Source organism: Chaetodon auriga, chromosome 18, assembly GCF_051107435.1.
Source record: "Chaetodon auriga isolate fChaAug3 chromosome 18, fChaAug3.hap1, whole genome shotgun sequence".
Lineage (NCBI taxonomy): Eukaryota > Metazoa > Chordata > Actinopteri > Chaetodontiformes > Chaetodontidae > Chaetodon > Chaetodon auriga.
The window spans coordinates 4,783,666-5,040,824 of record NC_135091.1 but is presented as its reverse complement, the minus strand read 5'-3'; the positions used below and the strand labels follow the sequence as shown (position 1 = coordinate 5,040,824).

Here is a 257,159-nt window from a genome sequence, read left to right as displayed (position 1 = left end):
TTAATAGAAACCTACACAATGGTTTAGATACAGTTGCCACATTATATTTTAATATATACATACTATTGTTTCTGTATCTGTATTGCTTGGCCAGATCTCTGTCAATATATGTCCCTTTTTATTTAAAAAATGACAAGTTGTTTGAATGAGGTGTGATAGAAATGGAAGACTACAGGCACCAGTGCTCCATCATGCAACAAGTCAGGAATAAAATGTTTAGTAATGAGTTTATTGTACCTCAGGGTTGATAATAATGGCTTTCTCCTGAGCACTGAGCAAATATTTGTACCAGATATTTGGGTAAGACATTAACCTTTTGAATGTGCAGAAGCTCATCAGCCGAGTTTCATGCACAGTCGCATTTTAAAGAGCCGCAGCTCGATTGCAGTAAACCAATAAGCACTGCTGTAACTGTATTGACAGACTGCTAACACCTCCAGTCTGCTGTAACTCGCCTCCATTGTTCCTCCCTTCCTCTGGCCTTGGTGGCCATGTTTGTTCAAAGAACAGCTCGGCCACGTCTTATCGTAATTGTCTCACCGTGCTGCTGGAGTCCAGCTGCGACCTCTACGCTCATACAGTTAGAAATAAAGGCAGCGCAGTCTGAAAAACAAAGTGTTGGGTTTTACAGCAGGTCCAGAGGAAAGGCCTGTATTGAATCCAAAACACAATGGATTCATTCTCAAGGCATCGCTGTGCACTCACAGCACATAATACTTTCACTAAGTGTGGTCTGAGGATAAGGGTGAAACTGTCCAGTCCCATGGTTCACTGCAGGTGGTGGAGTGTGGAGGCCGACTGTTTATTCAATACTGTTTATTCAAGCAGCCGCCGCATAGCATAGACAACACGCCAGTTCATAAAGTGTGATCCTGCTAGATTTATTCTGTTTGGATGAAAACAAAGACTCCGACTTTAAGTGACTGTACAGAATAATAATAAAGTGACAACGCTGTAATTTAGGCACAAAAACCACTTGGTTAGGAAAAGACAGAAAACATGACATATTTTGGCTCAAAATATGTGGTTTTGTGAGCAAAAACACAGCTGTAAAATGTCCCAGTGTGTCCAGAGCCATCACCAGTTCTGTCACCACAATCACAGTTAGAGATTATCCTGATGTCTCGTTGAAAATAGCCCGTTTTGTGCTTGCGGTCGTCTTGTTCAGCTCCTTTTCTCAAAGAGGAACTCAGCTCACATACAGCACATGTACTGGTAATCTGAATTACGTCACTTTGATATGATACGTATGAAACATTTAATGCATCCATTGTTTGCAGAAACGTACAATGACAACATTTCATGGTGGCAAGAAAGGCCGGAACTAAATAATAAATCAACTTTAAAACTGCAGTCAAATGTAGCTGGAACAAAGCAGAGTTTTGCACAGCCCTGTTCATTTGAAACCGTTATTCATGGCAGAAGTACAGCTTTAGAAGAGCGAGAGCACATTCAAAACACCTAAGAAGGGACAGTAAGAGTTCAGTCCAGTAAAACTGTTTAACATGTTCTGAGTATATTTACAGGAAGTACAAAGACCCTCTGCAGTAATGATGTCTCCCATACTGATTACATGCTGTTTATGGGACACAGGGAGTCGCGTCTCTGCACAGTTGAAGTCAAGCGTCACTGTTCATGCCACCGTCCTGTACTTAGGTTCATCCTCTCTTCCCACTCACTGCACTGCTGTAAGCCCTCTGCAGATGATCCTGTTGGGGGCATTAGAGGCCGTCTTAATTAGTCCTTCCAGGCAGGTAATTAGCTCTGATGGCATGTACTCCCCATGGAGATGCGAATGACAGGGCCACAGCCACATCCCCTCACCCCACACACACACACACACACACACACACACACACACACACACACACACACAAGCAAAGACTATGTGACCCGAGGAGTTGCCACATTCTCTGGTCATTCTTGGAAAAAGACAATGGGTCTGGCTTGTTAAAATCGGCTCCCTCTCAGCAGGAGGACAGAGGAGCCGCGGCAGCTGTCCCACAGTATCAAGCTTCAGTGGTCCCAGCAGCCTCCTCAGACAGCATCTCGTCCGGTCCAGAGGTTTTTTTTTTTAAACTTCTGTGGGGACATATTTACATCTCATTAGCAGGGGAATACAAAAGAAGTATTAATTTAAATGTTCCCTTAATCCCTGTGCTGTCCCGCGGAGAGACTGTTACACAGCGTCCACAGACTGTTGAAAGCTCTTTGAAAAGTGAAGCGTGATACTATAAAATCTGCTTAATTAAAATGTGAGGAGCGTTTATTAATCAAACCACTGCAAAAAATGTCTTTTGCATCGCTTCAACTTGGCCACGATGTAAGACGACAATAATCACTTCTTTAAGATAAATGAATAAAGAAAATGTGAAGTTTTGTTTAGTTTTTTCATGAATTCTTAAAAAATTGTATTGAGTTTGGTTGGTGCCTTATCAAATGTGCTTTCTTGGTTCAATAGGGTCCTTCTGGGGGTCTTTGAACACCAAAATCTATGGGCTATGGCCCTATATGTTGGTCCTTTAGTATGAAATAAGTATGAATCAAAGCAGCTGTATGCTAATTGTATAGCTACCACCTACGGGAATCTGACATATTATTAGTAATATTATTGATTATTAAAGCATCATTGGTCCTTTAGAGACTTCAGGGATGAAATAAATTCTAGAAACATTCTTCTCACGTCCCGGTCCATCTATAGCAGATGACTTCAGTGTAACCTCCAGCTGGGTTAGACTGAATTCAAACTATTCTCTGCCACAATGGCTTCACTTCGCTTCGGCCGAATGCCATCTCAGGTCTATTTGTATCCATGGAAGACAAACAAGTCAAAACCAGGAACCCCAGCGAACAGAGAGCATTGTGGGTGAGTTGCCTATTCTCTGGCAGAATAATGACGACAAAACAGGAATCCTGACCTTGTTGGGGGGAACACATCCTGGGGCACGCAAGCGACAAGGGAGCCGAACAATAATAGCTTTTCCTAAAAATATAAGGGCCTGTCAGAGGAGAGTTTCCATTACAATGGCATTGAGCTTTGGATATGGGGGGGGGGGGGTCTCCGGACGAGAAAGGAGTTCAACATAGATCAGATCCATTTAAAGCTCTGCCTGGAAGAGGAGTACTGAAGAAGCTGACTCATCCAGCCACGTGACACACACCTGTCTAGGTTGTTTTACTCTATGTACTGTATTTTATGCAGTACTTCAATGAATTATTCTTAAATATCAGCCCCGTGTGGCCATTCAGGGTCTTCCTGTCGCAGTTTGTTTTATTGTTAGATTTTCTGCTTTCAGTCTCAAGTTGAGTAACTTCTTTAGGGAGTCAAGGTTTCCAGTAAGCCAATCTATACATGAGCCAAGTCCAAGTCAAGTTCTCATTTTTGTGGCATGAACATATTTTTGGGGTTATTTATGGGTAGCGCAGCAAGCTTTAAACACCACACTGATATATCATCACTTTACAAGGTTTAACTTTTTAATGTGCCACAACGTAAGAACCTGTCTGATCAGTTCAAATGGAACTTGATAACCGTGGTCCTGTCACCTTCATGTCTCACTGTCTTCACCAGAGTTCCTCACACACCTCAACCACACGCCATGCTGATGTCTGCGCTGCGTTATCGAGCGCCCTTTTGACACAAGGCGCTATTTTGAAATCCAAGCTTGCGTTGGAGGATGTAGGAGCGTCTCCTGGACAAAGCGAGTGGCGGCTGATCGTCCAGACTGCCAGACGGGTGGATGCCGGCCATCTTGACCCACACCCTGAGCCCGCTAACAGAGGTAGAGCAGCCACCTTGGCTAAGTGCATTCCCAGAGCCACTGGCCCAAATCCCCGCTTGACCCTGGCTGATAAACTATGCTATGGATAGACCACTGGAGAGTTTTTCCCTTTAAAATGAGGATAAGTCCAAAGTTTCCACAGTAACAAATAGCTCTTTGGGCTTCTACAGTTCACATTGTGGCCTATAAAGGTTTCTGGAGCCCCCATATACTTTCCAATTAACTGAGCACTATGAATTTTATATCAGTCTTTGTCATCATTATTTTATTACTATATTCAAATTACAATTACAATTGATGGGTTTCTGGTCAAGCTCCTCCACAAATGTGTTCTTCGTAATGGAAAACATGGACAGCATCCACAAAAAGGAACGCCACAATGCAAAAAACTTAAAACTTGCCTGAAACCAAGCTTCAAAATAAAAGTACTCATCATTAAAATGTTTCATTAGAGTTTATCTGCCTCACATAGAAACTAGGATACTGCAGATCATTTGATTTGATTGATAAATATTCATCAAACTGTGCCTTATTCATAATATTCAAGGTATTTAGAGATTGACTATTGATCGACCTTGTAAATATCAAGATAAAATGACTTATAAATAAGGGAGCATGCGGTATGTGATTGAAGTATTGAAATGTGGTAATATTACTCTAAAAGTCCTGATTTAATGGAATAAAAAAGCAGAAAAAAGAACATGAAGCAGTCATAATTTGACATAAGAAGACAGAGCAGGATGAAGTGCACAGACAGACAGGAAGAGGAGGTTCGGTGGCTTCAGGAGGCTCCAGGTTTGGCGTTGAGCTAAGCCCGGTGAAGCCTGGCCTGCATCAGCCGTCTGCAGACAGTAATTGGTCACGACTGCGGGGACCCTGGATCCGCTTGTTCGTGGAAGGACGGGATTAACACATTATGGGTGCCTCACGACCCGGCTGAGGAACTGATAAGACTTTCGGAGGCCTTTTTGTGGGTGATGCTTAAATGAGGCCTCGGAGATGCTGCAAGGAAAAGGAAACTCCAGCATGTAGAATAAAAAGGAGTGTAAGTTTCACATTTGTTGTGGTGATGTTGCACCGAGACAAGTTCAGATGCAAAGAAGTGACGGAGCACCCAAACAGAAGCTGCTTTCATACAATGTGTAAAAACAACAACAAACTCCAGCCCTCTTGCAGCCAATAAGAAACGTACTGTAAATGTGACTGGCTGCACCATATGCATCACGTGGAGGTGTCAGTGTAGACATGTTCAGCAGTCTTTATTAACAGGAACATGCAACCTTGTACGATTTCCCTTTGAAGGAGCGTTTTGTCAACCTATATTCCACCAGAGATGTATATAAACACAGTACGTTTCTTGGTAACACTTCACTTACACGCCCACCATTTAGCATGTATAGGCATACTAAAGATTGAATGCATGTTTAATAATACACTGTAATGTTTTGTCAGCAGATTTAAGTGTCTACGAATGTGTCTGTCAGCACCTATAAAAGGAGGCTGATAATGAATGAGGTAAACACACTTTCAATGATACAGGTCATACATGTTTATTAAATCTTTATACCCCTTATTGTAAGTAAAGGTTGGATTTATGACATGAAAGCTGCAAAAAGCCTGAATCTAAATGACCACGTATAGTCTCATGTAAATAAATATACAGCTAATGAAAGCAATGAACACCTCCTCTTCTTTTAAAAACACATGAACAACCACAACTAAAGATATCAGCAGAGTATGTTGGTCCAAAAAAAAAATCAGCCTTCAGAAACCCAAAAAACTGATTGGTGGCAAATACTGGTTTTTAAATGGTGAATACTCTTGTATTCTTATGTATTTTCGCTTCTTCATGTCTTAGTCTTATCACATCCCCTCGTTCTCCTGCCATAATGTCTCTATGCTCACTTTTCTGAGTGTGGCAGCAAATGAGAGCAGGCTGACTCCTGCACAATGCTTCAACTCGGCAGGCCCCTCCGTCTTATCGTGCCCTGCAGCTTGGCTGGATCGGTCAATATAAATTGGACGTGCCCAGAGGAGAGACGCCGGTTCCTCTTTTGGGTCCGCACATTGTTTGGTCTAGGCCTGTATTTATTTAGATGTAAATCAGCTCGCAAAAGAGTGTTACGTCCTGTCCTTGTGTAGTGGGCGGCAGACTGGGGCTCATTTGTTGGAGGAAGTCAGCCCCATCGAGATTGGAGCTCTGCAGATTGTTTTCCATTATAAGGCTGTTATTGATGTGAGGGGGTGACATCATGCAGCCTCACCCTTCAAGGCAGGGTTGGTGAGAAAGAGCCCCCACACCCATTTCTTATTCATTACTCAGCACGGTGAGGATGCTGGACAATGATTAAATTGTTGCATCTGATTTGTTAAGGGAATAGAATGACATTATGGGAAATAAGCTCGTTGGCGGCCCAGTCGCCAGTTAAATGTTGACATTTCTGCAAAGCACGGATGCATTGAATTAGTTCTTTTCATATGTGTCATAACATTTTTACAATAGGTATCAAAGTGATGTAGTTCAGATTATGGGTACATGTATAAGGATGAAGAGAGGATGAAGAGAGGATGGTGGTGGTGTGATAACTGCTAATTACATGCGTTCCATATATATTTATCTACTGTGCAATAGTACAAAACACTGTACTTAATTATCCATACCTTATCATGTGCAATTTTCTAAATTTACCAACCAGCAATATTATTTTTTATACTCCTGCTACTATTGCTGCTGTCTGTAACACCCTAAATTACCCGGCGGGGGATTGATAAACTTATCTTATCTTAACTTAGACGAGCCATGTTCGTGACAATAAAACCGGGTATTTTAAGCCAAAACATGATCTTTTCCTGACCCTTAAAGTTTCAACACATCCGTGGGTGCCATTGTTTTATCTGGCGAGTGAGTTGTTAGCATAGCTTAGCATAAAGATTGGAAGCTCCCTCTGAAGTTTGTTAATTAACACGTTCTCATTTGTTCAATCTGTGCAGAAACCGGTGTTATGGTTTTTACAGAGGGTTGTGGTGGACTATTTTTTGGCCAGGAACACTGACTTCCTGGAGTCTCCGCAGGGTTGCCAGGCAACCTGTCCCTGCCAGGAAATAGCCTGGCACACAAGCCCCTGTACAGCAACACATCTTCATCTTCTCCTCATATTAAAAGACAGATATAAAAGTGGTTTCAATCGTCTCATCTAAATCTGGGCAAGAAAGTAAGCAAGCGAATCTCCCAAAATGTCGACTTATGTCTAACTACTGATGGGAAAGTTCACTCTTGACCTTGGAAATGGTTGTCTGATGAAGACATCTTAGAAACTTTTTTTCTGGAGCTTTCAGCTGCATCTCAGTCTTAGAACTGCTGATGAAGATGGTGGCGACCAGTTAAAAGCTCCACAAACGACCAGTAAGTGGATCTTGTTTTTTTCTTTAGCTCTTTTAATGTGATCATCTGCTGAAGTTTTGTAGTAGTAGCAGTAAACAAAGCTATATTTTCATCTGTTAAAGGGCTACCATCATGTGGAAATATAATTATAATTTATAATTTAAATGGTCAGCAGCTTACACGCTGAAATCTTGTTGCATTGCATTGACTCGAAAGGTGCAGCTCGTTCTAACACAGAATAGCACACAACAACGCTAAACATGCTGTCCTTGATGAATAATGCAGTCCCCCTTTGGGCCAATTAGTAACAGTGACGTCACCTTTATTTGACCTGTGACTGGTGGTTCCCCTGAGCCAATCAGAGGAATGTTAAAAACACAGCAGTGAGATGCAGCATCAGTCCATTGTCTTTGTCTGTATTTCAGATCATCGGCTGTCGGCGTACATTCTGAACCTTTTTGTGATTGCAGACTTTATCTTTTTTAAGCCATGCCTATGCGACGCAGCGGCCAATGAGGATTCAGATGTGGAGTACAACTGCAGGTGTAGTCCACCAAACTAAACACTGTGCACACATAAAACTGTACAGGTGGTGCAGTGGTTAGCACCATCAGCAAGACAGCTCGAGGTGCAAAATCCACCTGCTGTCACTGTGCCTGTGTGGCTCTAAATCACCATCATCATCATCATAGGTGTGAGTGTGAGTGTGAATGGTTCTCTGTCTATATGTGCCTGCCGTCCAATAGACTGGAGACATGTCCACGGTGTACCCGACCTTTGGCTCAAGATGAGCAGGCGGAAATAATGGAAGGACGGGCCTTCCATACAAATCGACTGACAATGTGTGGTATTCCTTGGTGCATTTAGTTATGAGTTTTTTATCCTATGCTACGGAACTTTATTGCAACAAGAGGGACTTCAGTCAGCTTTAAAACAAAACAAATTATGCCTCACCTTTTTCATCTTGCTTTTAAGTAGTCTTTTCCTATCTACTAATTTTACTAAATCTTACTGCAAGTTTATTTTTATTTCATTTAATCTGAATTTTAGTATGATTATCCTTCCCTGTTTTATTGGATTTTCATGTTTTGTTTGGTACTCTTTGATTTATTTGTTGATATTTTTTTGTGTGTAAAGCATTTTGAGCTGCATTGTATGAACGGTGCTATGCAAATAAAGCTTATTATTATCATTATTCATGAAAAGGGGTTAGTTGGGGTAAATTATAATCAGTTCAGTTCATCATAGATGATGAAAGGTATTTTGTGGTTTGTTTTATTTTATTTTATGCTATTTCATTTATTTGGATGAAGTTGTCATGTGGACAACATGTGCCTCAGACAGATTGACTGCACAAATTAATCATTGTTATTTCAAAGGTATTTTCTTATCATACTATAAAAATCGAATTCTTCTAAACAGTACTTATTATCTGTACTGTGTACTGTACTTCTCTGAAAAGCTTGACTCAGTGTCCGAACAGTAAAATGAACTGCATTCCTTTCCTTTAATTGCTCCTTTCCACTCTCACGATTCAGTCCCATGTCCTCTCCCGGCTTCCGTAGACATTCCTTCGCTGTCAGTTAGTGAGCGGTGACAGACAACCAACGGCGAGCCACCAATCCAACTCTAATTGTAAACTATGGAAGAGATAAATAACATTGAAGTCGTTCCGTGCACAGATTCCGACTATCTGAAACCGTTCAGGGTGCACTATAACCAGGTGAGTAATTTCTGCCTAATAACCGGTGATAGAGGGTGCTGGATGCTGTAGGCTAGCCCAACCCCCCATTCATTTGGCAGCTAGAAGGCTAGCATAACATGAAGGCTAAACTGACCTTAAACACAAACGGTGACAGCAGCAATTGGTTTTACTTTCAACACAATGACAAACCCGCCGTACTCGCTATGTTTTCACATACGGTGCTTCAACAGTTGCCTCTGTCCTGGACACGAAACCAGAGACAGCTAAGAGACAGCTACAAGCTAGCATGCTAACGTTAGCTTGCTGAGGAGGTTTTTGGTGGAGCATCACGTTAACGTTAGCACATGCTTCACATTGGTCTAAGGACGTGTACATAACTTGGTTTAACAATGTTGCGTGACAAGGAAGGAACGGGTCAGGCGAGACTTGTTGATCTCAGCTGTCAGACTGACTCCCATGTGAGTGCAGTCTGTGTGCTGTAGTGTCTGCGGGTCAGGGGTCCTGACAGTTCAGGTTCACACTGAGCTACACTGCTCATTTGTATGCGGGACGTTGTAAAGCCTTTCCTGTTCACGTCCTATGGGAAGTCAGATTTAAAACTCCTCTAAATGTCTGTTTTACCACACTCCAGTCAAAGTACATGTCCAGGATACAACATGAAACACTGCAGGGCAGCACGCGTACAGGTCAGGACAGCTGCAGTCATTTACATAAATATGAATTTATTTAAAGGTGCAGATTTAGTCTCTTTGTCCTGCAGTTCTTATCAAACATGCTTATGCTGACAGGCCACAACATTTTGTTATTTTTACGTTACACTGATCACTTATTGCCAACTTTTGTTTGTTTGGTCTTTCCAATGCGATACAAATGAAAGTGTGAAAAAAGAGTTTCACCTTGATAACTGAAGTCATGGCATCATATAGTTAGAAATAATGAAGAGTTCAGCTCTGATAGCGACCATATTGAGCGGACTGGGTATCGGCCATTTGCATTTTTCCTCATGTACGTTTATGTAGATGTGTTGGTGGATGTTTTATATTCATAGATGCATATGCTTTTGAAGTGCTTCTCATATAGATTCAGTCATCCTGTGCATCTATTTTAACATATTCCTACCATCATATACTGTTGGTCTATTCTTCTGGCCTTGTGGGTGCAGGTATAGTCGCTATCCATCCATCCATCCATCCATCCATCCATTCATTAATTCATCTATCCAGTTTTAGCTGCCTATCCAGGTCATGGTAGCAGACAGCGCAGGCTGAGTGGATCATCTGTGACCGACATCTCGTTAACTGTACATTTTATCTCAGGAGTTCAAAAGCTGTCAAGTTGCCTTGTTAATTTGCAGTCTATATTGTTCACTGCATACAGGAGACTGAAAGGCATGAGACTGCAATCCTGAAGCACGACTATCATTTTTCATCATCATGTTTTGGTTTTTTTAACTAGGTCTTCCTGCTGAAAGAAAACGCAGTGTGATGACTGTATGTCCTGATGGTCTCCCGCAAAGTGAGAAATGCTTCCTCACCCAAACATAGGCTGCAGTCCAGGATTCATTTATTTTTAGGTTTCAAAATATTTCTGCGTCTCTGATCCTGCCTTTTGTTGTGTGAAATCTGGGTGGTGACAGTGGTGCAGAATAAGAATAATGGTAAAAGTCACTCTTGAAACCCAGGAAATGCATGGACTTCTGCTTTGCTTGCACTGCAGATGATAAGAAGGTGTTATTTTACTGTTGAAGTACGGTTTCATGTCATCAGCACATGTGAGATGAAGGCTATTTTGGTCAGTAGAAAATACTTTAAATTGTCCTTGTAGTTTATGTTGTAAAGTGACATACAACATAAAGGAACTGCAACTGGTGTAACGCTATGATTTGAAGGTGCTCTTTTATTGTGTTGCCTGTTTCATCAGAAAACTCAAGCACTGAGGCACTCATGTAGAGGGGAACTCAGCGAGGAGTTTTTTCCATTTGGGGTTCACACCTGTGACAGCAGAGGGGCAGGAGGGGGGTGCTAAGCTTGTCAAGAGAATGGCGGAACGGCTAAGACAGCAGATGGACAACAAAGGAGATGATGGTGGACTCCCTCTCCGTCATGTCCTCCCTTTCATCCTCTTCATCTCCCGTGCAGCTCGGGAGCGGCTGCTCAGGGACTCCCCACAAAGGCTTTTCAGTCACACTGAGGGAGCATCTCTTCCCCAAACCTTTTATGTTCATCAGTACATCTGCAGCTCAGGCACTGGTCACTAACCAGAAACCTATTCACACGCACAGGAACACACTCTAAAAGTAGATAATGTCATGCATAAGAGGCTCTCTTCGTCATTAGTGTTTAATGGTGTTTTGTCTCCTCTCCCTCGCCTCTTTCTACAAAGCAGGTGATTGTCCCTCGTTGACTCTGGGAAACCCCTCTTATCTCTGTTGCCTCTCGCTTACGTTGAATCACGAGTTGCTACTTAGAGCAGGATAATTACCTTCTATTTATTCATTATAATGATTTGAATTATTCATCTGGAATTATTTATCTTGTATAGTTTACAGTCCCCAGCACTCCTTCAATGGATATCACATCCATTATGATCTTAAAAAGCACATTTTCTCACATGAATAGTTATGCAGAAGCCTGAGCTTGAATAATGGCAGTAAAATTGTCCTAATGTGTGTCAGTATATGTTCTGTAGATGGAGAGAAGATTGCCTGCATGTTGATTTAAGGCACAGCGATAATTCAGTGTGAGTCTTTATATCCTGTGAGTGGAAAACTAACAAAATGAGTTATCGAAAGTCTTGTTTTACCCAGAGAACATTCCCATGTAAAGTAATGATGACTGATGACAGTGAAGTTGAATAGTTGACTACTGTTTTGTTAAACTCATGGTTCGAATCGTGGGGGAGATTGGGAGGGTCTGACCCCCCTAATAAAGATTAGCACCATGAGCTGGTGCAAAGCTTTGATCTATCATCGTGTACAGACTGCAGACATTAAATAAGGATAAGTGAAGTTACATAAGCAAGATACTGTACACACTGTAGGACTTCAGGTCATTGAAGCATGCGTCTGTGCTGCACTGGGTTCCCTTTACGCCCTGAAGGAGAAGTTGACCCCCCCATTGTTGTTGTATAAATCACACTCTGCTTACACTCGGTCAGAAATTGCTTTCCACCAACATTTTCTTATTTATTTATCTTATTATTATGTTGCATTAATGTAATGATTGTCATTATGAGCATGTTAGCTCAGTGACGTTAGCACGATGAGCGTTTAGCCCCAAGCACCGCTGCAGGCTCTTAGTCGTGTTTTGTGACAAATGACGCTTCAGTACTTTACCAGCCCGAATACGATGTGAGAAATTAAAGCCTGCATGGATTAAGGTAAAACAGAAATAGACTTCGGCCATTTCCTTCAAGTCGCCAGTTTGCTTCGGAGGGACACTAACATGTGAACTGACTTGATTTGATTTGAGGTTCACATGCTTGCTGTGGATTTCACTGGAGGACACAGTCACATGAGTGTGTACTTGAAGAGAGTGTGTCCTTGACACTGGATTTGGCACTCATGGCTGGGAAGCCCTTACCAGGTTGTTTTAATGCTGCAGATCTGTGACTTCCTCGTTACTGGTCTATCAGTCGGTGCAGGTGCAGGTTCTTTTGTCGTTGTGGGTTTTAAACTCTGCCGATCATTAGCTCACTGGTCGTGATGTGTGTGTGATAGCCCTGCCACCTTTGTTGAGGCTCGGGAGAAGACAGAGGCTGAAGCTAAAAACTGGAGAGCACGTGTTCAGATTCAAAGAGTGCTATTGTATTTGAGGATGGTCGTTGATTTTTTTTTCCTCTCCACCGCAGCTGCTGGCTTTACCGTGTAGTCTGCACAGGAGGTGTCGTACGTGCGTGTATGTGTGCGTGTGTGATGGTTGGTAGACTTTAAGCACCTAAAAGATCAAGACCGTACATCCCCCCCTACAATAGCCATTCACACAGGAGTCTGTCATTTCTGATGCCCAAAGCCAGAGGGACCACATTAATTTCAAGGTCCTGTATAGCCTGTTCCTGCTTCTCTCTCTCTCTCTCTCTCTCTCTCTCTCTCTCTCTCTCTCTCTCTCGTCTGTGTGTCTCTCTCTCTCTCTCCCCATGGGCTAATCTCTCTGTCGTAATCCATGTCGGCCATGATTCTCCATCTCCCCTGGGCCATTCAAGCTGTCCCCGCCCCCCTTCTCTCAGCAAGTGGCCCGAGTAATGAGGGGAACCCCACCATCTGTGAGTGGTGACAGGATACTAGAGAGAACGTGTGTGTGTGTGTGTGTGTGTGTGTGTGTGTGTGTGTGTGTGTTCATGCTGAGTACTTTTACAGTATGTGGTTGCTGGAAAAGGATCCTGCCATATTTTTAGTGTTTGATCAGTGTGATCAATCATTGCCAAATTAATTGTGATATTTCTATTTAATTATCGTAAACAAACTAGACCATAATTAAGATGGTTATTAATCTGTCTCTTAGTCTCTTGTTTTCCAAAATTAAGACCACATTTTTGTTAATCTTGCAGCTTCCCTTTGGAGAGACATTGTTCTGACTTGTTTCCCCTCCCTGGTATCACTTTGGAGTTTATTTTCTCTTCTGCTCTTCTCAACAGAAAGACCTTCTTCTCATCAGCTTTTCACACCTTTCACCATCTGCTATTACCAGAAATCTGAAAACTGTAGCTCCCATTTACACTGTGAAAGACAGTGCGCACTTCTTGTTTGTGCTGCGAAACAGTCTCATACTTCATCTAAAGTGGTTGAAATTGAAAATGCATCTTCTTCTCTCTGCTCCGATCGCACTAAAATTGACTCTAAAAACCAAGCTTTTTTCGTAAAGAGTGGATTGACCATCGACCACACACACACACACACACACACACACACACACACACACACACACACACACACAGAGCTACACACTACACACTTTACAGAGAATGTGTGTCAACTAAACACACATTTTACATGCCAATATACAGAGTGATGCAGCAGATTACAGCCAGTGTTTGGCAGTAACTCAGTACTTCATAAAGGAGCAGCATGAGGAGTTACCATGTGAAATTCAGTTATTACATTCCAGTTTCTAATCCCAGTGAGCCTCTGTAACTTGAAGGATTTGGTGGTTGGCTTTTTGCACCGTCTTACATGTAGTTTGACAGTAAATTAATATCAGTTAGGTCTCAGTTGACTGGTCCGGGATCTGTTAGCTTGAGGCTGCAGATTTGGTGGTTAGCCTCTACCAAAACGGAAGAACTGCCAGTAACTTCAAATTCGTTCAGTTCAGTACGTTCACCTTCTCAGGAATGATTCAGATTTTTGATAATGGTCAGCAATGGTGTACATGTTGTAACACTACTAATGAAATTAGATTTAATTACTGCTGTTAATTGTATATTATTTATAGCTGATGAGCTAACACATGCAAAAAACATTGGTGTTCTTTTAAAAAGATAGAACATATGCTTGTGAAAATAGTCTTCAGTCCATTTTCCGCACTGAGTGTCTCTCAGCAGCTTGCTGCCAAGGGAAAAGCTGTTCAGTGGAAGTGAATCCTGCTTTGTATTGGCCGTCAAAGCAGTCCGAGGTAAAATCAAACACACACACATATAGCTTCCATCGTTGTTGTTGTTGTTGTTGTTGTTATGGGGACATGTCCTTCACGTCCTCGGATGGTGGCAGTAGATGAAGGCCCGTGTTGGTTCTTACAGCCTACAAATTATCTTGTTGCTCATAATGTTATCTTCCACATCCTCGTGTTTCCGGAGTCAGAGTTCTAGCAAAGAAAGTGGTAGTTACTGGATGTAACTCCAGTTCTATGAGTACCACATTATTTTTAGTATGCTAAAACTTTTCTCACAGTAACGACAGTATGGCAGTATGGTATATCCATGTCATGCTAGAATGTAACACCGGTGATGAACCGGTATACTGCCCACCCCAAGTGTACCCTTAAGTTTCATTGTAGGGTGAGAGCCCCTGAAGTGCTGCTGCATAGCCACCGGAGCTAAGCTAGCTTTCAGTAGTCACTAAACACATCCATTTATTATGGTCAGGCAAGACTCAATAGGCTTTTGAGTGACTTATGAGAGCTGTCAGTGGATGCGTACCAATTTTTGCTGATGATTGCCTTAACTTTTAACCACAAACCGTATGCTTGTTTTCTAAATATTGCTGTCGTGTACTGTGTACTGAATCCTTCACAAAACACCTTTTATTTACTCAACATTTAGTAAAACAATTACATAAAGAATGTCAACAAAAGCGGGAAAAGAACATCCCAAAGCTTAAGGCATCTTGCTTCACTGTTACTCACGTGGCTATGTGATTATATGTTCCCAAAGTGTCCTGTTGTGCTACTGTGTAGCTGCCTTGTGGTTGTAGCTTCAATGCAAAGTATAATGCTGTGTAAGTGAAATAAAATATAGCCATCAGTTTGACATGTACTAGTGTTTAATAACTTGGATTTGGTTCGGAGGTAGGGCGGCCCTGGTGTGCATCAATGGTAATAAGCTACATTTATCCATTTAAATACCCCTCAATTTACCTGTAAAAGGTTCATTGACAGTAAAAATGCTTTGTCTCATGCATTATTCACTAAGCACTCTTTACAAAGCAACGAGCCACAAGAAGCGCGTCTCCCTCGAGTCACGACAGGTGATTTATCACACACACACGCCTTCACGCTAGTTTTGCTTTCACCAAGGAAAAGTGAGCAGGGCGCGGCTGGCTTGGCCTCAAGGAGGAATGATGGCGTGTAAGACACTCACACTCTGTTGACATGACAGGTTTTTGTCGGAGTAATTACACTTGGAGACTATCTGCAGGGCAGGCAGAGCATCTTTCATGACACAACTCCACAGTGAGGAGTTTGGATGATGTCAACACTTCACTAATGGATGACAGCAGGAGGAAAGATGAATGGTACCACTTTGGTTTTAGGTTTTTCTGCCGTAGTGTAGAAATCCCTGCAGTGAGCAGGCAGTGTTGGTTTGTGGACAATGTAAAAAAATATGGGCAGACTAAATGCAAACTGTTGTATCTTTCATACATCATACTGTACAGCGTTTCATATAAATGATAGAGGGAGCAGAAAGGGCGACACCAGTGAATATTTAGTCATTTTGCTTGATGAGTGACTTTAATGGTTAATCAATTATCAAACTTGTCAGTCTGCTAACTGTGTCAGCACGATCATGCACGATACTGTGCACTACCCGTGCACACTGTCGTGCAACGTGTTGAGAGGCATATTTCAGCTATGAGTAATGGTCAGTCATCCAAATCACAGCATGTGCACAGCTAAAGTGGAATTTTCAACATTGGCAAATGCTGAAGCGATAAATGATGCCAGTTTAGATTCAAGTCAGTTGTTTGCAGGCAAGATTGGGACGATCTCAGAGAGGATCTCTTCACCTCAGTATTGCGCACACAGTAGGCCCATACCATAGACCTGAACAGCTGTTATAGTCGATAAAGGTGATATTATAGCAATACCATAACCGAATGTACACAAACATTGGCTTCATGCTCTCATTTGACACCACAACGTGATCGTTAATGATGCATGAGCGGCATTATGCTAGCTTGGCTTCACACTGAGGCCCTGTGGCTGTGACCTGTTAGGTCATGCACCAGTCGTTTGACCGTTTGTTGAGACGATTTTGAGAACTTTTTACAAACTGAGTCATTTCTTTACCTTAACACTAACGGTAGAGCAGAGGCTGGGCTGAAAGTGTGATTTAGACCTGTTTTCATGGATGAACAGTAAATGTTTTGATGCTAAATTAGACGGCATTGTGGTACATTCTTTAGTATTATATATATTATTTAAAATAGAGATATTGGTTACAGCATCCAGTTGAAATCTTTTTCTATTTCAACTTCAACAACTTCTGCGGTTGCAGTGAAAAGCTGTATATGTGAGTTTGTTCCATTTAGGAATAAATCTTGGAGTTGCACATTGCAGCTCTGGCACAGTGGCACACCTGAACACGAATCCTGTTGCCACAACAGTAGTTTTATTATGTTTGATTCTATCACTGCAATTAGTTTGCCATTCCACCTCCTCCCATTTCTTGGGTGGCGCTGAAAGTGCACCACCACACTTTTACGCAAGAAGGCACATCCACTGTAGACGAAATAAGCCTGTTCTAGTAAAGCTGTCATCCCTGCATCTCAAAGAGCTTGTGGGTGGAGAGGAGGTGTAGCCTAAATTTGAATCAAGGCCATATTTCCTCAGGCGTAGAAAATGTAGGCCAACTTTACCATATTTATTCAGCATGTGATGTGGAGAGACGAGTGTATGCTGAGTTTATGTTGCAGTTTCCTTTGCACGTCTTTGCTGATTTGTAGTTTATAGCAAATGGCAGTTAAACTGCAGTAATTTGTTGAAGGCTATTTTCAGCCCCAAGACTTATCTTTTACCTCTGCTGTGTTATGTCGGTTAAATCTCTCCAGATAAACAAGGTTCAGGTGATTGACCGATTAGCTTCGCGAGGACTTCCACAAAATGACGTCAGCCAGCAGGTTGACCCAGAAGCTGATCCCCACGCACTTAATCTTAATTACCATTTCAGAAGGCTGCTTTCTGCTCATTTATCATTGTCACCATTTTGGGCTGATTGGTTGGTCAAGATCAAGTTGAAATACACCAGAATTTTCCTTTTACAATTAAATTGATCAAAATATTTTAACCAATGATGCAGCAGCTGCAATGATGTGCGTTACCTGCAGCATGCATGCCGTTACAATGTAAGTTTAGAGCCTGTTGAAAGTCTGGCACAGCAAGAGGCTTCTTCTGCTGTCTGCTTTGTGATCAGACTCTGCAGACTCACTCTGGCCATATGTGTAAGCCAGTGTTTTAAACTTCAGACCAGTAAGGCTGAAGTCAGTCCTCTGTGCAGACTGAGCTACAGCTGCGAGCTACACGTCAGTGAACTTCATACTATGGTTAAATAAAATGATGAATTCTGTATATTTCTGAGTTCCCTTAAATCAGCTTGGCACCCTGAGCTGCAGACACCTTTCCTCGCTTCACCTTGTTTGAATAAAAATAACCTGAAACTGACCTGGGCTATCGCGACGTTCAAGTGGTGAGACAACAGTCAGACGAAGCGTGTGTCCCGGCCCACATGCAGTATTTAAGATCTCCGTATGCCAGGGCATTTCTTGCCATCTCTTTTGTGCTGGTCACGCACCTGCCTCGCCAGCTTGATTGTAATTGTGCTGGTGGAAATTTACTGAAGGAGTGTTCAGCTGCACATCCTGTTGATGTGATGATGTGACCACAGGGCATATAAACAGTTGAAACAACTTCAGTCGCTTCAGTTCAATAGTTACAGAACATGTTTCAGGACTGAATCATCAGGAATCTCTTCCAGCAGCTCAATCTAGCCTCTAAAGGCCCTTTTTTTTTTCTTCTTATTTTATGACAGAGTGCCCTGTGCATCCTTTTTTGACTCAGGATGCATAAGAAACCATCCCTGTGTTAGACTTCCAATCACCCGCTGTAGTCTATGGGGGCTGGTAAATACAAATCAACAAGTATTGATGCAATAACAAGACAAAAATGCAGAAACTCCCAGTTTTGATTCACAAGGAGCTCCTGACATTTTGCCCAAAACTCTTAAATTTTGACTCACACAAAATGGAATATTACTACTGTAAGCTGTGTGTTGAATGTGGTGGGTTAGCCTATTAGCCACACTGATATCAGCTGTGTATTTCGCAGGGAAAACAACACACATGCGATAAAGTTCAACAAAGCCATGTTTGGTGCAGGCACAGTGGTCTTTGCTTTGCTTCTGCACATGTTTCTGTTGGGTGCGGTTTGCTGTATTATTTTAACAGGCCCAAGCAAGCGTCCGTTGTGGGGCAGCTGATTGCGTCTTCTGTAATCATATAATAAAATAAATCAGGTGGTTTGACGTCCTTCCATTGCACACAGCAAAGGGAGCGAGACGTTGTGGTGCACTGCTTGCACACTTATTGTTAATGCTTCTGTTCTACTCAGTCGTGAAACCACAGTGTTTGATTATTAAAATAATGTTGCTTTTATTGCATTTACTTATGCTGTTTATGTTTCTTTACTCCTTCACAGAATGGCACAAAGAAATCGTGGGACTTCATGCGAACCCATGACAGGTAGGACTTTTATTCTCTACTGTTGGACATACACGCAAAGAGATGCAGAACTGTCAAAAAACCTTCTTTTTTTTCCAGAATGGGCTAACACATAAAACCAGCTCAGAGTGGCTCAGAAACACTGATGTAAAATAGGCCTAAAACATGGTGGAGTTTGGTTTGCATAGCCAGGACTTCCCTCTAAAGAACGTCTGCCAGTGAAATAACTTCTCTCCATCCTTTGCTTTTTCATATTTTGACCTATAGCCATTATAAGCAGCTCTCCCGTGTATATGTATATATCCGTATTCTGTTTATCTTTATTCTCAGGCAGCTCTAAAAGCTGCCAGGTACTGGGCTAACGGTCACATCTGAACAGCCCTGTTATTCTGCTGGACTATAAATGTCTGAGCTTCACAGGGGGCACTGTGAGAGAAATATCACACATTTATGTCAAAACCCCCGTTCCTACTCCCTGTGTTGCCCAGGGTACCTTTATGCCCTGAGGTAAGTCTTGGCTCATTTAAGTCCTCTTTCCTCCTCTCTTGACCCCAAAAAGAGGTCCCTGTGAAAAATAGTACCGCTGAGACAAAAGCAGTAAACCTCAAACCTCCAGCAGAACATCCATCTCTCCCCCCGGGCGGAAATTCTGCCAAAGTGTTATCCCCCTTTAACGCGTACTGAATGGACCCAGGGTTGTTTTGCATTTTTGTTTAAGTGCGCATGACATTTTCTTCTCAGCAGGACAGTTGTTGTCACATTTCAGGTGCTGCAAAATGTGGAAGACACGTGTGGGCAGCATACTGTAAAACATCTAAACACAGAGATTCGTCCTTTGCTTGATGCTGAAATGCTTCTAAATGTCACTTTCATTTGGGAGCTGCCTCTTTCTAGGTTTTGAAACAGATTCCTTATGAAATGAAGACTCAGCCTTTTACTTAAATAGCCATGATTTGGTTGTTTGTCTCATGAACTTTCACCTTCATGAGGTGTGATTACAATTTTGTCTCTTGAATTTGTAACTGATAGAGCAAACTGATATGTAAATGTGGGTTTCCACACTTTCTACACTGTGACCAATCAGGTGGTTCCTTCTATTTTACTCCATCCATCCATCTCCCATCATTTTACTCTCTGGTTTTGGGTCCAGTGACTACATTGTAAGCAAGGTGTCCCAGACGTCCTTCTCCCCAACCATGTCCTCCAGCTCTCCAAGATGTTCAGTGTTTAATCTTTCCAGCATGTTCTGGGCTCCCACCTGGTTTAATCTGGCCAGAATACCTCAGCGGGGGTGGCTTATAGAGGCCCTGTACACACTGTAGTCCTGCTCGTGTCTTTGTTCGCTTTTTATGTGTTTAATGAAAAAAATGTGGACATGTTGAATACTTAGTTCCTCCAGTGCACATGTTGAAGGCGCACTTTTGGGGTTAGCTTGGGTCAGTTCGACACAGCAACACAGTCGGTGTAATTTCCGGTAGGCTCCAATGAAGTCTTCAAAGAATTTCAAACATGATTACAGGAAATAAGATGCACCTGTCTGTTAATATCTATCATTTCATTAAATTAAAGAAGGATTCTAAGAGCACATTTTGTTTGTACTTATTGGGGATTATGAGCAGAAAGAACAACTAAAAACTAAAGTTAAGCACTTTTTCATGTGTTCTTAATTGACATGAGAACTAGTGTATGTAAATTAGTGCAAAGAGTGCATCAAAGACATCTGAATGAGCAAAAGTTTAAAGAACTAAAAGGAAATCTCTGAAGTTCTTGGTGTTGTCCGCTGTCATCGGCTCATTACGACAGGGCCCTGACAATAATGTCTTGATGCTGTAATCTTTGCAGCCCAGCCAGTCGTCACCTCGGTCCTGCTCCTCATATGTCTGCCATAACCCAGTTTTCCCGCTGTCCAGCTAGAAGCCCCGCAGAGAAAGCTTAACGGTGCATGAAGAGTCCTGAGCGTCCGTTTAGCCTGCTTCTTGGTTTAACCATTAGAGGTTTTTTTTTTTTTCTTTTTTCGGCGGGAAGCTGTAGAACAGCAGTAATGGTGTGGAACACCACTACAAGACCCAGATCTGCCTCAGGGGACAGCTTTCATGCCTCAGGCCGGTGTGTCCCACTTTTGAACCACATTGTTTTATCCATACTTGTACACCTCAGTGGTGATATTCTACAACACTCACAGCTGTAGTACCAGCTTTCATTGCCCGGATGTTTATAATAAGACGCTCACTTTAAATATCTGTATTGAAAGGGGATGATAATAAGTATTAGCCGGAGCGCTAGAGCAAGAATCAAGTTGTAATACCAATGTCCTGGTGCCGTCTCTCCATGGGAAAGACAGGGCAGGGCTTCCTGCCGCCTCGGACACATCCGCTTTTCCCAACACAGACCCCAGGCCTCCAGTCTCCAGTGGCAGCGACAGTCACACTCGCACAGTGAACCACCTGAGTGCACACGTTTCACCGGGTGCCAGAGGTGAAGCGCATCACCGTGACCCGCTTCTTGATTTGTCACCTCATCCTGCGTGTTGAGAAGCATCTTTTACATTTTTTGTTTCATCTTAGTTTTTCACACATTTCAGACATCATGGCGTCATTTGCGCCTTTGACAGCTGTTGTCAAGGTACGGTAGCTGGGATGTGCCAAATATGGGAACAAATGTGATAAAATTGCTGCTACTCCTGAAATAGACTAGTGGTGTATTTTGATCCGGGATGCTGATGGCGTGTGAGTTAGCAGGAAATCAGCATACATCATACAACGCTGGAGTGTGTTGTCCTTCCTTTTTTTTTTGCTCTTGCTTTAATTTCAGTTCTTTTAAACATTTTTAAGCCACATCTTAAACCCACATTGCGCTGTGAAGGTTAGCGTGACGTCGATGAAGGTTTATGGACTGTATGTACAAACCGAGTGCACCCACAAAGGTGCTTGCAGACATCCAGTGAAGTATTAGTTGGGGTACACTTGACGATGTCTGCCCTTGTAGCTTCTGTCCAATAGGAGTTGCCCCATAGAAGGATAAAGGCGGGACAGGGTATTCTGATTGGATGAGAGCTTGGTTGGTCGGTGGTAAAATCCATAGTTTAGCTTGTCCATTTGTCCTAATGATTAATGCTTATCATCGTTTCAGTGGACTGTCCATGTTGTTTTTCCGGAGTGATTCTTGTGTTTTGGTATTTTGTGAAGTTGATCTTAAAAGAGATTCTGCTTCAACATTCACAAGCATAGAATACGTATGGACTCACCATCCCAGTGACCCTTGACTCCCACTCTTTTGATAACTGGTGGTTTTTAAAAGCTGATCCAGACCGGCTGCTGATGAGACTCCCAGACCAGTGATGTATCATGAAGGCAGTCTGAAAAAGTAGATTTTGTTTAAACCTGACCTTTTTTTTTTCATTCTCTTCTCCCTTCAGTGTATCAGTGCTGATCTTCAACACCACCTCACACTGTTTTGTCCTCGTCAAGCAGTTCCGTCCAGGTAAGTTTTCACCGTGCAAAGCAGGAGACTGATTGTGTCCTCCAGTTGATTCATCACAGAGCTTGATCTAGATTGTGATATATCCACTTTCACTAAGAAAGTCCATTGCAATCCCTGTTTATTCTGCTGGATCTTACTAACAATGCAGACTCATAAATAGACCGCAACAGGCCCCGTTACAAAGCAGCCTAGCCTCCTTTGTTAGAAGTCGCCGGGGACTGTTCCACACCGCAGTGCGCTAAATTCAAGGAAGTCTGGGCATTGATATATTTATTTCCTCTTCTCTCTCATTGCTGTTGGGAAAAAAAACTTCCCTTTATCTGAAAGAAATCAGTTTGTCCACAGCCTAGAATGACATTTGTTTTTAAACAGGGAGTGTACGATACGCTGGTCAGCTCGCTGGAATCAGACAATAAGTGTTTAGAAATATGTTCTCGGTACAAGGCCCATTAAAAAAATCACTGTACTCGTATTTGTCATCTGGATAATTATATGTGAATAATATATTGCCTGTGCTTGACATTTCATTTCCCAAATGATATTTACAACCGAAGCAACAGTTGAGCATTTTGCCCGTAGAGGGAAGCTTTCAAGGATTAACAGCTATTTTCACGATTGATTCATTTGTCTATTATTTTTCCATTTGACTAATTAATCACAGTGTATAAAATGTCCTAAAATAGTGAAAAATGGCCCATCACAGTTTTCCACAGTTGACATAAAAGGTTTGTTCTCTCGGATGACTAATCAATCAATGGATCGGTCATTTCGGACCTCAAAATTGGCTTAAAATGGCCAAAAAAAACAAGTTTTCTACATTTGAGTGGAAGTTGTTTCCACTGATCTCTCTTTATTCTCTCTGCTGTACACCAGCTGTATACATGTGTGAGTGGGAAAGGACCAAGATGCAGCCGCCGCAGTCCGCCGAAAAAACTGAGGAGGGCGCCGCCGAAGCCGCCGCCCCCGCCCCTGAGACTCAGGAGGGCCAGTCGGCCTCAGAGGGGGACAGCTCCTCTCAGTGGCCCCCGGCCTCGGCGGGGGTCACCTACGAGCTCTGTGCCGGGCTGGTGGACAAACCTGACCTCTCCCTGGAGGAGATCGCCCGGCAGGAGGTGCTGGAGGAGTGTGGCTACGATGTCCCTGCCTCTAAACTGAAGAGGATTACTACCTACAGGTCAGCTGATTGCACACTTAACTTTAAGCTAAGAAATAATACGTGTAAATACACTGAATCGAGGCCTTGACTGTGTTTCTTCAGTTCTGGAGCTGTCGATCCCCATCACAAGTTTTAGGATAAGACTTCTCACTGTCTCTTGAATATCTGCTTTAGTCACTCCCACCGGAGTTCTTGTCCCTTAACAATTAATTTTCTGTTGTCCTATTTTGTATCCTTTTCATTTATAATCTCTGAACCTCCTTGAGCTATGTTCGCTCAGAAATAACCTACATTTCCAGCTTTGTTTCTTTAGTTTGACTTCTCGTTCTAAAATTCAACTTCGGGTAGCGTTAAAACGTCTTTAAAAAGTCTCTGAGGGGAAATCTCCCTACATCCTTCACATTGGACCTTTAAAGGACGAAGAAAAGCCCGCCGCAGATAACCTGTGAAAGTTACTGGCTTTCATGGTGGAAAACAAGAATCTAAATGTCTACAGAAATGTATGAAGCCACTTGTGCTGCATAATCCACTTCTCCACTGTCCACCACTGCACTGGGGATGTAGGCTGGTTCCGGACCTCTGAGTCATCTCCAGCTTCTTTCCCTTCTTGGCTCAGAGCCAGAAAAATAGCATCATCCATGAGACAGCAGTAACAGAAAAACACCCACAAACATGGTGTCTGGTATGGATGAGACTGAGCTTTATATGTTGTTGTAGGCCGACTTACTGATCTGATGAAAATGATGTCGCCAAGACAGATCCGTCACTTGCCACTGCTCTGACGTAAGATGCAAATGTTAGCATGTCTGGCTAACTGGCTGGGATGTGTAGCTTTAGCCTCCGTCATTTAGCATTATATGATGCACGCAGCCATTAGGTACGTATTTAAGACACTTTTACGTCTTAACATTTAAATTTAGCTCTCTGAAGTTCTACACAATGTGCTGCATAAAGAGGAAAATTACTTTGGTGGAAGTAAGTCAAGATTCAGAGATGTAAAGTAAAGTCGGTGAATATTAGAGGAAGTCACATACTGATAAGAGATTGGACTGAAACAGAGAGACTACAAGTGCTGAGGTTATGTAAGTGAGCTGGAAAGAAGCATCAGGGGAACCATCTGTCTTTTTTTTTAGCTCACTATAACTTGACACAGACGTTGGAAGATCCAGGAAAAGAACAGTCCCACATGAAACAGCAGCACCTGGACAGCTGTGACTGGCAGCTCTCATAACTGTGCCTGAACGCCTCCTCTGGTTTTGTTGGTGTTGTCTATGACCATTGTTATGTGTGGGCTGCTTCCATTAAATACATAGGTATCGTCTTAACCCTCATGACCCCCATGAGGGCGTGTTTGACAGGAGCATCCCGTGTAGTCATGCTCTGTGCTAATAGTGAGCAAGCCGAGGTCAGTTTGGTTTAAGGACGCAGAAATTCCTCGTTTACACTGGTGTGTGTGTGTGTGTGTGTGTGTGTGTGTGTGTGTGTCGCTGATTAGCAGCATTCAAAATTTCTTCTTTCAGTTTTGATTTTAGTTTGTGTAAACAAGCGAGATAAGACGTGAGCTAAAGGTGAATTTTTGATGTTCAGACAGAACCAGGCTAGCTTTCCCCCCTGCTTCCACTCTTTATGCTAAGCTAAGCTAATCACCTCCATAACCTTGCATAATAGGGACTAAAAGGTGGCATATTTCAGTCTATGCTGCACCAATTTTGACCTTTTTTTTATATAATTAGTCTCTTGCAAGTGTCCGTCTTTCTGGCAGTGATAACTTCGAACACTGATACGTTTACATTTGGTGAATGAAGGGAAAAAGGAAATGTACATTCTGAAAATTAAGGTATTGTTTTAGCATCAGTGCTGGGATTTGGTTGTCGTATTGGACCCAGTGATGCAGAATAATTGCAAAATGCAGATGTAAATAGATTGATTCGTTCCCTTGTGCCCCCTCTACAGGTCAGGCGTAGGTGTAACAGGCGCCAAGCAGACCATGTTCTACGCCGAGGTGTCCGACGACAACTGCGTGAGCGCAGGCGGAGGTGAGCCACGGGAGGGAGAGCTCATCGAGGTGGTCAAAGTCCCGCTGCACGAGGCCATGACGTTTGCCTACGACGAGCGTATACCCAAAACCATGGGCGTCATTTTTAGTTTCATCTGGTTCCATAATAACATGTCTCCCAAGTACAAGATCTCCACCAATGTGTAACTAGTATTAACCAACCTTCTTTATACTGTTTGTTCCAAATTGAATCAAGCACTGGCCCAGCACACCCACTCTTCCCCTCATGGCTCTTCATCTTGTGTTGCCTTTTTGCTTATTGGTACATGATGAAAGGTGGGCCCCTTGTCTTGTTGCCAACAGGTATCTTTAAGTTTTGTCCTGTCTACCTTTTGAACTTTATGTAGTCTTAATCTTTTTCCTGAAAACAAATTTGCCATAGCTGGTTGTCACTGGCACGTTTGTCTCTTTTTTTTCTTTTTTTTCATTTACTGTGCCATCTGTTATCAATGGCTGCATATCGCTGATTTCATTTGCCTGCCCTTGATTAAAGGAATACTCCACTGCTTTTAGTAGAGGCTCTTGAATGTTAACTGCGTTTATAAACTCAAAAGAATACTTTAAATACACCTGATGTCGGCTGAGGAAAAAGCCATTTACCATTCAGCTGACAGGCAGCTTGTTTCAACCTCCTACGACACCCAGGATTCATTGCAAACTCTGTGCTTTTATGCCATGATGCTAACCGGTCATGGGTTAAATTTTAGCATGCTAACCTTTGCTTTGGAGTTCAGTGCGCAAAGAGAAATTTTGTATCTGATGACAGTATGAACACATGAACAAATGGCTGCCTCTTTCTACAACCATTAAAACATATAGAAATAAGGTAAAAACAACCAAAACAAAACAGTGGAGCATTCCTTTAAGCCATGATCCAGTAATGCAAAAACTATGCTAGTCAATGGTGGGGCCTTGTAACGATCGAGGTGTCAGATGTGTTTTAACCACCACTTGTTCAAGCATGCCTCAGTTAATTTCTCTGACCCACAGCCTTTAAGCAAGACTTATCGTAGTGCCCCGGGCTAAACAATCACTCAGTGTCACAGTCAAGTCAGCTCTCACTCTTCGGGAAAACCTGTCATAAAGTCGAACCAGTGGACCTATTAGCAGACGTTACATTCAACAAGCAAAGTGGCAAACGTGAGTTCGGTGTTGTGTCACTTCACAGAAAAAGCATACGCCTACTACTGCACCGCGTCGTCCTTCTCAAGCACAATCCTGCGCCGGGTTACCGTTTGTCAGTGAGTAACCTGAAATCCCTTTGACGTGGACACATGGAAATTCTTCTTTTCTCATATTTTGTCATAAGTCATATTTTTTTCTGTGATATTACAGACAGACTGCGTAAAGGCTGAACCCTCTGGAGAGGTCATTAAACCCGGCACGTTGAGGTTACATTTTGAACACATTGATGCCGATTTAGGAGCATATATAAAAGGATTTAAACCATCTAAAAGATTGCCTTGATCATAATCCACTTTGGAGGTTTGGTGTAGAAAATCTTGGTCGTCATAAACACAAAAACCTGATCACACAAAGTAAATCTCATCAGCAGTTTGCCAAAATCTCAGGTCCAAATAGTCAACCTGTTGGTCATATTTAGGGCGGATCTCTGGACGTGACGACGACCAGCGTGTTTTTACATTAAAGGCAGCAAAGTACTTATTACTCTTACTATGTTAGTATTTTCCTTCATTCAAAAAGGGCTGGTAGTTCATTCATTACTTAATATGTGAATAGAAAGAAATCCCCCCACCTCTAGTTTTGATAGAAATATGCAAGTTCTGAAGCAAAGACGATCCTGTTTTTAGAAAATTACCACTCATTGCAAACAGACGCCACTTCTCAATATTTATTCATCAAGAGAAACGCACTGCAGATGTTCAGCTACAGTAACGAGAGAGAGTTCAGCTCTTCTTGATGCACCTGCAGAGTTTGAAAGTTGAAAGAAAAGTCATGAAAAATGCTGTGTTATTATTATCAATAGTATTTTTAAGAGTTTGAAGTGCAGTGTAATATATTAGATGTAAAAATCATGATTCCTTCTTACTAAACAAGGAAATTCAAGTCACCACAATGCAGCTGACTGCAGACGCATTTGTCTGCATTCTGCTGTGAAAGTGAAGAAATACTGCAGGTGAGTTTGAGCATCAGACCAGGATTCGTTTTTGGTCTTTCAGGATTTTTTAGGCAGAGGAATAAATGACAATCAAATGTCAGCATTTATCTTCTTTTACCCACAAAACCTTGCATCTTTGGATCATTTTTGTCATTGGTTCATCAGGTTTTTGTCCTCATCCACTGAATCTCACAGCAGCTCTGACTGAGCATCATCTTCAGCCGTCTCGGTTTGGTTATCTGGTGCCGCTTGAGCTCTGAATGCATCCTTCTTATCTGCACAAACAAACAAATTCAGGCAAACTTGAATCAGCTAACTGTGTTTGGTTTCACACGCTGAATCAAATATTTGGGTCATTTCCGCCCAGACTGTGTGAGAATATATGCAGAACCTTGAAGCCATATTTATCTCCCTCTTCGCCCAATCGTTGAGCTTCTTCGCCCTCCTGTCCATCGAAGACCATTCCTTGATGGAGGATTGTATCGTTAGCTGGAACTGCTTGAATTATTTTTATTTTGTTGATTTTCTTGAAAAAAAGGATGACTCTCTCTTGCTAAATTGATTACGACCAAACCTGATTAACAGTAGATGTGCAACATTAAATCACATTCGAACACAGTCAAACTTCAGGATGTGTAGTGACACGGGAAAAATGTCACAAAATGACCCCAGAACGATTTGTTAGTGCTAACAGGATTTTAAAACAACTACACATCACTACAACCAGCGACCGTAATATCTTTAGAAGTCATTTATGTGGCACCTTGTCCTCATCAGATCATGGCCCTCGTTACTTTCTTCGCCTTCGTTCTTTAGTCTTCGGTTGAATTAAGTCAACACTTGCTGAGAGACGTTTAATGGAGAACCTCACGGAAAGATTCCCAATGGTGCTCGCAGTTTTCCATTGTCTCCTCCTTATCTAGCATGAGGTGAACCCATCGTTCAGAGTCATGAAGGTGGTCGCTTCTTGTCTTGGAATGACTCATTATAAAATGACATTTTAAAGGGGTCAGTCGTAATCATTCCAAAGTTCACAGAAAACAAAAAAAAAATAAACAAAAAATCTCTCTGTCTATTAAAAACAGATCTCAGTTTGCTGACATGAGGCCGACTGCTTCTGATTTGGCTTGATGTAAAACGTGACAAACAAAGCCATTTTAACTTTTGAGGCCAGTCTGGAACTTTATGTGCCTGTCAAACGTGGAGAGCTGTTTGCTGGAATTACTTTCCCTCCTGAGGAAAGTTAGTGCAGAAACGAGGCTTTTCTTTGCCTTTTCCGTAGGCTTGTCACTGTGGGCGGCATCAGCCAGCGAGCCAACCCCGGTACATACTTCTCCACACCTTCCCTCCAGCTATTATCTGAGAGTGGAGTGCATTTAGTGAGCATCAGCGAGGGCACGCTGCAGCCTTAATGACTGACACGCTGAAAACAAAAGTGACATTTACAAAAATAGATAGCAGCTGCAAGTGGGAGGGATCGAGTGTAACGTCTGACGATGTTGTGATTTCAGCTCGATTGTTGCAGAGAATTCGGTTGCCAAAAGAAACACGAGCACTTCAGGTTCAGCTGGTCCAGCCAGCGTGGTTCTATAGGCAGGTTATGGAAATATAATTTTATGTGAGGCCTGTATTTTATTTTTGTTCAGCCTGTGGAGTCAAAACTCCCAGCTTGATCAGACTTCTATTTTATATTTAGCGATTTTTTTATTAGTTTTATAAGCTATTCAGACGTAACAGATGTGTATTTATAATCTTATGTGTGTTTTTTCTGGGTTAATGCTAAATTGGAGTTGAAGCCAAGACTCTCTGTCTTCTGAAGGAAGCCATGTAAAAGTGATCTACCAGGGGATTGGCAGTGTTCTTGGAGGACTTAAAGGAAAAGACATTTTAGAATAAAATCTTATGAGCTTTTTTTGCCCAAAGTTAGCGGAGACGATTGGCACAGCTGTTATGTACAGGGTGAATTTAAAGCTACAGCCAGCAGCAGGCTAACTTAGCTTAGCATAAAGACTCAAAACAAGGGGATAGGGTTATAAAAAATCTACTACTGGTCACCAGCAACACCTCTAAAACTCAAGTTTCATCTTGTTTGTTATAACCAGTACAAAAACTTTAAAAAGATTGTTTTTTACAGTGGGTTTAAACCAGACTATTTCTTGGCTGGGACCAGTGTCTTCCTGGATTCTGCTCCGGTTGCAGTTTGCCAAATACTAATTAAACGAACGATATTGTGTGTTAATTAGTGAGTTTTAGCTATCATGTTTGGCTAGCTGTTTGTTTCCAGTCTTTGTGCTAAGCTAAGCTAACTGGCTGCCAGCTGTAGCTTCATATTTACAGAACAGCCTTGAGTGGTATCAATCCTCTCATCTAACTCTCAGCAGGAAAGCCAATAAGTGCATTCCCCAAAATGTTGAACTATTCCTCGAAGTCTCCTGCGGCGACAAGCCCGGCGTTCCCCTCTCCAACGAAAGCAAATGCACTTTTGACAGTCCAGAGTGAGGTTGCAGACTGTGCCACTGCTAAGCCATACGCTACTTCTACTAAATCTAACGCCAATATTTGAGGTAAGTAAATGGTTGTAAAATTCATTCTTGCCTATGCTGGATAGTAAACATTAGCCCAGCATTGGAAATTTCTACCTCCATCACTCAGGCGCATAACGAAAATGTTTCGTATCCGTTTGCTTGCTTCTGAGACGCTGACATATCAGATACTCAGCAACATGTCAGAAATGTGAAAACTCAGCGGTTCTCTGTGACAGAGTACTTAATTCATTAGTACCAGACTTTTATAGATGTTCCCCCATGGCTATGCTGTAGTTGCTTCTTCAACTGTGATCGTTTTTTTTTTTCTTTTCTTCTTTCATGGTTTGTGCACTGTTTGACAATTTCTTACTGTATTTTCAACGATCACGAACATGTTTTTAAAGGTGCTATGTGTAGTATTCTCTAATTAAAGGTGTTTTACTGTTAACTTGGACCATGGATGTGACCGTTCAGAGATTACCTCCGGTGATCGACTCAATATTCGTTTGTTGCATTAAATATTCAGTGATTCTTGATTTGCTCATGAGTCCTGGAAGAGGAACTTATGGTTTTGGTTGTTTGCTTCTTTATTGGCAGACTGATAGCAGAACATTCAGAAGCAAAAGGGGGAAGATAATCAGAGTTGCTGCTATTAAGCAGTTCATAGTGACTATAATGTGTAGCACATATGTTATTCTAGTAGATAGTGTAATATTTAGTGAAAATCCTACACATAATACCTTTAAGTGAAAGAAGTACTAGGATTTTTTTTCATGGTAAAGACATAAAGAAATTTGTCGAATTGTGATTTTTTTTTCTGGTGTCTTACACTGATTTTGTGTTTTTAAAAAAAATATTTTCTGAAGAAAAGTACAAACACGAACATTGCAATTTTCTGAAATTCTCATGTATTTTATGCTTTATTGAAAGTGTATACTCATTGTGGGCAGTGTTTTCAGTAATGTTTCAATTTTGTTAATTTATTACCTAAATGTTAAAATATTTAACTTTTAAAACATGACACTTGGTACAAACATACAGTATATATTTAAATATGATACTTTGCATGTGCACTAACTGTGTTGGATTAAACTACATTAAGTTGAAATAAAATGGGTTTCATTCCCAAAATGTCAATTTTTAGTCCTCTAATTATTAACTCACTTTTCGAGTTCATGTTTAGGAGAATGTCTCGATTTGAGCATGTCGACTCTGTCAGTGTCTTCTCGTTTTTTGGTGACGTCTCATAGCCACACTATGGGCTCCACGATGGTACAAGTTTAATGTCTAATGGTTCAAAGTATTTTAGAGAGTATTTTGTTCTCTTTCCTTATTCGTCACTCTTAAGAAATATTCAGCCAGAGTAAGGCTATAGATGCAGAGTGGGATCCAGGCAGCCTTTAAAAGCCTCAAATGCTGCTGACTATGTGCACTGATTTACAACAAGGTTAGTGGTACGATAAAGAAATTCACTTTTTATTATAGTACGTAAACATTTAATAACTGGTTTGCACATGTAGTCGTATAAGTGTGTAAGATATACTGTCAGTCAACAAAAAAATACTTGTACACTGCTTATAAATGTTAAAAAAATGCCTTTTATGTTGGCATGAAGTAGTGAAACGACTTCCAGAGGAAACTGAAAGAGCAGAGATCAGCAAGTACTCTGTGATTAACGTGAAATGCGCAGCACTTCCCCGCTGCTTGCATGAATCTGTCAGCAGCCTTTATGCAGCCCGTTGATATACATCATCTGTTTTGAACAAGCGCATCCTGATCAGGAAACAGGTCGACACTTTTACGCAAAGAATCCCTCTGTGGCGATAAGGCAGAGCAAATGTAAATTCTGCAGATCTGATCTCGACGGGCCCCTTGATAGGTTTCCCAGAAACCAAAGCAGGGCTCTCACATTCACTGTGGACGTGTTTTTATCGAAGGTGATTCTGCAGAGGTGTGTGTGCACGAGTGCAGGGAAACAGGAAGAACATTTTCTGTGTTGTAGAGTCATTGTTACTGGAGGAGTGCAGTTGGTAGAGGGCATCAGGTGTGTCAGGGGATGCATGAGAGCAGAGAAACGAGAAGGAGACATGCAGACATACACTAATATGAGTAGAGCAGACAGACTGTATGTAGACAAACCTATAGGATGAGTGAGATGTCTGCAGTACATAACAATACTTTAAAATAGAGCGGCCAATAAAATTGTTTTTTCCCCTCCAGGCTCAACATGAACCAATTTAAAAACTCTTCAAACGCTACACGTTACTATGACTCTTCCTGTCTTTCTTCAAATGCCAGTGCCGCTCGTCTGCAGCTCTCATGAAAGCATGTTGCTTGGGAACGAATTGACTTCAGGTCACGCTTATACTCCCTCTAACTTCAGTATCAAAACACGCTTCTCTGGTAATGTCACTGGTGCAGAGCAGCAGAAACATCAGACAAGTGCTTGACAGGTTTTTATTTCATTTTCCTGAAATGCTTTTGACCTTAATAACACAAAGACTGAAAGAGAAATGTTTGACCTCCACAGTTTGTGTCCTCAGCTTGCTTCTGCTTCTCTGCCGCGTGGTTATGAAACATGAGTCAGCTGGTGGCTTAGAAATGTTGTCAGCCAAGGTATGTTCAGCTTTACATGAACATTAGGGTCTTTTTACTGTTTGAGATTTGAGGTTTTAACCTTACAGTCATTTAGAAACGTCATCAAATGTAGATGGATGTAGATTATTCGAGGCAGTCTGAGTTAGACGAGATCAACACCACTCTCACATCTGTGTGTTAAATACAGTGCGAGAACAATGTAGAAATTAGCTTAGCTTAGCATAAAGACTGGAAGCAGGTGGAAACAGCTAGCATGGCTCCGTCCAAACTTCAAAACTACACCAAACAGAACCTCTAATGCTCAGATATTAACACGACATAGCATAGCATAGCATAGCATAGCATCTCGTTTAATTTGTGCATGTACAGAAATGTAAAAATGACTATTTCTAGTTTTAGCAGGATTTCCTTAGTGTGACGGACTCCAGACTCCAGGAAGTTGTTGTTTCTACATTTCTGTGTGTGTATGGATGGGACACTTCAGATATAACATGTTCATAAGTGAGCTTTAGATGTGATAGTGTGATGTGATGTGATAATAACCAAAACTGAGAGTAGTGTTGATTCTCTCATTTAACTCTCGGAAAAAAATGAGTCAAGCTAATGTTTTCAGTGGCACATCTTACAGAGACTGTGTATGAACAAAAGTTCTGTAAATACACCCCTCATTCACCCCCACCCATCCATCTGTAAAAGGGTGGTGGGGATGGGTGGATGGATGGGTACTTGAATTGCGTCCCTGTTGCTTTCATGTTGTAACTGGACACATGGGATGTCTGTGTTCTCCAGAGACCATCTGGATGTGTGTGTGTGTGTGTGTGTGTGTGTGTGTGTTACCACAGCAGATGGATTACCAACCCTCTCTCTGAATGCAGTCCATTCACAGGTGGGAGCTAAAAACCTGCCCTCTGAAGGAAAGACAAGATCCACCGCTGCAGCTAGACGACACACTGATGTGCACAATACCAGAATGATTCCAGCACTCTGACACACTCTCCATCTGTATGCAAATGAGATCTTAGCGTCTGAGAAGGAGGTGTGCGTTATTAACCTTTGTCAACCTGTCTTTCTTAACACATCTACTGTCTGTCTTTTGGAGCCATTGTTGTCTCGGCTAGTTAGAAGTTCACCTGAGCTTTTGTGCTTACTTTAACTGTGGCTTTAACTGTTTGTAGCTGGAGCAAGCTAAAGAAATCATTTTAATCAGTGGTCACCAACATTTTTTGGCTTTTTTGTCCTCCAAGTTAAATAAATTGTTAGTCCATGTCCTACAGAACAACACATGTAAGCGTTTTCTGATCTGACACCACTAATGACGGGATGACATCGACCTCTAAAGTTAAGGTTCGGTTAGGTTTAGGCACAGAAACAACTTGGCTTGTGGTGTCAATAATAACCACATAGTTAAGGTTGGGGAGCTTGGTCATGGGTAAAAGAATCCAGTGGCCTCCAATGGAAAAGTCCAACATTTTCTGGCTCATCCATCCACCCCAGCCTACTTCTTGTGTGGAATTTATGGCACCACAAGATCACACTACCTTCTCTTTTGCTCCTGATGGACAGGAGCCATAATTACTGCTGCCACAAGAGGACTTTGTCACTTTTTTGGCATGTGCTGAAATGTCCGACACTGATCAAAATCATTTTTCCTGGGAGCACAGTCTCCTTTAAAGTGAAGCTACCTGCAACTCCTCTTCCTTTTTATCACAGGCTGCATTTGTCGATGAGTCATGACACGTTCAACCAAAGAGTGAGGTTAAGTCTTTGATAATAGCACAGTGGGTTGTTTTCTTATTTCCAATCTTCTTGGCAATCACGATCCATCGGATTTATCCTGCTGCTTCCCCTTAGGTGGGTCCCGACTGCCAGTCTGGAAGCCGCTGCCATAAACATTAGCAAATACAATCGAATCTCCTGATCAGATCAAGCGATCCATCGTTTCTTATCACCAAAGTTACCCTTGAAATTCATACAAGATGTGCTGCTCTTCTGCCCTCAACTGTTGAGCAGTTAGGTTGTAACCTTGGATTAACATGGCATCATGCTTTGAGGAAGAACAGGAGGGGGGCGGCTTTAAACTGATAAGCAAGCCTGGATCGGAACCACGTGGATACCCACAACCTGTTTCTGTTTTAAAGGGCTCATTTCAAGGTCGTCATAGAGGTTTCGCTGCTCTTTTTTTTGCAGTGTTGTGAGTCTTCGTGCAGCTTCTGCTGGGCCTTATCAGTGACGTAATTTACGAGGTCCTGGGCTGTGCGTGCTGGGGTGGATCGGAGGGTTTAGGCAAGTCTCCCCTTACGTATCTCCATATGTGGAAGGAGTGAAATAGGAAAGTCCTCTCTGCCATGTTAACACTGGCAAGAAAAGAAATCTGAAAAACATACCACATATCCTCTTTAATCATACCTTTAAATCAGTGATTTATGGTCGGACAGGCAGCTTTAGGTAATCAGAGCATCATATCTCATCTCTTACAGGATAGCAGAGGAGAGGAAGCAAAAGAAACAATAATTTAGGTTCAAAGGGCTTCAGGACGCATCCCCTGCAGCGTTTTCCCAATCGTCATCTGTTGGAGAGGATCGCTGAGTTTTTAGCAACAGAATATAAACATCAAACAATATCTAGTGTTGCCATGCCTTCACGGAAAATACATCAAATTAAAGGGGGTTCTGCATGGGCAACCATTAATTTTGCTGTATCTACAAGGTTAAACGGGGACAAAATCAGCTCCAAAGCAAGAACAGGAAAAGCAAGACATGCAGTGTGAAGTGTCATTAACTTGCCCAACTGGTTAACATTGTAACTGTGGTTCTTCTATTGTAAATCATTCTCAAATGTGTGTGCTGGTGGTGGACTGCTTCCCTGTTCACCCCGTGTTATTGAAACCCAGCTATGCATTTCCAGTTAGTTTGGGAATGTCTGTCTCTTTGCCTGAACAGTAACACATCACACAGACTGGCATGTGCTGCATGAAATCTGAGCTGACAGCATGAGAAAACACAAATGCATACAATGCTATCAGCAGAGCAGAACATGAGGGTACGAGAGAGGTACACTTCAGTGTCAGTGGTGACTACATGTCTCGTGTTATCGCAGCGGAAATGCCCTTTCTGCACACTTCATAGCTCAGTCAACCATGGGAGGTGAGGGATAAAAACAGGTAACCGAAGACACTGAAACACTCGGGCCTCGTTTACGGACCAGCTTGACGACCTCAGTCTAATTCCAGCTGATAAACCTGGTATTCCTAATGTTTGTAATTAAGCCGTGATGTTCTCCATCTGTGTCGCAGAGCATCGGTAAAACAAGAATAAATTGTTGACAAGTCAAGTAGCCTCTGTGATAAGTTTGCTGTTCAAGTGATTTCGCTCATGAAAACACCTGCTAGGCGGCAGTGCTAGTTTGGACTGGCCATGAACTCCCTCGCCTTGGTTACGAATCCTGTGGCTGGTGATCATCAGACTTCCGGTAAACGCCTTAGGGAATACGAGGGGGGCTTCCATCCTCCTTGTTGACAAAATGACCAAAAAGCATCCCCTTTGTTAAGCTGCCACCCCCCTCTCTATCCCCTGCCTGGCTCATTGATCCTTTATCTGACTGAGGTTTATCAGCAGTCTAACCGTGCTGTGTATTGATAAATCCACGGTGCTGTCTGTGGTGCTGAAATAGCACACAGATTTGTAATTGTGCCTTTTTCTTTCAATCGCACCCTTTTCATATTGGATCTACGATATTCTCTAAACTATATACTACAAATACTAAATTCCGTTCTATATTTTGGCCTTCATAGAGTGGATTCACCTTCAGGATCAAAGTGAAAAGCAGCGATGTACAGTCGCAGAGTGAGAGAATCATAGAGACACACTGCTGCCTGTAGTATTCCTATAATATTCCTATGATCATTCAGTAGAGTCTGTGCTGCGGAAAATAAACCCAGCAACCAAACCACCTCTGGAACTAAATATTTCAGCGGTTAAGTGACTACAGATACAGTTTTTTAGTGTAGGGTTAGGCTAAGTATTAAGTATGGTTGGTTTTGGGCCATCCTCAAAGTTACAAATGAACAAATCACCGACTGGGCAGACGTCCAGCTCTTGAACTGGTTAGCTTGTCCCATATCTCAGTTCATTAGCTGACATCTTGGTCATGTAATGTTGCTGATTGAGGTTTCTTTTGGCGCTTTAAACTGCTGCTAACATATTGTGCCAACAATGTGACGAGGTATTTTAAGGCTTTACTCACCCGCATTTGCATAACTGCCATACAGTGTGAGTGGTTTGCCTGGCAATCTGCTGGTAAAGCTGCATTCCTCTGCTAGCCTTTGTGCAGAGCGTACTGTAGTTTCCCCATTCTTTCTACAGCAGATAAACACAAAGACATTTTTCTCACCTGAACAGTGAGGGATATCAGGTATGAAGGCATGATTCACGGGAGGGAATATATGCTTTTATCTGATACCTTGATTTGCTCAGAGTGCAGAAGACATGTGGCCTCCTTCATTCAGCTTCTCTGATTTCACTTTCTCTCCACATGATCACTTTCACTCTACACTGTCAACAATCAAATAAAGACAGAAAATGCAAAATACGTGTTTCTCACCTGTCCAACACCATGCCAACAATGACTTCAATGCACAGATTTATTCAATCAATCCAAACTGAGATCTGGGGAAATCAGCTGTTTCTCTGTTGTTTTAGCTTTTATTGATTTCAAAAATGGTCTGAAAACACTTACAGTGATCATTTTCACAGCTGTACTAGCAGTTCCAGATGTATCCGCCTTAGCCTGGATACAGCCAATAAAGGATTAAAAGACTTCAAATTTCAACACCAAAAAATGCAAATGTTATTATCATCATTAGATCAGCTGGCGCTTTCTCTACTATGGAAATATTGACAGTCAAAGGCTTCTGCAGCTCAAAGGGAAGGATGGAGGCCTGGAAACAAGTTTGGCCAATGGTGATGAACCCTAGAGGTCAAAAAACAGAGGTCATCAATTATTCAAAGCTCCTTTTAAAAGACAAATGTGTTTGAATTAATTCACAAGGGAAATAAACTGCTATTAAACACTACTGTTTATGTATGGTCCATCTGGACTGACCTCCATAATATTCCTACGAGATCTTGCATCACATCCTTGCATCCATTTGCACTGTAGAGAACATGCACATCGTCTTCACTAAGTATTTAGAATTCAGAGATTCAAACATTAGAGAAAGATACTGAAGCCGCCCACAATTAAAACCCAGAATACATCAGCAAATGAGCGTCCTCTTAGCAGGCAGTGTGGGGAGGCAGTCATTAGGGCTTGATGAAAACCAGCATGTCTCAACCTTGACCCATGCCGCCACCATCAAACCCTCCCCAAACGCCACCAGACACACACACACTGAGGCCCCAAAAGATGCTTAAAGATAAAAGAGAATCGACCCGTCAGCCGTATGTACAGAGACTGGAGATCTGAAAGGAGAAAAGCCATGAAAAATGGATGAGAGAAGAAATCCACTTCACCTCCCCCCTGGAGACTGGCAAACCCCCCACAGCGCTCCCACTCATAATCCCTTCTCCTCCTGCACACACACTCCTCTCTCTGTGCCTCACACACATGTATGTGGTGTATGCAAACAGGAAGACAAGGTAGGCACACACCACCCGAGGCCCTTTGGTAGGTGTTAGTATTCACGCCATACTAGAGTTTGGTGCTATGTTGAACTAATATTAGTCTTTTAGCACATATTAGATGTTATTCATGAAACATAAAACTGTGTAAAATCCTGATCTTTTGTCATTATTTTGCATATTTCCTTTTGTCACTTAGACTTCCAGGTAGTTTTTTATAGATCAGTTTTGTACGTACAGGCAAAATGTACCCAGGTTCCTCTGGTGAATCACTCAGGCTTGAAGAGATGCTTAACAAATGTCATTAGTCACGGTTTCAATGGCGAGGCACATATTAGTGAATCATTAAGGTCTAAAGGCTTTTACGGAGGCATTTCCACCTTGACATGAAAACAGTTCTGGGGTAAACACTGAATGCTTTTAATTTTATGGGCATGAAAATGAAAAATGTTCTTAAAAAGTATGCGTTCAGCACAAGATAGCGCTATTAAACAGCCTGTATGCAAGACAGCTTAAGAGTCTACAGCTGCACTCGCATCTTTGTGAGCTGGACTGGTGCTAAATGCTAACATCAGCATGCTAACATACTGGTGTTTTAACAGGTTTATTGTTTACATGTTCAACATCTTATTTAGTGGGTCGGCATGTTAACATTTGCTAAATGGCACAGCTAATACTGTCGGGAATATCATTAGTTTTGCAGGTATTTGGCCATAAACCAATGTACTGGAAGATGACAACAGTGCCAGCTGTAGTGTCTGTGAAATGATCCTTTCAAGCGAGGCTGGAAACAGCAGCAATTGACACTACGCACGCATGCCACTGCCTCCCAGCCGAGCGGCATTACAACATTACAATTAGCGCCACACAGGCAGGCTTATCAGATTTTTAAAATGACAGCAAGTACTGGGCGAATATTCTCGAATTTCATCCACTTTAGATGATGACCGGCTGTTACTACAATTAGCTCTCAGGCTACAGACAGGAATCAATAAGGGAATCAATAATGAATTGGACCAATAAGCAGAATCAATACTGGCATCGGTGCCAATAAAATTTTATCCATCCCTCGTGTGGACCCAAGTGGTGGACAAGCCAACCGACTGACACTTCCACCTCTAGAGCCGCTAGCATGGCTAAAAACCCATACTAGTCAAGCACAACAGAACACACACACGCACGCACACACACACACACACACACACACATACACACACACACACACAGTTCCTTCACCACCTGAGGCCCTTCACTAGGTGTGAGGCAACTTAAGGCACTCGCATGCACTTGTGACAGCGTGTGAAATGTTCCAGTCCAAGCGGCTCGGCTGCTCAGGCTATCGACAGCCTCCTTTAAGGCCTATCTGATGGGCTGGCAGTCGCCTGATGAGAAGGAGACAGAGACATGGGGGGCAGGGGGGGCGCTGCTGTCACATACACTTTGATTGGCAGCTTCTCTCCCTTAGAGTGGGGTGAATTCAGTGGTCGCATGGTGCACGCCACTTACACCTGAGCTGCAATACTTGTTGTGTCTATTGATGATAAAAGCTTTATTCACATCGGAAAAATGGATAAACAGCTTAAAGTCACATTATTTAAGTAAATACATTTCACTTCAGTCTGCACTTGTTGCATTATCATAAATGCGAGCTTGAGAAGAAGAAAAGTAAACCAAACTTAAACTGTCTACACACAGATGAAAGGAATCCAGTTTAATTTCAGAAGGTGGGAAAGAAAGAAAAATCAAAAGCATGAGGAGGTGCTGTCAGGTGATGCAGATGTCCTAAAGTAAGACAAGCGTCTGTCTCAGCAGGTCGCACAAGAAGAGTGTGAGATATTAGACTGATGCAGCAGCACATGGTAACAGGATACCGCAGAGAAAAATGGTGGTGGATTACAACTAAGTGCATTTACTCATGTACTGTAGTCAAGTGCAATTTTGAGGCACTTGTACTTCACTTGAGTATTTTCTACTGTACAAAATATAAATCAACTAATAAATTATGATGCATTATCATGGATGAACCCACCTGGAGGTACATAAAGTAACTGAAATTAAGTCCACCTTTACCTGCTGCAATATTAGCGATGCTAACACATTAATGCATCACTGATGGTTATGATCCAGTGATAATGAGTTCAAGATCTGAGTACGTCTTCCACCATTGATGAGAAGAAGAATACCCAAAAATTGCACCAAAAGAAGAGGAAAAATGTTAATATCAACATTTATTCAATACCAGAATATAAAAAGCAGAAAAGTGTGACATCATATATTCTTACTATATATCTATTTTTGCACATCCTATGTCCTCATATCACCGGGCTTTAGAGAATCAGGTTAAACGGTGTCTGTACAGACAGTAGAGGGCGCTCTACACTGCTGAAATGAATGGGACTGATGCACTTAGAGCTCCTTGGTGAGTCTGGTCTGGTTCCTGAAAAAGTGATGTGTTTAAGGGCAGTTTTACTTTCAGCAGCCAGTAATTCTGCAGAAACACATGAGCGGTAACAAGATTTCGGCAAGAAGATTTAAAAAATTATATTAATCACAAAAGAGCCAAAAATAAATGTTTGCAAGCATCAGTAGAAAGAAGGGAAATCAATTTGAGGGCGAAATTTTAAATCAAACAAACCAGGCTGCATTCAGGACAGATGATCCACGCAAACTGTTCATTTAATAAAAATCATAATCACACTGTCATCAGCGATCAGCCCACTTTCAGTCTACTTGTGCGACTATTTTTAGGAACTCCCGGTGACAAATTATACTTAAACGCTTCGTGTGGGGGTGATTAGAAATGATAGAAGGCAAACAATTAATTAAAATGAAGACAAGTTGAAGTAATAACCCTGCTCATCGTCACATCTTTGCGTTTAATCAAAGTCGACCTCTGCTTTGTCCAAATGAAGCTCAGGACAAACCCCAGCAGAATTCAAGTTTTGGGAGGAGGAGGAGGAGGTGGTGGAGGAGGAGGGCTGGTGGGGTTATTATACTATTGTCCGCCCCTTAATCCGGTTGGCTCAGAGACTGCCCGCAGGCCAATTTGTAAGTGGTTTGCGGAGCTGCCAATCAAAGCCGACATCCTCTCCTCAGGCTGTGGCTGCGGAGCCTCTCAGTTGCTGTGTGGAGAGATTTGACGGAGGGACACTCCTGTGCGGGGACCATCATCAATGCGCTGCAATCCGCCGCCTGCTCGCACACACGCATGTAACGCCTCGCTGCAATCTGGACGCACACGGCGGAGAAAACGCGCATGTGAATATTTCATCCTTGCATGTCAGGAGAGGAGGAACTGGTCGCCGGGTCCGCGGCTGTTTGTCTTTTCTTATCGCCTCTCTCCCCCCCACCCCCCACCCCCCCCAACCTCTATGTCACTCTAATTAATCGGAGGCATGTGGAATCGCACCAGGATTAGGAATTGCTTCCCAATAGTGTGCCTGCTGTTGACGTTATGGACGGAGGTAAGGAGGCTTTTATTTCATCCCTTCCTCCTTAAAGAATATTTAATTGTTCTCCACGCAAATGAAATAAATGTTCAAAATGACCAATGTCAAAAGTTGGTGGGCGTGGGCAGATGCGTTTGCTCTCCGGCATTGCATATTCTGCATCACATTAATCGATAATTGAATTACGTAGCCGTCAGTTGTGGAGCATGTGATCATGTTACCATGACAAGATTGAAGTCTGAGGAATTGATTCAGGCTTCTCCCCATTTTGGCTACAATGCTGAGAGCCCTTCTGTTTTTTGTTTTTTTAATTGTTTTTTTTTTCTGAGGGGGGCTCAAAATGAGGCCTGAACCAAGAAGTTGGAAGTTGCATTGCATCAATTGGCTGCTGCAGCGGTTAATTCGCTCCCAGTCTGAGAGTACCCTGATTGTCAAAAAAAAAAAAAAAAAAAAAAAACACCCTACCCTGCAAACTGTGGGCTGTTCACGCGCTCCGTTCATCATGCAAGAAATAATTTTGGGATAACTCACCCAACCGATCTGCATAAGCTCCATAATGATTTGCCCTGAGCCAGGCGCCGCTTGCTCCCCTTTTACGCACCAATTTGAGCGACCATCGCCGCGCTGCAGCCTCTTCACAAAGGCCTGTATGTGTAATTTTGGTCTTTTAAAATGTTGCTTCCAGGTGTCCCAGTCAACCGGCTATTTCGAGCTGCAGCTGATCTCCGTGGAGAATGTAAACGGCGAGTTAGCGGACGGGGAGTGCTGCGACGGCTCCAGGAGCTCCCAGGACCTGCGCTGCACCCGAGACGAGTGCGACACTTACTTCAAAATCTGCCTGAAGGAGTACCAGATGGAGGTCACCACCGGCGGCACCTGCACGTTCGGAGCTGGATCTACGCAAGTTCTCGGTGGAAATATGTTTTCTTTTAAGAGCGCCAAGAATAACGCGAATAAAGTCGACGATGCTGGCAAGATATTGATCCCCTTTCAGTTCGCCTGGCCGGTGAGTGTGGTTTCTCGCTCCAGTTCAGTCTATGAAAGTGTTTCCTGACAGCTTCTTCTATCGAGACAGCACAGCACCAAACCCCATTCAAAATTTTGCCAATTTAATGTTAAGGTTTAATGTATGAACACATGCCTGAGGGAAGACATCACACAACCATGTCTGATAGGTTTGGAGCTACTTTTCTGTTCTGCATACATCAGCTACATGACAGCAGAGTTTATTTGGATAAAAGTTCAGACTAAGTTTTCTTTCTGTCATTGCAAACAAGAGCTGCAACTAACTGTTACTGTCAGTTAACCTGCCGAATATTTGGTCCATAAAACATGAGAAAACAGTGGAACGTACCCATCACAATAATCCTAGTCGTTAAATTTCTGGTTTTATTCAACCCAACTGTCCAAAATCCACTAAATAATTAGATTTACGACCACGTAAGATAAAGAAAAGCAGCAAATTCTCTCAACCAGCCCATTTCTCGAAGGATTAATCGATTATCAAGTAGTCACTGATTAGTTTTCTTTTGAGCCACTTATGGATTAATTGACTAATCATTGCTGTTCTAATTACAACCAGCTTCCTGAGCAGAAAACTCGACAGCTCTGCACTTGAAAGAAGTTGAAATTTTATCCAAATAAGCTGCAGCTCAGTGGCTCACGCTGATGGCATGTTTACCATAAATCATCGAGGATTTGGTCAAGTTTTTGGGTCACATGTGTCTGCCTTTGCAGAGGAGGTGGACCTCGTTAAACACGTCTTCTTAGCGGCATCCTGTCCTTATGAGAATTGGCACACATCACGGCCAAACGATTACATGCTTCACAAGGATCCGATTGCAGCTACAGTGGTTCGCGGTGTCATCTGGGTCATCTTTTAAAGTTGCCCTGATATATGAGGGTTGGCTTTGTTCCAGTCTGCCGGCTTGCACCTGCCAAGGCCAAGATAGAGTAATTAGCCTGGGTGCAATGCTTTGATATGTAGACCCTGGAGGGGGAACTCTGTTACTGATCGTATGGAGAACAGTTATAGCAAAGCTGTTTACTTCAGAACATGATGTTTCACTGATTCATGAGGGTGTTAAGGGCAATTTCATCGTAACACAGTCCATCAAGTGGAATTTGATTGATGGAGCTTTTTGGATTGGTCTACATTGCTTGCTGCTGCCAGTTTTGTTGAATGATTTGGGAAATACCAGGCAAAGTGAAAGTGTAGAAAAAAGTGGTTTGTGTTTTGATGAGAAACAGTTTCTACATCCGTGAGGTGTCTAACTCGTACTTTTTATGCAAAGTGACTTTAAACTGCCATATTTTCAAGGGAGTCTGGTGTGATGTGCGAGGATGGCACGTACTGTATTTGCAGGTGCAGCCTACTTTGCATGTGTCGGATGGATGCTCCAATTAACTCTCTATTATAATGATGAACGAGTGACATTACGCTCTGAGAGTGAAATATGTGCTCAGCTGAAGTGAGCGATGCCTCCGGGCGGTGGTAACGCTGCCTCGTTTTGACACCTCTCTTCCCCCCTCTGCACCCCACAGCTTCTTCCTCTCCTGCTGTGGGTGCCAGGTGGCCCCTGGTGGCCCCTCCAGGGCAATTAAGCTCGTCTGACTGCAGATGAGTGATAGCTAATGGATTAGGCATGCGAATAAGGTGTGCATGAAGTTAATGGAATCCTAAGAACTAGTCCTGTCGCACTGAACAGTTTGGCACTATCGAGTTTCAGTGAACCTGTTGTTCTTTGAAGAACGTCATGGAGTGTTTTTAGAAATGAAGCCATTGTTCTGTTGCTTCATGATCTAATTCAGATTTTTAATGTAGTGGTGGTGCTGTAGCAGAGCAAAGGAACTAATCTGTCAATGCTGTTTACTTTGTGCTTTGAAGTGGAGACATCTGAAAACATCATGTTGGGTTTTAGGAAGTTGATTGTGAGAAATTGATATATTCTTTTAGCCCAAATGATCAATTAACAAAGAAATTAAGCAACAGAATAATGGATAGTGAAATAATTGCTAGTTGCAGCCCCTAGATTAGGTCTTCTTCACCAGAAGATCAATGAAATCATCGAACCAAAATGGTTCCGTTCTCATGAAAATGTGAAATGTTTTGTAGTCTTTTCTCTTGAATGCATCACACGTGTCTTCATCTGTCGTCTTTGTGTATTTTGAAGATTTCGGGTTTCCCGCAGCAGTTCACAGCACAGGCGGTCCACCTTTAGTGAAGTAGCAGCTGCTTTTTTTTTTTTTTTTTTTTTAACATTTTTAAGCTTCAGGGGAAAATGGCAAAGGTGTGATTTCACACTGTAAAGGTCATATATTTAATGAGGGAGGCTCTTGTTTAGACCATCAGGTGGGAAGGTGGGTCAGGGGCGACATTTACCACCTGGATGAACCCCGAAGCTACATAAAACATCACACGTCTCACATTCATCATCACACAGAATATGAGCCACTCGTAGCCTCTTATTCGTCTCTTTGACTGACACCTCGAGGCGGAGGTGAAGAGGGCTTTTCTGGTGTGTTGTCTTTCTGTTAAGTGGCCCGGGCTGATAACGGTGCACTATTCCAGTGCCAGATGTCACAACAAGCCTGCGGGGTCACTTGCTGTGGCGTTGTCGCTTTCCTCCCTGAAGAAACAAAGATGCAGTGTACTATTGGCTGTGTCATCTGGCCAACTGCCCATTTTAAGCCCCATGGAAACCAGTGTGGGCTGGACTCTTCTGTCATCCTGAAGCCAGCATCTGAAACGATCTGAAAGTGAAAGAATGCAGCAAAGTTCTGGAATATTACATCTTTTTGGCTCCGTAAATGTCAGTGTGAACACGGTTAAGCTGCCTTTTTCCTGATCTGCGCTACATGAATACAGGTTGTGGTCCACAATCACATATTTAGACAATCTGCCTGTATCATGGCACAACCCTGGCTGTGCAAGTATGGGCAGCCTTCTGAGCTGTAGCTGCTGAAGTGTGTAAGGTCTTTTATCACTCCGATGTGTTTGATGCAGTTATATTGAATATTTTTTCCCTCAAATCAGTGACTGTCAAATTGACCTTGAAATCCCGAGTTATAACCATACCCTGTGGTGCCTTTTAATTTTCTGAATTGGCACTTAAGCCAGTTCTCAGAGAGCACTTTTCATCTTCCAGTGCAGTGTGGTGCAGTCGGGCTCTAACAGTGAAACTCATCCTGCGTTTCTGGGAAAGGCTTCGTCTTCTGTGAAGACACTGAGACATCGTAGCCTCCTCTCCTCTCGGCCCATTTATCATCACACCAGTGTGATGCAGTCGCTAATGGCTGATTTTACTCAGATTGCATGATGCTTATCATTTCTTAGGAAGTCTTCCAGTGATTCTCCAGCTCTGGCTTGTCTTGCCGGCATGCTGGTAAAGAGGCTGACTATTGATGCTGCTGCCACCTCTGAGCTCAGCCTACACTCAGTGTTCCCCAAAGGCTTGAATTTACAGTAAATGCACGCTGCCTCTGCTTTCTCCTCTTGCGGGTTTTTAGTCTTTTGTTAGGATGTCATTGTAGTTGTAATAAATTTCTGAAGCTGTGGAGAATTTGCCTTACAGTGAAAGCAGTTTGGAGAATGTACCTAATTGAGTATTTAAGGTTGACTAATGAAGCAAACATGGTTACTGCTTTGCATGTTTGATTTTTAAAGTTTCCTCTTGTTTATATACTTATTATCCTGGGTTTCCTTGGGTGTGTATATCTGTCTGCAGCTGATCTGGCACGCTAATGGACCCAGCGGGCTAATACTTTTTGCACACATTTATGACTGTATGCTGAAGGACCTCTCGTGACTGTGGTGATTCACATTTTTTGGGAAAACCTGTTTTTTTGGGGTTTTTTTTGACTTCTCTGTTTTATAAAACCATTGACTGCTGGCTCCTCTAATCTGTCCAGGAGAGGTTTAGAGTCTTGTTTCTGCAAGGGACAACGTAGCACAAGGCATTTCCAGTAGTTGGCTAGGAAAAGCTAGGCTAACCTAGCCTGTTGCAGGCCACAATTTGACCTTTGTCATGGCTCAAAAACTGTCATCCTTAGAAAAGGAAATAAAGCTGTTTGAGTGGGCATGAAACAATGAATACCACTCTCATGTGAGTCCTGGAGCCAGGATCTGATAAGCCTAGTTTATCAGTAAAATAAAACAGGACTAAGAGTCTACAGCCATGCTGGCTGGTCTGCATGGCTAGCGTTAGCATGCTAACATGTGCATAAAGACTGTGCTAACATGTGGATATTTAGCAGGTATGTTCACCATCTTAGTTTAGCATGTTAGTATGCTAACATTTGCTAACTAGCACGATACGTAAAAGTACAGTTGTTTTTACCTCTAAAAAGAAGCCTACGAGCACCTATAGAGCTCATAATTTACTATGTATGGATTTCTTGTTTGCTCAATTGCTACATAAACAGAAATCTTAAAAGAACAAGTTGTGGTTTTAGGAGGTAAATATTGTAAATGTCAACAGTCTGCTGGTTGCCGGACAACGTTACGATCAACATGACATACACATAGTTTGTGGTTGCTCATCGAGAGAGTGACGGCACATAACCCCCCCCCCCCAAAACCACAAATTGTTGTTTTTACATTTCTCTTTGTGTTTCTATGGATTCAGCAAACAAGATAATGTGCTAATTAGCATTATCATAGCTAAATCTATACTTATCAGCATTATCATGGCTAAATCTATACTTATCAGCATTATCATAGCTAAGCCTACCCAATCTCATCTTGTTTGTTCAATCTGTACGTAAACAGAAATATAAAGCAGGTTGTGGTTTTAGAAGCGGGAAAGTGGTGTAACTGTTGACAACAGCTCCGCTGGTTGCCTGGCAACGCCACTGCGAGAACAAGGCTGCCAGCAGGTACTGTTTATGAAGAAATGGTGACAGCCCATAACTCTCCTCTAAAACCACAAATTGTTGTTTTTGCTTTTCAGTTTGTGCAGCTTTGGATCAAACAAACAAGATCTAACGTGCTAATGAGCAAATTTATGCTAAGCTAGGCTAATCACCTCCTGGCTCAGGCTCTGTAGCTGATGCACAAAAGATGAGACCAGTGTCTTCTTACCTAACTCCCTGAAAGAAAGAAAAAAAAACAGTGCTCAAAGGCAGTGTTCAGCTGTAAGTTATCAGACAGTGTCATTAGCATGTGGACCACATGGTACCTCTATAACATTAACATGGTCCAGCAGTCAGCTGACCACGTTAAGGCCTGATTGAGTTTCCATTTTGTTGTGCTGTGTGAGCACTTCAGGAGAGTGAGGGAGGGAGGGAGACACGTCTTACTTCCATTTGATCCCTAATGAAATTGCCGGTGAAATTTCTCTGCCTCTCTCTCCATCCCCGCCCCCCAGCTACATCAGCCGGACGTCCGTTTGATGTGAGCCTGCCTGTAACTGTATCTGCTCTGTGCTCGGATATGTATCAGACCTCCCTCAGCTAGTAAATAGATGCATGCAGTTAGTCAGACCTGTAGTTGGTCTGCAGCAGCCACCAACGTCATCCGGAGGCTTAATTCTGTCCTAAGAAACTTAAATTTTTTTAACAGTAAAGACATTGATTTGGCCGTCTGCTCATGCTGTTCATAGTAGTAATAGTAGTAAAGGTATTAGACGATCTCATTCACATTTAAACAACGCGTTTGTCTGCACCAACCTGCTGAAGTCTGTTTTTCTTGGAACAAATCCAAACTATCTGAATGGTTTTGTGGCTTGCTGCTTTGTCCATGTCAAATGCACACGGCTGTCGCTGTCATGCTTTATTGGTGCTGGAGTCACACGTTGTTCAGCATGTCTTCTTCCTTCTCGTAGACGCGAACAGTACAAATACTTGACTTACTTGTAAGTCAAGGTCAGATCTATTCCACTTCTGCAAAAGTCGTCAGAGTTGTTATTTTCTTGTCTTAACAGAAGAGATTGTAGCACAATACTCTTATGCATCAGCTTGAAACAAACTACTTCTATGAGGTGTTGTTGGGTGATGCCTGAAGGCCGTGGCGTTTATAGATGTTCTGAAAGTTCAGATCAGACCCTGATCTCTCTTTCTCAACATAATGAATCCTATAAATCGGGATGAAGGTGGGCACTTTCAAACAGTCTCTCCTCGAGACTGTCGTGATGTTGCACACCTGGCCAGTCGCTGCGTGTAGCGGCCATGATTGTTGGTTTCGGAAAGTGGCAAAACGTGCTAGCTAGCAAGGAAAAGTCATGTGGATAAAAGGTTCAGAAACTGAGCCCTTTGGATTATTGTCTTTGTATAGATTTACAAATACAAAAAACATCTTGGATTCTTTGGATGTCCAAAGGAAATTTCATCATTTTTAGCTCTTCTACCACTTAAATTTGATTGCACCCCAAAAAAATGCACTAGCGTCACCACCGTCATACGTGCTCATATTGTTGTTCATATTGTTTTTTCTGTTCTGGATTCCAGTTCATACGCAGTTTATTCCATTATCAAATCTGTATCCCGTGCCAACTTTGAAGAACTTGCAACTGCAACAAAAGACCGTCAACAGTACGTTTAAGCTCGTTTCCGTAGGTTTGATTTTACTCCGTGTTGGAATCTCTGCAAATATCAAGTCAGCTGTCTCTCGATTTCCTCTCATTGTTCTTTCTCGTTGTCTTCCACACTCACACTTGCACTTCAAGAGATGAGAAAACAAGATCTGAGCTACATGTGGGGGGGATCAGGACAAGAAGTAGGACAGAGGCTTTAACTCTGTACATGTACTGTGTATTTCCCACCGTCCCTCTCTCTGCTCTGACACCACACTTAGCTATATTTTGGATGCGCACACACTCGCAGAGCCAAAGGCTAACGCCGGCTGCCATGGTTAGCCACACCTGATGCGGAGCTCGTCAGAGCTGTTGCTAGGAGACGGCCACATAGGCCTCTAGTAAACAATTATCTTTCGTCTCTGTGGCTCCCTCCCCCATCCTTCCTCTTCTGGTCCCAGGGCTGCTGCGTGGACACACACACACACACACACACACACACACACGAGTCTCACCTGTGATTCAGCTCCGTATTAATTGTACAATTAGCAAGTCAGGCAGAAATGACAGCTTTTTTTTTTTTTTTGATAAGACCTCCCTTCTTCTTAAAAGTGGCGTTCAGGGTCTGTTTTGATGGTTGGATTTCAGGTTTGTAATTACAGACACACACAAAGATTTAACTGTACAGTTTCACCATGTTTTCTTTGTATGTGCTGGAAAGAAGGTTTGCTCTGTAATGAGTTTTCTTTATCATATTTTTAAGAGTCAGCAGTGCACTAGGGTTGGGCGATAATGTTAAAATCTTCTGAAAGGAAAGATTCTTACAGCTAGAAGTAAAAATGTCTTTTGTGAATGTGACATGTCGTGCAGCTTCTTTCTTGTAAAAGCTCTCCAGTAATGCCACCAAGGAGAAGGGTTTATGTCTTCTAGAGACTCTGGAAGCTGCAAAAGAAGCACTTGTTTGGTCCCTTTATGATGTGTTTAGTGTGAGAATTCATTTTCCTGTTTTATCACTGGCTGATTTTAATATCCAGTCCCCTTGTCCTGTTTGAATCCAAAAGCCCACCTCTCTCCCACCTAGGTCAATAAGTCATCAATCAATTATTAACTGTGTATAATTTGTGGTGATTTTTCAGCTTCTTAATCCCTTAAAAGATCCACATGGATTTTCTGCAGAAATGCAGGGTGTTGCTCACAGCATCATTTCAGGACTGAATGTGCTCAAAGTAATGCATTTTATTCATCTTAACACATTTCCAAAAAACATTTCATCCTGATGTTTTTGTTGCATTGTTCCTGTTGTGAAACTTGTAGACGGTCAGAGAATCAGCATGCAAAGTCAGATTTCTGCAAAGAGCACAGGATTCATTCAGAATGGTGTGCTATGCTCTTTCTTGCATGCATCAATAATTAAAAATGATTTAAAACCATGAGCTCGTTCCCTCTCATTGTTCATCAGTGTGTACAGTCTGTGGCTTTCTTCTCGCTCCTTCACATTCACCATCGCTTTAACCCCATGCTCTGATTTCTTCCCAGAAAGGCCTTCCCCCTCACACACTGCACATTCTGTGTCTTAGAAATCTTACGTACCGTTGCCTGTCGTCAGAGTTTACGAGTCTGACAGACATCTGTGTTGTTGCGTCGCTCATCAACAAAGATGCAGTGTAGTATTGACTGTGTGATCTGGACAGCTGCCCTGTGGAAGCCCGTGTGCACTGAACTCAATCTGACCATCTGACTCTGGCTACGTTCTTAATATTAAATGGAGCTGTGTTATGGTGTCGGGGAGGAGGCAGCGGGGATTTCCTCTGAGAACACTTTGTTTTGTTCGTTCTGTGATTTCACAGAAGGTACAGCTTGTGCAAGCGGGTACTTTTGAGATTCATAAATAAAAGGTAGTGTTCCTACTCTGTGCCTCACAGAAGATGTTTTAACCCATTGATGTTGAAGAGTCTCTTCGGAATCACCTGTTTTGTTTCTAATAATTTGTTTGATGCTTTTTTAACTGTCAACAATCACTAACGTTCGGCCTGATTATAATCCTTTTTAAAGTTTGACTTCATTCAGATGATTTGGGCTTTTTGTGATGCTGTATGCATTAGCTGTTTCAGTGACTTTCTACTAATTTTGGACATAATTCTGCCTGTGCCAAAATGCGACCAGTTTCCCTCCGGTACTGTCCTCCTTACCTAGTTAACTTGCAAAGCTGCCAGTCCAAACTTTATCCAGGAGTTCACTTATATCAACAGTTGTGAACAAAGTCAACCTTTGTAAAACCTAGATTTCTTCGTATCTTGTTAGCGTTCAGGTTACCAGTCCATCATAACGATAGGTGGCTGGAAGTTTAAGTGGGGCCATCATGAATTGTTAGCATTCAGAGAAATGCTTTGCACCTTCAACTGGATCATGAGGACTCTGTGGCGAGGTGATGCAAGGTCAGCAGACCTTTTTCCGTGATAAACATACAGTGTGTTCTAATTATCTTTCTAAATTGTTGGCTATAGTGATTTAGATTGTTGATGCTGTTGATTGAGGTCACTTTAAATGGCTCGAGCACCCATCTTGTGCAGACAGCATTCAGCATTTGAGTCCTCCTGGTGCTGCAGGTATTCTTGTAGCTGCATTCAGAAGCATGCTTAGCAGAGTAGTGTGAACTAGTGACACTTGAGGAAGCTGTACAAAAGGTTTATGTCTGCAGTATCTCTGGCCAAAGTGATACTGTCGTGTTTTTAAATCGATTACTGTACCTGTACAATGTACCAGCACAATGCATCTTTGCCTACAGTAAATGTACAAGGTGTTTGGCTGACCCTTCATCATCCAGCGGCCATAACATTTTCATATTTCAGTTTTCTTGCCTTCTATAATCGATATCACTTGTCCTAACAGTCAATAAGATGATCAGTGAATTGCAGACCAAAGCAGTGGTTGAAACTTTTGACCTGTTTGCCCTTTGATTCTGTTCAGGAGGTGACGTTGTCCTCGTTAATTCTGCAGAATCAACAACAGAATTGCTGTGTCTCATTGCATTGACGACTTCATCAGTGTCGCAGCTCAGCTGAATGACTGATGGTGGTGCATTGGGGTTCGGTGAAACTACAGTTGTAGATTGAGAAATGCAGTCTTCAAAGGCACTGCTGTAGATTTTAACTGCTTGTTAACATCAGTAAATCATCACTGCATTAATCGTTGCACAGGCTGAGAAGACTGGAAGCCTCTGCAACATAATTTCAAGTAGTGTTTTCACAACATAGTTTGAAGTTGAGATTATCTAACACAGTAAAAAAAAGTGCTGGGGAGGGTGGGAAGGTAGCCTGAGAAGTTTGTTTTTGTTTTCTTAATTCATGTGGATCCCCAACAGCTGCTGAATCACAACAGCTATTCACTTTCTGGTCTGAAAAAGGATTTGATACACCACCAGCACAATTACACAACAACAATGACAATGCAACACACCTACAATCATGTCCACTTTTGTCAAACTATTTCCTCACATCCCACTCAATCGTTGTTTTTGGTGTATGAGGGAAAAATGAGTTGAAACCTCAGTTCTAGCCTCCACTAAATGACTCAAAGTACTGCGTGAAGCAGCCTGCTCAGGTGCTGCTGTCAACACATGCTCTACAGCTATTATGTGCACAACACATGTGTAGTTTAGAGTGGTGTGTCTCTGCGTGTGGATTGATTCGTTTGTTTGAATACACTGTACGTGCGTGTTGCTGTGGCCCACCGCGTCCCCTGCCTCTTGTTAAATGAATGGTGTGCAGGTGCTAGAGGCTCCTTGTGGGGGTAATTAAAGCATGTCATTACATGGGCAGTTAAATTGTCACTGTACTGTTGAACCTGTTTGAAATGATAATGGAGCTTGGCTGGAGGCGGTGCTGTATTGCTCTCCAGTCAGGCGCCCTGTTGCTTTGGATCAGGAATTAGCCTGTTAATGTTTCTGAAGCATGTCTATTGCTTTAGTAGCTCTTAGAATACTTCAGGCAAATTAACACCTGAGGAAGTAACTGACAGATATGGCAAGAGTCCACTAGAATTGAGCTTTAACCTGATTGTTTGAAAGCTTTAAGTTGTTTGTCAAATGTTTTTTGGCACATGTGATGATGATATTGACCCAAGTCAAAAAGGTTGTGGCACAGCTGGATTGTGATTGCCAGCCTTGCCAGACTGGTATTATTCAGACAAAAATAAAAAGTTCAGCATTTGATACGAGAGCAATCTGTCCTTTTTAAGGCATGAAAAATGTTTCCATTTTGAAGAATGCAAGGAATTGAAGATGGAGGACTCAAACCCAAGATGACGTCCTCAAAGGTCTTGTTATGCCCACAACCCAAAGACTTTCAGTTTACTGTCATAGAGTAGTAAAGAAACCAGAAAATATTCACATTTAAGAAGCTGCAATCAGAGAAAATTGACTTTCTTTGCTTAGAAAATTACTCAAACCGCTAATCGATCATTAAAATAGTTCACAACTCAGTCATTAATTGTTGCAGCACTAATGAATCGACCCTGCTTCTATCTTGGCAGCATCTCTCTCCATCTCTAACCACTGTCTAGCCTCCTCTTTGTTTTGGAGTTAGTGTTTAACAGTAAGTCGCTCAGTGACAAATCTGACATATCTGTGGTTTGCATGTGAAGCCATTTAGCTTTTCTATGCAAATGTGCATGTGTTGCTGTTTGGTCTACGTGTTGCATATTCTCGGATCATGCTGGCTAATTAGCGCCAGGAGGGGAGGGGTTTGTTGTATTGGAAGTGCATGGGTAATGACCCTGTTGGCATAGTAGCAGCATGCTCAATGGGCCGTGCGTGTGTGTGCACAGCCGGTATACACCAGCCAGCCAAATGCCTTGCCTTCAGTGCGACATCTCTTGGCACATAACTCTGGCAAGCAATTTGTGTGCAGAACTCGCAGCCCCCCACCTCTCTACCCAGCAGAGATATGACTGTTATACAGCCTGTAACCTGCTCTCTCAACCACACATGTAGTGGTAGTAGTAGTAGTAGTAGTAGTAGGAGTAGTAGTAGTAATAGCAATAGTAGTGGCTTGTAACGCCAATCGCTCATTGGTCAGCAGTGCTTTTCTTGCCTGCAAGGTTTCATTCAAAATATAGGTTTGCTTACTTGTTCTCTTAGGCTGAAGATTTGCTTGCGTCCATGGTGTTTGATTGAGGATTGATGCTCTGACATGAGATGAAGACCAGTACTGCAAACGCAGACTGTCACTGAGTTTTATTTGGGGAAAGCAGACTGCTTGTAGTCCCACTGAAGAGTTAAAAAGATTGGTTGACCAGAAATTAATTGATGTCATTCAGTCAAGCAAAAAGTGCCAAATGTCCAGTGGTTCAAGCCTTCCAAATGTGATTTGTTGTCCTGTCTCATATGTTCAGATTTACTTTGTACCAGGATAAGCTCTTAGAGTATTTATAATTATTTGGGGTTTTGGACCCCAGAGGGGAAATAGAAAGTAATTGATTGCATTGTTCAATGCAGGGCCTGTCTCACTACAAGGACATCAAGGGTCACAGACAGTTGGTGTGAGGTATGTTAGTAAGGAAATACAGGTTATATCTGTGATAGGGTCCGAGGTGTTTGGATGGGTCTTCTTTATCTGTGGTTCTGTGGTGGAACTTAAGCTCAGGGATGCAGTATTATGTAAGAGTAAACAAACAACACAAGTGGAAGGGAGTTTTTGGTTGAAGAACCAAACATCCTTTTTATACGTAATGCATTTTCATGCTTTGATTTTGAACAAGTTGCGGATGTCCAGTATTGTCTCCGTGGAGTCCTGGGACAAGCCAAGCACAGGAAGGTTTAGCATGGATGTCAAAAAGGGTCAAAACCTTCCAACTTCTCTGCCTGCCAACATCACCATCACATTTGCAAGGATTTTGCCATCGGCGGTCTTTGATCCTTGCCTCTGAACAGATTGAGGAGCTTGACCAAGACAGATTTGCATCTGAGTCCACCCTCCAAGCAGAAGTGATAGAATGCTGGCTCAGCTCACATCTACTATTTCGGCTTTTTACTCCTGATTCCCCCTGCTCCCTCAACCAAACAAACCCCCTACAAATATTGGAAGGCTCTCTAGTTGAGGGTGTCTAGATGTTCAGCCCGTTGAGTGCATTTAATGACCCTTAATATCATTAGGAGCTAATGATACCATATTATCTCTCTTCCAGATCGCCTTAATGACTAATTAGAATAAAAGATGCAACTGAACATTTCAGAGTTGATTAACATAATTTATTTTGTTCTATTCCTCATATGTTGAGACAGCCATTATCCATTATTGGCTGTTAAGAATGAGAGTGCTGCTCTTATTCATGCATATTTTTACCAGTAATCCTAAAGATTGGTGTCTGAAGAAGGTAGAAGAAGCATCACATGCTGTTGTGTCCACTGCCCTTCCTCTGCAGCAGAGATGGCACAGCTCGATGCCCTTGCTGGAATAGTGTAGACTCAGCCCTAGTAAAACCAAAAGCTGGGATTGACATCACAGATTAATGAAGATTACATGCAGCTATTACTGGCCACGGGATGAATCGTGATGACCTCATGTCCCATCAGAAGGCAATAAATCAGGAGATGTCAGTGGAACTCCCTGTGGAGGAGTTGGGAACAGGGAGGTGGACATTCAGGTCACCTCTCAATGACATGGGAACAGAAATAGCTCAAGGTTACAGACAAGTTTTTTAGAGGGAGTACACATCAGTGAATTTTGTACTTACTGCATGAAAGGCATTAAAAACAAGCTCCTCGGAATAGCTCTCAAAGCTCAATCAGCATTTGCGGTCCCAACCTTCTCCAAGAGGCAGGAATGAGTCAATCAAACCTCACATCTACAATGCAGGCGCACCCCTCCATTGATGGTGGATTGTTGGCAGACTGGGATCTTGCATGGGATTACACACCAGGCCTGGATCTCACATTCTTAGTATTCTTCGAATGCAAACACGCACATCGCCCCACATGCAGAGGGCTGACCCCTCTTTTGAAAAAGAAGCGTGCAGATCCCATGCTTAGTGACCCCAACCTGCCCCAGCTTCCACTTCCCACTGCCACCTCTCTCTGTTCCCTGGCCCTTTTTATTTCAATGGCCACCGTCCACTCATCCATCCGCTCTTCATCTGGCGTGGGAACCTACACCTGTGGCTCTCCCCAGAAATCGCCACTACATCCTCCGCCTTCCCCAGAATGGCCTTTTGTGAATGCCCAGATCACTCTACCTGAATTCGATGAAATGATGAGGTTCATTTTGTGCCGTGCAATGCAAAGATGGCATTTCCAGCAAACACAGATTTATTTTTTTTTTTGGCTTTATTTGATGGTGCAGCTGGAGAGAGGCAGCTAAGGGGGAAGAGAGTCGGGGTCACATGCAGCAAAGGGCCGGTTTGGAATTAAACCCAGTAAGGACTCAGCCTTAGTATATGGGACACACTGTCCTCCAGGTGAGCTATCAGGGTGCCTTGCAAACAGAGATTCACTGAGGACATGACATCCAATTCTTTTTTTTCTTTTTTTTTAACCATGCCCCCCTTCTTGACTTGAAAACTAGGATTTCTCTGAGTAAATCCTCTAATCCATTAGGGGAAGGGCTGGGTAGGGTTTTGGAGATTTGACTGGCAGAGGGTTCTTCGTGGTCTCAGATGAAGTATTTCACACTGTCACAGTTGACGTGTGTGTTTTGAGTAGAGGGGAAAAGAGCAGGTTAATGAAATTAGGATATTTTCTGAGTTGTAGCACAGTTGGATATAAGATTAGGACTCATGCAAGGACTGCTGTCAGCTTTTTTTGACTTCGCCCATGCAACTGTCCTGCCCTGGCTCAGTAGCACACATGCTGACACTAATTGTCCTCGTGCTGACTGTGTCTCTTCATGGACAATGGTTTTGATTGGTATGGGGGTGAGTTATGGTGTTGGGACAAGGGTCTTTGTTCAGTAGCCTTTCCCCCTTCCCTCCCCCACTCCTCCCCTTTATCCCCCTGCCCATCCATCTATCTTGTTCCAACCATTTGGGCAGCTGTCACTTAATCCAGCTAATCACAGACTGGGATGGTCTGTGGGAAACCAGACTAGTCCATGGCTTTGCTCAACCCAAACATACACTGACTCAGGGAACTATTTACCCAACCGTTTACAGCATGCTGGCATGCAAGCATGTCTAGATTTTAGTAAACCCTAAAAAGTGGAGATCACAATGTGGCCACCTGTTCTTTCTTTGAGTTTTCCTCATATTAAGGTTTGTCTGCATCACAGTCTCATGCTACAGGCAGGCATCATCACAAATATCTCCTGCCACTAATGCATGCATTGCCAGTCATAGCTCCTCTTGTATGCACTGGCATATGCACACACCCACCCACATGCTTAGACTGGGGCAGCTAGCCCACCCTTTTGTGGTGGGGGGAGGGGGAACGGGTGGAAAGGTCAGAAGCCGAGCTACATGTCGTGGGATGATCCACGTTCATGTCAAATAATCCATCTTTGAGGCCGCATCTGTTGTGCGTCTGAGGTTGGACGGGTTGGCAGAGCTTCCGGCAACAGCAGCATGAGCTTCCCCCTTTGACAAAACCCCCAGACTCACTCCTTCCCTCAAACTGCAACCTTCCTTTTCACCTATCTCCCTTACCCCTTACCAGCCTCACACAGCTGTACCACCCGTGTCCAAACTCTGACCCAGACCCTTTAGCTCACCCCCATCCCTTCATCTTCCATCCCCTTCTCTTGTCACCCGTGGTCTTCCACAATAACACTCCCCTCCCCTTCCTCCCACCACCACCCACAGCCAGACAAGCCTACTTAATCCCACAGCCCAGCAGCAACCAGCCTACCAGCTTGTTGGTCCCCCAGATCAACAACACACACACATTTTCCAATCCCCCACCCTGTGATTTCTCTTTCCCGCTTCATTGAAGGAACCACAAGTCCCTCTAATTCTTGCCTTTGATTTTTTTTTTTTTTTTTTTTTTTTGTACCACCCCCCCAGGCTAACGTCCTATCAATGACATTACAGTAGAGGTCACAGCAGTCAAACTGTGGCTACTACAACTGTCACTGGTGGTGACGTAATGAGTGTTATTTAGGTCAGCTGGTTGCCTAGCAGTGTGCCCTGCAGCACACCAGCTAGATTACTCCTGTGATGCTGGTTAGCTTGGTTGGTTTCCATCTGTGTGTGTGTGTGTGTGTGTGTGTGTGTGTGTGTGTGTGTGTGAGTGTGTGTGTGTGTGTGTGTGCCCACTCATGTTTACTCAAACTAGTTTTAGCTGTGCAGAATGTGCACCTTTTTGCTGCATCATTGCAATACATGTTTACATGTTGCATGTTTTAAAGAATAAGTCCCAAATATCCACAAAGTATCTCTTAAAATGTGTACTTGAGTTGAGAACATGTAACAGTTATATATGTTATAATATAGCACAAGTGTTGTATATGGTGTCATGGTGATGATGATAATACAGGATCCCTAAGGCTGCAACTAATTCACATTTTTTATTAATCATTTAGTCCCTTGTAAAGCAAAAAAAATACAAGAGCACAAGGCAAATCCTCATACACTTGTTAAACTTGTTAGGATTTTCTGCTTGATAAATGCCTTAAAGCATTAGTAGATTATCAGACGTGTTGTTGATTCATTTTCTGCTGATGCACTAATTGAATAATCAGCTAATCATTTCAGCAAACACATTTATCAATGCACCACTGCTGTTATACTGTTCAACTGTAAAGCATCACTTGGTGTAAAACAAGATAATCCCCTTAGCTGCTGATTTACTTCGCTGTCTGACAACCAAGGACAAAGCCAGGCAGAGTTTGTCTCGCACAGCTAATATTGGCAAAGTGACCTTCTTAACGGACATCATACCTGCGGAGGCTTTATTTTTCCTGAAAACACGGTCGAACAACATCTGCCTCTCTTTACATTCATGATTTTGTTTTATATACTGATTGTCATACAGATATTGGAAGAGACACAGGGAAAAAAAAAATGGTTTCAGTGGTGGGCTTTAGGAAAAGGTCTAGTGAGAGGTTAAACATCACATCTGGTTCTAAATAAGACCATGATCTACTGTAGCCAACCACAGCATTTTGTCAGGTAGCTACCACATTGTTAATGCATCAGATTTACCCAGATGCTAATATTCAGAGGCTAACTGTGATGAGATGTTTGTCAAAACATGAATGTTCTTGCACTTTGGCACATAGTTACCATTTCAGTCACCTTCACCACAACTATCTTTGCGTATCTCTGACCTTTCCCTCAGCTGAACTCCATGACACATCTCAGTGTTGTGGCTTCCATGCCTTTTGTTGCCAGGATTTTTGCATCACAGCTGCCAAGCTTCACTGATGAGCCAGCTGGGGTACATGCAGGTTCATACAAACTCTTTGCGTGCTGAGCCAGAGGAAAGTTGGTACAGCACTTTGCTCTTTTCTTATGTCCCTCCCTCTCCACGTCTCAGTCCTACAGCACCTCTTGGCTTCTTCCCACTGTTGTACTTTAGGTCTCTTGCTCTTTTATCTCTGAATCATTGGGTTTCATTTGCAGCGTAACTCAAGCACACCTCCAGGCAACAGGGCCTGGTTGCATATGAGACTCTGTAGTAGCAATGAAATTGATTTTTGCATCATGTTTGTGTGTGTGTGCACGTAAGCTGATGCTTGTAGAAGAGTAGCATGACTATGGCTAAAATGCTCATCCACAGTAGATTGTCTATGTTATGAACTCATTGTGATTATTGGTCATGTTTACTTCTGTCTGGATATGAATTTGGGAACAAAATAACAAAGGCCTTCTGTTTAATCTTCCTTTTTTGTGGACAATTCATCATTTAGTCAGCAACAGTAATTGAGATATGGCAGATTTTGTCAGGTTTACGATAAAACATTGTTGACATTATCCTGACATGTTTGTGAGCATGGCTCTGTCTTGTAAATGGTATAGATTTTGTTTTACACTTTGGCCAGTGAAATACATCAATGAAAAGGCAAATTTCTGTAGCATTGACAAGCTCAAGTCATGTGAAATGGAAATGTTGGAATGTAAGTGAGCTCATTATCATACAGTGCTCATATCAGAACCTACCATGCATTCAGTCTATGGGTAACCTGAGACATCATTTACTGGAGTTGCATTGGTTTTTGATTCCTAAGGAGAGTGCTTGTTTCCTCATGTTGCTGGGAAGAGGTTCAGTGCTGCTAAGCTAAGTAGCAGCATTGCCCTGCAGCAGCATATGGACACAGCTGGTCATCCTACCTCACCTATGGCTGAAGTGATACTCATGTAGACTTACCTGCACAGAAATGAGCAAAATGTTGCACCTTGTGTTGGAGATAAAGTGCTTTTCTGTCCAAATTTCACCTGATTTACTTTTGTTTTTTCCTTTCCCTCCAGCGGACGTACACGTTGATTGTAGAAGCCTGGGACTGGGACAACGCCACACGCAACAGTAAGTCTGAACGTCGCACACATCTCAGTACTGACTTCTATGAACTGTAGGAGATAGAGGTTGGCGGTTTTAAAGGATTTTCAGGAAGATTTCTAAAAGTTCTGGCTTCAATCTTGTAAAGTGGCACAGACTGTATGATGGCTGTTTTCAGTTCTCTGAAAAGATCTTTCCATTCATCCATTAGTCAATCAGCAGAAAAGTAATCAGCAGCAATTTTGAATCTTTTTTTTGTCATCTTTCAAGCAAAAATGCCAAAAACTCACTGATGCCTGTTTCTAAAATGTAAACGTGGGCTGGTTTTCTTAGTTTTATATCATAGTAAACTGAGAATCTTTGGGTTTTTAATGTTTGTCAAACATAACAGTCGACCCTGTAGCCCCCCAAGACGCTTCATATAGAATATAAGTCCTCGGGTCTTCTCGGCTATGTTGGCTCTGGCGGTCAGTTCTGACCAGCTGTATCCTGTTTTCCTTCGGTTATGTCCGCCGGGTGGACTCCTGTACAACCCCCTTTTTCCCGTCTGAGCAGTAGCCCAGTCTGGGAGGAAGAGGACCCATTGAGGACTATAATGTCTGTGTGTGTGGATGTGGCTTTGATCTGTGGAGACGGTGGCATTTTTCACGAGTCTCTAATACGTTTCTGTGCATGCAAGCGTGTACATGAGCGCGTTTATACATCCATACTGTCCTCTCCAGTCTAAACTTGTTCCTTATTTATATGAGGTCACTACATCCTGTTTTGTCCATGACATCAAACACGCTTCCACTCATGAATGCAGACAATGGGGAAGAAATAGATTTTGACATCACGGTGCTTTGATTAGACGGTGTAGTCACTGTTTCTGCTTGTGGGCCTCCAGTAATTGTGTACATTTACAGTAATTAGCTCTGACATTTCTGATGGATGTAAGGCTTAAATGTTGCTTGAGAAACCGTGCAATTGATTTTCTGCCAGCTACTCGCACTTAAGTCTTAGCCAAACTGCTTTTAAAGTAGCAAAATAGATGCATTTCTGGTTTGAAGGATGCAAGAAGAAACACATTTTCAACACTTGTGAGACAAGAACAAGGGAAGTGTTTTTCATTTCATGCCAAAATGCAGACCTAATTTGAGAAAACAGAAGCTCGGGCAGGTTTGATTCAGGCTGAATTGTGTTTGAAAACCACACTGAGGCTACCGTGAGGTCGCAAACATCAGCTGACTTCAACCTTAATGTCATGGGTTGCAGAAACACAAACGTCTGGAACAAATGCTCCTTTCAACCTCTTCAGAAGATCACAAGGGAGTCTGCTCGTAGTGCTGACCGTCTGTAAGTTCACTGAGCTGCAGTGGTGATTGCAGCCTTTGCCTGGCAGGTGGGCCGGGCAGGTTGAAAACAAGGTTTTCAGTTTAAAGGCATATGCAACATTTCTGCATTGAAATGTGCATTGTGTGTTATTGTTTTGATTGAGAGACTCCTCGCGGCAGAAATTACAATACTGTGTGTTTCGAGTGAATTCACCCATATTCTTAAATACGGCACTGCCTCTTGGTTTAAAGAATTCAAAACTGTTCCTGAACACGGTGAAGACGTTATCATGTTCAGGAAGTGAACGAAACAACTTGACATCTGTTCTGTGGCTCTGCAAGCCATCTTTGCCACCACATTATGACCACAGGGCAGAGCCTGGAGCTGTCATCAAGTCATCACCATCGGGAGGCTACGATCCCATCCACCGGATCAGTATTAGGGAACGTACTGATCTTCTTAAGCGGATCTGGTATTAACGCGACAGATCCATATTAAATATAGTTACTTCATCAGTATCATTATAAAATTCAGAGTTTTAGTTTGTGTTACACTAGTCTCTGATTGGGAATCAGTATCAGAATTGGTATCTGGAGAGAAAAAGTCAGCTTTGAGCTATTTTAGGGAGGCACAGAGTGTGGTTTTTGGCAGTTTAGGTTTGTTTTGAGCTACTATTAGTGATCGAGCTGTTGCTGGATTGAGTGAGTAAACCTTGAGTCAAGGCTGCAGGATTGCCCCCTTTGCTCCTGTTTGCAGAGCTGCGTGTCATCGACAGGAACGGCATTTTATTTCATAGTAATGCAGACTACATCCTCATTGATGTGGTCTTTAGTTAGCTGTCCAGTAGCACTGCAGATTGGATGTCCGCCAGTTTCCTCCAGTCAAACTCAGACAAAACAGGAATCTGAATTCTGCCACATCTTCTTTTGTATGCAGCATAATGTAGCATATTGTAGCTATAATTCTTATATTTCCGTAGCTTTTTAGCTTAGCCTTTTGATTTTTAAAGGTCCTGTTTCACTGTGCTCTCTCACCAACTCTAAGTCCGGTCTACATTGTGCATTTTGCGAATGAAAGTGATTCTGATTTTGAGCCTATTTTTGATTCTTGCCAAGATTTTCAAAAGGTCAGAATCATTTAACAATAGGCGGCTTCTACAGCGGAGCCGGCAAACACTTTGACGGAAAACTGAACATCCGACTAAAGACAATATAGCTGTTTAACCATATCCTGAATGATCAGCGCTGCAGGACAGAAGGTGTAGGCAGACTCAGATTTGGATCCGATTGTTTCATGATCATTGATTTTCATTGTTGCTTCTGCACACAGTTTTGTTATTTGACTGCATTGAATTAGCAAGAATAATTGATATTAAGGAAAGAAAGTTAAGATTTGTTTAGAGACTTGTGAGATAAACTGTTGAGGTTCATGACTGTATATCTGTAGGACACTGAACTTGCTCTCCGGCCTGAGTCAGCACCGCGTCTGGTCCTACGTAAGACCCCACCAGTGTGCTGGTCCGTCAGTGAGATTCCTCTCCTCCAGCGTCACGTCCTCCGGTGTGCCTCTCTCCCCTTCCCCCTGTGTCCTCAGGAAAGGCAGCCGGCTGTTTTCCTTGTGTTTATCGAGCAGGAAGTGGAGTGGACTGGGCGGCCGGGCTCAGTGTTTAGACACTGAGGTAGCAGAGCCCGGCTTGGGCCCGGAGCCCATTGTTCTCTATCTGGCAACTACCGGGGGTTATTTCTGTTATTGTTGCTTAATTCTGTCTGACATTGTGTCAGTCCCCAGCAGAGGAAGGTGTGTGTGCATATGGATGTGTGTGTGTGTGTGTGTGTGTGTGTGTGTGTGTGTGTGTGTGTGTGTGTGTGTGTGTGTGTGTGTGTGTGTGTGTGTGTGTTCCCTGCTTGCTCACTTCAAAACGTCTATGGTGCATTGCAGCCGAAAGCCATGGAGCAAAGGAAATCACAGACCCCCCATTTCCATAGAGATTGTTTGCCAGCTTCGATCCCACTGTGATAAAGATTGCTTTCTTTCTGGATGCTGGCGCTGCAGCGAGCCAGACAGAGGCAAACTTATTTAACGCGAGTGTTGCCGTGCTAGAGGCTAAATGGTAGCAACCCCCCCGACATGACAGTACACATACAGAGAGCTCACAGGCACTGGTGATGTGTGCTGTCACCAGAAAATGGATCAATTTGCAGACAATGAATTTCAATTGCATACTTAAAATTCAGTGGGTACTTTCCACACACACACACACACACACACACACACACACACACACACACACACACAGAGAGAGTTCTAACAGTTTGTACAGCTATCCTTGTTAGGACATTGCATTGACTTCCATTCATTGTGGACAGCCTATCTCAAACCCTAACCTTTACCAGGACCTCATAAATGACGTTTGCCTCATTAGGACAGGGCTCTGGTCCCCGTTAGGACTGCTGGTCCCAACAGGGTTGGTGTTTATACCAGTACAGGTCCCCAGTAGGTAACAGAAACGAGCAGTGACGCACTGTGTGATATCAAAGTGTCTGTCTGCTGAAAAAGAATGTGCTGCTTTATCTTGAGAGGGAGTCACTTTACATGAGAATAAAGGAGCTTCCTTACCACCGTCTGATTTAAAATAACCTCTTTTTTAATCTCCTTTCTAAATGCACTGGTTCCGTTTGACTGTTTTCAGCCTTTGGGGAAACCACAGTTGTCTGGACTCGTTGCATTTAGCTAAATATTAACTTGTAGTGTCGTGTCCTTTCATAGGTTGTGATTTTCTGCTTAAAATGTTTGAGGCTATCCATCCACCAAGCTTCAGTTGAACTCGTGTTTTGGTCTCTACAAGCTCTACCATTTGACTCCTAGCCACTAAATGCTCCACTGTGTTAGCATTTAGTGACTAAAGCTTGTCTCTAACTGCCTTTTGGTGCAATTTGCATCCAAACCAATGAGAGCAGAGACAGTGAACCAAAGTAATGGAGTGGGATGAGGCGACATTTTAAAAGTTTGTCTATGTGTTTCTACGTTGAATGGGAACAGAATATTCACAACGTCTTCCTCCGGTTTTTGTTTCAGATGAGGAGGAGCTGCTGATCGAACGCAGCGCTCACACAGGTATGATCAACCCCGGTGACACCTGGCAGACCATCCTGCACGACGGGCCGGTGGCTCGCCTCATCTATCGTATCCGAGTGCGCTGTGACGAGAACTACTACAGCAACAAGTGCAACAAGCTGTGTGTTCCTCGGGACGACTACTTTGGCCACTACCGCTGTGAGCCTTCGGGGGCTCAGGTGTGCCTGGACGGCTGGATGGGCCCAGACTGCAGGACAGGTGAGCTGCCAGCGTCTGGGCAAACGTTCGAGACAGGGTGACACAATGCACCGAGCAGCCTCAGGAAAAAGACGTTGACCTTGACCCGGCTGAGACCTTCTCTCGAGAGCTGCAATGATTAACTGATCAGTCGATCTAGAGAAAATTAATCTGCAGCTATTTTTATGATCATGTTAGATTTCAAGCAGAGATGCCATGATTGGAACCCAATTTTTCAACTCTGTAGTGTGCAAAGGGCTCAAATTATTTGCTGTAAGTATAAAGTTGTGTAATTGAAACCTTTAAAGTGTTGAAATCACCTTGAGTTTGCACAGAAATGGCTGCGCGGTACCATTTGAACAGCGTGGTTGAAATGCACCGAGCGCTGCCAGCTCGTGTTAACACGTAGCAGCGTCGGGGTCGTGCTTGTGGGTGGTGTTGGAGAGAGTGGGGGGCCTCAATAAATCACCCAACTGACCTTAGAAGACGAAGGGTGAAAAGAGGAGGGGGAGAGGAGAGGTGCTGGGTTGTTTTTAAGAGGGGGTGGTGTTGTACATGCAGGCTATAAAGTCGTCCCCCCCCCAGCCATGAATTCTCACGTCTTGTTGCACTTGTTAGAAAGATGGCAAACAAACAAGCTTCTCCTCCTCCCACCTTTGCCTCCCTTCTCTCTGGCCCCTTTTCTTTAAGAATAATGTGTATTTATGGCAAGAAATATAGTGAGGCATGTCTCAGTGCAATTTAAACAACATCCCTTTAAACTGTTTCTTCTCAGCCATCTGCAAGCAAGGCTGCAACCTGTTACACGGCAGCTGCGCTGTCCCAGGGGAGTGCAGGTAAGATTGAATATCTTTCATATACAGAAATATCTTTGTCGCGCTGCTATTGTCTGGTTTACATCCTCATTGTTGCACATGCAGTTTTGTTTCGGGTGTGTTTGTAGTAGAAAGGCGGTTTCTATAACATCAGGTGTCCGGTGTCAGAATAAGTGTCAAAACAGTGGATCTAAATGTGTGAAAGAGTGATGGATTTCAGATGCCAAACAGAGGCACCTTCACTTGTCATAGCCTGTTGTTTTGTTTTTTTTTTTTTTTTTTGTGTAAGCCTTTTTCCTCCCTTGTGGGCATCTCCACCTCGGTTCAGAAGAAAAGGGCAACGCCGCGCCTGCCTTCTTGTATTTTTAGCCACCTGAAATCCTCCGCAGAATACCAAGCGTCTCATCAGCTCTCTGCGGCTCGGACCGAAGAAAGGGAGTTGCCGGAGTGTGAATTTGACCACTGTAAACGTGCTGGGAATTGTCATATCCCCTCCCCATCCGCATTGCAGTCCTCCTTGAAGGGCAGGGGGCAGGAGAGGAAATGAATATCCCGCTGTGTTATGTACGTTTCCCAAAGTGGAAATGACAGTTAGATAAAGTGACGTAGAATCACCCCATAGGTCCACATTTCCAGGATGTGGTCCATCCCGTCGTCATTTGTAAAATAAAAAGCCCCCCTCCCACCTGCCAGATGGAAAGAGACACTTGCCTGCTTTTATTAGGAAAAAAGGCTTTGGCTCGGAGCCGAGGAGTAACCGGGGATGACCAGTTTTAGGAAACTGCTTCCCTTTTTTTTTTTTTTTTATCTGCCTGGATGAGTAGGCTGCATCCTTCTTCCAGTTAGCAGACAGACAACAGGGGGAAGCACCTCATTCTTATGAAATGTCAAGTCGCAGTCAACAGGAAAGGTGGCACGAATAGAAGAGCAGCAGTGAAGAATCTTCCTGCAGCGGCGTGAATTCAGTGAAGCCTCAGGTCACAGAAAGCTGGCATTAAATCCCTCGCCGTCTCCTTTCATTGCCTTTATTTCATCACAGTTTTATGGGCTTTGCCTCGCTTGCCACGGGCTTTTAAGAAAACACAAAAGCCCGTACGTGCCTGTTGTTGCGCTGCTGCATTGAGGCTTTTTATGAGCACACATTAGGCTTGTTCTGACATATTTGTCAAAGGCTTGCCGTGTCCCGAGAATCACTTGGGTAAGCAATGTAACACACTTTCCACCACTCTGGAGGTTTTGCTTTGACATTCCAACATGTTGGAATCCAGCATCACGCCTACACCCGTAAGGGGTTTATGAGTAATTGTGATATCATTATGGCCAGGAATTAAGCCCCTGAATGCCTCTTTTGATACCTTTAAGCTCAAAAAGCAGTCAGCGAGTCCTCATGCCAGAGTTCTGTTAGTGTTATTGCTGCGTTGCTGTCAGACCCTCTGAAGCTAATCATATACAGTGGAAGAAGCATGCCAAGTATTCCCTGATGCCCCCTCGCCCCCTCCAGCCTGAGAATGGCAGAGATTTCCGAAGGCCTCGTCTCTCACAGAGACAGTGGTGCCGTCTGCAGGAGTCCCAAAATAGCATTCAATTGACAAGACAGCTGGCTCGACGACACCACAGCCTTGGAATAGCCGAGCGCTGTCATGAAGCTGCAGGCGTGTGCACACATACACTGTACACACACACACACACACACACACGGTGTCGTCTCCAGCCGCTCGCCCTCAGAACCGCCGTGCCACCCTGGTAGCCCTCAGCCCCAGACTCTAACCTGAGCACGGGAGCCGCTGGAAGTATTCTTAACCCCTCCTGCCCTGGAATGTCACCCTTCACTAAGATTAGTTGGCTGGAGGCCGTGGGATAGGTTGACGCAGGAGCCCATACGGTGTTCGGTGCGTTCCCACTGTTGGGGCGGGTTGCGTCCGCTTCAGCCTCTCGTAGAATCTCTGTATCTGTCTTCATATTTATCTCCTCAGTGGTTTGAATCCTGAATCGGGGCCTAATGGATGTCTTGGAAAGACTCCCACAGACGTCCGAATAAATGTTGTTGTATGATTCGTAATGGTGCATAAAATAACTTCAGTGATGGAGAAACTTGGCTTCTTGTGGCAGCTCTTCACTGGACTGGAAACCAGCACAATCAGCTCTCAGAAAACAGGAAACTTACAGGACTACTGGACACTTCTTCTAAACTGAGAGAGGCACAAATCATGTTTTAATCAGGCTTCATTGACTTAATTTGTCTTGGCTGCATCCACAGCAGAAGGAGGAAACACAACAAAATCAGCACAGCTTGACTTTTTTTTTTTCCCTTGTAAGACATAAAAAGAGAGCTTGATGTTTTAGAGCAAAGCTGAAGATGAATGTTAGGTTTCATAATTGAAGGTGTTGATGATGATGACGATGTGACCAGTTAAAATTTAGAAGCAGTGACACCTTTCAGTAAAATGTGACAGACATTTATTTCTAAGGCCCTTAATGGCAACATGCCATCATGCATCACTTCCTTTAAACTGGTCCCATAGTCATGATTAGACCTGTTCAAGTGATTGGCCAATGCTTAAAGTCCTGCATGCAAACACAGAATTTGAGAGAAGTGCTGCACACACTTGAAGCAACATGACTACAAACTACTCCCTGCTTGAACTGTGTTCTGCTGTATGTTTGCTCATCATTTATTTCTGTATTCATTCTCTTTTGACTGTACTGATGGGCTGAAAGTGAAGGCATGATTCTTCGAGATTTAAATAAAGGTTATACTAACGTTTCGGTGCCCGTGCTCGACAGGTGTAGCTACGGCTGGCAGGGCCATTTCTGTGACGAATGTGTGCTCTATCCCGGATGCGTCCACGGGACCTGCAACACCCCCTGGCAGTGCAACTGCGAGAGGAACTGGGGGGGCCTGCTGTGCGATAAAGGTTTGGAAAAGCTCTTATTTTTTGGTTTATTTCATCACCTCCCACTCAGGACGCTGGCAGACTCCTTTCCTCTCATCCTGCACGTCCCCTCGAGCTACAGTTGCAGCAAGCAGCAGAAATGACTTTTGAGGAAGCAACATATCATCCTGTAAAATAGTAATGCTGCTATGGTGAGCTTTTATGTGGCCTGAGAAACCGGCTCATCTGTCCTGGTCTCTGTTGTTAGAATAAAATACATCCTGGCCTCCTTAAAGTGCACAGAGGCACATTCAGCTAAAAGGTCCCGTCACCTAACGGCCATTCTCAGAGACGATTTGAGCTGAAGCGATCAGACCTTTTTATTTATTAACTGATTCATTGTCAAGAAAAGTAACAATCCAGAAAACAGAATAATCAATAATGAAGATAATGGTTAGCTGCAGCCGTACGGGTGATGCTAGCACATTTTAGGCAGTGTGTTTACAAAGTGAGCATATGATTAGAAGTATTTAAACTCAGTGAATGTGTGTATTTCAGTGACAAAATGTTCTAAAACCATTGGACACAGTAATGTAAGCGTTTCTGTCATTTCATCCGTTTCATGTCGTGTTCAGTTGTCTCAAGAATTGACCTCACATGAGGTCTGCGTCCTCTCCGCTCCTCGTCCTCTCTGACTGGAGACCAGCAGCTGGATAGTTTTACTGCCTGTGAGATCTGAGCAGCGGCAGGGACACTCGATCCCCTCGCATCCCTTCGTCACCGAAGGCTCTTCGGGGGATGAGAATGGGTCCTGAGTTCCCCTGTGGAGACAGATCCCTGCTCTTTTATTTACCAGCCTTTAGGGCGACCTGGCCTTTAGCCTAAGGATGGTGTGCAGGGATCAAATAGGGTTCAGTTTGTTCTGTATCTGGAAACGAGGAGTCCAAAACTGAATGACAGCTGCTCATCACAGGATGATGCTTGTTGCCATTATATTTTGCATGCACAGGTTTTCACAGGTTACGACTTAAACATCTGTGACACGATGGACTCAGTGAGGACAGATGGCCTTGCCTTGTCCTCGGAATCAATAAAGTTTATTAAGTTATGTTAATAATATTCATTGTTAAGCTTAGACCAGGGCAGTCGTAACCAGCAGAAAGGCCACATTTCACCATGTTTCCCTCATCACTGTCATTCGTTATCTCGTTGCGCCCTCTTCTTCTGCAGTAATTTAATGGCTCCCAACTGGAGAATCTGTGCTACCAGCTGATTATCTCAATGCATTTTCTTTAGCTGACAAACATAGCTAAAAACGTCACTAAATTTGAGTGGAAACCTGACGAGCGTCTATAGCTTAAATTCAGAGGCACAGTTCAGTGTGGAGACACACAAAGCTTCATGTTCAGGATCATGTGTTCAGAGTCAAAGTCTATCACAGATGGGAAAGTTTTTGCAGAGAATTCAGGCTGGATGGATGAATTCATTTGCTGCTCCTCAAATCTGATTGGAAATATGATCAAAAATGGGTGAAATACTCGTATTAATCGCTGACTAAATGTCTGTAATTGTGCATCTGCCTTCAGATCTGAATTACTGCGGCCGCCACCAGCCTTGTGTCAACGGAGGAACCTGCATGAACACCGAGCCAGACGAGTACTACTGCGCCTGTCCACAGGGATACTCCGGCAAGAACTGCCACATCGGTGAGAAGGACCCACACTTACTGTTTCTGTTCAGTTTCTCCTCTTCAGTTCATTCATTAAGGTTATGATTCCTGTGGGGAAAAGTCCTCCGTGAAGGCAGCACTGTGCTGTGTAACAAAGACGCAAACATTTCTTGGTTGCAGCTTCTGAAACGTGTTAGCATTTCGTGCTAGCATTGTGAGGATGCGTAGATAATAGCAACGAAAGATAATAAGTCAAGAGTCAATCAAAACATGCCTGACATGAAAACGTACACCTTCATGATAGATGTAGCATTGACAGAGGATGCCGTTTATAACATACGCCCCCCCCCCCCCCCCCCCCCTTCAGCCGAGCACGCCTGTGTTTCCAGTCCCTGCGCCAGCGGTGGTACATGCCACGAGGTTCCCACGGGCTTCGAGTGCCAGTGTCCGCCGGGCTGGGAGGGTCCGACCTGTGCCAACAGTGAGTTCCTTTGAATCATCTCCACGTCGCCGCTTCGTTTTCCTCTCGTCTGTCGGCATGACATAATTCTCCCTCTCTTCCCTGTTGGACACTCTTTTGTGATGTTTACCAATCGAGCGCGCTCTAGTTCAGCATCCACTAACATGGAGATGACCTTGATTCATTGAGAAGGAATCGTCCTTCTTAATCAGTCAACAAACCTCTCATCTCCTCCTCGTCCTCGTTCACCATCACCATTGAAGTGTGTGTTTTCTCAGATCTGGACGAGTGTGCCTCCGGCCCCTGTGCTCAGGGTGGAACCTGCATCGACCTGGAGGATGGCTTCGAGTGCGTGTGCCCTCCACAGTGGGAGGGAAAGACCTGCCAGATAGGTGAGACTCGCACACCTACACACACACACACAGCTTCATACTTTTTGTTTGCTTCTGTCAGGAGGTTGTTTAAAAACGGATTTCCCGTCTTCAGGATTCCTTCATCTCTGCAGGGAGATGTGTTTTCTTTCCTGTTTGTTCCATTTTCCAAAACAAATAAATGGCCTCTCAGGCACGCCATCGCTCAGGCTAACTGTGTTTTTAGATTAAAATTGGCAACCAGCAACCTGAGCCCCGTGGCCAGAGTACAAGCTGTCAATATCCTGGACGAGCTGGCAGCTGCATGGCCGCCCTTTTTTTTTTTTCCTCAATGACTTTATGAGCTACGAGTGTGTCTATATCAGGCTGTTTGTTTGTCGCTGGCATTGGTTTCTGTATCGCTCCCGTCTCGAGAAGCGGACGTGACCGGCGTGAAGCCAGGAAATGGATTACGACCGGTAAACAAAGTTGGGGTGCGTGTGCGAGCGTGGTGGAAGGGTTGAAGGTCGGAAAGAGATCCCAAGAGTTCAGTGTCATCTTACCGGCTCAGATCTCGGCTTACAGGCAGCCATTGGCCTCCTGTCTTACCTGGCGATTGTGTGTGTGGAGTTTAGGGTTTCACAGAAAAGACAGGTGTGTGTGTGTGTGTGTGTGTGTGTGTGTGTGTGTGTGAGCACAGCAGGACTCCCTGCAGACTGCCCCCCCCTTCCTTTAGTATCCGAGCAGCGGTGCTTTTCTTTGTGGGAACACTGTTGGTGGAGGTGGTGAATGTTTGTGGGTGAAGCTGTGCCGTTTGCGCTCATTTCATCCATCTCGAATGAAAACAGTGATGTGTCAGCGGTTGTTTCTCTCTCTGAAACTTCACAGGAGCCTCTGTGGTGGAGTTCTGGCCACAGGACCTGCAACACCAACATGTTTTTTGATTATATTTGGCCAGAAAGAAATGAATTTTCAACTTGATCTCATACTTCAGACATCGGGAAATGCTCAATTAATAGATTTTGTGATAGGCCGCAGGTTTTATGGGGGGTTTGAAGGGGGCATTTTAACCTTTATTGGCCAGCTGACAGTTCAGATGAAGGCAGTGAATATGGGGAAAGAGAGAGATGTCTTGCATGTCACGCCTCTGTTTCCCTGATAGTTCTGCATTACTGACATGAGCAATGATTAAAGTGCAGCTTTAAAATGCAAGCACACACAACTAAAGTTAAACAGATTTGATTTGTAGCCATGAACACGGTGCCAGTTCTGTCATTTCTGTGTTAGCTGGCCTTCAAAGGTTGGATTGCTGGTCTCTTTTCTTTCTCTTTGTCCTTTCCTTGGTTTGTTTCAACTTATGGACTCGGTCTCCTTCTTCATCCTGCCTTTACAGATGCAAATGAGTGTGCAGGAAATCCCTGTGTGAACGCTCACTCTTGCAAAAATTTGATTGGCGGATATCACTGCGACTGTTTTCGGGGATGGTCCGGACAAAACTGTGACATCAGTCAGTATTTCCTCTCCTTAAAAGTCTAAATCTCTGTCCTTCCACTGGCGTCGTCTTCTTCTTCTGGCCACTTACAAACGCCTCCTCTCACTTCCCGGACACTCGCCATACGTAGGCATAGTTCAGCTTCACTCACTTTCCCCACATGTGGTAACCCGTTTCTTTCTCGTCTTGGCAAACTGAAGCTCCAGCTCTGCCCTCATCATGACTGAACTTGCATGCCCAGTTCCTCTCTCTGGATCCAATGCATGCCCAGTTACAGTCTACACAAGGTCTATCTGACTCTCTTGGCTTCACTAGTTGTTTCTATTCCAAACTTTGGCTCAATCTGTGCACATCCCGCAGAGTAGATTGCACCCTGATGATGCATAATGTGATAAACTCCCATATGGAAATCATTTCATGTGCTTCATCATGTTTAATCACGTCTTCCTCCTCTTCAGACATCAGCGGCTGCCACGGTCAGTGCCAGAACGGAGCAACATGCAAGGTAATGGATGTTTTCATCTTAATCTGCCGTATGTTCCAACCTCCACTTTTGCTCTTGGCGCTGCTGCATACACACACACACACACACACACACACACACACACACACACACACACACACCAAACCAGCAGCTCTTCATTTGTGTTTTCTTTAGGAGGGCCCGAGGGGTTACCACTGCCAGTGTCCTCCAGGTTTTGTGGGCACTCACTGTGAAATCCAGAGGAATAAGTGCGACAGCCGTCCATGCCAGAACGGCGGCCGGTGTCACGCGGTGTTGGACGGCTTTGTGTGTCAGTGCCCACCAGAGTTTGCTGGACAGCTGTGTGAGGTGAGACTCAGACTTATTGTGGCCGCATTGACAGTTTGTACAAACTTTTTGATAACCTTGGTATTTAAGCAGTGACACATCACATGTTTGACCACCTTTAGACTGTTTTTATACTTTTCATACTAGCTTAGTATCTAAAGAACATGTCGGTCTTCATCCGTGGAGTCTGCCATGTTGCACCGCCATGTTTCTACAGTAGCCTAGAAGAGACAAACCAAACAGTGGCTCTAGAGGGGCCTTTTGCATTTTTAGATGCCACAAAATCCTACGTACTGAACCTGACAAATACCGCCTGTTCATGAGTCTGAGTGCATTCCTGAGATTGGATCATTAGCAAAGATTCAAAGTGAATATCTGAGGTGACCTTTTCTGCTCTGTTTGAGGGCAAATTTCCCACCATGGAGCTTCAGGCTACAGTCAGAAATCAGATGCAGCAGTGCCAGCAGTCAGATTAGGGGACGTGAACATTTTGAAAATATGAAAACAGCTGCCAAAGCTGGTCGGTGAGTGGTCCATGACTGGAAATGAGACCGTCACAGAGATGCATGTGTGACAGAGGTGGACATGTTGTCATGGCAAAACATGCCCGTAAAATCAACAATCGAAAGAAAACGAAACTCTGCAGGCCGTGATAATGATAGCGTGAACAGAATATTAATACTTACTTGGCAGCCAGTTGGATTGAGGAGAATATACACTGAGTGACTTGTAACGCTGTGCAAATACACAAACCGCAGCAGTCATTACAACACAGTGATCCAAGCCAACTGTCCACTGCAGTGTGCCAAATTATTGCTATGGCCTGTCTGTTTGGTGTGCTCCAATAAGCAAAGCCCAGGCTTCATTGCAGACCTGAGTGGTAATTGATCATTTTATTTATTTAATTATGACATATCAGTGTCCTTGCTGATGGCTTTTATATTTGAAGCGCACGTTTGAAGCTAATGTAGGTTAGCAGTGAGGAAACCGACACTTCGCTGCATCTCTTGGGCCCTGAATGGAGGACATTGCTGGTCAGGGCCCAGTCCTGTTTTAGCATCCCTACTATAAATATGAGCCTCACTGAATGAGGTGACGCTGGATTTCTGCCCACATACTACAGAGTTCTGATACCTGCTATGGCACGGTGTACATTCCTGCCCCGCAGTGCCAAAACTATAACGCCTCCAGCATCATATTTCTCTGATTAGTATCTCCTCTCAAGTCCAGGAAGGATTGATTGTGCAATGTTGTTTTTTTGCCCAGTCCTCATCTGACTGGTAGTCTTTAGAGGAAATAAGGACAACATGAATCCAAAGAGCCACATCTGCTCTCTTAGTTGGTGACATGCTTGTGTTGATCATGCAGTAGCAGTTTATGAAAGTCCTCTGTGTCCCATGTATAATTAACTTGGAAATTCAACCCGATAAAGATTTGATTTGTATATTTAGCCACATTAGCGGAATTGCTTTTGTGGAAAAGCAAAGCTCTGCTGTGCATGTCATTGTTTAAATCTATGTTCAGATCTGAGGACCTGCTCACTGATTCACACTTAATAATGCAGACAAACATCCTCTCGAACAATACGAGCAACCTTCAAAAGTCAGTTCATAGCAGAATGTTAATTTTCATGGTTGACCACATGTAAATTCTAACCTCGCCTTGTGGTTTAAATAAATTCTCAGCCCGTCTGCTGCAATGAAAAATGCCCCTCGTGCTGTGAACAGTGCAAACAGTTACGTTAATGTGCAGAAGATTTATAGCCACTCTTGCCCTCAGACACGATCTCCTGACCACACACATGCAAATGCTGAAGAAAAAAAATGTATCTGGCCCCGACACTTAGAGTAAAATAAACTGTGCGTGACCACAGTCTTCACCCACGCTGTTGCCCTATTCTAACTCTCTTGTTCAGCACCTTAAATGGCAAAGGGGTGCAACCCAGAGTTTATGCACAGTAAGCTTCTGTTTACATAAACTGAGAGATTTTCACTCCAACCTCTGAGTTGCGGCTTGTAGAAATGGCGAAAAGATGTCACCGTGGCCTCTCGTTGGGTTCTTTCTGTGTCACGGTGGTATGACAGATGATTTAGCTGTATTATGTCCGCTGTGGCTCTGCATGACGTGGGACCAGAGTCAACGTCTTCCTCTTGCCTGCTCAGTTTCTCGCTCTCTCTCTCTCTTCTGCCCGGCGTCTGTCTCAGAATAATCTTGCAAGATTAAGCCGGGCAGAGATGTAAAACCAAAAGCGTGGATTCCCTTGATGAGCTTAGGGAAAGTTTCTGAGGCTTACTTTGCTCGTACGCTTACTTTCGATTTGTGCGGAATGGCGGCGGCGGCGGCTTGAGCCGAGCTAAGCCGCTCACCTACACGGACTTTAGATCTTCTTTCTCCATTGCTCATTTAGCTTCACTTGTTTTAATTATCACCAAATAACCATTTTAGTGAGGCGCTGGTGTTTGGTAGGTCGAGTTAGTGTGACAGCAGTAGGCTACAACAGGCTCGTGGCCAAAGATCAGCTCAGATCGATTGACTGTCTGGAAACTCTCTCGCCTCCAACGGCAACTGTCAAAGTGGCCTTTAGCACGGCGCTGCACCCCCATCTGATATTGATTTTTGCAGCTTTAAGTGGCATTTTTAAATTTCAGTTCTTCAGTCTGACCTGTATGTGTCTTCTCTTTTGTAAAGGCAACACTTTCCTCTCTTTCCCATGCCCTCAGATCTCCAGCTGGTCCTCCTCAGACGCCTGCGATCCAAACCCTTGTGAGAATGAGGCCAGGTGCCACAGCATGGACCAGGACTTCTACTGCGCATGTCCCGAAGGCTACGAGGGAAAAACATGTGAGCAGCTCAAGGAGAGCTGCCAAACCAGCCCGTGTCAAGGTGACCGACGTCGACCGCAGCGATGAAACCGAGTGAACGAGCGAGTAGGTCAAAGAAAAGTGATGAATTTGAACTGTTTTTTTTTTTCTTTCTTGCAGTCATTGACAGCTGCACTGTTGCGATAGCGACCAACGACTCGACCGGAGTGCGGCATGTCTCCTCCAACGTCTGCGGTCCACGAGGACGCTGCATCAGCCAGCCCGCGGGAAACTTCACCTGCGTGTGTGATCCGGGCTTCAGCGGCATCTACTGCCATGAGAGTATGTGGAGACTTTAACCTTCAGATCCAACCGACGAGTTCAGATTCATTGAAGAATCCACAAAATAGTCCACGAAAAGCACAAATATCTCATTTTTCAAAACACATGTTTTTAACATACCAGTCTGGTAACATATGCACAGTATAACACAGCTGTAATCGTATCAAATTCAGTGTCATGAGTTATTGCTGTTGACAGATACATTAATGCACACTTAAAATGACCTTTTATAGGCCTTAACGCACATTTCTTTAGTGCATCTGAATGCTTAAAAAAGTGTTTGGTCTGTGTAACCTCACATTTTCAGATATAAACGACTGCATCAACAACCCCTGTGCAAAGGGAGGGACCTGCATTGATGGCGTGAACTCCTTTCAGTGCTTCTGTCCTGACGGCTGGGAGGGTCGACTGTGCGACCTCAGTGAGTTCCTCGCCTCTCACATAACTGTTTGTCTTTTCAGCCAGTCTGTGCATCATTTTAGAGAGGAAGTCGTGTCTCGGGTAGAGCTTCTGCTCGCCCTGCTCTGCATTTCTTTGCACTAAACGGGAGACAGTCGGGTAAAGATCGCCTCAACCTTTTTCAGATGTCAACGAGTGCAGACACAACCCGTGCAAGAATGGCGGACGCTGCGTCGACCTGGTGAACGACTTCTACTGCGAGTGTGCCGACAACTGGAAGGGCAAGACCTGCCATTCCCGTGAGTTATGCTGACCGTGTGTTAACGAGTGTGTTTATGTTCGGAGCTCGCCTTGGCCCCAACTCCACCGTGCTACACATCTTTGTATGTTTTGACAGCTAAAACATGTTTACACGATGTCGACACTGAGTGTGTATGATCCTTTCTTGCCGACGCTGTGGATAGTCACGTGAAGATGCTGTGTGACCGCAGTGTTTCTTTGTAATCCTGCCCAGGCGAGAGCCAGTGTGACGCAACCACCTGCAGTAACGGAGGCACCTGCTACGACCACGGGGACGCCTTCCGCTGTGCCTGCCCGCCCGGTTGGGGTGGAAACACGTGCAACACAGGTGAGGCCTCAGGATGGCCTCTGTCCACCAGCATTAAAATAAGTGTCAAACAATCCATCATGATCATCGGTCCGGAAAAAGAGCAAAGTTGTTGTTCACTCATATTTGATTTATTGTGTAACTATGCTGTCAACAATCTGGTGCTCGTCTATGATCTAACCAGTGCTTCCTCTCGTCCCGCAGCCAAGAACAGCACGTGCGCCTCCAGTCCTTGTTCCAACGGTGGAACCTGTGTGGGGGGAGGAGACACCTTCACTTGCATCTGCAAAGAGGGCTGGGAGGGCCCCACCTGTGGCCAAAGTTAGTTTCTCTCTGTAGCTTTGCATGTGACTGGCATGAAAGTCGCCGTGATCTGTAGCTTTGAGTGAGCTCAGACGCCATCACCTCCTGCTGCTCTAATCCAGCTCATGTGATGTGGCATTTCAGCATTAATTTGTCGTAAGAAAAGATAAATAGTGTTAGTTTTATCACAAGATGGCTTGAGTACATAAAGGATATGTGTTTTAGGGAGCTGTTTACTTTATCTTTTTGACTTACTGAAGAAATGCACTCAGAGTAGCTCGTTGCTGCTGTGCTAATGCTTGAGCATACGCTACAGGCATGAGGAGCCACATGCAGCTAGCATTAAAATGTGACAAATATTTGATGTTCAATGGTGACATTTTATGAGAGCAGTGGAAAAAATGACATGAAATGAACAAATACGTGACTCAGCACTAAATATCTTTTTCTCTCGCTCTCTTCAACAGATATAAACGACTGCAACCCTCATCCGTGGTACGTAGCGTTTCCTGCCTCACACACTCCTGTGGCGTAGCCAAACCCCCACCCCTCACCCCCCGCCTTTCATCCCCATCGTCTTGCCTCCCTCATCTCCACACTTCACACAGGCCGGAGGGGTGAAGGGCTGCTAAAAGCAGTGGAAGTTGTCCTTAAACCAAGCCTCAAAGGGGGCATCTCTCAGAACAGGGGGCTTGGCTGTTGAATAGGATAGAGAAAGGTGGAGAGAGAGGTTTTTAGATGTGGGGGGGGGGGGTCCCACCTACCCCGTGGTGAATGCAGGTGGGGGAGTGGCGGAGGGGGGCATACGTGTCCATTCTTCCCGTGCGACCTGGGGGGGAGCCGGGCTTTGAGGAGGAATGGAAGAGAGGCGTGATGAGAGGAGGGGAGGGAGGGACTGGACACGGCAATTAGCATCTGAAAGGTGGAGGCTTGTATTGATGAGTTGAATTGAGCCTTGTGACCCCCACCACCACCATCACCGCCATCTCACACACACACACACACACACACACAATGAGCTTTGTTGCAGCTGGAAAGGATGTGGCTCTTGTACGGCCTCATCTGATCTTTTTTTATGTCTTTCCTCTCTCAGTTACAACGGCGGTATCTGTGTGGACGGAGTCAACTGGTTCCGCTGCGAGTGCGCTCCTGGTTTCGCTGGACCAGACTGCCGAATCAGTGAGTGATGACTGTGCAACACACATTTTTTGGTGCAGTGCAAATATGCAAAACCCCCCCCAATGAAAACATTTTAAATTAAGATCCTTCAAGACCATAACTTAACTGAAGTATCATGATGAAGAGGATGGAGCAAGGAAAGAAAAAAGGGGGGACAAGGAGGAGATGGACACATTGACACCTAAATGTAAGACCGGGACGCCGCCCTCTCCCTTTTTCTCGGCACTTTAACGCCTCAGGGGTCAGAGGTCGTCCCTCCTCCATACTCTCACAGTCACACAAACACACACGGAAGACAAATTACCCAGTGACCCTGAAATTCTTCTTCTCTGCTCTTTTGTTTGGGCCGGATAGCGGTCACCTTTTCTGTCAGGCTTGAATTTGAGAGTCCTCATCCAGACTGTGTTCATGTGGAATCTGGGTGACAATGGCCCGGGGTTAGCAGTGATTTTGGTGGGAAGGCACAATGGATAGTGTCACTCAAAGATCAGCTCAGATCGGCGGCGGGCTGGTAGTTAAACATGTGCACCGTTCACTCAGCTTGATGTGCCAGTCTTTGATGTGACCAGGCCTTTACTGGCTTATAAAGGCTCATAAAATAGAAAATGCTGGTCTGGTGTGTGACTTAAATGTGATGCTCTTCTTCCCTCCACAGACATAAACGAGTGCCAGTCTTCACCCTGTGCCTACGGAGCCACCTGTGTGGACGAGATCAACGGTTTCCGCTGCATCTGTCCGCTGGGCAGAACAGGAGCCCGATGCCAAGAGTGTAAATACAACTCATTAATTCTCCTTCTCCTTCTTGGAGTTTATGTCATCAAACTCGGTGCTCATGTCTTGTTGATGCAGGATTTTGACTCCATCAGTGCAGACTTCTTGCTGCAGAAGTTCAGTCGTCTCTTTCTGTCTCTGTGTAGTCATAGGTATCGGGAAGTCTTGCCACTATGCTGGGCTGCAGTTTCCCCACAGCAGCCGCTGGGAGGAAGAGTGTAACAGCTGCCATTGCATCAATGGCAAAGTGGACTGTACAAAGGTAACACAGGCCTTCTAAAAGCAGTGCCAGCACATTGTGATAAATATCATAGAACAAAAACAAAAGCAATTTGAAGAAGTCTCTGTGGTGTTTGGGATATTGTGATGGACTTTTTTCCCACTATTTTACATTTTGTGGAGCAAACGATCAATGAGTTACTCGAGAAAATAGTCTGAAAGATTAATCGATAAAGAAAATGTTATTTGCAGCCCTAAATGAGATGATAGCTAACATTTTCTGGTTGCCAGAACAAAGCAGCATGCTGGGTTATATCAGTATAAGGAGTTCATGTAGTTCCTGTAGTTGAATATGTGGATCTGTGACACCAGGTGCTGTGTGGACGTCGTCCCTGCCGGCTCCGGTCATCAGACCAGGACCAGAGACCGCAGTCCTGCCCGGCTGGACAAGAGTGTCTGGAGCACAGTTACCTCACCTGCTTCTCTCCCCCTTGCCACGAGTGGGGGGTTTGCTCCATGGCTGGACCCTCACCTCCACAAGCAACCACCAAGTGCCAGCCGAACAGCGGGCATTTGGACAACAGCTGTGGCCGCATAACACTTGTTTTCAACAGAGACAAAGTGCCACCAGTGAGTCATCTCCTCGCATATAGTTTTTTTTTTTTTTTCTTTCCAGCCTTGAACCAAATGGTGGCTTTCGTGCTGTTGCTGATCAGACTGTGTTTGCACATATGCAGGGAACAACAGTGGAGAACATCTGCTACGAGCTGAGGTATCTTCCTGACACCCGAAGCTTGGCGAAGGACCACGCCCTTCTCCTGCTCTGTGACCTCTCTCATTCGAATCAGGATGCTGTAGACGTGGCTATAGTAAGTGAACGATCCACACTTGAATTTGAAGATCCTGTTCTTGGTTTACAGTGTCCACTATACTCTTGTTGTGCACAGTATTATTGAAACTGTAGCTGAGAAGCACAGTGTTGGAGGTCATTAGCTTTTATATCCAGGTTGGCTGGCACAACTGCCCACAGAACTTGTTGCATTAAATCAGAATTCATTAAACAGTTTGACTAAATTAAGGGTTAGGGCGATAAATTCTGTTATCAAAGGCTTTGCAATATCAAGTTAATGAAAAGGAATAGCTTGAAATCTTTGGAAATTAACTCAATCTTGCTGAGAGTTGGATGAGAAGATTGATATCACTCTCAGTTCAGCTTAGCATAAAGACTGGAAGCAGTGGGAAATGTCTAGCTTGTATTTTGTTTGTACACAAGCATAAACGTAAAAATTATAAATTGTTAACATGCTCTCTGGTTTGGTTCTCAGTCGTTCCAGCCAGAGGATCTACCAGACCACAGCCTGATCCAGGAGGCAGCCAGCGCCATAGTGGGCTCCTTGTCCAAGCGGCACAACAGCACCATCATGCTGGCAGTCATCGAGGTCAAAGTGGAAACACAGGTCATGCCCCCTTCAGTGGGTGAGTAATAATTAGCAAAGGTGTCCCACAAGGGTTTGTCATGGGCCCCATGTAGTTCCTCACTGGTGACTGATTTCCTCGTCCTTCATTTCCCGTCTCGTGCATCTTGATGTCCACAGATTACCTGGTGCCTCTCCTGTGTGTGGTCTTCTGCTTGCTCTGCCTCTTCTGCATCATCGTATGTGTTTGGTGGACACGCAAACGGAGAAAAGAGCGCGAGAGGAACGTACGATCAGCGGCTGACGGCAGCGTGAACAACCAGTGGGAGCCGCTCCGGCTTGTCGTGGGACGTCAGCAGCAGCAACAGCAGCAGCTGAAGGAAAGCAACAGGGAGGCCGAGCAGGAGCGCAAAAAGCTCATGGGCCCCTCCTATCGGACGTGTGAGGGGGAGGAGGAGGAGGATGAGGAGGAGGAGACGGAAGGCGAGCTTGAGCTCGAGGATGAGTGTGGTGGAGCAGAGGCGGGAAAGCAGCCAGTCAGTAAGTACTCTAAGACTGCAGTGCAGTCCAGTGGGGGAGTGATCTGTACCCTGCACAGCTCCAGTTCACCCCTCAAAGCGCCCCACCGGACCCCAAGCTACAGCCCCAAAGACAACCGCTGGAAAAATGTTAGCGCGGCCTTGACTGGTCAAAAAGACCTCAGAGACCATTGTGTATAAGAAATCTAAACAAAGGACTCGCAGTGTGAGTGCAAGAAGCTGCAAGGCAGCGATTATTCTTATTTTTTGGACTACTTTGGGAAGAAAAAAAAGGCTTTGTGTTTTCATAAGCCGTTCTTTGCTTTGTTTTCATGTTTTCGTCACTGTCACCTGACATGATTTTTGATTCAGGGGGCTAGAGCACAGTGAACATCCTTTTTTACTTCTGTTCACTTATTTTTCTTTAATTATGTACAAAAGGAGCTGAAATGTTGTGAAAGAGGCTCTCTTCAGTTTTGGTTTATGGAAATGTACCATTTAAAGAAACGATGAATCATCGAAAAGGAGAAAAAAAAAAAAAACAACCTGTATAAAGTTTTTTTGTTTGATTGTTTACAGATGATTATGATTTAGTTGTCAGCCGGCTCCTTTTCAGTGTCTGTGGGGGGCAGATACACATTAAAGGGACAGTAAAGGAAGACTTTTGAGGGAAATGGACTGTTGCAGCCACAGTAACAGAGGAAACCCTCCCTTTGCTCTGTCTCTTTCCGGCATTGCCCACCAATCCACCTGTGGCCGTCATGCGCCAGCCTTACCAAAACTCTTGGCCTGGAGGGGAGAGGGGACAGAAACCCCAGTGCCTACTATGTGGCCTTCCATTTTTTTCTCCTGTCTCTCAGTTGTCTTGGCTGAAAGCTCTGTTTGAGGATTTTTTGCAGTATTTGAGTTGGTAGCAAGTGCCTTTCTAAGAGCCACGTCGAGGCTCCAAGTCGCGCTGCCCAGTTTGACCTCCTTGTTCTCAAATCTCAAAGGGATATAAGTGTACATTTAAAGAGTTCAATTTCACAGCAACGCCATTCAAGGTATTTGATCAAAACAGAAATGAATACTCTGTACATATGTGTAAATACTAAAGGAGTCGCTGTGTATATTTGAAATAAGTAACTTAAAGACAAGTCACACATTTTTATTATTATTATTATTATTATTGTTATTACTATGATTAATATTATTTTTATTTTTTTTACAATGCCATTCCTTTTATTTATGCCAGTCAAAATAGGCGCATTTTATAACACTTCATATCCAGAGTCCCACAGTTAAGAGTCTTTACAATGAGGTACCACCAATGAAGGAATTTCTGAAGGGTTTATATATGGTTGTTTTGAGGACGCATCTTTTTTTTTTTTTTTCTTTTTTTTAATTACTAGTAATTAACGTCAAGTTCATACCCCGACCTGGTCCTGTCTCTTTCCTGGATGTATGTGGTCAGTTTTTTGGATGCAAACAAATCCCAATTCTTTCGCACTGAACTGTGTCGATTGAAGGAAACCTGGACTGGCATCGAGACGTTTTTAGTCAGAACAGCATTACAAAACAAATCCCAAACATTTTTAACATGGTCATATTAAAGAAATCTCCACAGGAAGTTGCCTGTTTGGCCACACCTCAATCAGTGATGTCACAGTAGGTGACGTCTACTGTGACATCACAAGCAGGGGTGTGGCCACAGTTGTAGCTTGCTCCTGATTTTCTGCCTGTAGGAAGCATTTGATCCAGTCGTTACCCACCGTTTGACTCTCATTTTTAACTTGCTTTCTATCAGAGGTGTCACTGATTTTGGTTATTTAATCAGAATTTGGTTAAAAAGAATTCACCCGCAGCTTTTTGGCCGGCAGCGTCACAAAGCTGCCAACATTACAGCCTTAAAAAGTCCTCAAACCATTTCTAAACCCATCACAAAGCCTTTTGTTTCAGGTGCCTTAATGTAATGAGTAATGCATTATTTGTGTAATCAATGGTCATCTTTTTTTATGTTGTTGGTTTGTTTTCACTATTACGGAAAGTAACTCTTTAAAACATTGTGTGGTGTATAGTGGCGTGTTTTATTCGCCTGAGTAAAGTGCTCTCCTTGTCTCACTTTGCTATCATGGAGATTTGTGGAATAAAACACTTGATGGAGGATTTAAAAAAAAAAAAGAGTCCACCACCAAGGTCAAATGTGGACATCATGCATTAGCGTCATGTTTGGTTTAAAGGCTTTAATGAAGGGAACAATATTTGCAGATATTTTTTTGTTACCATGCAGATGTGTTGTTTTTTTTTTTTTTAAGTTACCAACTCAGTTCAGAATTACCCCTTTTCATATCATGTTATTGTCTCAAAACGCCATCGTATTTTCTGTAAATGGGACACAGCAAAATAAAGAATTAAAGATGCATCACTGCTGGTGTTAAAAGCTGAATATGCATATTGTACACATTTTATTCTACAAAGGACGCAACTTAATTTTATACAAAGTGAAAAGGTTTCCATTATTTCAGTGGATGTTTCATTGTTATAAATACTCATCCAAGTTATTTATTAAAGCAGTTTTGAGACATCTTTATGACGCTTGTAATATTTGGTTTGCAGCACGCGACACTGGAAAAGCACTGCTGGAAATGTCACTGTCCAGTAAGCATCGAGCATCTGGGTGACGGTGACTTTGTGGGAGGAAATCTGAATTCACAAAACACTTCGAAGTAAAAGTGCTCTTAACCTGTTATGCGCCTTTGAGCTCATTGTTTTGGATTTAAGGCCCACAGCTTTACAGTTTTTATTCAGGCTGCATTCAGCTGCATCAGGTCGATGTTTTCAGGGTAAAGGCTCTGATAAACGTTCTGTACACTTCCTACCCAACACCAAACGTCTGGTTTGTGCCAACTTTGACGCTAACATAATTAACCACTAGCATTTAGCAAGCTAAAGAGCTAGAGATTTCCCTTAAGGCTTGGTGGAGACCAAAAACAGAGATAAAAGAAGAAAGAGTGTTGGGAATATTGGATTTACATTAATCAGAACACCAGAAACACGTGTACAAATGAATGCTAATGTTGCTCCAGGAGTTTCACTTGATATTCACTTTTTATTGTCGTTACTGTTTAAATTCTAAAACTCAGACAAATCTTGCATTGACTATACACATGCAGGTCATATCCCTCATCCACTTTTGTATCACACAGCCATGAAAAATTGGCTGCTGGAAGCTTTTCCCAACAGCACTGAGTAGAAGATCTGATCTGAAAATCTGAATTTCATCTGCAGTGTAAACATGGCCTTGCACAGCAATGCTTTCAGATGTCACCTGACCCCAATCACAAGAAGCATATCTTCTCACCTCATACTAGGAATATCTCCTCAGCAGTTCAGTTTTTGTGTTATTCACACCAAATTTGACATGAAGACTGAACTTTTCAAGTAAATTAAGCTCAACTTCATTGCTCAACTGGAAATGTGTTAATTATATTGATTCTTAATGGTCTTATATGTATTTACACATCAAACCGCCTCTAACTGTTGCCATTTGCACAAGAATCCTCTGAAACCCTGCAGTCCTTGCCCTTGTCTGTGTGGGCTGAGGGCGGGCTGGATCGATCGATCCAATAACCTCACCAGCCTCCTCGCCATCCTGCCATCACTCTCGCTCCCACCACACCAATCGAACCTCATCTCCTGTTCTGGGCCGATTCAGCCTCCGCCAATGGGAGGCTGGCGTGATCGTGCTCGCCACATAAAGATGTGAATGTTTCATGAGTAATGTTATGATGCTGGGTGGAGTGGTGGTGGGGTGGGACGGGACACTTTTCCTCCTCACTCCCATGGGTGCCCCTGGCTGGCGCTAATAGGACCTTCCCTTGTCGGAAAGGCCAGATCGACTTACGCAGGTTTGTGGAAGTGGTGGAGGAGAGGGGGAGGGAGGGATAATGTTTTACGGATGTATAAATCTAATGATGACTGTAAATTCACTTTAAGAAGGGTTTGGTCCTGTAGTCCAAGCATTGCGTGATCCTAAAAAGGGATATACAGTGGATATTAACCATGTGTGTATCAGAATATTGTGTTTGTTTTTCTGTACTTGTATAACATCATGTTGGGGCCAGCTCTCACATGGGACGTAGACCCAGTCCCTGACTATTAGCAGAGATAATATTGAATGTCCAGCATTTATAGGTCAGTTCTCAACACATGGCTTAACTGGTCAGATCATCACACCGCCGGACCAAGGTTACAGTGCTGAGAAATCTAGTTAAAATAAGTTCTTCTGCTCCTAATTCTGATGATTTATTCTAATATCAATTATTATGATGTGCTATATGGCCAAAGTTTTGTGTGCTTTTGGTCTGAGGCTCTTTTCATGACTGAAGCTGGGTCCCTTAGTTCAAATGAAGGGAATCTTAACAGAGAGATCCACCAATTAGCCAACAGATTCATGATGGACAACTAAAAAAAATCATCAGTGCAAATAAAATAAAATGTGATCATTTTTCTCACACATTCTTCCTCCTTGCCAAAACCTGCTGTTTATATTACCCACAAAACAACTCAAGCCAAGACACTTGGATCTGAGATTCAGCTGCCTTATGCTAGTAGTGGCTAATGTAGCCTCAAGCCACTAGCCTCAAACCAGTGGAGTGGAGGCTGTTGTAGCAGCAGATTAATACTCATGATTTTGGAATGAGATGTTCAACAATCACAAATGGGCATAATGTTCAGGTGTCCACATATTTTGGCCGTGTATTGCATCCTGGATCCACTGTTATAGGTATATCTGGTGACTTGTATAAGAGGAAACGTAAATGTGGTTTACAGCATGAGGACTGCTTGCTGAATTGTTTCTGATTTTTGGGCATTTCCAAAAACGCCTTTCAGAAGTCGACCTTTCTGTATTAATCCAAAAGAGAAAGCTTTGCCGTCTCTATTTGTACAGGGTACAGCAGACTTTATCCTTTATACTTTTTTTTGACTTGGCTTGACTTGAATTTAACCTATTTTTGTTGTTAATCGATCCATAGTGTAATGTCAGGTATTATTGTTTTGATTCCTCTTTTGTGTCTAATAACTGCTCAGTTTATTTATTGCCATTGCTGAGTTCAAAGTAGATGTGTGATGTGATGCCAAGTTGCCTTTGTGCCTGTCAGCATCAGTTATCCGGCCCCCCACCCCCCTGCCATCCCAGACTGCATCAGTAAACCGACACCAGATTCCAAAAGTGGCTCCTTACAGCAGCCAAGGACATCTCAGTACGCTGCATTTGTAAACACGTAGTACTACTACACTGAGCTCAAAATGGACGAAAGCATTCGCAGAGGAAACTGCCAAAACGTAGAGGGCATGACTTCTTACTTTACTGGATCAAAGCGGGAACGCTTGCAGTCTTTTGTATGCACACATGCGCCGTCTGTACACACAGGCAGGCTGCAGCAGACCGACCGACTGTGAGATGGTATTTTGTGTGTTTTCCCTGCTCCCTGTCGCAGCTCGGTACATCTGTTGATGTGGGTCTTTGGGACCATCTGACGGTGGAAGCAGCTGGGTGACAGGATTTTAGGCTAAGCCCTCCGTCCCTTTAAACACACACACACACACACACACACACACACACCCACACACACACACACACACACACACACAGAGTTGTGTTTCCATCGCTTTTGGGGACATTACATTGACTTGCATTAATTTCTTGGAGACTATCCCAAAACATTACCCTAACTGCTACACGCCTAACGCTAACCTTAACCAAAGTCTTCACCGCCCCCACAAGGTGACTGTGTAAACAGAATTATGTTCCCGCAACATGATTAATACACACATAAGTCACAAACCAAACATGGTGCTTATGGGACAACAAGCTGGCACGTGCTGGTGGACAGCGGGCTGCAGCTGGTGCCGTGGGCTGACTGAGGCAGGGAGACAAGCCACAGTGTACTGACTGTGTCTGTGTGTGTTTTGGCTGGCACTGCAGGTCTGACTTGCCACTGCAGTAACCCTCCAATGGACCCTTTGCACCAGGAGGTGGGGGAGCATCAAGTTGGCAGAGGGCGGAGGGAGTGCAACTGGGGGTCTTACAGTGTCGCAGCAGTTTTCTGGGACAACTGTTCAGTGTGTGTGTGTGTGTGTGTGTGTATGTGTGTGTGTGTGTGTGTGTGTGTGTGTGTGTGTGTGTGTGCATATGTCTACATAAACAAATAAAATGATTTTTGTGGATTACTAAATACAGAAAATTACTGTATACTTGGATTTTGAATTAAAATAAAGGGGTTGGGGGAGGTAGCCCCTTATGAGAATCAAAACTTTTAACTAGAAATGTATTTTAGTTAAAGCTGCATGTGGAAAATGTACAAGGAATAGCTATCATGTTAAATGGAAATAGATCAGCATCTAATGATTATCTCCATTAATGACCATTTCCTCAATTAAGTCAGCAATCATTTGCCTACTATCATGCAAACAGCATGAATAGTTACACTTTAAAACAATGCTGACTTTAATTTCTGTCTTAATGTCAGTGTTTAAATACCCTGTGTACTGAATGTAGGTCATTCTCCTTTACTTGTATGAGACCTTTGTGCTGTTCCATCAATGAATAGCCCAAAAAAAAGTTTTACAATACCAATAACAAAACAAATACAAAACAATAACCATACCAGTGGTGCATAGTAGAGATCATTGTGACCATGGTTTTATACTGAAGAATCAATAATAACCTGACAGCAACATACTGATGGTAGAAATGCTGTAGCTTGATGAGCTGGCCTGTTTTGCCTCCCTGCTGTAGCACATGCAGATCGCAGCCAAGGGAAGTCATCCAGAACACACATGTTGGATTCTGCAGGGCAGAAGGAAAAGCCAAAGGTCACAGGAGGGTAAACAAACTGTGAATTTGCATCTTGTTGCCTACCTCAGCTTGGAGGCCACACATACACACTCTTGCACACATATTCATGATGCCAGTGCATGCGCACTTGTTGGTCTTCTTGGATATCTCTGGTGAGAATCTGGCCTTTAGCAGCTGGTGGGGGAACCAAAGCATCCTGAACATATATATTCAGGATATGTACAGTAGCTGTTGTTTATATGAACGCACAGATGGAAAGATGGTGTGCTTGAGACTGGGCTTTTTTGAGATTTCACCATGCAGTTTTCCTTCTTGTGTTTGTCTTCACATATCCCATGCATGTCTGTTTGTACATGCTCAAGTGACAGTGTGCAGTGCAACTCAACACCGTGTACAGTGATATGCAAGGTCAATTTGAACCTCTCTGCCTGAGTAACATCAGGGAGTGTAAAACACCCTCAGGAGCTACCGTGAAGCATGCTACAGTATGTGCACGACAAGAATCAGTGAGGAACAACACTGCTCTCTGTGTTTTCACTCAATATCCGAGGACAGATCTGGCAACACTCGAGCACATATGGCGTCCATGAGACAGTATAGTGTGAATAATATTTATTAAATTAATTATTTTACAGTTTTACTTTTCAGATTGTTACGTAAAACAATACAGATTAATCACAGGCCAGTGGCTGCAAATCATTTTGTCTTGTGACCTTTTACAAAAGAGCTGGTAGGGTAGGTAGGTTCCTGCTAACATGTTTCTGATGTCTATGAGTTGTTTAACCTGTCGCGTCAGATGGTTTGTTACGCCATCTTGGAAGTCCTCCATGAAAACATATCGGAAAAGGGCGGGCACTTTAAAATGAAACACTTCACTGGATCACACCCTTTTAAATATGGCGGTCTTCGCGATACCAGCGCCCTCTGTAGTCGGTGTGCCCTATGCTGCTGCTAAAGTGCTGCTTTTCTGACTTTGCCGTAATGTTGCCGTAAACACTTGTTACTAATGTTTATACAACGTTAGCATCTTAATGTCAAGCTAGCCTGACCATGCTAGCCTACGTCAGGTCACTTCTGTGGAGTTAATAATCGTGTTTATGCTACACTCACTAGCTAGCTTACTTTACTCCGTCCCCTTCTTATTCTGCTGCTAAGTCTTCCCAAAGGATTTACCTTCTGCTGAGACGTGTGGGATCCCAGCTTCACTTCACCAAGTGTAAGTACCTGCCTTTTATGCTAATATTTGTATTTTAAGTCCGTGTTTTGTTTGCTCAGTCGCGTTTATGGACTCGGTAAAATCAGCTAATTTAACGTTAGCTATGTAAGCTAACAAAGCTGTGACGACTGTTAGCTTGTTCTCTGCTAGCTTTGCTTGTGTCTTGTTTGTCTCCAGGCTACTTATTCCAGCAGTTTTGTTGCTTGTGGGCAGTAGTTGCGTTTGCATTATTTGTGAAACAATCTCCTGTGGTGTTTGAGCTAATTTTTCTTGTGGTTGTGGTTTGGCAGGTGCATTATGATGCCTTCATGCTGTTGATCTGCATGATGTGTGGAAGAAAAGGTTTACAGATGGTGGTATTTTGTATGCATTTTGAATCTAGAGTAAAAGTATAAAGCAGCATAAAATTGAATTACTAAAGTAAAGTACAAGTACCTAAAAATTGTACTTAAAAACAGAGGAGTACTTGAGTAAAGTATTAAGTTACTTTCCACCATTGGTTGTGCAGCATATTTTCTTCTAATTGTCGCTCATCGTGTAAAGCTGTCATACTGGCCTCATTGAAAAGTTAAACATGACTTGTGTACAGTGGGATATGCAGTCATATTTTTTCTACTAACATTGGATTGCAACTATTACAGATGTAAACTAATGTCTTTACAGTCGATCCAATAACCTCACCAGCCTTACAAAAGTTATCAGAATACCAAAAAGTTGTCATGGAAAAAAACACAGATACACTGAAAATCTCTGGAAATGGGTTAAAGGTGTTGGAATCCTGTACCATCTTGTTTTGCGTTTGATATGTATGTAGGTGGACAGTTGACAGCAGCAGCATTGAGGGCATAAATAGTTGTAATTGGATTTCGAAAGACTGACAATGGAAGCCAGATGTTGGGTTTGGCACATCACAGAAAATATAGCCTTTTTGGCTCATGGCATCCCAAGTGCCTGCTGTCACATAAATACTTCAGAAAAGTGTTTAATATTGCTTTTTTAGTTTCAAAAACAGTTCGGCCCTACTGAAGAAAACAGTATCAGTTTTGTAGATTTTGTAGTAAAGCTGAGGTTCGTCTAAGGGCAGCTCAAGATCATTGTGCTCAATATTGAGATTACTTAACACGATAACTCATTGGTTTTGGAAACATCAGGTATTTATTGAGCTTGAAATCTTTCCAGTTTTGATGGATCAAAGTGAAATCATTGTCAATGTGATGAATTGTAAGACTGATGTAAGGCTCCATGGTGCAGCTTCATCACAGTGGTTTCCATATATTGACTTATTTGTGCCGACCCACCACAATATCAACGTTGACCTCCACATATTGATTTTCCTTTATTTTTAATTTAAAATGTGTAAAATCTTATTTCATCGTGGAGCTGTGCACAGTGCATTGATTCGCTCGACCCGTCCTTGCCCTGCTCTTGCTCTTTCTCTCCGTTTATCAGACCAGCTAGCTTTTTCACCCAGACCTTAAGTCAGCGATTGTAGAAACCCGAATTCAGCCAGTGTACTACATCCATAGTAGTGTGAATGTTAGCATGGCTTAGGTTTTAAAAGGTAATGGAAAATCACAAGTATGTTTTAAGGAGGAGAAACATCTATTGTGCGTTTAAGCCATTTAGCAACTATTGTCATACTGGCACGCCTACTGTGTGACTCATTCTTGACTCACTTGGTCCGTAATGAGTGAAGAAATAATGAATAAGTGATTTCATAATATCATACATTCCCTGGTTGGTTTGGGCATGTCACAGAAATATGTTGCCTTGAGCCATGAAAAGAATAGCAGAGCCAAAGTGTTGAAATAACACAGAAGAGAAAGTGATTTTACACATGAAACATACTGAAACTTTATCTGAGTTTTTATTTCACAGAATAGAGGGAATGAAAATAAGTGTTTTGTACTTTTCATTTAAACAGTTTACCACAGTCATTGAATAAGCAGCCCAACCACAGCATGTAAGGGCTTGATGCCTTGCTCAAGGGCATTTTATTGGAAGAAACAATTCTTGAACTTCCTGCATTCCCTTTACACAACCATACAGTGTCCTCTTTTAATGTTCAGTTAACCAGCGTGAGTAGATGTAGAGCTTAAACTAAGGATACATTTGATGACCATTCATTTTGTTTGATTAACTGGTGTGTTGTATAGAAAATGTCAGATAGTGTAAAATGTTTATTTCCAACTCAGAGCCCAAAGTAAATTCATTTAATGTCTTGTTTTCACCATCCAACAGCTCAAAAGCTACAAATATTCCAATTAAAATTGGACAAAATAAGATATTTGAGTATGTCCTTGGACTAAACATAAAATTATTACAGGCACTTTTTAATATTTTCTGACATTTTATCGACAAAACAATTAATCAAGAACATAATCAACACATTAGTCAAAAATGGAAATAAGCCCTGGGCAAGATGAAACTAGGGACTATTTGGCATTTTTGCTTAGTGAGGGTAAAACACAAACTTAACTAAGTATTAAATACACTGAATGCAAGCCAAACAAACTGGCAGTATTCTTAAAATAATCAAACGAAGGAGACCATTTTGGAGCATGTTCTGAACTGAAACCAGAAAAATCTTCCAGATCTCAAAAAGCAGTGCGATTACCAGCCGTGGAAGACTGATTAATGTTTCAGTGTTTCTCCTCTCTGGGTTGATGAAAGGTGGTGAAAGTGACACTCGCCAGAAGAAAAAAATCAATTAATCAGAAACCCATTCAATACTTTAATCAATTCTCTCAACTTGACACTTGACAGACGCGACCTTACATAGCTGATCAGAGGTCAACTCCATCTGTACTCAATCAATTCAATCACAATGCCTGAATGAAAGGATAATTAAAAGTTACGGGGAGAATCCCACCTAAAGATAATTGATTGCCTTCTTTAAGGCCAATGATCCTGTTCATCCATTAAATCTACATGGGATCGTGGATCCAAGTTACCTTTGGTTGCCAGTTCATATAAGGACCCACCAAAAAGGCATTTTTTGATTTGATTAGTCTAGACTTGCAGTGTTTGTATTTTGCAGGAATCCGATTATGGAGAATATCTCTAAATGGAGGTTGTGTGAGGTCATGCTAGGACTCGGCGTTGGCATTGAGTGATATGGCCACAGCTGGGAATAGCAAGTGAATGGATGTGCCGCTTGGCAAGGTGCCCGATGTGACAGCTGACTTAATAAGGAGGGCTTTTTATCCTGCAGACGAACATGTGGCCGATGCAGCAGCAGCCTTTTGAACAGACAGATTGTTTCTCTGCTGCTGGGACCAGGGGGGAGGGGAAAGTGACCCTGCTGTGGACCCACCTTCCCTTAAGGATCATTAAGGCTGATTGTGCCTTTCCATAGCTCATTATGTCAAATTTACTTGAATTTTGTGGTCTTGTGCTAAAATTCACCCAAATAACCTTTTATTTGTAAAATTCAACCACTTCTGCCAGTTCTGTTGGCTTTTACACCTGTCAATAACACACCTAAAGCTGGGCACAAGCTGTTTTTATTGAGCTCCTATGTTACGTTTTATCGGCCTTTCTGCAAGGCCAGAACATGTGACTTGTGACTTGAACATTTAGTTCAGTTTTTAGTGTTTTTGCTTGATAGATTACTTTAAAATGACTTAAACTGTTGACTGAAAATCCAAAATGTATTAATTTTGTCGACGTTATCCATTTTGCTAAATGTATTAATCGACTGATCACTAGCTAAAGATGTGGATGTAGAAATGTTTGGCAAAAGTAAGAAAAACACCAATAAAACTTGCTCAAGTTGAGCCAGATTTCCTTTGAGGAATAACTCTGTGTGAATTTAATTCAGATTTCATTCATAATCTTTATTAAAAACCCCAAAATCCTAAATCCTAATCAGAAACAAGCTAACTGAACAGGTGACTAAAAACATCCTTACTCAGAAGGATTTTCTGCATCTTTCTACCATTTTGAGGACGACACACATGTAAACATATGCCAGTCAAGAGAGGTATCCACTCACCCACTGCTCCCCCCTCCCTCCCCCATCTGTCTGACTGAGTTCCTGTTCCCATCTACCCTGAGAGCTCAGCCGCTGGAGATGGAGAAGAAAAACATACTTTGTTGTTTACAACATTAAAGACAGACGGCCTCGTCACAGTGCCGCTGTGTGTGCTACCTTGTTTGATAGGGAAATTGGATCTCGACTTGAGAAGGGAGTGTAATGCAGTTAAAAGCATCACGAAAAGCCAGCTGTAACAGGATTTCATCCTCTGTGGAGCTCCAACTGACTGCTGCCGTGAGGCAAGTCATTAGGGAAAACCCGCCTGTGTGTGTTTGTGTGTGAGTTCGTCTGCGTCTGGTCTGATACCGAGCGTAGGAAGTTATGCATTCTTCAGGGTCTGAGTTGGCGAATCTGTCGTGCGGTAATGCCACCTTGTACCTGGCAGAGGGTCAAACGTGTCATAACAAATGTTTAGACATGCCATACTGCAGAGAAACAGTGCCCTGAAGAAAGAAAGACAGATAGCTACGACTTGATATGGTTGCTGGATGGATAGACGTGATATGATCTATATATGATAGATATGATATGTTTAATAGATGGAGCGCTACAGTACAGTGAGATGCAATATACAGGGGTGCACATAACTGCTACGCAAGTACGAATGTGTGAATCAGAAAGCAACTGTCATTGTTCATCAAATAAGTTATGTGTATCTCTGGCAATATGATACAGCTGATAGGTAGATTGATGGATATGATACAGGACGTACAAAAATGGATATATTACAGTTCATATAGGTATGATACAATGTGGTCAATGGATGGATGGACGCCTGTCTGTATAGGAGATGGAATATAGCAGATGGATTCAATACCATAGATTTTTAATATATACATTAAAATGATAAACTACTCTGTACGGATGTACAGTATGATTTGGTACTGTACATCAAAGGTCGATGGATGTGATTTGACAGGATACATCCAGAATATAGAAACCTCCACCTTCAGTGCCCTAATTTGTCTTTCTACCAAACTCCCTTTGTTTTTAAGCTAGAAGCCCTCACCGAAACATGTTTTGCTGCATACAGGAGTGTGTTTTTGTGTACCAAGGTGACTGTACGTATGCGTGTTTGGTGGAGAACATTTTTAATAGCTTCTTGCCAAGGTCAGCGCCTTCGCTGTGCTATGTGTGGAATGAGTGAAGGCCTTCGCTTGCAGTGCCTTCAGCCGACTCCAGAGAGTCGCGCTCATTGTGTGGCAGCCGAGGGGGAACAAAGACATTTCCACTGGAGGAACTTTGGGTTCCTGTCGATAAGGAGGGCAGCGTTGTGAGCCCGGGCCGTGTTTATATGCTTGTGTACAGTGGGGCTCTATGGAGCAGCAGAGGCTTGCACTTTCCAGACAACAAGTGGTGACTGTATAAATAGTCACACTTGGAGAAACATCAAAGGGAGGGAGAAAATTCCACCCGATGATCAAGATTCCCGGCCTGGATGAAGTGTGCGTGTTTACTGGTTTATGGTTTCCAATTCAAACCTGACAAACCATTTGAAACCAGCCGGTATTCAGAAATGTCAGTGTGATGTCAGTTTGATGGACAAATGTCGGTCAGGTGTTTTTAAGGCAAGGTTCAAGTGTTTTTCCATTTCCCCACTACATGAAATTTACTTTCCATTTACTTTCTACCACTATGATGTATTGTGTATGTATTGAAGTTTTATTCACACTATGTTTAGTCGCGTTTGAGGACTCCCGTAGTCACTCCGCTGTATCGTCTGATGTTTCCTGTGTCCTCATTGACAGTCGACCTTCTGGACAATGTGACCACAAACCCCGTCATCCATGCACTGGCAGACATGTTGGCATTGGGTTGTGAAGCCTCGAGGGAAGTGATTCGGTGGTTATTCACAGATTTGCATTCCATTTGTCTTTCCCCGTCAGACATCATGCATTCAGCTGTGATCACAGTCCACTGATGAGAGAGAGAAAGTTGCTGTAGAGCCAAATAAATTTACTCACATTCTTCACAAAAATGCTTCAGCACCATGGGGGTATGGTCTGGGTTTCTGCTCGAGGCCATGTGGGCTCTGTTGCCCTCCACAGGCAGACTTCTGTGCAGTTTCACAACCACAGCTACATACTGTACTGTACATTACATTGATCTCTCCTAACTGTGTGTTTTATGATTGCGTGTCATCTTTTTGTAATCATCAGTCATGGTTGCGAGCCAGATAACGAGCAAGGGATGGGTTTAATGACGAATGGTTGTGGATGAAGATTAGTTTCAGAGGTGGTTGGCGCCAGCAGGAAACAACGCAAGGTGTAATTTATGAGGAAAGACTCAATTTTTATTGGAGCAATTCAGAGAATTGGTTTAATTATACCTTTTTGGTAACCGCTGCCCAAATGAACAAAGCCTTTGATAATGTTCATTTTCTCTGCCTCCTGCATCTACTGGTGATAGCGTGTGACAACATTAGCTCTGTTGAGACCGCTATGTTGTATCCAAGCTCTCTGGTGACATTCACACACTGTCTGCTGCCTTTCCTGCCCACTTATCAGCAGCTAATTGCCAGAAATGTTGAGGAGACAACGTTGCATCTGAACAGTTCATTCACTTATCCTTGTGCTGAGACACAAGCTTTCATGTCTCATATTCCCACGGTTGTGTTACGGGACTTTCCGAACTGTGCAGACGTTAGCATTGGCCTCAAAGCTACTGAAAATCATTTCCTTTTTTTTGAGATTTGGAACACTTCTGTTGAACCCAAACTAAATCACCTTTATGATGCACTAGGCACTGAACCTTGAACTGAAAACTGAACCTTTTATGAACCACGCTGATGTATTGTTGCACACATGGATGACACCTCTGACACCATCTGTGATTACCTATTCAGATTCACATGACTTTATTATCCATTACATTTACATAAAATGTAAATTCGTCTTTGGCACAAGCATATGTGTATGTTAATGTATTCTGTATGGCTTATAGTCCAGATGTTGGGATATTTATGTTCCTCCTGTCAGGTGACTGCAGGAGTTTTAAAGCAACTTCCTCCTCGGAAGTCTCTGTGACTAAGCCATGAATTTACTATTTGTCTTGATAAATAGGTCAAGTTCATGACCTCCTGCCAAATCACTGTTCTATGGTTGACTCATTCATTCATCTGACCACAGAAAGATGCATCAATGACACCAACTGCACTGTGTCATCGGATACGTTGACTCAGACAATAAGCAATCACAGAGCCACGCCTAAACAGGATGAGTAGATTTAACGGTTTTGGTACTTATGGTACATCCAAAACATTAAGTTTTAAAATTTTATCTATTTCAGTATGATCATGGCCTCAGACATGAACCAGATACATCACCACCAGACTTCAGACATCCTTCCTGTATATAATCTCTGTTGCTGGGGACAAAGTGGAGCAACGACTATTGACTGATGTGATATTTCATCTGTGTGATCATAGATTATAGATGTAATATTATATAGTATATGTGTTTTTGAATTTCTAAGTGAGTAAAATTAGTCCTGAATGTTTGCAACTTGATCCAAAAAAATGTTTGAACTAGTTTATGTTTATCTTTGCACTGCATTATGCTTGACTTTTTATTTGCACGTATGCACAGCAGCATGAAAGGAGATCTCAGAGAATACTACCAATGAATAAAGCGCGATTTAGCAAATATTACCAAAAACTGCTAGCAATAATTTGTATTTATCTAGATCTGAAGAGTGATGTGTGCCTTATGTTTGTTTTGTGTTTGGTCCATATAATACAGCTAAAAGTGAAGCGTGTGAGTGGAAATGGACGGGACATCACTGACACCAAAGCCACATCTGACACCTGATAAGGAGCTTGAGGGCGGCATGGACACCAGCAGGCACGGAGCCAAAGATACTCGGCGGCAGCGCATTGGTGACGAGGGCTGAGAGTGCTGAGAGGTGAGAGGCATGTGTGGAAAGGGGAAAGGCTGATGTCTTCACATTAGGCCTATCAGAAGTTTGCTGTGGGTGTCAAGCGTCTGTGAGAGAGCTTGTGTGTTCAGAGTCACTATAAACTGAATGTACGCTTACTGTTTGTGTAGCCTTCTTTCTCAATGTTTTGCTCTTGTAATAGCTGAGATAACAATCAGAACTTTCAGCATTTGATCAAGCTAACACTTGCAAAGAAGGCAGTACAGTGTGCATATAAACACACGTACATGTAAAGACTGATACTTTGTGTTGAGACCATGGTTGCATCCTCAATAAATCCTGTGCTGACGGTTTTATAGTGTTACCAATACTCCTTCCTTCAGTGGCTGTTTTGACCCTTGTTTATTGATTTTTTCCACACAAGGAGTCAATGCAGAGATGAGCACTACTGCTGCAGCAAAGAGGGTCAGTAAGTTTACAGCCAAAGGAGGGAGAGAAGGATTTCTACCACACACACACACACACACACACACACACACACACACACACACACACACACACACACACACACACACACACAGAGGAGAAAATAAAGAGAAGAATAGGCAAGAAGGAAGGTTTCTCTCTCATGGGGAACTGGTTTATTTTTAAACCGTGGCCTGAGATAACATTTTAGAATATGATAATATCTGTGATTTGGGATGCCGTGAAAAAATGAATGTGGAGCGCTTGGTGTGAGACTGAAGATGTGTGAGTTTGCTTTGTTATATCTAACAGAAGATGTGATATTTAACATGAAAATGCAACAGTACATGACACAAAACAAGACAGGATCATAGTAAAGAGGTAAAAGTGGATGGGAAGGAGGTGATGGAGCAGGTAAAAATGATCGTATAGTTGGTGTGCAGGGTGGTCTGTAATTCTAAGAAACTAGCTTTATCTTTGAAGTCAACAGATCCTGTTAGGAGTAAAAAATGTTATCATATGGTTTATTTGGCCTGCAGACAGGCTGGAAATGAACAAAGCGGTGTGTATGATACTGGCTGTCTTGTGTTTGGAAAAGCCTAAAAATGAAAGAACAACAGTGCTGTCTCACAGTTCCACCTCACAGCACCAACAACATCGTTCTTCTTTGCCTCAGCATGTTTACAGCTGAAGAGAGCTCTGTGCTCCTATTGGTCAGCATCATGGAACTGGTTGTAGAATTTGTTGCGGAAAGTAACGAAATTGTTAAGCACCAGTATTGCTGCAAATTTATGGAGAATTTCCTGTATTTGGAAAATTCTGCACAATTTCAATATCGAAATCGTCAGAGATGGAATATGACACCCGTGCCAGCATGTCCCATCAGCCACCTGGTGGAAGAGACTTTCTGATCTGATCTGAGGCACTTTCCGCTGTTGCCTCCATCATCCTCCAGATCCCACCAACATCAGCCGCCTCTGAGCTCAGCTGGTCCCTGAGAGCCAACCTTATTCCTGTTATTTCCCATTAATTATCAGCAGATTTGTAGAACCTGCCATGATGGCAGATGAAGGCAGGTAGATCAGTAATACTGCTGCTCACAGGAGGAAACTGCTGTGGCATTGTATTTCATCTACAGTACTACAGTTACAGGCACTTGTGCTTGAGTATGCTGTTAACTACACATGCTTATACTGACCTCTACTGTAGGAAAATGGTCCATGCAGCTCTCCTCTACACAGGTTTTTCTTTGCCAAGGACAACCCTGATGCTGGAAAACGTAAATAAAAACAGAATGCAGTCATCTGTGAACTGTGTTCCTGAGCTCATGTAGTAACATCCTTCATTCAGTCGTGTTCCCAAAGTGGTGAACCTCGCTCCATCCTCGCTCGTGAACGGCTGAGCCTTTCCAGGATGCCCCTTTCATACCCAATCATGATACTATCACCTGTTACCAATCAACCTGGTTACCTGTGGGATGTTCCAAACAGGTGTTTTTGGAGCGTTCCACATCTTTCCCAGTCTGTTGTTGCTCCTGTCCCAACTTGTTTGAAACGTGCTGATGCATCAGATTCAGAATAAGCAGATATTTACAAAAATCAATGAGCTGATGAGGTCGAACATTAAGTGTTCACTCCTGTGTGGGTGGTGGAAATTAACTAAGAATATTTACTCAAGTACTTGGATTTGCTTGAGTGTTTCCATTTAATGCTACTAATTCTTCACCTCCTCCACATCTCTATTGTACTTCTTACTCCACTACATTTATTTTACAGTTGTAGTTAATTTGCAGTTTAAGATTTTACACTCAAAATATTCCATCACTTACTAAAATATGACGTAATATTTCAAATTAACTGCCCTACTGTATATAAAGTATTTAAATTAATCTTAATTTTAACATTAAAAGACCGTTTACATGCAGCCTTATGACAGGGGCCATTCTGCTACATAATGTGTACTTTTACTTGTGATACTTTAAGTAAGTACCTCAGTATTCAAGGATTGAATGTAGGACTTTTACTTGTAATAAGTTATTTTTGCTCCATGGTATTTGGAAGCAGTCGATACAGTTTCATCCATTTCTATAAAAGTAATGCCATAGATAGAATTATTCCAACCATCACACAGTGTGTGTGTGTGTGTGTGTGTGTGTGTGTGTGTGTGTGTGTGTGTGTGGCTACATGGCTGCTTAATCATTACCAGCAAAGCACAACAAACCGCCTAATTAATGGAGCGTCCAGCATTCCTGGCTTTTGTCCTGAGACACAAAGGACGCCTGTTTGTGTCTCAGCAATAAATCAGTAAAGTGCAGTCAGTCATTGACACTTCAACACAATGTAACAGTGACGTTTCTGTTGCCGCCACAGCCGCATCGGCCACTCCACAATCACAAATTTCTGACCTCCTGACTGCTTTTTTTTTAGGTATTGTTGCACCAACCATGAAATCGAGCGCGAAGAGACGTTAACTGTTAACCAGCAGCGATGTTAGCCAATCAGTAAACAGCAGGAAAGTTTCCACATCTAACCGTCGTGTAGATGGCTGTACCAGAGTCTGTTGGCAGAAATGTGTTTTTTACAGAAGCTGTTTGCAGACATTGTGAGTCTCTTTAATCTTGTTTACTGAACGGAAGAGGAGTTAGGTTTCCCTTAACTTGCACCTGCAGTTTAAGCCTCAGAGGGACACACACACGTGCTCACATGCGCTCGCGGCAGGCCGAACTTTGTGCCAAACGCGTCGTCCCGCTGAGTGCGGGTTGTAATCGGGACGGGCAGGTGGTAAAAGCAGCCAATCAAACGGATCAGAGCAGCAGATTTATGTACCAGCTGGTCAAGTGCTGAAAGTGTGATCAAGGAAGGAATCTGGAGGATGTATTTCGGTGAATCCAGACCAGTTGGTGTGTTTACAGGAATGCACCATCAGAGGTCCAATCAGATCGATGCATTGATCGTAGAGGTTAAACCATGAATCGACGAGTCAGTCGCTATTTTCTTCTCACGTTTCCGACATTTATTCCACACAAAATGCAAAACTTTGAACTTTGGACTTTGAGAAACAGACATTTTTCACTACTTCTAGTTATTTTAGAGATAATGTGATTAATCAGCTAATGGAGAAAAGAATGAGCAGATGATGAAATCACTTGATCACTAAATCATTCATCATTAGTTATTTAAGTCCACTTCAAAAAGTTAAGTGTTTTCTTGGATTCTGCCTCTGAAATGTGAGCACTTACTGGTTTTCTGTGTTGCAGAGTAAAAGATTGAGGTTGAGATTTAGATGACTTATTTTTGATGATGAATCTGGAAAAGACAGATTTAGGCTGTGGAAGCTGGGATGTTTAACATTTTGATTATTAAATCCAACCTAAAAAATTAACAGATCATTTAAGGAGGCAGAGAGCAGCAGCAGCAGATGTGAGGAGAGAGCGTTTGGGGGGGGGGGCTCATTTAGGAGTGCGGGTGTCTGGTGACAGAGAGCAGTCATTTCCATCAGCCTCATTAGTTAATTATATTGTCAGGGATCCCATTAGTGTTTTTACACTTCACTGAACTCCTCCCTTTGTATCAGCATCTTGTGTGTGTGTGTGTGTGTGTGTGTGTGTGTGTATTCCCTGTTAGACAATACAGATGTCTGCTCACCACATGGGCACACAGAAAGCAGATTTATTTCTCTTTCCATCAGCTTTTTTTTTTTTTTAATGGTTCTTATCATAATAAACATGTTTTTTGCAGAAAAAATATTTCAAGCAGATGTTAGAAGTCAGATGAGAAATAGATGTGTATATTTTTTAATATGTGTCTTTTCAGAACCACTGATCCCTCTGACTGAACAGATTTTCCAGTTGTCTTATAATCAGACTCAATCAGACTCTGCCAATACACTCAAGTTTCCCTCTAATTATGTTTAAAAGACAAACAGTTCTTTATTATCAGGATGTAAACCACTTAGATGAGTTTCTCATCTTAGAAATATCATTTACCATCAGTGTAAATGCTGTGGATGAAGCTCTTCCTCTTTGATAAGAACACAGTGCAGTTTGTGAGTTATGATAACAGCTGTATTATAATGGTGGCTGCGCAATGATCACACAATGTCAAATACCTGGAGATTTGACTTCATCTGTAACAGTGGTCCAAATTTAGTGCAAGTGAGCAAACCGGCCACTAGGGTGCACTGTCATTCTACATTCAAACGTTTAGGTTTGAGGCAAGTATCCCAATAATTTACAAGCTACACTCAGTGAGTACACTCAGATTAAAAGGAGCTGCTCCTTCGTTACTGTAAAGTTTGAAGTTGTCATTTCCACGTGGGTGTAGAGACCTCATCTGCCACCAGACATCAGTTCTGTGTGTTCCAGCCACGACAAACAGTTGCTTCTTTACACATCCAGCAGACACATAGCGCCTTTATCATTATTTGTAGAGTCTGGCCACCTGACAAACATGATGTCTGTAAATCTCCCGTAATGAGGAGTAACACAAGTGGAGCGTAATGTGTACATATCCCTCCAGTAATACATGTTTAAACTAAGTGCTGAATTTTCAGAGTGCTGGAACATTTCCCCTATTTTCAGATCCCACTGTCAACAGGTGTGTGTCACAACTATACAGTCACTGCCCTCAGCAGTAAGAGCTGACCAGTCGCAGCAGACTGGGCTTTTCCAGAGACCAGCACTAAAACTGTGTGAGAATAGCTCTATGCAGCTTGTTTGTGGTGCCCCCAAGTGGCCAAGGAGGGAAGTCAAGAGGGATAATGCAATTCAGCAGCACTCCCTTATCTTGTCTGCTCTTTATTCTTTTTATGACTGTAATGAAAAGTTCTATGTATGTTTTGGACCAAGCAGCAGCCTTTAAAAGGAAGGTTAAATGTTTCATCCCACTTGAGACAATCTCAGCTGCACTTAAGAGATTCAGGCTCTACAAATCACCAGATTTTTTTTTTTTTTTGTCCTCAGCAGAGGCGTTTGTGACTGGCAATAGGTTATTCAAGTCCAGTCTTTAGTTTGCGTATGCCCCGGGCCTTCATCATGCAACGTGCACCGGTGACTAGATTTCGTAGTTTGTGTCATCAGGACATGAATAGCATAGATTGAAGTTTATAATGTGTGAAGCTGCTGAGCTGCTTGTGGCCGATAAATCAGTCCACTCCTGAAACAAAATAAAATCACATGAACTTGTCTTGAGTGTCTCTCTCCTGCTCGTTACTCAGGATTCATTTGCAAAGCGAGACTGGATCAAACCATTAAATGGCTTTTAACTGCGCTCAGAGGAAACACAATCGCTTGATTTTATGGATTCTCAGGACGGCCTCTGTGATGGAGAAATATAATCTCTGATTCAGCTGAATCTGATTTGAGTGGAAAAGACGCTGTTGGTTAAGTGCTTTGATTTTGTAACAAGATTTAATGTCTGACTTATATTGAAGTCTTTGAAATGGAATGAAGGGGATGAACAGATGTGGCTTCACCGGAGTTCAGATGAATAGGTTTTGTTCTGTGTGGCTATATTTTAAACAATTAAGGTAATAAATGTGCACAGTACGAACATAAAAGAACACTTTCATTCTTTGCTCATTGACCGTATATCTTAATTCAAAGTTCAATAATGGCGTGGGCTCTGCCTTTGCTATCTTACTCTTTTTTTTATCCCATATGGTTTTAATTGCTTTTCAGAAGAGCAGCATTACTCCCACATCACAACGTGTACCGGGAGAGAATGCCAGGCACGGCGCTCTCCAGCAATAAATAACCTCTTCAGCCTGTTACAGGAAACCAGCAGCAAAAAATCCAAGCGACCGACCGACACACACACACAAACACACACCTACAGCGTCTCACACACACTCTTCAACCTTTTCTCTTCATCCAGGATCTCACCTTCCATCCTCCTTCGTCATTTTCTTCTGTTAAATCACTACCTGAGTTCCTTGCGGTCCAGTCACGCGGTCGGCTCGACACGAGACGGTTCCTGCTGTAGATTTTGGGGATTGTTTGGTCTAGCTGTACTGACGCTGCAGAAGTCAACATTTTTTGAAATCTGACTTCGAAAGTCAGTCCACTCCAAAACTGAAGTGCGTGTAATGGGAGTAAGATGACAGAGACACATCGTAGGCATTGAAGTCGTTCATGTGTAGGACTTACTTGGGAGCAGTACAGTTTCATTTTATCTTATTTGATATCTCATGTGAAGCACTTTGAGTTGCTTTGTTGTTGAAAGATGTTATACAAATAGATGTAACAGTAAAAACTCTCTTCATGGCTGGGTGCCTTTTGGTGTACATTGGATACTACAGTTACTGTTGGTGTGTGATCGGGGTGCTGATGATACAAAAACACCTGTGATGTGTTTTCTCCTCTTCATTTGGCCACAGCGGCTCTGTACCATGTGGGTAAAAAGCAGCCAGGAGAGAAACTGCTTTTGTTTTGGACCTTTTCCTTGTTGCCACAGGTGTGAACAATCATCTTGAAAATAGGAGCTTGGAGGCTTTTTTAATGATAAAGAAATTTCTTTCTTTGGAATAGAACAGATTAGCCCAATATTACACATGAGATTCTCCAAAATGTTTGGCGGGAAAACAAATGTGTATGAAGAGGTTGTAGAACAGTGATTGTTAATTATTGTGTTTAAAACGTTCTTTTTTATCAGCAGGCAGTGCTTCATTATTTGTTATTATTATTATTAACCTCGTATAATCTATAAGGTGTTTTCTAATTTAATCAAAAAGTCAGTTAAATTAATCCAACTCGGAGTGATCCACAGGGTTTATTTGGAAACTGTTCTCCAGCTTTTGATCACATAACATGACCTTCATCAGCTGATGAGGCCAACATGGACAAAAAAGTCATGGAAGTGTGTAAATTCCCCCAGTTCATAAAGATCATGTTGATATGATAGAACTCTTCAGATCATCTGCGGTACGGACCGTGTGGTGAGGCTGTTTTCTCACCAGGTTTAGTTTGTTTTCATCAAGAGTTCTGGCTCAGAGTACAAATTCTTCACCTCTCTGCTTATTTTACGGAAAACACAAGCCACTTAGCATGTTTACCTTCGGTTATCAGCTCCACTCCTTCATCTCGCCTGCAGCATCTTTGTGCTGTTAACTTGCATGTGGACGAATAAGAAGCAAAAGATTCAGCCATGAACTAGCTGCAAGTCTGAGGACATAAATCTTCAGATTACAGTGTTGTCTGACCTCGACTCCTCTGATCCAAGTAATTCTTCCTGTCTCTTCCTTCCTCTTTTTCAGTTTTTATTTTCTAGTAATCCCCTCATCTGTTGTTATTCTCTTAGAATAGCTGATGCATGCTGACTGTCTCTCTGTCCTTCTATAATGTGCATAATATTTGCTTGACCATCACCTGGCATTGATGCCTTGTGCAGTGCAGATGATGGTGTAATCAACTATGCCTCCTAATTATACATCATAAAGCAGCAAACATTATGTGTTTATTAACTTCAGTAATAAACAAAACAATAGCTGGATAGATTGCAGCCAAGGTACAGAGTATAAATGAATAAAAAAGCCAAAAATAAGTAAGAATCCTCTAATAAAAGTTTTGAGAAGTGATTTAAAAGACGATTAAATGAATCATGAATCATCGACAGGCTGAACAGCCAGACGGGCCCTGGCTGAAGATCAAGGTTGCATGTAAGATAATCAGACCTGCACAAAATCCAGAGTTTAGGAAGGTAATTCAGGCCGAAAACTCCGGAGCAGATACTCAGCGGAGGTGGATAGGATGCCATAAATCTTAGATTTAGTATAAAGTATCAGTAATTGTGGCGAGAGTGGAAGTGTTCTGGTGCTTCTTGGTTAAAGAAGGCAAACAGAAGTAAACATCGCAGAGGTAAAGGTGAGACGAACAAACAGCATTTATAATCCCCCTAAACATCCTTGGATCTAGAAAACAGCTGAATCAATCTAGGCCCTGACTCATCCCAGCACATCAACGGTTCCCACAGTGGTCAGCGTACGAATCCAGCTACCCAAAATGCAAAGCAGCGCCCTCAGTGTCACCTCATGTGCCAGGTTGCCACAATAAGAGCCACAACTTCCCACTCTCACTTCTACAAAGCTGCCAGCATGTGACGCCTGCCCTGTGCCGTGCCTTTAGAGGTCAACGTGAACCTCTGTCCTTGACAAGACCCTTCCAGCCTGGAGGTCAGGCGGTTTTAATTCCTTGTTTTGATGGCCAGCGTTGGGTAAACAGCGATTGATGTATTTGTTTATAAACTGTTCGACGGATTGTTTGTAGAGATGCTTCTGACAGCTCATTCTGGAGAGTTTGGGATCTTGGATATTTGGGTCCATATGACCTGAAGTGTAATAGTGGATCAGTCCTTGGATGTCTGGCAGCGTTAATGTCATATATAAGCTAAAATGCAGCTTATGTAACTTCTTAGCCGTAAACAAATGAATGCAGCTCTTTGGGATTATGAACTTCTGTGTTCCTCTTACTGATGGATCCATCTCTCCTGAGGCACAGAGGACTTCTCCTTTCTCTGTGCCAGCTGTTTCCGCACTAAAATCACTATCTTACAAAAAAAAGTTGTCCTCCCACCATCATATGTTGCCATGCTCATCAGCACCAGCACATTCTATTATAGCTAATGCAACCATGCAAGTGTCCATCCAGCAGTGCACTACACTCTGTTTATAATGCACCCGATGCCAGCTAACGGAGCGCTCCCTGATCTTCATAACTCAAAACACAGCTTGAACCTGCTCACTTACCGAGTTATTTCAGGTGTTGTAATACACAGACTAATGATACAAGTTGCGGAACTCATCAGCTATGAACACCAGCGTCTGATGAGATACTGTCCTTGACACACTGCGATCTGACATTGCAGTTGTAGCTGAGAGAAAAAACCAGCAAGTCTTCATTTCAGTGGATAGACTGAGGGTACTTCTTGAGCCACTGACTCGCCAATTAAAGGACCTGAGATCCACTAAACCTCATCAGCGCCATCATTGGGGTGAAGGATTATCAAGACCAGTGTTGGGTAGGGGTGCTTTGACGTGCTACTCATCCTGGATTTATTTTCGTAAACATCACCTGCTACAACAGCCCCACAACGTGAAGCTCATGGAAATACACCCCACCAAAGATGAGCGCTCTGCGGCCGCAGAGGATGGCTGTAGCCCTACAGCGTCCAAACAACTAAAACTGGATGTAAACTGGACAGCAGAAAAAAAACAATGAAGCTTGTAGCTGGTCATGTGGTGGATGACTCTCCGACTGTTGGGCAGATCCTTGAGGAAAAATACCGGTCACAGGCAATTGAAGACCTCCAGGTAAAAAGTCATTCGATGTTTGTTTCATCTTGCCTGTAAGTTTTACGATTTCATAGCTTGCTGCTCTTAACCAGCGATTACCCTGACGTTCAAAGAGTTGAACACACAAAGTCTGAATTTTGAGGAGGATGGACGCAATTACCAATTTTCTAGGGTGTACTAACGGAAAAGTAGTATAACAAGTAGTGTAACGAATTGGTGTTGGCACAGAGTTATAATTAAACAACTAATACTAGTTTGAAAAGAGTAATGAGTAATAAACTTTTTTGAGTTACGCTGATCATGACTGATCCGAGTAGAAATAATACACCTTAGATACAAAAAAAAAACATCTTCTGCTGACAGTTATCTTTGTGCCACAGCAGTGAAGCAGCGAGGTTATGAAAGCACTGGGTCCAAATGTCAGTGATGTTCATTCGTTATGTGCCATCATTACAACTGAGGGTTAAAAGCCCAATTTTAAGGGCAAATTGCTCCTCAGGTCCCCATAACCAGGTGATGGTAAGGGAGAAACCCTATTCACATCTTCTTGCGCAATTTGCACCTTGCTCATATAGGTTTAGCCTGAATGTGAAGACTAGTCCATTACCTGGCAATGTCAAATAAGCTTCTGAAGCACCGATAGGCTGTGCAGACACAAAATGTAATCACCGAAATTGGATTTTAAGAGGTGAGAAATGAGCGCATCATAATTCTGAAAGATTATCTCTCCAGGTGTGGTGGTGGTCTGTGACTGGGAAGAGCTTTTTCTTTTTTTTCAAAGAAAATCACAAGGGTGAAAATGTTCTTTCAGACTCACGTACTCTGTCCTTCAGCCCCCGGGGAGAGCAGGTGTAGAGGGGGAATTGAATCTGGAGAAAGTATTCCAAGTACAAGGGCTAATAAATGGTGCATTATGTTCTATATTACGTCTCTAATTGCAACAGAGAGATTTCTTGCTTCTCTTACATCATCTTTCTTTCTCTAAGAACATTGGATCCGATCTGAAGTTCTGATGAACATGCTGATGTACATCGCTGTGGCTTCACGGCTTGCAGGGACCTGGGACATGAACAGTAGAAGCCCTGCAGTTAGCAGAGTGGCAAATCAGCCCAGCCAAACTGACGTGATGGTGACGTGGAGGCGAGATGGTACACTTTAAACGGCGAGACACCTGAACGGTGACATAAATCCACAGTAAAAATCCCAGCGAGTCAGGCAGGTCGTTTACTGAACAAGGAGTCACGCTGTGCTGTACTCTTGTTGCGATTGGTTAATTATTAGTTATTCAGTAACAGTCTTCATAATCGATTTCTTATCTAAGTTAAAGGTACAGTGTCATTATCAACATGATCAGCAGAATGTGAACACACATGGCTTGTTTTGCTGACATCTCCTGAAGCTAGCATGCTAACCAGCTAGCCCCGACCCGTCCTCTCTTGTTGTGTTTCACAAGCTCTCTTTGCTTTTTTTTAGTTTAATAAAGAAACAAAATAAACTCACAAAATGACAAACAAGTAAATATTCTTACTCCTGATTTCCTTATTAAACAGAAAAATACCATCGAACACCTTCAGAATTCAAGTTTCTCTCTTTTACCGAGTTAAAACAAGTTTAACTGCCAAACAAACACACTTCATTCAAGCTCGACAGAAACAAAATAAAACTCACCAAAACTGTCTTGTTTTACAGCAATCACCAGCTCTGCTTTGGTTAAAATAGTTAATTCACCGAGTTTGATATGAAAATGTAGTTATTAGTTATAGTTTTTACTTGACTTTAATGGTTGTATAACAATAAAGACAACAACTCCCCTGATCCCACACCACTTCATGATCAAACTACACTTTTGTTTTCAGTGATTTGATTGATTGAGGGCCCCCTAGTGGCAGAAATCATACTGTGCATTTAAAATATTCAAAAATCTAAAATAGAAAACGGCATTCAATGAATTTATTAGACTTCAAGAATGCACTTTGGAGGGAAACACTGAATCTGAACAACTTCTGTATGTTTGCAGGAAAACTCGTGCAGAGTTTAAATTATGGACATTTTCCATATTTTTCAGATATTTTAGTATAAATAAAATGATATAATTGAAAAAGTCAATATTAAGAGCTCTTGCATAACAACACCAGCTAATGTCTGAACTTAATGCAAAGTTTCCTTTGATGATGGTCTCCAGTTCCAGACAACCGCCAGTATTTCAAAATAAAAAGCTTTTTTTCTGTGAAACAGCCAGTAGTTCATTCAACCTTTATTGACACTCAGAAAGAATACACTGAAAACCATGTTGAGTGTGAGCAGTTAAGTTTTAAATCTAGCGAAGTCTTTGTATGTATTTGGCGTGTTTGCTTGATATAACTCATGATGCTGCAGGCAGTTCATCTGGATTGAGCCTCCAGTAGAGTCCTGATTATTAGAGCTTTCCTTTGCCTTTCTTGCTTTTTCATCCCTCTTGAAATAACAAAGTATTGGCTTTGTTAGTTTTTTCCACAACACTTTGCAGCCTGTTTGCTGTCTTGGCTCCAGAATCATAAGCAGTTTCTTCTCCGGACTCTTTGCTAACGAGCTCAGAGGAGAGCAGAGTTCAGACTTCTGCTGTGCTGCTTTTAACACAGCACTGTTTCAGAACTGCGTAAGATCCAACGTGCTGGTGAATAACGCACCGCTGCATGGACTGAAACATGCACACGATTTAGATTTTAATTAAAATCATAATACTACTTACATTGCACATTCCCACAAGTTATCAGCTGTTCATATATTTGCCTTATTTCTGTTCAGAACTGCTAAAAAGTAGACGTCAGCCAGTCGGTTTTTAAAGGGCTGACAGGCCTCTTAGTATTTCCTCTGGACTTCTGTTGCTTTCCTGAAATCGTATATGACTTGTGGTGCTGTAAAATACACATGTAAACATCAAAATTAGCTCAGATTAAGTCACAGAGTAGTACCTGTCCTGTCACACCTGGCTGATGTTCTCTCAGAAGGTTTTTTTTATGTCGGTTGTCTAAAGTGACAGAATCATAAAGTGTGCACCCTAAATTTTAGCCAAGTCAAATAATATAGAGGAAAAATAAATGATCATAACACTTAAACGAATGATGTGGTTTGTCCAGAATCACCCGAGCAGTCTGTGCTTGTGTCTGACCTTCAGTGAGTGCAAACACTTAAACACTTAAACTGACTAAAGAGCCCCAATTAGGATTTGATTGACAGGTGGTGGGCGGTGATAACACACCGAACAGCAAGGTGTGGTTCGCACTGACGTCTTTCGACGTTTTCCAGAACAACTTCAAATTGACATAATGATGTAAAAGACGGAATTGTGGCGTTGTTCTTTCACAATAAAAGCACAAAGGTGATACGTAAAAAGAAAATATCACACTGAACTTTGTTTTGTTCTTTATGCCATAAGAACAGCCGGTTTACAAACTAAAATAAGAGAGTAATTAAGTATATTTACCCAAGTACGAATTAATCTTCAGTACAATTTAGATTCAAACACTGTACAACTTAAAACAGTTGTTACTAGTTACTTCAGAGATTTGCATTGTTAACACAAAATGCACATTAACTGATAAGCGAGATATTTGTATAGATTTAGACACCCTGCAGTATAAAGTAAGTATCCCCACCTTTATCAGCTGCAGTATTAAAGTCACATTTTACATCACTAATTCTTATTAAGGAATAAAATATACATGATTCTGCATAATCAGTATTTTTACTCTTTATACAGTTAAGAATATTTTGATGCTAATTCTTTTTTACACTGTGCTACTACTCGTATTTAAATACAGCATCTGAGTACTTGTTCCAGTACTGGTGAAGATTCAATCCAGCCGGGACTCATAATGCTAGAGGGCTTTATTTTGAAGGTCTTGACCGGATCTTGTCGTTCGTCTTCTCTCTGCCTTCACAGCATTTCCCTGATCGCGGCCGCTGGTTTGGCTCCGGACTGGAGGCTGCGGTCGACTCTTATATGAACGCTGTTTGGCTGCGGCTGAACTTACTCGCTGCTCGGCCTCTCTGCACCTCTGAACGGCTCCTCGAACACTTTATTTTACTTTCCACCATCACGAGACACCGCAGGAGGACTTCTTACTGTCTGACAGGCAACTTTGTCCGCACCTGGCGTTTCTGGAACAAGAGGTATGGAAATCTCCACGTTTATTAGTGCAACTTATTGGTGTTTGTGATAAAAGAGGCGACGTGCAGCTCTGCAGGCAGGGTGTTGAACTAAAGTGCCGGCGGGGCCGCTGATTTATTGTTAAATATTAAGGCCACTTCGCAACAAGTAGGCCTGTAACTGCGTGCATCAAACATCAGATCAGACTTGAGCTGCGTCTTCGCCTGCGCTGGTTAACAGGTGACACAGTGAACACTGACCAGAAGTCTTCACGGAGGCGGTGAGATGTTCAAACCAGAGTTTATTACAGGAGACTTCGTGAAGGCTTTGATGCATGTTGAATGTGCTTGAAACGTGCAGATTATTAATGCGTCTTATGATAAGTGTGTCTCTCCACATTCATCTCATTTAACCTCTCCTAACATTTAAATGCATGCTCAGTCATACGTGGACATCCATATGCATCACCGGGACTCGAGGTCTGTTTGTGGGCCTCTAATGTGCTCTAAGAATCAGGCTCGTGGACCCACTGTAAATATGAGCCTACTTCAAAAAAGTACTTATCAGTGTGTAAACATGCGGCTGCTGTCGGCCAGCTGCTGTGATACAGACAGGCTCACAGGAAGAATCCCCTTTTCCCCTGTTGAACATGTTTCAGTTTTTTATTTGCAAAGTACTCATCTGATTTGGCCGCCACTGCAGTTATTGCATCTATACTACATACTCCAGTGCTCACAGCATCCACTTCTTTTGTCATTTTGATGCAGTCATGTCATTTGTTCAAAGACCGTTTTCACTGTGACTGTTCTTAAAATGTTCACAGAGTTGTAGTACAGCGTATATTAGAGCTCTGATAGTACTAAACATATGGGAATGGAAGGACATTAATATAACGGTGCTGGAAATTGATTTAGGAATGCTAAAACTTTGATCGTCAACATTTCGAGTTGCAGAAGTTGTTCTGGGTTTTCTCCTAAAATGTTTTTTTTTTTTTGTTCCGTGTGTTTTTGTGTGCAAAATTAAAGAATTCAAGATTTATAGATGAATTGCACAACCCTGATTCAGTTGAAGCAGTTGGGACTCTCAGTGAAATTAAAAGTAGAATGCAGTCATGTTCCTGAGTCCATGTGGTAAAATCCTATTAACGATCATGTGTAACGATCAGGTGAACCTCGCTCGTGAACCACTGAGCCTTTCCAGGATGCCCCTTTCATACCCAATCATGATCCTCTCACCTGTTACCAATCAGCCTGTTCACCTGTGGGATGATCCAAACAGGTGTTTTTGGAGCGTTCCACATCTTTCCCAGTCTTTAGTTGCTCCTGTCCAAACTTGTTTGAAACGTGTTGCTGCATCAAATTCAGAATAAGCAGATATTTACAAAAATCAATGAAGCTGATGAGGTCAAACATTCACTGCAGTGTCACACCTGACGCAGACGGTTTCTGCCACCAAAATGGTGTTTCAGACTCAGTGAACTCTGTAGTGTTCAGAGGCAAAATTTTTCAGGGAAATGAAAACACAATCATTTTTATCTTTGCTTACAAACAGAGGGGAGATTTTATTTCCAAGGTTGTGACCTTCAACATAGATGGAAAAAGCATATTTGTGGTCTGGTTTTTTAATTACCCTGACCTCCAGCTGCGTTCCAGGCCATCGGCTGAGCTCGGTTCACATTGTGTTGTGGCATATTTTATATTCAAGGCCTCCGCTGACGTTTCAGTGTCAGGGAGGTGCTGATTCAACCCGATGATGAAAATGAATCCAATGGATCCTTTCCAGGGAAAAAGGTGTGCGTACAGAGTTGTTGTGTTGGATTGCTGTAGCTTGCACAGGTGTACCTAATGAACAGGTAAACCAGCGTTTGGCAGCTCGTGTGTGACGCAGTCTTTGGTGCCTTACTGTCAAACTTTAATTTTCTTTAAAAAGTAACCGCACTCTGTAAATCTTAAATCAAGCACAGACATCTCTGTGTCAGCTTGAGGCTTTTCTGCAGCAGGACAAACGATTCGATGAGATTTTTCTCATTCTCCGGCTCTGACCGCGCTCACGCTCCCTGACTGTATATAGTAAGGTACGGCCGCTCAGGCAGAGCTGCTCCACATCCGTTTCCGCCCGACTTTAGGGAGGCGGTGAGATTTTAGGATGGGAAAACGACATGGCCTTGAGCTTTTGTGCAAAAGGCATGCACTTCTGGCTAATGACCAGGAACGGCTCCATCGACTCAGATTTGGCTTTATTTGGCTTTGACCTTTGTGCACGGTTTTTAGGGGGGTGCGTGCTTCGTGCGTGTGCGTGTTTGTGTAAATGTATAAGCTACATGAGCCAATCGAATGAATAAGGATGTTCCTCGGTGTCCAAAACACTCTAACTACTGCGGTGAAGACCAGAATCAAGATTGTTTTACCACATATGATGTTTCGATATAATAATGTCCAGTGCTGTGACTGTTGCTGCTAGCCGGTGACGTAGCCTCAGCTAAAGCTAATCCACCCACTTTTTCCTGTTTCCTGCAGTTGAAAAGTCTATTTTGAGTCTCAAACTTCTTTCCAGTTGTGTTTGTTTTCCCACAGAAATCAGGCAGCAGCTAAATGTGCGTATAAAGGAAAAGTCACACCTAGCTAACTAGCCTAGCTTTGCAGAGGCTAGTAATGTAGAGATGCCTTTTCAATCACACATTTTAATGCAACATATTTCAATTCAAAAAGACAAGAAAAGAGGACTTTTTTTGTTTTTGTTTTTTTTTATTATAATCAGCCTAAACAGAAATAAAACCATTTTTACAATTTATAAATCTGTAACAGTTTGGATGAGAACCTTAAAACTCTTTTGATGTTTTCAAGAGCAAATAGTTTATATGAGGTAGTGCTTAAAGTAAACTGCAGCCTTTACAGTAATCATACAAAGCAGTTAGCTGGGATGCTGTGGTCACAATATTAATCTGCCCTCACTGATATTTTCTTCCATGATTGAGATTTTGTAAGTCCCTGTAGCCTCTGTGGCATCACCGTGTGAATTCAGAGATGTGCAGAAAAGCTGCTGTATCCTTTGAAAGTGACTCCGTAAGGCGGTAATGGTTGGAGACCGGAGGGCCACCGAACTGCTTGTCCCTGAGTAACATTTCCCAACTATAGCGGTGCCCTTCAGCAAGGCGTTTAACACCCAGCACCTTCAAACCCAGCTCCATAGAGAAACCAGGCTCTCACTGTGTGCGTCTTAGCATTCGTTGTCTGTGCGATCTGGCTTTAGCGGCGGCAGGACGAGCAGCGTCGTGGAGGAGTTGGGAGGTTTTCTCTCACAACGAGCTGCCAGCTGCTGGAGACTGTGACAGTGAGGGGGTTTGAAAGCAAGGTCGAAGCTTCAAAGGAATCTCTTCCACATCTGCTTTTAGCCTCAAATGGTAATTAAAGAAGCAGAATCTTGCCACAATCGCTTTTCTTTTCTCTTAAAGTGACTCATTTGTTTTAGGAGTCAGTTCACTGGCTGCAGAGGGAGGTGAAACTTGGTGAAACTCAACTGTTGCTTTATGCTTTCAGCAAAAGTCTAAGCTGTAGATTATATATAATGTCCTCAAATTAAGTGTAATTAAATGCTCGTGTCTGTTTATGTTGCTGCATGTGTTACAATTGGAGCTTCTGTGAATCGTTCCTCATGAGTCATGTTTGAGCTGGCATGCACTGTCATCAAACTTCAGAGGATGGCTCAAACTCTTTCATTTCCTGGCTTGTCGTCAGCGTGGATGTCAGGTGAGAGCTGATAAACCCATAGAAGACAGAGGTAAAGCCACCCCCTGGCTGCCAAGACACACTCAGCGTTATCAGCCAAAAATGGATCGTTTGTCAAACCAAATGTCGCCAAAAAGCCCAAATATTCTGCAAACACTGCCTCAGAGCTGTCAGACAGCTGAGAGAAATGTGCCTCCAAACTGTTGGCTGTGTCTGAAACATCACTGAGGAAGAACGATCGTCGGCTGAATCACAGTCGCTTCAGAGCTGACAGTGAACACCTCGCCTCGCTCCATTCACAAAATGCATAGCGGCTAATCGCTTTTAGCATCTTAACATTTTCTGTTGAAATGTTAATAACATTTAAAATCCACTTACAGATGCGCATGAACAAATTTTAACTTGTTAGCAAGCAGATATGGAGTAACATCGGCCTTCATTTGGAGTCGTGGTTGAGTCCACCTGATGAACGTAAATCCAGTCTTCATCCTCCTTTAAGCCCTAATTTGTGCTAAGCGCTCCTCTGTCTGCACCAGCTCGCCTCATTCGTCGGGTTCATTGTGTGTTAAGACTGTGCCTGCACACCTTGGTGTGTCTTTAAAATGCAGCAGCTGAAATTTATGAAAGCTTTTTCGGACGTTGGGTTGAGTTCCCGGAGGCACACCCTGCTCATGGGTGAAGGCATGCTTTCCTCTCCGCCCCCTCCTCCAAGAACATGAATGGACTTTCTTCAGCCTCAAACACCGTTTCTCATAATTCTTGTCAAACAAATTGACATTTTTCAGAGGAGTTTTGCCTTGTTTGCCCCTGTTTTATGGCCAGTCTGTATTTAATTAGTCTGTAATTGCAGAGAAACACTGACTCACTGTTGCAGAAGCAGCGTCTGATGGGTTGATGGGCATGATGGCTCGAGCAATCATTCAAATTACAATTTACAGTTTAAAATATTGAAATCAGTGCATTTAATAATGAATAACAAACTAGGGCCAGCAGCAAAAAGCAGGCTTGAGTGCATCTTGCCTCTGGAAATCAAAGGAAAAGCTTATAAGGTCAAATAAAGCCAAATAAGACGGTGTTCAGCATCATTTTATAAACCCTGGGTTGATGTCAGAGGAGCCAGCGTGTGCACTCTGCTCCTGAGTCGCACCTCTTCACCGAAGCACAGGCTGCCGTCAAAAAAAGCATTTCTCTCTCCATTTGTTTGCATTAATACGAGTCTGTTTCTGCTTGAGATTTCTCCACTCGCATCTTGATTTGACGTCATGAAAGCAAAAATTCAGCCGGTGCTTTCCACCGTATCAAAGTAGTAAAAGGTCGCTCGTGCTCGTTGCAGCTTTGTGAGTTTAATTACTGCCAGTTTTCAGCACCGAACTCCAGCTCCTCCCCCCGGACTGTCGGGTGTAGTTGGCGAGCCAAACCGCAGTTTCTCTCGCCCATTTGGCGAGATTGATTCGCCCTTTTCCTCCAGGGTAAATAATGACTTCCAGAAGAGAGCTTCATGCCAGAAAGGTGGAGGCGATGTCCTGACACCCAGGAATGATTAACTCTGCTGGAGTTGCTGTATCTGATGTCGTGAGAGTAAACTAACATGACTGTAGTTCGTGCCGGTGTGTGTTGTATTTATTGATCCGCCAGCTGTGTCTGTCTGCTGGACATTATACACCCTGATTTCCTCTTTCTCCGCCGGTGGTTTTTCCAGACATGTACCCCTCTGAAAGAAGTGACGTTCCACCTTGCAGTGATAATATTTTAGTCCTTCTGAACGGCTGGATTTTCTTCTGTAGTTCTCATGAAGTCTTGAATATTAGAGGGAAAAAATAAAGATTTCTAAAGGTTTTTGACCATATATCACCCCCATTAAACCAGACACTGTGGAAAGAATCATTTGAGTTTAAGGATAAGGATTATTGGTGGTTTTACATGGAATTCTCTTAATACTCTAAAAATATAAAGAACTGACAGTAACACATATACAGTTACAGGTTAAAACACAACTTGAAGCATAAACGTGTTAAATATATATAAAAAAAAGTTAATTTAACAAAACGTAATCTTTGAAAAGCTGACCTAAATCAGATCAGTGTTGTCTAAAATCTGACCTGAGATCTGGGATTTAGAAAGAGCTAAACTCAGTATCAGGCTTCATCTCTGGCTTTTCTCTTCAGGTGGAAGCGATGTGAGACTTCATGGCTGGACGGAGACTGAGCGCCGAACACCTCCCTCCTCCGGGCCGGACGGGCTGCGGTCCTGTCGGTCCCGTGGTCTGTCGACTGTCCTCTGGGTAATTCTGCAGCATTGACTCTCTGCGTTTGTCAGGTCGATCATGAGATCTGTCCCAACAGCGTTAAATCAAAGTCGGCCACGGTTTTGACTGCAGTTCTGCATCATTCTGGGACTTTACAATGTGAGCTCATGAGAAACATCAAACGCGCTTGTAGATAATGCCATTACCAGAGTGAACCAAGGAGAAAAAAATGACTCTGTTCTAGCACCGTACTCTTCGTCGATGATGTGGAGAATCGAGTGATACCGACAGCGTCTGCAGTTGCGATGGCCGTCGCTGCCTCTCCAGAGAAGGATCAGCCCCTCCTCCAGCTCCAGAAGGTGGACTCCAGTCGAGTTGGCGGCCGAGTCCTCTCCCCGATCCTCAGCTCTACCATGGAAACGAGCCAGCCCATCTGCATCCCGTCCCCCTACACCGACCTCGGCCACGACCTGTCCGCCATACCTTTCTACGGTCCGACCATCTTCAGCTATGCCAGTCCCGGCGTCTCGGACTGCGCCTCTGTCCATCAGTCGCTGAGCCCGTCCTTATTCTGGCCCAGCCGTGGCCCCATGGGGACCTCCATACCCGTGCACCACTCCCAGGTTCGGCCTCAGCAGGGACAGCCGATCCAGAGTCCGTGGGTGGAGCTGTCGCCGCTGGACAATGTGTTAACAAGCAGGTATGTAAGCAGGATGCTGCGTCGCTGCAAGGCTGCAACTAATCCTTTTTATTATCACATCAGGTTATTTTTACCGTTAATTGATTAAATGTAAAGCATCTTTGGTTGATAAAGGACTTAACTGACTTCATATATATCTGTCGACCGATTTGTTGGTTATTTGACCAACTGTTAAAGCTCTAGTCAGCATTCAGTTGCTTTCATACTGGAATTGTTCAGTATGTGCATGAAATCTTCTCCGGCTTTGTTTAATTAACACCTGCATTAAATCAAAGCGATCTGTCATTATTCTGCTCATGTGCTAATCTTTTATTAGCATGCACCGTGCAGTACGCTTCATTACGCTGATTGTCACGCTGCTGCTTACTCCACGTGCTTTGTCTCGAGAAGAGATAATGACTCAAACTTGCCTGTTTAGTAAGAGTGCGAGGAGGCGCTCTCAGGAGAGCGAGGAGGGCGTGGTGTCGTCCGGCGGCAAGGCGGACCTCCACTACTGCGCCGTGTGCCACGACTACGCCTCGGGCTACCACTACGGCGTCTGGTCGTGTGAGGGGTGCAAGGCCTTCTTCAAGAGGAGCATCCAAAGTGAGACACAAGCACAAACAATATCTCTGCATGCATGGTGGAAACACGGGGTCGGGGTGGGGGTGGGGGTGGGGGGTACACATGTCTTCTTATCACATAGAGTTACATACAATATGTCAAAATCTACCAGATGGATTGGCACAAACTTTAGGCTGACATCGAGTTTGAATGATGTACGGTGATAAAATTGCTGTTTCTGTGAATGGAGTCTGGGGGCTTTGGCGTGAGTGACAGCGGCTGTTTCTGGTAAAACTAAAAGGATCTTACTCGTTAACCAACAGGTTCATCTAGAGATCCTTCCAGTAATGTTGTCAGACACTCAGAATAACAATCTGAAAACACTTTTCGTGGACATTTCGTGGCTGCCGGCTGCAGCGCTCTCACTCAATACTGGACCAGCTTTTAAAAACTGTTGGACACAAAAAACATGGGAAAATGGAGTCCATAATCAGATAATATACGACTGGAACTACTCCCGTTTGTCCGGGACTTTGAAATCTTGAAGGAAACTCTGACAGAACGTCACTTTCATTGATTGAAAATTAGATGTGGGTCAAGCTGATGTGAGGGAATAATTCAACAAGAAGGTTCAGGACGTTAATTTTATTTGTTTGTTAGGTGAAGATGTGTAGAGCTTTTACAAGACGGGTTTATGTTGTTAGGTGTTCGGTCGCTGAAAACTGAGCTTTAGGACTTTAGGAAGTTTCAGAAACTGTGTGCAGTGTCGACGGCTTGTGACGACACAGTCTGCACCGTTATCGGCGTTATCTGCTTTGTTTACATGAGCAGATTTTGTGCAGACATGGCAAAAATAGTGCATGTGCTAACCTTGCTAACAGGACTTTCAACATGTGTACACATAAATGTACAGTTACTCACACAGTATGTTGAGGCCCAGAGGCTTCAGGATGCACCGTGGAGGTCGCTGCACACGGCACAGACCCCACCACCACCACCACCACCGCCATCACCGGCTTTGAATGAGACCTGGCTGGGCCTCTAGCTGAAGGCAGCCCACCGATAAAAGCTTTTTTCAGGCTGCTGAGTGGCCATCATGGCTTCAGGGTTTGGGTTATATCGCCACCTGTTGGTTTGGGGCAGGATTTTTTTTTATTTTGAGGTCAAAAAAATGAGCAAACCCAGTTTTAAAGCATACCCATGTACATGTGGACTAGGCCTCAGCATGTTAAGAGTGTTACTGTGAGGATGTTAGCATTTAGCTTGTCTGTGCAGCCTCACAGAGCTGCTAGCATGTTGCTAAAATCCTGAACAGGGATACAAGATCTTCCATCATAAACACTTTTCGTGAGCTTTGGGTTTTTACATTTAATGCAGCTGAATCTCGAAGTTTGAAGTCTGAACTAGCATGTTCACAGTTCAGTAAACCCCAAAAGAAAAAGAAAAAAAAAAAACCAGGAGCTTTTCATCAGCATCCTGCAGCGGGTGCTCAGACGTCGTTAAGCTCGTGTGGAATTTGCAGGGCTGAGTCTTCAGCACCAGGATTCAGCCTTTCTTTATTTGGATTCTTCTCATTTTGTCTCTTTTCTCTGTGTGTCTGTCTCTCTCCGTCCATTCATCCATGTATTTTCATGTTCTGTCTTTCTTCTTCTCTTCGTTTCAGGACACAACGACTACATCTGCCCAGCAACCAATCAGTGCACTATAGACAAGAACCGGCGTAAGAGCTGCCAGGCCTGTCGCCTTCACAAGTGCTACGAAGTGGGCATGACCAAGTGCGGTTGGTGTCTTCGTTTTCTCTGATTTGTCTTAGTTTTGTCCTTGTCAAATAGATTTTACCCATGATAATCAACAAAACATCACCATATTTCTCGAACACGGTTTGTAAAATACGCCCGTTTCATTTCTTTGCTGCAGGTATGCGAAAGGAACGTGGAAGCTACAAGAACCCCCAGACGAGGCGAGTGACCCGCCTGTCCTCGCAGGGCCGGACTAACGGGCCGAGCGTGATAACTGGACCGGCGGTGGGTTCGTTAAGCGCGCCCCGCCCTCTCGCACTGACCCCAGAGCAGCTGATTGAGCGAATAATGGAGGCAGAGCCGCCCGAGATCTACCTGATGACGGACATGAGGAGGCCGCTGACGGAAGCAAACGTCATGATGTCGCTCACCAACCTGGCCGATAAGGAGCTGGTTCACATGATCAGCTGGGCCAAGAAGATTCCAGGTGTGTGCCTGGTGAATCTCTCAGTGACACCTTGTTTTAGCTCGTTTAGCATATTTACTGATCACTGCACTCGGCTGCAGGGCGCCAAGAAATAGTTAGCATTAATAAAACAAGATAGAGCATGTTAACTGCTGAACTTTAGAGGCTGTTCTTGACTTATGGACAGAGGCAGGTTAGCCATTTCCACCTGCTTCCACTTACAAGGCTCCGCTAGGCTAATCCGCCCTTAGCGCTAGCGCCATCAGTCTTCTCATCTGACTCTCAGTGAGCATGCAAGTAAGAGTATTTCCAAAATTCAGACTGTTGTTTTAAGAGTTTTGCATTGATGATTACATTCAAGTCACACTTCCAGACGTGTCTTGAGGTGTTTATAAGCTACTGCTAACACTTATGATTATACAAAAGGTTAACTACTTCACCGGAGATGTATTGCAGGTGACTGTAAAGCCATGCTCAGTGTTGGTGCACTGGAGGCTTTAAGTTTCCACATCAGACTTGTATCAGTTGATCGTTGAACCAGGATCGGCCTGCGATCTTTTTGTGATGTCACAAACTTGGGTTTCCAGTGAGCGCAGAGAAACTTTCCACTTTCAGCAGATGATTGTGAAAACACTCTGCACATACATCATTCTGCACAGGGAAGCTCAAACGTTCAACTGCAGGAACAAGAAGAAAAACAGACTTTTGATGGAGGAGGACTCGAAGGACCTCCTCTCCTCCAGCTGCTAACGTTTGTTTGTCGTAGTTATGCAGCAGTTATGCAGTTACGATTACGCAAAACATCTCCAACATCGAGATAAACCTGCTCCATTGATACCCAGAATGTCGTATGCAGATCATTTCATTCCTGCAGAGCCGCTCAGTCGGCTGAGTTAATGACTGGCCAGACACAGTAATTGTCTCTGCTTATTTAGCATGTGAGTCGAGTCCTGCAAAACTGAGTGGCAGCGTTATTGGAGCTGGAGGTGGACAATGAGCTGTGATGTAACGTTTATTAGAGAGCGCCTGTGTTTATCAGACACGCTGCTCGATTCAGGCTGCTTCTCTGCACAGTGTGAGAGCTCTGGACGAACAGAGCTGAAGTCCTCTCCTTGTGCTTCAGGCAGGCAGTTTTTACCTGACCCTAAAGTGACCTGAGCGTCCTTGACGGCCAGAGTCACTCATTGCCTGACTGAAATCAGATAACAGCACAGGCTGTACTTGACAGCGTGTACACAACCAAAAAATTAACCTGCTTGTAACCGAATTTGGGGCCTCATGCATGGCGTGAATGAACGTTTGAGTCAGGGCTGCAGTAATGTGTGTTTTCTTCTTATTATTAGTATTTTGTTATTTTTGGTCAATGGTTTAGGATAAACAATGTGTGAAAATACAGCCAGGATTTTGTGTTTTGCTGACAGTGCAGAGCAGCTCGCATCACTCAGTCTTTGGTCTTTCGCTCAGGGTTTGTGGAGCTCAGTCTCTTGGACCAGGTGCACCTGTTGGAGTGCTGCTGGCTGGAGGTGCTGATGATCGGCCTGATGTGGAGGTCAGTGGACCATCCAGGGAAACTTATCTTCTCCCCTGACCTCAGCCTGAGCAGGTACCACCGCCAGAAACTCACACTTCACAAGAGTCACAAGAAGTAGCAGTAGTCATTTTCATTGTTAGTGGCGGAGTCCGCCATTCCCGCACTGGATTCAGGACTCAAACTGTGTGTGTGTGTAAAGCAGCTTTTTAAGGAGAGGTTGCTGTCATATGTCATTTCTGCCACCAGGGGTCTCCCAATCACAGTCACAAAAAACAAGTGTGACGATGTTGTGAAGTAGGGTGGGATCATGGGAGTCTTCACTGTTAACCAGCCATCGTGCTGACGAACATGAATAACCGCGCTCCGTCACGAGTGAGCAGTACAGACAGAAGCAAACGATGACGTGGCTCGTCAGCTCGCTCGCCGACTCCCTTCCTCTCTCTGATGGATTATCTGGTGTTTCCTGTGTGTAAAGGAGACGTGACGTGTGTTCTCATGTGTTATTGCCTGTTTTCTGCTTCTTGCCTCGCACCACTTGCTTTTTATCTTATGTCATATTTTCCTTCTCGCTGCGTTTGTCGTCTTGAGGAAAGAACATCCTGCACACCTCTTAATTTAGACATTTCAGCCCCTCCGGACCTTCTTCAAGCATGTTTCAAACAGTTCTTAGAGCAGTGGTCTTAAATTGATGATGCACCGGCCGTTCTGTGGTCTGAGATACAACTTTTCAATGTGACGTCACTGGATGCATGACTGCCTCCTTTGAAAATGTTACGCACCAAAACACACAGAGGTAAATTATTGGCTAAGCCGATTCAGACTGTGATGCATCATTAACTTGAAAAGATTTATGGATTTCTCTGAGTTTGAACATTGTTGGAAACATCAGGTCGTTTTTAGACATTTTAATCCAGAGCTGTTACACATTACACCTTTAAGGATTACAACTTCAAACGCTCCGAATGTCAAAACGCTCCTTCATCTTACACTGGCCGATATTTAAGCTTCAGTATCTGAATGAGCCTCCCAGCGTCGGCATGTTTTGCTCCAGCTCGATATTTAAGGTCGTCGGCTAACTTTAAGGATGATTGAATGATTGATGTTGTTCAACAGGGAGCCTGTTTACAGTCGTCGTCATTGTGAAACCACCCACATACGAGCAGCTCTGACCACATCTGTGCTCGCATTTGATTGCGAGATACCTGCTGGTGCTTATCTGCTTCAAAAGCTCGAACAAAGTGTCCTGACCTCATTCATCGAGGGCATGTGTGTGTTCCTTTGTGGTGGCCTGTATCATCGTCTCGTATCTTGGAAGTAGCGTTGTGCATGCTGCAGTGCATCAGTAAGAGCAGCTCCGCCACAGTGTGCATGTACTGCTGTACAAGCAGAAGTATTATCAGCAAATTTAAACTACTTAATTAAGCCGAATACTACTAAAGAGATACTAAATGCTTGGATCGTTACTATTGATGCATTTACATCTAATCAGTGGTTAAATGTTGCAGGTGGTTGCGGATGAGCAGATTTTACCTGCTTCATATACTTTTGGGTAGTTTAATCATTATCAATTCATCAGATTTTATGAGATCATCATACATGTTAATCTGAGAGGAGAAGGTAATGAAATCAAATGAGTGGTAGAGAAAAATATTTCCGATAAAAACGGAAAGTAACTGTTGTTGATTGAAGTTGATTGTAAAGGAGGAACGGGTATGAAAGGGGCGTCACTTTGTGAACATGATTGTATAAAGGATGTTACTGCATGAGCTCAGGAACGCTTCATAGAACTGTTGTCGGTCAACACGTTTTGCTTGCAAAGTGTCACATCCTGCGCCTGTGTGTGCGTCCGGCAGAGAGGAGGGCAACTGTGTGCAGGGCTTCGTGGAGATCTTCGACATGCTGATCGCCGCCACGTCCAGAGTGAGAGAGCTCAAACTCCAGAGGGAGGAGTACGTCTGCCTGAAGGCCATGATCCTCCTGAACTCCAGTGAGTGAGCGTGACGCGTGTGTGAGGCTGAGGTAGAGGTGTGTGTGTGTGTGTGTGTGTGTGTGTGTGTGTGTGTGTGTGTGTGTGTGTGTGTGTGTGTGTGTGTGTGTGTGTGTGATGCTCCAGTATGTGAAACCTCAGGCGAGTGTTCGATTGGGGTCTCAGCATGTCACGCTATCTGTGTGTGTGAGTCTGTCCAGGGTGGGCCGGGGGACCAGCTATGTAACGCCTCTAATGGGATCACGGTGTCTCTCTGCTCTCATTGGTTGTGCTGAATGCTCAGAGTCACAGGCAGTACCCGTTTGAAGATGAACAGGTCCGCAGGCTCTGGTGAGCAGCGACACCGGGGAGTAATTAATGTCTGACTAACGCTTCTGTTTGCCTCCAGCGGCAGAGGAACAGGGTTCATTCAGTGCTGCCTCTGTCTGTTTGAGCTTCTTGGTCCTTTGAGAGCGGTGCGACCTTTGACTCCCACAGAACGCATTCAGACATAATATTTAGCTACGGAGAGCCTCATTGAATAAAATACAGTAACTTTTTAAAGGAAGATCGGGAATCTTTAACAGAATTGTCTTATTTGATTCCCAGAAAATCCTTCTATGGTGAAGTCCAAACCAGAGTGACGGCCTAAAAATCCTCTGACTCCTCCGACAACAAGACAGTTTACAGGAAATATTAGATTTGTGGCTGCTGTGGATAATTGGTTGCTGGGCATGATCGATTCCACAAAATATGGTGCATAGGTATCGTTCACAGAGATATTTTGACATGTCACAGCAGCAGAAGCACTCGCATAGTTAAATGAATGATGGCTGAGCTGCATTTAGCTGCTTCGGGTTCAGGGTCCTGGTCTCGGGCGTGCTGGTTCACTGAGAGTCATCGTTAATGTAATCAGTATAAGTCACCTCATGTGACGGTTCTGTCCCTGTGTCACATCAATTCTCACCTTCTAAATTGTGCGTCCTGCTCGTTATGAGCCCACTTTCCACATTTTACCTCTCAACATTAATATTTTAAAGAAGAGCTGCAGTTCTCTGGTCACGCTGGGAGTCCTACTTTAATCAGTTTTTCCAACAATCTGAGGGAAATGCTTTCACCAGCTGCGCAGCACTTTCCACCATCATGGCTCGATTCTGCTGCCTCGTGGAATTTTTCAGTATTTAGACATATTTGCTTTGAAAAATGGCTGAAATAAAGGGGAAATGTAGCAACTTATCATCATAAAAGTAGTTGTAATTACACTAGAATTTCCACTGACGCATAATCAACCTGTTAATTTCAAAATGTGTGCGTGTGTGTTACCAGACATGTGCCTCAGCTCCACGGAGGGCAGCGAGGAGCTGCAGAGTCGCTCCAAGCTGCTGCGTCTTCTGGACGCTGTGACGGACGCTCTGGTGTGGGCCATCGCCAAAACCGGCCTCACCTTCCGCCAGCAGTACACCCGCCTCGCCCACCTGCTCATGCTGCTCTCACACATCCGCCACGTCAGGTAAAAGGACCCCGCGTCACGCCGGCGACGCTCACGTGTTGAATGTTCTGATGACACAGCGATGCAGTAATGCTAATATAATGTTACTCTGCTCTTCTTTGTTTTCACGTGCAGCAACAAAGGCATGGACCACCTCCACTGCATGAAGATGAAGAACATGGTGCCTCTGTACGACCTGTTGCTGGAGATGTTGGATGCCCACATCATGCACGGCTCCCGTCTGCCTCGCCAGCCCTCCCAGCAGGAGCCCGGGGAGCAGGAGGAGGCTCCTGCTCGGCCAGACGGCTCCGGCAGTGGCCCCTCAAACTCGTGGACCGCCAGCAGCACCGGAGGTGGAGGTGAACCACAGTAATGGGACCAGAATTCAGATGGAAATGAATTTTTAAAGCTTTGCACAAAACTAGTCCACAAAATTTACTGGAAGATTCTGCTGAATTCTGTGAACGCCCACCGCTTACGCTTTGACACACCTTCACATCCTCAACGTTGAACCTTCAGACACACAGTACTCAGACTCACCACACAGTCCAAAGCCGGAGTGGAACAGGAACATGAAGAAGTGGCTGTCATGATTTGGCCAGTAGCACCAGCACTCGCTTAAATGTTCATGTAATGAGTTCATTTCATATCAGATGTTAGAACCACTTCATGTGTGAAGGCAGGACTGTCCTGGACAGCCGTCTCAGGTAGAGGCAGCGTGTAAAGAGAGTGAGCTAAATATATAAATAATGTCTTTTCTAACCATCTCGTCCATGCAGTCACACATTTCCCATCGACCTGCATGTAAATACTGACTGAAGGGAACCAGGCTAGCAAAAAAGAAACGTACAATAGTAAGAGAAAAGTTGTCAGTGAGGCCGCTGAAAGATCGCAAAAGTAATCGACAAGTGAAAGTCAGCAGTCACCAATTAACAAAACAGGGAACTGACCTGTTTTTTTAGTGACGTTTCTGATCGCTAATTTGTGGTTTTTGTTGCGTCACATACCTCCAGTTGACCACTAGAGGGCATATTACACAACACTCACAGCAGAGGCCTTTCCTGGCTTTATTGTCTAAGACGTCTCACCGGCTTCCTGTTGAAGAATCAGTATCGCTCCTGAGACGAACTCGTACTTTGACTTGCCAAGTTTTGCTTGAAGAAAAGGGAAAATTGTTTCTGTATCCTAGAACTCGTCACAGTAGCCGTCATGTATTTTTAGACATTTGCCTTTTCTGTCTGTACAGATAATATCAGTTTATCAAATTCAGACTGATGGATGAAAGCAATTGGCAGTCTTGCAATTTTATACTTAAATTATTTTATCATAAAGGAGCACTTTCTGACAGCTCATAATACCGAGTGATGAGTTCAGTGATCACTGATGGATCCAGGAAAAGCTAGTAAGTGGACTTCGAGTTAAAATCTCAAACTACTGTTTTCTAGGTCAAGAATGAATTTTAACCCTCACAAGTGCTCTTATATTTTTATTAGTTTATCAGTTACATACGGGGTGTGTAACAGAGTTAAACTAGGAGATCAATGTCTGCGAGCTAAAGGTGGAATTGGAGTTAGCTTAGCTTAGCATAAATAGTTGAAGCAGAGGGAAACAGCTAGCCTGACTCTCTGAGGTTTGTGGTTTTAGGACAACAGCCAGGTGCATCTTTGTGTTTACTCTTCAGTTTGTGTTGAGATCAAATCAATGTTAGTTAGTAGAGTCATGCTAGCTGTTTCCCCCTGCTTCCAGTCTTTATGCTAAGCTAAGCTAATTGCCTCCAGATTGTAGATCTGTATTTCATGTGCAATCATCAGTGGTATTGATTGATTGTTGTAATTCTTGTTCTGATTTGAAGTAACCAAAGCATGTACTGTATCTGTCTGTCAAAGGCATATTTATGTGCATTTGTTCATCAGGACTTCAGGCGAAATGGAAAAAAAAAGGAGCTTTGGGTCAATGGAGTTAAGACAATCAGTGTTTACTACCAGAAAATTAGGAGCAGAAATCCACAGTTTGATGTTATAAATAAGCATTATATTATCACATTCTGTACATACACATCATCCTGCTAAAGCTACAGCGTTCAAACACAGGAGGCATGAAAGCGTCACAATCTACTCAAGATAAATCTAAAAAAATATGGATTTACAATTGTGTGTAAAAAAACGTTGTACTGCTGGCCTTACAAAGACTACATTCAGATTCAACCAGTGTCCTCTGCTGTAAAAAAACACCCTTTTCTTTTCAGAGTTCAAGCTAGCATCAAACTTTTTGTGTTTGCAGGGTGAAGTCACACAAAATGAAATGTCAACCGTTCATAAAGTAACCGCAGCGGGAGGGAAATCTGAACATAAACATGTAAATAACGAGAAAAACATTTACATTTGAATGAAAAAAATCTGATAAAAGCGAAGCGGCAACGTGTTTGGTGAGAGTCCACTGATACACTGTGATGTCTGCCTGGTGACGCACAGACCGTCAGATTAAAGGGACAGTTCGTACCTGTAGGGGTTTGGTGTGAGTCGTGGAGACATCAGCTGGACATTTGTCTGCCTTCTCTTTCCTATAGTGAAATTTGGCGGTTACTCGCGTGGCGTTGTGAGCAGTTTCATGTAGGATCTACCTTCTGTCTACCAAACTACACCCACCAACCGCATCACTGTGCAGAAGGAAGCGTGCATCTGCTCCCTTACCCCTCGTCTGATAGCACTAGCTTGCGTAGCTAACCACTACTGCTAGCTACTGTTTCAGCTCAGCTGAGCAGGACGCCATTAATGTTTACATCCGGCGCTGCCACGAGCCTCTCGTCCATGAGGAGAGTAGAAAGAAAGTAGTTCCTACGTGAAGCTGCTCACAGTAAGGTCTGTGGATTATCTGGAGTTGCTGGGTCTTGATTTCTGCATCCAGTTCAACTCTAACAACAATACAGACGTAGAAATAGAACGATGGGTAAGAGGATTGTTTGATTCTGGGGTGAACTGTCCCGTTATTATTTAAACTGTCTGACCTGTGACTGTTCGCCTCTCTGCTGCCACAAATATAAGTACAAATGTCTGCATTTGTTTTGTTTTGTTTTTGAAATGCCGACAAATGTTTTTTTGTTCATGGAATAAATACAATCAGATTTTTAAAAACAGTTGCTTAAATGTGTTTCTGCACTGACTTTGTTTGGGGACAATAACTTCATTACTTTATGTCAGACAGTTTGTTCAGTGTGATAAAAAGGTGGCGTGTGTTTCTCAGTGTGCTACCAAAAAATGTCCTCCTCCTTTTGTCCACGTGCATCTCCGTCAGGTGGGCGGCGGGCCGTTGGTGTAGCGTAACATGGGGTAGAAGGAGCGGGCGAAGTTGTTGGCCCCCGTGCAGCCGGGCTCGCTCTCTGACAGGGGAATGAGGCAGGGGAGGAGCAGGAGGAACAGCAGGAGGAGGTGGAGGGGGAAGGCAGCGCGGAGGACCCGGTAGAAGAAGGACCGAGGAGGTGACGAGTCCCTCTTCTCTCTGCGTGAGACGCACGGACAAAGTTTATTACAGGAAGAAACGAAAAACACGCTGCGGAGAGACGAAGTCACAGTGACTGCAGTCAGTCTGCGCTGAACTGTGTTTATGACACATCCATGTCTTCTGCTTACCTTTGAGTGGAGGGGCCCTGCTTTGAGTTTGTGGCCTCCTGAGAAGCCTCTGCAGAGGCACTTTGGCCGTGGACGTCCGATGCAGATTCACACTCCTGAATGAAAGACGAAGGCCTGTGTCAGCGGACGGAATCTGGCTTTTAGCTCAAACTATCGTCTTGAAAACGCTTTCAGACGGCGCCGTCTTACCAGGCGCTGCTGCAGGGTGCTGAGGTCCCGGTCCACCTGCCTCAGCAGCAGCTTCAGCTTGCTGCCCGTCACGTGCAGCTTCTCCTGGGCGTCGCCGCTCTCCGCGGCCTCCTGCTCAGGCCGCAGCTGAGACCACAGAGCCTGGAGGGAGGCCTGCTGAGTCCGCCTGCCCTGCAGCTCCTCCTGCAGCTCCTGCAAACCACAAGAGATGGTGACGGTGCGTCCGAGCAGGACAGCGAACGCTCGACTGCGCGTGGTTATATCTGCTCACCGTGAGCGTGCTGCGGTGTTGTTGCAGGGCTGTGACGGGCGTGTCGGGGTGGCTGATGTCCACTGCGTAGCGTCTGCTCTCGGCGTGGGCCAGCCACAGCAGCAGAGAATGGAGGGTTTCATGGAACTCCTGCATGGAGGGTGAAAATAAGTTTTTACAGAGTCTGCTTCGGTACAGCGCATAAACATGAGGTACAATAAACTCATGAGTATTTCCTGTCACCTGGCAGCGCATCAGCGTCTTCCTCAGACTGGTGTCCCACTGCTGGAGGCCTGTGGACGCTCGGCTCCAGTCTCGGTTCACGCCCGCCAGTCTCTCCTGGAGCTCTGGAGCCTCCTGAGCTCGCAGGTTCACGGACAGCATGACAGACTTGTAGCGAGTAAACGTCCTCTGCATCTCCTGCAAGAGAAGATCTGTGAATCCGAGCAGAAAACCTGAATATTTCGCATCAGATGTGTCGCACTGGTCCTTGAGTTTTACCTTCAGTTCTTTGGCTCTGGCTGCCATGTCTTCAATGCTGGCTGCAGGGTCGGACTGCAGGCGGCGCTCCAGCTCCGGCATCACGTTTCCCAACCAGGAAGTGAGGTCGTCGAGGTCAGACCTGAGCTGCTGTGGCTCCTGAGGGCCGGCGTGCAGGTCGCTCCTGGACTGAGCCCGGAGCAGCTCCCAGCGTTCAATCACACCTGAGAGAGCGCAGACGTTTACTAACGGTGGATTTAATTGATTAGCATTAGCATTAGCTTGTGGAAGCAGATCTCCTAGCTTAGATTTACGCCATCAGCACCGTGAACATCAAGCCAAGGTGCCTCTCACCTGACTGTTTGTCTGAGGCAGCCAGTCCCGTCAAGCCGAGCTCCTCCGGCTGCTCGTCGTCGTCCAGGATCAGCGAGACTCTTTTAATGTCCTCGATGCTGCCGCTGCACTGAGACATGAGACGCAACTGGAGACACAACAAACGTTTGTGAAGCATCGACTCCTTCAGAGATCACTCGTATTAACGGTTATTGCTTCGGTGGATAGATGTGAAACGTACGTAGCCCGGCTTTAGAGGGGTGCTGGTGAGGGTGGGCGGGGCCTCCGTGTGGCCCTCTGAGTCCAGCTGCAGAGACCGAGTTTCTGCGTCTCCCTGCGATCGCCATCTTGGAGACTCAAGTGCAGCCAAAGACCTGCTTGAAACTGAAAAACAAAGAAGAAACCAACACGGGCGTTAATCCTCGAAAACTTCAGCTTTGGCAAAGTCGCTTAATCTAGCAGAAACATCTGCGTTTGGTGGACTGAGTCAGTTCTGAATGTTTCCTGCTGGGAGTTTGTGGTTTTAGCAATAAATTCTACACAATTTTCGCTTAATTTTAGCTCTCTGTTTGAATCATGGCTCACTCACTGGGTGCCAGGATGTGACATGTGGCACAGATACGCTGTCATCCACTTAATTAATGGGAAACAGGGACACTGGAAGAATGTTTCTAGTGATGAAAACAAGATGTAAAACTTCATTTTACAGCCAAAACTTGGCAGAAATAAAACAAAATAAAAATGCCATGGAGGCGTAAATCCCCACCTCTGAGAAACCAAGATGATTTTATCTGTTTTACATCTTTGAGCAGCAGCAGGAGAGAGAGATGGTGACCCAAGCAGGGAAAAGGAAACATCAGACCAGTTCACACCAGTCCTCAAAGGATTTAACAGATGACTTTTAAAGATGTTGTGATACTTTGCTGCAGAGGATCATGAGGAAAGTGACGTGATGTTGGATAAACTGATGCAGAGAGTGTTGAGCGAAAAAGGAGGAAGATAAAACCAGGATGTCTGAGGAGGGTCAAAGGTCACGAGGGCTAAAATTAGGACGAGGTGCAAATGGAAATTCAGTGTGTATGTGGAAAATAAATGAAAGATGCCTCCTCACAGAGGCTGGCTACAAACAGCATCCAGTTACATTTCATTTATGCAGCCACTGTGTGAAGTTTCAGATCCCAAACTAATTAAAATTAATTAAAAAAAAAGTCTGATGAGAGCTTTTAAAGACAAGTCAGTTAGTGGACTTCTTTAAATTCAGACACACAGTGTTTGCAAAATGAAAAGTGTCTGAGGAGGGAAAAAATGTCCAAAGGATTTTCCAAACCAGATATCCAGGAAGTCTCAACAAGACAAGCAGTGAGATGCAAGTGATGCATGAGCAGCTGGAACCCCCCCCCCCCCCCAACGAAGAGCTGAGAGCGGATTTATGAAGGTGAAGACGCTCTGCTGCCTACCGGGCGACGAGGCTCGAAGGGCCCGCGGGGCTTCGACAAACTCCTCCTGGCTCTCAGTCCACTCCACCTCTGGGAGGAGAGAGGGGTCAGACTGGAGGTGAGTGCATGTCTGTGTTACGTCTACGAGGTCGCATTAACGGGATGTTTAGAGCTTTCGTTTTCCTTCTCCACCGCGGGAACTTTTTCAGTCAGCCAGGAACATTTTTAGAGGCTCAGAGGTTCGACTTTCGTCTCCACTGAAGAAACTTTGGTTTAAATTTCAGGCCGAGCGTCAAGTCGGAGTCTGGTCTCGGCTTTGTGACGTCTTTACATTTTAAACCCTTATGGTGATAAAAAACCAATAAAAAATGTAAAAGTGTGTGTAGCCTTTCTGCACGTTCGACGCTGTGAATCTACCTGAGAGTGCACTGAAGTAGGTTTTCTCCTCATCTTCCTCCTCCTCCTCCTCCTCCTCGTCATCCTCATGGGACGATGACCCCCCCACGTCTCCGGTGTGGTCCCACTCCAGCGGCAGCGAGTCCACGCTGACCGGGGTCTCCCGGCCCGAACGCTCCAGCGGAGAGGCCAGCAGGTGGGTGGGGGTGGCCGGGAGGCTTCGCCCCAGCCACGGCCGGCCAATCAGCTCCAAGCTGGACTCCAGGGAAAAGGTGGTGCCAGAGAGCTCCGGTTCTTCTTTGATCTGAACGTACAGCAAGACATTGTCGTCTCTCAGCAGAGTGCACATCCATACACACCCCACAGCCTTAAAACCAGCGGATTCAAGCTGTGTGAAGTTAAAATCATGATTAGGGTTGAATTTAGGCCAAAAGGTAAAGTGAAACATGTCGGAGAGGCGCAGAATCCCTTTACAAAACTCGCCTGCTACTGTCTAGATCTGCAAATCGAGCTTACAGTAAACGGCTGAATCTCAAATGTGCTGTAAAAACCAGTGAAAGAACAGAAAAAGGGAGATCTGCTTGGTTTGAAACTGCATAAATCAAGTCATGAATGGAGGAGCGTCTGTGGCGTCTGTGTGCGCTCCTGCTCACCGGGGGCTGGCTGAGGCGCTGGTGGAAGCGGACCAGTCTGCTGAACACCTCCTGGCAGTAGGTGTGCAGCTCCTCCAGCTCGTCCTCGATCAGCGCCGCGTCCTGCGGCGAGCTCCTCTGGATCAGACCCTCTCCGAACACGATCAGCCCGTCGATGCGCTCCGTGTTCAGGGTGATCTCCTTCTGGAAACTCTGCAGGAGGCAGGAAGAAGCATGTCTGTTGAAAACCAGAAGGGACCGAACACGACCGCTAACAGTGTCTCCAGAAGGGCTCCAGTTACCCACAGTGAAGGCGTGACGGCTGCAAAATGTAAGAATGTCAGAGCTGTAAATGTTTTTAAATATACTGTCACTTTATCGTTATATCACTCGACACTGAGCCACCTCAGCGGTCCCTCCAGCTGAAATAAAGACTGTCAAGAGACGTCAGCATGTCCTCACGTTGAGCTGTTGTATCTTGTGATGGACGTCGCTCTCGGAGAAGTGCTCGACGTTGGTGAGCTGCAGGTCCAGCTCGGTCAGCCACACCAGCATGCTCTCCCTGGTGCCTTCGAACTCCTCCCTCTGGCTGGTGAAATGCTGAGAGAAAGGCCATAACGGGAAATGAGCGGAGGAAGAGAGAATGAAATACAGGCTGTTTTTCTAAATAAAATGTTTTACTGAACAGAAAAAGCTCTCAGTTCATGCTTTTGGTTGATTGGTTGAGATAAATAAGACACAGAGGCAGAGAGACAGTGTGAGTCAGAATCAATCAGGACTGGAAGATTAAGTCCAGCTGCTCGATTTTGACTTCCCATCAGTCCTTTAAACGACCGATCACTTTGTTGAGCAAAACGTTTCTTGTTGCGTAATCCTGCAGTAAATTATTTGGAGCTCGACACTCATCTCCCTGAACGAAGCTCAAAGTTCTCGTGAAGCCTGATGGTTTCAGTGAATCATATATTAAAAGTAAGAGGAAGGTCAGGATGTCAGAGCTCATGTGGATGTAATTCTCATAGGAACAGTTCGGCTCTGCTCTGGTCCACTTTCTCCTTTCTACAACACAACTGATGAAATGAACACGTTGCCTCTTGAGTTGTCGGTCACGTCACTTTATGCTTCATGTTTAAAGTTCGATGGTTGATTCACTCTCAGCTGATCTCATCATTCGTCTGATCGGTTGTGAACGGTGGCGCTGTGTCGGGTACCTTGAGTCTGCGCAGGATGGCGGCCACTCTGCGGTGCAGGGCGTCCCAGCGCCGGTTGCCCTCGTGGACCATGGCTTTGAGCTGGCTGGCTCGGTCAGTGCGGTTCTCCCTGGCCAGGCGGCGGTACTGGTTATTGACCAGTTCCAGCTGGGTCAGCCGCTCGTGAACCTGCCTTTGGAAACCCTGAAAGGAGCAGAGGAGGTGGGATCACAGTTGGCATATTTCACTATGTTCTAACTTTCTTATGAACCACATGATTGATTGAATATTCAGCAGATTGATACTTTATTGATAATGACTGAGAATTATTCTTAGTTTCTGTCATGATGTCAAATAAACTAACAGATTTATTTCTACATGCATCTTTATTTGCTAATTTAATAGAAGAGTGGAACCATAAATACAGAGCAGAGACACCAGAAAGGAAATAAAAAGAACGGAAAAAAGACCTCAAACTTCTTGAGCTCCTCCTTGGCGACCGTATAAAGGACGTCTGCAGAGTTGGGGCTGGTGGCGGTGCGCTCGGCCATCTTGAGCCAATCCTCGAACCGCGAGTAGTCGTCGAGGAACTTGCACCAGAGTCTCCACGTCTCCTCGATCCTGCAAGGAGGCGTCGCAGTGGAGTTACAGTCCGCTGAGTCAGTCCATGAAGGCTGATGATGAAGGCTTTTCTGACCAACGTGTAAGCGCTGCCTGGATCTGAACACTGAAGATCTTCATCAAAAAGGCTAATTTAAGTTTAAATGACTGATATAACCTGTTAGTGTAATAATTATATATATATGTATACATACTGCAGTAATATCAGCAGTAATAGTAACAAAGACGTTCAGCTCTCCTGCTGTGTAACGTCATGAAAACGTGTTTGCACTGATCTGCCTGGTTTATATGTGGAGGAAAGGTGTGAGGACACAGCACAGGTGTGTGTCTCAGGTCCTACCTGAGCCTCCTGTCCAGAGCCATGGCACAGATGGTCCTCCAGCGCTGGTCCAGGCTGCGGCTGGTCTCCTGCAGGGAGTCGCTCTCGGCCTCGCCGCCGCCGCCGGCGTCTTCGTCCCGCAGCAAAACGTCACACAGGCTGAGCACCGACGCTACGCCCTCCGTGTGCTGCTCAATGTCCCTCTGCAGCACCTGGACGGACACGAAGACAGACATCGCATCAGTCCATAGCAGTGACACCATGTGTTCAACATCAGTCCGCAGACGGAGGACAGAGGCTCACTGCAGGAGATCACCACTCCCAAAATGACACAAAGGACAGATATGAATTATTAACCATGAAGAGACAAAGAGTGGGAGTGACGGTGAAAATTAAAATCTAACAACACACACGACGCTGTGAAGACGAAGAGACAGCACGGCGAGAAACATACGAAGACACAAAAAAGTCTGAAATCAAACAAAATATGAAAAAGATCCAACCGCACAAACAAAAGGCCACGACAGCAGTGTCCCAGGTGTGACCTGACAGGTGTGACCTGACAGGTGTGTGTGTGTGTGTGTGTGTGTGTACCTGCTGCTCGGCGAGCCTCCTCTGGATCTCCTGGTGGTGACAGACGCTGTAGGTGATGGGTCTGGACAGCTCGGCCTCCATGCGAGAGAGCCACGAGCGGAGGTTGCTCATGTTCTTATCGAGCTGCTGCACCGTCACCAGAGTCTCCGTCAGCTTCTTCACCCTGAACACACACACACACACACACACACACACACACACACACACACACACACACACACACACACGCGCACACACGCACACACATTTATGAAGGCACACAGGTTAGGTTTATTGTATTGTACACGTTTTTATATTCACACACTCAAAACAACAAAAACCAAGAGAAAGACAAGATACAGAAGAGAAAAGGAAACGGCAGAAAGACAGAGGAAAAAGATCAAAAGAGGAAAAAGACAGACAGAGTATAAACAAAAGAAATGGAGAAGAAGAAAAGACTGAAAAATGTAAAGGAAGAAAGAAAAAGAAAGAAATTAAACTAAAAAAACAGAACGAGAGACAGAAAGACGAACAAAGTAAGTTTGTCTTCTCACTGACATTCTCAGGTATCTTATATTAGAACTTCCAGTCACCATGACAACTGACCCCCTCGTTAGTGCGTTTACGTACGTACGCGCACACACACACACACACACACACACACACACACACACGCTGCACCCCACTGACTGGTGCCATAGAAACGGCGGGGACAATACAAGCTCTCCTCGGGGCGTAAAAGCCTGAAGTGTGCCCATTCTGGAGTCGGAGTTAATTTCCCCCTCCGAGCCCGTCGGGGCTGAGAGGGAGCCGCTCTCCACCCAAATAATAAGCTCTAAACACAGCTGCGGGTGGAAGTGGCAGCGTGAAGAACCATGAAAGGGTCCCATCAGATGTCCCACACTGGGACGAGTGTGTGAAAGCCCCTTTAGATCTGGATTCATGAAGACCGCCTTGAGCTGCAGACCCTCAGTCTGTCATTTTGGATGCTCCGAGCTTAGTTTAGACTCAAGAGTTGAATTAAGTTTAAGTTCATGTGCAGGTTTTGACGAGGTTACATTTAATATTCAGCGCTGAGTTTTTTCTTCTTTTCTATATTTGAGAGCTTTAGCTTCTTTTGTTTAAAGGAGCTAATGTACTCAAGCTAAATGCTAACACTAGCATACACAAGCAGTAACATCTGGGCCTGAAAAATGAAGCCAGTGGCAAAAACCACAGTTCCTCAAATGGCCACTTGAGGCTGGTTCCAAAAGTGAGTCACTCCCCATAGACCCCCATATTTAAATGCCCAACTCCACAGCAGAAATAAATCACAGCTTTGGTCTCTGTAGCTAATTTCCCAGTTTTTTTTTATTTTCTATATTAAAAAAACAGCTGGCTTCATTCTGGCTGCCTCAGCTCCACCCACGCTCCACCTCTTTGGCCATTTTAGCATTAGCCAGGAGTTCGGAGGAGTCAGGCACTGCCAAGATGGTGACGGCTGGAGCCGCTGTCACTGAGCTTCACAAAGGCTCCTCAGAGCCCTGAGGGTGACGTCAGGGAGACGACGTCCGCGTCTTATACAGACTACCAGTATATACAGCGTTCATGTGGCTTCAAGTTTATGTCCGTGTAATGAAGACATAATAGAGTCAGCGTAAATTCTGTCCAGAGAAGACCCCCCCCCCCACACCCCCACCCTCCCTCTGCAGATGCAACCATCCTGGTCAACTACATTCTCTTTCACTCCCTCTCTACCTCTGACAGCCTAACAAAGACCAGCAGCTTCATGCGGAGGCCCGACAAAGACACAAAGCCCAGGCAGGGGTCCCCGATGAGGAGAGGGGACAAGAGCAGAATGGACGGAGAAAACGGAGCAGAAAGGAGCTGAAGGATAAGAGAGGATATATGGCTGGAGGATGAATTTAACAAAGTACGGCCGACCGCGGGAGGCCTCAGAGCTGCTCACAGGCTAAACTCCAGTGACATTTACTCTCGTCACTGTGATTACGCAGCTCCTCACTGTACGTGTGCTTTTTCAGGCCTTTTACATCCATCAGTTTAATTTTTATGTGCTTTGACTTTCAGTAATTGGGCCAAATCCATTTTCTGTGCTTAATTATTGCACTGCATCAAATTAGCTGCTGTGAGCTAAGTATGAACGTGCTTTGTGTGGGTGCACCCCGACTCTACACACACACACAAACACACACACACACACCGGGCTACCATGCTTTCACATATGCTCCTCTGCTTAACTTCAGCTCATTGTTTTGGCTTTAAAGGTCACACATTACCACACTGCTGTGTTAGCTACATGCTATCGCTATCAGCTGGCAGAGATTTCGAGATAATCCCACTGTGCACTCTCACATTAAACAAGTTAGCAACTAGCTACTGAAGAAAGGAGCATCTAGCAGCTAAAGCAGCTCAGATTATTGTCAGGAGTTGGTGGAGCCCAAAGCTGAGCTAAAAGCAGAGTTAAAGTTTTCTTCAGTCAGCCAGAATCATGACTCCAACAGGACGAGTTAGCCAGAGCGGTGTGTGTGTTTGTGTGTGTTTTGGGGTTAAATCAATGAATGCAGCTTTAATTATTGTAACTGCACTGCACCCATTACATCAATCTTAATTATTTATGTTGTGTAATTGGGTTGTATATTGAAATAAATAAGACTTTTAGCTGGAATAACTCCACACATTATTTTGGGCTGTTGCAGAATTATTGTTTAATTGTCCAGTAGTTGTTGAATTATCACTATACTATTATTGATTGTTACTCCATCAAGAATTGAGAATCATGGATGAGTGCATGCCGACAGACCCCAGCCCCTCCCGTATCAACCCACCCACCCACTCTAGAACGGGGGTGGGGGAGTCAGCGTGGACATGGAGACATATGGTGCTGTCTGAGACTTAAGCTCAGCTTTTTTTGTGGTGGTGGGGTAGGCTGGGTTTGCAGGGTTAGGAGTCTAGCTCCAGTTCTTCCCCTGGACTCTCCATCTGTCTGAGGAGGGGGGGGGGGGGTTAACGCAGGGGCTTAACCTACAGTCTGTACATTAGAAGCCATGCTTCCTGACAGCTGCAGAGCACGACGAACAACAGCAGGTGGATGGATTCACATTGGAGCTATTGTTTAATTACAGGCTCCCAGTTAAAGCCGTTCACCAGTTAATGATGCTCTTTAATGTAGAGTGGCTTCGCTGTGAAAGGTGCTCGTTTGGAAGGCTGATAATGGGATGAAATTCAGTGTGTGTAACTCAGCAAATCCACACACACACACACGCACACACACTGAGTGGTCTAGAAAACACACAGTTACCTCGGTGAAACCTTAACGGCTGTGGCCGCTCTCACCTGGCTTCGATGTGGTGGAAGAGGTTGTGCCAGCGCTGGTTGATCTCCAGCAGCGATCCGTGGACCTGCGTCTGCTTGGCCTCGTCGCTGGCCAGCAGCAGCTGCTCACCCAGCTGCTTCAGGTGGCTCTTATTCTCGCTGAACAAGTTGATCTCCTCCATGCAGTCCTGTGGAAAGACGCGATAAGGTCATGCTGCTTCATGTCCTGAAGGATAAGTAGAAAGACCTCAGAAAAATGCATCAAATGTTGTTTATGTTGACCATTTTGGCCAATCTGTGATCAGTTTGGAGCAAGTAAGTAAGCATCTGAGTTCTGATGTAATTGTGTCTATTACAGATTTACACCAAAATGTGGATTTCAGCTCAGTTTAAAATACAGCAGGATGCTTCAAACTGTCAGTGTTAGCCAACCAAATCACTGAAAGGGACCATCGTGTGCCTCTAATTTTCTCATCTCATCTAACAGCCCAAAACAACGATCCCGCAGTGTCCAAACCGATCATTATCTCTGTGACTGAACGAGTGCGTTTCATCATGAGACGGGAAGGTACAAAAGGCTCTCAGTCCCAGAAAGGACAACTGTTGTGTGTGAACAAAGAGCGAGCAGCCGCTCCATTCCAGGCCGCCATCTGTCATAAACAGCATAACCACGATGCTCATGTATGGAGATGAACCCACAGAGGTGTGTCCATGCTCTGAATCAGGGTGCAAGTGGTATCCTGTATAAATGTTTCAGAACACCTGCAACGTCGGCTCAAATCCAGAGGTCTTATGTGAAGTTAAGGAACTCCTCGAACTGAATGTTTGTCATTAGTCTTCATCTGTCGATCTCGTACCTTCTTCAGTTTCTCCACCATTTCCTCGATGCTCAGCTCTCCGCTGTGGCACACCTTGTTCTCCATCTGGGTCAGCCAATCGCAGAACTCTTTGTTCTTGTCGTTGAAGATGGTCCAGGCGTTGAGGCGGTCTGCGATTTCCTGCCTGCGCAAGGACACCTGGGAAGAGCGATAAGAGTGGCATCAAGCACACTTTTTTAGCTAACATCAGTGCTCAGAAAATCACCGCTTTCTGATTTCACGCTGGGCGGTCAGGCGTGTTTACATGGTAAGAACTGCCTGGTGCAACTTCAAGAGCCATTAAGACACTCATTGAGAAAACCAGGCACTTTATATGGGAAAAAAACAGACAAGCATGCAGAAAGGTTTTAACTTCAAAGCAGCACGCTTGTCTCTGGCACATAGATTTCAACAGATTACATGAAAAAACAGTGAAACTAACTTAAAATCAATTGCTTTCTTTGATTGCGTTGAAGCAGTAATCTCTGTCAGAGTCAACAATCAGCTGAATTGAGTGAATTCCCCAAGAGACTAAAATTAACAAGGTCCATTTTCCTAATGACAGCTTAACGCCATGAAAACAGCCCATTACACAGCCGAGGAGGGGGCTGATGATCTTTTCGAGGTGAAAGGGCTTAGTGAGCCCACGGGGCATGTTTGAACCAGCTATATTTTACAGCTCTGTGGCATTTATTTGATTTAAATGAGCCCTGCTTTGGTGTTTATGTACTAACACTGCTGGGACTTCTGGACTCTGGAGAATTTAGGGTGCATTGTGAGCCGCTGTCACCCTGCGAGGACTTTGTGCTCCCCCTGGAACAATAGAGCCTGTCCCCTGAACCCTGAATCCCTTCAGCCCAGCCAGGCCATCTGCTCACTGGGCCCATTCCAGCGGCTTCCCCCACCTACAACCTGTTAGCTATGCAGAGGAAACTGTTGTGGCTCAGATCCATGTCCCCCCCCCGGTCACGTCAGGAATTAATAAGGATGAAAAATCTTGGGTGTTTTAACAGCTGAAATTAGCCTCTGCTTTCTCAAAATACCTAAATAAATAAAGTTTCAGTATTTAGCAAAAATTACCATCAAAGTTTTAACTTTACCAAAGCTGAAGTGTACACTTTGTGACACGAAACCAATAAAAAAACAACAATCTAAAGAGGGTCTGAACACTCTGACAGCTACGTCTTTCCTTGAAGACATCAAACTGTTAGGCTGCAGCAGATAAAACACCAAACATCAACAGAAAAGCTCACGGCTGGACAAACTGGCAGCTGTTGATGCATCTGTGCGTCCCAGCAGCTCCTGCCAAGACAGGAGCAGGTGGACGCAGCCGGCCTGACTGGACACCCAATTAGCACAACTGCAATTATGCCATAACCCTACTAACTGACAAAAACGCCCCGAGCATGTCACGACCGTTGGTCTGACGAACAAGAGTGCGTCTGTGTTTAAGCCAAAAGACTTAACTATAGGAATGTGAGCCTGCGCGCACTACAGCTACGTTTAATGCAGTTATTGGAGAGAATGAACGGCCTGTTCTGTCTGAGGGTTTCATGTGATTGTTCAGATCGCGCAGTGAGTCCAAGTCAGGGGCTAATTATAGCCTGGAAAGCGGTCAAGTGACTATTTCCAAACATTTGAATCAAGCGCAGAAGGCTTCACTTTCCTTTGTGCTGATGCAAGCAGAAAAAAAAAAAAAGAGACTTGGAAAGACTTGGAGGCAACCAAATCCAGACCGGTCCCACACAGCGTGCGTCCAACCCGAGCAATAAGCCAGAGTTCTGGCACTTCTGCACAAGAAATGTTAAGAAAACAAATGGAGCTGTGGGGAGGAAAGCTGCAAAAAGCGTGAACAAGAAGAGACGATGTTGGAATTTTCCCTCCGTGAACCTGCACATGGTGGCTCTTTTCTCAAACAAATGAGTGTGTGTGTGCAGCCCCAGTGGTGCAGAAGCTTTGTGCTGCTGGTCACCGCCAAGACACCGCTGGTAGCAACTCCTTCTCTCCCTCCTCTCAGTCCTTCCTCTCCACCTGCACCACCTCCAGCCCCTCAGCTGCTCTCAGCTTCCTTCTGCTCAGGTCTCACCTTCACGCACAGCTCTTCCCATTGACCGTGGAGCTGCTCCAGCTGCCGCTCCAGCAGAGCCGAGTCACCGGCGGCGACATACTGGGATAAGTCCGTCTTCATGGTGGCCAGTTCCTTCAGTCCGCTGGCCAAACGCTGCAGAGAGAGCTCCGTCTCCTGCATAACACACACACACACACACACACACGCGCTTTAGCAGCCGGTCAGACAGCCATGAACGGGCTGCATGCTCACGCTTCTCTCCCTCTTTCTCGCTCTGACTGTCCAGATTAAAGAGCTGTGGACGGGACGGGGGAGGGTAGAAGGGGTAGAAAGGGGGAGGGGAGTGAAAGCATGGGGGTATTAAAGAAGGGAAAGGGGGGGAAACTGAGAGGCGCTCTGGTGGGATGGGGGGTAGCCACTGATGGAGTTGAGGGGGGGGGAGAGGAACTTTGGTCAGTTTTTACACCAGCTGACGTTCCAACAGATCCATTCTGCTGATTTATTGGGACTTTACTGGGATAACTGGGATTTACTGGGACACATTATATAACGCTAACTAATTCTACGTGTGAGAACAATAACAAAACTATTATTCAAAATTTTTCCTTTGCAAGTTCCATCCAAAACCATGAAAAGTCTGTTATTATATCAGGTTACGTAATTACCACGTCTGCTGCTTTTCTGCAAAATCAAGCACAGATGCAGACAAACTCATTTGGGCTTCAGGTGGTGATTTTTGGCCTCTTTCAGAAAAAGTATCCTAAATAGATGCTGCTCTGTTTAAACACAGTTTTCGGGAGACTGTCTTTGGTGTCCTGCTATAAAGTCGAACTATTTTAAAGAAAACTGTTTTGAACGACTTTCTTTATTTCAATAGCAAGTAAAGATGGAAAAATAAACAAATTATTCAGGACAGAAAGGATGATGTTTCAGGTTATTTTGGACAATTTTTTGATTTATTTTATTCCAGCAGTTAGGAGTGGAAGGTTACGCACAGACGACCTGTTTTCGTAACTACCTGAACGTGCTTCTCGTCCTCAGAGGCCGGCGGTCTTTCAGGCAGCGGCTGTTTCAGCTTTGCTTCCAGCTCGTCCAGGTGAGACGCGATGCTGGCTATCCCGTCCTGACACTGAGACCACTTCTGAATGAACAGCAGAGCACAGAGGAGGGACTCAGATTAACAGACATCTGCAAAGTGTCAGCAAAAAGGGCAGCTATGGAAATCTAAAGCTTATTTTTGAAAATCTCAGTTAAAGTAGAAACAGAAATCACTGCAGAGGTAACCTGTAAAGTGTTTCTGAGCTCAGGTAGTTACAACCATTATCCAGTCATGTGTTCACAAAGAGGTGAACCTCGCTCCATCCTCGCTTGTGAGCGACTGAGCCTTTCCAGGATGCCCCTTTCACACCCAATCATGATCCTCTCACCTGTTACCAATCAACCTGTTTACCTGTGGAATGTTCCAAACAGGTGTTTTTGGAGCGTTCCACATCTTTCTCAGTCTATAGTTGCTCCTCAATGAAGCTGATGAGGTCAAACATTAAACATATTGTCTTTGTGCTGTTTTAATTGATTCTGCTTTCTTTAAGTTTTACACAGCGTCCTTTTTGGAGTCGAGGTCTCGTGATGACCGGGTTGGTCTCCTGCTGTCAGTTCTGCTGTGTGCATTAATGTAACTCTCTGTGATCTCTGACATGTTGCTCTGGGGGATTTCCATCTCTGCTGGGTGGATCCTGTTTGGCTGAAAGGGGTTAACATAACTTCCCCTGACCTCCCTGAGCCTGGTCACCAGAACATTCAAATGCAGTAATTACCTCAGCTCATGGAGCCGGACAGCACAGTGACCACAGACACCACTCAGCTAACACACCAGCATTTAAAACTTCACCCAGTATCAACATTTCTACCTGACAGCCAGGGAAAACACAGGAAAACAGAGGCATGCTTCGCTCCTACACATTATACGTGTGTGTTTTACTTTATTCTGACGGTATTTTATTAGATTCCAGACGTCAGTGTCACTGCAGTCTGACAGTGATGGTATGAAAGGGACAGTCAGCGCTAACCAGCTGTCTCTGGATGTGGATCATAGATGGATTTGAGCTTCTCTTTGATCCCTCTTTGCTGGAGGTCTGTGCCAGCTCCAGCTCCTGTGTGTGTGTGTGTGTGATCCTGGATATGGGTCATGCACAGCTGACACCTCCTACTCCCTCGTTAATACTGTAACACATGCTCTTTGTCTGGATTTGTCAGTCCAAAGCTGCGCTCCTCGAGACGCTGAATCTGCAGGTTTCTGCTTCCTGTTAAGGACGACTAGCTGGTTTTCAACCACATCTGCAGCAGAGGAGTGTTAATATCCCTGCACGGTATTAACAACACAGCTTCTGAATATGAATTCACAGACATTTTAGTGAACAAGTGATTTTCTACCCTGTTGCTCCTTGATTGGGTTAAATGTCTAGAAAGACATACGGTATGACCACCATGTGTGATATCTATTACTGTTTTCTTTTGTTTTGAAAAGCTTAATCATTTAGTTTTTTTGGGGGGGGCTTTCATTAAGTCGTCTGTTGTGCAAAATTTTGATTTTCTTGACAATTAATACATTTTGTTAAATGTACAATAATTAAAAAAAGGGGTTTATTGGAAGATATTAAAACATATAAAGTAAGATTTAACATAAACAATGAAAATAATGCACACATGTGTTTGTGTGTAATGGACATGTTACCTGAGCAGTAGTGCCGAGCAGCTCTCGTCTCCTCTCCAGCAGTGAGGTGGTTCGTTCCCAGGCCTCCTGCACAGCCTGGAGCTCTGACTGCAGTCGGCTCTGACAGTCCGACTCCGTCACGGTCGAACACAAATGTCTGCCAGCCTGCAGCGTCTGCGCGTACACGGCGGAGTGCAGACCCAGGGCGTCTTCGACACACTGGGAAAGATGTGGAGAGACGTGGTGTCTGCTTTTCAGCATTTTACGCACAATGTCACTACTTTAATAAGAAGCTGATACGTGCACACATACTAACCTGGAAATCATCCGCACAGCTCCGCGGCTGAAGCAGAGCGCATACAGCAGGTCCAGCAGGGGGCAGCAAGGGGTCAACGTCCCTCAACAGCCTCTGCAGAAGTTTCAAGCCTCGGCGGTAGACTCTCCACTGGCCCACCTGCTCTTTCATCGAGGACCTGCGCCGGCCGACCAGAGCCAGAGAGCGGACCCAGCTCCCCCTCGCACAGCTCACCTGTGCCACGAGCTCAGACCTGTGCAGGAACAAACACAAGAGGTCCAGCTTTGATGCACTTGGAGAAAAATATCTGTTGGCACACACGCTGACGTCCGTCCAAAGACGTGATGAATTCAATATAAAATGGAGGGCGAGTGGAAAGATTGCATGATCGCTATGGAGATGTTAGATTTAGTGAAGCGGAGTTCAGAATAAAACGTCCTCCCTGTACGAAAAACCAGCACATAAAGAGGTCGCTGTAATAAAACAGGAGAATTACAAATGGGTCTGTCCTTCTTCATTCACAGGCAACTGCTGAATAAACACAGAATCAGCAGGATTTTACGAGCGTCTTAAGTATCGATGTTTTTAAAGGAACTAAAGGAAACCTGAAGAGCTTTCCAAAGGCTGCAAAAGACGATTTAGGAAGCATCGGGGAAAGAGACGTCTACTGTAACTGTGCCAGGGCAGGAAACACCTGCACACGCCGCATTTTGTGTGTCAGCGTTCACACACTGATATGTGTGATTCCGACAAGCCGAGAGAGGAATGCAACCGGAAAACCTCAAATCTAATTACTTTATCAGGTGACAGTTAACTACTGTACTTAAGTATAAATTCAAAGTACTTTTTAGAGTGAGGTGGTTCTCACAGGACAGTGATCATTTTTAATCATAATGAGTACTTTTACTTTTTTGATACTTCAGGTAAATATTGCAGATAAATACCTGCATACTTTCACCTGAGTGAGGTTTTAAATGTGGGACTTTTATTTGTGGTGGAGTATTTTATCAGTGTGGCATCAGTACGTTTACTTCAGTAAAGGAAAATTTTAAACGTGGATGAAAACTGGGGCTGAAAGGAGGAAGTGGTACAAGCAGTATTTTGGACTAAACGCTCATTAAGCTTGTTTCTTGTCAAAAGGATTTCTGTAAAGTATTAAACTCCCATTTACTTCTCCATCACTCACCTCCTCTCTCCCGTTTCTTTTTCCACGGACTGGACTGCATGACGGAGAAGATCCTGCAGCAGCTGGTGTCCAACCATGATTTCAGCCTCGAGCCGCTGTGACAGCAACAGAAAACAACAGAGAGACATTCAAGGGTCAGATCTCTCATTTGATTCATTGCTCAGCAGTGACAGCAGACAAATCAACATTCACTGTGTCAAACAGGCCTCTGAATGTCCCGCCATGATCACAGGTTTGTCCTGATGAGCACATTCATTCAAATACTTCAGGCTGTGATTATCAAATACTTAAACCGTTCAGCAGACTAATCCTCAGATGCAGCGGAGGGAAAAGCCTTTATTGACGAGCAATTTATCGACAGCATTTAACACATGACGAGTTAGGACAGTTGGAGAGTTAACTTTGCTTTTAAGAAGACAAATCAGTTTCAGTCCTTTCATTTTGAGTAATTTCAGCTTCTGTCACCAATTCTCAGAGTTCTAGAAGTAAACCTGCTTTTATTTAAAGGGCGCATTGTTCAGATAAGATCTATGCTCGTAGCCTGAACTGTTGACCTGGCACAGCCGGCTTTTAAAGGGAATGACAGATGACACTCTTATTAGTTTCATTAATGTTACATCCAAAACACACATGATTAACTAAGAGACTAAACACAGCCCCTTTGTATCCTGTGCCTTACTTTGCGTGCTGATTATTCGCCATTTAACGAGCAACAGTGGAGTTGGACACACCCTGAACGCACTTGCATCTTTCACGACCAACTTTCTTTACTGAACACAGCTGATCAGTTTCTCAGTGTAAACACACACAGGCAGCAGGCTAATCCAATAAAAGCATAAAATAAAGATGACATTATGATCGCGCCCTCGGCTTATTGCTGTTAGACCGCCCCTCGTTCTGCTGAGTGCCTCCCTTTGTGTGCAGCAAACGGGAGAGCAAACAGCTTTTCGACCACTGTGAAGATGTTGTTTCTGAAAGGCGAAATGCCAACAGATGTGGACTGAAGCAGAATATTTCATCAGATAAAAACATGGTGTGAACTTTGGAGGTGATTACATCTGTCTTTGTCTCAATACATGTTGATTTTTGGATGTTAGTTCAACAATGAATATGCAGTTTTAAAAAGTATGAATAGATGCAAAAATGTTTGATTTTTGATTTTAACATTACGAGTGAATGAAGCTAAGCAGTGCTAAAGTCCTAAAGCCGGTTCCACATTGGTCCCAGTTGCTGATTCATGTCTCTGAAAAGAAAGAATTGTATGTTTGTGTTGTACCTGATGGACAGTCAGCATCTCTCGGAGGCTGGAACACCTTTGAGGATTTTTGGACGATGATTCCTCCTCAAGCTTCTTCTCGATCAACATCAGGTTCTTACACTTCTCCTGAAAGCTCAGCGAGCGCTGCTGCTGCTCAGCCTGCAGCTCTCTGGAAATAAGAAATATGTCGCTTTATGCAAACTACAAGGACAATTACACTGTAACTGGAAGCCTCTTTGAAAATGCACACATCTCCGCTGGATCAGAAAATTAGAAACAGACATCACAATAGACTGAAAATGAAATAAGACTCAAGTTTGGTTACAGGTTTTCATGTCATTAAAGCCGTGCACAGCGATGTATTGGAGTTCTGCACAAGGCAAAGCACGACTGAACTGCACAAAGACATACTGTCGAGCTGAGCTTTCTCACCTGCTCTTGTCACACAGGTGAGTCATGCTTTCAGCCCACTGCCTGCTCAGCATGTGCAGTCTCTCAGTCTCATGGCTGCTGATGGTCACGCAGCCACTCATCTCCCTGACATCAACCAGTGACGCAAACAGGCCACTCAGCTCTGAAACAACCTGCCAACACATCCAGGAAATAAAAAACATTCAGCACATTTTCAGTTCATCAGCAAAAGGTCTCAAGTTTTGGAATACAGCTCCCATAATGTGGGAGTTTTGGTTAATGTAAACAGGAAGCATCATGTTGCCACAGAATCAGTTCCCAAGCTCTGGGTTATTTTTGGGTTGTTTTTTTACACTTTGGCAAATAAAAGTGTGCAAAATTAGTTATTCAGTGCACCTGCTGGCAATGTGACCATGTCTGCACAGACCCCCTGGTTTGCTTTGATACTGATGAAAACCTAAAAATGTGATGATTTTAAGTGTCGTTTTGTATGATTTCAAAGGAGATTTATCGAGCACTAAAAAATTAAGAGCCTAAAACTGCAGTTCCTCGAATACCCACTTGAGGCTGGTTCCAGAAGCAAGTCACTCCCCATAGACCTCAATATTAAAATGCCCATCTTTACAGCAAAATACATATGTTCACAGCTATTTTCCCTGTTCATGACAACTGTACATGGGTGAATTGTTATGCAACTTTAAATTATATTTAGGCTTAAAGTTAATTAGTTATGGCCATGACCATTTTAAGTGACAGCTAGCTGCAAGGTTTCAGCAACCAGGTTTCATTCAGACGCCTCAGCTCCAACTCTTTGCTCGTTTTTGAATTTATATAACTTATGCTAAATCTGAAAATATATGCATGATGCATCGAAGTAAAGGAGAGGAAATTCATGGGAACTAACAGGGATTCTGACCAACCTTCACAGAGTCTGCGTCAGTCAAACTGGCCTTCAGTTTATCCTGTATGTTCTGTGTCTGCTCTTCAACAGCTTCCAATCGAGAGTGAAACAGTTTCTGTTCCTCCAAATCTTCCTGCACACAAAGACGAATGTGATGTTAATCTTAACCTGGATTTGTACAATTTGACAGTTTCACATTAAAACTTCAGGAGAACTGGTCTCTGAGTCACTACAATCAAAACAACTGTACAGTTACAACCAACGTTTCTGCTATTTCTGTAGAATTAAGGTGATATTTATCCAAATTTCCTCACCTGAAGACTTTTCCTTTTTCCTGACGTCGCCTTGCTCAGCAGCAGGACATCACGTGACAGCAGTCTGGTCTCTGATTGGATTAACTTTGCAGCCAGAGGTTCCAACCGTCCAATAAGAGGCTTGCAAGCTGCAAGAACATCTCCCACGCTGCTTTGCAAATCCTGAGCAGCATCCTGCAACTGCTGATAATGAGTGGGAGAAAAACCAGTTTGATGGATGAATGAGGAGGAAGAATAAAGCAAAGAGCCCTAAAGCGACGCACAGATGACTGTTAACATGTATCTGGATATCACAAATAATTGTGCAATAGTTGAAGCAGTGTTCACTTATATTAGCTCTCCTCTTTGCTGGCACGGGGGTGTTTGCTCCTGCCTCTCGTCTCATAGTTTGGGCGCCAGAAAGTGGACGCAGTGTTCACCATCGCCATGTGTTACAGTGGTATAAATCTGATGGAGAACCTCGTTTAGCTCCATTTTGGAGATCGGACCACTGTTTAGCCCATCCAGTAAATCAAAATTCACAAGAAAATCTGACATTTTGAAATATTTTGATGAGTATTTTACAGCTTCGAACGCGGCTCAGCCAATCATAATCAAGGACCGGAACGATCAGTTTATAAATGCTGCTCATACTCTGACCTTTTATTCATCAATGCACCAAACATGAAAGAGCATAGCTGCTTTTTTTCCCTCTTGAGAAATAGAAATCTTGTTTTCCACGAATGGCTCTGACTAAAGTACTCCAAAATGCACTTTTCAGTGTATTTCTGAAGAGGGAGAAAATGGGAAAAAAAAATGATATGAACGGAGGCCACGATTAGCTTGTTTTTCTTGCATGAATGTGCAAAACAACATGTAATTCAGCATCTGTCCTAAGTAAAAGATCAGGTGAATGAACACGGAGCAGACCGCGGCTGATATTTCTGTCCGTAAGTGCATGCCGTCTGCTTCTTTCCAAGAATAGGAGACCAAAGACATTAAATTGTGAATGTAATGCATGGAGCCTCTCAAAGGGCACCAGGTTTCAGGATGAGTCAAGCAGGAAATCTGATGATAAGCCTAATAAGCATGTTGCCTGACTGCCTGCTCTCTGCGACCTTCAACAATGCCAGAAATGAGTTTCAATTCGACTGCTGAGAAGACATCAAATTCTCAGATGTTTGTTTGCCCTAAATAAACTGGCTGTTGTTGACATGAACGTACAAAAACTTGGAACATTTTGATCAGCTTCACGTAACCACTGGAGGAAGTTCTTACTTTTTCCAGGACAACTTAAACCACATTCATCCTATTTAATGCTGCTGTGGAAACACATGCACCACCATGGACACTGTTACTCAGAAATTGTGTCTTACTGTGACAGATACTCAGCATCTTCACCCAAGTTTTTTAACAAAAGAATTTTGTGTAAATGTAAACAAAAAGATTATCAGCTGATACAGATATAAATTACATTTTACACTCTGAAATATGTTAATTGTTATTGGCCTAAAAAAGACTAAACTCCGATGGGATGTATTGTACGTCAGGGATGCTGCCTGATTGCAAATCAATTAAAACCAACAATCACACACTTACACTAGGTTTGCGTATTCCAACTCTGCTGAAAGGACCCTGAACTCACCTCCACTGAGTGAACCACGGCCTGTGCGTCCTGTGGAGGTGCAGATCTCGCCAGCTCCTCCCACTGACGCCACAGCTCTTGCAGGTGAAGGGAGCACCGATCAGACAGGTGAGCGAACTCCTGCCAGAGGGACAGCGTCTCTGCTGTCTTCATGTGCTCGTCCTTTAGCTCCTGCACCACATCCTTCCACCTGACACACAACACATTCGTCCTCTAAGACTCTGTAAAGTTTACGTGCACACAGTCGCGCTACAGCTGACTGACAATCCATAAATGTACTGCATGTTACTGCGATTACACTTCAGTATTCTGTTGATTCTGTTTTGGTCATTTCAGGCCACTTACCGTTTGCGCTCTCCTTCCATTTGATCATGCAGAGCCTGAGCTGTTCCACGGCAAAGAGTCTTCACAAGAGACCGATAGGATTTGTCCACAGATGCCCAAACCTCTTCCCCTTTTCCAGCCTGCTCCTGGAGTAGCTGCACATGAAAAACTACTTTCATATTTTCACTTCAGAGGTGCATTTTCGTTCCCAAAATCTGAGCACAGTGCCTGGCAAGTACGGAGAGCTTGGCGTCCATGAACGCCACACCTTTACTGAATCTGTCAACACTAGATGGAAGCGCTTTTAACATCATGCATTTACAACTGGCTCTTTCAGGGCTGCTTGTAGACCATCACAACAAAATACAACCTGTAGCTGGAAAGCAGTTATGTGCACATGTGTACATAATGATCAGTGCTTTTGCTCACCTGGAGGAGGTCCATGTATCCGTCTGCCTGCTTTAGTGAGAGCAGAGGCTGATGCTGCAGAGCACAGTGCACCCTAGTGGTGTGCAGAGAAACCTCCCTCAGATCTCTCTCAAAGCGTTCCCACTCCTCCACAGTCTGTTGCAGAGCTGGTCTCAGAGCTTCCATCTGCAAATTAGCACAGAAGAAGACAGGATGCTGTTTGGTGATGCCATGGCCAAAGTGTTAGCAAACAGTTACTATGGCTAATGTGTTAGCATCCAGTATTATTAACTTTATATGCCTATTTTACATCAGGAGCAACCTTAGTCTTTATTTGGAGTCTTGTTCCTGGCCACCACACACTGAAAGTCAAATATTCACTCTTCTTTTCACACTAAATAATTAAGACGGGCTCTTCAGCCTGCTGTGTGCTCCACTATGTTCACTAGCTAGCATTTGTCTGCTGTTTGATGCTGGGCAGGTATTGTACAGTCAGTTCATGACTGCATTTCAATTGAATCAGCTGCAGCTGGAAAGAGGGTTGATGAGGGAGATGGAAGTAAATCAAAACTGGAGAGGCTGAAAACTAAAACAACTGCCTCATCATTTGAGCCAATATTCATACAAAAATAGACACGCATGAAACAACAGATCTGGTTATTTATGAGACACAAGGTCTGGATTTTAAAATTTAGAAATGCCATGTTTGCAGTTTATTTGAAAAGTCATCTTAAATGTCGAGATAAATAACTTTAATTCACTTTCTTCTGGCACTAATGTTTCCATGTCTTAACAGATGTGTTTTTACCTGCTGTCTAAGATCCCCACAAGCGTGACAGACGCTCTCTGTCCGGCCAGAGAAGGCGATATCACAGGGGTGACCCTCTTCCTTTCCAGCATGCACTCGTGTGGCTTTCAACTCCTGCAAAGCCGCGGCCACCTCCCTCACTCTGCCCACAACGGCCTGGAAGAAAAACAAAGCAGATCAGAAGACAGCAGCAAGGGAGACAGTTCAAACGTTCACCTGGTAACACGGTGTTTTTGTACCTCCAGCTCCAGCAGAGCCTTACGAGCCAGAGTTTGACCGGTGGGATGTTTCGTCTGACTCAGCTGCTTTTTGTGCTGCTCTATCCAGACACGAAGACGCTGTAACCGCCTCTCTCTGCCTGCACAAGTGTGATGCATCTGTTCAGCCTCACGAATCTGGGGGGGGCACAAAGCCAAACAGTGGCTGATTCATGTGTAGAAATAAAAGCCATAAATGAAAAGTTACGTTTCTTTGAGTGAGTTTGGAGAGTCATGCAGCGCAAGCTTTTTCCACCGCTGCTGGCATAAACTGGATTAGATTTATGGTTTGATTAATGGATTCCAGTGATTACATGAATCACTGGCCAGCTCAACATAGTTTTAATAAAAATATCAGAACAGAAAATAATAGAGAGAAGGTTTGTTGGATCATTTCCCTTCAGACTCTACTGTACGTTCGTAGCTGAAACACAGACCTGGCTCTCCAGCTCTCTCTGAAGATGAAGCCACTGCAGCTTGAGGGCGCCAAGTGTCTCTGCAAACTTTGTATGTTCAGAGCGAAGAGCCTGGACGTCCCCTCCCGTCACCCGAGGCCCAGACTGGCACAGGAAATCAAGGAGGAGCTGCCCGTTGACCATGCCTGCCTTTAACTCCTGAGAAAGAACATACAGAGAAACCAATGCAAACACTCAACACAGAGCGGGTTGGTGGTCTTCGCCTGCATCTGCATACTACACAAAACAAAGGCACTGACGCTGAAATAGAGACAGAACCACTGTTGAATGAGTTGCACAGGAGAAAGTGGACAGTGGAGGTATTGGTACCTGGTACTGCTGCAGGCCTTCAGTGATCTGAGCGGCATCTTTGACCTTGAGGACCGTTTCTTTCTCCTGGTTCATCCGAGTCTCCAGCTTCTTCATCCAGTCCTCCAGGTCAGACAGCAGCTTCCCCGGCGGCCATGCTGCCAGCAGCCGCTAACAGACACGACGGAGAAAAAGTGATTTTAACTTTCTACCTTTTTCACTGCATCAGTGGTGTTATCTGACTCCTGTCTAAATTCCTCTGTCTTTGGTAGATAAGATCTTTTCATCCTCTCCAGAGGTTATTGCCAAAGCGTAAGACATCAAAATGAACCCTCTGCCAGACAAACCTGTGGTCATTATAATGCAGAATATCTGGTTCTTTTCACTGGTGATAAATGGTGAGGAAAAATTAAAAAGTGTCCTTCACCTTCTTTTCAAGTCCTCCCAAATTCCCTGTCCTCAATCACCCCGAAGCTGATTTCAACAGGGTGTACACTCCCCTTCACGGGAGGGGATTCCTCAATGCCTAATTATCTTTGAAAAGTAACAGCACTTCCATGGAATTTGGATCATTGCGTTTAAATTCATTGGAGGACTGGAAAACAGTCAAATTTATAGGACGTTTTGTCCAAAATTTAGAAAAACAGAGCCACTAAAAAATGTGCTGAAGGCTGGAGATCACTGTGACCGTTCAATCATTTCAGATAATCACACCACAGTGGAACCTTTCCTCGTGTGGTTCTGTGTTTTTTCTCCAGCAGACGGCGAAAGCTCTTTGGGAATGCTGTACCTGCTGCAGCCGCTCTTGTATCTTGGACAGGTCAGAGGTCAGCCGGCTCCAGTCGACCTCCAGCTGGGCGAGTTGAGCTCTCAGTCCGGGACAATCGCCTTCCCTCAGGTGGAGCAGCTGGCTGGCTCCTCTGGATGCGGACTCCCTCTTCACTGACATGGATTCAGTCTCCATGGAGAAGTCCTGGTGGAAGCAGTTGGATCCATGTCATCATGTGTGACTGATGTGTTTTAAACTGCTGCCTGAGTTTCAAATTCATGTGACGTCCATAAGAAATTTCTCTGTCTTCAACAGTTCCTGACTGTCAGTAATATGAGTGCTGTCGGTTTCTAACATGATGCTATTTTTCTTTGATTTCATGTCAATGAAGCTGGAGTGGTTCACTTCAGGAGACCTATTCAGTCATGTGAAACGGACAAATATATTTTAAAACTGAAACTTTCTCCTGCAGATTTATGCTGCTTTCAAGGTTTGAAAAAACGTGTTTTCCCTGGGTGACGAAGCCAGACTGGACAACAGTCAGCATCTGTTGATGCAGATGCAGATGTGAAAGAGTTACCAGCAGCTCGATCAGATGGTCATGGATACACTCCTGGTTCAGGTCAGGCGAGTCGGCCAGGTTAGACCAAGTCTTCAGGTGTTTGCTGGCACCAATCAGCCATTCACTGACCGAGGCAAAGTTAGTCTGGAACCTGTGAGGAGGATGAGAGAGATAGATCATCCAGTGAAGCAGAACATGCTGCTGAACAAAGACTGAGTTAACGGCTCAGGTATGGGTCTAACACTGCAGAGGGTTGGCATGTGTTTAATCTGTTGTGGTGCCATGGATTTACATGACAGTGTAATTTATGAATTCATCCCTCACATTTACAGACTAAATCACAGGGAATTTCTCTGAATATAACCAAAACCTAATGCAGCAGCACAAGGCCTCTAAAAAGTCTTATCGAGCCCTTTGAGATTTCACGCTGTGATGGATGTGAGCTCAAGCTTTTCTCCGTCTCTAAATGGGCCTCACGGCTAAAGAATTCGACCCAGTAAGCAACCAAAGCTCCCATTAACATTTTTCACTGCAGCCTCCATCATTCTCCAAGAGGAGATGAAAAGAACTGGAAATAAAAAGTTATACTTGTGCAAAACAGATTGTTGAGATGAAAAATTCGTGCTCTCACAGTGCTCTCTTTACTCATCACATGCTGGTGATCCTCATGAAATGAGAATATATGGCTGTTGTATATTTTAACATACGTACAGAATAAGGACTTGGTACACCTTTAAAGGCTCTGGAGTAACCAGCAACTTTGGCGTGTGTGCAGGAATTGACTTTACTCAGAATCTGTTCACTGATGTGGTTGTTCCACACAGATAGATAAAGTCTTCTACTGCAGAGAGCTTCCTTCCTTTTTTTTTTTTTTTTTAACGTAAGTTTGGTATTTCCCACCTGGCCCAGCTGTCCTGGATATCTCGGCAGCGTTGAATCTCCTGCTCTGTCCGCCTGTAGGCGCTCTGCCATCGCAGCTCCAGGGCGCCTCCTGCATGACTGACTGTGGCAGCAAACTCTGGCTCGGCCTGCAGCGCCTTCCTCTGATCCAGGAGCAGTCCTAAAGCGGCTCTGCTCTCATCCAGCTGGACCAACGTTCGCTGGGTGAAGAGGAGAAGCAGCAGTGCTTATGCCGAGTTTACATCAATCTCAGCGAGATTTCTCTTGACAGGACAAATCAACACTCATATTTGACAGCGTGGAGCAGCTGTAATGTAAAGTGGTGATTTAAGGAGTTTGTCAGAAGAGTGAACAGAGAAAAGACACCCAATCTGCCCGATGCCATCTGAGAAACTATAGACACCATCAAAGGAAAGAGAGGAGTTCAAAAGAGACAAAATGGTCCAAAAGAAAAGAGAAGGATTCATGACGGGGTAATCATCAGTGTGCCCACCACCACGGTGCTCAGTCTGGCTTTCATTACTTGTTCAGGCAGAACACAACCAATTATTCTTTATATCCTTTCCAGGAAGAAGTCCACACCAAAACAGTTTCACACTCAGACTTTCATTCTGCTGCCATGTTCTTTATTTGATGTTTTTATTAAGTGCATTACCTCAAACAGTGAACCTTAAATCTGTCAGTCTCTCACAATCAGCCCAAAAAACAAGCCTTTTCTCAAAAAATAATGCTACCACTGCTAACTGCTTACTTCACCGTTATATGAAATTAAACCTACACACAGTAGTTCAGGCATGTTCTCTACAGGCTGTTGAAGGCACGCAGGAAACTCAACAGTTACACAGTGGACAAATAATCCTGCATTTTGGCTGCGACATTATATTGCAAACTTATTATAGCAGGGAAAGAGAGAGAGGCAAAGCAAACCTGATTAAAGGAGGTGCATGAAGCTGAGGAGATGCAACAAGTGAAAACAAACTAAAAGAAGGGGTGAGATGACGTGCAGTGTGACGGAGCTCACCTGGCAGCCAACACGTCGGCGCTGCACTAACTCCTCATCGTCTCCCTCTGGTTCCCTGCTGCTGATGAAGGCTTCCAGATCATCCAGCAGCCTGCTCAGTCCACCACAATTATCCTCCCACCGGGTCCACTCCTGCAGCAGGTCCAACCATAACCTCACTCATCAGTTTGAACTTTTCACGTGTCAGCACAAACGGCCAACACGAGAAATTATCCCGCCAGAAAATTCACTTTTGCTTATGTATGAGTTCATATGGCCCTCAGCAAATGTGCACTACAAACCTGGATCCTCCTTTGAGAAGCCACTTCCTGTTCCAGAGCCTGTTGCTGCAAAGCTTTGGCTCTGGCTTCCAGCTGCACCCGCTCATCCTCTTGACACCTGAGTGCTTCTGGCTCACGTTGGAACAGATGCTGCACAAAGGCCAGCTGAGACCCGAGGACCTGCAGGAGCTTCTGGATCACCAAGAGACCAGAAGGGAAATGGAGTAATTGCAACACAGGACTGATGAGTAAGCAAAGGTAAAACCGGACGCTGAATGTGACTGAGGTCTGAATGTCTTCACGTTAAGTCTAATCATTCCTCGTCTTAAGTTGTTTTAACACTGGACGCCTCTTTGAAAAGCATCAAGAGGCTTCTGCGCACTCTTGGGAAGGTGCCTATCTTAAACCTGGGCTTCCTCTGCCTGTTGAAGAACTTGTTGAAAGCACAGTGAGATACCTTGCGTCTGCAGAGAGCGTCTTGAAGTCGGCTGCCGCTGTGAACCCGGCTCATCTGCCCTCCTCTTATGCATTCTTCACCCAGTTCCAGGAGGCGAGTTATCCCCTGAAGCAAGGAGCGGGAGGTTTGCTGTAGCTTGGCTTTTTCCCCTGGACTCTCCCTCAGATGTCTGCCCAGCACACACTGCTGAGAGATGCAGGAAAAGCACAAAGTTTAAGGAAAATACTGTTAACTTTTGAAACGCAGATCCTGCATCGCCCCTACTTTGATATGAGTCTCGAATCAGGGCTGATTAACTGCTTTTTTTTTTAATGCTAGGTGTGTAGACAAAGCCATATTTTAGTGGGAATTATATGTTTTTCTTAGGAGAACCGAAATATTGCCCATTATGATACACAAAAAGCAAAAAAGAAATATCTTAAATTTAGGCTAGTTGTGCTTGTTTTATGCAAAATGTATCTTCTTACCAGCACTTATGTTTGAGAATTTCACTTTTTTAAAGAAGAAGAACAAAACTGATTTGTTGAAGGCAGAATTTCTTTGTGTGTCCAGATGAACGTGTTTGTTTCTAGTCTGGCTGCACTGCTGTTAAGATAACTGTGGATTCTTTGACACGAGGTATATTTACTCGTTTTAAAAGTCTTGTTCTGCTGGCAGTTAATTTTGCTTATTTTATGCAACATTTCTCCCATTTCATTGCTTTCTCTTGTTTTTAGCGGCTGTTTTTGCATTTCCCCACAAGTCATTAAAATGAGAAATCATAATGCAGCAGTTATGACCTTTAAATAGTTGAAATTTTAGCTTTTTGATAACAGCTCTCCCATTAGGGCCTTTCATGGATGTAATATTGTTGTTATGAGAGTTAAGTAGAATGTCTTAGACACAGCATTTCCTACCAGTGTACATATAAATACATCGTAAAACGTGAACAAATACACACACAAAAAAGCTGAAAAGCACTGGTTACCTCCAAACTGGGAGCATCCTTTATACTGGGGAATATCTCACTTGGCCCCAGTTCAAACTCGTCCAAAATACACAGCAGGTTGGAGGAGAACTCCTGTTTCAGAGCAGAGGTGGAAACAATATTCAGATCATTGATTTAAGTACGAATACCACAAAGTGAAAGTCCTGCATTTAACATTTTACTTCAGAGAAAATAAAGAAATGATCAAGATGTAATTACATTAGATAAAGTAGTAGTAGTCACTGTGCAGCAGGGATCAATTTTACATTATTATTCATTATTATTATTGATGCATGGACATCAAATTTCATTGACTGACTGCAGGTTTAAATTTCACACACAAAACATACAAAGAAGCTTGCAGCGGTATCAGTGAAATAAATGTAGTAGAGTAAAAACTGCATTATTCCCTTCTGAAGTGTAGTGGAGCAGAAGGATGAGCTAGAAAAAAATACAATGGAAAAATGGAAATATAAGTACAAGGACTTCAAATTTCTACAGCCATTAAACATAATAATGAATCAGATCCAAAGCTGCGCAAAAAGCTAAAGTTTGTTAAAAGTCGGTTGATTTGGTGAATGGTAATTATCACTAGGAGGTGTGAAAAAGGGCATAATGTATTCCTGGAATATCCTGAACTGATCTGTATTTCAAACCTGATGTTGAAGTGCGATGCCCTGATGTTCAAAGAGCTGATTGTGGGATGAGGTGAAGACCGCCTGGACCGTGCGTAGGCCGTCCTGAAGGGAGGTCAAACAGCGGAGAGCTTCTGGTTCTTCCCACGAGGATGCAGATCTGGCCTCTGACTCCACTTTACGCAACAGCTCAGCCAGAGTCACCAGCTCAGTCGATACACACTGCGCAGGAAACACAGAGAAGCAAAAACAGAAGAGGAAGAAAAGGTTTACAGAAGTTTTAATGCCTTCTGCCTTTATTTAAATACAGCAGATTAAATAATACAGGGCCACCAAAATGTGCAATTATGTTGGTTATTCTGTCGCATGCAGTCACCTCCTGCTGCAGCAGCCTTAGCTGGGGGTCATTTTCACCACCAGGGGTCAACAGAAGGTCCGTCAAGGCGTCCAGACAGAGGAGGACCCTCCGGGCAGCCTGGTACAACTCCTCATTCGCACCTGGATGTGAACCACCTGCAGAGCTCACCTGGGAATCAACCACACACACACACACACACACGGTGATCGCTGTCAGCCAACGCTAAACACATTCATATGACATGTTCGCAGTGAGTGAGGCTAACCATCAAAGCATTTCTTTAAAACCATGTCAAACGCACAGGTGTGCTGTACGTACTATCTGTCTCAGCCTGGTGATGGACTCATGTGTCCGCTGCAGGACAGCAGAGGCAGATCCGGTCGGGACCAGTTCCCTTTCTGGAACCTGAACGAAAACAGAGACAAGTTCTGCAGGGTGCATGGAGGGACTCATCGGTCAGGGTACGTTCATTCATTCATGTTCCTACCAGGACAAACCTTCACTTTCTGACATAAGTAACATAATTCTCCATCAATTCCGGCCAATAACACCGTAGATTTTTCATGATTCTTTCTATTTCTCCCCCTAATTACAGAACACTAGAAACCTCTCAAACTGGAAGGAGCAGAGACAAAACCAGCTCTTCCTCCTCCTCCTCCTTCACTGCAGTACCTGTTTGCCAAAGGTTTAGCCCACCGTTGCCCTGGAAACAGATGTGATGATGGTGGAGATGGTAGCCTAGCATCCACTTAGAAATCATTTTGCTGTGGTCCCACCTCACCGCTCACCCACATCACATCTACTCCCACGCTCAACTTTTCTTTTAAAAACAGTCAGAATGCCTCAACCATCCTAAAATAAGAAACTATGCTGTTGTTCCTTCCCACCTTTTCGTGGGTCCCTCCGTCCTCTGAGCTGATCAGAGTTTGCTGCTCCTCCTTAACTTTTTGCAAAGTGGTCAGTTTCTGAGAGATCTGGGCATGAAGTCGGCTCCACCTCAGCTGCTCGTCGTCCTCTTCATGTCCAGTCGAGCTAGGGGACCACACAACATGTCTGAGTCTACGGTAAGCTAATTACTTGTGGGTGAATCATCAATTTCAATGTGTCTTTTACCTGATTATCACCTCAGGCGACTCCTGGGATCCTTCCAGCAAACTGCTCTGACTGGTGCCGTCTTCATTTTGCTCCTTTAACACGTTAGGAGCATCCTGGACGTTGAAAACAAGCAACGGAAATCAGGTTACTTCAACGCCATTTTCTTATCGTTTCTATTGTGGTTTAATTGAATGTCACATAAAGAAGCATCAGATTAGACATGACTCACGTTAAGGCCTAATCAGTGTAAATTTAACACGTGAATCAAGCTTTTAAAAAGTTGAACATTTGTAGGAAATCGTCAGAAGACAATATTATTTTCATAATCTTTTTGTATATAATATAAAGTTGATTTTAATTTGTTCTTCTTCTACCTCTCCTTTTTATTCTTGCTGGCTGTAACCACTAAATATCCCCAGAGTGGGATCAATAAAGTCTTATCTTATCTTAAAGGGCGCCTCTATTCTTGCTCACAAACTTACCAGAGCTGTGGACAAAGACAGGTCTTTGTCTCCCTCTTCTATAAACTCAGCTGATGCTCTTGTGGCAGTGAGCGGAGTTACAGGTCTCGCAGGAATCAGTCTTGTGTCTTCCGCTGCAGCTGCTGCCTGAAGGGATGTCGTCTGAGGGTCGGGGACGAGGGTTTCATGTGCTGGTGATCGGTGCCGGTCCAGGGAAGCAGCAGCAGCAGCAGCAGAGAACTGGTCTTCAGCTGCAGCGAGGACTGACCCAGCTGTCACAGTTTCAGGGCTCAATGCTTCGCTAACATGAGCTTTGGACTCTTTTGTATCAAGGCCAAACTTCACAGATAAAAGCTCAGACTCAGCAACTTCTGAGCTCGTCTCCATTCCAGAAGAAAACTTTCCAGCCAGGCTGTGCAGTGTCTGGAAGACAAGATTAAGATTTACAGAAAACAGACGAGGACGGACACCTCTTTGAATTAAAAGTACATCAATTTATCCATACGAGGCTGACTAAATAGTACGAAAGAAAAAAATTGAAAGTTAAGGATTCAAAACAAATGTGCTGAACATCTCAGATAAATCCAGCCTCTGAAATGAAGAACAGAATCTACCTGAGCTTCTGAGAGCGGCTTGATTTCAGCAGTATCCTCACTCTGCACATCAGACGAGTTGAGTGTCTCCTCTGGGTCCTGACAAATTGATCAGATCATTTATATGCACACACACACACACACGCAGGTAGGCATGCCGTTCTCATTGTGTGTCTGTGCGTGTGTGTGTGTGCAACATATTTCGAGCAGCTGCTTCTGACAGTGCCAGAGTAGATTCATGAGGTAACAGGACATCCTGCCTGATAAAGCTTCATCTAAACATGCGAGAATCTGCTGAAATCCTCCACAACACAGGAAAAAGACATAATATTACAGCTGGAAATTATGAAGTGGATCAAAATATGAAGAAAGGAGGAAAAACACAAGAAAAAAGAGCCCAAGAAATGTTGAGTTTCACTCCAAAACTCATTAAATTAGTTTGTGTATTTATTAGATTTCTTGTCAGGTCTTAAATGTGTGATGATTTGCATGTTAAATTCAGCAATTTTTAATAATAAAGTGTTAATGACATCAGCTTTTACACTGATTAATGTGACATTTTGGAATGAAACCCAAACTAAAGGAGGAACCCAGAATCATGCTCCCCTCAGCTGTAATTATTTCTCAGATTTACCTCGGGAAGACTGCATGTTAGTGTGTCAGAGGACGACGAGTGACAACTCTCGTTCTCCTCATCCTCCTCTTCCTCTGAATTAGACACCTCAAAAGCCTCCTGCTTTTAGTGATAAGGGTGAATGTTATGATCAAAACTGTTATTTCAAGGAAAGTGGAACAGCAAATTGACTTTCTGTTGACTCCTCGTAGCTCAGTTGACCTTTTCCTTAATGTGATGCTAAGGCGGGGTGGTGAGAAGAGGGATTATTTGTCAGGACGGATGCCACCACGACTCCATTAGCAGCCACACACTAATTTCTGCTGTATTTAGCACTAGTTATGTTTTTATTTAACGTGGAACCTGACAAATGTGATTTTCAGCATATTCAATGAAGCAATTTCACTGTTTAAATATACTGAGTGACAAGAAAAAGGCTTGACTAATGGAGTCTAGTGGAGGAACGCATGCTAATTTAATGAGCAAAAAGGATTGTTCGTTTTTTGGGGAAGATTCATAATAGGCAGTTCGTACCTAGGAAATAAATATTTATTTAATTGCTATTTGCTGTCTCAACCTGGAAACCAAAAGCTGTGCTGAGATGAGCCGGGCTGAGTGCAGATGATTGTTCTGGGTATGTACAGGAGGGCACGGATTGAATAATTCCCCAAAAAACAACAATAATCAGTTTGCTGCTACAACATGTCAGAATAAAACGATTAAAGAGGACATTTTTAATTGGTTTAACTCCACAAATCATTCCAGCTGTTTAATTCAAACGTCACACTTGCGTTGTTGTTTCAGCTGACGGTGAATTGGACCTTGTTATGATCGTGGTCATTATTACCTGGACGAAGTGTGCCGACCTGTCCAGCTGCTGTACTTCTTCAGGAGCGTCAGAGACCATGGCGAAGCACAGCTCGTCACTGATCTTGTTCTGTGTTCGTCAAAGAGACAAGAAAAACAGAGGGAGAGCGTGAAAAGTGACAAAAGGTGATAAACGCTGCTTCTTCTTCGAGTGTGAAGAAACATTACATAAAGCTAAAACTTACTTAGGCTAACAAGAAACACGACCTCTTGCTTAATTTAACCCTCAGTTCAATGTGAAGTAATACCAACAACGCAGGTGCTATGACTCACTCATGAAACACCGTCTGTCGAACCTCGCTGCTCTTCAACAATAACGAATCAAACCAATTATTTTTTCCATCTGCACTTCATGCTGTACCTCCAGCAGCACGGCTTGTTGCTGCGTGAGTTGTTCCAGCTCCTCGAGGGGCTGCAGGAGCAGTCTGGCTCTGGAGAAGACCAGCAGGTTCTCCTCTGCTCCCTGAGGGAGGTGAAGCTCTCCTTTGCATCTCTCCATCTCCTCCAGCGTCCGCCGCATCGACTGCATGTTGGCCAGGATCACCTTCAGGTTGAAACGGAAAAACTGGATTAACTGAGTGACTTCCTCTGACATTTGATCTTACACAACGGTCCACGAGTCCTCTTTTCATTTCGAACACTTTGAAGTCAGTGCTGTATTTTAGTGGACGTAGAGAAAGAAGATGTTACGTTTAAGATATTTTTACTACTGTCTGCATGTTCCATGTGTGCCTAGCTATGTGCTGTGTCACCTGTCGGTTGTGAAGATGCTCTGTCAGAGTGATGTCCGAGTTGTCCATGGAGGACAGAATGGCTCTGATCTTCGGGACGTTCTTCTCCAGAGTCTTCAGCTCCGCTTCCATCGCCTCCACCACCTGAGGTGAAGATTTCCAGCAACTTTTTCAGTGACTGGACTTTTATGATGAAGAACAATTCACATGCTGCGTGTACAAGAATATAAAAACGGTCTTGTTGATCAAATACAACGCACTTTCAAGATGCTACTGGTTGCATTTGTGTTAATTTTAGATTAAGTGGGGCCTCCTCCATGCACACCATGCTGCAACAATATCCCTGGTTCAATTCTTTTGTTGTGTGCACCTGCTGCTTTTTCAGGGTGTCAAACAACCTGAAATTTCTGGATTTCCTCTTTCTAAATTCTTACAACAACAGCCTGCAGCAGCTGCTCCAGCGGCTCCACGATGGTGCGTTGCATTTTGTGGACTTGTTGGTCATTCTGGTCCAGCGTCTCCTCCTGAGCGCTCATGTCGCACACTGCAGAGATCTCATCCAGGACTGGCCTGAAGTCCTGCAGGGCGTGTCTGATCCTCTCAGAGTCGTCCAGCACCAGCTGCAGTTCGGGATTTAAAATGAAGTTCATCAAGTGAACCGCATAATAATGTTGGTTTTAAACACACACAAGAATAACATGAAAATAAACTTTTGTTTGCTGGTTACTTGGTATCTCTGACCTGCAGGGAGTTTGCATGATTCTGGAGGGTTCTGGCTGTTGTGAACGAGCAGGAAGCACCGAGCCACGACTGGGCCTCGTCTAACCAGCAGGTGGAGCCGTACACAATGCCTTCAAACTCCTGAAGACAGGCGGGGATCTGACAAAGGAGTGTACAAAATATACGAAAGCAGAAGTTTTATAAACCGATTTTTAGAGGCCACTTTCCAAATTGATGCAGCTGCGATGAAGCGCCTTTTCAAGACACAGAGCATGGTTCCTGCTCCGTGTGTTACAATACAGCACAGTGCAAAGGTGACAGAGCGTGCCTGACCTTGCTGAGGAAGGCGGTGCGCTGCTCTGCCATCTGCGCTGTGTTTTGGTAGAGCTGCAGCGGTTGGGTGAGTCGGTCCATGAGTAGCTGGGCTCGATCCGGATGCTCCTCCGCAAGATCCTGCACCTCGTTCTCCAGGAGCATCATGCCGCTGTGCCATGCATCCAGCTCGTCCCACACATGCTGCAGAACAAACAGTATGAAGCATGTCGGAGCGTCAGTGTAATCCTGGATTGTCATCATCTCTCTGGAAACAGTGACTGTTTGAGAGGATTTGTTCCAGCTGTCTTGTCAGACGAGGTTAAGTTGCGCTCTCCTTCGTACTGGAAACTTTTTGCTAGCCTGCTGCGCTGTAGCTTCTTCATATAGCCTACATAGATTTGCACAATAGCTAAAATAGCTAGCAGAAGCTACTATTGGTGGCAGGCAGCCTTTACCTCAAACTGAGTGATGGCAACAAAACTAATTCAAAAGTGGTATATTTTATCAACCACTTTTAAAAAAAGAGTGATTGACTTCCAAGAAAAATAAAGTTTAAACAAACTTACAACATCAAGACATCAATGAAGAATATGGAAACTTGTGCCCATCAGCAGATCAACGGACATCCACACAGACACACATGAATCAACACACACCTTGAGCACATTTTGCGCTTCATTCACTGTTGGACTCCTTTGCTCCAGTAACATTTTCACTTTCTCCAGACCAGAAGTCAACTCCACCACTTGATTACCCAGCTTCCTAACTGGGCCGCTCGTCTCAGTGAGCTGTAGGACGACCACACATACAAACATTTAGAAATATATGCAAAGTTTTGGTGGGAGATGAGATGACACCGAGGATGGATTCAGTTCTGTTTCCTGTTACCTTCTCCTCTTCTCTTTGCAGACACAGCTGAACTTCTTGTAGCCTTCTGCTGATATCAGGTGGTATCTCAGAATATCGGCTCTGCACACCTTCCACGATACGCTTGAGTTTGGCTTGCTGGGAGGACAAATCCTTTCTGAGCTCCTGTCAGTGTGGAAATGCGTGAAAAGGACAGGAGATATGCAAGATGAGGTCAAACTTTGAGCCATTCACAAATTTGTTTAACTCATTTTCCAGTTTAAGGTTGACGGTAAGCTTACAGCAGCCCCTCACAAGTTCAGAGCGCTTTAAAAGAGAGATGACTGGTAGTAAACTATTACCGTCCTGCTGACTTTTCACACGAGACTGACCCCGACTTGAAAAGACCCCTTACTGTCTAATTATTGAAGCTACATGTGTCCTGTAGCTGTGAAAACAAGCTGGTCAACACAATTTATATTTCTCACTGGCGCCGTGAATAAACATAACATAAAACTTAACTTAAAAACACCATTTGATCACCAGTAAATAACCAAACATGTTTGAGGAAAACAGATTGAAAGACACTTAAGTTTCTGTCTGTGTCATCACTTTCCTCATGCATGTCTTCTTCAACTGCCTGCTTACAAATCTCAAGCTCCAGTTTTCAAGCTCAGACAATGAAGCACAAAAAAGGAGGCTGACCTTTTGTTTGCGTGGGTCTGAACAGGCTTCCAGTGAGGGCAGAATGGCAGACATGTGTTGCTCCACCTCTCCTATCACCTGCTGGACTTGCTGCCTCTCTCTCTCCTCTGCCTGGGCTGCAGCTACCACCAGCTGGTTCCTCTCTCTTAAGCTGTGGAGAACAGGATCATCTCAGCATGTCTGACATTAATGAGTCATCACTTTCCACATGTAGATTAATCAAATCCCACCTCCTGACATTCTCTTGGATCTTCACTAGTGTTTTGCCAACAGGTCCAGGACCGATGAGATCCTGGGAGCTAGATAAGCTCAGGGCGTGCTCCAGTCGATGCTCCAGGGAGGCTAAGGCCTGCTGCTCCTGCTCCAGCCCGGCCTGGTGCATCTCAGCCTGAGCCAGAAGCTCCTGGGGCTCCTCCTGAGTGAAGCTCATGGCGGAGGAGTCGGGAACATCAGCCTGAAGACTGGCCAAAAAGCTGCAACACTGCTTCATCTAAACAAATTGGAATTATTATTTTAATAATAATATCGATCTTTATTTTTACAGTACTTTTCAAAACAAAGGTGCAGGTTTGAACCAGGATTTAAACAGTTCAGGACTGAGGGAAATAAATAAAACAACGCATTTCCAACATCTGTCTGATCTGTTTTATTTTTGTTGTTTTTGCTATTGGTAAAACTCACACTAGTAGTAATATCCTTCCATTCCTCTCCTCTCTGCTCTGTGTGCGCCATCAGGAGGCCGATACCACGTCGTAATGATGCCCACCGCCTCCAGAGGGCGCCCAGCTCGCCGTCCTTTCCAACCCCACAGCCCTGCATTGGACATCCAGCTCTCAGTTCTTCTATCCTACCAGCGAGGCTGCGAAGATCCTCCATCAGAAGCTTTATGAGGAGATTAAATGAAGTTCAAAGAAAGTCTGAATCAGGCAGTAATTCCTTCTACATGTACCTTACGTTGATCAACATGTCCAGTGCATTCCTGTAACAGTGGTCCAGGTACATGTGGTACTCCAAACAACTAAAAACCAGGCTCAATCTGCAGCCATGCTAGCAGCTCTGTGAGGCTGCACATAGGCAAAGAGGTGTTTCAATAGCTAAACGCTAACATCAGCATGCTAACTCACAATGACAATGCTAACATGCTAATGCTGTGAGTTGGTTACCACGTTCCCCATTTGCTAATAAGCACTAATTGTAACTCATGCATGCAGAAACATTTACTAATCATCAGAAAAATAATGCTGCATCAGACCCACCTCAGCTCGTGTTTGCTGGGCGACACACCTGTCATATGACGTCACCTGTTCTGCAGCACATTCTGAAAGTTTGGCTTCAAGCCCTGAAAGACGCTGACGTATGTCTTCATGATACTTCCTGTGGCTTTGCTGCCTTATTTCACACCTGTGAGAAATTTGTCCTTTAAGTTTTTTTTAATTTCTTGAAATGATGAACGAGAAAGAACATAAATAATGACAACAATGTGATATCTACACTTCAGTGAGATGAGAACAGCTAGTACCTCTGCAAGGTCTCCAGTCTGAGCTGGGCTTGGGCCTCCAGTGTGGCTCTTCCCACCAACAGCTGACTGAGGATGGTGATGTGGAGCTGCTCAGTCTTTGGGCGGGACAGGCAGGGTTGCTGGGGCAACAGTTCTGTAAGGTGGTTGATGTGAGCCTGAAATCCATCTTCAAGAGCTTCTAGAGCCTGCTGAGTCTGTCTTTGTTCCTCGGTGCAGTCCAAAAACCCTCCAGGAGCTGATAAGAAGGTGGCTTCAGCATTATGAAGGAAGCCTATTGCTCCCTGAGCGGCCCACTGGTAATCCTTCAAGGATTCTCTAGCCTGGGATAAACTCTCCTGTTGAATACACATTACATGATCAAGCATAATTTTTGGAGAAACAACACACAAAAGTATTAATTATGTATTAAAAGTAGGCTGGATTAGCCTCGAACATTTCAGCTTACCATTCGTAAGTGGCACTGGTGCTTGGTTGCATCCCTGAGAGAGTAAAGTTCCTTGTAGTTCTTGAGGTTAGTTTTTTCTTTCCGTGCCAGACCTTCCAGCACTCTCATGCCAGACTCCATATTTCTCCAAAGAACCCAATACCTTCGTAGTGCAATATCTACAGCTTTTTCATCTGGATTCACTGGTTCCGCTCCCTCCAGCTCCACTTTTGTTCTTTGGAAAAGCTCCATTAAGGCAGGAAGTTCAGAGGAAAAACGCAGACCCAACAGAAGCTTGGCCTCAAGGCTTTTGATATCATCCGTGACAGAATACTCCCAGGAGACCAAAGTTTCCACAGTGCGGCGAATCCTTTGCCTCTCTGATTCAAGTTCAGATGGGTACAGCTCCTGAGCTATGGCCTCCAACTGGTCTGCTGCTTCTTGACACTGCGTCTTTACCAAAGGAAGTTCAACCAAGAGCGTTTGGCACAGTCTGAATCTCTCACCTAAACTGATTGTTTTATCTTTGGCACGCTGGATTTGCTGTTTGGCAATGTCCCTAGATTCCTCCATTTGTCTCCTCAGGTGCAGATATTTGTCTTGCTCAAAGGCATTAACACTAAGAGCTTTGCACTGGTCTTGCAGTTCCCCGATGGTGCACAGCAGGGCGCTTCTCTTGGCCTCCTGGCAGTGCTGAAGCTCTTGTACTTCACACTGATGCTCCATTAGCATGTGCTTCCAATGATCAATTGTTGAAAGGGTTTCCAGTGTTAAAGGGAACCGCTGCTGCTTCAGATCGGTGGAAATTTGCTGTAAACTAGCCTGGACGGTTGATAACTCCGCATCTGAAGAGGTTCTCTCGTGAATCAGCTCTTCTAATTCCCAGCTGGTTGCTTTCTCATGGGCTAGCAATCCATCTAATTCTGTCCAAAGGCCTGACAGTCTGTTGACAAGGTAGCGGCTCTCTCCTGGACTCAACCCTACAGCTACTTCCCTGCAACTTTCTGTCATTGCTTCCACCAGTTTCAGTTGTCTCTCTACCTCCATTGTGGCTGACTTGTGACTTCTCAGTTCACTCTCCAGCTTTCTGATGTCAGTTTTGGAGACATTGTCAACATGGGCGCAGGGGTCTCTTTTAGCTTGCGTTTCTGCTAGCCAGGCATCCATGCTAGAGAGCTGGCATAACAGTTTCTCCCTGTCCTGTAGATTTTTCTTCATGGTATCAAGAACATGATCCAAGCTGTCAGCAATGGCTTCGTACAGATCTTCTACTGTCTTCAGTACTTGGTCACTTTCCTCCTTTTCCGTATCAGGGGCTATATCTTTCATCTGCTCAACTTCTGCTTGCATCTTGGACCTTCGAGACCAAATATCAGTCTGAAATTTCTTCATCTCAGCAATCTGAATACGAGCCTCCTCTGGGAAAAGAGCTAACTTTTTCCCAACAGAGATGTGGTTTTCTGCCTGCTTCCCCCACATGATCAAGTCTTGCAATTTCTTGTTGATCTTAGCTGAAGAAATGCCTCCACTGCTGTACGTGGAAGTGTCAAGTTTGCTCTTGGTGTCATTTAGCAAGGACACCAGTTTCTGAAGAGTATGCTTGATCTCATCCTTCTCTTTCTGACCCAGAGAGAAGTTGACAAGAGCGTCTGACTGGGACTGCAAGTGCAGATAAAGCTGGTTGTACAGTTTTAGGTCTGTGGTTAGACAAAAAAGTTCTAAAGCGCTTTTGCTGTCATGGCTTTGAAAGCTGGATTTCTGAAGAGCTTCAAGCTTGTCCTGAAGCTGCTCGCTCTCTTGAATCAGAAGAGAGGACTGAGAGGTGGAGCTCGAGGCGTGCTGCAGAGCTCTTTTGATACTTCCTTCTAAAAGCCTCCATTGCTCCTGAACATCTCCAAGATGGGCAAGAAGAGCACCTGAACTTTCAGCGTCGCTCAAGTGGACTGACAACTGGCTACTTAGGTGGAGGAGCTCTTCCATCATGGGTTTTTTCTGCACCATGGTTTTCAGCAGGGCATGGAGTTTGTCAGCTTGAAGGGCACTGCTTCCCAAAGTATTTCTGGCAAATCCATCACAAAAGAATAAGAAAGTAAAATGCATAAGATACACAAACAAATACGATTAAGTAATGATTCTGTTAACCAGAAAGGATCACTTACAAGCTCATTTTGTCCTTCTCATCAGCTAGAACCTCTAAGAAAGCTCTGATGATCTTCATCTGTTTGTGATACTGTTTGACCTGATCCAGCTGTGCTGCTTTGACCTGCACTGTGGCGGAGGCATCCAGCAGTGCAGCGCTCCACTGTCCTTCAACACTTTTTAAGAGATCTGGGTCACAAATCCTGGCAGCGCTCGTGCTTTTCACGGCAGCCACTTGCTCCTGCACACAGCACCTGTAGTCCTACAGAGAACAAAGATTTGACATTTTTGTACAGATATCGATTGTTGCAACAATAGGTCGGATGTTAAAGATATAGGTTTATATTTTATTTAATTCAAAAGAGGTCAATCACACCAGAATGAAGCTCTTGTCATACAGAAGTTGGTACAAAGTACATGTGCCATGACGGTAATCATGATGAACAGAAGTGCATGCAGTACCTCTGCCTCCTGCAGTTGTTTGGCCATTGCAGAGACATCGAGTTGTGCTGCTTGATAGCGACATGCCAGAACTTTCTGGACAGTTCGTATTAGTCGAATCTCTGGTTCACCAGGGGAGGACTTCAGGTACCAATTCAAATCAATGTGTGGAGTCCGCTAAAAGGTAAAAATAATCCAAATAAAAATAAAGGGTAAACTATTTATGAAATATCTTGTTAAAGCTCTGCATGTCAATTAATCTGACAATTATTATCAAGATCAGTTGATTAATAAAACCCTGACTTCTGCTTTCCTGTCTACAAACTATGAGTCTAACTGCAGGCTTAAGAGAATTTATTTACAAAATGACCACCAAGGACACCAGAAGCGACTGAGCTGCATCTTTCTTTCAAGCTTAGTTTGCTTGGTTTCCATCTTTCTCAAGGTTAATACACGTCGACATGATGAATAGTTTTTCCAAAAATAAACAGCAAATTTGGATGTCCAAGTCACAGACTGCATACTTTCAGCAATTGCACCCACTAATGACTCTGCAGGAAATCGTTGTGTCTCACAGGTCCTTCCTGTGGACCTTCTCGTCAGCAGCATCATGGGAATAAACAAACATCAATCAAAACACTGCCACTCTTATCTGTCCACTGTTTATTGCAATTAGAACTGACCTCCTGCCCTTTCTGGACACTTGAAGCCATGCAGTTCTATTTAAAATCATTTAAAGTGTTCATTAAACATACTGTGTGCAACTACAGAAAACACATCCGTGCCACAAACAGTGAATTCATAGTGAATTCATCAGTCTATTAACCCACAGCGACTTTTTGTCATGTGGCAAACTTGCAGTAGAGCCACATTATTGAAAGAGGTGCATTAAACCCAGCTGATACTTACATTTATTATGTTACTTTTTTCCACCAAGCTCTGGATCTCAGACAAAATATCCTGCATGCTGCACTCGTGTCCACAGGACTCTGGTGATCCACCCGTTGTCTCCCCGGCCTGCAGATCAGCTGCCAAAGCCGGCGCTGTCCTCTCAGGCTCCATGCTTTCCTGGATCTGATGCTACAGACACAGAAGACAGGGGTGGTGTCACATTTTAACCTCCTTCTTCTCCTTGTTTGTCCGCAGATAATAACAGAGCTTCCTGTTCTTTCCCTGCTCCACGCTGGTGAATATTACTAAGTTCATGGCAGCCTGGCGAGTCAGTGCAGTTAGCAGAAGAATGTGCCCGAGTAGGGAGCAGTCTGCCCCGAGGGAAGGAAGGATTCAAGTCTATTCGCCTACAAAGGGCAGCCTCCTTTACTCTTTACAGAAATAATTGATCTGTTATGATGTGGTTAGACAGGGAAACACTAAAACATGACATGAACTGCTGAGCTACTGGACTGCGAACGGGGGAGGAGGCTTTTGACATATTTGAGACATGAGCAAAGGTGTGTCTTGTCGCAGGGTGCAGGTGGAGCGTGTGGAGGATTTGAGGAATCTGATTCGCTGTCGGAAAAAACAGTATAAGGAAGAATGACTTTTACTGTTTAGGTCAAGTTTGGCTTACAAATACCTCTTTCTCAAAAGTGGTGCAAACATTCAGATGCTGGAGTTTTAGCATTATCTCACACATTTGAATCACAGGTTGGGTAAACTGCACACTTTGAGTTTCTGAGCACCATATCAGTGTAAGAAATAGGAGGAAGTGCACCCAAATATCTGTAATCTCTTATTTTTTAATTCTTAATTTTTTGCAACTGACCTCTGAATCGTGAACAAATTCTCAAAAATACTCAAAAAAGCCAAAAAGCCAGTTAGCGGCTTCTTAAACAGGAATATTTTGGTATTCGGAGGAACATTTTAGGGCTGTGCCGTTTACAGGGAGAAGGTACGCTGTCATTACTCACAGTAATGACAGGTTATCTCTGGAGAAGTTCATCACTTCCTCTGAGGACTGTGGCTTGTACGATCAGACATATCTAGAAACTGAAGAGCTCGACATGAAAGCGGTCTTCTGTTAGGTGGCACGTAGAGTTTGGTTTTGAGACGCTCCCTGATGATATAAGTGCCAAAGTAAAGGGTGCTGGCGAGGCACTGCACTGAACCGTCCCTGCAGATATTGACAGTTACCAGGCAGAAGGCAAACAGTATTAACAGCAGCAAAGTACTAACAGCACTTCTTTCCTCTCTTTCAGGAAACTCTCTTAAGCTTTAATTTCTTCCTCCTGGCAGTGACTGTAGGTATTTACTTGATTTTTTTGGATGTCGGTGAAAAGAAAGCCTTGCTGTCTATAGACTCATATTTCTGCCTCATCGTCCTTATTTTTGCATTTTCTGCATTCACTTCATCCTTCATGTCTTGGGAGCTACAGCAGACTCAGCTGACGAGGGATCTTTTCTGAAATGGTGTTAATAGGTCTTTGATGAGATGAAGATGAGGAATGTTCCCTAAAAACATGAATGCTAAAACTGTATGCCTCGTCTTTGGAAAATGTTCGGAGATTCAAATGCCAAATGGTGGGGGGAGTAAATATACTGAAAGGCAATTTAGGATAAAATAACACTTGCAAAATGTCAGAAATGCACAAAATTCACTGAACATTCAACCTCTCTGGGTTGGAAGGTAAGAGAAGAGAAGAAGAATGGTTTGCAAATGTCAAAAAAGGCCATTTAATAAGTGGAACTTAGGAAACCAAGGACTGTGTTTAGCCTGGGAAAGAGTGACAAACATTTGCCCCACTATTCAAATTCAAGTAAATTTTAATTTAATTAGGCTGTAATGATTGCAAAAGATGGAGAGCAGCCATTTTTCAGCATTTTATTACGTCATACTGCATATCAGGAACTTTTATGAGACATCCTGGTGGCCGAGATGGACCTTATCTGAGTCCAGCTAGGACCTTTGCTGCATGTCCTCCCACTGTCTCTGCGCCTTCTCATTTCCTATCAGCTCTCCACTACTAGTGTTTGCTAAAATGTCCCCAAAATACTTAAAAACACGTCATACTTTCATACCTGGTGGGGTAACAAGGTAAATTGGAGGGGTCGCATGATGATTAAGAGGATACATTTTCAGATTTTCCTCTAATTTTTGGATGTTTTACTGGATAATTTGACCTCTGCAGGCCTCGAAAAACTACTCAAATAGAACAAGCAAAAATATGTTCACTAGTTGTAGACTTTGTTTTCTTTAGAGGGGTCATAAGCCAAAAAGTAACCTCTACCTGTGTGTCCTCCAGTGATTCACTTTCTTGTACTGGCAGTGCAGCGTTGTCTCGTCTTTCTGGCACTTTTGAAAGTTCGGTGCATTCAGGGTCACTTGCTTCTTCTGTGTTTTCTCCCTCTGCCACCTCAGAATGTCCTGCGTCTGCGCTCCGTGCCGCGTCATCAACAGTCAGCTGTTTATTGTCACTGGCAGGTATCTGTGGTTCAGTCGATGCATCTCCCTCCACAGAGAACAAGACTGAGCTCATTGTTTGCTCTTCACCGTCACAGCGATCTGTCAACTCTTGTTTGACATCCGGACATGACGTTTCTGCTGCATGTGCACCAGTGAGCTGCCACTCAACAACACTGGTGCAGGATTTAGAGGAACTCGACAGGCCATTGTGCATTAATTCACAGGCTTCTGACTTTTCTTTGCATGATAATTTGGGAGATTTTACCTCCTCTAACTCAGTACTTACTAACGCCAGAGGGTTTTCTGGCAGTGAGTCTGCCACTCGAGACTCATTTAATGCAAGACTCTTTAAACCATGGATTTTCAGGTGCGTCTCACCTGACTCAGGGTGGATTAATGTTGTACAAAGTCCAGATTTCTTCTCAGGAAACCCTAAACTTGAAACTTCTGCGAGCTTTGCATCACAGAGCTCTGCTCCCTGTGAACATGTGAGGAGATCTTGACTGTTGGCTTCAACCTTTTCCCTTTGCTGCAGGTGCTGTGGCTGAAACCCAGGCGGCTCCACGTCCAGCACTATCGTGAACACTTTATCTCGGCTCATATCTCGGCTTATTTTTGGAGGAACTGGAGTTAACTGCTCAGATTCTTCTTTGACCGTTTCCAGAGGGCCTTTAATTTTCATTTGGCCTTTTTGATCACTTTCAGAGTTTCCCTTGTTGTCTGTTGCAAAAAGGGACGGAGACGCAGGGGGACACACGGCTGTAGTTTTATCAGGTGAAGCTAAATATGATGCATTTTCTTCAGCATCTCTGTCACAACGATCGTGACTGACCTGTGAAACCTATTAAATTTAATAAAAATATCAACCACAAAATCCTTATACCATCATCATTATCACATTGAATGGTACGATACAAGTACAACTCACCAGGCATTTAGTGAAGGTTTCAAGTGCAGGAGTGCTTTCACTGAGTGCATCTGAAGCACTTCTCTTCAGGTTCTCTGTCACTTCTGCTCCCAGACAGTTTAGCAGAAAGTCTCGTTCTGAGAGTTCTTCACGAAGAGCTCGTTGAAGCTGCAAACCCTCATCCAGAGCCGCCTACGAGACCAAAAAGCATAAAGTCAAAAAAAGACCTTGGCACAAAATTTTGCGCCAAACCAACCGGTAAATGGAGAGAGATCTCACAGGACAAGTGAATATTCTGATCTGCTGGTGGTGCCAGATGAAAAATCATGGGATCATCAAAGTCATTAGGGTTCATCCTCTGACCTCTATGAATGTCTGTACATCATGTTACGGCAGTCAATCCAGTAGCAGTCGAGCTACACAACACATAGCAGTCAGTTATGAGTCCCTTAAACTACCAAGCTGACACAATGGTTGGATATACGAGCTGAAAAGGTGCATCATTTTGCATTTTACCATTAATAATTATTTCATAGACGTTAGTATAATTACTGTACTTGAACAAACAAAAGATCATCAGAAAGACGACTGGCAAAACAGGATCAGCGCTGTTGAGTTAAGCTTTCAGAGTTTTTGGCTGTGACCGACATAAGACTGACGGAAAAATGAGTCACAACATGTTAATGATCTTTTGTAAATCCAAAGAGCAAATCTTTATGAAATTCAGCCACATCCTCCCTGTGACGACTTCAATGTTCACCCCTTCCCCTCCGAGTGTGATTTAAGGGATGGAACTGTGGCATTTTAAGAACCGCTTAAGGAAATGAGTCCTGCTGGGTCCAGAAATCAGAGTTTTTTGTCCTAAGACAGATAGCAAAAGGTAATGGTCTTGGTATTTACACAAAGTGCAGGTGAAACGGTGTTGGATTGAGGTTTATTGCATTCATGGCAGCTACTCACTGTCCTGAACTTATGTTAAGCATGAAGCAACAGAAAACGTCATCAAGGGCTGGTTCAACTCGAGCACACGTACCTTTTGGCTTTAAGCTTGTTACATAAGAGTGGATATCTGCTAATATTTTGAGTTTGAATCAGTGGATTAACAGACACACGTGTAGACACGTTGGTGTATTTTACCTGGCTGGGTGATGATGGTTCGGCTCGTTCTGCTTGGCTCCACTTGTGCAGCTGGCTGATGACCTGTCTCACCCTGTTCACAGTGTTTTCAGCACACTTCTGCTTCTTCTGTAGGAAAATGGACCAGAGGCTACGGCAACAGAGAGAGAGCGAGAGACATTTGGATGATTAATCAGTTTGAATGTGACTTCTCTGTTTTGAAATGAGAACGAGGCAAAGTACCTGTCAAGGTCTTTAGCAACTGCATCAACGGTCAAAACGACACCTGCAGGTAGCGCTCCTTGAGTGATGCTCGACTCTGCTGTCTTCTGCAGGTCGTTAACTCTTGATGCCAAATCTGTCAGCCTGGTATGACAATCCTGAGAGAGAGAGAGAGAGAGAGAGATAAATGCTTCTCTGATGAGACTGTGTTTATCATAGGAGTGTGGACAGACGGGCAAATCCATGAACTTAGTAAGGGATAAAGCGACATTTTCTAGGATCTTTAACAATACCTGTATTGTGTTCCACTCCTGTTTGAGCTGGCTGATATCAGGCAACACTTCACAGTTCTCACACAGACTGCCCAAAGTTTCAGCCACGTCGTTCAGTGCCGTCCGAACAAAGGAGACCTCTTCCTCCACTTGTTGAGCTCTCTGGTTGCCGTTTTCTGTGAGCGGTGGCAGATTTTGTCTGATGTTGCTCTCCAGTGCCCTCTGGTGGTTTTGGTGGATGCTGACTTGCTGGGGGAAGCTGGCCTGGGCCTCCGCCGTGGAACTGGCTGTGATGGAGTCCTTGAGTGTTACAATCTGTAAAACGTCTTTTTCTATGTTTGTTGCTTCTTGTAGCAAAGCCTGAAAAGTGGAGCGAATGACAGAAAGATAATACAGGTGGCTGAATGTTAGGAAATGTCTTTTTACATTAACGCAGAATGAATATGGAACAAAAACTTTCAGAGATCTTGGACATGATTCAGCGGGTCAGTTTACTTAATGGACCTGACCTCCAGAGCTGGTAGATCTGTGACCAGTCCTGGTGAGCTTTCTTTCTGGGCTTGACAGGCTGACATCCTTTCCTGTAGGGATGTCAATTTATGGTGGCAGACCTGCAGTAAGTTGCCGGAATGTGGCTCATTACACACACCTTCCTCGAGGCGGGAACACACACCCTGTGGACATTCAGGAACACCAAGTGACTGTCAGACGGCTTTTCGTTTCACACTCATTGTAATTACATCGAACCAGGCGTTCTCAGCCTGTTTAAAGATGAGCTAAAGCATCCCTTCATCGACCCAACCTGTTATATAGTTTTAGCACAGGTACAGCCTTAAACCCCCTCCTCAGTTTAGTGAGGTCTGCTCCACTTTGACGCAGACAGCCTCCTTGACTCCCTCTTCAAACCACCTGTCTTCTCTGTCTGGGATACGCACATCTTCATCATTAAAACTATGTTAACCAAGTTCATATTTTACTTTCAGCTAATTATTTCACCTGTTATCCATCACTTGACAAACTTTTTCACTTGTTTATTCTTTGTTTTATGGTAATTATTTCAGCTGTGTTAAACCATGATACTAGAACATGAAGTTTTACCTTCAGCTCTGCCATCAGCGATGACCAGCGGCTCTCCGGCTCATCCGAGGAGGAGTCTTTGCAGACGGTGTTGCTGGTTCGCTCATCCAGCTCCCTCCTCTGTTCAGCCGGGCTGGTTACAGTTAATTGCAGGGATTCAGCCTCATCCTGCAGTCGACTGGCTTGAAGGCAGATTTGACTGCGCTCAGCTGTGCCGGGCCAGGGGAATGCAGCGGGGAGCTGGGTGGTTCTGTGCTGCAGCTCCTCCACTTTGCAGCAGGCCTCCTGTCTGTGGGCCAGGTAGGAGGAGGTGGGCTCCTGATCAGCTTGCAGAACACTGAAGCACCAAGAGAACATGCATGGAGTACATGCATGACGGAGATAGCCCAGAGAAAACAAGGACTGTTTCAATTGTAAAGGGTTTGCTTTTATATGGATGAGGAGGCAATTCAACAGTGTGAGAGGAGCAAGTTAAATGTTTAGGCGGGTGGTGTGATAAGGATGGAGACAGCAGGTAGTGGTAAAGCAGTCTGGTCAGCTGCCATGTTTGCTGTGGACCCTGACAGTGTACGATGCACCTGCTTCAAAGATAGACCAGCTAAGAGAATGATTGGCTCTGACATTAGATGTTGGCTGGAAGCCCCACACCGCCTCAGCATTGTGGTCTTATATGGAAAAGGGATTTGGAATGTAAATGTGCAAAAGCAAGGCTGGAGATGATGCTGTTGGGGTTTAAGGATGTAGCAGTGTGAAGTTCAGAGCCAGTAGTCTCAGCAGGGAGAAGGTGAAACGCAAGGGAGGTAGTTTTACAAGCTCAGGCAGCACTTAGACATTGGTATACTGTAGGGCAGCTACAGTGTGGGCTTGGGGGGGGTTTGGACTACATGGAGCAGAGCAACAGCAGTGGGCACGAGGAAACTGGTTGGAGAGGAATTTCAGAGACAAGAGTTGGGAAAGTGCAGACTGGAGGAAACTGGAAGCAGGCAGGATTAGATTCATGCTGGGAGCAACTTATGATCAGCTTCCATCTCCCCAAAAAATCTGAGCAGACGGATAGACAAGGAGCCAGGATGTACTTTTCAACTTCAGGTACAGCTTCACTTGAACTGCTTTGTAACCAAGTGCTGCTGAAGTGCTGAGCAGCAGCCACTGAGAGTAAGAGTCTAGAAGTGAACTCTCGAGATGCAGAAGGGGAACACGGTGGGATCTTGTTTGTTGGGAGGGGCTGAAAAGTGTGGGGGACACGCACTGCAGGGCCTAGTGAAAGGTCAAAACTCATTTAACACCAAAACACGGCTTAACTCCAGAAAAATCTGCATTTCCAAACCTAAAAACTGTGAGGTGAATCAGTGAGGGAAAGTCATACGCTGGCTGCACTCACCTGTGATGAGGCTGAACTGACTGGAGACGGTCCCTCTGCTGCTCCTCTGTGTCCTGAATGTCCCGTTTCAGGTCGTCTCCATCACACAGTCTGTGGCTCAGACCGTTTCCAGTAACCCTGAGCTCTTCAAGGCCGGCCTCACCCTCTGCCGTTGCCTGAACAAACATTTTCACAGATCAGTTTTAATTCTTTACGCGGCGATGGCAGCGGTCTGTCACTGCACAGCGTGATGAGTGTGTGGTTATTGTCTTTATTTTAATCTGTGCACACAAATCCGCCATTCCAAGATGTTCTCAGCAGCAACAAATGGACACTCCCTGTTGCTGAACAAGTAGAAACAAATGAAGACGGAAAGAAACAACAGATCTGTGTGACCACACCCTCATGTGACAATACACACCACTGTGACAACTGACATCTGAACAGCGCTGGAGAAAGTACGCAGATCCTGTACTACTAATACCACACTGTGAAAACACTCTGCTACCAGTAAAAGTCCTTAAAAGTAAAAGTACTCAATGCAGAGGAATGTACTCACTGACTGTTGTACTATTATATGTTACATCATTGGATTATCATGACTCATGCATTAATGTGAAGCAGGAGTTTACTGCTACAGCTGGTTGAGGTGGAGCTCATTTTGAACTAATGATTATTTTTTATTATGGATTAATCATTTTATCTGTTAATGGACTGTTTGCTTTGGAGAAATTCTAAAGAATAGTGAGAAATGTCATCACAGTTACCCAAAGTGACCTTCATGATGTTTGTTTGGTTCAACCAACAGTCAAACCTCATGTTTTCATCTGTACTTGTATTTACTGTTGGGTAGTTTCATTTACAACAATACATCATATCTTAAAAGCTCGGCACCTGTTTTCGAATGCAAGAATTGAATTTCTAAAGTGTCCAGTCACTTAAGATGTCAGGTAAATAATATGAACAGAATATAATTTCCCAGATATGAAGAGAAAGGGAGCATGTTTTCTTACTCGAGCACTCTGAGGTCTCTGGATACCGACGCCTTCACCAAGTGGAGAGTCAGCAGCTGGTCTCAGGTCTGTGGCCCAGGACTGAGTGGACTTTGACAGGGTCTGAAACACCTCGACGCCCCTGCTCAGAGGGCTCCTCCTCTCCTTAGAGCTGCCCAGTATGTTGGTCTGAAGGTTGTCGTATCGTTGCAGCAGTTTGCAGCTCTCTTCCACCAGAGCGGACTGCTGAAATGTGCTGCTTTGTAAGGAAGACACGAGCTGCTCGAGGGTCTCTGTCCGCAGCCTGCAGGGGAAAAACACGGGCAGTTAGACCTTGTTCACGCAATAATAAAACAGGAAGTTCATCTACAGTTTCATTTTAAACATTGAGTTTAAGAGAGAGGGAGTCTGCAACTGAGAACTTGGAGCATGCACTTATAACTGAGCTGCAGTGTGTAATATGATGCTGAACCTTATTAAAAGCTTTAGCTGCAACAGTGTATTACACACCTCATCTCGTCTCCCTGAGCAGTGTGTTTAATCAGGGTTAAACCATTCATGGAAAAAACAATTGGGATAAATAAACTGTGTCACTGATTATATCTCGATCTACAGTTTACTGATTTCCACACAGAGCTGAAATCTGAAAGCAGCTCACCTTTGTTGAAGTGCTTCCTCTCTCAGGAGACGAAGATCCTCCTCCTTTGCTGCCTTTTCCTCAGTGGCTTGCAGCCATCGTTCCAAATGCTCGCTCTCTCTTTGCAGCCTACAACACACATACGTACAGAACGGAGGAAACACTGTAGATTCAAGTGACTTCAAGGTGAGAAAATGGTTCTGGTGCAGAATACAAGACAGAGTGCTGAAAACAAGTCAAACTGGCCAACTGTCTGTTTGTACTCGGAGGTTGTTTGAAGAACAAGTCTGGTGATGTTCTGCATGTTGCTTGTTGTCAGCAAATCCCATGAAAAGACCAAAACCAACAATGAATTCATGCTACTAACAAGTATTTCCTGGAAAGCCTAGTCTCATATATTCCTTTGTGGCATAGAGCTCCACTGTTCTTTTCATGGGATTTGTTGCCAAAAACAAAAATATAGAATACCACCAATGTTTTCCCTTAAGTCAAGTTGTGTTATAGATTTATGGTGCTGTGAATCTGAACACTCGGCACACCAAATGCAGACTTTTGTTTAGATGTTGTGGTCTGCCTTCACAGACTGTACATGTTGTCGTCTTGATTTCCTGAAACTCCTAAACCACCCTTGAAAAGCATGATGTGATGTGATGTGCGTGATGTGTGTTACCTGTCGAGAGCCTGGATATTCCTCTCAGTCTGTTCTTCCACCTCAGAGAAGAGCTGATGGGAGTTTCTGACTTTATCCTGCAGCTGAATCCCGTCTGCAGACAGACTCTGTAGGCCGGACGAACCCGCTATGGAGGCCATAACGCGCAGATCCTCCAGCAAACTCTCTGCCTGCTCATCCTGCGTCTGGAGCTCAAAAAGTAGATCCTGCAGAGGAGAGTAAGCCACTGTTAGTTATTAGGATTTTAAAGTGGAGGAGCAGCATTAAACTACTTCACAGCCGTTGTCATTATACAAATCTTCTCCAGTAGGAGTCCTCCATCAACAGGAAACTGGACTCAAACATGGCTGACACCATGTCCCACCACTCAAGACCACATTAAGGCTTGAAGACCAATTCCAGTTGCTTGACTTTCATGATTTGAGCATTAAAGCTCTTCTTTGTTACTAGAGATTGTTTGTATTGTAGAACATTACATATATTTACTTACTTACTTTACTGCAATATGGCAACTTACAAACATGAGTCAGAAATAAATACACAAACTGCTGGTGGTTTAATCCACTTTGCTGAATGTTGACATGTCTACATGTCTACTGCTGTAGGTGGTGGTTTTGCCAAGACTGTAGCAACCACTGAGCAGTGCCAACTGAGGGCCTGGAAGAGCAACACAACCTGAGTGTTTGGCTAATTTGTTTAGCTAGCTTTTCACTGTTGGGACCAAATGAAACAAATAACTCAAATGAATGATTTAATGTTTGTTGGACAAATAAAAACACAACATGTTTGCTCAGTCACACTCACCTCTGCTGGCACGTCTCACCTCTCCTCTCCTGGTTGCTCAGGTAAAACAAACAAAAGTGCCCATGTTGTACAAACACCAAATTAAAGGTTCCAGAAGGAACCAAGTGATCAGACAGTGAGGGGTGTGTTTATTTTTCACTTTAAGCAGGTGTTTGGGTTATTTTTTCTTTTCAAAGTGCTCGAAATGTTCAGGTTATTTAAGTAGATGCTGTCTTATGATGAGACTGTAGCTACTGTTGTTGTGTATTGTTCTTTTACGGTTTGAAGGTTGTACAGAGACAGCCCCCCCCCCCCCCCCCCCCCGATGTGGTAGAGTCCACGTCTGACTCTGCTGCTGATTGGACAACAAACTTCTGTGTGCTTTAACTAGAATAATGTTTACAGTCCTTTGTGTTTCCTTCATGTTGGTGAATATTTTGCATTTGGAACTTGAGACTTCACAACCAAAATATCAGGAAGAAGGGAAATCAGACCAACAGCGGTGAGTCCGGCTTCACTTCCCGTGTAAAGATTTCCCACCTGTTTCCCAACCTGACACCAAATACAAACAAATCAACCCAATGTACAGTGTCTAAATGAGGTAGGATACGAAGCCCTTCCATGTTACAGCTTCTCCTCATGACTCAGGTTGATCCAGATTCATTTTATATGCATTTATGAACACAAATCTAACTCATTTAAACACTCACCTTAAGTTTTGCGAGGACTGACGCAACATCTGAACCACTTAGGGTGAGAAGGGACTCCTGAATCTTCTGGAGGGAGTTAAAGCATTCAGCCATCCTGGCAGTAATTTGTCCCTTAGCAGCCACCATCTGCCTGTAAACATCCTCAGCTTCAGACACGAGCTCCCTCAGCTGCTCTATCTTCTTCCTCATCTGGGTCTCCACAACCTAAACGAAACAAATCAATCACGAGGCCTGTTGTCAGCCCATCTGACCCACCACTGACAGGATACTGGGGCTGTTTTGGGCCTCTACACTGTGAACTGCAAATAACAAAGTTCTACTTAAATGCCTCGAAAGTCAGCCAAAATGCACTGTAGCAAGGCGCCAGCACCTGTAAAAATAAAATGTCTCCTGATAGCTGTAAACAGGGTTATATAACTGAAAGGCTGAACTCAACATCATGTCTGTATCTGTCCATTCTAGCAGCTTATGTTCAGTCTGAAACTTCCTAAACACTGAATCACACGCTGTACCTGCAGCTCCAGAGGAGGCTCTGTGCTTTGAAGCAGCGTCTGAATCTCAGCGGCTCTCCGGTGGAAACGCTCCATATTCTCCTCCTGGGCCACGATCTCATTCTAAAGACAAATGGAGGATATGATTGTTTAAAGTAGAGATCTAGAGAACATTTAAAGTCCCATAACATGGCCCAGACAATGTGAACCTGTGCATTACAGAATGAAACAGGGCGACGGTTTTACCTGCAGGGTCCTGATGTCTTCCTCTGTCTGGAAGGGCGGAGACTGAGCAAATGCTGCCAGTTTATCGGCAGTCCAGCTCTCCACCTCTGCTCCCAGCTGGAGGACCCCATCCCACAGAGTCAGGCCACGGTGTATGTTTTCAATGTGGGAATCTGTTCTTTCTGATATCTGCAAGATTTTGAGTTGCGATGAATGCTACTGTAGCTCCCATCTTTCAACACACAAGCCAACTCAACATGAGACCTTGGAAATCAGACATTTGCAGTGATAACGCAAAGAAATAACAGAAAAAAAACACAAAAAAAATGCGATGCAATACTAACATTTTCTGTGACACAATGATAAAAATGAAAATTTGTACTGGCTCATCCTCAAAACACACAAAAAACAACTGACTAGATCTTTGAATTAATTGAAATATAATGTACGGCAGACTCAGGAAACAATAAAAACGTATGTATAAAGTTTGGTAAATAAGTGGGAGCTGAAACTTTAAGACTCACGTCCAGCCAGCGGTCCATGAGAGCGTCCGCTTCACCCTCAAACGGGATGACGGTGCATCCTGGGACCTGACGTAGGTGAGTGTGAAGCTGCCTGCACACACTGCGGACCTCCTCTATGCCGTCCCCGAGGCCGTTCAGCTCTGCTTTTATGTCCTGGACCTGGAGAACCACACACACACACACACACACACACACACACACACACACACACACACACACGGAGCCAATGATCTACAGGGGATCCCCAAAGGATTCAGATTTGCTCTGTGTTGTATTCCTTCACCATCTTCATCGAACAGTGTGTTATACCTTGGTGTTCAGTCTGTGCAGGTTGTCTTTGCCCATGTAGGAGGCTTGTTCACTGATGGTGCTTTCTGCCCTCTGCAGCGTCCCACTCAGCTCACCACGAATGCTCTGAAACCTCTTCAGCAGCTCTGTGAGGACGCGACACTGCTCCAGCCTGTATGTGATCCACAACACAACGCACACAAACTCAGCAAAGGACCAGGACTAACAGCCTCAAATCAACGAGTGAAACTGCTCTTTTACCGCTCGGCTACAGCTTTTGCCGCCTCCTCCCAGACTTCCTGCGCCTCTCTGGTTTGACTCATATCAGGGATTCCTGATGGTGAAGGTGCATCTTGTATGTTCTGCAGCTCAGCGAGGTGGCCGGCAAGACGACTTTCCAGCTCAGTCAAGGCACGAGTCCTGCAGCAGGTGACACAGTCATCACAGGATGAGGGAACGCATGAACGGAGACTATTGACATTAAAGTGATTATTGTTTTAGCACACTTAGAAAACCTTAGAAAAGCTGCAACGACGTGCTTCATAAAACAGATGCAGAAATGCATTTGCTGTGTGTATGAGACACAATGTTTAGAAATATGTTTTGGAAGGAAACTGAGATTCATGGGTTTAATATGATGGACTGAACTCTAAACTGTGCTGTTTAAATGCAAACAGTGTGCGGATGATATTCCACTCTGTGATAATATAGTTACATAATGCAGTCTTCATTGAACTGTTGTAGTAAACTGTGACCAATCAGGAATCCCGGGAGGGGATAACGGACACTAAGGCCCCAGATCAGTGCTGTACCTCTGCTGCAGAGCAGGCAGGGTGGGCTCCTGCAACTCCAGCTGCTCAGCTGCTCCCTGGATCTCCTTCATGGTGCCTAACATGGCGACTCTCCTCTGGACAACACTCTCCCTCTCTTCACCCTCTTTCTTAACTTGGCTGCTTCTTCTTCTTCTCTGGCCTTTGGCTTCTAGGACGTCCCCTTCAGACTTCCATGTTTGAGCCTTGTGCTCCTCCTCCCTCTGCGTATCATTATCTCCTTCCAGCCTGCTCCTTTTGGCCTCCATCCCTGCCTCCTCTTCCATCCCCTTTGGAGTGGGGTGCTCCTGCTCCTGTGGTGAGTCATCCCCTGCCTTTGACTGACACATCTCTTTAGGGTTCAGCTCTTCATTCTCCAGGATTTGCTCCTTTCCCAGTGGAAACAGCTCGTCTTTTCTCTTCCTGGCTCTCATCAGCTCTTTCCCCGCGTCCACAGCTTGCTGGGATAGTGATGTCACCACATCCCGGCACGTCGCTGTTGCACCATCCATGGTCAGAGTCATCCCCGCTGCCTTTAAAGTGCTGTCAACACCATCAGATTGTTCTGCAGCAGTCTGCAACTTCTGCCTCACTGCTGCCTGCCAAGACTGTCTCTCCTGCTCCCAGTCTGCCTCGGTCTGCTGTCTGCTGGGGTCCTGGTTTGCCAGCAGCGTTGGGATCTCAGCCTTGACTTCCCTCACTGTGGTCAGGAAGTGATCCAGAGCCTCTGCAGCTGACTGAATCCTCTCCAGCTGCTGTCTGAGCTGCTCGAGATGATGGACACTGCTGCGGAGAGCCTGGCAGAGGCGTGAAGGGGATGTGGCGTCCAGCCCTTGTCTTTCGTCTTCAGTGCCTCGGTCTGATATCTTTCTCATTTCGGACAGCACTCTGTCGTCCATCTCCTGGGTAATGCATGGAGGATTAATAATAATATCTGCGCATGTCACTGTCAGATACAAGGCGTTAATTGTCTGAAAAAAAGCATAGATGTACCTTTAAATCGGATATCAGTCTAGGATCAGCCAAAGTGAAGGAGGAGATGTCCACAGACTTTCTGAGGATCCGGTCCAGTTTTTCTGTGATTAGTGTCAGCTGGTCATCTGCAGACTCCATCAGGTCTGCAGTGGTCTCTAGAGATGCCATCCTGACACAAACCAAGTTAAAAACTTTTTGTTATGATGTGTAGTACTAAAACATGGATATCAGTTAACTCCATCTGCTGATAAAGATCATTTAATACCAACACCAGCAACTTATTTAATTATTATGTCAGGCAGTGATGTACTGTAGTGTTGCTCACATATGCCTTGATTAACCCCTGAGGTGCACTGTACCTGCGCTGTAGACACATTTGTTGGCTTCTCCACTGCTCAGTCAGCTGCTGTCGGTCTCTTTCCACTTCACCCTTCTCTCCCCTGGTCATCAGATGGGAGCACTGGGATAGCTGGGCATACTGGAGCTCAAACTCAAACCATAGTGCCTCTGTCTCCTGTTTTAAAGTCTGCTGAGGAGAGACGAGTACAAAGAATCACAGCAACAATTTGATTTTGTGACGTTTGACCTTTGACAAGTGTTTGGTTTTAGGCTGAAGAAATACACCAAGAAGCAGAGAAGCAGAAGAGATACACAACTTAGTTTGCCTTAAGAGCAAGATCTGAAGATGAAATTCTAACGGTGTCTAATGATTCCTGATTATCAACGTAAAGCAGTGAAGTGATGCTTCAGCTTGCCTGTAGTTGCTGCTCTTGGTTCTGCAGGGTGGAGATGGAGACTGGGTCTGGGATGACCTCCTCCAAATGTTTCTTGTTCTTCTGGAGTTGAGACTGAAATACCACGCAGGACTTTCTGTACCTACAGTGAAACACGATTCACACGTTGTTTCAATACAACATATTCTGAAAATCTAAAATTAGAAAACTGTCACTGTCAGGTCTCCTTAAAGCCAAAGAAATTTCAGTTCTGGATTATTTTCTACTGTGCTAATCTGTCAGATCTAAGTTGTAACTTTATTTCACATGCAGTCACTTCTTCAAACACACAGAAATGTAAAAAAGAGATATCAGCCCATACCTCTGCAGTACTTCCTGGTCCGAGGAGAGCTCTTCCTGGCGCGGGGCGGCTGTCTCTGCGATGACGGTCCACTCTGCCTCCTGCTTGGTCTCCACAGTGTTGCCCCTGACAACCGCCTGAGAGATGAGAGAGTGGCATAGTAACAGCCCGGTGAAGAAAAGAGGAAAAGATGGAGCGGCGAGCCTATCCAATTACTGAGGATTAGTGCCCTGCAGCTGGTGCTGTGTCATGTACAGGTCAGGCCCAGCCAATGAAACGGCCGAGTTCTTCTCAGACCAGGACGACTTAAGGAAAGTGCACTTTAAATGCAATGTATACAGTATGAGATTAAATGAGATTCAGGTAGGGTAATTAACATAGACAACATACACAAACTAATATTGAACAAAAATTTGCTTTATATTACAAATCACATCCCACCACTTCACTGGAATGGCAACACACAGCAAAACCTGTCTCACATTCAAAGCTGCATGAGCAAAACGTTTAAGTAAAGAAAACATGAAGAAATCAAAGACAAAGGTGCAAAGTAGCTTAGCCATAACTTAAACTCTGCATCCGCATCCTGCAGAAGGAAAAGTGTGCAGAAACATGCAGGTCCACGATTTCAAATAAAACGACTGCGTCCAAGTTATGACTGCAAACATTCCCCTTCTTTCTTTGATGCATGTCGTGTCACAAACTATAAAGTACAATGCAATTTTAATGCGATGTTTACGGAAATGGAGTCACACATAAAACTGAAGTGTGGAATCTAAACTTCTTCTAAATGGCAGCGAGTGTTTGCTACATCCATAGAAAAGTACAGAATCTCCTCATACCTGAATATGAGTTTGTGTTTGCTGACTGCTCTCTGTGACGTGCAGCAGACGAGCTTTCAGCAGCTGCTCTTTGGCTCGAAGTGAAGGCTTCAGGTGTTTGCCCGACCCGCGGCCTCTACGCTGCGTCGGGTCATCGCCGCCCTGCCTTGGGACATCCTGAGCTCGTAGCTGGGGGGTGTCACCGCCAGGCTGCACCGACGCATCGCTGCCCGCAGGTTGTTGTGGTCCGTCCACGCTTTGTTTCTGTGGGAGACTGTTGCTCGGCTGTTTGTCGGCCAACATGCCAGTCGCTCCCAGCGGGGCGTTTCCCCGGAGCTGCCGTCCCCTGCTGAGTTAAGAAGTGTTCATCAGTGGGATGTCGGGGCAGTCAGTTAGAACCACTCAGTCCTACAGGCACCTCATTAAGATTAATAGACTTGAAGGATTACAGAGTGACGATTGTTAATAAATAAGCTGTCTGCTTCAGTTAAAACTTCAATTCAATTCTCTGTGTATAGATGCTGCACACTGAATTCTAGCATTACAAAACTTTTTTCCATTTCTGTCCAACTTTAGCCAATCAAAATAAACTTCTCTTAAGCTAAAATCTGACATTTTTCCGAATGTTTAATGCGCTGCCTTCCAATTAGTGGCTTTAGCTTCCTTTCTGAAAAACAGTGTAATCGGGTTTACATTTGAAATCTGAGCTTTTAAATTTAGGTTTTTAAGCACCACACAGCTGTCAAAACTTACAGACTTCATGAGAGCAAATTCAAGGCCCTGCTCATTGCTTACAGCACACTTGAGATTCCGTCATAACACAAATCCAAACAAGACGTGAGTGAAAGTACGTTTTAAAGAGGCTGATCTTACAGCTTCCTTTCTAAATGTTTAACGTTTCAAACCTCCTGATGATATATGATGATATGATCTTACCAGTCTGTGTCACTGAGTCGTTCTTCCTGCGCTTCATCCGACTCCCTCAGCTGGTCAGCTGCCAGGCAGGAGGATTCTTTTGGTGTTAGTGTTTCACACAGTTCCTGGAGCGATTCAACACCTTCTTCAACAGATGCAGCTCCGTCCATGACGGCCTGCGACAAACGTGAACTTCTGAGAAACTGAAATCAAGGATCTTTTTTTTCTGGCTATCTGATCGTTTCGCAAACAGTTTGACACGCAAGACAATTCGAATGTTAATGCAAATGTTACAGAGTTGTTATGCAAATACCTGTTGTTGCAGCAAAGAGTCAAGGTCAGTGTGGTCAGTGGCTTCGTGCAGAGCGTTAGTTTGCGTTACACACTGCGCAACAGGAAAACACTGCTCTCCCTCTCTGATCTTAGACCGTAAGATGGGAACAAAGGCGGCCATTTCTCTGCGTACATCCTGAGTTTGACACAAATAAGCACAAACCTAAATGTTTAATGAAAAATTGTGAGGAAAATGTAAGTGGGTGCCAAGTTATCATGGTATACTATAGCTGTGAAAGCTGAAGGGAAGCAGTAAACTACTGAGTTAAATGGGCTCTGTAGTTATGAATGTGTGTTACAGTGTTACAGGTGGGACAACTCAACAAGTAAGATGTTTAAGTAAAACGAAGCCTGGAAATCGGCATTTTTATACTTTGTTTTTTGTACAGATTAAATAAACAAGACATAACGTGTTAATTAGTTTTTAGTTTTAGCCTTAGAGGTGCTTTGGACAGAACCAGACCAGCCAGTTCCCCCTGCTTCCAGTCTTTATGCTAAGCTAAGCTAACTCTCCCGGCTGAGGTTAACCTTTAACGGACAGACATGAGACTGGTGTCAATCTTCTCCTCTAACTCTCAAACCAATATTGTAATGTAACCAGTATTATAATTTGTGTAGAAACCCAGTAAACTTTGGGTATATTTCTGAAAATACTGCATGGTTTAAAAGACAATTAATCTTTTCTTTATGACAGAACCCTTTCTAGACCAGTCGTCTGTGCACAGTCCCTGTCATACCTCCCACTGCTTTCTGACTGTGTCAGAGAGGAGCGTCAAGTCCTGCAGTTGGGGCCCAGTGCAAAAGGCCCCCAAACCCTCCACTGCAGCCAGGAACTCCTCGAGGACGGCAGGCTGCAGAATCTTTAACGCTCTCTGCACAGAAAGACATAAAGCTGGACAAACACGCACAGACAAAACTGGCAGCAGTGCGACGAGGAACACCACAGACCTTTGAAGAATGTGTCCAAACTGTGAAATTACATTTTGAGTTTCCGAGGTCTGAATGTTTCAGCGTGAAAAGCATTTGCTCTGCTTTAAGCAACTGATCAGCAACAAGTGGGTAGAAAGCTGGATTTACAGTCACTCTGAATGTCTCACACTTAGCAGCAAGTGGAAAAGTACTTTAAAACTTATAACTTTAAAAGACTTTTAAAGTTACAAATACAAACTTCACAGTATGAATCAACTGTATAATATAATTATTTCTACATTTCTAAAAAAATCAGTTTGGGTTAGTTTAATATTAAAAATTGTACCTGTTTCCTTTTGGCTTGTGACTCTGAAATGTCTCTTCCACCAAATAACTTGATGGCTTGCTGGATGCGTCCTTGCAGGCGAAACCTGGCCTTCTCCAGTCTGCTCCTCGCCATCGACTGAGCTTTTGAATGAACCTCACTGCGGACCATCACTGGTGGCTGTGGAGATGATTTATTACTCTGCAGAGTCTTTGGTTGCGCTCTTTTTCTGGGCACATGAGTTTGTGAAGGAGAGGAGCTTTCCATTTCCTCTGAGACGGGACCTGCTGCATGTTTGGACAGAACTGGACTTCTTGCATGCTCCGGTCCAACAGGAGCTTGGGTCAAAGCAGGCAGAAGCTGATCATTTTGACTGGGCCTTGAAACGTGAGTTTGAGATTTAGAAACTGACCCCAGCTCAATCACGAGCTCAGACTGAGCTTCTTCTGCACATTGAGCATGAAGAGAGCGAGTGTGAGGTCCTGGTTCCCGCAGAGGCTGAGTCAGCACGCAGACTGGGACATGGAGTGTAACAATGGCTGACTCATCCTGTGTGTTCATGTGCTGGTTTTTAGGTCCATCCTGGAGCTCTCTTGTCCTTTGTTGACTCTCAGGTGAAACCTGATTTGGGTCCCGGGTCTGCTGCTTAATGCTCTCAACCTGGTCGACATTTTTGGTTCTGGCCACAACAAATAACCCTGCCTCGGTGTGCCCGTGTGTCTGATGGACTGCTTCAACGTGCTGCAGAAACCCAAGCGAAGCAAACACTCCAAGAATCTCCTAAAAATATGAAACATATAGAAAACACACAGGGTCATAAAAATGTGAGTGAAGAGCTGAGAGGGGTTATTTAGACTGATTTAACTCACCTGGCAGTGAGAAACTGCCTCTGAGATCCTGTCCTGCAAGCTAGAAGTGCTGAGGTGCTGCAGAGGAGAGGTTTTCTGCACTCGCAGCACAACGTCCTGCAGATCCTGTCCCTCAGTTACAACCTGGCTCTCCAGCTGCAAGCCTCGGGAAACCAGGACCTAAAAAAAGATTATATAGCCATGTTTTATTATCTGTACTGCAGTGTTGAATTTGAAGGACCCAAACCAAACACTGGCACAGTTTTACAACCTTACAGGACACACTTATGCTTCATATTTGTCAATAAATTCACAGCAAAAAGGCACTCGTGAGTGGCTCACTGGCCTGACCAAGCCAAGTTTTAGTGCTATTTCAGAACGTTAGGGGATGTGGAAGAGATGCCACTTCTTCAACATTTCCTCTGGCCCACAGAGGGTTTGTGCACACACCACACGTTTTGCATATCTGGCAACATGAAACTGAAAATTCTTGGAAATTACAGTAACCACATCATTTACAAGAATTCACTGGGAAACACAGTGTGAACACAGAACAACAAGGAGCTCATAGGATCAAACGTGGAAAAACGTGTATCATAAACAGCATTGTTAAAACTCTGGGGCCTGTTTCATCTTCTCTGCAACATGTAAGCTCTAATTTTCAACATGAGTTCAATTATCTTGCTGTTATTGACGTGTTTCACTATCAAAACAAACACTATACTTTGATCATGATTGGTGAGAGACCTGTACCACTCTAAAATTTATGTGAAACTTGTGAACTGTAATGCTGCTATCATCTGCAGTCTGCATGTTAACTGTGCTCACAAATTGCTTTTGTGAAAAGGACTCCAAGATCATTTGCAATGACTTTAATATAAAAGCAAAATAATGGCTAATGAGAGGGTGAACAAAGCTTTGGTTTGCTGACTTTGGCTGTAGACTGCAGTGCAGAGCGTCCTTTGTTCTTCTTCTCCTGTAGGTGCTGCTGACAGTTCAGGGCCTCTGTGCTCCAGTGGTCCAGCTCAGCCAGACGGCCCTCCAGCCTGGACGCAGCCCTCTGCAGCTCTTCACAGGTCCTCTCTGCTTCAGCAAGCATCTGTTTACAGATGCAAGCAATTAGGACTGAAGTCCATGTTTAGTTTGTCATAATACAACACAGGAGAGCAGCTCCGTATGCACAGGATAACATATCAGTATGATGACATATTAATAAAGTCCAGCGTCAGAGTGGGTTTAGTTACATCTGGAAGAAGGAATGATGCCTGTTGGAATGCAGCTGAGTACCTTTGGGAGAGTTTGCTGGAGTTTCTCTATGTGGCTTGTTTGAAAGTCTGCGGATGAACTGAGAGATGAAACGTCCACGTCGGCCATCTTTTTACTCAGGAGCTGATGAAGTGAGAGAGAAAATAGAAAGATTTAAAAATCAGGTCTATATTTTTGGATTTATCCATCCGTGCATTTGCAACGTTGCCCACCTGTAGTTTATGCCTGTTAGCCTTCAGTGGCACTGAGGCCACCTCCAGTGGCTGCCTCAGTAGCCAGCTGGCCTCCTGGGTCAGTGAATGCACCATTTGAAGACACAGGGGACCAATGCTGGGCTCCGATGACACTTCCTAAGAAACACCAGCTTCATGACTGACAACCCTTACTGATCTTTATGTCCTGTCCAAGTTACCTTCTGTGTCACATTCAGTACAGAATAAATCACATTGTAAGTAGGTTTTGCTGTAAATTTGTAGATTCTGAACATTTAAAATCCTCTGCATTCATTTAATCTTAACTGGACCTTCGCTGTGGGAAGAGCCGCGATGCACACTTACGAACATTGTCCTCTTCACGCATTCGGCCCACTGCATGTTGACCTTGCTGAGCTGCTCGGTCAGAGCGAGGCTGGTAGACGATTCTGTCACTTCGATGAGCAAGTTCCCCGCCTCGTTAAGCTTAGCCTGACATGACGTCCACTCGCTCATATCCTACAGCGAGCAAACCAGAAGATAAAAAAGAAGGTGAATCTGAAGCTTCTCTTCTGCAGCCTTCATTTGTGATTTACCGCATTGGAGATGTACATTAATTAGCACATTAAACTCTGGTTACTGCAGCTTTCAAACACTAGACTTCACAGTGAGAGTCATGAAGGCATGGTTTTGAGTTAGCAGAGGTCACCTGCGTCCCTGCAGCAGGACACTGGGCGTGTGATTCCATCTTCTGTGCCAGCCATGTCTGCAGAGAAGTGAGGCAGCTGTTGTAAGTCTCCCACGCAGACACGACTCTCTCCATCGTCCCTCTGACAGCCGCCACGGCCTGTGTGACCAGTTCAGCCTCACTTTCTGCTTCCTTCACCTGACGAGTAACACGCTGGGAACCTTCACCTGGGGAGTGAAGAGCGTGCGGAGGTCAAAGACTGAGCTAGGATTTTGTGCTTACAGGCCTCTTGTCAGACACACATTCGGTTTGTTTACCCAGCGCTGCCTTGCTGGTGTAAGCATTCGCCTTCTCCTTCAGGTTTTGGAGAGCGTCCATCAGAATCAAAACCAGGCCTTGGCGCTCCACTGTTTCCTACACAGCAAACCAACAGAAGTCGTCACTTTTGCTGATGTTTCAGGAAGCAAAAATTGTTTCTCCTGAATACTTTCCAAGCTAGTTTGATATCATGCTGTTAGTATGACACTGGTGTAACAAGGTTTTCAGACACATACATGCCAGTCCCGCAGAAGCTCAGATACTCCCTCCTGGGATCTGTAGGGAGCTTTCCAGGTCTGAACCTTAGCACTGATGCGGCTCAGGAGATCCAGTACAGTGTGGCGGGATTCCTGGTATTCCAGCTTGATCCCTTGATACTTGGCGGTGACTCGGATATTAGTTAAACTGTTTTTAAATAAAGACAGTGTTACGGCATTATTTCATTGTTTTATACGTCCATATGGGAATTTAATAAAATTTGTTAGATACGAAAGTTGAGTGATGTCACGTACCGTCTTTTTATCTCATCAAACTTTTCAAGAGGCACAACTATGTTCCCTGAGTTATCCATGTTGTGGTAGGTCTCTAGTATATTGACGTAATGGCTCATCTCTTTAATTAAAGTCTGGAAAACACAGAAAACATTATCATTATTATTATATTTCTGAACACCAGAAGGTTTTAGATTTTAGATTTTTGAGAAAAGAAAAGCTGAAATTTGTTCTGCAGTTTCATCATAAGGAGAACCTTCAGCGTGTCTTGTTGAGTTCTTGCTTCTTTGGCAGCATCTGCGTGATCTCTCACTCTTCCTCCGTCTTCCGTCAGTGTCGCCTCCGCACGCTGCAGCCACACAACAACCGAGTCCAGAGGAGGAGGAAGGCTGGAGTCCAGGTGCGCTTTACATTTCTGCAGCTGAGGAAGGACACGCAACATGCACAACCTGGTATGAGCACAAAACCTCACTGTAACATGGTCTAATTCACCTGGAGAGAGACAGAGGAAGTGAATGAGCAAGAGCAAATGTTCGTCTCATTTTTTCATCATACCCTCACAAATGCACAAACACCAAAAACATATTAAAAAAAACCCCAAGTGACTGAAACCCCGCTGAGGGTTGAGAGTGTGACCCTGACCTCCTCTTCCAGACGGTCCCACGCTGTCCTGAGAGCACACTGCTCCTGGCTCAGCCCAGGGCGGCGTCTTATGGCAGCAAGGAGGGTCATCACTGGTCTCCTTTGCTCAGTGAAGGAGTCAGTGAGGTTCTGAAACACCTGATGAACACGGAAACAACTGCTAACTGCAGCACAACAACACAAAGCAACACACTCAGCTCCTGTGCTTTGCTTTACCTGATATTTCTCTGCAAAGCTCGAGTTCTCTGTCGCTGTCCGTGCTTCTGACAGTTCCTGGTAGGCTTCCTGCAGCCAGCAAGTCACCTCTACAGCTCGCTCACTTGGAGAGACCTTTTCAAAACACAAACGCAACAAGACTTCTGTTCTAATTGACGTAAAACACGATTTTTGAGCTCTATGAGAAACAGCAGCAGAAAACCATTTTTTGTAGAAAAGTCCTCTGCAGGAAGAGCCAATTACGGTGCAAATTACAGGGTGAGAGAAAGACTGACAAATATTCACTGAAGGACTTCTTTGCCTGGTGTATGGCTACCTGACGTAAGGGTGAAACAGCAACTGCTGGAGTGAAGTGAGAAGGCAGGTTGACAGGCGAGAGAGAAGAGGGCTGGACCAGAGGAAACAGCTGCACCAACGTCACCACAAGAGAAGAGGGAAAGTAATTAACACCCTTCAGTTTCACGCAGCGGATTGTGGGCTCAAGCTTGAAACGAAGGGCGGCAGCAGGGGCAGAAACAGCAGTGCTAGAACTCTGCAATTCAAGCTTTCGACAGAGGAAGATGCAGATTTGACTGAAAGCAGCGCTGCTGGTTCTGCAGCAGAGCTTTGATTTCCTACCTGCAGGTGGTCATCAGGCGCTGGCATGTCATTGGAGTACTGTAGAAACTGGGCCACATACGTCATGATGGACTTCTCATCAGGCTCTTTCACATCAACATCTGAGGTGCAGGTGAAAACACAGAAAGGCTTTAATGAGAAATAATACACTGCTTTTTCTATGTGCTTCTGCTTATCCTAACTGCACCACTGAAGCCACAGGTTGCACCTTCTCCTGAGTACAAAAATCAAAGTTACACAGTTATGTCTGTGGACAAAAAGGTGAAGAATCAACAGTAAGTATTTTTCTGATTGGAATTAGTACTTAGTCATGCTCATACTGTGAAATACTATTCAGTAATACTGCTCAATGAGCCTCACCCTGGGGATCCAGCAGGCAGGGGATGTGGAGCTCCCTCTCGGCCAGGAGAAATGCCTCTTCCAGGTTCTCCTGGTTGCTTCTGGACTGCACCAGTGAGAGATCCACCAGCTGTGGTCTGAGAGAGCACAGGATGGCCAAGAAGGCCTCTCCACTTCTCCAGCTGGACTTAAAGTCCCTCATACTGACAGAGCAACCAACCCTGGAGAGAGGAGACAGACGAAGAACAAATAAACAAAAAAAGTCTGAGCCAGTCTGTCTCATAGCAACAGCAAAACTTCAATCATTGTTCAGCTATTGCTTTGACTCTACGCCGCTCTACATCTGTTTTGCATGTCTTTGAGCTGTGGGATGGCAAAGGGTGATAAAGAGGAAAGTCATGCAAACTCAGGGAAAACATGCAAACCCAATAAAGAAAGGTGTAAAACTCGTGTTCATGCCTCCTGCGATGAAACAGCCTCGGAGCAAACACGCTGTCCAGAAACCTTTCAGGCTGCCAGTGGTAAGCGAAAATCTCTCCTTTATTTCAAGCATTCACATACAGTATACGGCAGCCAACCCACCTCTGGCACTGGTCCCTGACCCACATGAGCAGGGCCTTCTTGGCAGACACTCGGAAGCGCCTGTGGAGAGGCGAAGTCCGGCCTGCAGGGACCGGACTGGCTGGGACTGGGCTGCCAGACCAGGAGTCCAGGCTGGCCAGAGAGTCGAGGGAGGAATGACAAGAGTTGAAGGAGAGAGTGCTGGCCAGCTCCTCAATCTAAACCAGAGACAGTGTGTTGGATGGCAAATGAGCAGTGCCTTTAAAATGGTTCACACGTGTGAAATCTGGCCAGTATTTACAAAGTTACAGTCAAAGTATTCTCTGATCAGTTTCTCCTCCTGCTTCCTTTGTCACAATAGCAGGAGCAGGTTCGTACATGGTGCCATTACCGCTGGTACTTACGTGACAGTGGAGGATGATGGTCCATATGAGCCCGAGGATGATGGAGGGCCGTCCGTCTATGATATCTGAGATGTTTATGTTCACCAGCTTGATCTGCATCAACCAAACACAACAAATGTTCATAACGGTAGATTCAGATGCGTTTTTGTTGTTTTTTTTGTGGAAACTTACTGATTTTTTCTTGAGAAAGTTTAGTGCTGTCTCAATGTTCGCCCTCTGCTGGAAAACCCCACGGCCCCTTTGTCTTTTCTGTGGAGACAAAAGACAAAATCAGCTTTATCGTCATCATCATATTCATTTCAGCATGTTTTGTGTTGTTCTGGATCTTTGAAACCTACCCAGAAGCACATTGTGGTAACTCACCATAGTTTGGCCACTCATCACCTCCAGCAGGTTGAGCAGCTGTGACCCGTCTCTGAGGTCGGAGAAGAGGTCTGACACCAATGAGGGAGGGCATCTCTGTAACGACGCACACAATCATGTCCTTCTGATTTATCTGTCCAGCTACACAGTACATCGAAATAAAGGAGTGGGCGAGTCCAGCTGATGATCCATCATCAATTTCACCTGTTCCATCGACTACAGTCACAGAGGATTCATTCAGCAGGTTTCAGAAAGCATCACGTTACTGATATGACTCCGGAGATAAAGGCCTTATGCACAATAACTGCTCTCAATTTGCACTGAAACCTCAAAACAGGAAGCAGAAACACTTACAAAAGGCATCTAAGCTGTGCTGCTGAAAGTGGTGTGCAATCACATTCATTCAGGGCTTATAAAAACCAAACAGATGACAAACCAGACAGCTGTGTATAAATAAATGAATATAAATAACCCCGGGCCGCTCTGTTATATTTGCTGCATCAGTTTAAGGAAAACAGGAAGTTGTTCAGGGTTTCCTCGTGTCATGTGATAGAAAGTAAAAGGCTGGTGGAAAAATAAATTTCTGAAATGTTTATCTTTTTGCAAACCCCAAAAGAAAAAAAGTGCAACAGGAAGCAAAAGAGTTTATGGGAAATGTGATCCACTTTGTGGGAAACACTAATGTCAACATTTATTTTATGGTGAGCCCCTTTACAAATATATCCCTTCAGCCAAAAGGTCAGAGCCCACAAATGCACCCAAAACTGACCCGAACTGAAACTTTGGTGGATTCATTCAAATGTTTCTGGGTGAAAACAGTGACACAACAGTGACCGCTGTCACGAGACACAAAGGAAGTCTCTCCTGCTGGGGGTCGTCGGTGGACAGATGGCAGGTTATGAACCAGTGATTTTAATGTGCAGTCATACCGGCGTGAGGTTATGAAGTGGCGGCTGGATTCAGATTACGTGCTGTTCTGCTTCACAGAGGCACTATTTATACTCCGGGCGAGAGTCACGAGCAGCTCAAGGTCTCTTTACGACGAGATCCACGGCGAGCAGCTTCACTGCGGCGTGTCGGCAGTGAGTCAGCATGTCCGCGGCTTGCTTCATATCACTTACAGCCCCGCCGCGGCATGACGTCACGCCGCTTTGTCCAACACCACTTTTTAAAATACCTAAAGCTCACTCTTGCCCACATATTGCATGTTGAAAGGCAGTTAAGCTCTGAGCAAAATGTCAAATCAGAACTTATATAAGACAACTATTTACTGTTTATGCAATACATGCAACAGGAAGTTTGTGACGTGTGAACTGATGCTGCACACAGACCTGCAGCCTTGTGTTACATCTTCTCATCAGTCTCTTTCTGCATCCTCTCTCAAACACACTCAAAGACACATCCTGTTTGACAGCTGGAAGTAAACTTGTGCGGGATTATCTGCACTCAAGTAGGTCTTCACTTAGTGGAAATTTCTTTTCTTCAACAAACGCAACAAAAGTTTGTGTTCACTTAGCGTCACACATAAATATGATATGTCACCGTACCTTAGAGAGCTGAGCATTTATCCAGTTGGTGAATGTCCTTTTCTGAATCTGTTCATGCTCCACTGTTGAGGAAACAGACAGAAAAACCATGATGTGCACACATTCAGGACAAGATGCATTTGAATGATCTCTGGCATCGACATGAAGTACTGGATCCTCTGTCAGATGAAAACAAACACAGAAATCTGAGTGAAAAATTACAATTCTTGATGGAAGCGTGTTTCCTGATTCAGTGAACTGTCTCATTTCATCTCCAGCTGGACTGAACACACCAACAAACGCAAACAGATGCTCACTTGTCAAACACATCAGAGTTCATTCCTCAAAGGCAGCCCGACTTCCTCTGGCCTCCTCTGTCTGGATTATGCTGCTGTAAAGTCCACAATAATCCAGACATTTCATAACAGCAGCGGGAGCTTTGATGTGAGCAGCAGGCAGGTCAAGCTACTCACCGACATCAGAGGACTGAAGAACTTTTTCACCCTCCATGCTTGTAGCTAATAATCAATAACTCCATGTATAATGAGTGAAGAGGAGACTTTGAACCACATTAAACTACCTTCTCATTCACCAGATGACCCAGAGCGGCACACTTCCTCTTTAAGCTGCAGTAAGGCTATCGGCTGGGATCTGGCTACAGGACGGGACGGCTTCCAAGACGGCGACAGACATAGATACTGACGCTCACACACACACACACACACACACACACACACAGCAAGTACACATAGACACACACTCACAGCTATGATGAACTCCAACACAGACCTATGCACACACACACAGCGAGTGGATTTTGATCATACATGGTTCTTGAGTGGTACTAGAGCAGATCCTAAGCTTCTGTTGCCAAAACATGAACTTTTACTATATATAACAGCATGAAGACTTTCCTTGTTACAGTATAATGGAAGTGACAGGAAGCCTAAAGACATATGAAAGCAGTTTGGAAGATTCAGCATATTGATGCTTTGATTAAGTGGAGCTAATGAACACATGAGAGATTTTGGTGTCCTCATAATGGAATCAAAGTATTTAAATATGTTAATTTAAATTGTTTGTTGGATATTAATAACTGCTTCCACCATGAAAAGTTGAATGTTGCCCATAATTCGATGAATCTGAATGCATCAATTTCATAAAACTTTAACCAAGAATTTCTGTATCTGTGTGCCATGTTGTTTGTCCAATGTTGTACACTGCAAAACCTGAGCTAAAACAAAGAAAAATACGTTGTCTCAAAGACCCAGAGCTGTCTTAAAAGCAGTGCAGTCAGACATTCTGCCTTAGACGAGGCAGTTTTGTACTTTTTGTGTCGATCAACAGCTTTATAATCTGGAAAGTCTAGTTTCAAACATTAAGTAACTCAGAACTAGTAACAAAATCTCAGTAACAAGTTGTAATAGCTTGTTAAGATTAAGGAGCAAAAAGCTTGACACAAGCGAAATCCTCTCACATTAAAGCTGCCTGGTACAACAATTAGATTTAGATGATTAGACTCAGATTTCCATTTTTGTGTTCAAACTGCTAAACTGCACATCTGAGTTTCTTTTCCTGCAGACTAAAACATGGTTACAAACCAGCTGCTATGAGACTGTTTTATGACTCAGTCTGTGGTAAACGGAGGAGCTCGACGTTTTGTCAGAAATTTTATCAGAAAAGCACGCAGTCACTTTCAGACTGAAGGCTTGTAGTTTGGATCAGCTCTGAGTCAGCTGTTTGTTTAGGAGCCTGCCAAGGCAGGCAGCTCCTGAACATTGTTAAGCGCTCGTCTCCACCCAGTTCACCTGACATGTCCAATACAAACAGAGGTAAAAGGCTTCAACACGTTCATAATATCCTCCTGCTTCAGGCTGCTGTCAGACGGCATCAGACAAATATGTTTTATCAGGTCAAGCTTCAGTCAAAGACCTTTCAACAAGTTTACAACAAACACAACGCCAACACGGTTCAGTGCTGTGAGAGTGTGCACATGAAGAGGATTTTAAAATCAACCTTTCAATATCAGCTGAGTTACCAAGTGAATTTCTTTAACTCTTAATGCACCGGCAAAACTGTTTGTATCTGATATTCCCTGATGCGCAGAACAATCCTCACTTTGAAAAAAATGTCTAAGTACATAACTGTCACTGGACCCTGATGAAACCACAGCTGTATTTAAAACATCTTCTTACAATGTCGCATAATGATAAAATTCTGCACGTCTCACCATCAGATTGATTATTTTCAGATCACATGAAGCATGTCAAGATTTAATCTCCTCTGAATATCTGCACTGCTTATAGAGATTCAATAGATTCACACTGTTTTCAATTGTGAGATAACAAAATCAGTGCAAGCATGTTTGGTAACGAAATATTTGAGTAATGAATCAATATGGTGACTTTCACGGCCATCATTACACCTTTATTGTAGAGTAGATCTGCAGCCTGCAGTAACAAGAACAATTCGTGTGGACATCAAACAGTGCTGTGATGTAATTTGAGACAAGTTTGACCAGGAAATAAAATGTGTCATCTAATTCATGGCGGAGTAACAATTAAGCTTATGTCTCAGGTTTTCCGACTTCAGCATGAAGGAACACCTAAATCATTCAATGCCTCTCCAAAATACATGTATTCTATAGAAGCATTAGAGTTTAAAACTTTGTACCAAACACAGACCATGATTCTCTTCACATACAGCAGTAGCAAATTCAAAAGAATCTGCAAAAATGCTGTATTTTATAAACTGGGATCTGACAAGTTCCCTCGTCTAAGTGCGAGTGAGGACACAGCCGTGAACTGGATTTCTTCAAATGTCAGAAAAGTCCTAAAAAATCTGATCCTCACACATGTGAAACAGCAAAAATCCAGTTATCTTTTTCCGCCACTCCCAATGCATTTCTTCAGGTCATGAATTCATAGTGTTTACTTTATGGCAAATCAGAGTGATGTAAGCCACATTGAAATAGTATCTCTTGGACACAATTCATAGTTTGGCCACCGCTGTGATTCTCCACCACAGCACGTCACTCATCACATCTACACAAGTACAGGAATAGACTGACCTTGCAGGAGCATGTGCACGTTGTCAATGTCCAATGGAATGCCTCCATCGTCTTCCTCTGCTCCACCTGAGGCCATGTAGTCTCCAACTGCAGCACCAGATCAACCTCAGAGAGATCCAGGAGACATGGATTAGTGCACCGTCCACACGAGTGAAATCCACAATGCAACAAAGGAAAAAGTTTTTTTTTCTCCCAAAGCATTTAAGTTAGCAGCCTCCACTGCCTGATTAGTCATGTTACAGTAAGAACGCACCCACCCACACCCTCACGTTACCACAGACACACACACACACACACACACACACACACAGATGCAAGTAGACACATGCAAACGCTTTAACAAAGAGCTCAAAGAGGAGCTCTGTGCTGTATGGAAAGCACCAGCACCACACTGACATAATGTAGACATACTAAAATAGATGGCCTGCTCGCAAATCTTCAGCATACCTGTCGCAGGGCTGAAGACAGCTAGTGCGGTATATTGCATTACAATGTGGAACCTGGTAGAATGAGTCCAGTAAATGTCCTCAGCTGTGTCCTTTGATATTGGCACAACTCTGCGTGGATTCACTGTGTTGCGTCCCTTCAAATAGGACTTGGCCTTTAGGTGCTCATAAATGAAACAAGGTGCCTCTTGCCTATTGGAGCGTGAGGACAAAAAGAGGGTGGAAAATCCCGCCCACGCTCGCTGCAGGCCCAATCACTCCTGCAGGCTCACATACAAACTTAATGTCCTTTGGCTAAAAAAGAAACACATCCTCACAAATCACAGAGTCAGTTAGTTTGGGTTTCAACTTGACTTGTTGATATTTCAGGAAACAGAAACACAACAAGCGTCCACTTTTCTGTCTTCCTTTTCTTCTATTTGCTCGTGAGCTGGTGCAATAATGTAACAGCTGAGCAACAAGGGCAGTGGGAGGCTGATGCATTAATGTGAAACTGTTTCAGGTTCCTTCTAGGGGTCATTCCAGCTCATGACTGTGCAATAGACAGGACTTTTGGTGCATTTTAACTTGATTTCATACTGAGTTATGGTGATATTTTAAATCTTTTCAATTAGAATTACAGTTCAAAGTAGGTTAATTTAATACTGGAGCTGAAAAGGATACTCGTTTAAGCTAAATTCAGATCCAAAACACCTCTTTTTTAATCTTATTTATGAGCTTCACCTGAAGAGAAAGAGGTGCACAAAAAGCAGAGCATGTCATATAATGCCATCTTTACCCTTGAGACCAGTGCCAGTGTTTTATTTGTTGTTTCACTATGGTGAGCAGACAGAGCTGGTGGACAGCCTGTGTGCCACATGGCAGCTGCACCCTCACCTCACATTCCCTTCTGCTATAGTGGTGGCACAGGAACAGAACCAAGATTACAAAAGCATAAATTAGAGGAAACTAATATCAGGTTTAATGGTATGAACAAGTATGAGACAGTCATCAAACTACAGCGGCTTTGTGCTGTAATCATTATCATTAAAAGAGGGAATCTTGAGAATTACCTAAATAACCTTCATACTCAGGATTTTTGTTCTTATCAACATTTTGACAGAACTATGCTTAAAATCATGAAGTCATTAGATTATAACGGTACATCTACACTATCTATCAACAGGGTTCTAAATTAACACCCGCCAACCCGCCAAATGCGGGTTAAAATTCATATTGGCGGGTGTAAATAAAAACTTACTAGCCAATTTGGCCGGTAATGCATTAGGCAATCATGTCAGTCAGAGCCGCTCTACAGTTCTTGGTCATTTGTCCCACGGACAGTTCGTCCTACATTTCCCATGAACACTGTCGTAATGCTACGTGATGACGTACAAGACGCCCATTGGCTGTGCGAAGGCACGCTACAGTTTGTAGTGCAACCGGCGCGAGAAACCACGGAAACGCAAACACAAAGAAGAAGAAGAAGAATGAACGGCGGCGTATAAACTGTAAAAAAGGAGACTGAGCTAGCTAAAAGTAAAAAGTAAAGTTAAACTAAATGCGTGGCTGGGACAGACGTCTGGGGGCGAGAAGAGGAAGGAGGCAGGGGATGAGAATGTCGACAAAGCGTGCGAGACGAAGAAAAGACAGTTTAACGCTAAATGGCTGACAGGTCGTGAATGGCTTGTGTTTGATCACGAAAATGCCGTCATGTTTTGTAAGGATTGCCGCATGTACACGAAAGAAAAAAACAAGACGAATAATTTTGTGGTGGGGACTAATAATTTTAAAGTCGAGGCAGTAAAGGACCATGAGAGTGCCCGAAGTCATCAGGAGAGTCGAAGGAGTCTGCACTACTGACTGCTGCACTATTTGTGTTTTCTAGTTGTACATACATAATTCAATTTATTACCAATGCAATTTTTTGCAAGTGCTTAAGTCATGGCTGTCACTTATATATATTTCTTATTAAAGAAGGAAGGCAGAAACACTTTAAGTTGAAAGGAAAAATACATTTTATTAGGAATGTAATGATACTAAATACTGGAAAAATGTCTTATAAAATAATAAATCTGACAGCATTTTTTGTTTGTATAAATTAAATGTTTGCACTTTCTTTGTATATTTTGTTTCATGTGTTGTACTTTCTGTGCATTTTTCATGCCAACAATGTAAATAAAATGATCAAATGCATTCAGTGGCACTCATAATCTCTCTTATTTTCACCAGGAAAAAATTTGGCTAGTGGAAATTCTGATTGGCTGGTAACTTTAGAAGGTCACCAGCCACATTGGCTGGTGATCAAAAAAGTTAATTTAGAACCCTGTCTATCAACTGTAATTAATTGACTATCTGTGAATATATAAATGATGCTGTACAGCAGCACATAACGCACAGATTCATATAAAACCAAAACGAGTCAAAGGGGCACACATTACTCTGTTTAGCAGATATGGCCAAGTCCTCAAGGTGGAGCCAAGACATCAAAAAAGCTAATCGCGAACCTCCATTTGGTGTCGCTGCACACCCAAACATGAATGACATACTACACTGTTGAGCGTAGAAGAAGACTTTCTCCCACGACTTTGACGTTTAGCAGCAGCGTCTGTCCTGACCTTCCCTCTGTAGCGAGACAAACACAAAGGTAAAAGAAGAGAGGTATTGTACAATTTTGGTAAAATCACTCCAATCGTAAAACATTGCATCAGAACAGCAACTTAAAATGAAGGTAACATCTATCAGACTATGATTGCGTGTGCTACTTTTGCTTGTGTACTTATCTAGCTAGCTAGCTAGCTTCTAGCTAAGGCTAGTTAGCTTCTTGCTAAGGCCAGTTAGCGTGCTGTGTTGGTTGTACAGCAGATGCTTGTCAGGACCCATTCATTGACTGTGGTAGTTAGATATGAAGTTAAAGTGACATGAATGCAATATAGATGTCAGGTTTGTGACTCCTTGTGCACTTTCTCTTCCTTCGTGAAACCGACTTGTGTATGTTTAACGCCAACGCCGACTTTGCTACATCCGAGTTTGTAATGCTAGCAGTGACATTAGCGTTAGCCAGCTATTTTGTTATTATCGTCAGTTATCTTCTGTAAACATAAGTCATTGAATATGTCAACGAAAAACGCTAACTGCTATCCCACTAACATTAAATATTAACGTTGGATAAATGCTTTTTACCTCCTCTTTTGATCAGTAAGTCAGGGGCTAGGCCCGCCGCTGCTGAGGGTCATGACAGCATTCGGCAGGCAAGCAAGTCCATGTTAAATAACAATATTGTCTGAATGAAGGACACAATTTCTAAAGCTTAGCTTCAGTCAGCATTAGTGTATTGATTGGATTACACCTAAAGTGTGACTGTATGATTCTTCTGACTGACTAACTATCCTACCAGGTCTAAGTCTAAGCTCTACACATCAGTGAAATGGTAGAATTGTGAATGAAGTTTGGTGGTCATCCTCCCTACAGATACTGCATTGCAGGTCTCCTGATGTTCAGTCGTGCCTCTACTGAAATGAACTTTAATCCAAGGTTGTGTCAATGCTCTGGCCGACTACATGAGCACTGTCTTGACACTATGCTGTTGCTGTGTCTTACAGATGGCTGGACAGTTTTTTTCAAATTGGTGGACCAAGATGAGACCTTACTACGGGAAGGTACACCAGGAGGTGTGGGTTGGACTTGCCCTCATGACATATGCATACTACAAAATCTCCTATGGTGGTAAGTTGTGAACAGGTGTGAAATATATTTGGCTTTCATAGTGCTGAATAATTAAACATGAATGTAAGCAGCAGTAGTTAAATGTGTTTTAAAAGCACAGTGTCTCAGTGGTGTGGTTTAATGTGACTAATAAAACGTCTGTTTCTTTCCATTCCAGGTAAGAAGGCAGTGAAGGACAGTAAGTAAACTAACATTTTTTTCTTAATATATAATTTGAGTTCAGCAGTTTATTCATGTATATTTAATATACATAAAGACATGTTGCAATTCAAGGAGAGAGACTGATTTATGGCAATTTTTCACAAATTTATCAGCTATTTAATTTGCTGCATGAGCTAAATAGTTATTCCTGTGTGGCTTTTTATCTGTGAGCAACTTATTTTCCAGATATACATATAAGATATAGTACATTTTATCCATAGATGGATAAAAAAGACAGACATGGGTAGATGTAGATGTATATCTGTATACATACAGAGGGATATTGTGACATAGACATAAGATTATGTACATTATGTCCTGGCTATAATGTGTATAATAGTACCACCTGGGTTAAAAACAAAAATTAGTCTTTGACTGCATCATCATCTAGATCTTGTCTTGTCCTGACCAGAGAAAGTCCACAGTGATGTCAACAATCTGCAGGATACGATAATATACTAGAATTCACCTTAAATTTCATTGTGTTGAAGAAACATGAACAGCAGCACCATGCATGGGTACTTATTGTCCACACTCTACTGTATGTTGTCTACATAGGTCATTAAACTTTGAAGTAACGGTGTTTTAAACACAGGTGTTAGATTAGCCATCAGTCTTCACCGTTGATGTTGATTGATTCTGCAGTTTTTGTGGGTAAAGGTTGTAGCTGTGAACATGAGCTATGCTGCAGGAAAGGTCAGAGAATCATGTGTCAGATGTGCAGCTACACATGTTTTCCTCTAGATGTCACTGACAGACGGCTAATCCACTGTGGGCTGATTTTGTTGGTGTACACAGTGTACCCATGCTCGGAGAGTCATTAAATGTGTGTTTTGTGTTATTTGTTTATCTTTTTTGTGGTCTTTTTGCAGAGCCTGCCCATTGAGTACTTCACCATGATGACCACCCCTCCACCTGCTGTGAAATAAGGCCCCATTCGTTTGTCCAGAAGTCCAGCTTCATATTAGAATTTATGTTAATATGGAACAAATAAAGTTTCTATCCAAAACTTTGATCCTTTCATTGTTGGTGTTTGTTACTTTACTCTGTACGGTCATGCCACATGAGTGAGATTTTTTATGCAGTGGTGACTGTAGACAGAAAAATGTCATCAAAAGGGAGCTGTGAAAATTAGATAAACAGTGAGCAGATTAGTGTCTCCACAACAAATACATATATATTTATCCTCAATACTTTATATATTTCCACATTTTCTGGCACTTGTCTTTACAGGGATGCTCACTACTACACCTACCCTATAATGTTTTGACTCCTCATTATCAACAGATATTATTCACATCAGGGGCTATTACAGGCTGATAAGGAAAGTTAAAGCAACGACCGCCTCCCAGTTGTGTGTCATGATTGGTGGTTCATCTTACGTTTAAGGTAAACAGTATTGAATACCTATAAATCCATTCTGCCATCAGTTATTAAAGCTCTCTGGTTGGTTCAGTCTGGTTTATGTTTGTATCCTCTTTTATTTCAGTGTTTGCCAAATCCAGATGAGTGAGCTATTAATAGCCAATGAATCACAGTTTGGGTTTACACTTTAACCAATAGTGCGGACGGCACAAACGCCGCCGCTGCCATATTTGGTGTTCCGTAAGCGTGGGTGTGGTTGGCTGTTCAGTGCCACGCATCACAAATCTAACCAAATATTTGTGATGGAATGAGATAATGTTAATCTGCACTTACACACGAATGGTGCTTTAAATTACAATTGTTATATTAAACATCAGTTATGTAATTCTTCTGAACTGCTCACTCTGCGTTGTGGCACAAAGGACCGTAGCATCGCAGCTGGTTTGTTGACAAAAATCGATGGCAAATGAATTAGTTTCTGTTTACAGTTTGGTTCACTGAACCGCGACTGAGTTAACATGTTCTGCCTGAGGCCACAAGTTTAGTGCTGGATGAAGAGGAGGATAAACCGATTCCTCTTCACTACATCACTGCTGTGTACGCACGAATGATTGTGACTGCTATGAACCGTGTCAATACTTCATATACACCTGCACAACTGGTGTACAGAAGATGCTATTAGCTCTCTTATTATAACAAAGCAGTGTCAAATTCTATGTTCTGAACTTGCAGAAAACTTGTCTAGTTTCAACACATGAAGTTAGAAACCATCTAGCAGATTGATCTCTGTAGCATCTCATTAGTGGTGTTATCGCTAAACATAAAACCCACCCCAAAAACAGCCTAAGGTGCCTCCAAAAATACCATTTTTATTACTCTTCCAAAAGTAGAAACCTACAACTTTGTGTATTGATTGCGTCATAGATGCAGTAGTCTTTTGTAGAGTTACCCTCTTGGGACTGAGATGAATCGATTGCTTTTGACGGCAGGAATGAGATACTGGTCCGGTGTGTAGGCGTTTGTGAACTTGCTCTCCTGTAATGCTACATCGTTTAATAAATGTCTGGTCTGAGAGCCTGGAGGAGCTGCCATGGTTGCTTCCTGCTCCTTGTGCCAAGGTCATCATGCCACGGATGCCTCGATATACAAAGTACAACCCCCATAGAAAATGTTATGGCTTCCAAGTTATATTTTATATATAAAAAAAAATCTTAATTAAATCTGCAAAATGTGTGATAAAGTACATTTTTTGTTGATATGCTAAGCTGAGGTAGCATTTTAACATTGTAGTTGGCCAAGGTGGAGCTAATTTTACTGCAAACTGTTGGCAGTTTGGCTCAGCCGTTCCGAACCTTTCTAGTTTCCAACCTCAGAAAACGAAGCGATACCTACTTAAAACCCCTCATCACATGCTGCAAATGTCATGTGATGATGTCAAAGTATGAGCAGTTCCACCAAAGAGAAATCTGTTTCCTTCTCAGACTGTTTCATTTAGATCATTTTAAGAGGCCTGAAGAGGTCAAAGTACCACGTTTTCCACCAGCAATGAGCAAAGACTGGAGAGAAGCCAGAAAAAATATAGAAATCTGTACAGACTTTTCTATCATGTGGGTCATCTCGTGACCCTCAAGTTTGTTTTATGAACTGGAGGGGTCCCGATCCCAACTTTGGGTACTGCAGCGAATCACTTTTAACTACATACTGGTTTTGTGTTTGAAAAGTATATCAACTGCCTTTCACATGTAGTGGAGGTATAAAGTAAGTCAAGTGAAGTATTGCACCTGAAAACTGCACCTCGGTACTTCATCTGAGTTCCATTCCAGCCTGAAACTGCCAAATTCACATTACCTGCACATTATCTCTAATTGCTTGGCTCATGAAAAACATTGGCATGTTTCAGTGATCCCGCAGCGGGCCAGGAAAAGGTTGGGAAATCCTGCCCGAAAAAGTCCCTGCATCCATCCAGGCAGGTGCGTAGGTGGCTGCAGGCCTCAGATGAACCTCTGAGGACGAAGCTGCAGTAAGTGATGGAGAGAGCACGAGGCACGTCTAAGCTTGTAAAGACAAACAAGAGGTTTTGTGTTTGAGCTCCATCAGAACGACAAACTCTCCAAAACTAAACTTTGACTGACTTTGCTGTTTTGTTCTCGCGCGCGCGTGGTTGTGTGTGTGTGTGTGTGTGTGTGTGTGTGTGTGTGTGTGGACAAACACTGAATGACAGGGGGTGAGAACGTGAGAGGGCTCGCGCTCCCTCCCTCCCTCCCGCCGCTCGTGCGCACCGACTGTGACTGCGCTCCCTCTTTCCCACATTCAAACATGGCGAAACTCTTTGACAATATACCTCCACCATCACCCTCGCCCTCCTCCGCTTCTTCGTCACTACCAGCGCCGCCGTCGTTACCTTCGCCATCATCATCATCATCACCATTATCCGCGGTACCGTGATGACCCTGGAGGATGGAGAAGTTGTCGGCGAGCCTGTCGGAGATCACTTGGAGCCCGTTGGCGCTGCCGTTGGACGCGGTGGTCAGCAAGTTCCGTCTGCCCACTCTGGTCCGCCTGGCCCACGGTAAGAGACAACTTCTGCCAGGTGCCCGGACTTCACAGCCCGGCTGTAACAAAACTTTTGGCTTTCTTTCGACGGCTCCTAGCTAACTCTAACGCTCGGGCTTCGTTTCATGTCACCGGACCTAAGATAGTCATCTCAGTAATGATGAGAAGTGACGGTAAATATGGTTTTTCAGCCAAGAAAAGAGAAAAAACTGAAATATTCATCAAGAAAATGGTGTTTCTGAAGGGGTTTTGTGACTTTAACGACGCTGGGATAGGGGGACGAGTGTAGCAATTTAGTGAGTATTTTAACGGTGTCAAGATCGGCAGGAAAGAGCACAGCTTCCGGTCAAAACTTTCAAAATAAACAATTTATACAGAGGAAAAAAACTTCAAAAATGAATTCTAAGTAATCAAATGGATAAATGTCACTAGTTATTAATAGTTTAGATGGTAAACTCAGATAAAAAGAAAAACAGCTTCTATTAGCAAAACAAATTAAATTACCCTGTAATTTAGGCAATTTCATCTGCCCCAGTGTTCTTGCCTTACTCACATACCCAAAATTCGAAGAGTAACCAGCGTAACATTAACTAGAAGTTGTTATTCAAGTCTGAATTGACAACATCATTCTAAGTTGGAAGCTACCATGAAGCTTCTGAATTAATACCCAATGACACTTGGACATTAGAGACTCTCTCTGCTGTTTATAAAACTACATTACACTTAAGTAATCTGCTTAGTTAATCAGTCAGTTCCTAGCTCCAGCTGAACACTTTCCTCAAGTGACAGATGGTAGAAGGCATTTTCATCAAAGATGGGAATCTCTCATGTCTCAATGTCAGAGACACTGTGTTGTAGCAGGACCACTTTTTCATTCTGGCTGATAAAGATGAAGCTCAGGTTTGGTTTGGATTCAGACTGCTTTACAGTGCATACATTACTCACATGAAGTTACATCTAAAATGAACAGTGCTGTCAAAGTGAAAAAGCCAAATTTGCTTTATTGGATTGGATAATTAGTGGTTTTGTTCAACACGTGCAACATTTTGCACATTATTGATGTAACGTGCGAAAACATCACATCGCTTTTCATAAGCGCCTGCCTGGCATGCACGGTGCTCTTATTTTGAAACCAATATCGCTGTATTTCCGTTGTCATTTTGGTTCAATCGGGCTACCTTGATGCAGCTGCAGCATGTATCCACGGACACTGACTTCACTAGTTCTCACCAACACACCGACTTGCATTCAGGAGTCGATCTGTAGCATCTGTGCTCGCTTTTCTGCGTATTTGTTTTGTGTTTTGCCGCCATCAACATGATTATCTGAGTGACCAGATTTCGGTGTCTTCACTTTGGGAACGGTCGATGGGTGTCACGGCCAAAGTTGTTCCAGTCCAGCCAGGCCCGGAAAGCCACAAAGTGTCTGTTGTGCTGCTGAAGTGCTGCTCAATTCTTTTCATATGTAAATGCTGTAATCTGTCGATGAATGTGGTGAATACTAACAAGCGGCGACGAGGAGGAAAACCTCCAACTTTCCTTCGCGGACTGAGGCGCGCGCCCGAGCCGCGTCATTGGTCCCCGAAAATTACGCACCTTACCGGCGGAAGCGCGCGTGTGCGTTGTCAGCTGTAGGTGTTTATTAACCGCGCTGCAGTTACCCCACAGATGCCTGCTTGTTTGCACAGCCAGCCAACCCAGATGGTGGTTAGTTATTTACAACAGGGCATGATGTCAGCGATCTGCGCGAGCGTTTTCCTCTCCGTTCATTTCATATTAACGCCATCAAACAGCGGCAGCGTGTTATCTGCACGGGGGGACTGTGGTTCAGTGGTATGTGAGTGTGGGGGTGTGATTCAGTGTGATGGGGGCTTTTTTTTTTTTTTAACAGCATGAATGCTCCAGAGTCCACACAGCATGCTCTCAAATGAAATACTCGCCTCACAGATGCAGCCACGACTGCAACAAAGGCTCAATCTACGGGTCGGTGCGTTTAGTGCAAGTTCACCCAAATCACACAAAAACAACATTTCCTCGTGTAACCCCGGTGGAATCAGCTGTGGGTGTAACAAGTGGTGGAAAGCAACTAGTACAGTCACTCATACTGTAAATGCACTTAGCAGTTAAGTGAATTTTGAGGTACTCCACTTCAGTATTCCCATTATTATCTACTTCATCTCCACCACATTTACCTCACGATTTATTTGACAGCTGCACTTTCTATTTACTTTGCAGATTAAGATTTTACAAAACACATGATCAGTTTAAAAGATATGACACACTGTTACAGTAGGTGAGGCACTTTAAGTCTTCCCTGTAGTATTCTTTCCATAATACTTAATATATAGGGCAGGAGCCATTCTGCAGGAGTACTTTGACTTTGGTTACCTGAGGTACATGTCACTGATAATAGTTGCATATTTTGACTATTTTTGACCCACTTTAAGGTCGAAGCTTTCTGTCAGACATCTGTCAGAGCTTTGATAGTAAATTGGGTGTGTGCGGTGGAGACAAGTGTGCAGCTGACTTCCTCTCATAGACTCTTTTTACATCCTGAACCTTTTTAACTGGCAGTGTTTTGTGGTAACTCCTTGGAAAATAGCTCCCCATGAAAGCTTTTGATAGGGACATCTGTGAGTTATCCAGTCGCCACTTTGCTTTCGTTGCTTTAATGTACAATTTTTACTGCGAGAACAGCAAAGAAAACGTGTCTCCATAACAAGGAAATCTGCTTTTTCCTGATTTGGATGAACTGACCTGTTAACACACAGCAAGACCTTCAGCATGTTCTCTGGCCAGAGTGATCTGAGACACGCAGATGTTAGAGTCTGGTATCAAGCCGAAGGTGACAATCATTCAAACACCAAAAGGAAGCGAGGCCCTCTGCTGATAATATTATTTTCCGAGGGCCGCGCACGGCACGGAAAGTTTTTCAGACCCTTTCAAGTTTTCCACATTTGGTTGTGTTTCAGACTCATCTTAAAATGGATTCGCTGTCTCATCAATCTTTGTACAATACTCCACAATCCCAAAGCGAAAACAGGTTTTTGGAGCGTTTTGTACATTTATTAAAAAATAAAACACTGAAATATCCATTTTCAGAAGTACCCTTCACTTTTTTCTTGGTGAAAGCACCTTTGGCAGCGACGGCAGCCTCCAGTCCTTGGAAATGATCGTACAAGCTTGGCACTCTTTTGCAAGTTTCTCCCATTCCTCTTGGCAGAATCAGGTTGGATGGGGAGCGTGGATGCGGAGCCATTTTCAGAGCTCTCCAGAGATGCTCTGTTGGGTTCATGTCCGGACTCTGGCTGGACCACTGCAGGCAGAGTTTTCCCGCAGTCGGTCCTGTGTTTTCTTGGCAGTACGCTTCGTCATTGTCTTGTTGAAATTTAAATCTTCGCCGCAGCCTGACATCCTGAGCTCTCTGGAAAAGGGTTTCACTCAGGATTGCTCTGTAGTTTTCTGCACCCACTATCCTGACCAGTCTCCAAGTCGCTGTCACATAAAAACATCCCCACAGCATGACGCCATCACCACCCTGTGGGGCTGTAAGGGTGGTGTTAATGAGGTGATGCTTAGTCCCTGGTTTCCCTTTCAGGTCCCTTTTGCCTGCTGTCATGTGCCTTTTAATGAAGGATGACTTCTGTCTTCCGCACTGATGGCTGCCCTTCTGTCAGGTTCATCCATCTCTATGAAGAACTCTGGGTCTTTTTCACAGTGACTACTGGTTCCTTGATTATCTGTCTGACCAGGACCCTTCACCCCTGATTGCTCAGTTTGGCTGGGTGGTGAACTTGATTTAAGAACGATGAACGCAGCAGAAAGTTTCTTGTGTCCTTCCCCAGATCTGCGCCTTGACACAAAGATGAGTCAGAAACAGCAAAATGTGGAGAACTTGAAAGGGTTTGAGAACTTTCCCTAAGCACTGTATATTTCTGCTGACAGTCATCATCTGCCTTGTGTTTGTCGTCAATCCGTCAACATGATTGTAGCATTAAAAGGTCTGGTGGTAGCAGCCATCCATCAGCAGCAAGGAGGAAAAGCTGTGCGTCCATGTGATCAGTGTGTGAGTGTGTGAGCGAGCTGTGTGTGTGTGTGTGTGTGTGTGTGTGTGTGTGTGGTGATTGAATTGTACCACTTTGCTATCAGCAGAAATCAATGCTGTTGTGCGACATGATGGCTCTAGTGAAAGCTGTGTGTGTGTGTGTGTGTGTGTGTGTGTGTGTGTATGGGGGCTGTGTAATAGTGGGTTGCCAGTTGCATAGCGGGGTCCTGATGAGTAGGTTAGGGGTGGTGAGCCGTCACTGATGGTGGTAATTATGGACACTGAATCCTGAGTGTGTGTGTGTGTGTGTGTGTGTGTGTGTGTGTGTGTGTGTGGGGGGGGGGGGGGGTGTTTTAGTGTTTTCCATTGCTGAGCTACTGTGTGACCTTAGAAATTAAAAACTTTTTGTTGGACTTTTGTTTATCCCCAATCCACTTCTCTGTGCTGATGTGTGTGTGTGTGTGTGTGTGTGTGTTCCAGGTGAATGTGTGGAGGGTCTGTCGGAGGAGGATGTGGTGCTGTTACACTCCTGTCGTCAGTGGACCACAGTGACTGCCCACAGCTTAGAGGAGGGACATTACGTCATCGGACCCAAGATAGACATCCCTCTGCAATACCAGGGTGAGCACACACACGCACGCACGCACGCACGCACACACACACACACACACTGCATTTCTACAAGAGCACGGACTAAATGTCGTCAGACTTAAACTTCATCTTCATCCTAAAGTGTCCACGTCCTCTGGGAAGGGGAAAAACTAAATGCACATTTTTGTGACGAGGACATTTTCCACTGGATCTATTTTTGTTGGGGGTTAAACAAGATACAAAAATAAATAAATAAATCCACTGGGTCACCGTGATCCAAAGATGGAATATAGTAAGTTAAAGGTCAACATTCTCATGTGAACAAAGTTGATAAGGACTTGTCTTAATCCAGTTCAGATAAAACAGGAACACATATTTACAATAGAAGCGGAGCAGTCTCCAATTCTTTTGTATCTGGTGACTCATCATGAGTCTGACATAACACAGAGCCAGATCATAAACTCCCAGAATCGGGACGGATTTCTTAAGGGAGAAGGTGGATGAGTCTCACATGATCGTCGCAGCTGCGGAGCACAATTTCACAGTAATTTTAACGGTGCATGTGCGTTGCATGTTGCAGGGTCGCGGGTTCGAACCTGGAACCTTTCTTTGTAGAGTGTGCATGTTATTTCCATGTTCATGTGACCTCCTCCCAAAAGGCATGCATGTCAGGTGTTAAGAAGACGTCAGCGATTTATCTTGTTTAAGCCTTTATCTCGAGCCAGTCAGTCAAACTTGTTCCATTGTACAGAAAGAAAGTGGAAGATCCTAAAGTTTCAGAAGAAACGCAATATTTCCGACCGAATTTTGGGCATTTGAGTATTAAACGATGCACAAGACATCATATACAGCAGCTTCAAAGAAGACAGAATAAAGATTTTAATCACCTGACAGCTACTCAGGGTGAACAAAGGGGGGAAACTGTTCTATAAAGGGTTAATAATTTGAGTGAGATTGTAAAAATCAGATATTAAAACTTAAATTAAATGATCATGTTCCAACATGTACAGAAGTGATCACATTTACAGATACTGAATAATGGTACTTCAAACCCTAATCATCAGACAGATACACTCTCCACAGCCCACACTCACACAACCAAGCAACTTCTGGAGACGTGACCTTCCCTGACTCCCCCTGTCCATTGACCTGTCCTCTTCCTGCTGAATGAGTCTAGTCATTATGACCTCACCGGAGCTCAATCCCCACAATCCCATTGTTCCGACTGTCCGACCAGTCACATTATTCCGTGTGTAACTGGATCCTAATGCCTCCTCTTCGCTGTTTCCTTCACTGATGGACTGCTGATGTCACCTCACACTGCCGACGCCTCTCAGGCTCCTTTTCGGAAGAATGAAAGAACATTTGGGTGGGAGGGGGGTTCGCTGAGATCATTGTCATTTAAGACACTTCAGCGTTTCACATCGGAAGCATGTGACCGCCAACAGGGGCAGCAGCAGCAGCTCAAAGTCCAAGTGCTCAGACAGTAGTAACCAAATAAGAAATATAAATATGACAGATGTATTGAGTAAACTCTATCGTTGAAGTACTTTAATTACGTATGTTAAGTGCTGTCTTAGTGCAACAATGGGCTGTACAAGGTTTTCCCAAATGGATATTCCAGCAATAACTTGCATAAAGAGAGGCACATTACAAGAGACACACTAAAAAACAACGGCTAAGACAGAAGCAGAGGCTACGACAGACTAAGATTTATATTCTCTGCGTCAAGCCTCAGCAAACACTGAATCCTACATTTCCCATCATGCAACTCAACAGTGTCATTCACTAGCATGAAGTTACTTGTTCATAACTATGGAAAACTCTCTCCAGAGCCACAAAAGACATTAAATATCTGTTCTCATGGGCTGAGTTTTACTGAACTTGTGCAAAATGTCAGAAATGACAAAAGTTCCTTGAACACAACGTTTCGGCCTTCCCACCACACCACAGTAACTGCAAAGAATAACTGAGAGTAAGTGATAGGAAGCACAGATATTGTGGATTACAGTTCAGTGGTCCAGGTTCCCACATGGCGGCTGTCAAAAGGTCTGTTCTGAGCTTTCACTGCACAAAGTAAAGCTGCATTTCTTTCTGCTTCTCAACGTTGTTAAGGATGCATTTGTTTTGTTTGAATAGACTTTATCAGACCTGACAATGGACAAAACCAGTTGGGGTTCTGTCCTGACTGGTCGGTTCATTGATGCATATAGTGTTAAGACTTTTTAGACAGGAGTAACTGTGAGTAACAGCCTCGTAAGGGCCAATCTCAGAACCCTTTGGCCATCGTCTGACGATGATTTAGCCTCTGGGGGCAACGGCCAATGTTTTGGGATGTAGCCAGTGGACATCCGGATAACAGATATCAGGGCCAAGACTTCCTGTTCTGTGTGCCAGTCATTGTTTACAGTCCGATTAGCAACTTGAGACACTTTCTGACATTTCAGCTAATCTCTATAAAGAGATATCTGCATATGAATGACGATACGTTTAAAAAAAGCAAGCAACATTGTCAGACAATAGTCCCAAGATTGCATTTCAGCCAATGCATCCGCCTCTTTTGCTCTCCACACTGACACAAACCCACTCAAACCTGGTGGGTCAATTACACCTGGACTACAAACAAACTATAGACGGAAACCAGAATACCTACGCTAGCGAAATCTCATCCCTTGAGATATATGCTGCTGGACCCTGCAGCATTACACCAACTCGACGTCCTTTTCAGTTATGACCATTTTAACGATGCATTCCGGTAGAGGAAAAAGCCAGCTGACAAAGCTGCTCACAATGCATGCATACATTAAAGGACTACCTTTGTGTCTCTTTAAATATGACAGGTGAGATGTTGTAGAATCAGAGGCCATCGCCAGCGATGAGCTCATGTCTGTGTGATGACTTCATACAGGAAGTCTAAATAAGCTTAGGAGGAGAGTAATATAGGTTTCCCCCTGGGGACGGACAACAGGATGCTCCCTCCTGCTAATCCTCTCTGTCTGTATCCTCCTCTGTCCATCAGTGAGAGGCAAGGATGACTGAAAGGTGGAGGACAGAGAGGCTGAATGAACGGGTTTGGGTTGTGGAGCTAGCTGCCAAAGCCGAATGTGTGGGGGTTTAAAAGCCTCAGAGTGACTCCATTTTTATTTCTTGGGACAACATTTTCTCACAGAGTAACAGCAGCTTGTTAATATGTTGTCACATCTCGGCTCTGTTGGTTTCACCTCTAGCTAAATAATTATCTCGCTTGTAAGAGTTTCCGGGATGTGGCCGGGGTTTTGTTTGGTAAAGCTGTTTAATTTGAAACTCATCCTCAGTCTGTCACTTTTTTAAGAAGGGGGGTGGTGGGTCGTGTTGAAAAGTAGCACTTGCTGGTATTGTTCGGTGGGTGGAAGCTCCTTATCCTGGGGGCTCTGTTTGAATTGGAAGGTGGGGGGTTGGAGAAGGAGGAGAAAGGGGGGAGAAAAGGAGGGAGGTGCTGGCGAGGAGGACTGGTGGAGTTTGGTATTCTGCTCTGCCTCCCAGACACAAAAACTTTCTCATCTCTCTTTGCCTCACGCGCATAAACACCGCGAGGAAGAGAAAGGATCCTTCGAGGGTTAGTCGTTAAATGCAACCCGATAAACGTGTAAAACACAGAGAGGACGACGTGAGTAGAACGAGGCTGATCTGGAGTCTGCTGTGCAGCCCGGGAACGGCTCTTTACAACATCAAAAAACATTTACAGTTTAAAGAGGCCAGGACACAAACACAGGCAGTGGACGGCAGCCGGAGGAGGGGGCGAGCCGGGGAAGAAGGGGTGAAAGAGAGAGAGTTGTGTGTGTGCGAGTGTATGTGTGAGTGTCGCCATGGTGATGTGCCTCTGCTCTGCGTGAGAATGGGGGTCCTTTATTGGTTGCCATGCCAACCCCGTCGGCTGTTGATTGGCCGGGAGCTGGTGCCAGGTCACAGGTCACGGAGGTGTCTTTGTATTCTTCTCGTCCAAACAGTGTCGACTGCAGATGTATGAGTGTGCGTGTGTTTGTGTGTCTTTGCAGTAACACTGTGGAAAGTCAAAAAAAAAAAAAAGACAGACAGAAAAACAACTTTTCCTCTCCTCCTCTTCCCTCCACCATGTCCCCCCCCCCCCCCCCACCTTACTCTTCTTTCCTGCTTTCCTCCACTTCCTTTCCCGACCGACTTCCTCTTCCTCCTCCCATCTTAAACCTTCTTCATCTCTTCTCTTTGTCCCGTCCTGCTTCCATCTTCTCTGTAGGGAAGTTCAAGTTGTTGGATGAAGACCGAGACGTCAGGGACCCGGTCCAGTATTTTTCCAGTGTGGAGGAAGTTGCTGGAGTGTTCCCTGACCGGGTCTTTGTCATGGAGATGATCACGTTCAGCGTTAAGGTTTGTGTTTCTCACAGATGTGATTCTTGAGCACATCTTTGTCTGCAATGTCATGTCCACATGTCCGTACACGTGTGTGCTGCAGGTGGTTTCAGGTGAGTTCAGCGAGGACAGTGAGCCCTACAGCTTCACTCTGCAGGCTGGAGATGAGCTGTCACTCATGGGGAAGGCGGAGCTTCTCTGTGCCACGCCCTCTAAGGAAAAGACGGGACTGAGCGCGCTCCTGAGACGCCTGGGCAAGACTCCGAGAAGTAAGGCCAAACTGTCTCTACGTCAGGACTGTGTGGGATGAGAAGTTCATCTCTTCCTTATGTGTTGTCTATTTTTCAGATTTTTCCTGAAGTAAAAAATTCCAGTTAGCACAAAAGGGGTTTAGGTCTTTTCAGCTCTATATCCTAAGAGTCTACTTTCAGCAGAATAACAGTATTTCTATATATTGTGGTCACATTTTGTGCAAAATGTGTGTTCATAACCCATCAGTCCTTTTTCAGGGCTGACTGCAGATCAGTTTTATAGAACAGGAAGTCAACAGACTGAGATTTTACTTCATGTTTAAGTCCTCTTTCATCCCTGGCTAATCCACCTTTCTGGCTCTGCTTCCTCAGGTAAAACTCCCTGCCTGGTCTGCATGAACCACCGCACCAATCAGAGTGTCAGCCTTCCCTTTGGCTGCCGTGGACGCTTTTGCACACGCTCCCCCCTGGAGCAAGGCATGCTGGGAGGGGAGCACACGGTACGCAGCATCATCGAGAGGGTTCGCCTCCCTGTCAATGTGTCCGTGCCGTCACGACCTCCGCGGAACCCCTACGATCGCCACGCGGTCCGGGAGGGCCACCGCTACAAGCTGCTCAACATCGTCAGCAAGACGGTGGTGCTCTGCATGGTACTCCGCCGACAGGAAGTCTCCCCCTCCCACTTCCTGCTGCTGCGTTGCATGCCGCGGTTCAATGTGGCCGAGGCGTCCGTCCACACGGCGGCACTAGAGAGCCTCCTATTGCGACACGCGTTCGACCCAGATGCCTACTCTCGTGCCGTCAGAGAGACCCGGCCAGAGCTGGAGTGTATGACGGAGGAGTGCGTGAGCCCGCGGCGCTCTCGCATGTGCGTGTCGGGTCAGGACTCCTTGGCACCGGCACTGCAGCGCCTCTCCATGTGCGGGTACGGGGGTGGGGTTTCGGACAGCCTATCACAGCGCTGCAGGGACTCCATAGGAGAACGGCTGGGGGAGGGGCCAGGTGAGGAACGGGAGTATGTGACTCCTGAGTGGACTGAGGCTGAAATGAGGACCAGTGAGGAAATCCCTTATGAGGAACTGTGGACCAATCAGAACGCAGAGGGCTTGGGGAAGGAGCCAAACCTCATCTCCTTCCATTCGTCTTCCTCATTGGACGGGTCTCTTGGTACCGTGTTGACAAGAGTGTCCACCCCGCCACCTGTACCTCCAAAATCTGATGCTGTGAGTTGTCTTCACCTTCTGTCTCTCATCCTCTTCTTATGTGTCCACAGCAGCATCCGGCTGTTAGAAGTCAGGATGCCTGGCTTGAATTATTCATACGTTACAGCTTTTAAACCTCACTGACCACATTTACACACACTCACACACACACACACACACATACACCCAGCGACTTCCTGGAAAGGCTGCCGTACACTCACAGCACATGAATAAATACATATGTCATCACCAAGGATGTTGGTACATTGTGCTGGATGCTGGAATATCATAATTGAGTAAATAGCACAGAGGCAGTCTTTGGTCTTAAGAATGACCAAATTATTATTGATTTTGTGATAAAAGGTGGCCACAAAGCAACAATGGACCCATTTCTGATGATCAGAGCGGAAAACGGAAGCTATCACAACTTTGACTGTTTGTTCTAAAAGTGCTAATCCAGGGGCTTTTGTGTCAGTGCTGCACTTCCTAAAAAACACCTGTCAGTCAAACAGGATGGGCACCTTTGAGCACCTCATAATTTCAACAAAGTAAAATAATAAATGTACTTACATTCAACAACCAAAGCTCCCATGATGCTAACAGAACAGTGACTAGCTGGGAAAGGGGACTATGTACAATGCATCACTTCCTGTTCGTGCTGTAGCAACCAGAGAGGGAGACTGTGGACGTGTAAAAGGTCAGGCTTTCAGAAACAGCATGTGGTCGAAACATTACGGTGGCACGGGACAGAAAGAGGCGCCTCCTTTTTTTAGTATTCACGAAAAGCTTGTGGATTTCTTTCATGGCGCTGAAGCAGAATGTGAAACGCATGATGTGAAACTGCATTTCCTTTGTCAGATTGTTGTGGCCTGACTTTTCCTATCTGCTTTATTGTTTTGTTACTTGTGAGTTCAGGGTTGTATGAGGACTGACTCAGTCTAAACATCCTGCTCGATCCACACACTGTTTCATGCTTCTCATGTTCAGCTGAGGGCTCTTATCTTCCTCTATAAGGCGACCACTACTTGCGTGTATGACACCGTCGTGTGGTGAAAACACGGGTGTTTTCGTAGCTGAGCTGTTCTTATTTTGGAGTTATTATGTTGTTCACCAACACTCGTGTTCATATGTCTGTCTGTGTTGGTAAGGGGGAAATTATCGCACCCGCTCTGCTTAATGAACTTTTTTCTAAGTAATGCGGCTAACAGCGGTGCAGAGAGACTGTGGGTGTTGATGACTGCTATGTGGCTGGATTATACCCTGTCACACACAGCGTTCTTCATTCCCTGATATTTAGCCTGCCAAGACACTGTGTATGTGTGTGTGTGTGTGTGTGTGTGTGTGAGAGAGAGCTTGCTACTGTGTGTGAAGGAGTTTGTTTGAGGTGTAAAGGTCACCGAGTTTGACATTTACCAAGCAGAACATTGAAACCAGCCAGCAGAGACACACACACACACACACACACACACACGCACACACACACACACACACACACACGCACACACACACACACACACACACACACTCCCATAAAGCCTCCTGAGAAGTCAAGTTTTAGGAGTTAACTTTTTGCTGCTGTAGTTCTCATTTTTCTGTGTGTGTGTGTGTTTGTGTGTAGGTGAGAGAGGAGTGTCGCTACTTGATCGCCCCTCCGGTTCCCCCTCGCTGCTCTAAAGGAGGCTCCATCTCCAGTCCGGCCCCCAGCCCTCCCGTCCCACCTCGCTTCCCCAAAACCTCCACCTCCCCGAGACCCAACCTCTCCTTCTACTCCTCTGGACTTCAGGACAGGTACAGTGGGGACGATTTGCTGACACTCAGACCTGCGAACACACTTTGGTGTGTAAAATCTGGCTTTAAGATGCTTTAACTGAAGTCAAAACTGTGTATGATGTCAGTTTTCACATGAATTTGTTGGTGTTTTGAGTCGTGCTGACTGTCACTTTGCCCTGCTTCGTGCCAGCTGCTCGCCCTCTCCAGATGCTTCCCTCTACTGTTACCCGTGCTCCTGGGCGGACTGTCCCGCCCCTAACCCGGCCAGTCCTGAGCCAGTCTCTGCCTTGCCTGCGGACAACACAGCCAATCCTCAGCCAGCACAGGCCACGTGGGCGGAACCGTGGGTAGACTCCTTCACCTCCTCCGGACCCCGACTGAGGCCGCCGCCTCCACAGAGTCGCTTTGCTCCTTTCGGGGCGCTGAACCCCTTCAACCGCCAGTCCCCTTGTCCCTCGCCTGAGCCTGCACCCAATCCCACGACAGATTCCTCCAGAGGCGCAGAGGGTGGTGGGATGTCCACAGGGGTTACCGAAGGGTTGACCCCGCCCCCTGACCCCACCTGGCGACCTCCTGCTGACCTATCCGTGTTGTCATTGGAGGAAGTGTCGGCCTGCCTGCGGTTCATCGGCCTATCAGAGGCAGCGGTGGCCGTGTTCCAGAGGGAGCGAATCGACGGCAGCCTCCTGGTGCAGCTGACGGAGGACATCCTGTCACATGACTTCCACCTGAGCCGACTTCACGTCACCAAGATCACACAGTTCATACAGGGCTGGAGGCCCAAGATTTAGCACACACACACACACACTGTCCTGATAATGTGCCTGTTGGCTGCTGAGCCATCCTGAATGTGCCTTCCACTGTGACCAACCGGCTGCTGAGCCCCACTGACTCCAGCTCAGACTTTGCTGAAGGAAACCACGCCACCCTGTGGCCAAACTATAGAACTGACACTTGACTGGCTCTCATGTCGAGTCCAGCAGACCGACTGCATATTTCCTGTCTGAATCACAGACTGGGACTAGTTTACTAACAAATGGCTACGACAGAGAGCTACACGATGAAAGCGCCCTGTTTGAATTCGTCTCTGGGGCAGATAATCAACCACAACATGTCATCGTGCTTGGAGACAGCGAAGGGTTTTGGGCACTACATGGATTTGTGTGGCCTTTATGCTGCGGTCCTACATAAAAGCTGATTTTAGGGGAAAACACGGCTTCATTTTACATAAAAAATATTTTCACAAATGAACAGAATTTTTGCAGTTTCTACATATTTCATTATTCACACCACAGTAAAGGTTCAAAGGCCAGTGTGTTGGATTTATTGGCAGAAGTGTAATATTCAGAATTATGTTTTCATCAGCGCATAATCCTCTGAAAATAGAGGGTGTGGGTCCTCCTCCACAGAGTTCATCATGTTTCTACAAGAGCCCAGAACAGACAAACCTTAGCTCTAGAGAGCGGTAGAGAGGTGAGGTGAGGGGTCTTCAGTTGGTTGCAGCCTCACCGTTAGACACCACCAAATCCAACACACTGGTCCTTTAACGTGAGTTTTTGCAATATAAGGAGCATTAAGGAATTTACAGCCTCTATTGCTGACACGTAACAGCACAGATGTATCACTGAACCTGTTCCCTCACTGAGCGTGTTCTGCATCTGTCTCACTGAGCTGCAGTGGCCTGTCAGTGGCTTAAAAAGCAAAGCGATTCTCAGATAAGAAGGAGCTAGCTGTTTAAACTTGGAAAGAAAAGAAAAATGCACCCAGTGAAGTAATTACTGAGTTTCTGGTACTGATCCATGATTCACTGGACCATCTTGCTTGATGTAGCCATGCATAATAACAAATGAAATGACACTGCGTCATATGTTCACATAGCTGTTTGTTTTCACCCCATTATGCAGCACTAGAGCAGAAACACACTGATCACACACCTGCCTGGAACTGAAGGGTCCAGTAAAAACAGACAGCACAGGAAAAGCTGCATCAGATGTTTAAAGAAGTGTTGAAAGTGTCCCGTTATTAAAAAGGAATCGTTTCATAGGACATTCGGCTTTTCAAAGATCACTCTCCAAAGTGAGCTGAGGGAAATTTCTGTGTGCATTTTTCACCGTTTCCTTAAATTTCCTGCACCAAATGATTAATTGACTAACTGAATTGCTAATATCAATCATTATGAGTTGCAGCCTACATTTAAATACATGAGTCCTACCCGAATTCATTAAAATACAAAAATCATAACAAACCTGAGTCAATATGACCAGAATGACGCAACAATGTTGTTTCAGATTGAATCCAGATGTCAGCAGATTGAGGAGTACAGGTTTTCCTGCCTGTACTATGAATTTAACACGAATATCCAGCTTTAATCAAAGTACAAACTACTTCTTCACACAGGTACTGATGGTAGTAACGTTGTATAACCCGGGACCGCAGCCTTCAACGAGCACGATCATCCAAGTTCACCAGATAACTGTGAAAATGCAATTTATGTTGTTGTAAATGTCAAAGTAAACTTGTGTATTAGTTCTTGTGATTCTCTTGTTGCCATACAAGCTGCTGTTCTCTCATCGCATCTGAAATAATCTTCCAGAACGTTCCCAAAACTTGATAAAGCCGCGGCCGGGTCAGAGGCTGCCGACTGATGCCACGTTTCTCCAAACTGATTCTCACGACGCCTCAGAAACTCAACAAACCCTCTCTGTCTCTCTCTGTGATCATGTAACTGCAAGGCCGCTGTAAGAAGAGCGCTGAAGAAATAAGAGAATATGAAATAAATAGAAATGTAATGACCTCGGAGAATCTAGCGATCCTCTTTTGTTTTGCCTTGTGGTTTAGGGGAGGCGGAGCGGCGTGCAGAGGTTTACTGCAGATAAGACCCGATTCAGCTCCACCGCTACTGAAAATGATGAAATAATCCAGGACCAGCCCGTTATCACACACACGGGCAGTGCGACAGGCTGTAGCTGCAGACACAACAGTGCGGTGTAAAGTACAAATACATGTCAAGTATATACGTTACTCCAGGTACAGATACAGCAAGCACAGCTCAAACATTTCACTGTCATGTTTGTGGGTTCAGAACTAAATCAGCCTTCATGTTCAACAAGACATTAAGGGTTTTACACTTTCAACTGAGCCCAGAAGTGACAGGATGAGGATTCAGAAGCAGATGTGACATACTACAAAGACCAGAAGAAGACATCATCGCCTCTACGAGGGGATAAATCCTCGTCTCACACAACACGACGGCTGATGACTCACTCATCCACGTTCTCTTCGTTTTTACTGCACTAGTGATCGTACAAATCGACGTATGAAACACCAACACAACATGTAAGAATACTTCAGTAGAAGTAAAAGTACAGAGGTTATTGTCGGAGCTGGTTTGGACCACTTTCTATCACAGACAGCAGATAAACAGTTAATGTGGTCTCCAAGCTCGAGGTCGGGCCCCTCCAAAAAGTCACAAGATAAAACTGTCAGTTCCAGAGATGATTCATGGGAGAAGAAAGAAGTGTTCACTTATTTTCACTCTGTTTTATGTGAAACATTTAATCATTTTATCTTTTGGAGCCTTGAACAGTTACATGACTGAAAGCATGTGAGAAGTTTAGTGAAATGATTCTTTGATGGAGCTGCTCACAACTCCTAAATATCTGGAAGGGTCTTTTTTGTAAGAAGTCACAAAGTTGCCAAACAACTGGTTTTATTTTTGTATTTTACAAGCTCATCATGGGGTGTTTTTATGTAATCTTAATCTGAAAAGTAACCAGTAAGTACAGGCGACATCTCCTCTGAAATGTGGTACATAGACGCAGTAGCATAAAACTACAATACTCAAGTAAAGCACAAGTACTTTAAAACTGTAGTCTATGCAGTACTTCAGTTCAGCATGTGCGTGTGAGTATGAGACCTACCACCACAGCAGGGTGGAGTCCGAACAGGCCTCCGATGTCTCCCTCTGCTGGGGCTCTCAGCTCTCAGCGCTCCCTCCAGGAGACACTGAAGTGTCTCGATTACAGAGCGAGACAGCAGCCGGAGCTGGATGTCAGAGTCTGGAACAAACACACATGACGATTTTTAGAGAGAGAGAGATCAGAGGATGTTGTCTTACACTTCCTGAACATTTCTTCAACTTCAGGATTCACAGTCGAGTGAGAAAGCTACTGATTTTAGAAGGATGGTTTAATGGTTTAAGATATTGATTCAGCTTGTAGATTAGTGGCGTCACTCCATTCTCGCTTGTGAACGACTGAGCCTTTCCAGGATGCCCCTAATAAGACTTGAGTTATGACTCAGAGGAGTCCAATTTTCACCCAATAAGACTGCTGTGATTTAGAAACTGTGTTGCCATTATACGGTTTGTCCAGCAGAGAGCACTGACCACTTCCTGTTGGTAGCAATTATTAAAAAAACAACAACAAAACTTTAAGGGATCCTTATAAAAAACAAATATTAGCCAATGTATCATCATCAGAGTTTTAGGCACTCAGATCCAGGATCAGTCAGATCTCGTATTGATCTATAATAATCACTATATACTTGTTGATTATATTCTGTTATCAATCTGAGCCTGCCAAGTGACTAGTAACTTAAATTAATGAATGTACTGCAGTGAAAAGTTATATTCACCTCTGAAATGGAGTAGAAGTATAAGAGACTGGAAATACACTCGATGAGTGCAAATACCTCAAAATTACACTTAAGTCCAGTACTTCAGTAAATGCATTCATTCTATTGGTTTTATTAAAAGCTGCAAATGAATTTATGCTCTCCAGTATTTCTGTCTTGTGTCTGTGTTTCCTGCATATCTGTTGCAGGATAAAACTTCCACACATACGATTTGCTGACTGGCGGTGCATCACTTCCTGTCACGTCAATCATTGGAAGTCTGTGTGCAGCTACAAGTCGAGCCATGAGATCTGGTGAGATTCAGTGCGAACCAGGCGTCACTCACTCTGCATGAGGCTCTTCTGTTTTCTTAAGGGGAACCTTCTTGTTGGCGATTCCCTCGGCCACGCCCGCCGCAGCCTCCTCAAGGTATTCAAAAGTCCTCATCTCCGCAGGCTTCACACCGGGACCTGGAGTAAACACACGCAGGGGTTTAATCCCCTCCCACCCTCGCCTGGAGGAGCGAACCGCAGACGATTCCAGCAAGACAACAGCACTGTCTTCCTCATGAAGCACAGCGATGAGGAAATGCCACACGTAGAACATACCCAGAGGGTCCACAAGCTGGTGCACTACACCCATCTTCATGGCTTTATCCGCCCCGACGATCTGCCTGTCAGCATCACGTCAAACGCTCCAGGGAGACCCACCTACACACACACACGCACACACGCACAAAAACACAGGGTGGGTTTCAGACACTGTGAGCAGATATCCCCCCCCAAGTGAGGCTCTTGACCTTAATATACTCCAGTGTAACTCAGTCGCCACTAGCACAAGACTGTGGCAGCGCTTTCAAGCCATTAAGTGAAAAACTGATTAATATGAGTGTGTGTATTTATACCATTTTAGGCAGTCTCTGAGTGCCGCCTGCTCCGGGCAGCAGTCCCAGCTTGACCCCCGGTGCCCCCAGGACCGTCTTTTTGCTCTTTGTGGCGATTCGGCACTGGCAGGCTCTCGTTAACCACAGAGAAGACACAACATTGGGACTTGGGGGTCAAGTCTTCAGCGTTTTTCTCACCTAATCTGGCTCGAGGTGTCGGGCGCGCACACACGGTTGAGGCCTCCACCAAGGCGGTGGACATGGATGGCACTGGACAGACGGGTGACTCGCTCCTCTCAGCTCTTATAGGACTGAAAAGAAATAGGGTTTAACGTATGTTAAGCAGAGGAAACATATTTCATTGACTGAATTTATTACTGACTTTTGTTTACTTTCTTCCTTTGGAAATCCTCGTCCGAGCTCTAATAAACCTACTCGATATTTGCAGTGGGGACGAAGCAGCCGAGCTTGCTGGAGATGAAGACGCCACTTTTCACGGCTCCGTTTGACCCGACCTCCCCCATCACCTCCGTCAGCTCCGACTGCACATGCACCAACAGTGCGTTCACCTGCATACACCTACACACAACACATACACGCAAATGCACACATGCCGGTTAGTCTCGTCACATCTGTCAGTGAGAGGCAGAGGCAGGTAGTCAAGACTGTCACAAACACAACCTCTCTCTCTGACATGTATATACTGTCTCACACTCCGTACACACACACACACACACACACACACTTTGGCTGTTGGATCATTGAGTGGTATAACTGCCATGGCATCATTGAGCTTGACGTGTGTTCAGACTTGATGGAGAGATCAGCACGAAAGAGGAGAGAATGTCCATGTTGTTTTATGCTAATTCCAGCTGCTTTAACGTGATCCCTGGAGAATATTAGCATCAACAGCACAAATGCACTTGAACGGTGTCTTTGCTCAAGGACACACAGGCAGACAGGGAGCTGTGAGGGTCCCGCAAACCAGCCTGTCAGCAGCTGGAACACAACTGCATTTTTTTTTTTTTAAAGTATCTAAACCCTAAGATCAAATCTGTGTGTGGCCAGAAAGCTAATAGTTAAAAGCAGATGCTGAACTTTCAAACTGCTATTGGTTGGTCTTCAAAGTCAGGCGACGCACTCTCTGACAGATGGCACCAATGATGATGCTCATCAGCTTCTTGTCTGGAGTAACCAAAACACTTCAGGTCAGAGGATTTAGTTCAAAATCAAACATTTTAAAAAGGAGTCTACCAATCTGCTGGTGGCAGTAATGTGTCAATATATGCAGAAATCTGCCAACAGAGAAGAAGAAAACCGCCAGCACCATACAGCTTTCAAAATGTAAAAAAATGGCTCTGCAAATGTTTTAAGAGGAAGGAAAAACATCCCCATGTCTAACGGCCCCATCTGTTAGACCTCAAGTATACAAACAGTGTGTTCTCCAAACTCCACTGGGCCCTTTAAGTCAGGTGTTAAGTGATATTTATCATACACACAAAAACTCATTAGAGCTGAAATTTGACTTGGGCTTATTACAGACTGGGCAGAACAGTATAAATCACCTGCTTAAGGGTACACTATACAGGAATTTAAAGGTTTCAAATGGAAAACACACTTTCTGGCACCTCACCTGTGTGCCGTTATTGGCTGGGGACTACACACCCACTTTTAACAAAAACTCTGTGACAGCAAAGTGCCACATTATGCCATGACAATCATAACCATCTTCAACAGATAATGAGTTGCTGATTTCGCATCACACACCAGACAAAAAGGGATATTTGTTAGTTGTAAACTTAACGAAAAGCCGCTGCCTCACCTGTTCACACACCGCTCACTCAAAACATTTTCTGATCACTGGGGGCGCAAGAGTGCCGAACAGTGAACGGCAATAAGGACCTCAAAACACACTGAAAAATTGCCGTAGCCTAAATATTATTCTACTCAAAACGTTTCCAAAAGTGAAATTATATTTGCAGTAAGCAACTTTTCACGAAGTCGGTATTATAATCTATAGTCAAGAGATATTTCAAACACGAGCAGCTACATAGTTGTTTTTGGTTGCCCGTGTGTTTTCTTCAGGCATTATTTTAGTCAGCTAACTCATCCGTGGGTCCTTGAAAGCGTAGTCCAGCTGCGCTTGTGAGTCTGGCCGAGCGTTTGACAGGGAAGCAGTGTCGGCAGTACAAGCACAAATACAGGTAAGCTTCAACTTACCCCTCACAACTGTTCATGAAATTAGAAAGAGAAGAGATGTGCCATGGAGTCTGCAAATGCTTCATCCCAAGCACAGAGGAAGAAATCACAACTGAGTGGACACTTGAGCTAACAAGTAGCTAGCTACCCACCGTTAGCTTTATTAGCTTGCATCTAGCTAGAGCTTCATCGTTTTGCTGCTTAGATTTTTTTTCCCCATAATGAGTTTTATGATTGACGTAAACGTTACTTTAAGGAATCAAACACTTAGTCGATCTGTTAACATTTCTGACCCTGACCGAGTCCCGTGATTCTTTATTTCTGTCTCTGTCATTCTCCAGGGTAGGAATCTAGGTGAAAGGTCAGAACCAGGGTAGGGGGGGGTTGGGCCGGGTGACCGTCAATGATATGTCATATTATTCCCACATAATAAAACAAAGAAGAAGACATACATATCTACTTGACTCTCTTGTGCTATCAATATATATAAATATATCCATATATATATGGAGACGAATCTCTCTATATCTCTCTATATGTAGATATAACATTAAATCCTAGCCGACAGACCTTTTCAGTTTAGATCTGAACAAAATTAAAATATTATGGGCAAATGCGGAACAGAGTAGAGCCTCAGAATGAAACTTTCAAGGTCTTTAGGTTTATGGGTAGTAAAGACTGTGTGTACTGATGAACATGGTGACACTGCACTAACGCTGACTTTGGGGGGGGGGGGGGGTCCAAGCTGAATGTGAATCCTGAATGAAATATTTTATTTTCATCTCAAACCACATCATCTGCACAGCCATACGTAGGTATGGTATGGGGCAGGTAGGGGGCTGTGGGACGAAGGTTTATTATGTCTGGTGTGATTCAGACGTTCAAATCACTGGTTGACCTTTTGCCTACTCTGTAGATCTATTACCTGAGAGCAGATGTCGTGTGGTTGTGTCAGTCCAGGACACACTATCACGGGGCAGTAATGGTGATATATATAGTCTTCATGGGTCATTCAGATTCAGGAATTAAACGAGATTAATTCAGGGCTAAGACTTCTGAGGAGCAGGGAAACTGTCACTGTGTACTCATTTACCAATTCATGATTTACACTTGGTGAAACTAAATGCTGTCTAATACAGCAGCCCTGCTACAAATCCTTCACAAAGGTAATGCTGTTCAGTCTTTGTTGACTCTTTTTTAGGGAGGTGTTGATTCGACTTAATGATCCTTTCATACAGAGAGGTGATTCTGTTATTTCATCCACCCTCGCTGATAGAAATGGGGTTTTCTACATACTGTATTTATTGCATTAGCTGGTAGTTTGGAGTCCAGTTTAAGATAAAATCTGTTTTTTTCTGCCCTGCTAAGAAAAACCCCAAAAGTAGTACAATTTTTGAAAACACAGGAATGTTATGCAAAGAACAGTAAATAAACAATACAGTTCCTGTTTGTTTCTCTGCAGAACATAATGGCTTCCATGTTGCTGAACTCAATGCGGAGCTGCTCCGTCAGCCCTTCCTGGGCGATGAGGTTTGGTAAGCTGTCTACATACTCACTTTTTTAACAGTTTAACAGAATCCAATATGTGTCAAAGCAATAAGAAAAACATTCTACCAAACAAGAGAATAGTCAGAAATGCAAGATACACTCACAGCTAATAGGTTTTTTTCAATGTGTCATTATGAATCTGATCTTTGGCCACTGTCACTTTTTTTTTTTTTATTATTATTATTTAGCCTTTGCATTTGTATTTTTACACAAATCGGTCGTCCGACCTAAAATACACACATCTGTTCTTTAGAATCAAGCGGCTACACCTCCATCATCAGCTTATGTTGTTGTACTGTATATACTGTTAATCATTTGAGATGTTTGAGCCAACTGAAGTTTGGTGAAGTACTTTAAATTATTTAATTGAGGATGATCAGGAGCATTTTTTCTCTGTGTGTCAGGGGCACGCTCTCTCAGTACGACGGTGCAGCTTCAGGCTCAGGGTAAGTCATTATTCTAACTAATATCATTTACATTCACAGAAAAATGATCTGCTATTGAGATGGACTTCAAACAGATTCCTCAGGTCAGCTCACAGCTATCAGAGTTGATCTATCTGTTACTGTGTTTCTTTTCTTTCAGTTCAGACAAAGAGCAAAAAGACCCTGGCTCGGCCTGGTGTGAAGAACATAGTTCTGGTGGAAGGAGTTCGAACCCCGTTCCTGATGTCTGGAACCACGTACGTCTCTGCTCTTTTCTATGGCTAAGTTCACCGGCTGGAGCACGCTGCCAGCAGAGGTTTATACTGCTCGGGAAAGGTTCTTTGACCCGGCCTTTTTTAGACACCTATTGCGTAAATGTGCCATTTTGTGTGTTTAAATGTTGAATTGCTAAATGATCTTTGCAGAGATAGCCTTGACTTTAAAGCCTTCCTGGTTTGTTTTTACAGGTATGCTGACCTAATGCCCCATGACTTGGCCAGAGCAGCTCTGCAGTAAGTGTGTGCTAAGGTTGTGTTTTCTGTCCACCACTGGAGTTTTTATTAACACCATGAATTGCGGTAAAGTCTGCTGACGTAGCGTATAGTTGTTCCAATGATCAGTTGAAACGATCTTATCTTGTCACAAGCCTGTTTTTCAAATTCTCATGTATAACAGAAAGGTCTTTTTTGTTTTAATGGTGTTGTGATTTAAAATATTTCATTTGGGTTCCCGCAGGGGTCTGCTGAACAAGACCAGCATTCCCAAAGATGCTGTGGACTACATCATCTATGGAACAGTCATTCAGGAGGTCAAAACCAGCAATGTAGCCAGAGAGGTAATACCACCACAAAATGGTCAGAGTGTCTGGAGCTTCAGGTACCTTGCATATGTTTCATGTGCTCTCTTTAAAGGTGCAATGTGCAAGATATGGCAAGGAGGTTTGTTTGAAAGGTTCAAAAATACATTAACATCATCAGAATGTGAAGAGGTGACTGCTCTGATGTTACGTCAAAGATGAATATGTCTTGTTTTGCAGAGATATCTTCTGAAGTTAGCATGCTAACCGGCTACCTGCAGCCCGTCCTGTCTCGTTGAAATAAACCCTTAATCTTCAGAGTTTCTGTAGATCACCTTGGCACTGTTTTCCCTGTTGTACATCTAGCCTGTGTCAGTCTCAGAGGCTGTGTACAGTCCAGATCTTGCCATGGTTGCTGGGAGAATAAAGAACCTGGCTCCGTTTCCCACGGTGCTTCAGCTAACTAGCTAACAGCATCTTGCAGGTGGTCAGTTCATACACATTGCACCTTTAAGCCTGGATCCTCAGCACAGGAAGAGATGTAAAGTTAACCAAAGGTGCATTTTTGCTGTTCTGTTGTGCTTCTCTTCCACTTTCTTTACTGTGATTTCAGGCCGCCTTGGGTGCAGGCTTCTCTGACAAGATCCCAGCTCACACTGTCACCATGGCCTGTATCTCCTCCAACCAGGCAATGACCTCAGGTACTAAGAAATCTCCACACCAAGCCTCCTCTACCTCACATACTGTATATTTCAGGCTGGATGATCACTATCATTATACATGAAGTCATCATTCATCGACTCTGAAGGAAACTGAACTATTGTGGATGCAAAAAATGCTTGGTGTCATTCTTATGCTGTATGCTGCAAGTTTGGTTGTCCCGCTCTTTGTTTGACCTTTGTCTCTTCCCCCACCCTCCTTCTCTCCAGCCGTTGGGCTGATTGCTGCAGGCCAGTGTGACGCCGTTGTGGCAGGAGGGGTGGAGTTCATGTCCGACGTTCCCATCCGTCACAGCCGTAAGATGAGGAAGACCATGCTGTCCCTCAACAAGGCAAAGACCCTCGGCCAGAGGCTCAGTCTGATCGGCAGCATCCGGATGGCACACCTCTCCCCAGAGGTATATTATGTTCACTTTAAGTCTCCAAGAGCACCACTTCCAGCTTGTGAAGTTCTTCTCTTGGACTCGCATTGTTTCCTCCTGTAACCTTTGATTATGTGTGGTGTGTAGCTTCCTGCTGTGGCTGAGTTCTCCACAGCTGAAACGATGGGACACAGCGCTGACCGTCTGGCTGCTGCGTTTGGGGTCACCAGAGTGGAGCAGGATGAGTTCGCTCTACGATCACACAGTCTGGCCAAAAAGGCCCAGGAAGCCGGACTGCTGCAGGATGTCATCTCCTTTAAAGTGCCAGGTAAACACTGCCAGGTTCACACTGCTGAGACATCACACATGAAAGGGTTATGGACGGTTGCGTGTGCTAGCGTTCAGGAGTTTTATGGTTGGTAGTAGGTATCATTTGACTTGTTTGGTGCGTGATTTGCATTGAATTTGTTTTAAAGTGGTCATTTGATCCCCTTTAACCTCTGCTAGGGGATCCAGTAACATACACAAGAATGTGTTTAGGCAGCCGTCTGTCCCCCATAAATAGTCTTACTGCATTTATGTTTACAGAATACATTAACTGAGTAACTGATGCGCTCAGAGGGTGATTGCAGGAGAGATGCATGGGATTGCATGCAGTTGCAACATACTGCAAGTTTTTAATGTTAACGCAACACGTGGTTGTATTTTGTTGTCAATTCCACATTTTTGCTTCACAGAAAACATCATGCAATACAGAGTTTTGTTTTTTTTTTATTGTCGACATGATGATTGTGTGTTTTTGTCTGTGCCAGGTCGTGATATCGTTTCCAAGGACAACGGCATCCGCCCATCCTCCATGGAGCAAATGAGCAAACTAAAGCCCGCCTTCATTAAACCTCACGGCACAGTCACCGCCGCCAACTCCTCTTTCCTGGTAAACGCGCACACACACTCACACACATCGGACCCTGCAGCTCTCTCAGTGCTCTTAATTCCTGCTCCCTGGTTCAAAAACACCTTCAGCGCAGCATCTGTCTCTGTGTGTAAAACAAACACACAAAGCTACACACACTTCAGGCTGCAAAAGCAAAGCTGCAAATTACCTGAAGCAAAACGCTGTTAAGCAACTTCGGCTTTTTTAATCACCTTATTTGTGCAACATAATAACATTTTGGGCCCACTTATGAAACACACTGCACGGCCGGGCCCAAACTATGTCTGCTGATGTTGCTCACAAGTGGAAGCGCTGCCACCTCTCATAAACTCCATCAGTAAACTGCTTGCTTTGTGTGTGTCCGCAGACTGACGGCGCCTCTGCTGTGCTCATCATGTCAGAGGAGAAAGCCTTGGCTATGGGTTACAAGCCTAAAGCCTACCTCAGGTACCTGCACCCTGTCTGTTTCTGGTTGAACTGCCTCCTGTGTCAGTTGAGGCGCTGATAACTTTCTGTTCTCGTCCCGACAGAGACTTTGTCTACGTGTCCCAGGACCCCAAGGATCAGCTGCTTTTGGGGTGAGTCCCTCGGTAGAAATGTCAGCTGACAAAAATTTAGCTTTGCTGAAAAACCTACAAACATTTGCAAAACAGTCTGGTTTGTGATGGACTGTGGCAGCTAAACCAATCGTTTGACAAAAAAAAAAAAGTGATTCTCTGTCATGTTTGACTCTTCCAGGCCAACGTACGGCACACCAAAGGTCCTGGAACGGGCTGGCTTGTCCCTGAATGACATTGACGTCTTTGAGTTCCACGAGGCGTTCGCAGTGAGTTTTCACATTTGGAGGAAGAAACTTGTGCCACGGTGGATGATTGTGCACGGCGATCTTTTAATATCCCGTCAATCTCATAGATATTTTAAGTTACAGATGCATTCCTTGAGTGGTTAAACTAGAATCTCTCAATTTCTCTGCCCGCCTTGAACCACTGCTGTGTTATTCATGGTCATTGATGTTGGAGTAAGATTTGACCGGTCTGCTTCATATCCTGCGATGTTGAATCAGTAGAAATCAATGTGTTTTCTGTCTGGTATCTATGGTAACTGTTGTGGATATATCTGTGTTTTCCAGGGCCAGATAATGGCAAATCTGAAGGCTATGGACTCAGACTGGTTCGGTCAGACATACTTGGGCAGGAAATCGAAGGTAAGATCGCTGCTGCTCAACTGCTGGCTTTTTCTCAGAGTGGATCCATACAGTACATCTGGATGCTTACAACATACTGCAAGAGATGGACATTGAATCAAGTCTTATGAAGAAAATTGTATATTTGGTATTGGTATAATCAGAGTTTTATATGGATGTACTGTCGGGCTGTAACTAACGATTGTTTTCATCATAGATAAATCTGCCAATTATTTGCACGATTAACCATTCAGTCAGTAAAATGTCAAAAAACAATGTGAGAAATGCTCAGTGCAGTTTCCCAGAGCACAAAGTGACGTCTTCAAGTTGCTTCTTTTGTCCAGCCAACAGTCCAAAACCAAAAAACTCTTCATTTATTATCAGAAGTCACCATGAAAAGCAACAAATTCTCACATTTAGGAAGCTGGAACCAGCAAATATCTGACATTTCTTGTTAAAAATGACTGGAAACAAATACTCGATTATCAAAACAGCTGGTTATTCATTTCTAATTCATTACTAATCATTGTAGCTTGAATGTACTGTAATACAAATATTGTAAGTAATATTTAAACATTTTAGACTTTGGTTCACCAGTTTGGTTTAATTTCATGCCTAACATGACCATAATCGATGAACAGCAATGAGAAATCAGATGTTGTTGCTTAGTTTTATATACATACTAATGTGTGTTTAATTGCTGAATTCTGATTTCACACAAAGAAATACTCGCGTGCATATCAGTCCTGACCGTGTGTGTGTGTGTGTGTGCGTGCGTGCGTGCACAGGTGGGAACGCCTCCCATGGAGAAGTTCAACCTGTGGGGAGGCTCTCTGTCTCTGGGCCACCCGTTCGGTGCCACAGGCTGCAGGCTGGTGACCACAGTGGCCCACCGGCTGAAGAAGGAGGGAGGACAGTACGGACTGGTGGCGGCTTGTGCTGCTGGAGGACAGGTGATTCATGGCCGGCATGTGAACAAGAGAGTTTAATTAAAATTTTTTAAAAAGTTTGGTCTAATTAAGGTCTTAAAGGTTCGGGAAATGTAGACTTCAGTACATGTTTGCAGGGTGTGAACCCCTTAAGATGTGTATAGTATTTTGTTTGTGGGTAGATTTTCTTAGTATTTCTCTTTGATAAACTGATTTTATTCTTGTGTTTTCCAGGGTCATGCCATGGTGATCGAGGCGTACCCCCAGTAAAGTGAAACGGCACCTGTAACCACATCTGAAGGTTGATTATGACGGCTACACACACGCTAACAAGAGAGTGTACATACAAGCACCACTTTGCCTTGATCGGGAGGAGTCAGATAGAGTATGTGAGTGTGTGTGGGGAATCTTTTTGTACATTCAGCTTTGCTTAGAGGCTCTTAAATTATAGCTTGATGTTGTCGAGGAACATTGCCTTGGATTTGGTGGACTTTGTGTCAGCGTTGTCATTGATTCGAATGTAACATAGCCAAACTGAAGCACTCTGAGGAGCAGGAGTGATTCTAATGTTTATAGACGCTGTAATATTTTGTTTTCTTACCAACAGTTGGAATTAAATGCTGTGATGATAATCACACTGACATTCATTTCTGGGTTTGTATTTCTTTTGTTTGCTCCTGAGATAAGCCTTTTTCACAGCAGACGCTTTGACTTGTCACAGTAAGAAAAGCACAGGAGGTACTAATAACATGTGTCTCTGCTCTATACAAGTGTCCCAGTAAAACTCAGTGTATCAGGACTCTGAAACTGAAGCAGCTAAATGGAATTCAGCCCTTCATTTTGTTATGCCACATCTTCCATTAAAAAGGACGGATTAGCTGTAGTGATTATCAGGAGCTGAAATGTCAGAAATTCACTGGTTGCAGCTTCTGAAATGTGAAAATCTTCAAGTCTTCCATGACAGTGATTTGAGTAGACCTTTGGGTTTTTGACTGTTGTAACATAAAATTTGAAGATATTTACATTTATGCATTTTATTCCATTTTCAAGCAGGCCCTTAAAATAAGACATAAGCGAGAAATTAGAGTATTTTTTTATAAGATTGGGAAAGACTGAGAGAGAGGACAACATTAATTTGATGGCTATTTTACAGATGAAACAATCGAGTAAATTATTGGCAGATGACACAACAATGAACATACTTATTGCTGCAGCTCTAATGTGTCAGAAAAAATACTTAAGAGCCCATGAAAAAAATGTTTTCCTATAACAATAAATATTTAGGACTAAATAAGAGACAATGAGGAGTTTAAGAGTCAAAAACGAATCTGCTTCATCGCTGTGTGGGTGTGGTTTGATCACATGACTAACCGTGTTCTGGCAATCTGAACAAACAACCCCACAACAACACACTTTGATTCAAATGTGATCACACTACTTCAAACCAGCGAGACGAACACCCGTGTGTCATGTGAAATATCCCAAACTGTTTGAACTTCAGCAGAATAGTCTGCGTTCAGGTTAGACGCCACTGCTTCTGTGAGGAAACTGACTGAAAAACAGGTTTTCACTGCTTTTCAAGGCGTTCTCGTGAATCAGAGGATTTAGCAGAAATAGCGGGGTTAACTAGGTTTTGAGCTCAATAAAGATAATTATATTACGGCATTCATGTGTAAATGCAAGTAGTTATGTTTGCAGTAAGCAGGCTGAGATTGAATTATTACATAGGCTGGTAATTCACTGCATTTCCTCTCCGCTTCTTTCCACTCTGTGCTGATGGAAGGCCTTGAAGCCTGGACAACAACTTCAAGCGGCGCTGATGGCTTATGTTTAATTCAGCAGGGACTGGAACCGTTGCAAGGAAAAAGATCAACGTATAGACAGCTTTGTGCTGCAGATAACAACAACAACAAGAGCGAATTTGGGGAAAGGGGGTGTCTGCTCTTTAACGGATTTCAAAATTTGCATTGCCAAAATTTTTTTGCATCCTGTATCAAGATGTGTCAGCAGTAGACTGGCTTTGGATTCCTCTGCGCTTAATTGATGGTGAATAACGCTGTCTGCTCCTGACGAGACGACTGATGTTAATGAGGAGGTAAAGAGGGATGCTCGGGCTTCCTGGTGATTTAAAACAACATGGGTGTGGAAAATTGGGAATACGGCTGGCAGGTTACTTAAAAGTTCAGTCTGCACTGCCGTCTTCCTGATATTTGGTGTTCACGTTGTGGAAAACCCGAACTTTTACACCCGCTAAAGTGTTTGTCTAATTGACAGCGGATGGGTAAATTTATATCAACACTCTGCCTCCTCTCTGCTTTGGTGCCTGCGATCCCCTCAGCGCTCACCGGGGAATCTGCTCTGCTCATCACACACACACCTCAGGTTGGGGGCTTGTTAACATAACTTCAGTCAGACACTTCCGTTTAAAATGTATTTAAAGATTTAATTCTTCCAGCTTAAGAAATCCTTGACTCTGAGCGGGAGGAGTTGATTAATGCAGCCGAGCCTGTCACACGGGCTACAGGCGGAGGGAATAAAACCAATGTTTTACTGCCAAGGAAAAACGGAGCTCGAATGTAAATAGCGGGGAGAGAGACAGAGAGGTTTTTTTTTTTTGTGTTTTTAAAGCTTCAAAACCGCCTCAACCCTGCGAGACACCGGAGACACGCAGACACACACCGACACACGCCGACATAGCGGGCCGCCTCCCTGCCTCAGCGGGGCTTTGATCAGACGGAACCTTTTATGGGGAATGACTGGCGAATGCACCCGCTGCTGTCACTACAAATCTACCTCACCGAGCGCGCGGGGGAGCGGGGAGGGCGGGGGGTTCGGAGTGTTCGTGGGGAGGGAGGAGGGGGGAGGGGAGGGGGTCGACGTGCAGCGGTGTCTTTCATCTCGTCCTAGCCGGCTCACGCGGGGCGGCACCTGCTGAAAGCTGCACTTGACTCGCGCTTCCTCCACCTGCTCGTGCGCTCAGCGTGTGTGTGTGTGTGCATGTGTGTGCGTTATGTTAAACAAGTTTCAGTGCGCTGTAGTATAATACACTGAAATGTGTGTAATGAATATAGTGGAGTCAAGGGTCAGGGTTTGACTTTTCCCATTTTTTTAAAAAAACAAAAGTCAGTGGAAATACCTTTAAAATAAAATTATGGCTGCAACATAAATCAGGTGTTCACTGCGCTCACTGTGTCTGTGTGTGTACAGCAGTCGGCCTTTAAGTACTGACTGGAAGCAATTCATGCTTCACATTGTTGCTCCTGCAACATAAAGGCAACAGTATGAGGTTTTGGGAAATAAGCTTATCCTTCTTTTTCTGCCGAGTTAGATGAGATCAATCCCACCATTGTACATTAAATACAGCTTGAAACCACCAGCTTAAAGCCTGAAAAAGGCAACCAAGTTCTCCCAACAGCAGGTCTAAAGCTCTATCTCGTTTGTTTAATTAGTACAAAAAACAAAGTGTAAAAACAACCTGGTTTGAAAGGGGCTTGTGCACCAATCTATTTCTTGGCAGACGTGGTAACTTCCTGGAAACTCCACAGGTTGCCATTACTACAAAGAAGCCAAAATGACAAACTATTCCTTTAAGTTCCCACCACGGATGTACAAGACAATAATTCATCTAGCAAAAGTACACACACAGTACAGTCCACAAGAGTTACAGCAAAACACATGACAATAAGCAATTAGGCACTGAGAATGCTGTATTAGCGACACAGTAGCCTCAGACAGCTAAAGCTAGCTTGGTTCGCAGTAAACTCTGATCTACGTGGTTACATGAGGCATTTTTTTCTGATTTTTAGTGGAGTATTAGGGTCCATGTAAAAACAGCCGGTGAGACTGTGAGTGATGCTTGTGAGTGTCAAAATGAATGTGAGTGGGTGGGTGTGATGTTAAAAGTTTTGGTATCTCGACTGTACAAGTGACAGAGCTCTGACAGTGTCTGTTATAGAGAGAGAGAGTGTGTGAGTGTGTGTGTGTAGATAATATAACCAGTTTGATTTGTTTACCAGTCAGAACTCCAGTCCGAGTAGACAGGAAAAGACAGTTATGGCAGTTATACAAGACTTACAAACAAATGGCCGTCATAAGCAAGCTCTGTGTTCTGTGACCACAGACTAACTTTTTGTTGACTCTATATGTTGCAGGCTGGAGGGCTCTAAAGAGGAATACTCCACCTGCACATCCAAGTTTTGAGAAAAGTACTTGTTTCTGTGCACTATCCGCAGGTGAATGCTGTCTGCAACTTTTGAGTTAAAAGCTTTTATAGACAGAACTGAACCAGCTTTAGGAATGGCTTTTAAAATACCCAAAAACATTTTGATCAGGATTTATGCGGAACAATGCTTATGTGATCAGAGCTCTAATATACCCACAGGTTGGGCCAGACCTCGCTGAGAAGTGTCATGGACTTTCTCACACCTTTAGAGCGTTTTAGAAAAGTTTAAAGAAGCGTGGAAATGAAACAAACCAAGTACATTCTGCTGTCAGGCCGCTTACTCTGCATATGTGATGGCTACATGATTATAACGCTCATATTTGATGTAAATTTGATTTTACAGTACTGTCTTTTTTTCAGTAATATATTTTACCAACATAATATTTAAATTAATAAAGAGATGTGCCTGTGCTCATGTTTAAAGGCTTCTCAAGCATTCCCAGAAAGGTGACTTTGACTTAAATTCACATGCATAAATGACTATTAGAATCCGAGCTTCACTATAACCCCCCACTGAATCAACAGCTCTGCTCATGTGGGCTCCACAGGCAAAATCTTATCAGATGCATGTTGGTGGCATTACATGAACGTGTTGAAAGTCGTCTCTAGACATAAATTTGGGGTTTGGTGTCATTGTGCATGCTCCACCCGTTCATCAATGCTATTTTCTAACAGCCTCGCACGTACATGTGACGTGCCAACAATGACACTCCTTCTGTTACGTGTATGTATGACATGAAAAAGCTTGAGAACTGCTGGTATATGTTTAATTAGCTCATCTCCAAAGTTAAGGGCTTTGGTCTGGTTTCATTACCTTGTGTGCCTCTTTAGACTGTGTGTCTTTTTCATTTTTTACAGCTATGACCTGATGCCGTCCATCACTGCTTCCTGTATTTTAAAAAACGCTGATTTTGTTATCCCTGTATGCACAACTTTGCCACATCTCTTGCTAGCTGGGCTTCTCTCTCGCCTCTGGAATCGCCCAAACTAATTCTAATTCACACTTTGAGGCACCATATAAACACAACTTTTCCCACCTTCAACAGATTCTGCAGTGTTTGTTCCTGCAGGTACGACCCCATAAAATCCTCAGACATTAACTCGATGGTTCAGTTCCTAACAGGTGCAGCCAGTGCAGCGAAATGTGGTAAACTACCGGTGTTGATCTGATCTGGGGCCTGTGTGCTTAAGACGGTGTATCTTTGTGGATTCTGCAGGGAACTTTGGCATCCTCAGCAACCAGCACACACACATTAACACACACTCACAAATACATCTAGACGTCTGTCGGTTGTACACCGACTATACACAGGTGGATGGCAGAGGCTGTGTGTGGAGCAAGTGGATTATGAGGAACGGTAATTGGCTGTCCAGAGAAGCTGCCCATATGTATGTGTGAGTGTGTGTGTGTGTGTGTGTGTGTGTGTGTGTGTGTGTATATGTGTGTGTGTGCGTGCTCTGTCCGGAGTTCATCATGTTCTCATAACGGTCAGTTAGGGTTGTCCGCCAGGCTCGATCTCCTGTCGGGATTGTAAATGTTATTGATCAGACGCATACGCCGCATCCATAACGAGAGCTGAGACACTGTTTTCCTCACACACACACACACACTCTCTCTCTCTCTCTCTCTCTCTCTCTCTCGCTCTCTCTCTCTTTCTCTCTCACACACACACGTACACTAGAGTACAACTCATTAGGAGCCATACACACTCATAGACATATCCTCATTAACAATCCCGAGTCATACACACTAAACATCCATACACATCTAGTTGTCAGACAACACACACACACACACACACACTCTCGCACACACTGACTGATTTAGTTGAGTGAGATGGGGGGGGGGAGTGAAGGATGGGGGGGCATAAAATGTGGACATGAATGGTGTGTGTGCAGCATGTCAGTGTGTGTGTGAGTGTGCATGGACGTGTGTGTTTGTGTCAGTATCGAGCATGACATTTGTGTCAGTGCACGGCTGCGCGCAGAAGTGTGTATCTCAAGGAGTGTATGTGTGAGTGTGTGTATGGCGCGTGTCAGAGTCTGTCAGCCCCGGCGTCTCGTGTCAGGGCGAGAGGCGAGACATTAACAACTTCTGTCATTCTGCTGACAAAATGGTGGCAGAAGATTTCCCATGGTGCCCTGATGACTGCTGGCGTTTGTCAACAAGCCCTGTCACCGCGGCGATGAGGGGAGGGTTGGGTGGTGAGGGGAGGGAGGGTTGGGGGAGGGTTAGTGACAGGCCCCGGACCTGTTCCCATGAGCACCAGGGAAAGAGAGTGTGTGTATATGTCAGTGTGTGTGTGTGTGTTTGTGTGTGTGTGTGTTGTAAGGGGAGAGGGAAAGGGGGGAGGCAGGGGGAGGGAAGGGTTGTCTCTCAGCAGCTTTCATACATAGACTGCGAAAAAACCAAAATGAGCTGTCACTGCAATTCCCAGGATGCCTTGCTGTTTAGCATAGCAGCAACAGCAGCAGCAGCAGCATGAACTGTGTGTGTGTAAGTGTGTGTGTGTGTGTGTGTGGGCCGGTAAAGCTGATAAGCTAACTCTTTCTCTCTCTCTCTCTCTCTCTCTCTCTCTCTTTCTCACACACACACACACACACACACACACACACATTCAGATAATTAAGCAGAGCAGAAGCTCCCCCTGACGCGAGGCAGAGCTCATCTGCATTTTGGCCTCCGGCGCGCAGTTAGGAGCAACGCCTGATGGAGGGAGAGAGAGAGGGCAAGTGAGGGAGGGAGGGATGCAGAGAGGGAGGTAGAGGGAGTGAGTGAGGGAACGAGAGGGAGAGAGAAAGAGAAAGAGAAAGAGAGAGAGAGGGTAAGGAGCCAATTAGCCAGCTGGATGGATGAGTGACTGACAGCACTCTTGACACACTGCTATCCGGGCTTTTCTGTTGCACACACACACACACACACACACACACACACACACACACAATAACACACACACACACACACACACGCCTTCCTGCCCGTCTCTCCTTCCATCCATCCATCTCTCTCGTCTCAGCCTCCTTCTCTCTCTGCATCTCTCTCATGCTGTGTTGGTGTCTCTTGTTCTCGCCCGCATCCTGCGCTCTGCATAAGGCTCGCGCTCCAATCGCGTCCCCCCACAGGGCTCAAATGTCCAACGACCTTGTCCAATGAGAGCGCCCGCTGGGCTGCGGGCCCCGCCCCTTCAATGCTGAACTCTAAAGGGGTCAAAGGTTGTCGTCCCACCATTTTGCAGACAAAAACTGAAGTGGTCAGGGGCTTGTTTTCACCCCTCCTCTCACAAAAAAAAAAATGTTTGACGTTGTGAAACGTGGGCTCCATTGCTGATTTCTAGGTGTGTGTCCTTGTGCTTCTATCCTCTTTGAGTTTTTGATCTTTGGAATGGGATATCTTTTGCAAAGTGAGATATTTTTGTCTCGCCCCTCTTTTGGCACTCTTCTCAAGGCCTCACAAGCATTAAGATTAGAATTAGTGTGAGCTAAGGTTGGGTTAAAGGAGGGCGTAGCTTGTGGTGCACAGGTAAAATTATAGGCTGAGGTGCAGGTTAAGGTTTGCAAATGAATGTTACACATTTAAAGTGCTTTGAGGGTGTGTGATTCCCACATCAACTGAAACTGAAACACTGACAACGAACTTTACAGTGAAGTAGGAGGCATCTTGTGTCGAGCAGTTAAACTTCTGACATGAAACATATTTACATATTCATAGATTCTGCTTTTTTTTTTTTAATGAGGGAGAAGGAATATATGTCATTTTAGGGATTTTAACAAGATAATTTAATTTGTTTTGTGGAAAAACTCTATCAGAGACACATTATTATTCAAAGACGAGTACTTTACATACATCTTAAAACATGTCTGGAGGGGATCTTTAAAACGGCCATCAGCCCAGAAGCAGACAGCGCTGCGGAAAGGGGCGGGCAGCAGGTGGGAGTTGACGTGACAGATCGCTGACCATGCACAAATCATCAAGGTCCTTTAGGAATCTGGAAAGTTTTCTGGAGTTTGACAGCTTTGTTTTTTTGGAGAAAGTGTAGCTGAACACAAAGTTATACATGTAATACCATAATCCAACTCAGCCACTGGCCTGACTGCCTTCAGTTCAGTCTGATTCAGTTCAGTACAAAATTACGCTTCTACAAACACGGCTTTAAAGCTTCGCAACCTCTCATCAGTCAACGACAGCAGTGATTCAGTACACTCACTTCAGCTTAAGGGGTTTAAGCTTTATTTGTACTTGTTACATTCGCAAATATACATATTTGAAAATCTACAGCACCGTAAAAGCTTTCTCATTTACTCCACTGAACCCACTGAAATCTATTTAAACCTGGTATAACCTGCTATAAACCAGTAAAATCTTATAAAAAAGACCTGCTGCTAGAATTAGCAGGGACTACTTTTACTTTTTCCACAGGAAGAGTAGTCAGTGTTGAGCTCATCAAAGGTGGTTCCTCTGCAGACTTCTGGAAACGTCCTGAGAGAACGATCCTTCGGAGCGATCGCTGGTGCAAACAGCAAAAACGTGTGCGAGAACACTGTGTTGAAACGACAACGTTTTGATCCAACAAAGATCTTCCTCAGGTCTAAGCCAAATGGTTAGCTCTTCCTTAAATATGAGACGGCTTGATAAAATGGTGATAGCTGGCGTAGCAGTTCTGAACATACAGTTTTCAGTTTGAAGCTTTAAAGGTCCCATGACATCAAAATAGATGTTGAAGTTTTTTGTCACATGCCTGGCACTGATCGTCACCGACACCCCAGTATCTGATAGACAAGTTATTTTGTAGGAATTTTAGTGTTATGTGATATTACCTGGATAATTAAAAAGAAATGTTAATGACACCCATCCCATGACCATCCCATTCTCAAATTCTAGGGGGTGGGCTTCACTGATTACTATACAAAAAGACGACTTTTTGTATAGTAATCACTGATTCACTTTATTCACTGATATTCACTGATTTAGGTGAAACTGGGTCATTTTTCCCTCTGATATCCTCCAGCTGTTCTGCCTCAACTCTGTGATTTACAGTTTTGTGATGGACAGATAGCTTTACATGTTGCTAAAGTAACCACAAAATGCTGCTAGCTACCTGTAGCTTGTTAGCTCAGTTAGCCGTGCAGCTAGCTGTCCCATTAGCTGACACAGCTGCTGGGTGCGAGGAGCCAAACCTGGTGAGAAAATCACCTTGGCACTGTACCAACTGTCACCAAACTGGCCTCCATCGGCCTCAGAGGCTGCGTTTGGGCAGCATAAAGCACATTCAGTGCTACTGGCTGCTGTAATCGGCACTCAGTATGTGCAACAAGTCCCTGCATAGCTGCCTGTTTTACTGTTTTCTGAGCCTGACAGATTTGTTACGTTTGGAAACTTTGGGATCTCAACTAGAATTTAAAATAAAGTTTTGTGTGTTTGAACAATGTTTCTCTGCACTGCATGACTTCATGATGACTGTCCCACTGGCCCACTTGCAGGGTTGTATGCAGACAGAAATATCCAACATATTCAATATTCTCATTCAAACCGTTGAACATTTATGACTTCTATTATTCGCTCACTTGAAATTACTTCAATCGAGGTTACTATATGCCAGTATTGTTGAGTTCCTGGTACATATTTTAATGCATCAGTCTGTTTCATAAAAATACACAGTCTTATTGTTTTGTACACTTTGTAAATACTAGATTCTATTTTCATTCATCATAGCCCTAAAAACGTCAGAGGGTATGGAAGTCAATGAGAAAATGACTCGAATTCTTACTTGATGATTACCTCAATAAACAGTTTCCTGATGACTTTATGGTAGTTTGAAGTCTTCTTCAACATGGCATGATTGTCATTTTGTTAATTACGGTCCCATTTAGAGTAAAATAGACATGCTTAAAGGAGTGGCTACCTTCTGGTTGACAAGTCACTACCACGGCGAATTTTGGTGCTTAAACCAAAACAAACTGTTACTCAACATACTTAGCTACGTAACATGCTTAATTTAAGTCACATACGTAAGCTCCGGAAACACAGCAATACACAGGCAGAGCACCAATGAACACGCTCCAGCTTCTCCTCATCAGACCTTCCTCAACTCAAGGCTTCAAAACGGTAGTTCACAAACCAACAGGTGACGCCACGGTGGCTACGTCCACGGCCACGTTTTATTTCCTACAATCTCTCACATTTTTACATTGACTTTGGTGGTGCAGTTTACAGAAAGAGTCTGTGAGAAAAGCCGACACCAAAGTTCCTCTGAGATGCTTTTCTTCGTCGTCTGATGTGTGCTGTGATCAAACATGCTATCTCCATGCTGCTTCCTCCCGTCATTATATGTGAAAGCACAGAGGCTGCACTTTTTAGAAGCTGTTCTTTTCTGTCTAGTTATTTCACTGACTACCTTAGGAAAATGAGCGAGAAAGAAAGTGCACGGTGAAGCGAGGAGGATTTCTATTTTCATTGAAACCCTGCGATTTAAAAGCCATCTATTAGTGATGCAGGTATTTCACACTGTGCTCCAGCATTGTGGAGCAGCAAACATCAGACTTTCTAACGTTTTATGAAGATTTACTGAGCTGGATTTAGACTTTCTTGCAAAAAACAAATAATTCCATTAGTTTTGAAGAGATTTTAAAAAATATTCATCAGAGTTTGCCTGAACTCTTTGATGTTTGCACACCAGGCAAGCCATCCAACTTATTCTTTTTTCCTCGCAGTTCATAAGATCTGATTAAATGTATACAAAAGGCATAAATGCAGAGTAACAAAGAGTTAGTTTTCAACAGCACAGTTCGTTCTTCATGTGCACCCTGCAGCCTCATTAAAGTCTGACATTATTCAGGAAGTCTTTAAACAAACTAGAGTGTGAGATTTCAGGTGACGAAATCAAGCTTTGTCACTCCCAGAACTGATTCTCTGATTAATTCGTCTACATTCACCTACTAAACATTTGCTGTTTGTCAATACTACATAGCATTGCGGGTTTTTTTTTCACTCCCCAGTTTCTGCTGCCCATGAGGGTCCAAACATAAACTTTCCCCATACTCGGTACTGACATTAGAAATCCAGATGTGAGTCGGCTGCCTTAAGCGGTTAATAGTGTTGATAAGAGAATAAAATTCTGTCCATCAAAAGAGGGAATTTCATACCAAAAGGGATCATAATGTGCTTGATTTGATGAACTCAGACTCATTAACTTCAGATAAACTTTGCGATACATTTTTGCAAGGACTGCGGATTTTGTCCCTCAACTCCTCCACAGGAAGTACATTAAGAGGGGATCTTTTAATAGCCAGTATGAACAGGAGGAATGATTACAGCATGAGAAAGTGTTTCAGTATACACACAGGCATGAGAGTATTGTTTTAAGGGTTGATTCCTGTTCAAGTTAGAATAAATTAATATTCCTATAACTGTGGGACCCCTGTTTTAGTGCAGGTCAAACATATACACTTATGGTGTATTCACTCCATGAGGCCATCAGACTAAAGCGAGGAGACATTTCACCTCGTCGTTCCAGTTCAAGGCAGGGAGTGACAGGCACAGACAACAGGAGAGGATGTACAGAAAAGATAAGACAAGAAATCGTATGCAAATATGTAACAAGAAGACGCCAAAACACGGCGAGAAGCAGATGTAGATACGTGTGGGTGGAAGTGAACGTTTGGAAAGGGGAAGCATTGCCGTTGGTTGACAGGAACACAGTTGGCGGAGCTGGAACAGGAGGCCTCATGACAAGCCGCGCTGTAGCTTCCTGTTTGCCCACAGAAAGACGCCTGAGGAGCACGAGAGGGGAAGATGGAGGGAGGAGAAAACTAGTGGAAGAGTCACAGCTGGAGTGAGCGAGCAGACACACAACCTGCCTGACAGGGAGGGGGAGGGATGGAGGGAGGGAGGATGGGAGGATGGGAGGATGGGAGGAGGACAAGAAAATGAGGGTCAGACCAGAGTGGAACTGGACTTGTTAAAAGTGAGTCCATGTTGCAGTAATATTTCACACTTTTGATTGTTTCCTTTGAATATTTAATGTGCGCATTAAGTATAAAATGTGTAGGATAAATATATAATAATATAAGAAAATCTGTATTTTTACAGTATAAAAAACGGTCTAATATTTTAAAAAGTAAGCCAGATCCTTTATGAAAGAGTTATTTGCAAACAGCTTCTCAACCAGGTTATAGACATAAAAATGTTTTATGAAATAAGCTTGCAAAATATTCCAAAAATATTCGTATTATTAGGTGCAATCAGAAAATTTAACTCAGCCAAACTGAGTCACAATTCATGTTCTTTTGCTTTGGGTATTTTATCTGTATGTTTTGCATGTGCTCTGTTGTGTATTCTACACTGAAGAATATGTAGGAATATCTGTTGTTTTGTATGTCACATGTTCTTGTGCTGCTTGCTCTTGTTTTGGTGGACAATGAAGATTTATTTTATTCTTCTGTTTTGATGATGGTTGTTGGAGGAGATATCAGACATGTTTCAAAAAAGACATGCAAACATACAAAAATAATTGTGCCGTGGTAGAATATTTATACGATATTTTCTTCTATTAAAATACATTAGAGACCAGAATATTATTTGTCTATAAATTCTAAATGCCAAGAAAGTTTTTATAATTATGCAGAGAAATGTTTAAGGGGCCAAAGTGCAACACAAGACATTTACTGAAACGGTTTAGTATTATTCCCACTAGTGCCAAAAACTAGCCTCTCTCTCGAATAGCATGAGTCATTTTCATCATTTTGCAGAAAAATACTGTCATAATTTCCTGATAAGACGTGCAGTAAACCACAGACAGCGTGTGCTTTACATATTTCTGTTGTGATGTGCATATAAGGAAAATCCACCACCCTCGGTAAAAGGAAACCCTTTTGATAACATTACAAAACTGCACAGCCTTCAAGCTAAAACCAAGCCTGTTCCTCACAGTTTGTAAAATAAATGTTGACATGTGGAAGATGTGAGGGTGTCAGCAGAGAGTGGTGCTACTGTACAGTGTATTAGAGGGAAACAAAGAGGAACAAAGCTGCAGAGTGAGAGCGAGACAGACAGAGATGAACCCTAAGAAAGACTTTCCATCACCTTAAAAGTTCTGTGTTTTTACCTGCAGGCCTCACAGTGCCTGGCAAGCACCGTAACCACGACACCACCAGGACACCCGTCATGTAACGACTGAAAAACCAGTACAAGCTGACAAGTACTGAAGACGCTTAATAACCCCAAACAACTTCTGCTTCTCGGGAAGTAACTCGATTGAACTTGGTGTGAGAGAATGGGATAACTTGTGCGGGAGCGTTTTTCTTTTAGCCTGACATTAATTTCCTTTTTAACTGTTGCCAGCACTGATGGCAGCGGGCAGGCTCAAATGTTCTTGCCCCCGAGGTCAAATGTTAATGCTTCTGTCATTGTGTTTTTTGACAAATCTGTCAACTTTTCTGTTGACGTTCACTCTGCTTGCGTTAGTTTTTGTAGCTGAGTCACTGCAGTGCGTTGAATGAAAATCTTGCGTTGTCCTAAGCCGGTTTAAGGAACGAGGACAGGACTGGAAGACGGGAGGAGGAAGGAGAGGAGGAGGTGGACATGGGATGAGGGAGGAGAGGGGGGTGAGGGAAGAGAGGTGAGGGGCTGAGTGACGGGTGGAGAGGTGGTGGTGTGTGTGTCTTAGACGAAGGGATGGAGGGAGTAAATCCTTTTCTTCATCATTACCTCGTCTCTGCCACTGCCCTCACCTTAATTAGTCTCAGAGCAGCTCGCCCGGCCAGAAGTCTGCCTCATCCCTCCATCCATCCCTCTACCCCCTTCAAACCCCACCACCATCCCTCCCTCCTCATCCCTTTCACCTCCTTCTCTTTCTTCCTCTGCTCTCTCTTTTTCCTCCAGCGATTTCCACACTTCCTCTGTCTCTCTCACGTTGCGCTTCATCTGCGTCTCTGTGGAAATTGACTGAAATACCAAACCCCTAACCCCACAATATCAACAGCTGTGCAGCTACACACACACACACACACACACACACACACACACAGCACAAAGAGTTTAATGTTGGTAAATACCGCAGACACACACACACATAGAGACATACGTGGCTGCTCCAGGCTTGGCAGCTATAAATACAGAGGATTGCAAAGAGGAGGAAACTCGGTTAAAAAGTTAAGTGGGGAAAAAAGCGGCGCAGTGAGATTGACACCCCGACGTCTCAGCTCTCTAGAGGCTAAATTAGGAGATCCACAGCTCCTCACACACACACACACACACACACACACACACACACACACACTCACAAGCACAACCTTAAGAGAATGCACATTCACACAAACTCACACAATTTTGTAAGGTGCATACACACACAGTCGTGTATGAACGTGTGTGTGTGTGTGTGTGTGTGTGTGTGTGTGTGTGTCATGTCAGTCTCCTCCACAGTCAGACACTGAGGGCCCATCCAGTGTCCCTGTTTTTCCTTCACCAGCTCAACGTTGACGGCCACTGGGACATTAATGTAGTGGGAGATATCGCACATTAGACACAACACTCAACTGTATTCTGACTATGTTGACTTTTCTACTACAATTACTGATCAAACCAGTCTGAAATAAATGAATGTTATATAAATAAATTCTACCTTGCTTCCCTTTGTGATCCAACCTATGGTAGGTTACACGGCATCTAAACTTATATAGTGTTACATACATACTGCTTATACAGGAGAGCAGTATTATACATGTTTGTTTTAAGTACTCAGGTATGCAAAAATGGAAAACTGCAACGGAAAAATACTTTGACACACCGGAAGTTACACGTTTAGACTCCAGTTCGATTGGAAGAAACTGATGGTGGCTGTTATTTTCATACTCATGAGAATCGATCACCATCATGGCTAATCAGACAACGTGAGCAGCAACTGCAGAATCTCACAATTCATCGACATATTTTACATATATATTGTTGACATTTTGTTTTGCATTTTGCATTGTTTATTCTCTTCTTTGTCTCCCTTTTTATTCCTGCTACTATTGCTTGCTTCAACATAATTTCTCCAGTAGCGGATTAATAAAGTTTTATCTCATCTTATCTTATCAAGGGCTCAGAAAAGAGAGAAATGTAAACGCCGTCACAGAGTGTCCAGAGCCCTTCACTCCAGGATCAAAATAATAAAAAGATTTCCATTTATGTATATTTTAATATACATAATACCTGAATAAAGTACTGTTAAGCAGACGACAGGCTCATTCAGATCTGGTCAGGTACGTCAGTGTTCTCACACCGTGCACCTGCTCTAACTGAGGTCAACGATCACTGCTGTAGTTTGCTAACACTCCTCGTTCTGTTTGGTTGTGTGAAGGAGCCGCTTGCTGCTGTAAACTGAGCTGTAAGCCGGACGGTGAACATTCGACTCAAACCATTAATGCATTAGTTCTTATCTAAAAGCTCCACTGCATCATTTCAGTGGCTGCACAGTATTTGCTGAATACAGAAATTAAACCTGAGTGTATTGGACTGCAGCTCGACAGATGCTTTATCTGGCCTCGAAAAGAAATCAACAAATGAGAACAATTTTAAGTTTTGGAAGAGTTAAACCTTTCACATTTCCCTCATACGCCTCTCAGAGGAGTGCATGAGCTTGAATTCTACTTAATGCAGCAAATATTTAACCAGTGTGTGGTATGAAAAATCAAGATTTCCATCCATGTCAAACTGAAAATGCAACAACTAAAGCTGATCATCTGTGTGGAAAAAGGAGTGCGAGCTTCAGCCTGCAGGGGGCGCTGTTGACATTGGCGTTGCTCCATGTGTGACCTCTGATCCTGGTGCTGTGTGCACCGTTTCTGCGTGGCCTCCTGCTGCAGCCACTAGATGGCATTCAGGCTCTTTACAGACTGAGACCAAAGCAAATGAAAGTCCTGCCTCTTATGTTGATATCTTTAGGTCAATCTTGAAACCCCAGCAGTAAGTAGTAATAAAGTCTTGTGAGTCACATGAAGACAGGTTCTATCAATGCACAAAAAAAGATAATATTTTCATGAGAAAATTAGATTTTTGTTAATAATAAAGGTGCTTGTGATGCCATCAATCAATCAAGATATCGTGCATGAAAATTCACCTGAAACTTACTATATTGCAATGTTTAAGACAAAAGTCACACTCGATATGACAAAAGAAGCGTCAACATTATAAAATCATTTAAAGAAAATGAAAATACACTCAATTAGTTGTTCAAAATAAGGGCAACAATGCAGTTTTTAAAGCATGCACAATACATCTGTGCGATAGATCGTCTGCTTCACTGTCTGCTCATGCATCTGTGTGTCAGTGTGTGTGTGTGTGTGTGTGTGTGTGTGTGTGTGTGTGTGTGTGTGTGTGTGTGTGTTTTCACTCCACTGTACTGAAGGAAAGAGGGAAGAAATGGAGTAAGAAAGGACAGAAGGAAGACATCAAACCGTCTCTGAAATCCTACGGCTAGAGGATGGGCCTTGCAGTTGTGTGTTGGGAGTATTTCATTTAAATACAGTACTTGAGTGCCCACACACAGACACACACGCACGCATTTGCACACGCTCATGCACACACATGCAGAAAGAGACAGTAACTATTCAGCCCATTCTTGCGTAAATCACTTGGCCTCAGGGCTCTCTTAACCCTTTCTCTCTCTCTCTCTTTCTGTGTGTGTGTGTGTGTGTGTGTGTGTGTGTTAGATGTCCCTTTGAAAACAGTAATGCTGCTGGACAGTCTAACCGGCTGCTGTGATGATGCTGCATACGCTTCCAGTGCGTCTGTATGAAACCCAACGCAGCAACAAAACTGTTTGGGCAAAGATCCAAAACACACACAACAAATAACCATCAGAGGGAAGTTAGTTCACAGTAATAACATACAAACTGGTTTTACACCAGGCGTCACGGCACATAAGCTCATATTTAGTCTAGAATATGAGATAAAGTGTTTTTAACGGGAGATAGTCACGAGTGTTAAATATCACAGGGTCTAAAGCATATGTCTGAGTCAAATCTATAATAATCCAAATAACTGTTCTGAGAGTTCATCTGCCTGTTCAGCTTTTATCTAAAGTGACTTACAATAAGTGCATTGAAACTCAAACTACATGTCACCGAGACGTGGAAGCGCCGTCGCCCCGAATAAACAGCTAAAAGTGTGTTAGAGAACTACGTGCTTTTTTTTTTTATCACAAGTGTAATCAAACTGATGTGCGGCTGTTCTCAAGGGAAGACAAAGTAACCCTGTAAAAGGAAATGAATTTTCCTTAAATCAATGTTTGTTTGCTGTACAACGATCATCCTTTTTTTCCCCCCTTTTTTTTGGCACTTAATCGTTGCTGATAAAACTTTACTTGGATTTATCAAGAAAATGTTGTCACATTCATGAATTGTGTGTGTTCGTCAGGTGTATCGCTGCACTACAAGTTAACTTATTAAAATGTTTGTGACCTGAATTGATCACAAGAACGATCAAACTGAGGGCTGATATGATGACAGCGTCTTTTAGGGGGAGAGAGGCTATATATCAAGTTTTTTATATTCATTTTTTTAATTTTCCTTATGTTAGTGCTTCTTTGTTCTGTGATTGTATTTTTTACATTCAATTACTGCTTATAAAACCTGGATCTACAGAGGAAATAATCAAATATTTCCAGATTTATACATTTACAGTCATCAGATGGCTCGACTGCAGTTTGTTCTGTTGAACTTGCAAAGGGTTCCCGATCAATAGATATATTTATCCTGCTATATCAACATGGTGGAGGCATTCTCAAACAATATGTGACAAATATCTAGATGTTTTATGATTACTGAATCTTATCTTAGTAACTTTCAGACATATGTCACCTGAACTTTCTGCCGTTCAGAGCAGAAGGTGGATCGACGTCCTACAGTCAAACAACCAGACTGATGATTGAATTCAATCAAAATCATATTTAATTTAAACATTATATCAGAATGTAATCCTCTTTTACTTTTTTTAAACTTACTCTATTGTCTAAAAAAGCACGTCTCACAAATTGAATGATAGTACTCAACGTTACAGGTCCGTCTGAAAATGTGTATTAAAATTTTGAGCAAAACTTTAAATTGAGGTACACATATTCACCATTAACTAGCTGCTTATGAGCATGCATATTAGCTGCATTTTGGCTCTTTATTACTTCTTATAAAGCACTTATTAATGCCTTATTCTGGAGATTAAAGCTAGCTGCACAACAACTTCCTTCCTTGCTATCAATAAGCAGTACTTAGGAGGTTATTGAGGGAAAACTCTGAGTTAATATCATTGTATTTATTTAATATGGTCATGCAGAATAAAGTGAAAGAGACAGTATGCCACTAATATGCATACTAATAAGCAACTTATGAATATGAGTATCTGAATGTTAAGTTTTACCAAATTTTGCAAATAAATTTGTATGTGATGGATAGTTTTACTCCATAAATATGACACACCTGCTTGCTGTTTATATTCAATATCACATAACTGGACTTATTCTACAGTATGGAATATTTATTGGCTCTGTCCATATTGTTTGTATTATAGTTACACTACTGACATATCATAGCTGTATTTACTTGTACTGTACTTTTTTTGTTGTTAATTTTGTATACACAGTATCTGTACAGCCCTTCCTACTATCACTGCCTCACTGATTTTTTGTTCAATCTGCACATTCATTGATCTG

The 257,159-nt window shown here is 43.9% G+C and overlaps 8 protein-coding genes across 11 annotated transcripts; 6 read left to right on the top strand and 2 right to left on the bottom strand.

Moving 5' to 3' along the window:
* Positions 1-8,731: 8,731 nt before the first annotated feature.
* On the top strand, positions 8,732-31,484 carry nudt14 (nudix (nucleoside diphosphate linked moiety X)-type motif 14). Its single transcript, XM_076756258.1, has 5 exons — positions 8,732-8,887; positions 18,991-19,034; positions 22,429-22,493; positions 23,367-23,667; positions 25,603-31,484. Exons 1-5 carry the CDS (start codon positions 8,807-8,809, stop codon positions 25,850-25,852), a joined length of 741 nt encoding a protein of 246 aa, XP_076612373.1. The 5' UTR covers positions 8,732-8,806; the 3' UTR covers positions 25,853-31,484.
* Positions 31,485-41,682: 10,198 nt separating this feature from the next.
* On the top strand, positions 41,683-83,128 carry jag2b (jagged canonical Notch ligand 2b). Of its 2 annotated transcripts, XM_076756264.1 has the most exons (26): positions 41,815-42,029; positions 42,700-43,020; positions 60,923-60,977; positions 65,340-65,597; positions 66,352-66,412; positions 69,176-69,306; positions 70,851-70,970; positions 71,301-71,414; positions 71,672-71,785; positions 73,137-73,250; positions 73,694-73,740; positions 73,894-74,067; positions 76,767-76,929; positions 77,028-77,189; positions 77,497-77,610; positions 77,774-77,887; positions 78,103-78,216; positions 78,400-78,516; positions 78,966-78,993; positions 79,592-79,677; positions 80,333-80,446; positions 80,595-80,710; positions 81,040-81,297; positions 81,405-81,536; positions 81,993-82,143; positions 82,263-83,128. In XM_076756264.1, the coding sequence occupies exons 1-26, from the start codon at positions 41,961-41,963 to the stop codon at positions 82,799-82,801; spliced, it is 3,786 nt and encodes a 1,261-aa protein (XP_076612379.1). In that variant the 5' UTR covers positions 41,815-41,960; the 3' UTR covers positions 82,802-83,128. The 2 variants fall into 2 exon arrangements, with proteins under 2 accessions (XP_076612381.1, XP_076612379.1); XM_076756266.1 differs by lacking the exon at positions 73,137-73,250 and having other exon boundaries at positions 41,683-42,029.
* A 29,129-nt stretch (positions 83,129-112,257) lies between these two features.
* On the top strand, positions 112,258-127,825 carry esr2a (estrogen receptor 2a). Its single transcript, XM_076755705.1, has 9 exons — positions 112,258-112,474; positions 118,342-119,121; positions 119,540-119,706; positions 121,328-121,444; positions 121,582-121,890; positions 123,334-123,472; positions 125,254-125,387; positions 126,693-126,876; positions 126,991-127,825. The coding sequence occupies exons 2-9, from the start codon at positions 118,727-118,729 to the stop codon at positions 127,226-127,228; spliced, it is 1,683 nt and encodes a 560-aa protein (XP_076611820.1). The 5' UTR covers positions 112,258-112,474; positions 118,342-118,726; the 3' UTR covers positions 127,229-127,825.
* Positions 127,826-128,810: 985 nt separating this feature from the next.
* syne2a (spectrin repeat containing, nuclear envelope 2a) lies at positions 128,811-203,261 on the bottom strand. The gene is made up of 114 exons (XM_076756908.1): positions 203,172-203,261; positions 200,123-200,184; positions 198,576-198,671; positions 198,384-198,461; positions 198,213-198,305; positions 197,830-198,026; positions 197,269-197,468; positions 196,909-197,009; positions 196,607-196,696; positions 196,291-196,404; positions 196,075-196,212; positions 195,689-195,853; positions 195,454-195,566; positions 195,178-195,346; positions 194,941-195,037; positions 194,645-194,850; positions 194,302-194,454; positions 193,957-194,094; positions 193,766-193,867; positions 193,410-193,577; positions 192,500-192,658; positions 191,652-192,410; positions 191,134-191,268; positions 190,377-190,532; positions 190,085-190,239; positions 189,170-189,497; positions 188,349-188,464; positions 188,009-188,129; positions 187,613-187,779; positions 187,272-187,422; positions 186,282-187,180; positions 185,731-185,889; positions 185,491-185,641; positions 185,182-185,340; positions 184,679-184,846; positions 184,454-184,555; positions 183,942-184,145; positions 182,449-182,654; positions 181,800-181,907; positions 181,163-181,445; positions 180,171-180,325; positions 178,811-179,126; positions 178,222-178,386; positions 177,734-178,072; positions 177,462-177,598; positions 177,240-177,369; positions 176,124-176,294; positions 175,020-175,241; positions 172,702-172,872; positions 171,814-171,969; positions 171,372-171,613; positions 169,234-171,271; positions 168,789-169,123; positions 168,526-168,670; positions 167,951-168,151; positions 167,500-167,759; positions 167,270-167,420; positions 166,607-166,750; positions 166,375-166,506; positions 165,737-165,919; positions 165,425-165,562; positions 165,118-165,303; positions 164,705-164,827; positions 164,314-164,496; positions 163,933-164,022; positions 163,107-163,208; positions 162,494-162,571; positions 161,901-162,302; positions 161,437-161,531; positions 161,211-161,355; positions 160,642-160,728; positions 160,342-160,491; positions 159,987-160,187; positions 159,331-159,423; positions 158,364-158,549; positions 157,928-158,098; positions 157,647-157,778; positions 156,626-156,825; positions 155,744-155,876; positions 155,185-155,367; positions 154,416-154,565; positions 154,068-154,244; positions 153,613-153,768; positions 153,374-153,529; positions 152,587-152,751; positions 152,179-152,312; positions 151,834-152,023; positions 150,210-150,392; positions 149,915-150,028; positions 149,016-149,167; positions 148,602-148,752; positions 147,326-147,420; positions 146,161-146,392; positions 145,866-146,063; positions 144,153-144,275; positions 143,153-143,308; positions 141,067-141,225; positions 140,231-140,397; positions 136,919-137,081; positions 136,346-136,536; positions 135,855-136,005; positions 135,406-135,588; positions 134,660-134,797; positions 134,219-134,410; positions 133,587-133,869; positions 133,191-133,259; positions 131,975-132,117; positions 131,755-131,881; positions 131,422-131,624; positions 131,164-131,340; positions 130,942-131,070; positions 130,671-130,862; positions 130,482-130,576; positions 128,811-130,350 (listed from the first exon to the last, which is right to left on the bottom strand). Exons 1-114 carry the CDS (start codon positions 203,245-203,247, stop codon positions 130,143-130,145), a joined length of 21,615 nt encoding a protein of 7,204 aa, XP_076613023.1. The 5' UTR covers positions 203,248-203,261; the 3' UTR covers positions 128,811-130,142.
* A 2,868-nt stretch (positions 203,262-206,129) lies between these two features.
* atp5mj (ATP synthase membrane subunit j) lies at positions 206,130-208,536 on the top strand. Of its 3 annotated transcripts, none has more exons than XM_076755637.1 (4): positions 206,130-206,243; positions 207,199-207,322; positions 207,480-207,500; positions 208,396-208,536. In XM_076755637.1, exons 2-4 carry the CDS (start codon positions 207,199-207,201, stop codon positions 208,407-208,409), a joined length of 159 nt encoding a protein of 52 aa, XP_076611752.1. In that variant the 5' UTR covers positions 206,130-206,243; the 3' UTR covers positions 208,410-208,536. The 3 variants fall into 3 exon arrangements, with proteins under 3 accessions (XP_076611752.1, XP_076611754.1, XP_076611751.1); XM_076755639.1 differs by having other exon boundaries at positions 206,168-206,257; XM_076755636.1 differs by having other exon boundaries at positions 206,171-206,327.
* Positions 208,537-211,093: 2,557 nt separating this feature from the next.
* gareml (GRB2 associated, regulator of MAPK1-like) lies at positions 211,094-226,456 on the top strand. The gene is made up of 7 exons (XM_076755594.1): positions 211,094-211,457; positions 215,966-216,106; positions 220,329-220,459; positions 220,545-220,710; positions 221,065-221,915; positions 223,513-223,682; positions 223,855-226,456. The coding sequence occupies exons 1-7, from the start codon at positions 211,346-211,348 to the stop codon at positions 224,453-224,455; spliced, it is 2,172 nt and encodes a 723-aa protein (XP_076611709.1). The 5' UTR covers positions 211,094-211,345; the 3' UTR covers positions 224,456-226,456.
* A 2,164-nt stretch (positions 226,457-228,620) lies between these two features.
* hadhaa (hydroxyacyl-CoA dehydrogenase trifunctional multienzyme complex subunit alpha a) lies at positions 228,621-229,736 on the bottom strand. The gene is given in 5 exon segments (XM_076756907.1): positions 228,621-228,748; positions 228,887-228,946; positions 228,949-228,988; positions 229,183-229,294; positions 229,597-229,736. Coding segments are annotated over 5 exon segments (480 nt in total).
* Positions 229,737-231,277: 1,541 nt separating this feature from the next.
* Positions 231,278-238,903, top strand: hadhb (hydroxyacyl-CoA dehydrogenase trifunctional multienzyme complex subunit beta). The gene is made up of 16 exons (XM_076756856.1): positions 231,278-231,365; positions 232,823-232,895; positions 233,313-233,354; positions 233,494-233,590; positions 233,801-233,845; positions 234,069-234,168; positions 234,743-234,830; positions 235,059-235,246; positions 235,358-235,538; positions 236,023-236,144; positions 236,512-236,591; positions 236,675-236,722; positions 236,883-236,970; positions 237,274-237,348; positions 238,116-238,280; positions 238,491-238,903. Exons 2-16 carry the CDS (start codon positions 232,829-232,831, stop codon positions 238,524-238,526), a joined length of 1,422 nt encoding a protein of 473 aa, XP_076612971.1. The 5' UTR covers positions 231,278-231,365; positions 232,823-232,828; the 3' UTR covers positions 238,527-238,903.
* The last annotated feature ends 18,256 nt before the right edge of the window (positions 238,904-257,159 follow it).

Bases quoted from the DNA above. Each gene is read 5' to 3' on its own strand.
- gareml (XM_076755594.1), top strand. From the start codon at position 211,346: ATGGAGAAGTTGTCGGCGAGCCTGTCGGAGATCACTTGGAGCCCGTTG. The intron at 211,458-215,965 runs GTAAGAGACAAC...TGTGTGTTCCAG, and splicing joins TCTGGTCCGCCTGGCCCACG to GTGAATGTGTGGAGGGTCTG. The intron at 216,107-220,328 runs GTGAGCACACAC...TCTTCTCTGTAG, and splicing joins CATCCCTCTGCAATACCAGG to GGAAGTTCAAGTTGTTGGAT.
- esr2a (XM_076755705.1), top strand. From the start codon at position 118,727: ATGGCCGTCGCTGCCTCTCCAGAGAAGGATCAGCCCCTCCTCCAGCTC. The intron at 121,891-123,333 runs GTGTGTGCCTGG...TCTTTCGCTCAG, and splicing joins CTGGGCCAAGAAGATTCCAG to GGTTTGTGGAGCTCAGTCTC. The intron at 126,877-126,990 runs GTAAAAGGACCC...TTTCACGTGCAG, and splicing joins TCACACATCCGCCACGTCAG to CAACAAAGGCATGGACCACC.
- jag2b (XM_076756264.1), top strand. From the start codon at position 41,961: ATGTGGAATCGCACCAGGATTAGGAATTGCTTCCCAATAGTGTGCCTG. The intron at 73,741-73,893 runs GTAATGGATGTT...TGTTTTCTTTAG, and splicing joins AGAACGGAGCAACATGCAAG to GAGGGCCCGAGGGGTTACCA. The intron at 76,930-77,027 runs GTGACCGACGTC...TCTTTCTTGCAG, and splicing joins CCAAACCAGCCCGTGTCAAG to TCATTGACAGCTGCACTGTT.
- atp5mj (XM_076755636.1), top strand. The intron at 207,323-207,479 runs GTAAGTTGTGAA...TTTCCATTCCAG, and splicing joins CTACAAAATCTCCTATGGTG to GTAAGAAGGCAGTGAAGGAC.
- hadhb (XM_076756856.1), top strand. From the start codon at position 232,829: ATGGCTTCCATGTTGCTGAACTCAATGCGGAGCTGCTCCGTCAGCCCT. The intron at 234,831-235,058 runs GTACTAAGAAAT...CCTTCTCTCCAG, and splicing joins CAACCAGGCAATGACCTCAG to CCGTTGGGCTGATTGCTGCA. The intron at 238,281-238,490 runs GTGATTCATGGC...TGTGTTTTCCAG, and splicing joins CTTGTGCTGCTGGAGGACAG to GGTCATGCCATGGTGATCGA.
- syne2a (XM_076756908.1), bottom strand. From the start codon at position 203,247: ATGGCCTCAGGTGGAGCAGAGGAAGACGATGGAGGCATTCCATTGGAC. The intron at 159,424-159,986 runs GTTTGAAATACA...GCTCTGAAACAG, and splicing joins GCATCGCACTTCAACATCAG to GAGTTCTCCTCCAACCTGCT. The intron at 152,752-153,373 runs GTAAAAACACAT...GCTAATTTGCAG, and splicing joins GTGGGGATCTTAGACAGCAG to ATGGAAGCTCTGAGACCAGC.
- nudt14 (XM_076756258.1), top strand. From the start codon at position 8,807: ATGGAAGAGATAAATAACATTGAAGTCGTTCCGTGCACAGATTCCGAC. The intron at 8,888-18,990 runs GTGAGTAATTTC...ACTCCTTCACAG, and splicing joins TCAGGGTGCACTATAACCAG to AATGGCACAAAGAAATCGTG. The intron at 19,035-22,428 runs GTAGGACTTTTA...TTCTCCCTTCAG, and splicing joins TTCATGCGAACCCATGACAG to TGTATCAGTGCTGATCTTCA.